At 32.4% G+C, this 241645-nt stretch overlaps 1 protein-coding gene across 2 annotated transcripts; it reads left to right on the plus strand.

Moving 5' to 3' along the window:
- Window positions 1-26739: 26739 nt before the first annotated feature.
- On the plus strand, window positions 26740-223925 carry LOC147078295 (pyrokinin-1 receptor-like). Of its 2 annotated transcripts, XM_085958296.1 has the most exons (5): window positions 26740-27621; window positions 137660-137766; window positions 161667-161774; window positions 223336-223551; window positions 223650-223773. In XM_085958296.1, exons 1-5 carry the CDS (start codon window positions 26754-26756, stop codon window positions 223650-223652), a joined length of 1302 nt encoding a protein of 433 aa, XP_085814422.1. In that variant the 5' UTR covers window positions 26740-26753; the 3' UTR covers window positions 223653-223773. The 2 variants fall into 2 exon arrangements, with proteins under 2 accessions (XP_085814422.1, XP_085814411.1); XM_085958285.1 differs by having other exon boundaries at window positions 223336-223925.
- Window positions 223926-241645: the final 17720 nt, after the last annotated feature.

A 241645-nucleotide genomic window follows, 5' to 3' on the forward strand; every position in this document is an offset into this window, starting at 1 on the left:
ATTTGCGCCCATGTGGCTGACCCATGGCCCCCACAAGGGAGGGGGCTGACAGGGCTCTAGCCTGGGGGCCCGGCGTGGCGAGTTAACCAGATAAGTGAGATAAACACATACTTATCACAAACTTGCTCTAATAGTAAAAAAAATCGCCTGCGGCGCTATTGTCCTTCAATAATATGTTTACACAATTTCTATACAATTATTTTATTGTGTATGAATATTCGACAACTCCATAATAATTCAAATGGATGTATTAAAATATACAAAAAAACTCTAAATATACACATTAATTTTACCGCGGACACCATTTTGAAAACGGTACTGTAGAGCGTCACACTACCTTAATCCTTAGATATAGGTAAATGGCCCGCCAAATATCCTAGCCTGGGGCCCGCTTCAGGATGTGGGGGCCATGGCCTGACCACTAAACTATGCGTGTCTCATCTAAATGCGATAACCTTGTGGTTTTTTCAATACTCTCTAAAGCGCTTTCTAAATTGGATTAATTTTTAGTAGTCGGCTATTGTATTTTAAATCAAAATAATAATATCACCTCAATTACTAATCCAGGATCTCTCTAAATTTTAGTTAACTTACATTTACATTACTTACAAATATATGATTATTTCTTAAAATTTTGTTCTTTTCAATCTATCTATACGCGAGAGTACCTACTTTTGAATGTTTTGTAAAAAAGCAAGATAAAAAGCTATTTATTTTCAATATACTTAGTGACCTTATTAAGGTCCAATGATCTTTTTGGAACAGTAAATGATTGCTTTCATACCCAGCGGTAGATTTTTGATAATAGTAATATAAATAAGTTCGCCTCCCTTTAATTTTAATATAACATATTTATTTCTGTCGTCATTAAAAAGAGTTTTCTACGATATCTTTAGTGTAAAAATTTAAACTACAAACAATAATAACACTTCATTGTATTAATAATAATAAGTACGCTCCTACGTTTTACTTTGATACATACTTAAAAAAAAATTGGTCGAATCATATTACTGACGTGATTTGTTGTTAAAAGACTTTTTTGTATTTTTTTCAAAATTAATAAAAACAGCCACCGTCGAGATATAAATACTTAATACCACAATTACTTTATGGATACAAAGTCTAATTTTTTTACTATTTCTTAATATAAGCATAATATGTACTTTTTATTATACTGGCATCATAGTAATATGATTACAAGTCTCGAGAAGTTTATTATACAATATATTATGCAATTATTATTTTTAAAAAAAACTAGTATAAAAACATCAAAAAGAAAAGTTTTATAATCGCTCCATCAAATAGCCTTGATTTTTATTAGGTAAAAAGCAATACTTACTGATTACGTTTACATATTTAGATAGGTAGTATATTGTGTAACTTCATTTTAAGTCTGACGTCAGAATAAAATTTGCCGGAAGTCAATAAAAATTACGGAGTTTTACAAGTACCAACGTAACTATTTTATTTCGTTATGTCACAAACGAATTTCTCTCTTTTTCGTCGTAAGTGTTTTGAAAAGTACTTAATAAGTTTGCCTAGACTTATTAAAGTACCTTACAGTCGTATTTTATATGCAAAAGACATGACTAATGGACAATATACCCGCTTCAAAATTCACGGATCAAGAGTTCAAATACCGCAGTTCCATCAAAATCTCGTGTTATTTATAAAGGTGTTTTTAGACTGAAAGCATAGACTTCATAGTTGAGTGATTGATAAACCAGTACTCGCAAAAAAACTTTTGTTAAAATACAACTCTGCAGGGTGACTAAAATTTGCAAATTTTAATAGATTACAATATAAAAATAAATATTAAAGATAATTACAATGTGCACTTCTAACGTAACCATAATATGAGCAACCACAGAGCGGAGGTAATGTTAAATATATGTTTTACGAGAAACGCTTGTTAACCAGTTGTCTTGGCTTGCACCAGAACATTCATACATTGTAAACAAAAACAACATGTATTATTTGTGCTAGCCGTAGGATCGTACCCGTTTCATAATATAAGGTCACTGTGTTTTTTATATGAAAGTTAATTTTTAGTAACTTTTATGGTATAGTAACATCTATCGACATAAACTAGAACTTATGCTCTTAGGCATAAATTAATATAATGAATAGTCGATAACAAACCTTTCAATAATGCAGTTCCCAAATAATTTATCAATTTAATAATCGTTCCTCGTATACTGTGTTTGTTGTGGACGTATTATATGCACTCGTATTTTCTCGAAGACAAAAGTAATGATAAAGTGTTTCGCTGAACCAAAAGCGATCCTCATCAATGGCAATACGTCTGTCTCGGACAACAATAATGTCAACAAACGGTGGGTTATATGTATGACGGGATTGCTCGCAGAAACAAACTGGCATGGAGTGCATTTTGGCACTTGAATAGTACCTTCAAAGGTGACCTTCTATTGTGTCTTAAGTGTATAGTGTTCAACCAATGTACTCTACCAACGCTCACGTATTAGTGTGCAACACAGAAGAGTCGAGAGACCTGAGGGAGGCCATCATCCAGCAATGGATGGCCCCGGCTGTTGATGATAATGATTGTTGTTTGACTTAATAAAACGCATTTTTTTGTAGTACTTATTCCACTTATAATCAGTAAATTGATTAATAAAAACCGGTCTTAATTTATTGATTAAAAGTGGAATAAGTTTTCTTTTTATTAAATCAAACAACTATACAATGCAGTTCCACCATGAATTGACACTTAACAAAATAAAAGATGAAAATGATGATGATGATATATAATATGAAGGTAAACAGCTAAAATATGAATGTATTTTTACTATAAAAAATAATCCATGAACAAATAGTTTTACAAACGTAAATAAAGAGTGAAAAATTATTTCATATTAAGCGGCTGTCATTTGCAGATATTTTTCTCACACATTAATGTTTGTCTCTTTGTAAAATTGATTGACTTAAAACCATTTTATCGTAAATATGATATACAAATCACCCAAGAATTTATTTATTTCTCTACGACGAAATATATTTTTTATTGTTGTATTCGATTGAAAATCAAAAGATTATCCGAAATGCCCAGCTTTTTTTAGATGGCCAATATTTAAATGAATATATTTTTTTCAAATAGCTTAGTAATTATTTATACACTTAGCGTCTGGCTAGAATTCTTAAACTTTAAAGCATTAGACCGTGATTTAAAGGATTTTTTATAAGAAAATATATCTAAATTCTTCTCTCTTCTTTTATATTGCTTTCGACATTAAGGATTGCTATTCTGGAATTACGTAATAAGTAGGTATTTCATATCGGGATTCCAGAATAAGAATAAATCTTTCTTCTTTCTTTCAACCATGTTCGATCCCAATAGGATCGTACGAGCCTCCACAGAGTGGTGGTTTGTATTAACAGATTTTGTTTTTACGAGAAATGGATGTCAGCCACTTACTTAACCTATTAGATCCATACTCTGAATCATACACAAACTGAAAAACAATACGCGTAGGTACCCAGGATTCGAACCTAGGACCGCCGACGCTTAAGCCGTGCGGCAATCGTGGGATAAGTCAGGAATATAAAAGTACTGCAAGTAAATTACCCTTTGAGTGTGGCTGTAAGAATATACAATTTTCGGTCGAGGAAAAATGAACGATAAACAAAGACGTGTTAAAGTTTATGTTATTGTCAATTGTTGCATATTACGTGTCATATTATGCATTAATGTTTGTCACATAAACAAAACGCGCATTCAATAATGGTTCTTGTATATTATGGTCTGACTATCATGAAGGTATTAACCAAACCTGGTTTCAAGGAAACCGATAATATTCCGGCCCGTGGTATAGACAAACCAACCATTTTGTCCAAGAGTGTTTTCTAATTAAAAAAATCACACATACTAATATTACTATTTAGTGCTGATTTAGAGGCATTTTTCTTATATTTTAACCAATAGGTATTAATATAAATATAATATACATAATTGTCCGATGCTTAAAACCTGAACAATTGCATGATCCTACAAAAAAATCGGTAATTAAACTTTTTAATGGACAGTCGTGGAGTGGGGGCCTATATGCTACCCTTGGGAATAAGGGTGGGAATTTTCTTTTAAACTTAGTTTACGTAATTTAAAATGGCCACGACTGCTTTTGTCCGCTTAGGCTTTAAGCCAAAAGGACATTAATAAGTAGGTAATACAAAAAAAAATATTGTATCTCTCATTTATCAATATCATTGACAATACTTTTTTTATTCACGGACGAACCCGGTATGGATCGAATTACTTGGAGTAAGTTAATTATGTGTGTTTTGTCAAATTTTAATTTATAATTGATTTAATTCTTGCACTCCGCCATTTCCGACTGAAGAGGAAAGCCGATACATTTCACGACTGGTCCTACCTTCCCCCCCTCCCGTTCTCTATGGATGACTTGTCATTGCCTGTCATTGTCTATAGAGTGCTCAAACTGACGCGTCTGTCGTGTTCACTTGTCGGAGTATTCTTAGTTTCAGATTTCTTTTAGATTATTTTAATGTGTCTTGGAAACCTTGGAGTTTATCTGATTTAGTGGTTCTGTGTTATTAATAATTGGAAGTGACGATCAACGTAAGTAAAATTCTTCTGTGTATAATAATATTATAATACACTAGGATGTCTGTCAACGTGACAGTCGATTCTAAGCGACAATAACTAATAACTTATTTATACTCTTCAGTCATTATAGAATACCAAGCTCTGCTTGCAAGTTTTTTTATCAATAAATAGTATGGCAGTGGACCACTCGTGGTTTGTGCAAAAAGTTATGCTAAGGCTTTATTAATCTAAAGATGGTGGTGACTCCGCCTATAAGTATTTTTTTGCTGCCAGGGTTTTTCCGCTCGGCATCAATGGTAAATGCATACTGACAACGAATATAATTAATTCTCACTTAATAATAAATTAGTACAATGCGTATATTTATTTAATATAGAAAACTTCAACCTGACATTTTCATGCCTTGATTGATGCATTCAATTTACCGATTATAGATTATACCTTAATATTCTTTATTTCTTTTTTATTTATTAGGTAGGTATATTTAGTGACGTTTCTCAATAACTAATTTTATTACATTCCCAACACATTACCTAGTTCCATTGTTTACGAGTAATGCCATAATATTAAGAGCGTACTTAATATTAAACGGCAAATAATTTTCAACAGTAGGTGCGACGAAATTTTTTACTAGTCGCCAATCGGAGACAGACAGTCGAGGTGTCTGCACGTCGATTTGTTTTGTCATGGCGTCGGATGAAAATATTCTTAAATCGTGTAAAGATCACTAAAAAACTTTACGTATGTATTAAAAGAAAACAAGTCAGTAAATATACTAGTATTATTAGTAATATAACAATAAACATAACATTAAATGGACGCATGTTGGATTTTTATGACAAATTATATTTCGTTCGGTACGCGTCATTTGCACAATCCGCGCATCGCCTAGCCACGATCTTTTTAGACCATGCCTCAACTGAAGTATTATTGCATGTATGAATACAATTTATTTTATCTATGACGGGTTTTACACTTGATCCTTTACTTAGGAAATAATGTTTTTATCTTATTTGAGTGTATTAATTTATTATATTAAATAAGCAAATTTATTATAATATATAAAGTGATCGCTAATGGTTTAGAGACATTTATTTTCCAAGCCCTTATAAGTTCTACCATGTAAACGCCAGTTAAATTAAGAAAATAAACATTCCTTCTCATAAAGTGTAAAATTATACTGCCATGTTCGATGTCAATTGCTCTGTATACTGATGAATTCCACTTACGTTGGAGCAAGTTTGATTTGAAGTAAGTATGTTTTATTAAATTCTTAAAATGGAATTTGCCTAGCTCAACAAGTATACTATTTACATTATTAAATTTTTCCTATATTATTAATACTTTCTACAGTATAATTATTTTGGGAACGTCTTTTTATATAACTCCTTAGTTAGAAGCAGACTTGAGAGTGGGTCTATCGTTTGGGCCCCGCATCAGTTGTAGTACGGCCTTATGGTGGAGAGAGTCCAAAAGAAATTTTTGAGACTACTTTACTTTCAACTGTATGGATATTATCCGTGGCTCCATCCGACTGACTTTCTCTTAGGTATGCTTACATCCTGTAGCTTAAAATTTAGATGGGATCCTTATTTAACTACATATTTTTCAGACTTATACGTAGCGTAAATGTGAACTCTGCTATTCTTGATGGTATTGGCTTGTGTGTCTCTGATAATTACCTTAGGAATCGAGGGCATCCGTTGTTTGTTCTCCCAAGGTGCAGAACTAACCTGCCATTAGTAATGTCAATTGAGAGGGCAATAACCATGTTTAATGAAATCGCTTCGGATATTGATATATTCCACTTACGTGAGAGTGAATTTGGGTGGACGTTGTTTTATAAGTTTTTAAGATAGGGTCTATCAAAGTTCACTCTGTGTGGTTCCATCTACTTTTATTGTTATTTTATTTAATTTATTTTCTTATTTTATTTCTTATTTTATTACTTATTGTATTATTAAATCACATTTCTCTGTATTTTTATTTTAAAAATTGTTAACACTTATTTTATTTTATGCCGTGAACGCTTTAAATTTATAATTTATTATGTTCATTGTGTGTAAAATAAATAAATTTTATTTGATTTGATTTTAAAATTAACAATTTATTTTATTTTATAATATTTATCTATCCATCGTAAGATGGAAATCATAATGCAGCAGCACTATTTCCACAAAAAGCATGACGTAAGCGTATTTCCATGCAAAACATGCATCACGTAGATCCATACTGTAGCATTACTAAATAAAGAGAGTAACCATAGATAAATATTTACTTATTATGTTTTGAAAAACCTGAATGTGTTGATAGAATGGATGGTGATATTTGTACAAAGCCTTCAAAATATTTCATCAACTATAAAATAAGACAAGGTAAATGAAATCAAATACAACAGGTATTTTCTTTCAAGCTTTGATTTGGCAATTTCATTAATAATTATTGTACTAATTTCAAAGCGAAAAGAAACTAATTGTTAAATTACAATTTAATAAAGATTAATCTATTGAAAATAGATTTTAGTGAAAAAAATTGTTTTGTAACCATTTAAAAATTCAAAGGCTAAATTTCTCTTCAAATCCGTTCATTATGAATTGGTAGATGGTTCGGTTTTTTGCTACAAAAAAACTAGTTTAATCCCGTTGAAATAAATTTGCGGAAAGTTAAAATTGAAAAACGAGGACAGATAATCCTTGACTTACCGCATCTTTCCCTCTTTTCCATACTAATGAGACCATTCGTTAGAAACAGTACCCTGGCCGAAAGTATGCTTAAAACATTATTTTGTTTTAATGTGGCTAACTATTAATTAAAATAAAACACCTTATTATTATGTAATACCTACTTATTTCACAGGATTTGAAAACGCTATTGACCAATATAGCCTTAAGTATGTACCGACACATAATTTTTATTTAATTTATGAATGTTATTTTTGATTAGTGTTGTATTTAATATACATAATTTTAAAACATCTCGTGCATATATACACACGAGAAAAAATCATTTTGTAGAAAAATAATTACAAGATAAAAATAACTTTTTATATACCACGTTTTTTAATTTCTCTGTTGAATCATATAAATTTGACTTGCTAGCTTAAATGATCAAAAAAAATGTACTTTTTAGAAATAATACTGAAACGTCATTTTGATTTCCATAGTAATGCACGTATATATTAATAATTTAATTGCTAGGAACCCAGACCCCTAGCAACCAATAATAGTGTACTGGATTACGGATTTCTTCCGAAATAACATGTCATACAAAACAGAATTAACTGAAAATGAATTCAATTCTACTTAAAGATGGCGAAAAGTATTTTAAAAAAATGCATTAGCATCGTATTCTGATAATGGATTCTAATAGTTTCAAATATCTTGCTAGTCGGGAAGTTAGTTAAAAATCGATTGCAAGATTTGTACCGGACAAACAACCACCGGACAAATAAGAATACGAGATAATAAAAACGTTGAAAAATACGACATCCGACGAGACGTCTTTGCTGGATTCACGCCAGTATACTTTCCTATTTAAGCTACGGGCATCTTACTGAACCACGATGATTTTAACTAGTGTTGTTACATGAAATGCGTATCAATATAGAGATATTATTTAATTAGTATTTTCTTATCATTGAATAATAATTGTTTTTTAAGTTTGTTAGTATAAATAACTGTTATAAATTATATTTTTCTTCATTCGAGAACGTCTTATTGAAGCTGATGAAACCGATCTTGATCGTTATAAAATTATGTGGAATAATTATGATATGGTTTATATTATTATCTATGTATTGTGAAAAATGTAACAATATTTAAAAATGGCATCTCATATATAAAAATTAGTGCTGTCCAATGTTCCTACATGCTTTAGTTCTCAGAATTAAATATTTTCCTCCAATTCTTGCCGTCATTAATTGGTCTATGAATGACTTTTTGTTTCGAAAACATTTATGGATCGATCTTTTCGCTGAGTAACTGTCCAAATTTCGGAAGTGTATATGAGCACAGATAATACTACTGTCTTATAAAGCTTGCATTTAATTCACCGATATAATTGTAGGCGGGAGAATTCTCAAGAATTAATCAAAAAAAAAACAATCTCGAATCTCATGATTCTCAAGAAATCAAAAAATCGAAAAAAAAGCTGAATGAAATTGTTCAAGAAATATGATTTCTTCATAAAAAAAGACCTCTTCTTTGACCGGAGAATTTTAATTTAAAAAATCGGCAAGACGAGGTGATTTCGTATTAATATAGATTTCTCGAGAATTTAAAAAAATCTCGAGAAATCAAAATACGTATCTCGAATTCTCGAGAAACCTAATTTTCTCGTTTCTAGAGAAATGAAAAAAGTGAAGAAATCATAAGTTCTAAGCGGGACATGAAATGTCTTAATATAGTATATAATATCGTAACTGAAGTAGGATTTGCTCGTCGTCGCGATTATCCTGTTAATTTTCTCTATAATGACTGATTTATATTATCGCTAATAATTCACTCTCTTACAATACGTACATAATAATTATTATAATAATATCATCAAAGGTAGACTGAAAATAGTATTACTTTGGTAAGGATTTGAAGTATAAATTTGACACAATTTAATTGTATATTGTCAGTGGTTTTCAACGTGTATACCTGGGATGCCACAGGCTATATTTAAAAATATCCATATAATATTAATTCACTGCGCTGATGCACAATAAGAATGATATTTTCCATTATTGTATCACTCTGTGGCCAAATAGAATTTTTCTCAGGTCAAAATATACTTTCAAGAAAATAGTATGACGAAGTTCAGATGGATTAAAGATTTCAGAAAAATAAGTGTTGGTGATAAAAAATCGTTCCAAGAGGTGTGAGTTGGCAGGATAATATGCATTGATCGAGATGTGACATTCTAAAAGGGCAAAAATTATCCAAGGAATGCGAATAATTTAAATGTTGGCAGTAGATTTCATGGACATCACATTGCTTTTCGCCTGCAGCGCTAATATTATATTTGTGGGGGTAGACAATAGATGTTTTTAATCTTTAAATCAATGCAATTAAGATAACGCAATCCTATTTACATACAATTCAATACAAATAATAGTAATATGGAGTGGTATTTTAAATCAGCTTATTATGTCTAGTTTGATTCATAAATTTTAGAGACTGAATAAGGAACAACTTGTTAACCTATTCTTCTCTCTGCTATATTTAAGTCACTGTTGAAAAATCTGATTAAAATTTGAAAACCACTAGTAGTGTTGATGAAATGTAAAGCCTTACCATCTTAGTAAATAATGAAATATTGGCATTGTAAGTTTCCCATGCCAACAAAGTATCGTTAAATTTAATTTTCGAAAATTATAACTCAAAACACATTTTGATTTGGGTTTGATGGGAATGTTTTTGATGGAAATATCCTAAGTAAATATGACTAATATTCTGACTACTTCACCTGATTGAGAGCACTTAGCATGAATCCAATTATAATTAAAATAAAACTTGGGATATTACACCAGCGTTCTGATTATTTTTTACATTCTATATAACTAAAAACATTAACATAAGTTTATTGAAAAAGAAAAGAGAGATAAGTAAAATATGTCAAATTAATCAAAATGCATAATAAAAAACTATTTCCTTTATTTAACAAAAATTCACAAGATTTAGGAATGTAACATTATTTTATTGAACATACATAGGTATAATTTGAAAACATTTCTGGAAAATATTTTGAAATTTTTTATTTTATTTAATTATTAGATAGTGGGAATTGTATTGTTTGGGTATGGCAGCACCGTGTATTTAAGCGGTGTGGGGATGATTTTTGTACTGATAAATATTTTTTTTTAAATATATCATTTTCATGTCACCAGAAATTACTGGTGTTTGGTTGTTGTCAGGTATATTTTGTTTTCGTCCCAGAGAGATGTGTGTGGCTTAAGTCAGACTAAAGTATAACGACTCCATATTATTGGAAATTTTGCATTTTTTAGATTATCGATAGTGAATTAGAGCATTTATGTATGGAATTTACATAATGTAGTGTAGGTTTGGTATTTATATATTATGTTATACACAAAAGCAAATACACACATACACTTAAATACCATTAGTATTAAAACAGTGGAGTTTAAGAAGTGGACAATTTAATAGATTAACAATAATAATAATAACGAAAGAGAATAAACTCCGCCACTGTTGTGAACGAGAAGAGAGAAGAAATATATATTAAGTTATTGCCATTTATATACTGTATTAATAATAATAGCCCAAGATTGGGAACATGTTATCTGAATCTTCATCTTTACTACTTATAGTCACCGTTCCGAAGATGAACTTATAGCCCAAAATATTTATCAACGTAAATGACTCAATTAAATTAGAAATAATAACAAACATGAAACCATAATAATGGAGTTCTACCTACCACGTAAACGTAAATAAATTAATAAATTATTTAGAATGTCATATTATTTAGTATCTCTAAAGTACACCAGCGCATCTCTTCTATACACAAGACTGATATCGGCACCTATGGAAGATAGTTTTTCATATGTTTGTATCAAAGTATTATAATTGTTACATTAAGTTAGCCGTCTAAACAGTCAAAACTGTCTATCTCGCTCTAAAACTTAGCACACCCAAAAGAGGTGCTGTTAAAACATAAATCACTTATTGTAACAATCACAACTAACTTATTGTAATTGATACAATAAGTGCTAATACTTCGATACAAACCTACTCTAGATAGCTGCCGTAGCGGCCGAAATCAGTCTTGTATATAGAATAGATGCGCTGAACTAATTATTTCGTTTCAAACTTACAACATTTTTTTCGCAAGATAGTTGGTGAAAAATAAATTAAGGAATGTCCTTTTGACTTTTCAAAGTCAATATTATATTTGTGTTGAACAACACATTAAAAAAAAGAATCAATAACTTGCTTCCCTCTAAAAAAAGTATTTTCTGCCATTGTACGTACTCGTCTGGGTTTATTTTTAATTTATACGTTATGATAGTTTTTATATTAATTTAATAGGAACCAATATTTTTTTTCCTATTCTATTAAGATAATCTTTGTGCATAATTTCGCAATCTTGTTTTACCAACCATTGGTTTATATTTAAATAAATTAGTGTAAGAAAAAAGACGTGTGTTCACGCCTAAGACTAACAGTATAATAAAATTGTAGATTCAGTAATTTTAATAAAATTAATGGGTGTTGTGTTATTATCCAAATGTAAAACCTGATATGATTTGTTTTAAACAAAAATATGTATATAAAAAACTGTTACTATCTAGTCTAGACTCTAGACCAGTGAATTTTAGACACATTTTACAACGTTTTTCTCAGCTCGTATTCTTATTTGTACGGTGGTTCTTTGTCCGGTACAAATCTTGCAATCGATTTTTAACTAACTTCCCGACTAGCTAGACATTTGAAACTTTTAGAATATCTCAGAACACGATGCTTATGCATTTTTAGACATCTTTAAGTAGAATTAAATTCATTTTCAGTTAATTCTGTTTTGCATGAAAAGTTATTTCGACACCATTATTGGTTGCTAAGCGGATGGTCCTAGCAACTAAATTATTAATATATACGTGCGTTACTATGGAAATCAAAATGACATTTCAGTATTATTTCTACAAATTTTTTTGATCGTTTAAGCTAGCAAGTCAAGTTTATATGATTCAACATAAAATTTAAAATCGTTGTATATAAAAAGTTCTTTTTATCTTGTAATAATTATATTATTTTGTCTGATTTTCTACCGTTATGTCTACACAATATGTATTTATAGGATTTAAACAATCTTACTGTTTACTTGCGTTACCTTGTTATCAAGGCAAAAAATAGTTAGGCAGTTATAAGAAAGTCTAAACTTCGATGTTACCTAGTGCTAAAGTCTGACTTTTAACCATTGCGCCCGGATGTTGCGCGGCCCGTTGAAAGTAAAGTTGAAAGAATGACAATTTTAATATTTTGAATTTTTTATTTATTGAGTATTAATTAGGGAATTCTTAATTTTTAAACTCTTGCAATCTTTTTTCGTGACATGTTTATACAGGAAATACACACAACGCTTTGCTTCGCGCGCATGAGTTAAGCGGTCGGACTTTAGTTATTGCTCCTACTAATATGTAGATATTAAACTGTTTGTATAAATTAAATATTATTGAATATTTAAATAAATGGTGAATGAAATCGAAAACTAGTAGGTACAATTCAGTACTGCGGCCTGAATATAGTCGGCCATGCCTGTTAGGATCCATCCTCAAATCAAAGGACGGATTGCGCTATTTCCACCTGCCTAATGCTTCCTGCCCAGTCAGCTGTGCATAGAGCATCCAATCCGGGTTAAACCAAAACCGGTTGACTAGTTAACCTCAGGTTTCTAAAACGTCCATTTTATTCGGTTGATCGATCAAATTCTTAATAGGTACCATTTAGATACCTATGTGGACCGAAGAGATAAAAATAGAATAAATAGAATTATCTGAAATACAAATTACATTATTACGATTTAAATTGCTTAGTATTAGTATTTCTTACAAAAAAGTGGATAGCATTCTGCGAAGGTGAATAATAAATGGAACTTTTTGAAAAGTTTTCATCATCAATACCCGTGAAATAATTGTATAAAATCTTTCCTAACTTAAATATATCATTTGCTCATAGTAATAAAAATATCTTTGGAAAATATGGCAGAACATGTTTTTCATAATATTCACTGTCAATTCATGGTGGAACTGAATTGTATTATTTGATTAAATAGTTATTTAATTAAATAAAACACAATTTTATAGTTAGATACTTATTCCACATTTTTTGATTAAATTTTGGACCGGTTTTGTTGATAATGTCTATTTGAGGAGGACAAAACCGGTTTAAAATTTAATTAAAAAAGTGGAATAAGTACTATAAAATTATTTTTTTTAAATTAAATAAATAATTAACCAAATAATACAACATTTTGGTACTGTTCGGTTATCAGGAATACAGCGGAAAACACATTTTGTAAACAGCCGATAAACTGGATTATTTGTTAGTTTGGGTTAGATTAGGTTAGGTTGGGTTAGGTTAGGTTAGGTTTGGTTAGGTTAACCTCACAAATAATCCAGTTTATCGGCTATTTTCAAAATGTGTTTTCCGCTGTATTCCTGATAACCGAACTGTACCAACTTTTCGTATATTTTCCTATCAAAAAGAAATTTTCACTACGATCAGTTTTTCTACCCAACATTGGACACGTATGTGTTAGCTATTCTATCAATTAGCTTTTCCACTGACAATAAATTTTAGTATAGAATCCATGAAAAAAAAACTTCCACATTTTCTAGATGCTGCGTATTGTTGGTGCCCTTTAAATTCCATGAAATTATGCGTCGTCTTGGAATTTGAATCCATTGATCTAATATAATTTAGTAACGCTCAGAGAAATTTTCCAGTAAGGAATCAACGGAGGCATTTCTTTATGCTTATAGATACTCCCAAAAAGAGTAATTTAATTTTATGATACATTCAAGATATATGCTGTATTCCTGATAACCGAACAGTACCAACATTTTTTGTTTAAAATTACAGACAAAAAATCACTTGTATTACTATAATATCTAATCATCGATTAAATGTACTTACAATTATTTTTAATATGTATTACTTTAATCTTAATCATAGCATAACAAAAGTAAGGAAATGATGTGTGTTATGTTTATGAGAGTTGAAAATTTCGGTTAGTACGGTGTGAGCTGCAGTAGTAGGGTTACAATAATATTATGCTAAGCGTCTTGAGTCAATATTTCATGTATCTTACGTCATATTATATTATGTTAAGTATCTACAATAATAATTGCTTTCCCTATCAACGTTTGTTATGAATATAATATAGTATTAATAAGAATATATTGTGTTCTCTGATAGAAAATTATCACTGCCACTCTGAGTACCAGACTGACTGTCACACTGACCGAAGATTAGACGGAGGCTTACAACGAACAAAACACACTTTGTTATTACCTAGACTGCAAAAGATCATTGGCTAATAATATCTTTACGGCGATACTTCAGTAAAACGTTTGTTTATTGTAAAAATACAGAAATAAAACAACTTATAAAGAAGGATGTGTGAGGCGGCAAGCACATGCGATGGAAGTGGAAGACGATACATCAGTGAAACGCAAATAATTGTCAACTATAGGCGCGACGAAATTTTGGACTCGCTGGCACTCAGAGACCGTAAGGTGTGAATACGTCAATTTGTTTCGTGATGGCGATGGGGGTATTAATTCTTAAATCGTGTAAAGATGAATAAAAAAGTTACACATTTACTTTAAAAAGAAAACATGTAAATGAATATATTATTATTGTTACTAATAGAACATTAAATGGACGCATGTTGGATTTATATGACAAATTATATTTCGTTCAGCATGCGTCATTTGCACCCGCGACCCACAATCCGCACATCGCTTAGCCACGATCTTTTTAGACCATGCCTCAACTGAGGTATAGCCTTAATGAATATTATTTAATAATAACTTTTACATTGTAGATAGTGTTTTATAAAATATGTATTTTTTCTTATAGTATGTATTATATCTAATATCCATATTATATTCGAGTGTTTTGCAGGAATGAAATTTTCAAAATTCAGTAGATTGACGAAAATTTATAGAAATAAACAATTTTAATTGATGAAAAACGGATTAGTAGTCTTCAAACTTTACCACTGTTACAATCATTTATGTATATTTTTAAAAATACGTAAATACGACCGTTGATCAAATATTAAATGTCAGTAAATCTATTGAAATCTTAGTAAACATGGTATTATTGGGTAAATATTCCGACACTTTTGACAGCTCATTTCAAAATAGAAGACGGCAAAAATTTATCAACAAAATTATTGATTGTGGAACACGAAAAATATGGAATGCTTTAAAATAGTCGCTACCCTGATTATAAAATTAGAAATTAAAAACTTAAAATATAAACGTTCAATCCAACATACATTCTTTGTCAATTTTTAAAACTTTTCTAAAACAGTATAGGTAGGCAATTCAATATGTCTAATAAATTCTATACTTAAAACATTTGACAAAAGAGCTTCGCCAAAGATTTTTATAGTCTAATACCGATCATAGACATTGATCAGAGTTATCACCATTAAGTAACGCGTGGCTAGGAAATGCAATCCCGGGATCCCGGACAATTTTCGATATCTATGAATCCCCGGATTAGTAAAAATAATCCCGAAACTTTCGGGATTGATTTTTTATCAATCACAATCAATTAGTATGTGTACAAAATTATGTTAGTGTATAGTAAAAGTGTATGTACCTGCACATGTCATAGGTTGAATTATCGGATGCTCATGGATAATATTAATAACCATTTTTTGTTGTCATACTCCAGGGTTGGCGAACTTTTTTACGTGCGCGTGCCAAAATTTCTCAAATAATATTTTGCGACTGTCAGACGTGCCAAGCCGTTTTTCATGGCGAAAAAAAAGTTTTTTTAAAGTTTTCTACAAAAATAGTGTTTAAGAAATCTATTAAAAAAGTTTAAAAATTACAATTGGGTTCCTGATATCACCGTTGGTTCGATTTTTTTTCCTTTGTTTTTAAATTATTTAGAGATCATGGAAGCATTTAAACCACTCATCTTTCTTATTATATTCTCGATCACTGAACGGTTGTCCATTTTTAGAGATTACGTTGAGGCAAAATAACAAGCATTTATTATATTTGAATGACTGCTAATAATTAATTTCATAAGGTTTGTTGATTGAATATTTTTATTTTTAATTCATTAGCATAATAATTCTTGAAAATTATTAGCCTACAATTTTTTATACAATGCGATTTGTCATTAATGCTGGAATTGCGTCGATTCCGTTTGCGCATTGATTGGTAAACATAATATGAAAAACCGATGAAAATACGCATGGCTATGTCGCCATTATTTTGAAATATTATATAAGTACCTACTTATATATTTATTTATAAAACTTTAAAAAAACAAATATGTTTTAAATATATGTATATAATATAATTCAAAATGAAACATTTGCGTGCCATAGGTTCGCCATCCCTGTCATACACGATCGTAAGAACATCAGAAAAGTAATAAATTTGTTTATTTAACCAGCTAGAGCCACTGACGTTCTGGCACGTGAACGGCGTCTAACTGCCAATGCCATGGACGTGCAGATAAGCACTTGTTTCTACACCGAATTTTATGAATATCATCTTTTCTTAAATAAATAAAAAAAAGTTTTACTTTCACATAATTATCTATATTACAATTATATTATTTACTCCATTAAACTCATGTATTTCCAAAATTGAACGAACGCAATATTAACATTAAATGTCTTAAGAAGAATAAATTATACTAGACATTTTAGACCGATTTTATCAATGCTTTTTGTATAAATAAATTTGGCTAGGGATTAGATTCCCTACGCGCGGGCATTTCTTATTTCTACTAAGTTCAGCGTTACTAATTAACCACGTTTATGCAAATATCGGTTAATATTACAATCGCAATGACTTTATGGCATTTATCTGAATCACTAGTTTCATACAATCATAATAATAAATTATTTCGAAATATTCCACGTTACCTTGTGGGTGTATCTCGATGAAAACCTAGTACTATCCAGTACAACGCATAACAATAAAATCTGTCAAGTTTTAATAAGGTTCTTAAAGCTTATGTCATTAACTTCGTCATTAATTATCCCTCATTTTATCCGATGCTAAACTGTAGCCTAAAAAGATAACCCAAGAGATAAGTCTACGACACGTAATGGAAATGTATTAAAATAATGTGTAATATACAAAGAAAACCAACGTTTTGTGTAATAGCACCTGTTCTGATCCAGATTTCTCTCTGATTAGTGACGGACAAAATATCGAGTGCGTCGACAGCTTCAACTACCTGGAGATACACGTCACGGGAGATGGAGTTTTGCAGAAAGAGCTCGCTATCCGAATGGGAATGGCTGAAGCAACATTCAACTCGATGCGGAATATCTGGGACTCACGATAGTACTCGGTCAAAACCAAATGCCGCTTATTTGACGCTTTCATTCTGATGGTGCTGCTTTACGGTAGCGAACCATGACACCTTACGAAGGCTCTGGGCAACCGTATACTGAGCTTCGAAAACAGATGTTTTCGACGGATACCGGGTGTGCGGTGGAATGACTTTAGGAGCAACGAGAAGATAAGAGAACGAATCTAACAGCCTCTCATCACGATGAGAGTGAAGAAGCGACGTTGGACCTGGCTCGGCCACGTGCTGCGGATGGCAGAAGAGAACCTCAACCCGGCTTGCCTGTTCTTCAAGCCGACCGGATTCCGGCGTCCTGGAAGGCCACTAAATACTATCTATAGAGTGTATACGGCGGAGATACGGGATGCTGGCTTAACTTAGAACGAAGCAAGAAGACTGGTGAGCGACAGGGATTCTTGGAGGCGCCACGTTGTGTCCATATGCTCCAATTAATGGGCGGATATGGCAGAAGAAGAAGAAGAATATACAAAATAAGCCTTCGATTTTCATCTGAAGAGTACTAACTAAACGTATGGATCTTAAATTTATTCTAGTCTCTAAATATCTTTAAAAATGGTTAAGGCCAACAGAGCGTCCGCCTTCTTGGATCCAGTCTTGAAAAATAAAATAATAAAACCGTCAATATACTGAGAACCATGATAGGGTATTCCCGATATAATATTATGAAATTAGGTGTATCTAAAGACCGGGCCTCGAGTGAGTCGAAGTACAAAATATGAAACGCCTATTTTAATGCAAGGCATGTCCGCTCATAACCTATCTACCTAAGTCTATCTCATAACATTACCTAATCATATTATATAAATATGTACTGACTGATTGTACGTGAAAAATGAATATGTAATAAATAATATTGTAATAAATTATTGATATCTGGGTTACAAGAATGGTTGACAACCACAAATAATAAAATTCAATATAGACAATTGATGCATGCCTTTTAAATTCTTGCAAATATCGAATCTCGAAATACATAAAACAATATATATACATATAAGTAAAAATTTTATTAATGCGATGTTTTCATCTGTAAATGCATCTTGTTGACTTAAAAAACATATAAAAATACATCAATACTTTCTTACCTAATTTATTATGGGAGTATAGAAGGTATCTTGCAACTTTATTTTGTTGCCAAAAATAGATCATAACAATAAACAATTTGATACCTGTGTTCTAGGGCAGGGGTCAGCAAACCGCGGCTGGCGAGCCACATGCGGCTCTTTGGGTATTGGCGTGCGGCTCTTTGCCAAATTCACAATAAAAACTTTGGCAGAATTCACATTTTTTATTTTTTATCATTGTACGTTTATTATATTATTTATAATGACATTACTACGAGACTAATTTTCCCTCCGTAATGGTTGATGCAAAAAGGTCTGATTGTTGTTGTTTTAAATCTGCCCATTGTAAAAGTCGACAACTTAAATTTTTCTCTATTTGATATTGACACGAGCACTTTTGAAATACAATTTTATTGGTGGATTTAACAAGCAAAGATTTATGGAGCTCCAAATTTGTAGGTCTTGCCACCAAAATTGAGGATTTGGAGAGAGAAAAATGCAATTTAATTTCACAACACAATTAGAGTGCTCTAGAAGATCGACATAAGGTAGATACTACGATGTTTAATACATGAAATAGTTCATATTTGAGTCTACATAGTAAGTATGTGCACAATCATTTTCAAACATGAACAATATAAATAGCATTTAGAGAAGCCAAATAACCGATGAGAATTTGGAGTCGCGCCTGAAATTAAAAACTACAAGTTACATACCAAACATACAGAAACTCTCCAAAGAAATGCAAGAAAGGTAATCGAAGCGCCTAGTTTCAAAAGCCCTTAAATGATTTTAAGTAGTTCTGAGAAAAATGAGAAAAACGATTTGAGGTTATTTTGAAAAAAAAGAGAAAAAATCATATCTATTAAATCTGTGAACTTTATGTATTTCGTAATTCGTTATATTCGAAAGATTATTTTGGCTTTCCATTTTAGAGGTATTTGAAAACCACACCCTACCATTTTAGCGGGTTTTGAAATTGACCATTATTTATGATCATACTTATTGACGGTTTTCGGCGTTTTTTAAAGATCAATTTTTGGGCATCATATAGCTAACAAAAATATCTATCTAAATACATATCTAACTCAAAATTTTTCAAAAACCATTTTAGGGGCTTTTGAAACTAGGCGCTTCAATTGTTCACATTTTTTTTACGAAATGCGCGAAAATTGTATGTAATTAATATTCTGTATTAAATATTATATTTATAATTTTAACAATACAAAAATATATTTACGTTAGTTTTATTCGGGAAATCTTCTTCGCTTAATAAATAAACAATTTTAAAATGTAATTAATTCATTTAAGTAAATCGATTTTATAAAAATATACGTATGGCTCTCGAATTTTTTTAACCGTTGTGCCACTCATATTTGGCTCGTTTGGTCCAAAAGTTTGCCGACCCCTGTTCTAGGGTAAAATCCTGTAGGCATTGAATACTCAAAACAACGAAGTAAAACAAGCAGACTCTAATGTTTCAATTCTATTATTTTGTTATTCTACGAATGTAATAATATTAACCTCTGAAACTTGTCAATGCCAAATATTACTTGTTTTCATTTGTCGAAACATTGTCTTATATACACAATACGAGTACATACAAGCTTCGTTAACCATTAGGCAATACTAATTATAAAAGCAATTTCTTAGTAATTATTTGAGGGTTCTTGTCTTAAACGGTTTCCTCCCTTAACAAGGCCTTCCCAAAAAGTATATTATTCGGTAATTACTCACTGTTTCTTTATGACATTTTGGAGATAATTTTCATTCAGCATTAAAAATGCTCATAGAATATTAAAATTTAGGAAAACACTTTTTTTAATATTCATTAGATACGGTTGGATCAGTGATTCTCAACGTCTTCTAGTGGTTGAAACCCTTTTGTCTGACACATACAGGTACGATAGGTACGGTAGGTACGATAGAGGTACATTTAGGTTAATGATCAGAAAAGAAACATTTTATTTATATACTGCCCTCCTAAGAAAGAAGGCAGTAACTCGCAAAATTTGTGAAATTGGGTTATGAATGCCATCCGTTAGGTAATTTTGAAAGCTATAAATATTCTGCTCACTTGAAAATCAGTATCATCACTAAAATACTGTTAAAATCCTTAGTGAAAAAATAGACATCTTCTAAAATAATGCATTTTTTTTAGCAAAACGGCAGTACTTACACATATTTATTGCAGTTACTGCTTGTTTATTATTACTTTGTTTGTATTTTAACATCCTACTAATAAAAATGAGCACCGTTTTTTATTAATTCACAGTACTAAAGTTTGAGAAAAAACACGTTATGTCATTTATCTCGAAAGTGTGTGAGAGTCAATTACTGTCTTCTTCCTTAGGAGGGCAGTATAGTTTCTAATAATTTTGTCTCAAAATTGATTATTTTTTTATTGTTTAAGTGTAAAAGTTAGCAGTTACTAAAATATCTAAATCTTCTTCTTCTTCTTTGGCCACATCCGCCCCTTAGTTGGAGCATTTGGACACCACGCGGCGCCTCCAACAACCCCTGTTGCTACCCAGTCTTCTTGCATCGTTGTAGATCACACCAGGATCCTAAAGCTCCGCCGTATACACGAATATAAATATATAAGCTAAACATTATTAAAATTTAAAAAAACTTTATTGTAGGTACTATTTTTCGCAATCTTTCGAATGGATTGTCGGAACTCTGGTTGCGAATCACATGAATAAAGTAACCATAAATTATACTACACAGAAAAAAAATGTAATTTATCTAGAGAAAATCTTATTAATTGTTTGTTCATAATACAATTTTATTCGTGATGATGATTTGAAAAACTTTTTAGTGCGGTTGACTTGCCACCCATAGAAAATATTAAATACTATATTCCTTGCCAATATTAAAAATATTGGCTTGTTCGTTATATTACAAATTGTATTCTTTAATTTGCAATTTCTTAAGATTGTTCATCTACATAATGATTCATTTCATAAAATTATTTTGCTTACGTTTGTAATACTAATCCAAGGCTTTTTTTATCTCAGAGAAGCTATGGTAAACTAATATTGCAGCATGAAATTAATTGGATGTTTTGCGAATTCAAATTCAAATTTTATTTATTTTTTTAATGTAGCGAACATTATAAATTATTGATTCAATTCGGTCACAACATGACATTATTTAGAAACAAAGAAATATTATTTAAACAGTAGATATTATATAAAAGTCATTAAGAATTTATAAAACAATGCCCACCTATACGCATTCTCGCGCAGGTGGATATGTCAATATCCGAAGTGATTTGGTTGAACAGAGTTATTGCCCTGCCAATTGGCATCAGCAACGGTAGGTTTGTTCTGCATCTTGGGAGAACATACAACTAGGGAATCTACTCCCGAGCCAAATTTTCGATCCCGGGATTGGCATTTTTTTGATGGTTCTTATTAAATTTTTATATATACAAAAAACATTGATAAAATTGGTAAAAAATAATCTAGCCCAATACCAAAGTATGGAGTGTTATTTTTTTTAGTTTTTTCTGTTGTTGTTACGATTGCGATAACAATTGATAAAAAAAATCAATCCCGAAAGATTAGGGATTATGTTTACGAATCCCGGGATTCATAGGTATCGAACATAGTTCAGGATCCCGTGATGGGAATCCCTACATACAACTGATGCTTCCGATTTCTAAGCTAGTTATCAGGGACACACAGGTCAATACTACCGAAAATGGCAGAGTTCTCATTTTCACCGCGTATACGTCGGAAAAAATATGCAGCCAAATATAAATATCGTATGTAAGCATACCTAAGAGGAACTTCTACTAACGAATCTGTTATGCAAAGTAACTTGTGGTTTATTAAATTTAGATAATCATTAGTTTCGTTACTAAACCCTGCTTATGTCCACATATTTAGTTTCGGTATGTATAGAATATTCTTCAACGCCTTTCTACATCCCTATTTACGTGATCATCTTATTTAAATTGCATTAGAATACTCATACAAAATACTCTTTATATCAAAGAGAGGAATTCCAATATATTTCTCTATACGTACCTAATACTATACATACGATTTAAATGTATCCAACTATTATACCGAGGGAATGTTTGAGAACTGAATAAGTTTTACATAATAATTCAACGTACCTCATAAGCCAATCCTAATTTTATTTATATTTTTTGACAAAACAATAAAATCGACAACACAATATAGATACGTTTAACAATTTTTGTTTTCACTTTGGCTTATACATTATATAATAAACTATTTCTTTTATTCAATGAATAAGACACAATATTTGAGAATGTAACATTCCACAATATGTTGACACAATTTGAAAACATCTCATGCATATATATAATAGAAAAAATCTTTTTAGAAAAAATTACGACACCCGACGGAACTTGAACCTATAACCGCTGGATTCGCGATTGTGCTTTTCCAATTTTAGTAAGCTACGGGCTTCAACCGATAGCTAACATTATAACGCAATTCGATAAGCATTTTAAATAACTACTAGTTAAAATCATCATAATTAAGTAGGATACCCGTAGCTTAATTAAAATAGCACACTGGCATGAATCCAGCGGTTACAGATTCAAGTCCCGTCGGGTGTCGTATTTTTATCACGTTTTTCTTAACTCGTATTTTTATATTGTCCAGTGGTTGTTTATCCAGCACAAATCTTGCAATCGATTTTTAACTAACTTCCCGACTAGCTAGACATTTGAAACTTTTAGAATATATCAGAACACGATGCCAATGCATTCTTTTAATACGTTTAGCCATCTTTAAGTAGAATTGAATTCATTTTCAGTTAATTCTGTTTTGTATAAAAAGTTATTTCGGAAGAAATCCGTAATCCAATCCACTATTATTTGTTGCTAAGGAGGTAGTCCTAGCAACTAAATTATTAATATATAGTGCATCATTATGGAAATCAAAATGACATGAATGGCATGAATCCAGCGGTTACAGATTCAAGTCCCGTCAGGTGTCGTATTTTTTTCTAAAAAGATTACCGACCATAAATTACGGAAGGTCACAATTATTATTACCATGTTATTTTAGTATAAAATATTAACCACATTTTTTACGTACCTACTACTTATGATGTAACCACACCTTATTTTAAATTGAAATAAAGATGAAACGAAATGGCACAAGAAGCGATTATTTTAGTATTCATGAAAAAAATTTACAAAAAATAATGTATGAATATGTTACTTTTTATCAGAATTACTAGTAATTGGCGAATCCTTATAAATCACCTCGCGATCTATGAGGGCCGCAACTCACATGTTGGGAACTCGCGGCTTAAACCAATCTATTACGCTTGACACTTAACACCGTCGTTTAGTATTAATATTGAATTGTGGACTACTTAATTTTTGAAAATATATAAGTAGATGCCTCAAATACTCGTTACTTACTATAGATCCACCAGTATAAGTTGTCCGTTGAGTGAAGACACCACATGCTAATATTTAACATATGAGTATCATTCAATGGTTTTTATACTGTGATGTGCTTAGTTCTAAATTCGGATACTTGCCGATTTATGATGATATATCTATAGTAGTACCAGGGAACTTGGAAATAAACTAAAATACATAACGGGTAAGGGCCGTATGTATGAGATTCCTAAATTCTTTATAAGTTATTTAACCGATTTTCCATCATAAAGCGTATAACACTATTTGTGACGTAAGCAATCGGATGTCACGCGCCATTCAAAATGGCTGCTTCATCTGCCACTTTCAAATGTCATTTTAATTTTGCATTCATTACAACAAACGTTTTCTTGAGGCCCTTGTTCATTTTGTAGACTCTGTAAAACATTTGCGAACTTTAAAAACAGTTCCTAGTCGTGTTGTTTACAAAATACGTATAATTTTGATCCCTAGTTTATAATCTAGATAGTATGTAGCTGATACAATGTCTCGTACCTATTTCGCTTGCAATATTTCTCATGGAGAGATAAGATGGACTTACGTAAGATTACGATAAAATATCTCCGCTAAACGACCGCAAAAATATGTACCTACTGCTACATCTGGCATTAAAATATGCAATTGGAAGCATTCTGCATTCTTCAAAATATTATGGTTGGTACCTACCTACCTAGTTAATTATTGTAAGATAACTGTAATAAACAAGGCACAACTCTCAAATACACTTGAAACATCAATAGTATCATACGGTGATTGGTATAAATGATAATATTATACAGAGATTATTACATAATATTAATATCTAAATCCATTTGCATTTCTGTCATTTATTCTTATTCTGTTTTGACTTCTCATAATTTAAGTGAAGTTAGTCATAATAATATTCAGTATTGCCACCAAATGGAAATGTTTACTGGCAATACTTTAACCTTTCGTACAGTAGAATTATAAAATAAATGTGATAAAATAACTGATAAATTATTTAAAGTTCATAATAATTATTCATGTATAATTATTAATTTTATATGGTACCGTTCGCACACTTTCAGACACATTTACAATTTCAAAATTTTAAATTAATGGTCGGGGAATGAAATTTTATAAGCTTGCAATTATTTGTACGCCATGACACATTATGACGTCACATCTTGATGTCGCTAACCAACAAATAACATTTGCATTTATGCATACAAATGAGCAGTATATAGCCTATAACGTATTTAGGAATCTCATGCATACGACCCTAATGCGATAGCAAGCAACCGACTCGAGTAAGGAAGAATCCGTGTGAAACTTACACTCGTGTCAAAAATACGTTTTACGTCGAATACTGAAAACTGCTCTCGGTTTATGCATTTACGCTCATTTAATGTAGGTGTATTACACATACTATTTCACGTGCATAATGCCTGCTTCATTTTCGTAGGACACTCACACATTCAAAAGCCTGCTTCAACATGCGGCGTATTGAATATAGCCTATCGATATTCTATTTATTATCTATTCTGTGAGTAGTACTATCATAGTGGTTGCCTTGTGATTAAACAAATGATTTTTTTTTAATATAATTTTAATTCATACTAGATTTTTTTTCTTTTTCAGATTCATCATAAAAGATACAGTTGCGACATCAAGAGAGGGAGTTAATTTGAATTCTAATGCTGTATATAAACCCATTAAGTAATAATGAGGTAATATTTTATCTCCTATACAATTTTGAAATCCGATTATTGTATCGCAATTCAATTTAAACAGAAAAATAAGATCGTTGATAAGATCCAGTTTACGAGATAGCTGCGAATGCGTCGGATAAAATTGATCGTTCAGCAAACAACATGGTTTTATCCAACAAACAATGCCGGCAACAAAGCAAAACTAGCCTCTAATTGACATGTTACACTGACGTAGAAATCTATAGGTGACGTTAACTCGCAAGTATGCCGCACTTTGTAGCGAATTATGGCCAAAAGCAGAGAAAAACTTCCACGAAACTGCGGGAATAAATCAACGTTGACATAACTTGATCTATTGTCAGTCGATACGCGTGCATTTCCATTAAAATGACAGCCTCCAGCGCAAATACCGAGCTAACGGAACCACTGGTGTCGAGTATACTGCAAAACTGAAGCCAATTGTGAGAGGCAGGTTGCAATCATTGGACAGGATTGGTAATGAGGAGTGTTTATTTTATGACTGCACTCTGAAAGATTGATTAAGATGTTTTACTCAGCTGCCTTGTGGGTAATGAGATCTGATATAACTTGACTTGATCGGAATAAACATAGCAATTTTAACGTTGTTTTCAAGCTATAAATTGTACATAAGTGAAAAGCGGTTTTAAACTCAGTATGCTGTACTGTAATAATATTAATAAAAACTTAAACTAATTAACATTAATATATTTATTTGATAATAAAAAGTGATAATATAATAATAATATAGTATAATAAATGTATGTATACAATATGCTACCAGGAGAGCATAAAACTGTATAGAAATTCGATTAAAATTAATTTTATTACTAGATAATAAATAATAGTGACATAAAATATTATTTTTGCAAAGTTTTTAATGGCTTAATCATGAGTGATTTTGCAACTATGTTCTTCGGTAATATAAAACAAATAAATTACACAGTGAACACAGGTGACGATACGTACCATGTCAATAGTACGCCAAAACCATTTGAAATATCGACATTTTCCAGTTTGAATGATTCAGAGTCGGACATAAGAGATTCGCTGTATTTGGTTATTCCAATTACAGTGATATACGCCCTTATTTTACTAGCTGGAGTAATTGGCAATGTAAGTACGTGTATTGTCATTGTAAGAAACAGATGTATGCACACAGCAACCAATTATTATTTGTTCAGTTTGGCTATCTCAGATTTACTATTACTACTAAGTGGGCTACCTCCTGATGTTTACCGTATGTGGTACCCAGAAGTTTATATATTTGGTGAAGTGTCATGTGTATTTCTTGGACTTTCATCTGAAATGTCAGCAAATGCGACAGTATTAACAATTACTGCGTTCACTGTTGAAAGATACATTGCAATATGTCACCCATTCTTGTCACATACCATGTCAAAATTATCAAGAGTTGTGAAGTTTATCATTGCGATATGGATCCTCGCATTGTGTCTAGCTATACCTCAAGCGATACAGTTCGGAGTAGTGTATGCTATGGAGCAAGATAGAATGGTAAGCTCTTGTACTGTTAAGTGGGTGATGGTGGAACATGCCTTTGAAATATCAGGGTTTGTGTTTTTTGTGGGACCTATGACAGTGATCACGGTGCTTTACGTTCTTATTGGTATCAAGTTAAGAACTTCTCGTCTTCTGAGGCCAGCGAAGAATTCTTCGCTGAACAGTCACGCTGAGCCAAATGGAAGTGCTAGGAGTTACAAAAATGGAGTATCGCAGAGCCGAGCTATAAAAATGTTGGGTAAGTTCAAGCAATTTCATTTTTCATAACTTTTTAAATAAAAATATTCCAGAATCTTAGCATATTCTAGTTCTAATATTATATTAAGCTCAATTTTTGTTATATGACTACACTGCTTCCAACAGTCGATTTATTGATAGCTACAAAAAGTGGTAGTGAGTGTAATTCAGTGACGAAGGATGGAAGTAGGCTGTTAAGATCTGACATAAATAGTGCATAATAAACTTTGTCAATCAAACGTATTCGTTTTCATTAAACTAAGACTACAATGTGTAGATGGTGTTAGTTATTTTTTTAAATTCAATTAAACCCTGCATAATCCAAGCCATAGTAGATACCTAATAGTCAAAAAAATATTCGATTATTACACAAAAAACCTCTCAAACATGTGTACAACTATGTCGATGTTATATTGAAACATTTGTTTAATTTTTTTCGGAAGAAAATATACTAGTAATAATTAAGTTACATAAAATGTATGATATCCGAGATATCTCTTAAAACCTAAATTGCATTTTGAGTAGAGAAGTTTTAAGTTTATAACTACAAGGTATAAATAGGGCCTAAATATCACATGCCAACGCACCTTTAATACATACCTACCTAATACATAATATAATATATGTACATTTAATGTGTTATTATTCTATATCAACTAACTGCTGGATAAAGGTCTCTCCAAATGTCCGCGTAATTAAATTATTTCATCAATAATTTTTCAAGTGACTGGGTCTCTTTCAGTTATCCTAAATGTAATATGAACTTTAATCGCAATTTCGTAAAACACAAGTGACAATTATCAGGACACAGCTTTTAGAAAATGCAACCGCTGGTCAAACCCAGTCATTGAGTGTTATTCTAACGATGACCTAAAGGCCTCTAGATTATCAAAATATTTCAGTCTGCGGAAGTATTTGTAAGCCTAATAAGACTAAAAATAGTGCAATAATCTTGTAGAAGCTTTCATTTAGTCTATATAAATACAAACTCAATTCATATGAGGGGTATAGAAGCAAAGGCAGCAATCTTGGAAAAATTGGCAAAATAACCTGTGAATGCTGATATAGAGCTGCTCATTATGCACACGGTAAAACAGTATTTGAGGCGCAAACCTTGCATTCTTTCATACAAAAATCACTTTAAAAAAATCACATTAGAAGCAAAGGCTGCATTCTTCTATATTCAATGTTATTCCCATACAAAAAAGTCACGTGACAAAATGGCCGCTTGATACAATTTGGGAGCAAATACAGCAAACTTTCAAATAGTTAGACGCAAACACAGCAATCTTACATATTTGGAAGCAAATGTAGCAATATTGACTTTTATAATTAAAATATCTTAATAAGTGTAACGAAAATACTGATTTTTATTATACAGATTATCTTTTTAACCTTATTTCTACATTAAAAAAATAAATAAAAAGGTTATCTGCCTTAAATTATTTTTTTAGCTTTTTCTCCAAAACACTGTTTTGGTAGAAAGCTGCCTTTGCTTATATACCCCTCATATACAATACGACTTCATCTCATTACGCCTCAGCATCAGAGCAAATGGAAAACACAAGGTCGTACTACTTCATCCAGTAGATCACCATGTTGTGTGCCTCTTTAAATTTCCCATACTACGGTGCTACAATAGTGAGGAATATCGCACTTTCTAATGGCATCCGGAACATAATTATGTCCATTCCACGTAAAAGGCATTTTTTTAATTACATTCATCCTTAATATCACTCCTTTACATTTATACGTAACGTATCGATAACCATATATTTTTTTAATTGATACATATTATGTATTAAGTAGGTACCTACATAAAAATCTGGATCTCATTTTAAAATATAAAAATCCTTGGATCCGTCGTTTTGTTTCAGCCTTGAATCAATATAATATGACATTTTCTACAGTAGGTAGTTATGCAAATAAACCAGTCTCGTATATAAAAATTTTCAATAATACAATATTATTGAATCGATGGAGAAAAAGTTTCGCTCTGGCTTCCAATCAAACATGCAATAAGTACCTATTGTTGTTTGTCTTTCGACAAGCATCAAATTGCATAGATACGGTTGTAAAAACAAAACGTGAGCTTGGCTTATATAATAAATTACAACACATTTACTTAATTATATTATATATCACGGTCTGAGGATTAAAATGATACAAATGCATAGCTAACCAAGAAGAGTATATCGACTTCAAAGTTAAATAAACGGCTAAAAACTCTAAAAAAATGCAGCAATAATCAATGTATTATTTTCAAATAATTCATTATTAGTATTATTACTATTCTAAGCATAAATATTGTTTTCTCTTTATTTAATTTTCTTGTGTTTGAAATGGGAACAAGCCATAAATAAGATATATTTGTAATTAACTTTTTCATTTATTCAACGAATAATTCACAAGTTTTAAGAATGAACCATTCTAATTATTGAACATGCATAATTTTGTAAAACACTTAAGAGAAAATGTATTATAACCTATAGAAAAAACCTTTTTGAAAATAGTAAGCCACCCGGCTGAAATCGAACCTTAAAATTTGTCGCAATTAGTACGTCGCCTTGTAGCATAGAGGATAATGCGCGGACGTGGTGTAAACCCAAGAGATGCTGGTTCGATTCCAACTGGGTGGCTTACTTTTTTCAAAAAGATTTTTTTCTTGGTTATAATATATTTTCTCAAAAGTGTCTTTCAAAATTATGTATGTTCAAGATATATTTCTATGAAAATATCATATGACATAATTTCATAAATGTGTCTATATAAATAATAAATAACATTAAAAGGATGTTTCAAAAACTACTCCTGTAAAATATTTCAAATGTGAGATAAAATAGTTCCCATTCAGCTAACGAAATGGTTTCAATACAGAAAAGAATTTGGAATGATTTATTTCAAAACGACGAAGAATACGAAAACTGTATTTAGAAAAATTAATTATATTCGATCCAGATTTTGAAAAGAAGCTAACTAGATTAATAAGATTTAATTTTTATTTTAACATTCCACTTAATTATAAATATCTTATTTGATATTCAACTTTTAAGTTTAAAATATTTCTCCTGCAAAATAACACTTTTGTGACATATTATACCACTCCTTCTTTTGACCACGGATTAATATATTATTAAATACATAATTACAAGATAAAAAGAACTTTTTATATACCACATTTTTTTATTTTCTGTTAAATCATATAAACTTGACAATTCTATGTAGTAATAAATTCTTTTTTTTACTTGATAGAAATACTGAATAAATATAGAATACTGAAATGTCATTTTCATTTTTCATATTGATTTCCATAGTAACGCACATATATATTAATAATTTAGTTGCTAGGACCCCTTAGCAACCAATGATAGTATTTTACTTTTTACGATTTTTTTCCGAAATAAATTTCAACAGAAACTAACTTATTAAAACAGAATTAACTGAAAATGACGCTTCTTTTTGCTTAACGATGGCTAAAAGTATTAAAAGAATGCATTGTCATCGTGTTCTGATATATTCTAAAAGTTTCAAATGTTTATCTAGTCGGGAAATTAGTTAAAAATCGATTGCAAGATTTGGACGAACAAAAAAAAAATTACTGGACAAACAAGAATACGAGCTAATAAAAACGTGGTAAAAAGAAGTAACTGATAAGTCGTGAGTTAGCCTTTGTTTTGTGATGTATAACAGCAAAACATAGCGAGCAAACTCTACCGACCTTCAGTGTTGTACATTGTTTCGAATGTACTTGTGACTTGCAATTACACAGATTTCATAGAAAACTTTCAAGTAAACAGTAATTATTGATAAAATAATGCACTTTCATGAAATTATAGGACGAAAGTTTGGAGAGCTTTTATCACTTCAAGCAACAAAATTAATGTACGAAACTTTTTAATTGTTAGTTGGAGCTTATTCATACTCCATAATAATAATTTTATAATAAATTCTGTATAAATTTTAGTCTGTTAATTACCTGTTTGGGTATTACCTATTTGGGTTGTCATACCATTATTAATACTGAAAAGATAAATTGAGTGGTTCACAAGCATAGTGTACCAAGTCCATTCTGTTTTTTTTAGTAAGCTAGGTTCAAACATAATATTTAAGTATTTCTAATTCTGTCAGGGTATTATTACAATTCTAAAGTGTTAAGTTTGAGTACTCTTAAGTTATTATGTAATTGAAATCATACCCTTATAGAATAAGAAATACCATATATATTATAATATTAATAATATAGCATTATGTTTGAGCCTAGCTTACTCAAAAATAACCAGAACGGACTTGATTCACTATGCTTGTGAACCACTCAATTATTTCTTCGTGCTCATATATTTTAACTCACAAAAAGATTCGTTGCTCTTTATCACTCAGTAAGAAATAAAAATTACTGAGTGTTTGGGAAATCGCTCTTTAACTTAACCAACTTAACTTTAAAACAAATCATTAAATATGTATAATAAAAAGGGAAATAATTGATCTGCGGATTGGCTATATTATAATCCATGATGCCGTCTCACTATGAGGGTTTTTTTTTTTCAAGAATATAAATGTTTGTTGGCGACTTGCTCAACCTATTAAGTCCTTGCTCTGGATCCAACACACAAATTACAAACCAACATCGGATTTGAACCCGTGACCTAAAAATTCCTTATGATGTTTCCTACAAGCATATTTTATAGCGTATTCAGAAGAAATTTCTTCGATGCCTTTATTTTAAGACATTTATAACAATTTTCATTTCGATAATTCGTCAAACAGCTATTTCCAACTGCCATTCTACAAAGCATGCTCAAAGCATTCACTCTCTTGGCTCTCGTAGGTTGCTTCTGCTATTGAAACATTTTTTTCTGCCATCACGAGGAATGGCGTCCAATCTTGGCGTCTTAAAGAATTTGAATGTATAATATGCACTTGTCAATTTCCTACGTGGTCACAGCCATGACCTATTCTTGGTCAGAACTGTTTCCTCGTGCCAGGCTTATCTGACACCATTAGCGAGGAGTGCAAGACTAGACATAGACATATACAGTAATGTTCTGTGTATTTTGTTATTGAAATTTTATTTTATTGTATAACATTCTAATATGTTTATGTTTTTTTTTTCCTCTTTTCAGAGGGTAATATTAAATTTGTCATAGTATATTAGATAAGTTAGTATATATTTTCATTTTAAATGTTTGATTTGAACCAGATTTTTTTTTTCAATTTAAATCATATATTATGAATGTTCTGAATTCTGATTTTACACATGTCCACAATTCTCAATTCAAAACTCAAAAAAATGTGTCAAAATTTACAGTAACCTCTTAAATTTTTAATTACGAATGTGATCTGTAATTCGGATTTGGCGGTGGATTAGTGTAGGTAGTGGAATATATGTTAATGTTGTCAACCAGATTGGCCTATACACATGCCAATCTTGCATCAAACAATACATAATTAGGGATATTAGTTATCACAAGTATATTCTTGTCATATGTAATTAATTTGCATATTGCCTAACTAACTTAATTTGAATAATAAATTATGATTCGTAATTCAAATTACAAATACGGTTAGTATTTACATAATAATGGCAGAACTCGATAAGAAATCGATTAGAAATAACAAAACATGCGTTAAAACAATTTCAATAGAATTGAAACATAATCTCTAATCACTAATCAGTAAAATTATCAACGTAAATTCAGTTCAATTACTGTTGTAAGTAAGTAAGTAGGCAGTCGTGCTCATACATAACAATGCTACTGTAAAAGAAATAAAACCTGCTTAAGTACATACTCGAGTCTAGGGCTTACAATCACGACTTCCGGTGTCTCGCAAAATTTATTCATTTCATAATACCGTGATTGAAAATGGTATAATCCCGATATTTTTAAACTCTCGAATATTTTTCATCTGATACACGTTACATAATTGTAGCTTTGTGAAATAAAACATTAGATCCTCAACAGAACAAAAAATAAAAGCCTACAGTTATGTAATTAAATTGATATATTATACTGCCCTTCCAAGGAAGAAGGCAGTAACTCACTAAAATTTTGAAATTAAGTTATGAATCCGTTAGGTAAATGTAAAAGTTATAATATATTATTATGTTTACTTTAAAATAAGTATAATCACTAAAATACCGTTAAAATCCTTAGTGAAATAACTAACATGCTAATAATAAAAAAATATCACAGTTTTTCTTATCAATTCACAGTACTAAAATTTGAAAAAAACACATGTCATTTATTTTGAAAGTTAGTATTTGAGAGTCAGTTACTGCTTTCTTCCTTGGAAGGGCAGTATAATATACATATTATATACATATATTTTTTTATTTTTGTTATGAATAAGGCTGTTATAATAGACAAACAAGTCGAAAAGCAATACTTTTCAAGAGAGTCAATAAAAGATTCCGTTTTGGACATTTTTTGTATTAGAACTCCAATGATAGGTAACTATTAATTATTAAGACTCTATAATATATTTGACAGCTAAGTCTAAACAATCGACTGATTTTGTGTAAATATCCAATTATTAAACCCTATTTTTTTCTAATACCAAGACTGAATATATTATGATCAAGTAAAATATAGCACCATCGTTTGAAATTAAGAACATGATTATAGAACACTTTTTAATTATTCTTTTGTTAACACTCTCGTTACTGTAATGTAACCTTAGGTGACCCAGTCCATTTAACTGAAAATAATTCAGTTAAAATGCACTTCGCCATCTTTATATTTCCACTATTCCTAGAATTTTTAATAGTATTACATCTAAAGAAAATGATAATTTATTCAAAATCAATAGTTTTGTCCAGTAAATACGAATTATTGATATATATCCATCAGATTTCATTTACTGTCATAAATTATTATAAATACACATTGTAAACAAATCGTCGCATTCCATTTTGAACAAAAGAGATATATCTAAAAATATATGGAACAAAGAGAGACATACTTAATCGTGAGAAAGAGATAACATGAAAGTAAGAAGTGAGATCACGATTATATTATTATAAGTTGTAGACTATAATAATGTATAGAATAATCATATGATTATAATTATTATTAAGTTTTGATGTATTTTGATCATTTTATAGATAAAACAAATAGCAAACAATGATTAACTTTTACCAACTGTAATTTTGTCAATCTCGTATGGTAACTTAAGATGACATCACCGGAACGGACGGAAGTTATTAGCATCGTAAAAGAAAGGTTAATAGTGCAATATAACTTCGATTGTGGAAAATAGTGGACTTCTTTGAATGGAAAATCTCTTTAGGATACGTTCGCCCTTAATCCCGGAATTGAAACTGGGAATACTAATCTCGGTAGTGAAAATTGTCCCTTGATTTGCAATCCCTACTCGAGTGGTCTTAGTCGAGATTTCTCATAAAAAGCAAATAGCCCACGGTGTTAAAAATCTTTTGTTATTTTCGGTGTTTTACGAGAGAACTTTTTATTATGCGAATCTATTTACATTTGCATGCTAAAATATACGAATTGCTATACTTCTCCTTAATAGCAAAGACCTTCAAAATTATGGACGGGGGCCTATTAAGAGAGTAAAAAAAATTACATGACATTGTTAAATGTGATAAAATAAGTCTTACATTCTTTTAGCATGACATTAAATTTATTTTATAATACTGTATTAATGTATAATTTAAAAAAAAATCACACTAAAAATTAGGCAATTAGGAAAGTAAATGGTTTTAATTTTTTTTTGATAAAGTAGGTACCTAAATGTTTGGTAAATTCTTGAAAAGCAGTAATGTAAAACACTATAATAAAAAAAACAACTAACTTACTAACTATAAGTGTAATTTTGACAAAAAAGAAATCTTTTGACCATGTGCGATTCTAAGAAGATCTTATATTATTATTAGATATTATCTATATTATAATCTAAACTAAATTGATCTTATAATATAGGCCTCTACAGAGTTGAGATTTTTATTAACAGACAACAAAAATAATAATTAGTCAAGACTGGTCATTTTATAGTAGAAAAGGCATTATAACAAAATTGAGGCTCTGGTTACAAACTTAGTTACCTTAATTTTTAATAAATAGTTACCTACCTATCTAATCTATATATTATGTTTCTTGGTTCTTCCTTTCCACGTGTTTTCCCATCGTATATAAGTTCATTAGTTACTATCAAACCAAATTCTTTTTGAACATACATAACTTTAAAACATCTCAGATATATTATACCCACTAGAAAAAAATATATTTGAAAAAAATACGAAACTCGACGGGAATTTGAATTCGCATAACCATTGCTATCGCGCCTATCTGTGCATTAACCAGTTATGCTATGTAACAATTATAACTAAATTATTGTAATTGTTACAATAAATGTTAATAATTCGATACTTTCCTACCCTATTTAGCTGCCGTAGCGGACCAAAAGCAGCCTTGTGTATAAAATAGACCCGTAGGACAGAATCTACCATACGTAAATTGACGTACCCACCCAATATACAAAAATTACATCGCTGCAAAGAGAGTCAAGTTAAAACCACATTTTTTCACATGGAATGTCCCATATTTTTGGTGAAACGATAGGATACAATACCTACTGCCTCCGGGTACGAGATACTATGACGCTGATTCCGACGTCGCACATAATTGTGTGTATTTTTTTTATAAAACGAATAAACGAATGGCCTGAATCTATCCACTGCTAGATGAAGGCCTTTCCTTAGGTGATTCCACTTATCTCGGTTCTGTACATTGCGTTTCCATGTACTTTCGCAGAAGTTAACCATTTCATCGATCCAGTGGCATCTAGGTCTACCTTGCGGACGTTTTCTTCTTGGATACCACTGGATGACGAGATTTGTCCAGGGATTGTCTCTTCTTCGATCTATGTATCCAGCCCATTTCCATTTGAGGTTTTTAGCGAACTCTATTACATCGCAAACCGTTGACGGTGTTCTTCTCCAATCATTCCGCCTTTTGTCCTTTCGCGGTATGCTCAGAATGCACTTCTCCATACCAAGCTATGCTACTTTAAGTTTTTAGATCTCTCTATATTATAAAATGAATATATGCGTATGTATATTTTGTATGCGTGAATTACTCCAAATTCATTGGAATCTGCTTCGCTAGACCTTTCGTTATGTTAGTTTATACAATATAATACATCAGGCTGATTAAGTAAGACAGCAATCAATTTGTAATACGTACAGACATTTATGGACGTGGTGGTAAGCAGATTAATTAATTTTCATATAATATACTATAATATAGTATAGTTATTATATATTAAGAAAGTAGGCTTTAGAATTGAGATCGCAAGGAGCGCCTTTCTCAAAATGAGACGCCTCCTTAGCAATCGAGATCTTAACCTAGGTCTGAGACTGCGTATGGTACGTTGTTATGTGTCAATTCTTTTCTATGGTTTGGAAGTATGGACGCTAAACCAAGAGATGTCACGGAGACTTGAAGCTTTCGAGATGTGGCTGTATAGACGCATCCTCAAAATTCCTTGGACTGACCGGGTGACAAATGTTGAAGTTCTCAATCGAATGGGGAAGGACCGAGAAGTTCTACGTAGTATCAAAACCAGGAAACTACAATACCTCGGCCACATTATGAGAGGACAAAAATACAGCATTCCCCAGCTTGTAATTCAAGGAAAGATCAATGGGAAGCGTAGCAGAGGACGGCGCCGCATTTCGTGGCTTAAGAACTTCCGTGATTGGTACGAGTGCAGCTCCACCGAACTGTTCCGGGTAGCAGACGACAAAGATAAGATCGCCTTGATGGTGGCCGACCTCTGCTAGGGGATGGCACAATAAGAAAAAGAAGGCTTTAAAATATAATCGCTTAGTTTGTAGTGTTTGCCACTGATACAATATAATTAATCTGCTATACAAAATAACTTACAGCTTATAATTGGCCTCAGTAACTTACTTTTCAGCTTAATTTTCATATACGATTATTCTAGATCAAAATAATATAAATACTTACTTGTCTAAAGGTCAAAAAACCTTAACGTTAAATTGAATACTTTTGGTATATATTGTTACAGTTTTCATGTATATTCATGTATTTCTTTTCAAATAAGCCTTTATCTAATAATGATTTTCTTCGTGGCTTTCCTTTATGGAAATCAAACCAGCACATTTATTGGGTAGGCGTCAAAACACCTTATAGACACTTTAATAAATAATGCTGCGCATATATACGAGAATGAATAAAACATTAGGTTATGTTTGTTTCTGATTTCCCAACTCTCGATAACATTCTTTAGGTACCTACACGCTAAAAATATGCGCATATATCGTATTTACAAAATAATTCAAACAACAATTGTTAAAAGTCAAGAACTTCCTAGGAAATATGCACACGGCTGCTATTTAGGGTTGATTTAAACAGATTATATTATATTATGTACTTTTATTGTTAGAAAGTTACTATAATTATGATAAAATTCTCATAAATCAAAAATTCACATAGATAACTTATTTTTAGTAATATTTTTATCGCTATTTTTAATATACATATCTCATCATCATCAACCTGAATCTATCCACTGCTGGATGAAGCCGATTTCACTTCTCTCGGTCATGTGCGTTGCATTGCCACGTACTTCCACAGAACTTATCATTTCATCGATCCAGCGGCCTCTAGGTCTACCTTGTGGACGTTTTGTACCTCTTGGATACTAAATTTGTCAAACGATTGTCCTTTCTTCGAGCTATATGTCCAGCCCATTTCCATTTGAGGTTTTTAGAAAACTTTATTACATCGAAAACCCTTGTCTGTTCCCTTATCTACTCATTCCTCTTTTTGTCCTTTCGCGTTATGCCCAGCATGCACCTCTCCATACCACGCTGTGCTACTCTAAGTTTCTGAATCTCTCTTTTACTTATATGTGTGATAACGTGAAGCATACACTGGTTGAACACTTATCGCTTTAGGCACAGTGGGAGGTCACTTTTAAAGACATTATTCAGGAGGCCAAAAGCACTCCAGCCTAGCTTTACTCTGTGAACAATTTCATCAAATTCAATATCCATCCATCTATAGACACTTGTTGTCCCAGATAGATGTAGTTTTTCACCTGTTCAAGCTAAATTCCATTGATGAGGATCTCTATTTGGCCCGCAAACTAGTTGAACATGACTTTCGTCTTTGATACATTTATTTTCAAGCTTTCTTTAATGATTACTTCAGTGAGTTCCTGCATTCTGTTTTGGAGGTCTTCTGAGTATACATACATATATTGCGAGGAGGTGTGAGGATGAGGTAGGTAGATGGACTTCAATGGATCGAAGGTAGATGCGTGTTTGAGTAAATATCAGTTTATTCTCCTCAACAATACTTGAAACAATTCTTACAGACAATATATTTAGAATTAAGGTTAAATTGATAAAGTTAAATTATAAAGGCGTGTTGCTATGAGAAAAGTTGAACAGAATGCGACGAGCAGAGATTCGACTATATGTGGCAAAGATTTGACGACGTGTGTTATCAGATTCGCCCCGCTTTGAGCTTTTATAGAAATTATAACAAAGAAAGGTTATCTGAGGTCAGGACGTTGACCCGATGACCACATGTCACTTGTTTACTGTGAGTTTACTAAGTACGAGCAAATCTGATAAGTTGGCACATTTCCGGATTGCTTTATATGGCAATGAAAATGCTTGATAACGCATACTCGTTACAATGTTGCTAAATAATTCTTATGAATAATTATATTTTATCAAGAAAGCAAATGTGTTTATGATGAAATTTGATGTCTTGCAAATTGCTACGAAAGTTGACTGACCTGACAGCGTGTGCCGTCAGTCAGATTGTGAATCATGCCAATACGCTTTTCTTATCAACTAGTTTACATAGTAACAAATATTATTAGATACTTAAATATATTATGATAATTTATATGTAATGATGAGTTTCCATGCTAGTCCCGACAGACCCCCCTTCTAGTGATCTGGTGTGGCAGGTCGTGATGCAGGAAGATAGACGGTGTGTAGCATGGTGACTCTTGCGTTATAGTTGTCTTGGTGGTGCTCGGGATCCTGGGACGTCTGTCCTGATGTCCTTGAGGATCTTTTTTGTGAGGTGTTTCTTGCAAAGCATCCACAACAGGAAACTGGTTGCTGCTGCGATGATGATGATGACCATTGCAAAAGTTGTCCAAGAAAGCTGGTTGGCTGCTGATGTGTCATTTATGATGGTGCCACCCGCGGCGGCTTGTGACAGTACGATTTCCTCTTTTGTCTGCTGGGAACCCATGTTATCGGATGTTGGCGTTAGTAACTTGATTCGTTACTGCTCTCGTATTTCAAACTGGTTAGTCCAGCTGTGTGGTCCAATATATATTGTTATTTTCTTGCTTGCGAAGCGTTTTGTCGTTGTGAAAAACACACTGACCTGTATTTCGGTCGCTCGTATGGTTTTTTTTTTGCTTGCACTGGTTTTGTAATAACAATGAAACTCGTGTCGTCATTTTGCAATTCGACGCTTGGACGTTCCGGCGGCGCGTGCCGTGTGCGATATTTACGGTTCATTGTTCTTTCGCATTCTGCTGACCCAGTCTCTCTGGGAAACGGACGCGACGGCCTGTTCGAGTTACATATTGTGTTTGTCCGAGGTCAGTTCCCTTTGTCGGCGTTGTTTGTGTATGCAAATTATTTTCGTTAAATAAATATGCCGGTTTTAAACGATCGATTGAAACCGTGATATTTTTTCCATGTTTGCAGATAACATAAGTACGTGTGTTGCGTGTTATGACTTCATATGGTCCATTGAACGGGGGTTGAAGTGGAGTCTTAACTGTGTCATCATGTACAAACACGTGTGTTGATTTGCTGAGGTCCTTGAAAATAAATACACGCTTTTCGCCGTGTTGTTGACTTTTCACAGGTTGTAGCTGTTGGAAGTGCCTTTTTAGTCTCATGACGAAGTTACTAGGATCTTCGTCTGAGTCGACCTGTTTGCACAGAAATTCTCCTGGTAGTCGTAAAGGTTCACCGTAAACCAGGTCGGCTGCTGTTGTTTTCAGGTCTTCTTTCCAGGCTGCTCGAATACCCATTAACACGGTTGGGAGTGTTTCCGTCCATTTATTGTTTTCATGGCATTTGATTGCGGCTTTGAGCTGTCGATGCAGGCGTTCGACCATCCCGTTTGCTGCAGGATGATACGCTGTTGTGTGAATTCTTTTCGTACCAGTCAGACGATTTAATTGCCTGAACAGGTTCGATTCGAATTGTTTCCCTTGGTCTGTAGTGATTCTCAAGGGTGTGCCAAATCTTGTGATCCATCCGTTGTAAAACGTACGAGCGATTGTTTCTGCCTCTTGATTTATTATCGGGAATGCCTCTGGCCAACGCGTGAATCGGTCGACGCAGGTAAGGCAGTATCTACATCCTTCAGACATGGGGAGAATGACGATGTCAATATGGACATGTTCAAACCGGCCTGAAGGTGCGAATTTTCCGATCGGTGCTGAGACGTGACGGGTGATTTTGTTTTTCTGGCACTGTACACAATTGCGGGCCCAGGTTCTGCAGTCTTTTTTAATGGACGGCCACACGTATCTTTGTGTGACAATTTTGACCGTCGCATTAATCCCTGGGTGGGCAAGACGATGAATGTGGTTGAACGCTGCCTGGCGATGTTGTTTGGTGACGAATGGTCTAGCTAGCGGTGTCGATAAGTCACAATATACGTTTACGCTTGAGTCCGGAATTTGCACGCGTTTTAACTGCAGTGCTGTTCCTTCACGTAGGTACGTATGTAACTCTTCGTCGTTTTCTTGGTCGGCTGCTAGGGATGTATAGTCCAGTGGGTTGTCAATTTCTTCGATTCTTGACAAGGCGTCAGCGACAATATTGTCTTTTCCGGCGACGTGGCGAATATCCGTTGTGAATTGGCCGATAAAATCTAAATGGCGAAATTGTCTCGGCGAACATTTGTCGGATTTCTGTTGGAATGCGAACGTAATGGGTTTATGGTCGGTGAAAATCGTGAACGTGTGAGCTTCAATCATGTGTCTGAAGTGTTTCACGGCTAGGTAAATAGCCAGCAATTCACGGTCGTAAGCACCATACTTTTGCTCCGCTGGGCTTAGCTTCTTTGAGAAAAATGCCAGCGGTTCCCATTGGTCGTCGATTCTTTGTTGCAGTGCCGCGCCGACGGAAGTGTCAGATGCGTCGCTGATGATTGCGAAGTGTGTTACTTCACTCTTGGGATGATGCAGTAGTGTTGCCTGTGCCAAACTTTCTTTGCTCACGTCGAAGGCCTTGATTGCTTCTGGTGTCCAGTTTAGAGGCTCTTTCTTCAACGTTTTTCCTTGTAGGAGTATGTTTAGCGGAGCTTGCATCTCTGCGGCCTTAGGAATGAATCTTCTGTAGAAATTCAATATTCCTAAGAACCGCCGTAAACCTTTTTGAGTTTCGGGTCGGGCGTAGTCACGTATTGCGCTAACTCTGTCTGGAAGTGGCCGGGTTCCCGTGCTGGAAACTAGGTAGCCGAGGAATTTGAAAAATCGACGCCAATGATGGGTTTGGTGACATCCGCCACGACGAAATTCCATGTGAAATCTCGCCGTAGTCCTAAGTTCAGGGTCATCGTGATGCTGCCATATGTTGAAATTACCGTTCCATTTGCGGCCGAAAGTTCGTATTGTGCTTTTGTTCGGCGCCCCTGCACTTTCGTGCGTGGGAAAACGCAAAGATCTGCGCCGGTGTCGATTAAGAATTGAATTTGCGTAGCGAGGTCGGTAACGAAAAGACGGCTTGAAGTAGGGCTGAAATCGCTTGCCGCATTTAGCGAGCGCCCTGCGCGTTTCCCTCGGCAAAAGTGCACGGTGTGACGCACTTCTTTGCCTGCTGGCCGAATTTGTGATGGTACCAGCACATACTGTGGCGTGATTGGCTTCGTTCTCTGGTTCGGGATGCGCTTCGATTTCTGCTGGGCTGACGTGACTGCCTGCTAGCTGGGCGGGAATCCTAGTTAAAATCCTTGGAGAGTTCTTCGCGGAGTGCTGAGATTTCCTGGCGTAACGTGACGACCAGCTGCTTGATCCGGCTGTCGAACATGTTCTCCATGGCTGTTTCAGCGATGGTGGCTTTCGATGATGATGCAGCAGACATGGCGTCTGCTAGGTCGGCAACTTTGTTCAAATCGGCGTCCTTCTGTGTGGCCAGGACCACTTGCATGGTGTTTGGTAGGCGGCCCATCCACAGAGTGCGCAGGATTTCGTCTGACATGGCTGTGCCTGCGAGGGTTCGCAAGTGACGCAGGAATTGTGATGGTTTCCTGTCGCCAATTTTTTCGTGTTCCAGGAGTCGCCTCGTCTTTTGTTCTTGGGTGGAGCTCAGTCTTCGTGTCATCTCCGTCCTTAAAACCTGGTATGCTCCTTCCTCTGGTGGATTGAGGATGATGTCTCGTACTTCCGCGGCGTAGCGTGGCTCCAGTGCTCCCAGGATGTATCCGAATTTGGTTGCGTCGGTCTTGATCCCAGATGCCTCGAAGCTCCTTTCTGCCATGCAGAACCACATTTCCGGGTCCTCCGGGCAGAATGGTGGAATCCTCACCGCCACGCGGCTGATCTGTGCTGCTGCTTGCTGGGCCGGTGCTGTGGTGTTTTCTCCGGCAATGCTGCCATACCCAGTGGAATCTTGTCCAGTGGGCATCTTGAAAAGCAAGTGATTTTAATTGAAAAGAAATACGCGGGAAAACGGATGTTGAAATACTTCGCGGGAAAACGAGATCGACGATTCAGTTAACTTTCTCAAAGAAAACGCAGTGTAAATTTATAAAAAATTAAATATGCAAGTAAAGTCTGTAAAAATTGATCAGCTGAATTGATTGATTTACTTTTGAGGGGTCACCACTATCGCGAGGAGTACGAGGATGAAGATGACCCAGTAGTAAAATTGATCAAAAGAGACTCGAATGTGTTGTAGTCTATTGCAGTTCGTAAATTGAGATTTATTACTCTCAATGATACTTGAAACAATTCTTACAGACAATATATTTAGAATTAAGGTTAAATTGATAAAGTTAAATTATAAAGGCGTGTTGCTATGAGAAAAGTTGAACAGAATGCGACGAGCAGAGATTCGACTATATGTGGCAAAGATTTGACGACGTGTGTTATCAGATTCGCCCCGCTTTGAGCTTTTATATAAATTATAACAAAGAAAGGTTATCTGAGGTCAGGACGTTGACCCGATGACCACATGTCACTTGTTTACTGTGAGTTTACTAAGTACGAGCAAATCTGATAAGTTGGCACATTTCCGGATTGCTTTATATGGCAATGAAAATGCTTGATAACGCATACTCGTTACAATGTTGCTAAATAATTCTTATGAATAATTATATTTTATCAAGAAAGCAAATGTGTTTATGATGAAATTTGATGTCTTGCAAATTGCTACGAAAGTTGACTGACCTGACAGCGTGTGCCGTCAGTCAGATTGTGAATCATGCCAATACGCTTTTCTTATCAACTAGTTTACATAGTAACAAATATTATTAGATACTTAAATATATTATGATAATTTATATGTAATGATGAGTTTCCATGCTAGTCCCGACACATATAATATAATATATTAACCTTATTACTACTAGCCAATTTTTACTAGGTGGACACTTGTAGTAGGGATTGCAATACCGAATGAAGATACCAATACCCGTTTTTTCTGTATTTCCTATTGAATATCGGTATTCGTGAAATATATGAAAATCTGACGGTATCCGTTTATACATCGTATACGTATTATATTGTTATTTACTTCGTTAAAATGTATTTACATATAACAGAAATCATAAGTTTAGTATGTCACATGGTACAAAACCACACAATGTGATTTCCGTTCATGGATAGCTTCTAAAAGCTTATACAACTTGTAAGCAATAAGTAGGTACCTATCTACTGTTTAAATAAATAATAATAAGTTGTAAGCGTTGGTTTATTAATCACGTTTGCTTGAGGAAGGTTGTAAAGTCAGTATATGCCATAAACTTTCAAGCATTCACAGTATCTGCCTGTCATACTATGGGTTGATATTTGGTTTCACATTCAATATATTGTATTAAATATTTAGATACTAATAGCAAAATAGAATTATCACATTCGGATAAAACACATTCTAATTATTTGAAAATTCTTTTCTATTTGTGGTCAAATAATATGTCAATATTGGCTAACGAATGTAATCGGCTTTGCAACTAACAATCAACTTTAACCCAATCTTACTGGCGAAAAAAAAGGGATTTGACAAACTTTACTATCAACCCGAACGAAAAGTAGGTACTTACTTAAGTCGTAAGAAAATGCCTAAAAATTTACAAAAAAGTAGAAAATAACTGTATTAGCAACAGCAACCAATACCCTACTTTAATCTTTATGTTTCAAAGAAATAAAAGTAAATAAAGTTATTCACTTCTAGTGGATTAAAAGGGCCTTCACAGAGTTATATGTATATACCTATTTAAAAATATCTTTACTAGGATATTATTGATTAGTCATTTGATCAATTCATTTGATCCTAGCTCTGAATTAAGAACATAGTAAAACTATAATACGTGAATAATAATTATGCTATACGTATTATTTAAACTTGCAATCACGACGTCAAAGAGGTTCTACCCAGCGTTGCCAATTTAGCGTTATTCTTGCTTTATCTAGAATTTTTCGATAGACATCTAGCTTGCTAAAAACGCATCTGGTTTGTGGCGTTTTTACTAAAATGTTTGATGCCTTCGGCATCTTTTAAATGTGCTGAAAACACGCTAGATATTTAGTTTATTTATTTTCATGCGCATAAAATTTCAGACTATCAAATACCTACTTAATGCAGGTAAGGTCGGTACCTATTTTAGCATGTAGCATGAGAAATAAAACAATATATTAACACTTGAAACAATAGGAGCATTCATGGAATTATAGTAAAATGGTATTATCTAATATAAATAATATAATATAATGTAAGATGGTATTATATAAAACCCCCACGGTGGCAGCGCGGCTTAAGCATTGGACTATAATACCGTAGGTCCCAGGTTCGAATCCTGGGTCTGGCAAGTACACATTGTTGTTTTTCAATTTGTGTCTGTCAGGGTATGGACCTAATAGGTTGAGCAATTGGCTGACATCCATTTCTCGTAAAAAAACCAAATCTGTTAATACACACCTCATCTTTGTGGAGGCCCATAATATGATCCTATTAGGATCGGACATGGTCGAAAGAAGAAAGAATTATATAATTTAATTTATGCTTAGGTATGTCACATCATTTTGTCGATTATAGGAATGACATGAAATGAGACTTGAACGCCATTGACAAAATACTATAGGCATTTGTTGTCAATTTTGAAATATATTTCTATTAAAATGTGTGATTTTTATACCTATAAACATTTTTCAATACGCGAAAGAAAAAGTATTGATTTCGATCTTGGTAGAATAAGTAAATTTACTTGCTATTTTATTTTCACAAAATCTAGCGTCTTTTCTTATCAAATAGCTTGTTTTTGTCAACGACAGTTAGCAACACTGGTTCTACCACTATTTCATCGTAGAGATTACTATAATTTGGTATTTTTTTATATTAGTATTAAATCTTTATAACTTTGAAAAAATACAAAAAATGTAATATTTACTTGATTGTATTGGACTAGCTACACAATTAATTATTAGGTACAATGTCTTTTTTTTTTAAATGAAATCATGGACCTGTGCAAACTCACATGTTAATTTTTAATATGTATTTGGATCAAAGTTGGCAAGTTGGGTGTTGAGCAAGTGACTAATAAATATCAATGTCTCGTTAAAAAAATCAGTTCTTTATCAGGTACTCAAGATCCATATCAGATAGTAGAGCAAAAATAATCAGTAATAATATTGAAAATGCGTCAGAAAAAAATATTTCGCGACAAGATTCCAATTGTTTTTTTTTTGCTAGACAGTATAAAAAATATAATAATATAACTTATAAAATTTTCAAATCGCTCTTCTGTAAAATTTTCAAATTATCACCAGCGTCATTTTAGTTTAGCGAGGTTGGAAAAGATTTCTACCACTCCATAATAAATAATTATAGTATCAAGTTAAAGCTTTCTCGCTGCTTTTTGTGCGATTAATGTTAGACTTTTGTTTGCATTAATTGAACTGAATAATTTCTATTTGTGTATCTCGTGATGCACGTAATGAGTTTTGCCTTAAAATTGGCTATGTAGAATTAAAATGACACGTTGATACATTTGTTTTCTATCCATGTACGTAAACCTCTGGCACAGTAGATATAATGTACATTATTTTAACAGTTTTATATAATAAGACAGCACTATCTGGAATTTCATGTGATTTCGGGATTAGTTTTACATGTTTTTTTTTTAATATTAGTGAGGAGATGATGAGTGTAGAGATAAATTCTGTTCTGAGTTTCTCGGATGAATTAAGGAGAGAGTTTATTAACTGACACAATAATAAAATAATGCAATTGTTAAAATGCCAAGTTATAATGGAGGGTACTGGTATATTGGTATGACTGACAATATTAAAAGAAGTGCAATGTACCGATATGTTATGATCGAGTGCTGAGTGACGAGTGAAGAGTAACTGTTTCCATCATCGTCTTTCGCTATATTTACATACAACTGAATATTCAATACATTATTAGAGTTATTGTTTATTAATAAATCATAATAGTCATTGTTGATCTAGGTTATGGTTGAGAAATCTGCTGACAACTGCCCATCGCAACTTCGATTTATTTTGATAACAACACATTAACACCAAAGTGTGCTACACCTGTACATGCTGACATGGAATGATTGCTACAGTAGCATATTTTTTGTAAATACAAAATAAATGAGAGAAAAAACATATAGTTTTTTAAATCTATTGTAATTATTGTATTAAACTATTGTAGTTCTTATTACCGCGTTTTTATTAGCTCGTATTCTTATTTTTCCGGTAACGATTTTTTATTGTGTGTACAGTACAAATTTTTTCTTGTTTGTCCAAGATTTGTATTGGACGATTGAAGATTTTTAACTAACTTCCCGACTAGCTAGACATTTGAAACTTTTAGAATATATCAGAACACGACGACAATGAATTCTTTTAACTTACTTACTTACTTTTGGCCATCTTTAAGCAGAATTGAATTCATTTTCAGTTAATTCTGTTTTGTATGTTTCGGAAAAAATTCGTTATAAGTAATATTTACTACTCACTATTATTGGTTGCTAAGTGGGTCCTAGCAACTAAATTATTAATATATACGTGCTTTACTATGGAAATCAATGTGAAATGTCAAAATGACATTACTATATTTATTTTATTCGATATTTCTATCAATATACAATATAAAGCTTTTATTAATACATAGAATTGTCAAGTTTATATGATTCAACAGAAAATTTAAAAACGTGGTATATAAAAAATTCTTTTTATCTTGTAATTATTTTTATTTTATTATTACAAAATATATTTGACATGATTATATTATTATTTTAATTTATTACTCGTCATTTTTACATAACATTGTTATTTTCAGTTTATAGTTATAATTATTACTTTACATAGTAATAAAATGGACTATACCTTGAAGGTTGTTTGAAAAGTTTCCAAAAAAAGTTTTTAATCAAACAAAGTACATACTTACGTAATTTCTAGGGATTACAGGATGAGCAACATTGTTTTCACTATTAACTTTGTTTAGTGTTAGGACTTGATGGAAATTTATACCTAGTTGTAGCCAGGTAGGAAATATAAAAATAAGTTTTTTACCTTCTGGGTATGACTATAAAATGATAAAATTCTTAAATATGGATAAACTTAAAAACGTCATAAATAACATTATGTTAGAATCAATAGTTATGTCTGTATCATTGTACGCGTTAAAGTTTGTCACATAATCAAAAAGCGTTTTCAGTATTTGTAAAATATTTGATGACATTCAGGAAAGCTTCATATTCCTTGCGATTTAAAGCGTGAACATAATTAAGTCATAAACCAAAACTGGCTTCAAAGTATCAGTCTATGATCCCATTAATACGTTCTGTTAAGTTATATTTCATTAATTATCGTACATACTTTTATTAAGTATTATATGCTTGTAAACTAACGAAAAAATTGTTTACAAAATAAAGATTTTTAAATAATTTTACCATAATGACTAGCATCCGTAAACGTGACATGTAAATGTGCATGTTGGACATAACCCGGAAAGTCCATAAAATAAACCAATGGTTAAAGAAGCAGACAAGATTACATGACGTGTTAGAGGACGGTAAACAGATAAAATGGCAATGACCTGGACAAATGCTGTTATACGCTTGATAGACGAACTCACAAATTTCGGTGGATGTACGTGGCAGCGAATAATTAGGGAATGAAAATAGTGGGAAAGGCTAGGGGAGGCGTTCATCCACCAGTACATCGACTCTCGCTGATAATACTATAGACATAACTACAAATAGTTTATTTTCTTTCCATCGTCCTCAATCATAATAAATAAAATATATATTTTAAATGGAAAATTATACAGTACATATTTGCGTAAAATAAAAATATTTTCACCATTTTTACATCCGTAATATGGCTAGATACTTATGTTTTACGTATTTTTCTTCAAGCATGTATGTAGATAAAATATAAATACATACTGATCTCCTTTTTTACTATCTGCTTTTCCTTATGCAAGTTTTATGAATTCAACTAATGCATATTGTGAAGATTTCTATTCAATAGAAATCGTCACAAATAAGAAATATGTTTTATGAATAAAATAAGGCAGAAGACTTGCAGTGTTGTAGTATAGAATGAAATATCGCATCGATTTAATAATATTATGTTCAACGCGAGATTAAATTCCTCTTTCGGATGAAATTCATATTTTTTTCGATATTTATTATGAATGCAATGATATAAAAAATGCTAATAATTATTACATGTGAAAAGAAAATGCTAATTCTAAATCAATTGCTTATAAGGCCCGTATGCTTTAATTTGAGTTTGCAATTACCTATTCATTTTACAACGTTTTTATTAGCTCGTATTCTTGTTTGTCCGGTGGTCGTTTGTCCAGTACAAATCTTGCAATCGATTTTTAACTAACTTCCCAACTAGTTAGACATTTGAAACTTTTAGAATATATCAGAACACGATGCCAATGCATTCTTTTAATACTTTCAGCCATCTTTAAGCAGAATTGAATTCATTTTCAGCTACTTCTGTTTTGTATGGAAAGTTATTTTAGAAAAATCCGTTAAAAGTAAAAGACTATTATTGGTTGCTAAGGAGGTGGTCCTAGCAACTAAATTATTAATTTATACGCGTGTTACTATGGAAATCAAAATGAAATGTCAAAATGACATTTCAGTATTCTACATTTGTGTTTGTTTGATTTTTATTTACTTCATATCAAGTACAAGTTTGAGCATATTGAGCATACTAATTCAACAGAAAATTTTAATATGTTGTATTTAAAAAGTTCTTTTTATCTTGTAATTATTTTAATTTATTTTGTAGACAGCATAATCACGTAGAAATATCTGAGGTTTGTAGGTACTATATTCAGTGATTTATTGATGAATTCGTCATTGTCAGATTCAGTTATCGGTTGTATAACATTATCATCAGGTTCGCCACGATCTAGCTAGAGCTATGTAGCTCGTCTTGAATGCGTTGAAAAACAAGACTCTCGTCGGCGAGTTTCCGGTTAACCTATCGAGCAGATTTAGATGGTTAGGTAGGTACCACGATTCTTGACAATAAAGGGCCACCCACATTGAGGTGCATGCCACGGTGCTTGTCGTCTGCTGTCACGGGCTGTCGCTACGGGGAAAAAAGTGTGTAGGTACTGTCGCTGTTCTTGGTGTTTAAAATGTTATCAGACTGATACTCTCATCCCGTAGCACATTTTGATTTTTGAACCTATAAACGAACATTGTCAGTTGGCAAAATCTGCCGTAATCATTAAAACAGTAATGAGCGCACTTCACGTTGAACCGCACTGTATCGGCACCTGCATAATGCAATGAATGACAATTGAACGTTTTTATCATATTCCACATGCCAACACTTTTCGTCTGTCACGTCAAACTGTCAAACTGACGTTCTTTTTTTGTTTTTAGCAGTTGTGCACTGTGTATTTTATATACGAATTTTGTTTATTATCTATGGTGGGCTCTCTTCAAAATATTATCTATAAATGTCATGTCACATGTAATTGTAACGTATGCACACGTAGAAATTGTTAAAATTAATTTAAATTAGCATGAATAATGAATAATAATTCAAAATACTAATATAATAGAGTTGGCACTCTCCATTATAAAATACCAAATAACAGCCATAACAAATAATCAACAGAGGTGGTGATCGTTCATAATATTCTGCCAAATGACGAAATCATAGACTAAATTTGTCTCTGACGTAACGTGATAGTCCGCGATATGCACCTCAATGTGCGTCACGCTTAAGAGTTTTTTCAGTATATTTGGAATCCGCATGGGCATGGTGAGGTCTACATTTAGTAAAGTTAAAGTCGCGTGAATGATAATACTGGATGCCGTTTAATCAACGCGTGTGTATTACCTGTTCTCCTGTATTTTTAACTGGCCACTGTGGATTCGCTGCCAAGCTCTATGAGTTTGGACTTGTCGACCAACATGTTCATGTGGGAGATAACCATATGAAAATGTTCGAGAATGTGCTCCAAATGGAAAGAGATGTGCATGTTCATTCAACCAGCTGTTGGGCCCACCGGGTCATCCGACCTGGTCGCCACAAAGACCAATTTCCTCACGTCGTTTACACTGCAGCTAATTCTGTCTGTTGTCATTAAAACAAAGCTTTCAGTAATAATAAATACGCCTTAAGTCTGCAAATTTTTATTCTTATGTCAACGTGAAAGCAATTAATATTAAAGTAAAATACTGCTGAAATCTGAAAAGCTATTTTTTATTGCAGGGGAGGGCAAACTGCGGCCCGCGGGCCGCATGTGGCCCGCCAGGTATTTTTTCGCAGCCCGCCATCGATAATTGTACTTGTGATTACGAATAACTTTTTTATAATTTTTAAAAAAATATTGACAATAGATCATAATTTGAAGAATTTGTTGTTTCGTAAATGTATTATCTCAGTACGTATTCCTTGCGTCTCGTCTCACACTATGTAACCACAATTTTCTACGTTGAACATCGATTTCAATAGATATTGATAGTGTACCGACAGAGCTACAACTTGAGATTATTAATCTGCAGTGTGACACTAATTTAAGAGAATTGCATCGTCGTGAAGAAATCTCCAAATTTTACAATGCTCTTAATTCAGACAAATTCGACCAACTTAAAGAGTAGGTATGTAAGAAAAATGTTCGTTATTTTTGGATCAACCTATATATGTGAACAAACATTTTCGATCATGAACCTCAATAAAAATTCTTTACGATCAAATATCTCCGATGCCCATTTACTAGCAGTTTTGAGCTTTGATTTTGAACAATATCAACTACAAAATTAACACCTAAATTTAAAAAAATGTTTCATTCTTCTCATTATTTTTTTTGTAATGTTTATTTTTCGTGATAATAAATAGTGTATATCTAAAAATGGTATTTTACTTGCGGCCCGCCGCTCATTTTGAATTCTTGAATTTGGCCCTCCATCCAAAAAGTTTGCCCGCCCCTGCTTATTGCATTGCAAGACACGGTTTATTAAGCTTACATGTGTCATTAAATTGAATAAGCTTTTAACAGCCCGCTATTACAAATATTAAGCTCGTTGTTTATTATTTATAACAAACATTCTTGTGTATAAAATTGTTTCCGTATTTTTAATAATAGTGACCAGGTCACACTATGAGTAAAATAGTTGATGTTATCGATAAAGAGAAGAAGGGATTTGTGGTTCTGCGAATAATGTGATATTTAGGCAAACATTTTATACATAATAATATCATGAACACATGATGAGTAACACGATATTTGAGAGACGCGTTGTTTTTACGTACTTAAGAACCAACATCTCCAAAAAGAATGAGATGAACCTCGAACCTGCCAGGAGACTGAATAGTACAAATACAGCGTTCTTCGCACTGAAGTCCTACAACGTGGACATGAAAGCAATCGCTCTCTGTGGGTGTGAAACCTGTAGCCTATCAAAATAGACATTAGAGATGTATTCGAAAACAAAATTCTTCAAAGAATACTTGGAGGGGAGAAAATAAAAGGTGGCGAATCCGTATAAATGCTGAGCTCTGCGAAGAATCTAAGTCCAATATAGGGCGCGATATATTAATCAAAAATTGAGGGCGCGACGACTCAGATGCGCCGGTCACCTTGTTATGAAGTTTATGAAGTAGCCCTTAATAATTACTTGAACCCCTGGATAGCCCCCGAAAGAGGTGGGCGGATAACGTCAAGAAAGACGCAGAGAGGCTGAGTGTGACCGACTGGATAGAGAGAGTTCAGGATAGATATGCTTTAGGACGGTTGTGTAGTCACCAATCAAATCAACTCAAATTTTATTTCTTTTACATGTATTATGTAGTTAACATTACAAAATATTAATTTAAGACGTTCACAACATGACATTTAAAAACAAAGAAATATTATTATTAACAGTATACGTATATAAAAAAGAAATAGATCAGTATTAAGTTATGAAACAGTAAAATGTGAAAATACAAAAATTTCACATTATATACACGAAGTACACCGAATGAGCTGAGTAGACCTTATTTTAAGAGTTTATTATCCAGCTATACTCATCCTCAGTAGGTGGAATATGTAAATATTTGAAGTGATTTGGTTAAACAGAGTTATTGCCCTCCCAATGGCATTACAAATGGCAAATTACTTCTGCACCTTGGGAGAACAAACAAATGATGCTCCCGATTTCTAAGATAGTTATCAGGGACACACATGTCAATCAAGAATGGCAGAATTCTCATTTTCACCCCTTAAAGTCGGAAAAAAATATGTGGCCAGGTTATATAAATAAATTATACACATATAGGTAGGTAGGACTTGCAGATGTCGCTGAGAATGTCAAGGAACTGAAATATCCTCTGGCATTGGGGATGACGGAAGAGCTTTGTAAAATCGTAAAGTTCTTTAATAGAATTAGAGGGAGAGTCTGAAAGCAAACCCCCACTCAGAGCATAAGAGCAATATGACAGCGAGTCAGAGTCAAAGCTTTGGTAAAATTTAAAAAATATATTATTAATGAATAAACATGACTGCCCAGGTCTAACGTGGGTTGTTGGGATGATTCTTCAGTCATTTGCGTAAAATATATTTATTTATTAAAAAAAATATATGTACTACTTACTATGCAACCATAAATAATATTAATAAAATTATATATCGTAGCTATAGAATGAATAAAATGAATTTTAATTCGTATAAAATGAAGATAAAATTATTGAATAAGTTTATATTTAGCTTTCGGACGAGCTTTAAAATCACAATTTGATAACATGTCACTTAACAGAACCGGACCCTCTTTTGAACGAAAATGTTTCTGAAAATCTGTCAGCGACTTTTCACCCACGTTCGGCGAACAACGTAGAAAATTATGTTTTAATGCAAAAGTATCACAAACTTATTATTATGTTAAGCTGACACTGATGCAATGAGCGATGAGCCCACCATGATCTATGGTGATGAGTAGTGTCCATTAACGATAGATTCTTCATTGGTTTACGCAAGGGGGGACATGCTCGTCGAAGGTCAAAATTGAGTTTTTATTGTATTTTCAAACCATGATCCTGGACACTCCTTAAACGTTGTAGATAATCTATTTATATAATTTTGAAGCCTTATTATCTTTTTTAGTTATTTTAAACATTTGATGACTGCATAAAGTATTTTTGTTACATAAAATAGAATTCTTTCAAACCTCTCGCTATAATGTTTTAGAATATAGTCATATTTCGGTACATAACTGTGCAGTGGTGTTAAGATTTTTTACATTTATTAATTTTTAAACGCATTTATAAAACCATTAGTATAATTTATTTTGAGATATTTTTTGTAAAATATTCACGATAAAAAATTATATTGATAATCTCTGTGATCCCAAATTTGACAAGAATTAGGCATTTTATTATTCAAAAAATCGGCAAGATTAACACATTTGAAGATAATTCTAAAGATACTTATTATAAGCTATGTCTTTGACCATTCAAGTGTGATAAACATCTTATGAATAATGATTGCTTTATAATAATTATTGACCTAAGAATAAGGTAGTGTTTTTTTGAAATACGCCATTTCTTTTGTCATTCCCCAGTGGTTAAGCTACAACATACGGCCATAACCATAAATTAACAAACTATAATTAAAGTAGGGAGTAAAATGATATTAACGCGCGTGTTTGAACATGTACCGTTTAAAAAAAATAAAAAAAAATTCGGTTAGGTACATGTTCGAACACGCGCGTTAACATAATTTTACTTCCTATTTTAATTATAGTTTGTAAATTTATGGCTACGGCCGTATGTTGTAGCTTAACCACTAGGGAATGACAAAAGAAATGGCGTATTTCAAAAAAACACTACCTTATTCTTAGGTCAATAATTATTATAAAGCAATCATTATTCATAAAATGTTTATCACACTTGAATGGTCAAGGACATAGCTTATAACAAATATCTTTAGAATCATCTTCAAATGTGTTAATCTTGCCGATTTTTTTAATAATAAAATGCCTAATTCTTGTCAAATTTGGGATCACAGAGATTATCAATATAATTTTTTATCGTGAATATTTTAAAAAAATTATCTCGTAATAAATTATACTAATGGTTTCATAAATGCGTTTAAAAATTAATAAATGTAAAAAATTTTAACACCACTGCACAGTTATGTACCGAAATATGACTATATTCTACAACATTAGAGCGAGAGGTTTAAAAGAATACTATTTTATGTAACAAAAATACTTTATGCAGTCATCAAATGTTTAAAATAACTATAACGGATAATAAGGCTTCAAAAGTATTTAAATAGATTATCTACAACGTTTAGGGAGTGTCCAGGATCATGGTTTGAAAATACAATAAAAACTCAATTTTGACCTTCGACGAGCATGTCCCCCCATATTGGCTTATAGAGTAATACTCTTTAAAATTCATTAACTGCGACATCGCATCCCACCTCGGAATGTTTTATCTCGCCGGACTATAGAAATGTTTTACTGCACGGATTCTTAAACAAATGTCATTTCTTATGCCTATACTAATTAAATTAATTATCTTTTTGAACTGAAAATTTTTACAGTTAAATTACTAGTACCGCAAAACTGATGTGTAACGCAAAAGCGTCACGAAAAACAAAAACGTACGTGATTGTCAAACATTAAAGTTCTTATCAAATTGAGTTGTATGTCGCCTACTATCACGTGACGTCGCAGTAAGCTGCCACTACGAGAAAAAAGTTTGTAATGTCGTCTTGGTGTTCAAAATGTTATCAGGCTGATACTCCCATTCCGTAGCACATTTTGAACCTTTAAACGTTTAAACGAACATTGTCAGTTAGCAAAATCTGCCAAAATCAGCAAAACAACAATGAGGTCACCTCGCGTTGAACTGCACTGCATCGACACCTGCATGACTCAATGAACGTTTTTATCATCTTCTACATGCCTACACTTTTCGACTGTCATATCAAAATCACGTATTTTTGTTTTTAGCGATTGGCACTATGATAAGAATTTTCTCTATTATCTATGGTCTGCAGGTTGGATTCTGTTCAAAATATTATCTATGGATGTCATGTCGCAAGTAATTTTAAAACACGCACACGTAGAAACTGTTAAAATTAATAATTAAAATTAGCATTATAAATTAATTATAAATCAAATTACTAATACATTATAGTTGGCACTCTTCATCACTGTCACTCTTCAGTGAATTTACAGAGATGGTGATTGTTCAAAATATTCTACAATATGACGAAACCATATACTAAATTTGTCGCCGCAACAGCGTGACAGTAGGCCATATGCACCTCGATTTGATTCGCGCTTAACAGTCACGATTACTTGCGCCGCTATATAATAATTCGGCGGTCCCTACGTAAACTCGGACATCTACAAAAACGTAATTTTACAGGAGAGCTATTAATTTGAAGTAAAAATAGTTTGTTTTCTACTGAACTTCTATGTTTTTATTACTAGGCACCTGAAATTCGGGGAGTAATATAAATACTTTACACAATTTATTTACTTATTATTACATTTTTTCTAAATTATATACTTTTGGTAGAACTGTAGTTGTCCGACTTTACGTCGACTTCCAAACATCCGTTAATGAGACAACTACCACATGTCTCACTTTACGTGGGAAAGAATTCATATCAATTATTAATGCAATTTTAATGCAACTCATTTTTTAATTGGCGAGTGATTTCTTTATTCTGAAGATGACTATTAAATAATTTGGATTGTTCCTCAGTGGGACTGGTATCATTCAGCGAATAAAACAATAATCACACTACAGTCGAACTCGGTTATCACGATCTCGGACATAGCGAGATCTCGGATGTAATGAGGAAACATTCGTTGACATTTTAGTTTATGATTTTCTCCATACATGTATTCACTGTTTTAACGAGCAACTTATCGGATATACCGAGCTAAAATACTGTTAATGTGTCGATCGTTTAAAAAAATTTCTACCCTAAGCAATAAAATCCGATCAGACAGGATGCCGCCGGGGACGGATTACGTTTATGACACTAGTTAAGTGTCTAAGTACGTACATAATTGTTGTTTTCGCTGACAATAATGAAAAAGTATCCAAGCATATGGTTGAAAAATCCAAGGTTTGTGAAGTCCGTAGGTACCTACCAGCGTTCAATACAATAAACAACATCTTTTGTAGTTTATGAAGGCCATGCTTGTTTCGGGGATTTTTACGATGGTTTTCAGATTTTTTATTTTCGACTTTTATTCAACTTTTTTTGTCATGTCACCGCTCATTTAAAAATACCTATTCTCTGATATAACGAACAAAAACACCTCAAAATAATACACGTGCGTTTCTAACGTACTTTGTTAACGGCCAGCTGCACGGAGTATATAAAGACAGCTGGCCACCTGCACGACGTACATAAAGACAACTGTCATTCATCTGTTTATGCGACCGGAAATGATTGTCTGGTGTCTGATGTAAATACGGACATATTAACATATCCTTGTTTACGCGGTTCATTTAATAAAATTACAGTATTTGTCCGTTTTTATGTACATTTTTTCCCGAAATTAAGTGAGATTTTTTTTTCTCTTAATTTCATATCAAGGGAGAAGTTATTTTAAGTGTTTTGGCAAGAAAAACTAAAAAATGCTTTTTTGCTAGATGTCCGAGTTTACGTTGGGACAGTCGAATAACTATAGCGTCCCTTGCCTCTCACCGAGTAATTATTATTAATATGTATTTAAAGAAGTTTCACATTTCTCGCCTGTGCTCGCCACACACATCCATATTTTATGATTTGTATTATTTTTGTATTTTTACAATATACATAATCTTAAATTTTATTTTCATCTGAATCTAAAAAAAATTATACTATATTACGAGTATTATGATACATTCTATCAAACTAGGTACATAATTTTATTATGCTGTTCGATCTTCTTGTTCCCATGTGATTTCCTTTCGAAGATTAATCATCATTAGAGCGATGTGTGCACTACGTCTGCTACCCGTTGCAGCGTTTTCCTTTGCCACTTTTACCATCGAACTTTCCTTGATTATTGAGTTATGAAATGTTATACTTCTCTTCTGTCATAATATGGCAAAGGTACTGTCGTTTTCTAGTCTTGATATTAAGTAAAACTTCTCGTTCATTTGCCATTCATTTGAAAACGTCAACATTTTTGTTACACTATTAGTTAAATAAATTATGAGGAATGATATTTTTCGCTTAACGTAGAAAATAATTGCGATTACAAAAAAGTAAATACCATGCAAGAGTCTCAGGTTTGAATTGAAGTCTCGATTAATCTATTATTTAAAAAAAATGGCACTCACTATCTCAATTCATGTTCTTAAATAATTATTGAGTTGTGTATGTAATATAAAATAAAATAGTACGAGTATATTATCATAAATTCAATAACTTCCTTTTAAAAAGTTTGTTGTTTGAAAACTTGTATGTATTTATTTTCATAAGACATTAAGCCACATTTCATTTTAATATTCTTTTAGTATTGTATGTTTTTTGTATATTTTTCATTCTTATTATTCCTATATTAAATTTGTTTACGTGTGGTAAATATTATTAGTCTCGCCCAATGCTCATAAAGCAGAAATGTGGTCCTCACAGTTCACATAAAGTTTTTTTTTCCCTTTGAGGCAAAAATACAGATGGGCGTTTCGCAGCAAAATTATGGCACGTTTTTACGCACACAAATTTAATCTGGAATGTTTCTATTCCGAAAACTGTTATTTCCGCAAGATAAGTAATGAAATGATCATTATCATCACCCTACAGAAAAAAAACACGTAAATAAATTAGGGTCAAGTGAAGATCATAAGAGATAAATATTTATTTATTTGTAAGAAAATCTATAGTAATATTATTAAACGTCAAGGCCGCTAGCATACGAAAATAATATTATTTCTTAAAGTTTCTACAAATTGCAGACCAAGTGTTTATTTGAGGGATGGCTTAGATATAGGTATGTGACCGTCGTCGAATCCGGGTGGCACTATTTATTAACATTCATTTTCACGTAGAATCAGCCAGTATCCAATTATTGCAAACTCAACTAAATAACTGACCTCAGTACTAATATTCATTTCAACGACAGTCAGCAAAATGTGAAGAGGTTTTATCAAACTCTACAAAAATGCTCATGTCTGGAGCATAGACAATAGTAAAACACGGATACGCCCAAATCTGAAGTTCTCATCTAACTGCCTTTCCTGACTACAAGGGCGCTTCAGCCTCCGCTTAAATATCAAGTTAAAAGGTTTCATGTAAAACCTTATAGCTTCAATTTATTTCGATACCAATGTAATATAAAGTTAACTAATAATGTGCGACGAAATACAAGTATTACCAAAACGCCAACAAGTGTATCATTAATGTATACCGATTTCAATATATTACACACGCGCAAGTGCAAACCTCTGATTAATTAATAACTGATGTACTCGTAACACACCAAGTTACATAGGAATATCTTTTATAAATGTCCAATTATCGCACATTCATTAAAATAGCTAATCCGCAATTCATTGAAGTAATTTCAACGTATTATTATTCAATAATGCATACGTCAATAAATAATATCGGATCATAATTGATTGTAGATGACACTCTATCATAACTTCCCGGACTGTCAGTATCTCAGTATATTTATCGCATCATTTCAGCATCTCATAAACCGAGCCTTGGACCTCGGAGCATAACTTATAACTCTAGTAACATAATTATTCCTGTACCAACTGTTTACGCCGCAATCTAAACTGACTCCTCCATCCATCGGAGCAACCACCAATCTGACTTTTCTGACCAACTCCTGTTCACCTCCTAAAGTGGTCTCGGTCCTTTACAACAATCCTAAATATTTTGGCAGTGCTATTTTATTCGGGCCAATGCACTTCATATGCTTCTTGGCGTGTGAGATATTCAAATTCAAGTTTGCTTATTTACATTAATGGTGAACGTTTACCACATGACATGAGGATAAAAACAAAAAAAAATAATAATAATATTATAAAAGTACCTATTAAAAATCAAAAAAATAAAAACAGTATTTGAAAAATAGTACAAAAAGAGTTTTAGGACTAAATACAAAAAATATTGAGTAAGTACTCCAAATAAGCTAAGTAAACCCTATTGTAAGAATTTATAAAACAATATCTTCCTTAACTCAGATCAGCACATTCAAAGTCATGTAAAGTCTTACTCTCAGACAGCATCCGGAGTATGTTGTGTCCCAGCTATGTGAACTACTTCTCTGACACGTCAGCTTACACACTCGAGTATATTCATTGCGGTTGCTCTAGTGTACCCCGTACCTCTAAGATTTGGGAAGACATATATTCTCGAAGCTCAAAAATTGAGACTCTTGGGCATTGGTAAGATGCCACCAGTAATTCAGAAGTACGGGTAGAACGCACGCATGCACGGAAATCCCTTACAAAAAGGGCGTGTTCAAGGACCACAAAGTGCCAGGCTCACGAGATGGGTCGAACACCTGCATGCCCTAAAACCCTTATCCGTCACTTCAAATAATACAAGTTAGCCACGTGAAGATTAATATGTACTAAAGGGTTAGATATACATACGTACAATAATATTAAATCTCGTTGATAATACTATAAAGGTAAAATGGGCATTCCAACTAAGACAACTAAGTCCAAATCAAACAAGCTATAACTGGCAGTTTCTCAAACAGCCTTGGAGTAAAATATGGAATAGGCCAGTGATGGCGAACCTATGGCACAGGAGATGAGTTTACATGGCACGCGAATTTTTCATTTTATTGAAATTTATCGACAGTCATTCAAATATAATAGCTGCGTGCATGGCCCCGTACTCTGAAGCGGGTCTTTCTTTGATTCTGAAGATCTTTGGTGGTCTCCTTTACCTATCGCTAAGATTAAAGGCAGTGTGACGATCTGCAGTTGCGTATTCCAAAGGATCTTCGAGGTAAAGCTAATGGTTTTTTTTTATTTTTTTAATACACCCATTTGAATTATAGAGTTGTCGAATATCGACAAAAATTGCATCGCCCAACCACATAATTTGAAATGTCAGTATGCATGAAGTGAAATAGCGCCGCAGGAGACATTTTTTACTATTAGTGCAATTTTGTGACATGTGTTTATCTCACTTGGCTCGTCGATCCTCCATAACGGGCACCCAGGCTAGAGCCCTGCCAGCCCCCTCCTTATGGGGCCATGGCTGCGTGTTATGTTTCCTTAAAAATAATCGCTAAAAATGGAAAACCGTTCAGTGACGTGGAATATATAATAATGAAAGGAGCGTGGTTAAAATGCTCCCACGATCTCTTTCATGATTTTGAAAACAAGGAAAAAATTATTCATCAAAGAACAAAATATATGACTTTGGCTAAAAACATGATGAAATATAGAATCTCAAGAACTCAATTGTAATGTTCAAACTATTTTTAATGGATTTCGTATTTAACTATTCTTTTCATTTTTATCCCTGTGGCTTCTTGGCACGTCAGACAGTTAAAAAATAATAATTAGGAAATTTCGGCATACGTACGTAAAAAGATTCGCCAACCCTGGAATATACCAATCCTTTGAAGTTGTGTAATATTTTACTAATATTGAAATGGCTGACTTGAGTTGATATCCAACTTCCCTGTTTCAACCAGAAACTAAAATATATCAATGGATTAAAATTTAATTTATACTTTGGAACTAACAAAGTTAGATATTAGCTTAAAATACTTGTGTTTTCTCAAATACCTGCACAAGGTTATTTATAGAGATTTATTTATACAAGTTAATTTGTTGCGAACGCGCTTTGAGACTTGGTAAAATGCTAATGCCTGAATTCATTATCTTGGCTTAGAACTTTGTGGTAGAAAACGTACTGCATTTGAATTTATACAGAACATATAAATAAGTATTTACTATTAATTAATCAAAGAAGGTTTCGGAATAAAGAATTAACTACAAATAGATCGTTTTTTATAAAATACATCTTTTTTAATGGTTACCTCATAAACATAATATCTACGTAGGTATTAGAAAAGATTCTAGAAAAATGTGAACCGAATGGTACTTCCACTCAAATCAATCGCTGTCCGGGTGAGTGCTTTTATCGTTTAAATAAGTAGTCGGAAACTTTTTTAGACTAATAGGCAGCATTTATTTTATTTTTTTAATAATAGGGTGTAATTATTTCAGTCTTTAAAAGTAAAGTTTAAATTACGAAATTTGAAAAAATGTGATTTATAAAACGAAACCAATATATCTGCACACAATTTCAAAACACCTCAGAAACATACCAATCAGATAAATTCTTTTTAAAAATTGTGGTGCCGGACCTGGGCGGGGTTCAAATCTGTGTCCATCGAATTCACGAATTTAACCACCTGCACCCTATTGAATTACGACAAAATTGATTTAAATCAATATTATCGAGAATTCAGAAATGCTTCAGTTACGTGACTACACATTGACTGCTGACTAGATAATTATTCTTTAATTACCACATCTAAAAAGCATGCTAATTGTATCGAATGGTCACCTAATCGTTACGCGCTGGGCGCGTCTTTAGCGTCCAATGTAGGTATTAATTATTATGTAGTGTAGTTAATAATACCAATAATAACTCACATTTTGCAATTTTCTCATTTTTAGTTAAATATACCAAGTGACTCTAAAGGCATTAATATATATATATATATATAAAGAAAAATAATTGGCTATCAAAAATCACTTTAAACCATCTGAAAATTGTTGACAAAGTTGACTGTCGTTGTCATAACTCACATTTTTCAATGAAGTCTATTATCAAATCAAGACCTTTCTAACCAATCAGAGAGCTTTATTTCTCATAGTGTACTGTGTGTCTGCAGCCTTAAGAGTGTTATATATATATTTTAAATAATGTAAATCAACTCACTCATCAATATTCAAGAGAGTTCAATACTTTTCTTCTAATTACAAATAATTACAAGATAAAAAGAACTTTTTATATAAAACGTTTTTAAATTTTCTGTTGAATCATATAAACTTGACTTGGCTAGCTTAAATGATCAAAAAAAAATTAAACTTGATAGAAATGATACTGAATTGTCATTTTTACATGTCATATTGATTTCCATAGTAATGCATGTATATATTAATAATCTAGTTGCTAGGACCCCAGACCCCTAGCTATAGTATTTAGCTAGTCAAGAAGTTAGTTAAAAATCGATTGCAAGATTTGTACCGGACAAAGAACCACCGGACAAATAAGAATACGAGCTAAGAAAAACGTTGTAAAAACAGTGCTCTAGTGGTATTTTGCGATTATCTCAATAGTCAATTTTTGGAATACGTGAGTTATGACTCTAGGCGACTGAAATATTCTTTTTAACCGAAATTATTCTTAAATCCTGTGTATATTCAATATAGTATTGTACTATTGAACATACATCTGATACTTACTTAACAATCCACCACTTGGAAGATTATTGATTCCAAACTACTACTAGTATTATAATAATAACTGTATTTTCACATCAACGTCTAACGTTTCTATTTTCAGGCGGCTTCGTGTCTGTTTCATTTTACTGGAGGCTGATTCATGAAATGTCTTACCTGAATACAATTTAACTATGTGTTTGAAAATACATAATTTGAAAACACTTCAGAGATATATATTATAACCGATAGAAAAAATCTTTTTGAAAAATAATACGACACCAAAGAATTTTTTCTGGTGGTAATATAATATAACTAACGCATCGGTTTATAATGTCGTGCGTCCCAGGTTTGATTCCTGAGTCTGGCATATACACATCCAATGTGTGTTTGGCGAAAGTGACTTTTTCTCGTATAAACAAAAATCCGTTAATACAAAACCTCCACTCTGTGGAGGCACATTTTTATGATCTTCTTAAGATCGTATGTACATGGTAAAATATATAATATAATAAGATACATCGTGTGCTTACTGCCAACAGTCTCGGAACCATGTTATAGATAGAGTAATTGTAATTTTAAGTTTGATATACCCTTTAAAACCAGGCATAATGCTAATTTCTTTGTGCTTTATGTGCATATGTATGCATGTGTATTTATCGGATGACCTTGATTTTTTTTCTACCATACATACCCACCTAATATTATATAGACACATAATCCGTTGTTAGCTCTTAACAACTAAATTATCGACTCAGCAACCCAACGATATGTTATATTACTAAATAAAAGAATATTACATTCTTAAATCTTGTGAATTATTTGCTGATTAAAAAATAGTTTATATTATCACATGTTTAATTAATTGTTATTTAGATAGTGATAAAATTGACAACACTACATTCTATATTATTAAATAAACTATTTTTGGATTCAAATACAGGGCTCGAAACAGGTCGGAACGCACCGGAGCGCCGTTTCGGTTCGTAACATCCCCAAAATTATCGCTCCGCCTCGTGGAAATATTAATTTGACCATCTGAGCGATATATGTCATATAATAAAAAAATCTAACATACTTATTTTTTTTAAATATATTTATAATTAGACAATAATGTTAGGTAATATTTTCGTAAAATTATTGAGCGCTCCGATTCGTAAAATTTTACATTTCGAGCGCTGTTCAAATAACTTACTTTCTTTATAATATTAATACTAGCGTCCGAGGGTACTTGAAGGGATTAAGTTAGTCGACAGTAATAAGGGTGATAATAAATTATTTTATCAAGAAATATTAGAGATGAATAGAGCACAGAGGACCAGCTAATCTTCCCCAATAGTCGATTGCTCTATGCAATTTGAATGTTTACATGTCAGACTATAATTATATCGATAATAATAAAGTAATGATATTAAATATATGTATATATAATATGTATTTGTATGTGGGTGTATCTATGTATCTATGAGTACTGTTACATTCCCAAATGGCCCCCATTTGGGGATGTCTCTGTGAATCTGGAGAGGCCCAAATTGATATTAAATCAACAAATAGTAAAGGTTGATTGTGAAAATAATTAAATAATGTTAAATATCTGACCGGCAACATTGTCTAAATGCCGTTAAAAAAATACGAATGGCAACGCCGCATTTGTACGGCTCGTAAGCGACCGTTTGTTTTAGCGGGAGAATCATTTTTGACAGCAACGCAATAAGCAGTGTTAACCTCGCTATCCGACAAAACCATAAATTGAAAAGAATTTGTATAAAAATGTAACCTTTAGAATATAGTAACGTAAATATACCTTGCCGTTTCCAACACAATTCTGGTGTGTTATTTGTTCACCTCCAAGTCCCGAATCCAGACGAAAAATCCATACAACGAAGCAGAAGTGACAGCATGTTTTCATTTTCGAAAATGGAGGGGAATGACAGTACGTATATATTATTTAAATATTATAATAAAAAAATGTTCAAAAATAACTTAACCTGACATTTCATTTTTAGTTACCTAACTTGATTATTTCCCCATACGTTACCTTGTTCCATTGTTTTCCTGTAATTAAATATAATACGCTTACTGAATGTAGTAGTGGTGAATAGATATCTTATTATCTATTAGGTATGGGTGTTTGCAAACACCTCAAGTATTCAAAAAAATATTTATATTTGGTCCTTTATTTAGTAAGAGTTTTACCTCCTTTTATTATATTAATTTATTACATAAGCAAGAATGAATTATATTCGTTGTCAGTATGCATTTCTCATTCATGAGTGCGCATAATTTTTGTAGATCGAAACCCGGGTCGCAAAAAACGACTCAAAAGGAATACTTAGTACAAAACTAAATACATTTGAATTTAGTCTCTTTATATTAATAATATATTTCTTATATCAATAACACACCTTTTTAATAACTCTATTATACATACAAAGTCACTGTAAATAAAACATTGCTGTCGTTAAAATAATATTTATGGTCATTCAAAGACAAAAATAATAACTTTAAAACGCATATCTGGAAATTGTACAACATACATACAAATAATATCAACTGACGTACATGAAAATTATATGCTGTTTATTATTGTTGAATGTTTTTTCACAACATTATTTATTACTGACAAAGCGAGTTACATGTGAATATTATGCAGGTGGTTATTTTATTCTTTATTTTAATATGCGACAGCATGTTTGATGGATTGTTTTAATTCAATCAGGCATGAAAAATTGCATAATAGAATAAATTCACCCTTTGACTGCAATGCCGACAAATGCACGTGAACACCAGCGTTTTCAAATGAATATCACTTGCAATCAATTGTAACAAAATTACTTTTTTAATACTAACTATTCATTTATAATTAACATGTTTGACAATTAAATTTCATATATTGTTTTAGTTTGTCAATTTATGGCTACGGCCGTATGTTGTAGCTTAACCACTGGGGAATGCCAAAAGAAATGTGCGTATTTCATAAAAACACTACCTTATTCTTAGGTCAATAATTATTATAAAGCAATCATTATTCGTAGGATGTTAATCACACTTGAATAGTCAAAGACATAGCTTATAATTAGTATCTTTATAATTATCTTCAAATGTGTTAATCTTGCCCATTTTTTGAATAATAAAATGCCTAATTCTTGTCAAATTTGGGATCACAGAGATTATCAATATATTTTTTTATCGTAAATATTTCACTATAATAATGTCGACATAAATGATACTAATGGTTTTTTTTAAATGCGCTTAAAAATTAATAAATGTAAAAAATCTTAACACCACTGCATATATATGTAGGTACTGAAATATGACTATATTCTAAAACATTAGAGCGAGAAATTTAAAATAATACTATTTTATGTAATAAAAATACTTTATGCAGTCATCAAATGTTTAAAATAAATATACAGAATAATAAGGCTTCAAAATTATATAAATAGTTATCTACAGCGTTTAAGGAATGTCCAGGATCATGCTTTGATATATGAATACAATAAAAGCTCCATTTTGACCAACGCTGAGCATGTCCGCCCTTAAGTAAATGGTTTTTTTTATTCAATAAATATGTCTCAATATTTAGAATTCGTTATTGACTTTATACATATTTTGAAACGCATGAGAATAAATTATGTAAGTATGTATGTTTTAAAATTCTTGTTGCATTTTTTATTTGTTGTATATTTTTTTTATACCAATTTCATCATAACAATAATAAATAAACTACAGCCAAATATTATAATATTCTTATTCTTGAAGCAACTCGACCTTGAAAATTGAAAAAATATGTGTTTTGGTTGAATAATTTTGTTAATTAGGTTCATTGACCAGTGAATAATATTAATCAGTTTTTTTGTATCATTTTCAACAATAATAACAAAAAATATGTATTTCGGTAAAACATTAATACAAGACATGACGTTTACACAGAAAATCAATTTCTTTGTTCAATATTCCTTCCGCGTTTGGTTTAAAATGTACCAAATGGAAAACATTCATGTTATAAAATCTATCGTTGGTATTCTGAATTCCTTGTTTCAATAAACTACTATTTCTGTACAAATAGTTTACGTATTATGTATAGAGAATCCAATCCCGAGCCAAATTTTTGATCCCGGGATTCCGGGATTACAATTTGACGATCCTGGAATCCCGGTATTGGCATTTTTTCGATAGTTATTATTAAAATTTTATATATACAAAAAACATTGATAAAATCGGTCAAAAATTAATAAATAAATAATTTATACTATTTAAGACATGTATTGTTAATATTGTGCACGTTCAATCTTGGAAATACATAGGTGTAATGGAGTAAATAATATTGTAATATAAATGATTAAAACAGTTATATTTATTTATTAAAAGATAACAAATACAAAAATACAAGTTAAAATAAAACATAACATAGGTATTGTGTTGACAATAAATACAAGCTAACATGGATTGTTAGTTTTTTTATGTTGTTACGATTGCGTAAGGCAGCAAAAAATGGTTATTTATTATCCGGTGATTCCCCCTGTGATCAGTGGGTCTCCAGAATCGCATTTTCTGGTAGAAACGTCTAACGAAATGTTTCTCGAATTATTTATTCTATTTCTCAAAGTCACATCACGAAAGTGGGAAACATTTTTTTTTCTCAATCTTTCTCATTTTTATTAATGTATGTGAAAAAATAAAATAAATTGGTAACACATGAGTAATAAATCAAACTTCATTCAAACTCAGTTTATTTCTAATGAGTTATATGTTATTAAAATATTTTTTTCTGTTATATTTTCGTTTTTATTTTATTTTCCTTAAAAATTGATAAAAAAAATCAATCCCGAAAGTTTCGGGATTATGTTTACCAATTCCGGGATTCATAGGTATCGAAAATAGTTCGGGATCCCGGGATTGGAATCCCTAATTATGTAGTACAAATACTGAAATTAGTTTAATTTAACCAGATTATTCTAGTTTGTGAACTGCTATGAAAAACCGTGTATCTTACATGCATTATTAAAATGATACCTTCCAATGAGACATTTTTTTAATAATTTTAAACCATATTTTGCTCGCATATTTTTACTATTTAAATATCAAAATTCTAATTCCATCAAGTACCTACCTACCTACGGTTGATAGAATCAATATTTAAATATCATTATAACACATGTATCTTTTTACGATTGTCGGTTAAAACTCACAGTTATCTCTTGATTATGTTTTTAAAATATACATAAACATGGTTCCGCAGTAAAGGTTACAAATGACACAAAAAACATACATTTTCAACAGCGTCTGTAGGGTTAATATAATATTCGCCGAAAAATGCTTACCAGTTAAAATAAATGCGGTAGTATATTATTTCAATTGCGATGGCCAGAGATACCAGATCGGATATAAGATTTTACTGAAAGTGTCGGTGAAAACATTACTAGCTCTTGAGAATCGCCTCCGCAACGTGTACGAAACGTCAAGGAAAGATAGAAAAAAAAACACTGATACCCCAAAAATCTTATACGATAACAAATAACTGTGACAGTTCAAGATATATCATCATCATCATCAGCCGGGGTCAATCCACTGCTGGATGAAGCCCTCCCCAAGCTTTCTCCAACTCTCTCGGTCCTGTGTCGTTCGCTGCCACGTATTTCCGCCGAACTTTACCAGTTACTCAATCCAGCAGCTTTTAGGGCGACCCTGTGGCCGTTTCGTACCCCTTGGGTACCATTGGATGAAGGCATTTGTCCAGCGGCCGTCCTTTCGGCGAGCAATGTGCCCCGCCCATCTCCATTTCAGCTGTTTGGCAACGTCTATTACATCGCGTACTCTTGTCTGCTTCTTAACCCATTCGTTTCTCTTACGGTCCTTTCGCGTGATGCCCAACATGCACCTCTCCATGCCTCGCTGTGTGACTCTTAACTTTTGGACATCTCTCGTGTTGAGGGTCCACGTCTCGCAGCCATACGTGAGCACGGGTAGCACACATTGGTTGAACACCCTACGCTTAAGACATAATGGTAGGTCACTCTTGAAGATACTATTCAGACATCCGAAAGCACTCCATCCCAGCTTTGTTCTTCGAGCAATTTCATCGTGCATGCTTCTGTCTATGGACACCTGCTGTCCGAGATAGATCTAGCTGCTGACTTGCTCGAGTTGGGTGCCAGAAATACAGATAATCGCAGGGTCCGAAAAACAGTTCCTCATCACTTTTGTCTTTGAGACATTAATCTTTAGACCGACCGTTTGACTGACATCCGCGAGTTCTTGCATTCTACCTTGGAGGTCTTTCGGGTTTTGTGAGAGTATAACAATATCATCTGCAAAGCGCAGGTGACTGAGGTGCTCCCCGTTAATTGGAACACCTTTTTCCTCCCAATCAAGTTTCCTAAATAAGTCCTCAAGAGTAGCGGTGAATAGTTAAGGTGAAATGGTATCACCTTGCCGGACACCTTTGTTAATGAGGAATTTACACGACCGTTTGTGGAGTTTCACGCATGCTGTGGCATCACTGTATATACTGTTCAATATATTTATGTAGCGTCTAGAAATTCGTTGGTTGCTAAGGGCGTCTATAATTGAGAATTTTTTGATGGAATCAAACGCCTTTTCATAGTCTATAAAACCAAGATATAATGGCAGTTTGTATTCCTGGTAGCGCTCTATGATTTCCCTGACGACCTGTATATGATCCATAGTACTATAGCCTCTTCTGAACCCGGCTTGCTCTCTTGGTTGGTTCTCGTCTAGAATTGTTTCGAGACGGTTTGAGAGTATTTTCGTGAAAACCTTATTCAGAATTGGCAGTAGACTAATAGGTCGATAGTTTTTCAGATCTTCAGTGTCTCCTTTCTTATGGAGAATAATATATATATACATAATATTTAATTATCTGTAATGCATACACGTATAAACGCAAATTCTAAATATTAAAAATCGGAGTAATTGTCATTTAAATCGGGTCGTGAAAGAAAAAAATGACGCTCTCATAATGGTTTGACAGTTTTATAGTATGGTTATATAATATCAGTGATAAGAGTATGGGTAAATAAGTTGTAATCCCATATATTTAAGGTAATTATAATAGGAATAGTGCTGTAACCTTCTATCATATTAGGCAACATACACGATCAATCAAACAATATAAAGATTATGGATGGGAAATAACCATTAGCTAAGTGTCATCGTTTGATGAACGAGTTCAGTGGTGGCATGCTCGGCGAAGGCAGAAGACTCTACTAGGATGCCGTCAAACCGATGCAGCAGATTACAGACAAATATTGAGTCTCAAATACCAGAACAAAAACAGTAAGGCAAATCGTACACGTAACTGTGCAAGATAGAGAGAGACAGGTAAGATACGTATTAGAATGTTGCCACCTGATAATATTTTCTAACAATTTATGTATTTATTTTAATTTATTAAAATAAAAAGACAACAGATCAAAATTCAGGTCGTTCACAACATGAGATTTAAATTGAAAGAGAGCTGGTTAAGCTCAAACAACGTTAAATAAAAAGAAATACTTATATAAAACATATTGCTATCACAAGATTGAAAAAAAAAACAATAAACTTAAACAATGTTTTTATAATAAAATGAAATAATTTCAAAGACAAAATACACAGCACAACACTGAATATATATTATGTCTTTTGGGAAAGCATTGACTAGTCTTGCAACCCTCGCTAATGGTGTTTGATAACCTTGACACGGTTTTGACCGAGAATAGGTATTATTATCATCTTAAATAATCGATATATTTATATATATATATATTATTAAATCTTATGGTGAAACTTTTTAGACTTGTTAAATATTAATATCATTACATTGTCTTGACTCTTTTTATGTGATCTCTTAATTGAAAAAAATCTTTCTTTTAATATCATGTTTCTAGAGTTTGTCCTCTGTATTAACCAGTTAGTACTTAGTTAATTGTTTTATTGTCCATGGTATCAAAGTATCGCTTATACAACTCTGAAAGAATAATATCTCTGAAAGGAAAACTTATTGTATTTGATTACACAAGAGAAAAACATAAAACAAAGAAACTTTGTCATAGCTGCTGAAACGACATTCATTACTGGTAATGTGAACATAAAAATATTTATGTTTTCCCCTAATAATAATTGAAGATTTATATACGATTTTTTAGTTGTTGAATAATGATTTATTAGTAAATTAATTATTTGTCTATCGATGGTGTGGAGGTAGATGAAGTGGGAACTAATCACGTCCGTACAAGAATGAAAAAATACAGGTTGGGCCAATTGTGGTCGCATTCCAACCTACCTTCGATTCCTTATTTATTATTGTAGCAAGACCAAGGCGACTAGCAGTTACGAGTCATGTGACGGCCGTGATTACAAATAACATGTAGTTATCTCGATTGACATCAAGAAAGCGGTCGTGTGCGGACTTGTTATAGCTTAGCTGTCGTTAACTACCGAGTGACTCAAAAAGCATATGTCCGACCTAAGTTGCTCTAAATCTAATACGGTATGAGCGAACGTCGCGTCTATCATCCATCCTGAACTTGTCATCACCATTCATCCCAAAACCAAGTAAAACCGTGAGAGTAACATTCCGAACCGTTCGTTTACCAGTGCGTGAGTGCGTGACAACCGAACCGGCTCCAGCGCGCACCAACCCTCTCAACATAAAAAGAGCGATCAAAAGACCCCCCTAGATCCGTAATCCACCACTATCACCTTCAAATTACAGTTTACTGCTAAAAGCGCTACCATACTTTAATAATTTAATACATGTGAATGTGGAAATAAATATCGCGAGGTAATGATAGGTATACTGATGAGATCGATATGATCAAGAGATTAATTATTATAAGAATGCACTGAGAGACTTGATTCGAGTGGAATAATGGATGTACTATGTCGAGAGAAGAACTCATGACAATAGCAGCACCTACGTCTCGTGACGGACTCGACGATTTGAGTGTAGATTCATAGATTTTTCTTTATATTTTTATGAATGCAGTACATACATATATTACTCTAGATATTGTCGTAATTCTCAATCAAAACAAACAATATCTACTGGTCTAGTTGTTATGACTAAGGAAACGCTGACAATTATTATTGTTATAATGTTTTGTTTTAATAACAAAACCTATATATTAAAATGTGTCATTCATTTAATGTTGAGTAGTATGATAACTACACTTATAGTTTTTTAATAATCTATTTTTTCTATTCGAAATAGATGCGCGAGGCCATGAATGATGCGATGCAATGCAAATAAATTGATACGACGAGGTCTCGCCTGGTTCTTTGTTTTTATTTACCCATGGTTAAAAAATACGTTACAGTTTGATAATAAACCATCAGGACATAGTGATGGTTATTTAAACCATGACGGATAAAATTATTAAACATGGAACATGCTTTGCCTACTGATTTTCTGAATGCTGGTTGTCCAAATTCGAAAGAAAAATTATTTGTCAAAGTAACCGAATTTACTTTTCTGAAAATTATGTAATTACAATAATAAAACTAAAGAAGTAATAATGACAGACGAACAATACGTCGCACAGAATGTAGGCTACTGAACGTAAAATGAAAATAATTGGCGCGCGTAAGTAATTGGAGTGGGTCACGGGCCACGGGCGGGCTGCGCGTCTATAGTTATTCTACGTTTATTTTTCGTAACGCTTTTGCGTCGGAGATCATGAGTAAAACATGTTCCATGTTAAAATATTTTCACGTAAGCTGATTATGACAGCATGCATATGAAGGGGTGGACAAGTTCACGTATCTCGGATCCTGCCTAAATACCCAAAATAAGACAGCAGAGGAGATAAAAATCCGCCTTATCTCCGGGAATAAATGCTGGCATGCCTGCAAGCGACTGGTGGGGTCGAAAATTCTAGGCCGAAGAAGTAAACTTCTAATTTATAAAATAATTATAAGGCCAGTGGTCACTTATGGCTGTGAGACTTGGTGCTTAACTTAAAACGAGGATAACAAATTAGCTGTCTTCGAGCGCAAAATACTCCGCAAAATCTTTGGACCCACGTTGGAAAATGGGAACTACAGAATAAAAATGAACCACCAGTTGGAAGAGCTGATTGAACAGCAAACAATCATAAGATACTGTAAGTCCCAAAGACTACGATAGGCGGAACATGTGGCGAGAATGCCTGAAGTTAGAGCGCCAAGGATCATGACGAAGTGGCTACCCCAACGGAAGAGACCCAGAGGCCGTCCAAGAAGGATATGGGCTGACGCCGTAGAAGTGGACTGGCTTCATATAGGAAGACCCGGTAACTGGAGAAGTGTGGCGAGAGACCGGAGTGAGTGGAGAGCGGTTGTGGAGGAGGCCAAATCCCACCCCGGGATGTAGCGCGGTGGAAGAAGAGAGAAGAAGAAGCTGATTACGAAAAGGAATTTCTAATGCCTTCACTTCAAAATCTCAATGAAATCATGTGATAATGTGACTGGATGTACACGCTTTTTACATTCTCACGATTCAATTTCTAATGATCCATCGTACAATTGACCAAAATCCAAACCAAATCGACGCGATAGATTTACCTGCAGTTTGCACTACCAAATGAATCGTCCGAGATGAAAAGATAACTAATGAAAGTAGCCAACTTTCATTGCACGGTAATAATATTATTATTACCAACATGTTTAGTAAAATACATCATTCTGATGTCTTTACGTTTTCGAATAATTAGTATTTATTAACAAGCTATTTATTTTATTCAATGGTGAACATACACTAGATTTAAGATTGTTTGATTGTTGTTATTGATAAGACAGGGCACGACCATCAAGACGCTAAACACGTCCTCTGGGACTGCACGCTAAAGAAATCCGACCGAGAGGAGCTGTTTCCCAGGATCCATCCACATACGGGTGCAATTGGCCACGCCGGCTTAATATCAACCATAGAACAGATTAATAATTATAATTTTGACAGGCTATATCCCAATACAGTAAATTTTTACGCAGGGTTTTGAATGTGTAAGTATCATACGAAAATGAACCACGCATTATAGACGTTCACTAGTGTGTGTTACAACCTTCAATACACCAATATTAAATGAGCGTCATTACATAAACCGAGAGCCGTTGTCAGTATTCGACGTATGACGTATTCTTTCGTACTCAAGATCGGTTGTCTGCTTCTCCTTAACCGTTATGTATTTCAGTTCCCATTATTTCTGTATGTATGTATGACGGTAGATCAAGTCAAGATTCTTTTTTTATTTTCTAAACTCTAAGCACTAAGGTGCATAGTTGCTACATCAATCCCGTGCAACATCGTTTCGGGACAAGGAAGTGTGGCATTAAAATAGTTTCATACTGACACTTTATAGCGTAATGTAAAGCGGTTGCATATATGGGTATAGAGATGGGGTAATTCAAATCAATACACAATTAAAATTAGACAATTACTTAGTACGGTAAGTGTTTAGGTATAAAAACTACTTTCTCATAGTTTCCTGAATTAGTAAAATATCTCTAAATGCCATTCGTTGGCAAACGCTTGTAAAGCAATGAAAAATACGTATAAATTATTACTCACATTTGTACATTGTTCAAAGCATTCGGTGAAATAAAATGCGGTATTATTTTTGCATACAAAGATTTAATGTTGTGTGAGAATGTGAATTTTAGAGAACCTAATCTGACAGTTATTACTTAAACGGGCATTTATAGAATTTATTACTACTTTTTAAATGTACTTTAGTTTAATCGGATGACGATTTTTCATTATAATGGATTACGGAGACAACTTTTAGGATATATAGTATAGGATATATAAATATAGGATATTTCCTAGTACAGGATGCAAAACTGTAAAACTGAATCACTCTCCTACCGTAGCTGATAATCGTAATGCGATCATCTTCCACGCTATCAAATCTCTTCCCCTTTCACAGTCATCTACTTCTCCCATGCAAGCTGCATGGTTTTCGTTTGATAGGACATGGGCCGGAATGCACATGTGGGCATGACAATCAAGACGCTGAACACGTCCTCTGGGACTGCCTGTTGATAGAATCCGACAGAACGGAGCTGTTTGCCACGATCCGTCCACACATAGGCCCGATTGGCCACGCCGACTTGATGTCAACCAATGCCAACTTTGAGGCATTAGAAAAATTTGCTTCGTCATATGGAGGACGGAATAATTCCGATCCCTCCATAGATTTATGACTTTCAACTCCTGACTCCTCTGTTTCGTCAGAGTTTCAGTATACAGGTACAGAGGACACATCTTCATATCATTAAAGATAAATGACGGCAGAGCAAGTCAAGACTCTTTTTATTTTCTAAAATTCTTTCTTTAAGCACTAAGGTGCATGGTTGCTACATCAGTCCCATGCAGCCTCGCTTCAGGACAAAGAAATGTGGCACTAAAATCTATTCATTCTGACACGATTATATAGTCATGGAAGGTGGCCATGCATAATGGCAAATCAAATCTTCATATACTTTGCTTTTCCTAAAATATACCAAAAACCAACAATTTCTCCACATTCTCCACGATAACAAAATAAGTCATGGCACAAAACTTGACATCTCGTAAATTCCATGAATATTAAAAACGCACTCCGCAGAGAAGGTTATCCAGTCAAAAACTAGATCATAATAATTATTTACAAATGAATAATAATATACTAGCCTGAAAGACCACACCGATTTTCTTAAGGTGGAATTTGCAGTGTTATTTTCTATTGTTATTTATTATGAATCATAATAATTGGCTCTAAAATAATTAATGTGCATTAAAATCAATTTACTTTGTACTTCTTAGAAACAGTTTATATGTCATGTAGTGTGGATTAGTATACGATCAAATATTAATCAAATGTTTGAAAAATATAATCCTTTCTGAACTTCACATTATGATCTGAATCCTTGATAAATCAAAATTTAATATTTTATGGTTAACTTTCACAATAAAATTTATCTTGTCATCTCTTATAATACCAAGGTCTCTCGTGTTATTTATTTTGCAATAATATGAGAAGCAAAATTTATTATAAGTATTCATTATATTTGAATAAATAATGCATGACATTTTATTTCAATCCATACAGTGTCTTTCAATCACTTCCATCGTTAATATCATATTACTATGAGTCCTTTTCTCTCGACCCTCAAGTTTTATCTTCCAATCTTTCCAATCACAATATTATATTATAAGTATATATTTTTCAACCATAATGGTCATTATAAGTTACTTCTACTTTTCGACTTTAGATTAACACTACCCATTAATGTTAATATGCACTCGGTCATCTATCATCAGAATCATCAATATTCTAATTAAAATGTTATTATTTCGAAAATCGATAGCATTATCCAGTAAATTCATAAAAGTCATAGATATCTGTCATATTTAATTTACATGTCGTAAATTATAAATGCACATTGCAAACAGAGCATCGCTTTACATTGCGAATAAATGATATAGATCTGTGGTGTTCGATGTGTGGGTTATGGTGTTGAGGATGATGATGAAGAAGTCGAAGATATTTGCAGCGTAACGATCGGTACAATAGTATAAATACAATGACAGTACATATTATCTACTGAGATAGTTACGAGCCTGGTACTTAGATTCGAGTGGCATTTTGATAAATCATTATTCGTTATTTATACAGTCAAAAGAATACATAAACATTATATTTTAGTACATAATTATATTGAACGAGTCAGCGGTTTAAATACGAGTAGCTTGTGAATTTTATTTATTATTACAGTCATAATATTATATGATACTATGGGAAAGGATTATTCGACTAATTTTCCATTGCGATACCGTATTTCAAATCACCAATCAATCTGCTGATCCAGCTAAACAGTAAACTTGTTTACCGTTATATGAGTCGCTGAGAAATTATAATTGGATACATTAAAAAATAGATATTTGATCACTAATATACTGACAGCTACAGATCTAAAAGTATATGCGACAGAAAGAGACATACTCAATAATTGTGAGAAAGAGATATGAAATAAGGGGTGAAATAAAGATATTATTATGACTTTTATAAAAATACTCGTAAAATTATAATTATGTGTCGATGCTTTTTTGATAATCTTATAGATAAAACAAATAGCAAATAATTATTATGAAATATAATTAGATATATTAATTATAGTGCCAAACTAGACATTTTGTCAATTTCGTATGGTTACACAAAGTTACATCATCGAAACAGAAGAAATGTATTAGCATCGTAAAGAGAAGGTCTAATTAAAAAGTCATCAGCATCATCGTCATCATCCGGGGTCGATCCACCACTGAATGAAGGCATCCTCTAGCACTCTACACTCTTTTCAGTCCTTAGTTCTTTGCTGCCACGTATATCCACCGAACTTTATTTTTTTATTTTTAAATTAAAAAATCATAACTAAATATGACTATGTTTTTCACAAACAAAACACTTTTTTAAAACACGTCAAAGTTTTGTGATAGCGAATACACAGGATTGTTTTATTGTAGACCTGAACTTTGTTAAACGTTAAAAACATATTAAAACTCAGTTTTAAACAAAGAAGAGTTTTAAACGCGTAACTGGGTAACTATTATAAATCAGGATTTTTTTATTCAGTCATACAACCAATTTTTCACAAGATAAACACAGTTTTTTAATGCCGTTAAAAGTTGTAAACAACAAAAAGTGGCTGTTTATTCAAATGAAAATTTACTAAAATGTACTGAACTTTGAGCAAGGTTCAAACTGAAATAAATGCTGCCAGACAATAAAAAGTAATATCTTCACTTACTGGTGAATTATTTTGCTTAAATAAAAACATCTAACAAAAATTTTATATCTAAATATTATAGTGAAGTTACTCACTTCTGCATTTTGATAATATGATTGTGTAAAAAATGCAAATAACTATTTCTGGATAGTAAAAAAAAAGATAACTTAGGTAATAGAATTCTTCCAACCGTTTTCGCGCTATGACAAACTATTCGAATGAATATTCTTTTTTGAGGCACATTGCAGAATACTCATATCACTTTTCTTAAATTTTAAATTAAAATATGTTGCTTGAAAATCATCAGACTATGGTATGATTTTTTTGTATAACACAGTTGATTCTAAAACGTTTTCTTTTAAATTTCCCTATGGAAAAATTACAACCAGCGTTACTTAATAAGGTATGCAGAATTTTCCACATAGAGACGTAAAATTTCCCTCTTCAGACTTTTAATTTCTACACTTCTTGCTACACGAAAAATAATTAATCACACAACTATGCTAATCTATGGATAAATAATAATCGACCAATTTCAAATAATAATTAATGTAGTCGTCATCATCAGCCAGTTTGGTCCACTTCTGAATAAAGACCTTCACTAGCTCCTTCCACCCTTCTCGATCCCTAGTTATTTGCTGTTATGTCCTCACCGAATATTATGAGTTCGTCATCTATCCAGCGGATTTGAGGGCGTCCTTGTGGTCGTTTAATCCCATTGTCAGTGACGTCCCGTGGGGGTAGGCAGATTGAGCATCGCCTGGGCGCGGCAGTTACTTAAAGGGCGGCAAATCGTGGAGAATCATTAGGTATATATAGAAAGCTTCCTAAACTTAGTTATAAGGGAAATATAGGTACTATAAAATTTTCAACAGGACTTGTTGACTTTGACGTTGACGTTGACTTGACAACAGGACGGAGGATTTTTTTGTCGGATTTGCGATGTGTAGTTTACTTCCGCTGTCCTTGGACGTCACCTTCTTCACAGTCACACGCGAGTTATGGCAGTTGTCAGGTGTATTTTTAAATGTACGTATCTGAAACCGTAGACTCGCAATATTGTCTATTAAAGCAGAGATGGCATTTATAGTAGATTTAGTAGTATACCTATATTTTGTTAGTAATGTATCCATACAACACAATCCTTAGATATTGGAGTCATGAATGGATGATAAAAAGTGATGTATAAAAAAATGTGGCGGTATTTTGGCACTGCCTAGGGGCGGCATTTTGTCTAGGGACGTCACTGCCTATTGGGTACTACCTGCAGTATAACGGTATTTTTCCAGCGTTTTTCCACTCGCCACTCGACATGTCCAGCCCGTTGACATTTTATCTGCTTAGCGACCTCTATCACATCGTGTACCATTGTCTGCTTTCTTATCCATTAGTAATATTTATTTCGTGGTCTTTCCGCGTTATGCCCGACATGCACTTTTCTATGGCATGTTGCAATACTTATTTTACATAATGGTTCATGTTTCACATGCAAACGTGAGCACAGGTAGTACACATTGGTTGAACACTTAATCCACAATGATTACTTTTTTAAGATACTATCCAGATGCATAAATCTGCACCAAGCTAGTGACATGACCCGGCTCACGGCTAGCTCAATAATGCTACCGGGCCGTCACTGAGGAGACTAGTGATGAATTAGGAGAGGTGGATCTCCTTTGTAGTATCACAACTTTTGAATTCCCGAATAAAACTCTCAGCTGGTGTGGTGCAGGTACTAGAGTTCACGGTCACACAATAAGGTTAACTGTCATTGTTCCCGTAATTAAATCTCATTAAAGTATCAGCAAACTATTTATTTGTTCACTATAGGATCTCTGTGAAATCTTTCACGGGTTCCCAAAAAGTCACACCTAATTCAGAGAATGTATACGCCGATATTCTTTGGATATTTTTAATTCGAGAAATATTTTCCCATAAGAAAGAAAATATAAATTATTCTTTGGTCACACAGTATTAGGTTTATAAAAAAAAATAGAAATTATTTTATTGTTGTTTATAAAGTTTATTTATGTTCACAGTACATTTACAAATATTTATTTGTGTTTACAGACTTGTTTACAAAAGGTTTGCTTAATGTTTACAAATTTATTTACTAAAATTTGTTTTTATGTTTATGAATTTGTTTACTAAAATTTATTTTATGATTATGTTTACTTAATAAAGTTTCAAAAATTTATTTTATAATTCCGAAAAAAGATTTGTAAAATTTATTATTACAAACTGAGTTTATTAATTTGTTTTTATAAAACAAATCCGATCACGTAATTTATCCCGATTACGTCACCTCGTATGATGAGTAATGAAAAATGAAATTACTCCGCGAGCGCGTTACTATCGACAGATACGTGGTATTCTAGCTACGTTTTAGCGGCCGACGTCACTACCGACAGATACGTGTTATTCGCGCTACGTTTTGCGGCACACGTCACGACCGGCAGATACGAGATATTCGCGTTACTTTTTGCCCGTCGATGGGGACTTATTGTAGGTAAATTTCACGAATGTTACTGAGAACCGTGTCTCGTATCCGCGGAAGGACTGCTGCTTAGTAGGAGATCGCTGGTGAGAAGTGTAGAAACTAATGATTTTACGGGAAAAGTGGTCACCTTTTATACCCTTCGGATAGAGGTTTAACAGGAAACAGTCCGTAAGGGATAGCAGATGTATATCTTTCTCTCACGGGATAAATTTACATATATCTCCCGTTCCTGGCAACTTTCTAATAGAGATATCTTCTAATTAAATCGGGTTAAAATTACTCTACCTTATTTTCACAAAATAAAGTTTCAATAGGGGTGTTTCAAGCACCCTCTAGAACAAGTCCCTTAAATACGCCGTAGCGGTGACGTAAGCAAAATAGTTGATTTTATATGATTTTTCGTGTTCGAACGAAGGGGAAAGTTTCTAGCTTTCCATCGAGGTATCGGAATAAGTATTCGGGTACTAAATAAGGGAATGGCAGTCTTTAAACTTAAAATGTCAAAACGAAAGGTTGACACCCACGTACTAGTCCTTTCCACCACTCTTGGCCTTTTTAGGCCAATAGAATTTTACTAAGTTTTAATAAAACTATTTGGAGCCGCAGAAAACGTTTCATTCGATATTTACCTTTCGGACGAACATTATTACGTGAAAACACTATAATATTATACTTAACATTTCAACTTAAATATATAAATGCTTAATCCTAACAAGATGTTATTTACAAGCGACTTCAAATTTATTTAGTCTTTAATAGTGGCTTTTCCATAGTAATCTAAACGTAACCTTGAATCTATTTTTATCTGGCAACTCAATACAGCCGGGCCGTAAATTCTAGTCGAACAGAATTCAGTTAAGGTTCAAGGTCACGCGTCAATTTGTGTTTTTAGTCGCAGTATTTGATTCTTTTATTTATCCAAGACGCGATTAAGATTTATTATTATTTATGGGTAGAAACCCATCTATACCAGAATCTTAAGTTTTTCCAATTGTTACTTTTACAATATTCATTATAGTTAGCGAGTTATAGCATTAACAAAATCTATAATTATAATTACGCGTCTATAGATATAGATACGCGTTTACAATATTTTTATAACGGTAGTTCGCCTCTACCTTGTGCTGATAAAATTAATATTAAAATTCTTTATTCATAATTATACAGTATATAAATTTATAAATATTCAATTTTCTTTTTCAATTTTCATACATTTCCATTATTGCTATAAAAATTATTGAAGCATGTACTTGCTAAATTTTACGTAAACAATCTCTCCCATAACTTATTTTCTAAGTTTAATGGAGATTTCCCGGAAATTATTTCCAAAATAACATCGCGCCAAATCTACGCGACGTGTCATTTCGAGGCCTGTGGTCACAGCGTTCCAATTACACTTGAGCAGTCTCGATCCTTGGGGGCGAAATTTTCTACGTAAAATTTTATTACATTTATAAAGAAAAGGTAAACAACATACATTTTACTTCCTAATACTAAACGATTACGCTAGTGGTTACCTGTTCATGGTCTTTTTCGACCATTTCTTCCCTGCTTCTTCCATAGTTTAGGACCATGGGACTTATATATTCTGTTTGTACCTTGTCGTGAGATTGTCGCACGGCTATTGAGAAGTAGAATTGACTACAAGGCTAGATTTGTATAGTTATGTCGTTAAACCATACTCTGCCATAAACACTAACTGAAGGTCGGCGTTTTTGTTCGTGTCAAATGCCCACCCTTAATAAAGACATAACTGTATATGTCTAGTCTCAATTCACCATTGCCACACCTCAGGACTCAGTAATATGCAAAGCGATAAAGCAACAGTAAAGCATATTCAAAATAAAATACACAAAATCTGCGCATGCACACAAAGTTTTTCTTTTACTTTTTATAATTAATATTCGCCCAGATTCAGGTCTTAAAATTCTAATTAATAAAAGAAAAATTATATAATTCAATAATTCTGAAGTTAAAAATTTTATTTCGAGGACGGTGAGTGCTGTATGGGACGACTACTGCTTTTCCTGCCGAGGGACAACCGCAAAGAAGAGGACTCACGGAGACGCTCCGTTTACGACCCATGGACAGAAGTAGAGTTCGACTTCCCGTCGCGAATCACGTTCCCGCTTACTAGAAAATACGGCATAGTACCATGATATGCCAGGGAGACTCCCCCGACAATACCTTTAATATTAAATTACATAGGGTCATTTAAACCTATTTAATCTAACGCTCAATACTCCTAGCTATATATTACATTCTACAAGAATTTGAAATCAATCCCAATCAAGAGATTTATTTTTCGCAGCTCCGAATACTAATAAGGACTTAGCGTGAAAGTCACAGACTTCCCCACGCCTAAATTAGCAACACTTCTTTCATTTCGCAGCTCCGAATACTAATAAGGACTTAGCGTGAAAGTTACGAACTCCCCCATGCCTAAATTAGCAACGCTCTCTTCATTTTGCAGCTCCGAATACTATTAGGGGCTTAGCGTGGAAGCCAAGGACTTCCCCATGCCCTAATTAGCAACACTTTCTTCGTTTCGCTCTCCCCGAAGACTTATTTCTTTCTCGCTTCGAGAAAAGACTTGTTTGCTTCGATAATAGACTTATTTCTTTATCGCTCCTCTCGAAGACTTGTGGTTTGCTTCGATAATAGACTTATTTCTTTATCGCTCCTCTCGAAGACTTGTGGTTTGCTTCGATAATAGACTTATTTCTTTATCGCTCCTCTCGAAGACTTGTTGTTTGCTTCGATAATAGACTTATTTCTTTATCGCTCCTCTCGAAGACTTGTGGTTTGCTCCGATAATAGACTTATTTCTTTATCGCTCCTCTCGAAGACTTGTTTGTTTCGCAGCTCCGAATACTAATAAGGACTTAGCGTGAAAGTCACGGACTTCCCCACGCCTTAATTAGCAACACGTTCTTCGTTTCGCTCTCCCCGAAGACTTATTTCTCTTTCGCTTCGAGAAAAGACTTGTTTTTCGCTTCGATCAGAGACTTATTTCTTTATCGCTCCTCTCGAAGTCTTATCGCCCGCTTCGATAATAGACTTATTTCTTTATCGCTCCTCTCGAAGACTTATAGCTCGGTTTAGTTAGAGACTTAGCTTACAGGCGATGGCGGTAGCGATCGCTTTGAGCGACGCTTACCTGATCGGCCTATACGCTGATACTGACGTTTGGGGGGCGCATTCCGGATGGGGGCGTCTCGTAAGACAGCGTCCAACGCATCCCGCCACTCGCCAAAGGTAGTACCTTGTTCTTTGCTCCAGGGCGTTGGGAAGTTTGTCCTCGCAGGGCGCCGCCCTCCCAACCGTCCCACTCTCCTAAATTCTCTCTTGGGGGGCGCTATCTTGATGGGGGCGTCTTGTAAGACTACGTCCAACGCATCCAGCCTCTCGCCGAGGATCCTCTCTTCATTAGATATTGTCGAGTCAACAATCCTTTCTACTTCAGCTTCTCCATCGCTAAGTTCGGAATCTGTCCCTGAACTCGCCAGTAGTTCTTCCCGCGCACATTCCTGCGCATCCATACGACGTTCTGACAGGGCGTGCACTCCCTCGTCTCTGTCGTTGGTAGCTTCGGAAAGCGGTGCAGGCGGTTCCACTGGGTCGTCCGCACTTTCACTAGTTACATTCCCTTCAGCCATGGCTGACGGAATGTAAGGTCTGATCTGATCGACGTGGAATTTATAAGGTCTTCCGCGACGATTAACAAAATATTGGGTCTTTCCCATTTTCATGATTATGGTATGAGGCCCTGACCACCGGGCGTCGAGGCCGGCGCAGGCTCCGGGCCTCTTCTTCGGGTGTTCTTTAGTATAAACTTTACACCCCACTTCATATGCCAGCGGCTCAACGCCAGAGTTGGTACCCATTTTTCGGAAATACTCTTTCTGATGGGCCGAAACCGCTATATTCATTTCGTCGCGATCAAGCCTAACTCGATCGTCGCTCTCTGGCCGTAGGGGATTATTAAAATGCCCCGGTCGGCAAATAGGATATCCCCACAATACTTCCGCAGGAGAGAAGCCAGACGCGGCGTTCTTCCTGCAACGTAGGTCGTACATAATGTCGTTCAAGTGTATGTCCCATTCGTCGTGAGAATCGCTCTCCAGACGAACACGGAGTCCTTTCTTGATCTCCTGATTCCGGCGTTCGGTAGGATTTGCCCGAGGGTGATAAATACCCGTCGTCCAGTGTTTAATCCCCCACGACTCCATTGCCGCTAGCCATTTCGGATGATCGAATTGCGTGCCGTTATCTGTAAGGATAGCTCGAGGGTATCCGTACCTTTTGAGGATCTGCTCTTCCACAAGCGGTAAAATCGCAGTAACCATTGCAGAACGCATGGCAAACGCTTCCACCCATCGCGAGAACATATTGGACATGACAAGTACGTATTTGTTACGCTTCTTCGTAACGGGATATGGACCCATTAGATCTAGCGTGAGTATCTCCCAAGGTCTCACAGCCTCGATATGCGAGGTCTGCGGGGCAGGAGGCTGCAACGCTCCTCGCTTGCGCGTCGCGCAGATCTTACAGGCGCGCACATATTTCTGGACATCGCATCGTCGCCTATTCCAAAAATACCATCCTCTTATTGATCGGTCAGTTTCAGTGGCACCCGGATGTCCACACTGATCGTGATATATTTCTATTACTGTTCTTCTTAAATTTTCCGGTACTACTAATCGAGGGTTTAATTCGCTGTCAACGTGTACTAAAATCCCGTCGCGTACAGTCAGTCCAGTAGGCCTCCTCCTCACATGAGCGGGAGAATCGAGAGACGCCATCAGTTCAATAAACTGTGGATCCGTCCTTTGCTTCGTAATTATCTCTTCCCGAATGTTTACTGCATCTAGTAACAATACTGCTACTTCCGGTCGTCTCGTCGGAGCTGCCATACGAGCACACTCTACTTCTGGGCTTAAAGTCGCACCCGCAGGGTTCTGGGGAAATCTTGACAGATGATCAGCGAGGTGATTCTCCTTTCCTGGGCAATGTTCTGTCTCGAAATCGAACTCCGATAACAGCATTGCCCATCTGGCCAACTTCCCCTCTGATTCTTTGCAGTATTTAACCACGTTAAGGCTTGGTTGTCGGTTATTAATTTAAACTTTCTGTCCTCCAGGTAACCACGGTACTTAGTGATTCCCCAGACGGCAGCCATTGTTTTTAATTCATTAATATGATAACGAGCTTCCACCTCATTAACGCGCTTACTCGCAAAGGAAACGACATCACGACCACCGTCTTCCTTTGGCTGGAATAAAACGGCCGCAATGCCATGTCCGCTAGCATCCGTTTGAAGGCAAAAGGATCTAGTAAAGTCGGGTCGGGCTAATCTCAAAGGGTGTGATAGGGCACGCTTTATTTTACGAAAGGCGTCCTCAGCTTCATCGTTCCACTGAAATCGTACAGTGGTTCGGAGTAATCTCGTCAATGGCGCCGCCATCTCAGCGAAACGAGTTACATACTCCCTCAGCCAATTGCAAAGGCCGAGGAAGGCACGCACCTCCCTTCGAGTCTTTGGCACCGCCGCAGCTTCTACTTCCGCTAGATGATGAGTCTGCGGTTCATTTCCCGTGGCCGTAATATGATGTCCCAGATAGTCTACTTCTTGTCTCCCTATCTGGCATTTTTTTGGCGCGACGCGAAGTTCATGATACTGCAGCCTCTCAAACACGATTCGCAAGTGCTGCGTGTGTTCTTCCCATGTATCGCTATAAATGATAATATCATCGAGGTAGACGAGGCAAATCTTGTTGACGAGTCCAATGAGAACCTCTTGAGACATGAGTCTTTGAAACGACCCCACCGCGCCCTTCAAACCGAACGGCAACACGCGAAACTGGTAATAACCACCATCAGCAGTCGTAAACGCAGTTAAGGGTTTAGTGCTAGGGTGTAATTTCACCTGCCAGTATCCATTTTTAAGGTCCAATGAACTAAAGATTTTTGCCGTTCCCAGATCTTTCAATGTTTCCAAGATCAGAGGTAAGGTAGTTGCTTCATCCACTGTCAAAGTATTAAGCTTTCGATAATCGACGCAGAACCTCGAGGTCCCATCTTTCTTCGGCACCAAAACGATGGGTGAGGAGTAGGGACTCGAACTCGGCTCGATTATTCCATCGACCATCATTTGTTCGACATCTTCCTGAATCTGTCTTCGTTTCTGTTCCGACTGGCGATAAGGGCCCAGACGGAATGGAGTCTCCTTATTCAAGAAGATGCGAAACTCAGTTGTGCGGCACGGAGGTCCAGTTTCAGCAAAACGGTCTCTAAAGTCTTCCATGACTTCAGTCAACGCGATCCGTGCCGATTCTGGAATTCCGGGCGCAAGCTCTGCTAATTTTACAGGACCACATGGCAGTGGTTCCCGCGTTGTTTTACAGTACAATGTCTGCCTTATGCCGTCGCCGTAATGTAAACAGCGACGCTTCATATCGACGACTGCTTCTTGCTTTTCTAGCCAATCCAGACCTATTAATAGGTCTATATGAAGGTCTTTCGAAACATAAGCCGGTATTTCTATCGGTGTGTCTCGAAGAAAACCCTTCACATTGACGACGCCTTCAGTGCACAGTGATCCACCCCCGGCCGTGGTCAAAGTCAGAGGCCTCCCGCACGGCTCAATTGGAGGGCGAAGTAGGTCACTACGCACCAAGGAGTGCGTCGCACCTGTATCGATGACAGCCTCATAGTCTGTTTCTATTCCGAAGATACGGAAGGGCAGTGTGAGGAGGTGACCTCCGATCAATTTCGGCGCGCCCCTACCCCATGCACTGTATACTCCCGCAGAGGGCATACCATCCAACACGGCGGCGTTCGACCCGCTATTAATTTCAAATATATTACACTTATCACTATTAAATATTTCAAACTTATCACTAGCATTTAAAGCACTCTTATTACTAACATTTTTATCAAGTTTAATATTTAAATCTTTATGAGGTAAACTATTTTTATTACGTGCGATTGCAGTAGTTGGCAATTTCTCTTCACCCGGCGCATCCAACGTACTACCTACAATTGTCCACGTACTTCTGACTACGCTATTTGGACGGTCTGCAGTCGTTACAGATGGTAGTGTCTTTTGACACGCCGCAAAATTCTGTCCCCGACTACACCTGTCCCTAGGATCTAAAATATTTACAGAACCGAGAAAATCCGTAGATATTTTGCTTTGTTGGTCATGGGCCGCCGTAGCTGAGTCCCATAACCCTTGTTCTCCGTTATTGAGTATATCACCGCCTTTGAGACGATGATTATACACAACAACCCTTTCGTCACTATATCTAGCTTTATCTATGTACATTAAGTTCATATTTCTTAGTTCAAACTTAACGCTATCAAAATTAATCTTATTAAGCCTATACAATTTATTTTTAACATTCTTAATACTAAAGGACTTACATTTACTTGATTTTTGTTTAAGATAACGATTATAGTCATCTAATGCTATGAGCTCTTCTTCATTAAGTTTATTTCGCCTTAATTTACCGAAGGTATTAATGTTTTGTAGTCGACGATTAGTTCGACTTTTCCTAATAATATTCTTAACGTCAGCCTCGTGGGGTCTGTTCGCTAATTTAAAAGGTAAGTCCCTTCCTAAAGCTTCGTTGCTCGATTGCAACGACGATCGACTATCTAAACTACATACATCGCTATTAATATCAAGTAAACTGCCAGTTTCGGCTTTAGTATAGTTAGTACTATTAATATTTTTACACAAATGGTTAGCGGAAGCACAATAATTCGTTAAATTATTTGTTACAAGAGATCTGTCGTCAGTATCGACGAGACTACAGTTACTTACGTTTGCCGATGTTCTCAGCACACCAAGAGCGCCACTGCTTACGCCTTCGCCGCATCCACTGCTAGCTGTCTTTAACTGCTTATCTTGATAACCTTCTTCCTTGCCGCCAACATTTATTTCATAACTCCCTAATTCTAATTTATCTAAAAACTTTTTATATTCTATTTCGCCGCCGGTAAAAGGATTATTAGCTCGCGAAGTCTCAACATTGGACAACGTCTTACCGCTATTCTTTTTATTAAAATTTTCTACTATTTTACTAGCAGAATTCTTAATATCGCGTTTGCGATATTTCTCCGGTCTTACGCTGCTATCCTTTACAAGAGGACCTGTACAAAGATTAACTTGGTTACCGGGGCCAGCTTCGACCTCACAGTGAACCTTAGGGTTAAATGATTTCACCGGAAGGGTGTCCTTCAGTTCACTTTCACAGTTAACCCTATTCGCCAGAAGAGCGTCTATGTCACTAGCTAGAACTCGGCTGAACGGCGTTCGAGGAACGTTCGTGTCACCTTCTTGAGTCTTCTCTTCGGCGGTCCGCCAGTGTTCGTCGTCTTGGAGCCATCGACGATCAACCCGGTCCGCGAGCCGTCTTCATGGCTCCTTTCTGGTCTGCTGAGCTGCTTGCCTGTCCGGGAAATCCTTATTTTCATGGAAGCCAGGACAATGTTGACAGCGCCTTTGTCTGGCACTGCCTCGCTCTTCAACGCGAGGACGTGGGCGGTACGCAGGTCTTTCTGAATCGTTTTGCTGGTCTGATTGCCGTGGAGGCCTTTTATCAACAGCCTCCGTGGTCTTATCAGATTTCGCGTTAGTCTCTTGTACCGAACGCGGCTTCTCGCGCCAAGTATTTTGCTGAGCGGGCCTCTTTTCATTGTTCGCCTTGACGGCATTTTCTGGAGATGGCACGGAAGCCAATGCCGATTTCAATGGTCGAAGTGTATGAGCTACTTCAAGCAGCTCGTCCATCGTCTTCCATTTCTCTTGATTAACCCTTATTTGATCGCTCACGGTGAGTAGGTCATAAAAGGTTGAAGCCAGGGTTTCCGACTTCATTTCCGGAAGGAGTACCTCGGCTAATTCCATCTTCTTCAGGAGGAAACCATAAGCTCCCTCTTGAGATCCTTGCTCTTTATGTTCGAGCTCCGTTCGTTGAGCACGACGTCTTGAAGGCGATTCGAAGTGCTCTTTCAGATCGTTACTAAACGACCGCCAACTGTCCGATGTGTCAATATTCTTGGCCCAAGTCTTGGCCTCTCCTCTGAGCTGACGCATAGCCAACTCTGTCCAATTCTCAGCTGGGTACTTCACAGCTTCGCAATATTCTCTGCAGCGTCGGAGAAAAAGTTCAACGCTCTGCTTTGGGCTACCCTCATAGGTGGAATGGAGTTCCGGCTTAACATGGCACGGGGTACATACGGCTGGTTCTGGTGGTGCCATTTTTTGTTTGGGATCCGACGTGCTTACTTGCAAAAATGAATCCTCTTCGGGGAATACTTGCGCGTTTTGCAAGCCTTCTTCCAATATAATGTCTTCTTCTACACTCGGACCCGGAACAGGGTTCGGCATAATTTCTTCGAATTCCTCCGTCCCCTGGAGTTGGAAGAAGCGGACCTTCGACCGTAAATTCATATAAAAATTCAGCTATCGATTGCGCCGGTTTTCAGCTTCCTACGACCACCCGTTCGTCCGCAATCGACGTTTAAAGTATTTTGAGGGCATGCGCTGCTTGTCGCTGATAACCCTGAAGGCTTGCAACTCCTGTTACAAGCGTCCAATCTTCTCCGTTTAAAATCTTATATTGTAAAAGGTACAGGCCTTCATGTACCTATACCCATGACGTCACGGTAGTTATGATAATTATCGAGATTTTAATATACAAAGTAGTATAAATTTATTTTTTTCAAAAAATTTTTTCTTTGTCTGGGTTCTTGTACCTATACTTGTATGGTACTCAACTTTAATTTAGAAAAAAGCTTAAAAATTCACGCGAAATTTTTATTGTGCATTTTATTCTTAATTCTATTATTTCTGTTACGGTGAGTAACACAATTTATTTTTATACTTTCTTTATGGTTTAAAAGGGTCAGAGAGATCCTTTGGATAGTCTCATCGACATACTTTTGCTTAATGTCGGTATCTGACTCTAATAAATTACCAAAAGTATTTATTTTATTTATTCTTTCCTTTTCCAAGTATATCAAGAAAAGTATTCTATATACAGTCGCCTTTACGTATATATTCTTCTCCGAATTATATTTTTCAAAAGTATTCATCACTGGTTCCTCGTTAATGCGAGTTACACTTTATTTCATTGTACTCACATTTATAAAGTTGAGGTAGATCGCTCTTGTAGCTCCGGTATAAGGTTCTTAAAACCTCTCAGGTAACCACAATTCATTGATACACTTCACAATATATTGTTTTTAAAATCTTTTAGTAGATCTTAGTTGTAGGATCGTTCAGGTTTTCGCAACCTGAAGATGCCCCACGTTGGGCGCCATAATGACATGACCCGGCTCACGGCTAGCTCAATAATGCTACCGGGCCGTCACTGAGGAGACTAGTGATGAATTAGGAGAGGTGGATCTCCTTTGTAGTATCACAACTTTTGAATTCCCGAATAAAACTCTCAGCTGGTGTGGTGCAGGTACTAGAGTTCACGGTCACACAATAAGGTTAACTGTCATTGTTCCCGTAATTAAATCTCATTAAAGTATCAGCAAACTATTTATTTGTTCACTATAGGATCTCTGTGAAATCTTTCACGGGTTCCCAAAAAGTCACACCTAATTCAGAGAATGTATACGCCGATATTCTTTGGATATTTTTAATTCGAGAAATATTTTCCCATAAGAAAGAAAATATAAATTATTCTTTGGTCACACAGTATTAGGTTTATAAAAAAAAATAGAAATTATTTTATTGTTGTTTATAAAGTTTATTTATGTTCACAGTACATTTACAAATATTTATTTGTGTTTACAGACTTGTTTACAAAAGGTTTGCTTAATGTTTACAAATTTATTTACTAAAATTTGTTTTTATGTTTATGAATTTGTTTACTAAAATTTATTTTATGATTATGTTTACTTAATAAAGTTTCAAAAATTTATTTTATAATTCCGAAAAAAGATTTGTAAAATTTATTATTACAAACTGAGTTTATTAATTTGTTTTTATAAAACAAATCCGATCACGTAATTTATCCCGATTACGTCACCTCGTATGATGAGTAATGAAAAATGAAATTACTCCGCGAGCGCGTTACTATCGACAGATACGTGGTATTCTAGCTACGTTTTAGCGGCCGACGTCACTACCGACAGATACGTGTTATTCGCGCTACGTTTTGCGGCACACGTCACGACCGGCAGATACGAGATATTCGCGTTACTTTTTGCCCGTCGATGGGGACTTATTGTAGGTAAATTTCACGAATGTTACTGAGAACCGTGTCTCGTATCCGCGGAAGGACTGCTGCTTAGTAGGAGATCGCTGGTGAGAAGTGTAGAAACTAATGATTTTACGGGAAAAGTGGTCACCTTTTATACCCTTCGGATAGAGGTTTAACAGGAAACAGTCCGTAAGGGATAGCAGATGTATATCTTTCTCTCACGGGATAAATTTACATATATCTCCCGTTCCTGGCAACTTTCTAATAGAGATATCTTCTAATTAAATCGGGTTAAAATTACTCTACCTTATTTTCACAAAATAAAGTTTCAATAGGGGTGTTTCAAGCACCCTCTAGAACAAGTCCCTTAAATACGCCGTAGCGGTGACGTAAGCAAAATAGTTGATTTTATATGATTTTTCGTGTTCGAACGAAGGGGAAAGTTTCTAGCTTTCCATCGAGGTATCGGAATAAGTATTCGGGTACTAAATAAGGGAATGGCAGTCTTTAAACTTAAAATGTCAAAACGAAAGGTTGACACCCACGTACTAGTCCTTTCCACCACTCTTGGCCTTTTTAGGCCAATAGAATTTTACTAAGTTTTAATAAAACTATTTGGAGCCGCAGAAAACGTTTCATTCGATATTTACCTTTCGGACGAACATTATTACGTGAAAACACTATAATATTATACTTAACATTTCAACTTAAATATATAAATGCTTAATCCTAACAAGATGTTATTTACAAGCGACTTCAAATTTATTTAGTCTTTAATAGTGGCTTTTCCATAGTAATCTAAACGTAACCTTGAATCTATTTTTATCTGGCAACTCAATACAGCCGGGCCGTAAATTCTAGTCGAACAGAATTCAGTTAAGGTTCAAGGTCACGCGTCAATTTGTGTTTTTAGTCGCAGTATTTGATTCTTTTATTTATCCAAGACGCGATTAAGATTTATTATTATTTATGGGTAGAAACCCATCTATACCAGAATCTTAAGTTTTTCCAATTGTTACTTTTACAATATTCATTATAGTTAGCGAGTTATAGCATTAACAAAATCTATAATTATAATTACGCGTCTATAGATATAGATACGCGTTTACAATATTTTTATAACGGTAGTTCGCCTCTACCTTGTGCTGATAAAATTAATATTAAAATTCTTTATTCATAATTATACAGTATATAAATTTATAAATATTCAATTTTCTTTTTCAATTTTCATACATTTCCATTATTGCTATAAAAATTATTGAAGCATGTACTTGCTAAATTTTACGTAAACAATCTCTCCCATAACTTATTTTCTAAGTTTAATGGAGATTTCCCGGAAATTATTTCCAAAATAACATCGCGCCAAATCTACGCGACGTGTCATTTCGAGGCCTGTGGTCACAGCGTTCCAATTACACTTGAGCAGTCTCGATCCTTGGGGGCGAAATTTTCTACGTAAAATTGTATTACATTTATAAAGAAAAGGTAAACAACATACATTTTACTTCCTAATACTAAACGATTACGCTAGTGGTTACCTGTTCATGGTCTTTTTCGACCATTTCTTCCCTGCTTCTTCCATAGTTTAGGACCATGGGACTTATATATTCTGTTTGTACCTTGTCGTGAGATTGTCGCACGGCTATTGAGAAGTAGAATTGACTACAAGGCTAGATTTGTATAGTTATGTCGTTAAACCATACTCTGCCATAAACACTAACTGAAGGTCGGCGTTTTTGTTCGTGTCACTAGTTTAGTTATGTGAGTAGTAACGCGCATAAATCATTTTGTAATATTTACACATGACGAAAAAATATTGCATCGCAGTTTTTGTATTATACTTACATACCAGAAGAAAAAAACTGTGAAATTACTGTACGAAATTATTACTTTTTATCAGTATTTCCATGATTTATAAGAGAAACCAACAATTTACTTACGAAATGTGATAGAAGTTGCCAAGTTTAAAAATGGCAATAGGCTGGGAAAGTAGATAATCGATTAATAAATACATACAGTGCACTCAAAGTCTACTAATACATATGTAGTGTTCCAGAGGAAAGAAGGAAAAAGTACACGCGGTGGAAACCCAAAAATCTATTACAATAAGAACTATTTTCGTCCACTTCAAAGTAACTATTTCAACTAATACACAATATTTATATTGCAATAATATTATATTGATATTTATACAAAAATTTTAAAAGACATTTATATTTTGACGATATGAAATAAAATTCCTAAAAAATCTCTGTTCAATAAGATACCTATCAATTTATATAACATAAAAAAATACTATGACACCAACGATTTATTGATATTGTGCATCTTTTTTTCATAGCGTTCGCCTTTTATTCAATAATTATTATGTTTTTAGACTACCTATAATAAGTGATTAGAACCAATTACAGTAGTGTATTCGTAGCAATGAAACCATCATAAATATTTTCGGGCTTGATAAAATCACAAATATGTATTGTGACCTAACCTAGCTAGGGATTGAAATACCAGTATTTTTCAATATCGAAATACAGGCTTATAAAAATCAGATAATAAAGATAAAATCGGTATTTAAAATGGAAATAACATGACATATTAAATAACATAAAAGGCTTAACCGGACTGTAAATTTTAAGTTTCACGATGTCTGGTTTACTACCGTGGATTTCTATCATCCTTGGCAACTAGCAATGAAACAATGACACGTGCTATAAAATACTAATATTATAACTCATTTAGTGCTAATACCGCGACTGGCGCATTTGTAGTACTTGGCCATTAAATATAATTAACGTTTTATTTAAATGTGGAAAAAAGGGTAATTAAAAGGTCAGCAGTGATTGTGTTAACACAAGATTAATCACAAGATTTTTATGTAGGTCAATTATTTTACAAATACCAGTATTAATACCGGTATTAAATAGGTAATACCTAAATACTGGTATTGGTATTTTCATTCGGTATTGCAATCCCTAAACCTAACCGAGAATAGATCTCCGAACCCCCAAAAATATTGTGACCATACGAGTTTTACTGCTAATATTATCAGATTTAGGTTATCCCAGTAACATAATATGATAAAATACAGCAAACCACCGATGCAAGGTGTAAAATATTTATCAAAACAATATGTTGTTTTATTAATAAACTGTGGTTTTCTAAAAAATGTTATCCCGTGCCAAAAACTCCCAATTTAGTATCAGAGGAAAGACGCGTTTTGATTTTTTTCCATTTTAATATGTAATAAATTAAAATATAAAAACCACATTTATAACACTATCAGGTTACAATAAAAAAGATGATTGAGCACTCTACGGTCTGATCTAATAATGTATATTTTAATATTGTATTAATTTCTTAGTAATTGAAACTTTATGAGATTTTTTTAGATAAGTCATAAGTTCACTCATATTACGGTATATTATAATATGTATACTGCAATATGTATGAACTATACCTAGCCGTAATTTTTGATTCAAGCCTGGATACTGGAAAATATAATAAAGATCAGAAAATAAATGAGTTTGTAATTGATATATTATTATTTAATCAATGCATTTATTTTTGGGAAAAAAATATTCTAAACGGCCCACGTGCTCGTCGTAGGTCGAAATTGAGTTTTTATTGTATTTTCAAATCATGATCCTGGACACTCCTTAAACGTTGTAGATAATCTCTATATATATAAAAATCTCGTGTCACGATGTTTGTGGTCGAACTCCTCCGAAATGGCTCGACCGATTTTTATGATGTTTTTTATGTATATTTTTTAGGTATAAATAGGTCAACAAGTATATTTCATACCGCTAGGTGATTAGGGTATCTCTATCCAGAAAAATTTTCTTTTATTTTTTTGACAATTTTTTTTTGTATTTTTTTTATTATTTGGTATAAAAAAATAACTATAACCCCAAATTTTCACTTTCCTACCCCTACCCTCCCATTTTTTAATCGAGATTTTATTATTTTTGTTTGAACAAATTTAACCGTCGTTCGTATTTCAAACAGAACGAAATTATTTATGTTGTTGAATGACAGATGGTGCTACGTCGGAGAAGAATTCAAGAGAAGCGTCGCGTCATTTTGACATTTCATTCGGCATACCACAATGCAGTGCGTGCAAAATTTTGTACGATTTATTTTATTTATCTATTTTTATGTGCGTGTATTACAGTGCACAATGCCAGCAAGACGCAAGGGGGGCTATTTGGGCCGTCGAACGAATAAAGCAACGAACATGCGAAATAGTAGAGCAGAAAGAACAGACGAACAAATCCAACAAGATAACAAAAACGTGCGTGTAAGCATGTCGCAATTGCGTGCATCTCAATCACAAGAGGCACGAGCTGAACGAAATCAACTACGACAATTGGAACGGAGCCAAGTGCGCCGGTTCGTAGTTAACACACACAGAGCAAATGACCGACAACGCCAACAAGTGCTGGCATTGTCATGCGCTCAAATTCAAACATGAGTCAGCCGGAATGTGTTGTGCATCAGGAAAAGTGCAACTACCAGAAATTGAGATACCACAAGAACCATTGAACGGCTTGCTCATCGGCACGGTTCCAGATTCAAATTCCTTCCAAATGACTTCGTCCGGAGCAACATAAATAGTTCACAATACTGCGGCAAATGGTCAACAATTCCATTCTACGTTCAAAACCAAAGGCCAAGTATAACACAAAGAAGGCTCATTGCTGCTAATGCCAAACGAACCACATACATTTTTACAAATCTACTTCATGGGCGCGGCGGCGGTGAGGACATCAATCATGTAGATGCACGTTGCGGCTACAATGGCCTCAATTTGCCTAATGCCAGGCGCATCGTCGGCGAACTGGACGCCCTGTTGAATGAGCACAATGAATTATTGAAATTCTTCAAAGCACACATGCACGAATTGCAAAGTGATAATCACGGTGTTGTCATCAATCCTGATAAAACAACAGCTGGAGAGCACGTACGTCGATTCACTGCGACTGTTGTTGACGACATTGCTGGAATCATCAGCACATCGACGCGAGAAATCGTGATTCGAAGAAGAAACAATAATCTGGAGTTCATCGCTGACACACACCGTTCATAGGACGCTCTCCAATATCCGCTAATTTTCTGGAAGGGACAAGACGGATATTGCATAAACATTAAACAACGAGATCCTGTCACAGGTAATTCATTCATTATGAACATCATTACTCATTTTGAATTGAGAAAATGAATGGTTGATGTTTTTTTGTTTTTATCGGCGGTCATCGTCTACAGCGCTCTATTCCTCTTTCTGTCATAGATCCCATCCCCACACACTTACGATACTTTCGTTATTTTTTATTTAACAACCAAAATATTCACTAGAAATAATTTATATGGCAGAACAACGTTTGCCGGGTCAGCTAGTCTATTTATATAATTTTGAAGCCTTATTATTCTATATAGTTATTTTAAACATTTGATGACTGCATAAAGTATTTTTATTACATAAAATAGTATTCTTTTAAACCTCTCGCTCTAATGTTTCAGAATATAGTCATATTTCGGTACATAACTGTGCAGTGGTGTTAAGATTTTTTACATTTATTAATTTTTACATGCATTTATATAGATAATTTTTGTAAAATATTCACCATAAAAAATTATATTGATAATCTCTGTGATCCCAAATTTCACAAGAATTAGGCATTTTATTATTCAAAAAATCGGCAAGATTAACACATTGGAAGATGATTCTAAAGATACTCATTATAAGCTATGTCTTTGACCATTCAAGTGTGATAAACATCTTATGAATAATGATTGCTTTATAATAATTATTGACCTAAGAATAAGGTAGTGTTTTTTTGAAATACGCCATTTCTTTTGTCATTCCCCAGTGGTTAAGCTACAACATACGGCCGTAGCCATAAATTGGCAAACTATAATTAAATTAGGGAGTAAAATTATGTTAACGCGCGTGTTTGAACATCGGAGTGTCCAGGATCATGGTTTGAAAATACAATAAAAACTCAATTTTGACCGTCGACGAGCATGTCCCCCCTTAAGCATTTATAATTAATTATAATTTTAGGGATGTAGCCAAATGCTATCCCAATATATTGGACGAATGAGCAACAATTGTTTCTCAAAAAAGGGTCAATCAATTACATCCACTCTTGTAGTCGTAATCTTTGGGGAAACAAAATGATAATATTTTTGAGCCTTTCATGTATTTGAATAATACTTGTATATTCAATTAGTGATGAATATTATTCAAATAATGATACGATTTAAAGTAGATCAAAAGCAAACGAGTTTATCTCTACATCAGTTACATATTGAAATACGCGTATACTGAACTACTTTAACCATTGCTTGAATTTTCAAAGATTTCAAAGAGTGACAATTATGTATTTTAAAAATACAGACCCCTTTTTGTTGCTTACCTGCTTTGTTATGACATGATACACATTACAGGTAAAATCGCAAGTATTTTAAATACAATAATCTACAGTTTTCCTCAACAGATAGATTTTATAGATATTCGGATGCAGATTTAAAACTGTCTTATACTGTCTTATAATTAAATAAAAAAAAATCCATGTCTGATCCTAATTGGATCATATGGATCATATTGTGGACATACCAAATCTTAATTCAAAACATTCACAACATGTGATTTACACTATAACAAAAATCACAAGAGAGAAGTAAAGAATATATTATATAATAATAAAAAAAACCTAATTACAATTTTATAATTACAGAAAAATTAATTTTCAAATACAAAATAAATAGTACGGCACTGAAAATTTCTACGTCTTTGGGGAGCGCGTTGACTAGTCTTGCATCCTCCTAATAGGCTTGACACGAGGAAACGGTTCCAATCAAGAATAAATCATAGCTGCGACCGAGTAGGTATGTAAATTCAAATTCTTTAGGACACCAGGATTGGAAACCATCCCTTGCGATAACAGGCAAAAAATTTTCAAGAGCATAAGGTACGTATACGAGATTCAAGCCAGTGAAAAGTAAGTATGCCTTGTAGAAAGGCAATAGGACAATTATCATATGTATGATGTTCTTTTAAGATTTTTCTTTTCTTCTTTAAACCATGTCCGGTCCTGATAGGATCATATGGGCCTCCACAGAGTGTAGGTTTGTATTAACAGATTTTATTTTTACGAGAAATGGATGTCAGCCACTTGCTCAACCTATTAGGTCCATACTCTGACTCATACATAAATTGAAAAATAATATGTGTACTTGTCAGACCCAGGATTCGATCCTGGGACCCTCGATACTATAGACCGGCACTTAAGGCACGCGGCCATCGTGGGTGTAGATAATTAAATTAAGTATTACATAATGATAAATATTATAACTCATTGAAAGTTAATCCTATAATGGAAACAGTAATTTAATACTCCCAATATCAAAAATACCGATTGACCTTAAAACCATGTACGTACTATCGGAAGTTTTGATTTCATTTACTTCAGGTTGATTGATCTACCAAAATAAAAACTGCCAATATATTCACTACATATTTTATATTACTATAAAAATACATAAATATTGATACAGATTATTAGGTACATATTTTTAACCATTTTTTACCCTAAGTGGATAAGCAGTGGCCCTCGTAGTTCAATGCATGAGGCACTGGTTTCCCATTCGAGGTTTCAGGGTTCGATACCCGATGAGGTGACCATACATGTGTATGATTGTCGCAAACCCGGGGTGTTTCTGTGATTTGAATCATTTACTTATATTACTATATACTACTGCTTCACTAAACTATTATCATTAGGCATCATGACCTGTTGTAGTATTAAATAAATAGAACAACGGCTTACTCTAAATTGAGGTTATATATGATGGCTTGTTTAAAGGGATGGTAGACAGCTATTTCCACAATCCACTGTGTCTTTACTGTGGATCACATAAGAATAAATTGAAAAAAAAATGCGACGCGGGATTTGAACCCCTCAGCCCTAGACTTGATGGACAGACGCTCTTTCATTCACCCATTGACAGAAGCACCTACCGGAATAATACAAAGTTTGCAATTTAATGAATTTTATTGATATTATATTACAATTTTGTGTTTTAATTAATCAATACGTCTCTAAAAACATTAAAAAGAAAGTATTTTATTGAAGTTAAAATAAAACGTTATAAAATGTAAATTCATTAAAATATAAAGAAAGCACATTTAGTATGTCATATTATTAATAATTGGTGATTATGTTTCATTCATTCAAATTTAGTTTATTAAGTTTTCTCCAATATAAAGAAAATAATTCGTGGGTCGGGATGTGAAGTCAGATAAGTCACAAATTGTCATTTTGAGATATAGCAAAAACAAAGTTCAAAAAATTCCCCACGTTCCCCTAATTATAGTTATGTTTTTTTATGGGTAACAAATCAAAGTACATGTAATTGGCTTTCAATTATATGTCCTAGAAGTATTCTAACTATTTTGTTTCATTAAAACTTAATTGGTTTAAAAAAAAAAGTAATTGACTTAACTGGATTTGCACAAGAAATGATTGACTTACCTTACTACGCACAAAGTAATATTGTTATTTTTTCATGTTAATCCGACTAATATTAGCAATAAAACACACATTTTAGACATAAATCTTATTGGTTTATTGAACAAAATATTATATAAATTTAAATGTAGCATTTTTATAACTTTTTTTTTTACTTTAATGTTATTTAAGTAGCGAAAAGGCACACAAACCTGAATATTATAAAGGTTCATCGTGATCATTAAACTTCAGTACGGATTTCTTCAATGGTATCAGGTTAAATATCATTGACTATCTCAGATGTCTCAAGTGACTCATAAAATTCTCTATAATACGGTGATATGTATGGAAGTAAGTCTAATCTTTCGTCTTGTCTCGTCTTATATATGAAATTTGTTAAAATGCAGTCGTCTCGTCGAGAGTTCTTTTAAATTTCACTATTCCCGGTTCGTGTTTGTTGAATTGAAGCCACTTAACATCTCTCCAAACAAACTTATTCCCATCTGTGTCTATTTTTCTGAGTGGCAATGGTCCTTTTAATCGATCCGAGTAGTTAAAAAAATCTTCAGTCATTTCAGTGACTTTAAAATGATTTTTCTTTGCAGCCTCACACATTGATTTGGCCCAATCATGAGGATGTTCAATCGTTCCACCAAATGTTTTTTTCTTCTTCTCAATTATGCGATGGTCACTATCGCACTCCATATGTGTGTGGCCAGGGACTAAAAAGTGTGATCAATTTTGTTTAAAGTCTCAGAATGTTTTACTGCTATCATGAACATTACAGCTACGTGGCTATTTTTGTTTTGACCCGCGCATCTATCAGAATACATGATCACATGCTTAATATTATCATGTATCCCCTTGGTTAAGTATTTGAACAGGCATGAAGCGATATCGTTAGCTTCTCCATTAGCAAAAGTATCATGGCATACATAGCAATATCCCTGGTTATTATCACAATCATGCACTGTCAAATGTCGTTTGTAAAGGAATGAATGGAAGAAATGAGGTTTGCCAGGGAACTTTGCTGCATGTCATATGTTACAATTTGGCAAGAGGAATCTTGCAAGTACGCTTTATCACAACTTTTAGCTGAATATGCAAAGTCAGCTTCGTCGTGATGCTCTTTCAATTCCTCACGATTTTTATTTCTTTCTTCATCGTTGGTGGAATTCTTAATTAAGTTAAGTTTATCGCATTTTGGCAAGTATCCTTATTTGGCCGTTTGAATGTTAAGTTCATGCCATGGAATATTTCTGCGTATAAATGAATATTGATGGGATTAGAGCTAATACTCTTCAAATATTGAGAATATATAACAGTTATTGTCAAATGTGGCGGTAAGTATTTTCTGACAGTCTTCTAGAGTAATAACTCTCATAATTATGGAATTGAGAGTATATGTGTCTTAGATATTTGCCTATCTTCTTCGCTATCTTTGTTTTTAGAGATATTTTTCCTCTTGCATCTTCTTGAATAAATATACCGGAAGTAGTCGCACGTTTTTTTTCCCAAACATATTCAAAAAAATTGTGACTTTCACTTAATGTTTTTAGTGTACAATCTTTACAAATTGGTTTCCGTAACAGTTCAACAGTCAAGTAATATTGAACTGTTGGCGAAAATGTTGTTTTCCTGGTTCGCTTTGTCTAATACGACTTTTTTTCGTATTTATAACTTCCATTATAGGGTACTTGTTGTGTAAGTTTTTCCAGTATTTCGTGCAACTTTTTTATCATTTCTGAAGGCTTTGTATCATCCCTTAAGTTAAATTTTTGGTGATTATTACTTCTCAATCGAGAACGAGGGTAACAGGTTAAAACATCGTTGTAATGTGTAATCGTGGAAGCACTATTTGAGCACGAAGGGCGTGGTTCTTCAATGTTGGTAAATTAGACTGTAATAATTCTTGAATATTAAAATCAGGATCTTTTATGCTATCAATGAATCGTCAACATACAAGTTATTGGAGTATGTGGTTAAACCTAGAAGCAAGATTATTTATTTGGATATTGTGTACGTGATTTTAGATTTAAATAAATCAAATTCGATAAATTTGGTATATTTTTTATTATTAACAAATAATACACATACTTATTTATATAAGTCATAATTTATTATAATATGGCTATTTTACTTAGATTCTGTTGTTATTTTTTTTTCAAAATTTCTCAAAATATCTTAAAAAATACGTGAGATTCAGCAAAATCAACACTGAGTAGGTATGACGTTTGAAGGTAAGCCAACTATGAGTAGTAAGCTAAGTCACACAAAATGTTGACTTATCTGACTACTCATGTGACTTAACTGTGTACACACCCCGTAAAATAAAAAATATGTTTTGACTGAAACTGCATCTCGCCAATGGTGAGACGTATGGCTTACCTGACGACACACAACGAAAGATTTTTTTTTATTATTATTATAGTGGCATTCATATCTCATTTTTGCTGTTTTGTGACTTACCTGACTACACATCCCGACCCACGAATTTTGAATAATTCATTATTTTAATATTGTATTTTATATTAATTTATTTAAAAAAATATATACATACATCTAATTTTCTAAATCGTGTATAACCTAAAAAATTAATTATTATATCGAATCCAATTTTGGTATGGTCATATTTCTTAAAGAATTATCTTGCTATTTTATTTGAAATCGAAAAATCAAAATAACCCTTTTTTTGAATCTATGATTCTCAAGAATTCTCTCAGAAATGTAAATAAATTGAATGTGAGCATAAATTTTCAAAATATCATAGATAAGTAATTTTCCATCATCCTTTTAACGGTTTTCATCAATATTTTGCTCGCATGGTGTACACATTCATAAATATATTTCACGCATCGTTTACGGTCGCATCATCCATTTGACAGGCCTGATTAACTCTGACCGGGCTTGAAAAGTTTCAAACCCAACTTATAGTATGTATATTACAACAAAATATTTTTTTTTGCAATGAAAATGCATTACAACAGTATCACCGATACTAATATTCGATGAGCCGCATTTAATTTCGTCTGACGTGAAATGCTTTATCTATTAAACGGTCAATGACATCTTGTCGGCTAAATCAATTATTTACGTCAACTTAACGTCGGCAAAAGAAAATTCGAATGTGTCTGAAACAATAAAAAATAGTTACATATATTTTATTGATTTATTTAAGAAAACAAAAAATTATGGACATAACAAATCTTAATTCAAGACATTCACAACATGATATTTACACTATAACTAATATTACCCTCACATGAGAGAAGAACAGAATAATATATAATGATAAAAAAAAACCTAAGTACAATTTTATAATTACAGAAAAATAAATTTTCAAATACAAAATAAATAGTACGGTACTGAAAATTTCTACGTCTTTGGGGAGCGCATTGAATACTCTTGCATCCTCCTAATAGGCTTGACACGAGGAAACGGTTCCAATCGAGAATAAATCATAGCTGCGACCACGTAGGTAATTAAAAGGCGCATGTAAATTCAAATTCTTTAGGACACCAGGATTGGAAACCATCCCTTGCGGTAACAGGCAAAAATGTTTCAAGAGCAGAAGGTACCTACGAGATTCAAGACAGTGAAAAGTAAGTATGCTTTGTAGAAAGGCAATCGGAAAATAATCATATGTATGATGTTCTGTTAAGATTTTTCTTTTCTTCTTTAAACCATGTCCGGTCCTGATAGGATCATATGGGCCTCCACAGAGTGGAGGTTTGTATTAACAGATTTTATTTTTACTAGAAATGGATGTCAGCTACTTGCTCAACATATTAGGTGCATACTCTGACTCATACACAAATTGAAAAACAATATTTGTACTTGTCAGACCCAGGATTCGAACCTAAGACCCACGACGCAATAGGCTTACGCTTAAGCCGCCAACCAACCAACCATACCGGCATACTAACTGGATAATGTATTAACTTTAAGCCTGCGTGCCCATTAACGCTATCTGTGGTTGAGTTTTTATGTCTGAATTCTCCAGTGGACACCCCGCATAAGCATATTGCACTTATCTACATTTAGCATAATGAGGTAGTTGCAACGGCTAGACGTTACAGTGGGCGCGCTTTTAGTCAATCGCACTATAGGCTAATAAGAATTGAATTAAATTGTGAACATGAAAAAAGCATATACCTACATTCAGTTGTAATTAGGGAATCCAATCCCGAGCCAAAATTCTGATCTCGGGATTACAATTTGACAATCCCGGGATCCCGGGACTGGTCCCGGGATTGGCATTTTTTTCCATTGTTAATATAAAAATTTTATATTTACAAATAACATTGATAAAATCGGTGAAAAATAAATCTAGTATAATTTATACTATTTAAGACATTTATTGTTATTATTGTATACGTTCAATCTTGGAAATACACAAGTTTAATGGAGTAAATAATATTGTAATATAAATAATAATGTGAATTTAATATGAGATTGCTGTTTCTGATAGTAAAGACATAATGAATGGATTAGCGAGATTTCAAATAGTAAAGCAAATAATCATGGCGTCCTTATGGCCTTTCCGCATCATAAATCTAATTAGTCAGCCAAATATGAAACTGCCGTAAAACGTATGATATCATGGTAGAATTACTTTGTTAAAAGTGCGAAGCATTGTTTTTTCTCAATCTTTCTCATTTTTAATAATTCATGCGAAAAAATAAAATGAATCGGCTACCTACACATGGGTATAAATCAAATTTCATTCAAACTCAGTTTATTTTTAATGTAGTTATTTTTTATTAAAAGTATTTTTTCTGTTTTATTTTCGCTTTTATTTTATTTTCCATAAAAATTGATAAAAAAATCAATCCCGAAATCCCGGGATTATGTTTATCAATCCCGGGATTCATAGGTATCGAAAATAGCTCGGGATCCCGGGATCCCGAATCCCTAGTTGTAATATAATACGATTTCATTGTGAAATTTCAAGGAATTATTAACCATTCATATTTTTATTCCGTTAACCAGCTTACGTGAAAGTTGTTTTCAAATGAACTATGAGGAACCGCTTCGTATCACTTGATTTGTACTCAGTTTCCATCAAGTAGTTAAGGATGCATCAAACAATTGCAGGCACAAAAATATTTGTTTTCCCTATTTTCCTCCTGACCACAATTTTTAACTGGACACGATAGATTTTCTGTTAAGTTCTATGAGCTTGGACTTGTTACTTGACCATCATGTTTATGTAGCGGAAAATTAATATATAATTAAAACTAAATCCTATGAGAATGTGCTCGGATTTTTATTTTTATTTTTTTATTTTTATCGGTTTTCTGTGCTCCACGGGCACTTTTATTAAATAAGTAAATTTAAACTCAGTAAAACTACACATTATGAGTGCGTGGTGACTTTAGTCTTGAGTGACTGCTCCTGAGATATACCCGGGCGTAATAAACTTCTGATGCTTCACATCACAACGCAAGGCCTCGTGATATGCTTGATTAAGACTGAGTATGGTGAGGGCGGATTTGTTTGGTTTGTCTATTTTTGTGAGTCACGGAATTCGAACAGCGACTATCGTGAGCAAATGAGTATACAAATAATAAAAAAAAAAAAACATTTGACTCTCTATCGATTTAGTGGTCAATGACACCTTGTTGCCGTCAAATTCAATTTGCGACAAGTCAATGTCAACTGTTATCGCAGCATGAAACGCGAAAATGATATTGTATTTTTCACGTCTAAGTGATGTTTTATATTGTCCCCAACGGGTAACGGACTAATTTTTATCAGTTATCAGTATTAACGCTTATCACTGTCAATAAACTGCCATCGTAAAAAGCTGCCATAATTGATTGATGGAAGAAATTGGATTTGGTACTTAACTATAAATGGCAATGCATGCAATATGGCAAAAAGTTGTTTTCACATTAAATTTGTCTTTTATTGAATCAATAATAACATGTATGGTTATTAATGTTATTATAGTCACCAACTTGTAACGTGTACTGTTATAATAACACGGTGTGACCGGGCTGCGATAATTATTCCAACGATTGTATCTTATTAAAATACTTTATTGGATTCATTTATTTGACAATTGTATAATCAGGTATTTAATATACATAACTTTAACAGCATGAGGTCTGATACAACAGTCTTGTTATATATAAACTAGATACTCAATATATATATGTTGGACACTGAACAGATATTTTTTGTACTTTCGATATATTCACACAGACAAGGATTAGGGGATAGTCCCCTAATCAACATACTATTATAATGTTACGCAAAAGCATCATAACTATCCACCCCATGATGTTTACATTACAATTATATTATTACTGCACGCAACATTGTAGGAACATAGCTACTTCTTAAAATTACACAATAAATCCAATCTATAGTCAGTACTTGATCTAAAAGGTGTCTCTAATTTGTTGATATAAAAACATCCCTTGCAATATAACATATTACTGTGGGAATTTGGTCAATTATTCACTTACATTATAATCGGAACATTTTTCGTTTATTTTAAATATTTTTTAATGAAACGTTTTACGTGCGGTACAGAAGTTTCTCTTGTGAAGTGAATCCGGCTGATGATAGATTACTCGAATAATAATATGATAGACATAGTGTTACTGTGATTATATTCTAATATAACAATACTTCGGGGGTCTAGGATCATAAGGGCAAAACTACAAAAATGGCTGTTTTGAGTTAAATATTGCATTGTCTTGCTAGAACGCAGTTCTATCATATGTACAAAGATGAAACTCGTATGTATAGCGGTTTGCCAGATATTACTTGGCGTATCTACAAATCCACATGGAATTTTAATGTCATATGGGTGAATGTCCTCTTACACCTGTGTGACTCTGACATTAATGCCGACTAATCAAAGACACTTCGACGTAAGCGGCGTTTCGCCTTTATGTCAATGTCATAAAGTTTAGTTTATGGAAGTTTCGTAATTTTTAGTTTGGCGTAAGTTGTCAATTTAACTTAAGTAAACACTTGTTATCGGTTCATATTTGCATATCAACAATGTTTTGGAGAGGTAATGATTGTGGATATCTTTAAACAGAACCAACGTACAAGCATGCGAAGTAAGTAATTACTTATGTATATATAAGTTATGTTATTTCGACTCCTAACCGGTCAAATTGTTTTTAAATGTTATCTGATTAAATATTTATATACTTACAGCATCATTATAAATCATGTTTTTGCAGATCGAAATACAGAATTGGAAGACAAAGAACTGAATGTTTTGAACTCAAATCATGTACCAGTAAATACACCGACTAATGATTATAATTTCAAGGAGAATAACTCTGATAAACAGTTAACCTTGATGAAATATTATAATGAATTCTTCATTTGTTCAGATATGGCTTTATCTACTAGCTGGTTGTATTAAAAATACGATTTTTTTTTGTCAGACATGCATATTATCATCTTAGGAGTTACTTCGTGGTTGCAGAGCTCAAGATAATATTTTCGAGAGTTTCTCCCTGATACGTTACCAGGATGGCCAGCAAAATGACTAATGGAAAATAATGCAGAATATTCACTCATCATAAAAGACAGAATTGAACTCTATTATGTATTATGTAATTAATATTTTATATTTTTTTTAGAAAACCGGACTCAAAATATCTGTCTTTTGTATTAAAAATACTATTTCTTTTCTTAGACGTGCACATCATCCCAGAATTTACTTCGTGGTTGAATAGTGAAACAGGATTTTTTAAAGAGATTGTATTTGAGCTATTACCAGGACATTCGGAACAATTATTATTGTCAGTAGAAAATATATTAGAACCTACGCATGAACCACCATTACATGCTGAATTTAACCATGGTATATACTTCATAATATTATATTATGAAAACAGATAAAAGTGAGTTAATTCATCGATTTCCTGTAGAACAAACTCATTTACAGCATCTCAGGAATTACTACGTGTTTGAATAGCTCAACCGGTTTTTTGAAAAATGTAATGGATGCCCAGAAGAAATTACAATAAGAAATGATGTCGGTGATGTCCGATAATGTTCAATTCAGAAATAAGATTGTGTTTTTGATGAGTTAAATAGTAAACGAACACGTATTGCTAAGCCGTACGAATGCAAAAGAAATAAACATATAACTAATAGACAAAACGGAATGTCATATGTTTCAGTTACAGGTAAGCAAATTGAAGGAAGTTATTTAAAGCCCAAAGACTGTTCTAAATGTCCTAGAAAGAGAAATGAGAATTTTACCGAAACAGTACGGCAGACAATGTTGAATTCATATTGGTCTTCAGGCGATATTGAAAAACAAAGACCGGATGGTGCCACAAGATGGTCATTATAAAACATAGTCGTTCCCAAAAATTCCGATAGTTAATCAAATGCTCTTTGAATCCGGGCACTCGCAAATGAAATGAGATTCCGTTCATGGGAGAATCGAAAACTAAAGCATTTGGATATAAATATCATCCATCCGCATGGTACTCTGCTGTTCAGATGGCACACAAAAAATACAATCTAACTGAGATGGATCAACCAGATTTTCTTGATTTTTCTGAATTACAAAAATGCATATAAGAAACATAGAATAAAATAAAAATAAAAAAGAATAAAAATAAGAAGATTGAAGCGGATGGAGAAAGTGTTATACGACTCATACGGATTGATACGGATGGAGAAAATATGGATTTGACGAGCCATTCAAAATGCTCCAAGTCATACGAAGAGAAACCAGAATAATTAACCATTCATCTTTTCGACTCCAGCCTAAATATAACGCAGCACTTTCCTTCACTGCGAAAAAGATATCAATGGGCATTATTCAGGAACAATATCATTATTTTTACAATTCTTTAAAGTTGTCAAATCTTGAAAATAATTAGGAAAACATGGATGAAGAAGATGCATAACAAAATTATGTATAAAGTTAGATTTAGGAATAGAATTTGATGAAAGATATTTCGCCTATGTTTTGTATTATAAACAAATATTTACCAGTAACCTTATTTGAAAATATTTTGAGAGACAAAAAGGCGAATGTCTCCCATTAATTATATTTTATTTTTTGCCCATCTAACTAATGTCTAAAATGACGATATTGATGCTCTACATTACTCTTATGAATATGTTACAATAGCTTTAATTTTTTTTTTTGTATTTTTACAGTGTGAAATTGTTTTTTTAACAATAAAAACTATTTTACCCTATTTTCCCATTTATCTCAGTACAGTGTTTTTGTAGTTTTGCCCTTATGATCCTAGACCCCCGACTTAATCCCCGCCTCCGTGACATATTTTGGTGCTCCGACGTCTGCTCCTCTCTTTAACACCTCACCAGAGCTTCTACCTGTCTTCACGATACTTTCAAAACGTAATCATTAAGTTTCATTATCTCGAAATATAAATCAACGACTTTTTTATTTTCTATCAGTAAAGCTTCTAGATTGATATTATCATTAGAATTTTTTAAGTTTATTGTATGGACACCTATGCAGTACAGAACAGTCTCTAAATTTTAGTAAAATATATTAGCACCGTATGAGCACTTGTGTTTTAAATTTATATGGGATATAATATATATACGGGATAAGTATAAAGTGGAGGGGTCCAAAATTAAACCTGACACAAACATTGCAGATATCTTCTTTGGCCATATCCGCCACTTAGTTGGAGCATATGGACACCACGCGGCGCCTCCAAGAATCTCTGTCTCTCGCCAGTCTTCTTGCTTCGTTCCAGGTCAAACCGGCATCACGTAGCCGTATACACTCTATAGTTCTCTTCTGGCATCCGTAGCACGTGGCCGAGCCAGGTCTAATGTTGCCACTTCACTTTCAACGTGATGAGAGACTGCTTAGTACGTTCTCTTATATCCTCGTTGCTCCTAAAGTACCACTTCACACCCAGTATCCGTCGCAAACATCTGTTTTCGAAGCTCAGTATACAGTTGCTCTGAGCTTTCGTAAGGTGCCATGATTCGCTACCGTAAAGCAGCATCGTCAGAATGCAAGCGTTGAATAGACGGCATTTGGTTTCGACTGAGTACAATCGTGAGTTCCAGACATTCCGCAACGAGTTGAATGTTGCTCTAGCCATTCCCATTCGGATAGCGAGTTCTCTCTGCAAAATGCCATCTCCCGTGATGTGTATCCCAGGTATCTGAAGCTGTCGATGCTCTCGATGTTTTTCCCGATGCTAATCAGAGGGATATCTGGATCAGAACAGGTGCTACTACACTAAACATTGGTTTTCTTCGCGTTGATTTTCAAACTAACACTAGATGAATTGTCATTGTCATTGTCATTGTCGTGCAACATGAATATTGCAGATTTACCGTATCTTTTTTATATTATAGAGTTATGTACATGTTGAGTAGATATATTTTTATTATCACCGTACGACATATTATTATGTAGCAACCAAGAGCACCGTTATATTATGTTTCTATAGATTTAATCAAAGGCAGAAATAAAGTATGGTTTACCGCCATTGATAAAAAAACAGATATATCAAATAGGCAATACTCCATTCTTGCAGTGAAAATGACCTCATAAATTGTACTTTATTCCCGAAAAGGTCCTCGGTCTATCGAGGGGGTAAAATATTGACTTTTTCAGACGCTTAAATGACGTAGTTACGTCAACCCACGTATTGTATAGAAAAGCTGTATATTTTTCCATACGAATATCCAGTCAATGTCTTAAAAAGCCAATTTACTTTACTCCGTTGGGATTTGAACCTCCTGAAGACGGGCGCATATTCTTCTTAATATAAACATTGCATTTTCGTGTTGTTTTATTCGGATTTTAAAAAATACTTTAAAAACGACATCGAGAATTATTTACATATTACACACAATTCTTTGAAAATATCTCATGCATATATACACTAAAAAAATCATTTTGTAGAAAAAAATACGACACTCTAGTAATTAATTAAAATTTCCGTAGCTTAATTGGAAAAGCATACTGGCGCGAATCCAGCAGATACAAGTTCAAGTCCCGTCGGGTGTCATGTTTTTTCTACAAAGTGATTTTTCTAGTGTGTATAAACCTAAATGTACAGGATTATATTGAATTTAAGGAACAATTATTTTCATGCCACTTAAGTATCCTAAGTGACATTATTTGCCAATGTATTGATTTTTTCATAAATTTGAAATTGGAAAAAATCCTCAAAATTAATTGTACCCAATTCAATATACAAAAAATGTTTTTTTTAATATTTCGATATTGCAGAACAAAATAGAATTAAGAATAGTTTCATAATTTCTAAATTGTGCTCTCCTGTACATTTTATGGTTTAGCGTTTAGGATAGTTTAGAATTGAATAGACGATATGCATGAGATGTTTTCAAATTATGTATATTCAATAATATATAGAATGTTTCATTCTCAAATTTTGTGTCTTTTTCGTTGAATAAAAAAAAATAGTTTATTATATTACACACAGGTGAAGCTTTCATAAATGAAAGTAAAAATAAAAATTGATACTTAAATTGCATATCATTTTACATTGTAAATTCACTTTTTTCCTAATATCCATACTTTGAGATTTATTTTCCGAACTGAAAGAAGATCCAACATCTGCTTATATTGGTATATATTAATTAAAATAAAACTTAATATGTAATACGTACTTATTCCACATAGTTCAATAATGATCAGGAACAGCTTCATACGCTTCAATAAAATATTCTCAACTGATACTAATAATCAAACTCTAAACTAAGACTCAAATAATCTTATTGCTATTTATATTAATAGTTTTAAAGAGCACAGTTATTGATTGAAGACCTGAATTATTATTAAATAAGTAGGTACAATAATCTTAGAACTTTGCTATTCAAAATTAAGTTAATTTAATTTATTTAACTTTATTAAAATCATAGTTAGATGCGTCAAGCTGTATAAAATTAGTATGAGTTCCTAATTCCGAACAGCTTAAGCATCGGTCTATAATATCGTGGGCCCCAGGCTCGAATCCTAGGTCTAGCAAATACACGTCATATTGTTTTTTTAATTTGTGTTTGAATCAGAGTATCGACGTAAAAGGTTAGATGTATGAATAAAAAGAAAGTTTTTTCAACATATTTTGTTAATCATAACATTATTATTTGTACCTTAGAAATAATAATAACTCTACTTAGTAATCATTTCTGACCATAGATAAACGAGAAAAATATAAAAATACCTACAATAATTTTAGATAGTACATTTTGGAGAAATAAGTTTTTTTTCGCCCGCGGTGCTGAAAAACATTGCCTGTCCATTTTTTGTGGAAATTATTATGCGCTCTGGTTCGTAAAATGTTCTATTTTGAGCGTTGACCTAACCTTTACCTTTCTCTTCCATTTACCGTCAAGTATCAGAAAATTAATATGTAATATGCAAATTGGGGAAAAAAAGATTTTACAAGTACAATAGCTAGTAATTTGCATTTCAGTGCAGTTTGAGAATAAAGGCCATTCAAATAACGTAACAATCTATATGTATTATGTTTCAGTTACCTTGGTAACAACGTTTTCTTTCCAATACTAAAAGTCGTATAAATTTTCTTGAAATGTCATAAATTATATAAAATCAATAAAGCACTACAATTTTCTCATCAATCAGAAACCACATAGTGGGTGTCGTATGAAATTTTTACTTAGTGTTACATTATTATGCAAATCTTTGTACGTATTTGCTGTTTTCTGAAAGCCTGTAATAGTTTTAATACCTACATCATACTTTTATAGCATCAATTTTATTCTCGCCTACTTACTAGGGTATGAGCAAAAAGCTTCCTCGAATATATTATATACTCCTAAAAATAAATAATTACAAAATAAAAAGAACTTTTTATATACAACGTTTTTAAATTATTTTCTGTTGAATTATTATGCTCAATATGCTCATACTTGTACTTGATATGAAGTAAATAAAAAACAAACAAAAAATAAATATAGAAAACTGAAATGTCATTTTATAATTTCAGTTTGATTTCCATAGTAACGCATGTATAAATTAATAATTTAGTTGCTAGGACCACCCCCTTAGCAACCAATAGTAGTCTTTTACTTTTTACGGATTTTTCTGAAATAACTTTACATACAAAACAGAATTAACTGAAAATTAATTCAATTCTGCTTAAAGATGGCTGAAAGTATTAAAATAATGCATTGGCATAGCTCTAGCTAGTCGAGAAATTAGTTAAAAATCGATTGCAAGATTTGTACTGGACAAACAACCACCGGACAAACAAGAATACGAGCTAATAAAACGTTTTAAAATACGTTTTAAGAACGGTAACTGACTACTTAAGTAATAATAACATATATCATAATGATATGTATGTTACAGAAAGATAAATAAATAAATAATTCAAATCGATTCAGTGTGATTAGGAACAAAAATATTGTGATGAAATTGGGATACTCCGATGAACATTTAAACTGGAAATGTGCTGATGATAACATGTTTGAAGTCGATATCGTGGCCATCACGATTTCCAAGGCATGTTTAGGAATAGTGTAGGCCAGTGGTTCTCAAGTGCGGCCACGAACATCATTTTCAGTATTTAATTTAATTAACAATTAATTAATGACCAAGTTCTTAAAAACCATTTTAATAATACCACGCTTGAAAAATATGGTTGAAGTTATACGTTGACCAAGAATTTCCATCCATAATTTTCCTACTACTGTTTAGTACCTACTAGTGTAATAGACTTCATGAAAATCATTAATTGAGTTAGCATTTACTTGGTAGAATTCCATTTTAAAAGAAATGAAAATATAATTAATATTAAATTCTACAGGTTTTTTAAAAAGGTTAGTCTATAGCTATTTCGGTTGTAACACCATTATCAAGACTAATAGCTCGTATCTATCGACAAACCTTTAAAAAAAAACCTATGGAATTTAATATTACTTATATTTTCATTTCTTTCATAAAAATCAAATATCGAAGCCTGTTGACAGATGTAAACTTAGAAACAGCCATGCAGCTCGCATTGGAAAAGAAGAATATTGGGAATTTCCATTTGCATTATTTTTGAATAAATATATATGTACTAAAATATTCAAATATTTTTTATTAAATGGGCTTGTCTATAAATATATTAATCCATTTTTTAAAGTAAATAAATTTTAGCTTAATTTTTTTCAATCACAACAAAAGTGAAATTTGATACGGCCACCAGACGTTTCCATAGAACTGTCAGTGTCAATTGTGCGGCCACAGTTAAATTCCACGTGAGAACCACTGGTCTAAGCACATCTCTTGTATGGACACGATAGACGAAGAATATTCAATGATCATAGATGAGGATTTCGCTTTGTTAATTGCATCAGTTTCATTCAATAACAGTAGCGAAGACTCCTTACTAGGCAGTTGTTTAGAGCCTACTTTTAAAGTAGGTAAGTAATTTTTATATAACATTATTTTATCAATAACAAACTAACATAATATGCATACATAGAAATGTATTTAAATGTAATAGTTGTTGATATACAATATGTTCCTACAGATTATCTGCTTATTATCTATATCCACCACCAACAATCTTTTCTAATTTCTTATTAAATCGTCAGTAATGTTTAACGCTAATTACATAAGTTACCCTTGTTTTCATATTTTTTTTAAACTATCCCTATACATTTTAACATCATCATAAGCAAGATAAATGTACAATACACAATAAATTAGAAAATATTAACATTAGGTTTAATATAAACATTTCCCTTGTTAAGTTACAAGAATCTAAAATAACGATTTTTGGCTCTCCTGTAAAGTTGCACTTTTGTAGATAGTGTTGTTTGACACTAAGCCCTCGTAAATACTCACGCGTTCTAAGGCTTTTATAATACACGCGTAAATCTATCAAAGATCTCGTAAAGATTTTATTTTTTAAAAACGATTCTGGCACAGCTTTTACATCAAACCTATATGTCCAAATACAATGTATTTTTTTGGAAGTATAGACCAACTTATATATCAAGTCTTTTATGTCACAACGCTGTATGCGATGACACTGTTGCGTCACGTGATTTTTGCACGCTGACACTATAACATCATGTACTCTTTACGTGTTATATCAGAGACTCGAGAGGAATTTGAGGTTTTGAGAGGAATTAAAAACTGTCATTTCTGTTTCTCCTTCTCAAAACACCTTCTTCCGCAAAGCTTTAGGTATTTTAATGTTAATAAAACTCCACGCGATATCAAACACATACTTAATTATGGGTACGGGGTGTGAAGTAGCGTGGAAAATAAATGTGGGTGAAGGGTTTTAGTTCTAGAAACAACCGTGGTGACGTAGAAGACTTGATATAGAAACCGCACCTGTGCAGCTATGTCAGTTGTACATTGATGTGGATACTATAATATGGTTCCATCAAGATGGGACGATATCCCGTACAGCAAGAGTTTATCTATAATTATCATTTCCTGTAGCATAGCTATTTTTTTTAAATTTGGTCAAACCAAACAATGGTAGAATTCCATGCGTTCAATATAAAGTTTTTCAAACAAAATTTAATATTGCAATACCGGTAGCTACTGCTGGCTTTTAAAAGCTTCATGTTAACATTGCGCCCTTACCTAGCTTTCAGTTTTATCTCGCGAATACAAAGCCCTAAGCACGATAAGAGTTAAAACTTTTGATAAAGGAAACGAGCTTTTATGAGACTTTTTTGCCATACTACTTTTCCAAGTTAAAACTTTTTGTACAAAAACATCTCAAAAATTGACATGAAAGATAATTTTTATTTACCGGAAATATAATAATGAAGCCCTCGAATTTTTAATTTAAAACTTTTAATGGGGTTATTTGAATCACTACGATTTTTGTTTTTATGATTCGAGTATACTCTTTAAGGGTACCTATATATTTTTATTTATCAATGAAATAAATAAAATTAATCTTCTTTTGTAAATCTACTGCTTTCAACTCATTTTTTTCTGTGAACGACAAAAGTTGTTTACTTAGTATTTTACAACTTCGTTTCATCATTAAAATAATGATTGTTCTTATATATCTACCGACTTATTTCGCCCTTACAGACTCCAGCAATAGAGCGTCGGTAAATTTTAATTAATTAATTCAATTTTAATTAACAATTAATTATAAAAAAAATATAAATATTCTTTTAATACTATAGCAGACATACAATGACAGTTGTACCTATATTATAATAAGTAAAACAAAGATATAAACACCTATACTTTGATAAAAACATACAAATATATTGTGATCTCACCCGGAATCTAACTCAATTCCCCTGAATGATGTCAGTGGCTTAGACACTTGACTATGTATGTCAGCAAGCACAAGGTCATATCACTTTTCTCAGTTCAGCACTAATCTTGTTCCTCTTGCCATACCCGACTGTATCACGAAGGTTGTTCTTATATGAGTTTATATGCAACTGTACCAAAAAGACGAGGAGTATCGAAACCTTGGATAGTATTCGGAATATATAACCAATCTCTGTGAAACGTCTCTTAGTAATCACATCTGCAACCAAGAACTTTACTCACAAACTCGAGTATTAATTATACGATCGTACCAGTGCATCTAAAGGGTTGACGAAGACATCGATTTTCAAAACAGCTATTAAATATATCAATCAAAAGCTGTACATAATAATAAGAGCTGTTCTCTTAACCCATAGCTTACCGGCCGCACAAAATTGTGTTTTTGCTAATTACTTTTCAAATGAAAATTAACACGTTAATTACAAAATTAATTAAAAGGGCCCATAAGCATTGTGTTAATATATGCCTCAGAAAAAAGGGTATGACCAAATACACGAAAAGACTGCTGAACACATTGTAGTAGTGAGTACTGTATAGACCAGGGGGGGCAAACTTTTTGGATGGAGGGCCAAATTCAATAATTCAAAATGAGCGGCGGGCCGCAAGTAAAATACCATTTTTAGATATACACTGTTTATCATCACGAAAAATAAACATTACAAAAAAAATTAATGAGAAGAATGAAACTGTTGTACATTTTTTAACATTTTTTTTTAAATTTAGGTGTTAATTTTGTAGTTGATATTCTCAAAACTGCTTTTAAATGGGCATCGGAGATATTTGATCGTAAAATTTTTTTATTGAGGTTCATGATCGAAAATGTTTGTTCACATATATAGGTTGATCAAAAAATAACGAAAACATTTCTTGCATAATCTTTAAGTTAGTCGAATTTGTCTGAATTAAGGGCATTGTAAAATTTGGAGATTTCTTCACGACGATGCAATTCTCTTAAATCAGTGTCACACTGCAGATCAATAATCTCAAGTTGTAGCTCTGTCGGTACACTATCAATATCTATTGAAAATGGATCGCGTACTATTGCTAAACAAATTTTTATCTATTGTCAATATTTTTTAAAGAATTATAAAAAAGTTATTCGTCAGAAAGTATCAGAAGTCATCAGTAAGTCATCAGCAGTACAATTAATTAATGATGGCGGGCCGCAGTTTGCCCTCCCCTGGTATAGACGCTGGATCTTGAGTTTTGGTTGTAGGATCCAGCATCTATTTATATATTATGTAGAAGGTTGCATCGTGTGTGAAATGTTATATGTTCGGGGCACAATAGAAATAAGACACTGTGATGTAATTTCTTGGATTCATATTGTAGCACTACATTTTAGATTGTACACGGCATTACGAATCGAGATACATTAATATTGAGACTTGATTACGTAGGATTTTACATTATGAATTTTGATTGAGTTTGGAGATTCACGGAGTCGCGAGTGAATATCTGACTTGTTGACTGTCATTTCTGCTTAGTATTATTGTCTATGTTATACAAATAAACATAGACAATAATACCTCGGTTGTAGAGTTGGGTAAACCTCTACAACTGCATGGTATCTTCAGCCCCATTTATTGAAGTAAATCCCCCCCAAACACAGCTGGTCTTAATTAAGCATTCACGGGACACTACTTTGGATTTGAAGCATTTTTTTTAATGACTTGGAATGTCTCAGGAGCAGTTATACAAGACTGAGGTCGCCATTCATTCAAAAGTGCTTTGACTGAAATTACATGACTTAAGTTAAGTGCACCCATGAGAGAGAGGAGCACGTAACGACAAAATTAAAAATTGAAGTAATTAAAAAAAGCTATTACAAAACTGCCGAACAATTTGAGTGAAGAGATCTTCACGTTGGAACCTTGGTTTCTACCAGGTTGGATGGTGGGCCCAACAGCTAGTTGAACTGACTTGAGCAGCTCTTCCCTTTCCATACATATTTTACCAGAGCGTTGGAGCTGACCCATTTTTGAGTTGTTCCACTCCAGCTCCACTTTTGGGACCTAATACTTGCTCTGTCTCCGCTCCAGTGTCTGCTTCGCTCTGGAAAAAAGTTTTAATAAGTATTATATTATGTCTACAAATGTTAAAATAATCGTCATTTTCATAATTAATTCTATTAAACAACATTCCGGCAGCAAACCGTCTCTCATTATTTGCCTCTTCTGTCAAAAAATTGAGGTTATTTATCACTCGGCAGTGTTGTCATATTTAAAATAATTCAAGTGTTGCAAAGTATTACAATATAATATTTTCATTTGATTTTAGGACGAAAATTTAATAATAAAAAAAAACATCCGGAGCAGTGGAGTACTACAAATTTTTATTGTTCCAGCTCCGCTCCTACTCCGGGTAAAATCCCATTGCTCCAGTGCTCCGTGCTCCAGCTCTGAGGTCCGCTCCAACGCTCTGTATTTTAGGACATTTTCAGAGGATGTGGTTTGCATCCTATATTTCTCCGCCACATAGACAATATGTACATACAATTATACACAGTCAGTTGAGAGATGGATATACAACAACGACCTATACTCTATACTGGAGTCCGCACATCTTACAGTCCATCAAATTGGATGGCCGAGCCATGTACATAATATTATGATGAATACGTCACACAACACGAAAAAGCTTACTATCGGTAAATCGGGAGGTAATTTAAGACCTGGTCGATATCACACAAATTGGAAACGTAGTGTTGAGTTGGCCAGATTTGAATGAGCGCGAAAGCTATACGAAGCTATCACGCGCATGTGGTGTTGCCCAAGGAAAAAGAACACAAATAATTTAGTATTTATAATTTTATATAACTTTAATTTGGTATGACTACAGCTTACGATAGTATAATTTTAACTTAGTGGATAAATATAGTATTGATCTACATGAAACATGTATCTACGTAGAACGAATTCCACATAATTTAATAATGATTATTAACATTTTCATACGCTTCAAAAGGATATTCTAAACCAATACAAAATAAAAGATTATTACAGATACCTATTTATACTAAAATAGCTACCATATTCTACCAAAAAAATATAACAGAGAATTAATAACTCTACATTGTATTTATTTCTTCAATAAACAACTTTTATCGTTAAATTCGTTAATAAATTATATTTGTAAAAATACATATTTTCATCAGTTGAAAATGTTCTATTGAAGCGAACAAAACTTTTTCTGATCGTTATTATTTTTTTGGAATGAGTACTAAGAATGCACAGTGAATACTTGATAAAACAGACATCTGATATAATTGGGCAAAATATCTTGTCAAATGTGAAAATTGGTAAAAACATCCGGATAATATTATAAATGTTTTAATCACCACTTATAAACAATGTTCTGCGCATGATAATCATGTCATACCTACCTCTCGCATTCGAATTTGAGTCATAATGCTCGTAGAATGAACGTAGCACTAACATTTGGAACGCTGTCCGCTAATTCACACAGCTGCACAGCAGTTTAATTTGTTTACACGAAGTGAATGGATGCAATGGTTAGAAGTAGAAAAATATGACACTGGGTAATCACATCATGACTGATATTCCAAATTTTAGAGAATGGTTTATAAAAAAAATAACAGACAATCGTGCAAACAAAACTTGATTATTTTTTTGAAAGAAAGAGCGTCTACATCGAACATTAACGTCACTCCACAACGGATTTGTCTCAATATATCATCCGAATACGAATAAATTGGATTTTGTTTTTGTTTTTATATAGCGAACTTTCGGCTTAAACGAATACCCTCTCACCCGTATTAGTCCGTTATATCAAGTTTCTACTGTATTATATTTTATTAATTATTAATTATCTATTGGTTTGGGTTTGGGTTGCGGCATTTCGCCTGAATAAATCAGTTCAAATGGCCAGGTTCGGCACCTCTTTTGGCTTAGTCTAAAAAAGCCAAAAAGTACTGTCCTAATTATATTGTCTGTCTCCTGTATTTCGAGACGTTTGAACCTTGGGGACCATCTGCTTTGAAGACGGTGACTGAAATCGGTCTTCGCTCGACTGATAAAACAGGTGATTGCCGTCCAACTGAGTACACAAGACAGTGAATATGCAGTGCAATCCAAAGAAGTAATGCTGTCGCTGTCTTAGGTACTGTTGGGGTATCCAGGAGTCCATATGAGGTATTTTATATACTTGAGGAAACCTAGAATATCAATAGTTCTATAATTATTATTTTATTTACATATTTACAAATTTTATCACTTATTTTGATTTTTTTTATTATTTATTATTATCTTTTTTTCACTATATATTTTTTTAATTCTCTATTTAATATGAAGCTATTTGTTTGCAATAATAAAATCATTCTAGAATATGGAGAAAATGTCTTAATTTAATAAATTTGTAAAATTTAAATCCTGGTTTAATAATGGCGTTGCATTACAATTGAAATAATTATTGATTGAAAGGGAAATATATTATGAAATTTGCTATTATAAATATTACAATTTAGTCCTCATAGTCCAATGCATAGGGTACTAGTTTTTTATTCGGGGGCTCCGAGCTCCAATTCCCGATGTCGTCAAAATATATTTTGTATGTAATAGTTTCATTTCTACTATTATACTAATGTTTCAATACACTACTATAGTTGGTCCTCTTGGCGTATTGTAAAAAGAATATAATTGTACCTACATACATAATTTTGAAAACACTTCTGAGAAAATATATTATAACCAATAGAAAAAATCTTTCAAAAACCCCCGCAGGAATCGAACTTGCATCTTTCGAGTTTCGCGCCTATAGTAGCTCAATTTGGAAAGCGCTTCAGAGAATATTAAGAACCATTAGCTAAAATTTGTCACAATTAAGTATTGCACCTATAGCATAGCGGTCTATATGAATGGGCGCGAAACCCGAGAGATGCAGGTTAGATTCCTGCGGGGTGTCTTACTTGGTGAAAGATCTTTTCTATTGGTTATAATATATTTTCTCAGAAGTGTTTTCAAAATTATGTATGTTCAATAATTTAGAATGTTACATTTTTAAATCGTGTGAATAATAATTATTCGTTGAATAAAAAAAAATACCGGCCCACGTGCTCGTTGTAGGTCAAAATTGAGTTTTTATTGTATTTTCAAACCATGATCCTGGACACTCCTTAAACGTTGTAGATAATCTATCTATATAATTTTGAAGCCTTATTATTAAACACGCGCGTCAAGAATATTATTATATTTCACCATCGAATATTCTGTTATTATCACACAAAACGTTATTATCGAAAACGAAAAAAAATAAATGTAGGTAAAATATAAATCCGTTCGAAATATAATATTATTCATGAACAATGGAAATTATGTATCCATCGTGTCTAAAAATGGAAAAGGGATTTTCAATAATATTTCACCTACCCGATGTTATATTTAGTATGCTATGACTGTTCGAAATAATTCCAAAACACTCATTTGAGAACCGTAAAACATCACGTTCTTCATGAAATTTATATTGTTTCTCTGGAGAGTGTATAAAAAGTCTTTTAAGGGACATTTTTTTGTATTCTCAAAACGTTCGGCGCATAATTCAATTACAGTTTATTCCACATGACGGGCATATCAAAATAAATTGCCCTTTTCGCGCGATTTTCGGGCTGTATTTCCATATTGTAAACATGGTTTGCCGTGCATATTGAGTGGTTACAATATTGTGCAGGAACCGCTAAGTATTCGAAATCGAAACGGAATACTAAATGAATCCACGTCTAATCTAAAGGTTTTCATGTTATGAAATAAATTATCCCCCTATAAAATTTAATAATATTTAACTATTGATAAAACAGAACTCTTTAATGACAAACAAAAGTTTGATGGACATAATTATTTGCCTAAAATTAACAAAATTGATAATTTGTATCAGGGTTATTAATGAGAACTAACAATTTTAAATTTCCCGCAATTTTGCACTGGTGTCACATTCGACGAAATGAAACTGGATTTATGCACCAAAGTCATGGAAAATATGGCAAAAATAATAAATATTAATCATCTGCCAAAGGCTATTATTTGAACAATGTTATAATAATTATGATCTAGTGCAGTGATCGCTAGACGGTCGCTCACAACAGCATTTTCGGTAACTAGTGGAGGATATTTTATCATATTATTTATAAATGTGCCTTTCAAATTTTATTATTGGACTCCAAAATGAAATATTTCTCGAACTAAGTTTCAATGAAATGCTTAAAAAGTTAGTTGTCTCCACTGTAGAATCTGTATGGCCTTTCGTCCCAATAGTAAAATATCCAATTGTAGTTCGAATTGCGCTCAAAATGAAGGCATTCTCTTGTTCTACCTATTTATATACTCATGTGAATCAACGTTTTCCACTACCAATGTGGTTAAAAGTAAACATAGAAACAGACTCACAGATAATTGCATTCGGATGGAAGTGACAAGGTTCACCGTGGATTGAAAAAAATGTGGAGGAAAGTCAATCTTTTAAATAATTATCATTACTTTTACTCACACTTATTTCAAAATATTTTTTAATTAATATTTTATTTATAAATAAATAATTAAAGTACGCATTTTATGTTTTATTGGAAGTTTAATGTCCTAATTTATTTCAAATAATATAATAATATTATGTATGGTACGATGTATATAAAGATTTTCCTTTTGAAGTTTCTAAAACGAGTATTTTCCGACAAATTCTCTTCAAGACATGTTCGCCTTTCATTCTCTTGAAGCTCATAAGTCACTTCTGCTCTAACAGCATTTTTTTTCTCTCACGTGTTATAGTTTCCAATCCTGATATTCTGGAAAATTTGAATTTTTATGCACTCGTCAATTACATGCGTAGTCGCAGCCGTGACCTATTTTGGGTGAAAGCTGTTTCCTCACGTAAGGCTCACCAGGCACAAATAGCGAGGGCTGTGCAGCTGGTCAACGCACTTCCTAGAGATGTAGACATTTTTAACGTGCAATATGTATTTTGTTTAAAATTCGATTTTATTGTTCAGTTTTAATTTTTCTTGAATTATTGTATTTTTTTTATTTCATTTCTTTTGCTATAAAATTATTTTATAAGTCGATTTACCTGTACTTGTTATTCTAAAAGTCATATTGTGAACGTCTTGAATTAATGATTTGTTGTGTCCTCATTGTGTCTTTTTAAAATAAATAAATAAATAAATAAATAAATAAATAATTATAGCTATGCACCATAATCACAAAAAATTATGTTACTTTAATTTGTATCCAAAAAACATACAAAAATAGAACTTTAAATTAGAGATGTCATAGTTACTCCGCTTATTTGGTCGTCAAACGCTGATTCTGGCTTGATTTCAGATGGTGCTTTGAATAAATGTATCATTACATATTGTTATAAAATATTATTAGATACCTATATGAAATGAATCAATAAAGTAAGTAAATAACGGACCAAACTCCTGCAGTAATATAGGATCGGACATGATCGGAAAAAAATACTGAATAGTAGTACTAGCTAAATGCCCACAATAATATATTATCTGTGTATTGTTATATTATTGTATAAGGGAAGTTTTTAAATCAATAAATAAGAAATCCCTTTAGAAATAAATATTGTATAGGCTATGAACTGTAAGTTTTACATCATAAAATTCATACTGTATGCTGTTACTGTTAATTACCTACTTATAAGGGATCTAGATATTATCACTATGGCCATTGTTCATGGGAACATCCCATGTATTAATAGATTCCTCTTCAGTGTTCAACCTATATATTATTGTGTATGTAGTTAATGTAAGGAGGACTTTTGTACCCGAATCCGTGGCGCTAAGCTATGTTAAATACCTGTTACCTAATTTAATCCACAAAATTATTTTATTAAGATAAACTCGTTAATTACTAATTTTGGATAATTATAGCAGCCTGATTAAACCGTGAGATAAGAATGTTATACTAGCTAGGATTTAAATATCAATGAACAGGTTTAGTATTTAAATTATCTACTTACGAAAAAATCATAACCTTTTATATATTATTTTACGCTTACTAATCGTATATTTAACGAGTACTATTTAAGACCACTTATTTGTTGTTTCGATTCCAGTCGAATACTGCGAAATGAAAATAAACACAGTGGCAGTCTTATGGAATAATAATATAATATGTACATAAAATGCAAACAAACAACTTCAAGCGACCTCAAGATTATATTCTGCTGGAAAGACTTTTTAGGTCACTGGAAACTCTTTTCGTAGGTACTATTTTCACACAATGTTACTCCTAACGGCCCACATGCTCAGCGTAGGTCAAAATGGAGCTTTTATGGTATATTTAGAGCATAACCCTGGACATTCCTTAAATATTTTACATGATCTATTTGTAAAATTTTGAAGCCTTATTATCCTTTATATTTATTTTAAACATTTGATGACTGCATCAAGTATTTTTATTACATAAAATAGTATTCTTTTAAACCTCTCGCGCTAATGTTTTAGAATATAGTCATATTTCGGTACATCCATGTGCAGTGGTGTTAATATTTTTAAGATTTAATAATTTTTAAACGCATTTACAAAACTATTAGTAAAATTAATGTTAACATTATATAGTGACATATTTACGATAAAAATTTATATTTTATAATCTTCGTGATCCCAAATTTGACTAAAATTAGGTATTTTATTATTCAAAAAATTGGCACGATTCACACATTTTAAGATAATTCTGACGACACTGTTTATAAGCTTTGTCTTTGACCATTTAAATGTCATAAACATCCTTCGAATAGTGTTTGCTTTATAATAATTATTGACCTAAGAATAAGGTAGTATTTTTTTGAAATACACAATTTCTATTGGCATTTCCCAGTGGTTAAACTACAACATACGACCGTAGCTATAAATTGACAAACGATAAATTTAACATGATCTTACTCCCTACCTTAATCTTAGGTCAATAATTATTATAAAGCAAACATTATTCGTAGAATGTTTATCACATTTGAATGGTCAAAGACCTATCAGTATCTTTAGAATTATCTTCAAATGTGTTAGTCGTGCCCATTTTTAAATAACAAAATGCCTAATTTTTGTCAAATTTGGGATCACAAAGATTAATAAATATATTTTTTATCGTGAATATGTCGCTATATAATGTTAACATTAATTTTACTAATGGTTTTGTAAATGCGTTTAAAAATTAATAAATTTAAAAAATATTAGCACCACTGCACATGGATGTACCGAAATATGACTAAATTCTAAAACATTAGAGCGATAGGTTTAAAAGAATACTATTTTATATGTAATAAAAATACTTTACGCAGTCATCAAATGTTTAAAATAAATATGTAGGATAATAAGGCTTCAAAATTATATAAATGTAATATTATCTACAACGTTTAAGGAATGTTCAGGACCATGCTTTGAAAATTGCATAAAATCTCCATTTTGACCTACCCGGCGCACGTATCCCCTTAAGCCTTGAAATTAGTGTCTCCCATTACCGACAAAATGCCGATGGAAAATCAAATTCAATTATAACAGAATATTATTTTAATATATATAAGTAATATTTATTAATATATTGTTATATCACGGTTTGACCAGGCTGCTATCATTAGTCAAAAATTAGTAATTAACGATTTGATCTTATTAAAATACTTTATTGGATTGATTTATTTAGACAATTGTATAAACAGGTATTTAACATACATAAGTTAACAGTTAGTATGAGATCTGATACAATAGTGTCATTATATTGGCTAAGCGATCTATAATATATAGGTTGGTTACTCAAGGGGAGCGTCCTCTAATCAATAGATTTTACACAAAAGCATCATAATTATCGACTCCATGATATACATCACAATTTATCATTACTTCTCTCAACATTTTGGGAACATACTTTTAAAATCAAACAACAAATTCTTATCTATAGACGATACCTAATCTAAAAGGTATCCCTTATGTATTGCTAGAAAAACATCCCATATTACTGTGAGAATTTGGTCAGAATTGACTTATTATATAATTATATTGATTCATATTTTATATCCAATAATATTTCATAACAATTAGTATTTCCAAACACAAAATTTTCAACAATAGTTTGGATGCTTATTTATTTGTTTATAGAGTTTTCACGTGTTTATATTATTGTCTCAATTTATTATAAAAACGAGGATTCTTTTCTGTTTAGTGGAAGCAAGTGACAAACAATTTTTGCAAATAACCGATATGCTGGACTATTTGATAGGTTAGGTTACATTATTCTTAATAATTCAGGAATTTTTCCGAAATCGGCTATGAAAATTGCCGCTGTTTCCGCATGGCATCCAGTAAATAGACTTGTACCAAACAGAAACATTACTCTATTCTGTGTCAGTCTACATTTGCCATTGGGTAGCTGCAAACATTGCCTATAGATGCCAAAATACAAAACCCAAATCGTAGTAAAATTACTGAATTATAATAGTACAAAACTAAATAAATAAATAATTTAAATTCAAATCCCATCAAGTAAGTACCTACCCTAAGTTTTATTTATTATTTACGATACAAATTTATGTTCCTACAATTTTAGTTTAACTCTTTATAGAGTATACTTTTAATTTCCCATAGAAAATTGACAAGGTTTAGATACGTATTTGTGTTAAAACGCCGTGAGCATATTAGTATTTACTGAATTGTTGTATTTTAATGAGACTTTTTGAAATTGTCTTAATGAAAATATAGCTAACGCAGTTCCTCTGATAATTTCTAATAACAACGTGAAAAAAAACAACATAAGACGTCACAACGTAGACGTGACGTATGCATGTTTATTTGACGCCTTCTTTCTAGAAGCAAAAATCTAATGATATATAGATCAGCGCTGTCCAACTTCTTTTAGGCCGCGGGCCATTTTTTCTTTAGCAAATATTTCGGGGCCAAAGAGGATAGGTAAATGAAAAGTCAGTTAATGTCAATTCAAAAGTTATTTTTAACACAACTAAAAATAATATAAACAATATATTACTGTTTTTTTTTTGTAAAATTTTTCAGTCATCATAAATTAATTACGTTTATAAAACAATGATTATACTTATACGTACATATAAGTTGTCCAATGGGAGCATTGTGGCGTTAGTTGTTGAGCAACAATTTCTTTTATGTCAATATAAACATTTGTTGTGGCAAGTCTAATTATATTTTCAAGCGTGGTCTCTCATTTTTGGGTATTTTTCTATAAGAATCCAAAAGGTTGAACACTTATATTCCAGTTGATCCACCAGATGCAATAAATGGGTCAGCCTGAATATCGCATATTTCCAATTGATATTTAGGATCAGCAGAGCTAATATCGATTATGAATGGATCACTGAATAAATTAATACTCAGCTTAAGGACATCAAATTGAGAAAACCTTGTATTAAAATCTTCAATCAGGGTAGGTATCTAATTTAAGTAAAAAAAAATGTTTTGAAAAATTATTTTTAATATTTAGTAGTATTATGAAATGTTTTCATATTTTAATGTATGATGGGTAATTCTCTCCCCAATGTTTGATGAAAAATTTGCTGTACAGCTCGCAGGCCGCCAGTTAGACAGCGCTGTTATAGATAGAATATAGAGGAAATAAAGTCGAACTTACTTCTAAATAAAGCTAGGCTGGAATTCCATATTTAGAAGACTAAGCCGGCTCGCACATCACAACTCGCCTCGTGTGCCTTACCGCCATAAATCAAAATTTCTGAGAACGGGCAGCCGGCGTTCCTTCATACAACCTCGCACATCTGTCTAGCGATATCGACAGTCTGGAGAAAAATGGCCGATCCGCCAATTGTGCGCTTGCGCGGAGTCGACTTTTTTTAGATACAACATGCAGGCTGTAGCAAATGCGACATATTGCATCTGCGGATCGTCTCGCGTTGCAGTTGTATTGGCCAATCTGCGAATCTCCATTTGATAACGTTTGTTTCTTGGTTTACGATGACGTCACATCGACGAATTCATCGTAAGACGCATGCTTCTGATGTGCGAGCTCTCTAAGGTTACCTTTGATTTGTAGCATCGCCAACTTAACCAGTCCGTATCAGACCTCGGCACTGGCAATAATACTGTCAAAGTTGTCTTGCGTTGCAACGTACGAATTTGTAAATTAATACTTTTTTTATGTTAGCGTTATTTACTGTAAAAAAATATGTTAATTTATGAACATGTGCATTGTAACGCAAGATAACTTTTACTATGCTGTTGACAGTGCCGAAGCTTGCAACAAACTGGTTGAGTCGATGACGCTGCATAGTGATTGATTTCAGGTGAGATGTTGGTTACGCAATGATAATTCGGTCATTCTAGCCAAAAATCGGGATAATTATTTATATCTTATACATTCTGTAATGCACCTTTGACACTAATTAAGAGAAATGAAATTGCTTCAGATACCATCTCACTATATGTAGTTATGTACAAAAGTATTGATACACCAGTTCAATAGGGGAATAACTCATAAAACCTTGTTCCGAGATAATGGCGTTTGAATTTTTTGCAGTAATTCTTATTTTATTTTTAAAGCCTTGATTTCGATAAAAAGTGTATGTTTTTTTGTATTTGATTTAGTGGAATTCATCAATGCACAATGAAATTGTACATTTTAATAACGAATTAACAAATAAATTTGATTATATAATGGAATTACTGATTAATCTTAGAAAGGATTATTCGATTTTATGACACATTGAAGAAATTTTAAATTATTTTTTTTGCTGAATTATAAAGAGATACATTAAATGGCATTCTTAACTCAAAACCTTTAAATTTCGAGTTGTTCCCCTATTGAACTGGTGTATCGGTATGTACGTAAACGGACGGTACACTTTTGATCGATGATATATGAGGTTGATCAATGATGATGAAAAGTTCAGTATAGATGATGGATGCGACGTTCGCTCAAACCATATCAGATTTAGCACAACAAACGTCAAACATATGCATTTTGAGTCACTTAGTAGTTAACGACGGCAAAGTTTATCACAAGCCCGCAACGCGACCGCTTTCTTCATGTTACTCGAGCTAACTGACTGTATTCAATCACAGTCGATTGATCACCCGTAATTGCTAGTCGTCTGGTCTTTTGAGAATAATAAATAAGAATGTGAGGTAGGTAGGGAAATAAGGGATGACGGCCACTATATTTGGCTCATCCAGTGTTTATTTAACCTTTGCCTAATTTTTATCTTAATTAACATTTGCCATGGTCCATTTATTGTCACTGTGATTGTTATTTTAATTAGTTCTAGGACTAAGATAATTATTGCGTAGGCAGAAAATATATTAAAACATTTACAAAGAAAATACAATCTTCCTTAATTCGTAATATAGGTACTATGGGAAATAATGAGTAACAATTATACCAAGGCTAATATCATTTTACCCACAATAGCGTGTTAACCCTCTTATCATATTCCGAAAGCGTTTGTACGAATGCTTACGTTGCCCATGGCATAAATTCAGTACAACCTGCCGGCTCGACCCTCACTTGGCAGGAGTTGATATTGCAGACCTTTTTGCTAACCCTTTCACGTACACTGACAATTATTTACGAATTAGTTTACTAATAACACAGTTCTATGTAGGTACAATCTGTTTAGTGCTTCAAATTTAGGAAAGTTAAATAATTTATTTAGACAAAGATAAAAATGAAAAAATTCTGGTTTTCCTCATAATATTAATTTAAGTAATTAGAAATTTATTTAATTTAATATTAAAATGATGATACATTTATTTCAGTAAGTACCATATTATAATCTTTTTTTAATAATAATATTTCAGTAAATATATTGAAGAAATAAACGATTGGATTGATCCCCTTTACCCGCATCTCACCTCACCGCTCCACCACCACAATCTAACCAGTTTACCGACTCGGGATCTTTATTAATAATTTTCAATCGACAATAGCTGGATATAGGCGCTCACCCCTCTATTTCTGCCTCATTTTGTCTCACCCCACCACTATCACTATCTCACAATTTTACCTACTCAAGTTGCAGGTGCGTTATTTTGAGAACATTTCATTAATTTTTTTAAATTGCAAGATAATATCAAGATAAAACTCTACTAAATTAGTATTAATAATCTGAGCGATAAGTTGTGCGTCATCTATTAATGATGACACAACAGTTTTTGAGTTATAACGGAATACATAGAAATAATAGACACAAAATTAAAAAAAAAATTACAACATTCATGTGTAGTTGTTCTGGAAATAGTCAAATTAGAACAAATTATTTCGAAATCATAAATAATGCAGATTTTATTTTTCTTTTTTTTTACATATTACAGATAAAAAAACCATTCCACTAAACCTGTTAGTCACATTCTTAAAATACCTTTAGATTAACAAAGAAATTTTGTAGGTATTAAAACCATACATAAGTTAGGGTTGAAATCACTTATATGTCATCTATATCTATTATTCTTATATATTTATACTCATATTGACTCATATTTGCACAAAGGTATTCTCTAACTCTTTCCACTTACTTCTGTCTCGTATAATTCATAACTTTTTAAAAATCTTAATATGTATTAGATTTTTTTTAAATAGTGTAGGCCCACCGATAGGGTTAAAGACTCAAATGAGCAGTCATGCAGGATTGCTCTAGTAACACACATGCCCCTATCACAATAGAAATGAAACCAAACTAATGGACATGAGCCTGCCTTACTGAAATGAGTATATAGGTACACATTATTACCACACACGTTTTTTTTCTAGGAATAGCTTAATGACGCTTTTTTAATTACTAGGCTTATATTAACTTCTGTAGGATTGTTTATGGAAAGAATAACATATACGAATTTCTCCGTTCTGAAATATATATACATGAGACATGCTCTATATAGATGTATTCTGAGAATTCCATAATTCTTTTTGAATTTGTTAAAAAAGAAAACAATTGTTTGTAGAAGGAGGCTGGTTATACGACTATCCAACGAAACAAATGATACTATAAGGCTCATAATACATTGAGTTATGCGGACAGCAGAATTCAGGGATCTCTGAAACGACATAAGAACGACAATACAAACTTACCCTCCAAGCCAAGCCCGGTTTTAATTAGACATATCATAAGGCATTTAAATTGAAACGTATGACATCTTTAGTTTTTTATGCATGGGAATGTCTTGTGAGCAGTTACCCAAGACTGAAGTCGGCACGCTTTAAAGTATGGTTTAACTGAATTTACTGGACATTCAGCTACTAATACATGAAAGAAAGAAGCACGGAGAATCCAGTAAAATAAAATGCTAATATATTAACAAATAGCACCTGTACACGTGCATGGATTTACTGGCAGCAGTGGTGAGTATTTTAAACTATCGTTACAATAACTGTTTACACGTAAAGATGCTGACTGACTCTCAAATCTCATTCTTATTTAATCTTTTTTAAAGCCAAAGGTAACGTTGATAAATGGAATATTTATTATAATATTACATAGTATTCGTTTTTTTCAATGGTTTAAACAGTTTTAAATACGGGTACATCATATCAATACATTACCATACACAAAACAAATTAAACAACTATAAATCTCCCTAGGGTTCTTAGTTTTAGCTATATTACGTTTATAATAATAAGGATTTTACGTTTTACGTTGTATACGTCATTTTGTATTGAAATTCTATCCGCACATATTTACAAGGAAGCAAAAATCCACCCTTTTTGGTACGTGATTCCGATGCAATGACCAGTGGAACAAACATCACGTAGAAACTACTTGCATTCATAAAAATCACGTTTCGCGCACACATATACTCTCCTATTTTGTTTTGATAATCCACCACAAATTTTATAAAACATTGGATGACACGGGTATTGGGTACATACAGCTATTTAAATCGTATCATAAAGCATCAAAAATTGCAAAAGAGGTGGATTCATTCTAATCTCTATATAATATGTCAACAAGTATATTTCATACCGCTAGGTGATTAGGGTATCTCTATCCAGAAAATTTTTCTTTTATTTTTTTGACATTTTTTTTTTGTATTTTTTTTATTATTTGGCATAAAAAAATACCTATAACCTCAAATTTTCATTTCCTACCCCCATCCTCCCATTTTTTAATCGCGATTTTATTATTTTTGTATGAACAAATTTAACCGTCGTTCGTATTTCAAACAGAACGAAATTATTTATGTTGTTGAATGTCCGAGAAGAATTCAAGAGAAGCGTCGCGTCATTTTGACATTTCATTCGGCAAATCACAACGCAGTGCGTGCAAAATTTTGTACGATTTATTTTAATTTATCTATTTTTATGTGCGTGTATTACAGTGCACAATGCCAGCAAGACGCAAGGGGGGGCATTTGGGCCGTCGAACGAATAAAGCAACAAACATGTGAAATAGTAGAGTAGAAAAAACAGACGAACAAATCCAACAAGATAACAAAAACGTGCGTGTAAGCATGTCGCAATTGCGTGCATCTCAATCACAAGAGGCACGAGCTGAACGAAATTAACAACGACAATTGGAACGGAGCCAAGCGCGCCGGTTCGTAGTTAACACACGCAGAGTAAATGACCGACAACGCCAACAAGTACATCGAACATTTACATCCGCTTCGTTCCTTCAACTCGCATTCGAGTACGAGCCAGATATTGAATATTCCGCTCATCCGAAAGTGCTGATTGGTGCTATGGACAAAGAATGTCCCCATTGTCATGCGCTCAAATTCAAACATGAGTCAGCCGGGATGAGTCAGGAAAAGTGCAACTACCAGAAATTGAGATACCACCAGAACCATTGAACAGCTTGCTCATTGGCACGGTTCCAGATTCAAACCTGTTCCTGAAGTCCATTCGCACATTCAATTCATGCTTCCAAATGACTTCGTCCGGAGCAACAGAAATAGTTCACAATACTGCGGCAAATGGTCAACAATTCCATTCTACGTTCAAAATCAAAGGTCAAGTATACCACAAAGTAGGCTCATTGCTGCTAATGCCAAACGAACCACATACATTTTTACAAATCTACTTCATGGGCGCGGCAGTGAGGACATCAATCATGTGGATGCACGTTGCGGCTACAATAGCCTCAATTCGCCTAATGCCAGGCGCATTGTCGGCAAACTGGACGCCCTGTTGAATGAGCACAATGAATTACTGAAATTCTTCAAAGCACACATGCACGAATTGGAAAGTGACAATCACGCTATTGTCATCAATCCTGATAAAACACCAGCTGGAGAGCACGTACGTCGATTCAATGCGACTGTTGTTGACGACATTGCTGGAATCATGGTTGGCGACCGCACATCGACGCGAGAAATCGTGATTCGAAGAAGAAACAATAATCTGGAGTTCATCGCTGACACACACCGTTCATACGACGCTCTCCAATATCCGCTAATTTTCTGAAAGGGACAAGACGGATATTGCATAAACATTAAACAACGAGATCCTGTCACAGGTAATTCATTCATTATGAACATCATTACTCATTTTGAATTGAGAAAATGAATGGTTGATGTTTTTTTGTTTTTATCGGCGGTCATCGTCTACAGTTCTCTATTCCTCTTTCTGTCATAGATCCCATCCCCACACACTTACGATACATTTGTTACTTTTTATTTAACAACCAAAATATTCACTAGAAATAATTTATATGGCAGAACAACGTTTGCCTGGTCAGCTAGTAATCTAATATAATCCTCGCAGTTGGTTTATATTGAATAATTTTAATTTGTTTATTATATAACATCGATGCTTTCAAGATAAATGTATACCTTTCATCTAAACGCAAATTAAGAAAACAACATAGTGTAAATTAAATGGTGGATTACGAAATCAACGTAACTGTCAGAACTGAACAATTTTACCGGAGAGCAAAAAGACTTACTTAATAGAATCTTTTCCTTGTGAATTATGATTTTTGAAGTTAAACTTCTTTTGGCGCGTTTGGGAAATCAGATCAGAGTGTATTTTTGGCATGTAACACATAATTTATTTTTTCACAAGAAAAAAAACGCACTCGATTCATCAGCCGAACGCACTCCATTTACACCACAGTATGATACTGCAATCGTGACGATTATACAGGATAATATTATAGTTTAGAATTGTTCCGTTGCCCAGGCAGGGAATTTATTATTGTCGGCTATTTGCAATTCCATACGTAAACAAACGTTTAAACGTCAGTTAGTAATATAAGTTATAGTGTATAGAAATAAACCAATGGCGTTCCAGTGAGCGGTCCTTTTTCTTGAGTGTGTAATTTAACAAGATTATTAGAGCTAGTCAAAGAATCTAGTTTATCACAAGTTTTTTTTTGTTTTGCTACGCCAAAGAAGTATAACTTCTAACGTGCGTATATACGTACACACACCGATTTTTTTTATGTAATACTACACAATAATATGTACTTATTTTTCAATGAGAAATAATAATCATTAGAACTTTTAAATTACCTATCAGAAAAATATGTAATAGACAAAAATGTCATTTGACTTAATTATTATTAAATACACCTTTTAATTCGTGTTATGTGCTGTTTTTTTTCTTTAAATGTAAATAAGAGCGTGATATACAATACTTATATAATATAAAACATTTAAAAAAACAAAACTGACATAATATGTGGTTTTTATAATCTACCCCTCAATTTATTTATCATACTCGGGATTCAAGTTCAAGGCCTACTGCTTTAGAGGCGAACAACTTGCCATACGAGAGTGCACATGTCTCTTACACAAATTGAAAAACTAGTTAAACAAACAATTGCCAGACCCAGAATTCGAACCTGAAACCCACGACGCTATAGGCCGACGCTTAAACCGCACGGCCATCATGGGTGTGAAATGTACAAAATACCCAATGAATAAGGGGTCTTACAAGAGTACGCGATGTGATGGACGTAACCAAGCAGATGAAGTTGTAATGTATGCATATGTCACTCGGCGAGTGGATAACATATAGGCATACATTAATATAATTCTTCATTTGGTGTCGCCTTCTATCGAAGGCTGGTGACCAACTTTCAGTACACCTCCCTATTTTAAGCCAGTCGTATCAGATCCTCAACACCGTAATATCCATATGACACTAAACAGTCATAGGCCTGCCTTAAAATCAGTATGATTGACTAAATTTGAGGAAAATACGTAGTAGAATAATCGAGCGTTGGATATCCTTCTGAAAAATATTTTCTTTAAATCTGCCGTTAGAAATATTAAAACAATCCGTTCGGTCTTTCATCTGTCTTGAAGGAAACGAATATCTTCCAAACATGATTTAAACAAGCTGTTTCTTATTAATAACATTATCACCTAACTTTTTCAGATTTTCCAACAATGCAAACAGTCACAGCTGTTTTTTGATTGAGCCTCAAGAAGTTCTCTTTCACCAAAAATCTTTTAGAACTTAATATTAGTTTTATAACTATAGTTCCATACTATATAATAAAATAATTCTGCCTGACTGTCTTTACCGTTTGTTCTATTATAAATTTAAAATTTCTACATTTGTATTGATTAAAGGTACACAGCTTATAGAATAAGTACATTATTGTTACCAACTTAGTGAATAGTAGAGATACAAACTTGGATTTGCTATACAACTGTCTTTCAAAAAACTAAGTTATTTGTCAATGATGATAATTTAGTAGAGTTTTTAGACATCTGAAAACATTCTGAAGTTGCGCCAATTTCAAATAAAATCAAGCCGACTCTGCTTTATTTAGTCAATCGATCAGAAATAAAATAATTCGTCGATTAACACGTATCACCGATCTATTATTACGATTTTAACAGCACGTATAATTTAATTTAGTTCATTTTTAATTTAATAACAGGAACACTATTTTTATTTGTTTGGTTCATCTCTCATTGATAGGGATTGCAATACCTGTATACAATAAAATTATTTATCAATACCCGAATACCGGTTTCAAAAATCCAAAAATAGCAGTATTTTCGATATTAAGAAAGCATACACGTCTATGTTTTTCAAATGTTTTTTTCATAACCTACTCACTAAACTGTATTGCATATTAAATTAATAGAGATAGATATGTATAAGTTTTATTCTGCCAACCAAAAATATATTGACTGAAACCAACAAAAGTTAAATAACATTAAAACAAAATCTTTCAAATATACCTACGTATTGAATTGTTGCGATAAATAAACATATTTCTAAAAAGTGCCAAATATTTCCAATTATTCTATAACCATTGATCCCACTTTGATAGTACATCCAACAAACGCTGAATTTTAGAGAGATTTGTTTGTAGCCGGAATAAAATATTATGATCTATACTATTGTATACCTACATATTATTTACAAAGGTAAACAATATACATGTAGGTATGTATTTTAGGTTGGTATAAAATAGATTTTAATAGTTATAATTTATTGATAGGTACTTTTTTCTATAATATGTTTTGACGAATACCGGTTTTAATACCGGTATTCAATAAGAAATATCGAAATACCGGTATTTATGTATTCATTCGGTATTGCAATCACTAGTCATTGACTTCGAAATATTTTGTTTTACATTAGAATTGCGCAGAATTTTCATTTTTATTTAGGAAAATTTAAAATTATATAATATAAAATCAAGTTTATTATGTGATACTAAAATAAGGTTTTTTTATTTTCCAGTGGCAGTAGCTGTGTCGTTTTTTCTATGCTGGGCACCTTTTCACGCCCAACGCTTGTTAGCAGTGTATGGAAAAAACACGGAGAAGCCAAGCGACATGTTTTTACAGGTATATGACTTTGATGTTTATACAACGTTTTTTAAACAACATTCATTCAATATATGTTTTGTAAACACATCGATTTAATGAGCCATTATCCATACGAGGAAATTCTTGATATTTTCTTTCACAACTTACATATTTGTAATACTTACTTGTACGAACAATATTACTCTGAAAGTATTTTTCAAACATGCTAAAATCAACTCCACTGAATTGAGTTCCGTTAAAATCAATATACATATAACATTGATACTATATTTCATAAGTTTGGTTATATATTATGAGAATGGGACAACTGGACGCCTGGACAATTGGACGCCGCACTGTCGTAGACACGTAAACAGTACGTAGATGAGGAATTTTAATCAATTTCTATCTACTATTTAGTAGTTTTAATTCATTTTACTTTTACCATGACGTTTTTTTTATTGCGGATTGAGAATTACCATGCCTAAGGCTTTATAAATAAAAAACTCCCTTTCTGTTAGAAGTGAAACATATGCACGATTAAATCATTATTTACGCGTGCATATTTAAATTCTCACCAACTGTTAAATCATAATATAATAATTTAAATATAAATAATATTAAATATATTTTTTTAAAGTACATATGAGTAATTAACGTCTATATATTTTCGAATTGCGTGGCGTCCAATTGTCCCAGCGCCAAATCGTCCTAGATCCTATATTATTAGTATGTACATCCTCATTGCAACGTAGTAGAAGCAGCGTTGCCAACTTTGCGTTTTTCTTACTAGATGTAGAATTTTTCGATAGCCACCTAGTTTATGGCATTTTAATTAAGTAGCATTTTTTGAACCCTTTAAGAGCTTTAAATGTGCTGAAAATAAGCTAGATGTTTAGTTTATTTATTGAAGGTAAGTCGGTACTTGAGAAATAAAACAACACAATGAAACCATAGGAGCATTCTTGGCTCTACTTCTATAAATACTTCCTAGAACCTTCATTAATTCACTTAATTAGTCGACGCAGATAATTTAAGCAACATACACGATGGTCCCATCAAAAGAAGAGTGTTACAGGCTTCTACGTTTATCTATCTATACACACGATAGAATCCAGTGATTGCTGGAGTGAAATAACTAAGACATTTAAAAGGAAAGAATAAATATAAATGATTTTCTTATTATGAAAAGGCATCATATTTTTCATTAAATATTTATATTGTTTTTGTGTATTTATTTATTTAAATTATTATTTTTATAAGTATAGGTACATTACTTATAAGTCAAGTTTTATGAGTTTTATTTTTAAATAAATAAATATTTAAGAATCAAATAATATGGCCGTCGTCTCCAGAAAAGAAAACTCGAAAATAAATTTTGATTGTTTACAATATCTTCTTTCAATGAAGTATTGGAATTCCTAATTAAATAAATACCAACACCTGCACAAAATTATCTTTACATCCAGAAACAAAGACTTGAAAAAAAAAATCGAGCTACCACAATCTTCGATTACGAATTTCTCAAAAAGATAATAAATGAATGTTTGGAGAGCTTTTACTATAAAGAAACAGTACCTATAATACATGCTAAGATAACATTTAATTAACCTCTTAAAAATAGTCGTCATTACTTACATTATTATACATAAAATACATCAACAATATCACTATATCATAATATACGTATTAAGGGTCTAAGTGCTGTGGGTCGAAAATTGAGAATTTTGAGTATCTTTGCGATTTTTGATTTAAAAAACTGTAGATTTTGTAGGAAAGATGTATAAGTTAGGGGTTGCAATACCGGTATTCCAGTTTTTATTAATACCGAAATAATAAAAAGCCAAAATACCGGATTTTTCGGTATTAAGAAAGCACACCCGTTTACGTTTTGGAAAATGAATTATAAGTTATGTGCTGCTGAAATGCAAATATATTGAGTGAATCCAATAGAGGTGAAAAAATATATTTATATAAGTAATTGTCGCGATGAATTATGATAATAATATTTCAAAATAGAAAACATCCGTGACAAAAATGTTCAATTATTCTATATTATTATTGATGACTGTACAAGCGTTGAATTTAAGAAGCTTTTCCTGCAGCCGGGACTTATTTTCACCTGATGAACTTTTGAGGGCTTTAGTTAAAATTATCAATATATTCAAAACATCCGTAAAAATCACTAGTTCTACAATTATGATCAATACATAATAATGTACGATACCTAGGTATGTAGGTTTTTGCTATAAAATAATATTTTAAAAAGATTTTAATAGGTATATTTATTGATAAGAACCTACTTCTGTTTTTTTAATGTTCAAGAAATACCGGTATTCAATAATTAATACCGACAACCGGTATTGACATTTTCATTTTGGTATTGCAATCCCTATTATAAGTATACCGTTTTATTTAATTGTTTTTTTGTCTTAGAAATTAACTTTTAATGACCATATAAAATACATCAATACCATAAAAAAATATTACTGTAAAGATAGTCGTTAATAAATTTGAGAATATAAACATATTTGCTATATCAGAGGTCCGTAGTTATAGGTAGAACTCTTTCATATTATTATTATTTTATTTACATATAATGCACTTTTTTTTCAATTTTCGTGTAATAGTGTAATATTTTTTTTTTTTCGACCATGTCCGATCCTGATAGGATCATATGGGCCTCCACAGAGTGGAGGTTTGTACTGACAGATTTTGTTTTTTACGAGAAATGGATGTCAGCCACTTGCTCAACCTATTAGGTCCATACCCTGACACACACAAATTGAAAAACAATTTTTTTGTACTTGCCAGACCCAGGATTCGAACCTGGGACCCACGGCTTTGTAGTCCAACGCTTATGCCGCGCGGCCACTTTATTTATTTATTTTTATAGTAAAATATAACCACGAAGTCTTAATATAAGATAAATCTAAAATTTCGAGTAGTATAACTATATATAATAATAAATAATAACTAGAGTAGAATGTGATAGAAGTCGCTAAGCAGATGGAATGGCAATGGACTGAACATGTCACTCAGCGAAGAGATAACCGCTGAACAAATGCCGTCATACAAGGAAACTAAGTGACCATAGTTACAAAATAAAATATTGGAGAAATCCGTGACCTCGGTTAGTAATTAAAGTAGTAGGTACCTACTTTGATTTAATAAACAAAAACCGATTGCCAATAGTAGTTTTATTTGGAGAGCGCTGATGAGCAGGTATTTGAAAAAGGCGAATAATTAAAATTTGTTGTAATTAGTATGTCACCTAGTAGCATAGTGGACAATGCGTACGGGGCGTAAACCCAAGAGATGCAGGTTCGATTCCTGCCGGGTGTCTTACTTTTTTCAAAAAGATTTTTTTCTATTGGTTATAATATATTTTCTCAAAGGTGTTTTTCAAAATTATGAATTTTAGATAAACTAAACGATGGGAAAAGTTTTTCTGCTCATTTATTCAATTTTCCCATCAATTCGGCAATTACGATCATTACTCTGATTGATATAATTAAGGGAAATAATATTAGCAGCCATCCGAGAACACATTTATTTTATCGGTTAAAATAAATGGAATTTTAATATACAATTCTATTTTTAATAGCTACCTAATTACATGGATTATTCAAACACAGTAAGTATCCTGAAGATAATAATATTTATGTAGTTTTTCTTCGATGTATGTATTATATATATTGTTAGGTTGTTAACGTAACGTAACTTAACAAATATTAAAAAATGTATAAAGAAGCAAGATAGTAATAATAAATAACTAGTAAACTAAAAAAGATAGTAATAATAAGCTCTCGCCAATCTGTCTCGCTAGGTCTTGCAGACAGCTTTTCGTCATAGTGACTTGGTGTTGGATTTTAATATAATAATTGTAAAGTGTGTATAGACGGCGCCATAGTTTTCTCTTCGGGATAAATTTTCATTCACGTCAGACAGTTGAAAATTTAGCTGATTTGTCAGTTTTACGATCTGCATGTCGTCACTGCCAATACAAATTTGGAGTCATGTGCGTGCTCTATTCTGGAGTCTGGCCTTCTCAATATCGTCTGACACCATTTCAGGCTGCTAGGTTTAGCAGAACAGCTGGCAATCGCCGATTGCTACCACTGTTATTTTAATTTTAATACAATATATGTGTAGATATGTGCATTTAAATATGATAAATAATTATACATCTCAATCGTGATTATCATAAATAGCGATCCAATATAACGCGAATATTAATCTCTTACGGGTCCCATTTACATAATAAAAAAAGGTTAGCAGCATAAAAAATAAATTTAAACATTATTTTGTTTCATTGTCTATAAAAAATAAATGCTTGGAGTCATAGAATAATATTTTAAAAATCATATTTTGATTTAAAAATTAACCTTAAACAATATAGTTTCCCGGTGCGGGACATTCATATCGACACAAATGTTGATAAATAATGAAGCAATACATATTATATCTGATAAGAATAGGAATTTATAAGACCTAAAGATGCGGAATCAGCTTAAAGAGGCCTTCATCCAGCAGTGGATTGATACAGGTTGATGACGATAATGACGATATAAATGGGTAGGTATATAAAATCACAAATTTAAAAAAATATTGCAGTTTATATGACCAAGAAGAGTAGAATTAGGTTGGGATAACCTTCATCCAGCAGTGGATTAATCTCGGTTGATGATGATAATGACGATATTTTAATGGGTAAATATAATATCAGCAATTTTGATAAATATAGCAATTCATATGACCGACAGAAATTCAAACAACTTAAGAGAGGCCTTCATCCACCGGTGGATTGATTCAGGCTCATAATGATAATGGAAATATAAATAGATATCATATGTATAATATCACCAATTTTGATAAATACAGCAATTAAAATGACAGAAAGGAGTAGAATCAGGCATGGGAGGCCTTTATCCAGCAGTAGATGGGTTCAGGTCAATGATGATAAGGAATATAGAAATAGGTATAATATAGTAGTAGAATCAGGTTGCGGAACCCTCCATCCAGCAGTGGATTGATTCTGGTTGATGATGATGACGATATGAATATGTAGATAAATGTAATATCACCGATTTTGATAAATACAGAAATTCATATGACAGAAAGGAGTAGAATCAGGCTAAGGAGGTTTTTATTAAGCAGTGGATTGGTTCAGGTCGGTGATGATGATGATGACGATATAAATATGTAAATAAATATAATATCACCGATTTTGATAAATACAGAAATTCATATGACAGAAAGGAGTAGAATCAGGCTAGCGAGGTCTTTATTAAGCAGTGGATTGGTTCAGGTTGATGATAATGATGATGATGATGATGACGATATGAATATGTAGATAAATATAATATCTCTGATTTTGATAAATACAGCAATTCATATGACAGAAAGAAGTAAAATTAAGCTAGGGAGGTCTTTATAAAGCTGTGGATTGGTTCAGGTCGATGATGATGATGATGACGATATGAATATGTAGATAAATATAATATCACCGATTTTGATAAATACAGAAATTCATTTGACAGACAGGAGTAGAATCAGGCTAGGGAGGTCTTTATTAAGCAGTGGATTAATCCTGGTTGATGATGATGATGATGATGCTGATATGAATATGCTGATAAATATAATATCACCGATTTTTATAAATACAGGGATTCATATGACAGAACGGAGTAAAATCAGGCTAGAGAGGTCTTTATTAAGCAGTGTATTGGTTCAGGTCGGTGTGATGATGGTGATGATGATGACGATATGAATATGTAGATAAATATAATATAACCGATTTTGATAAATACAGAAATTCATATGACAAATAGGAGTAGAATCAGTCTATGGAGGTCTTTATTAAGCAGAGGATTGATCCTGGTTGATGATGATGATGATGATAACAATATGAATTTATAGATAAATATAGTATCACTGATTTTGATAAATACAGCAATTCATATGACAGAAAGGAGTAGATTCGGGCTAGGGAGGCCATTATCCAGCAGTAGATTGGTTCAAGTCGATGATGATAAGATGGATAGAAATATGTATAATATCACAAATTCGTCAACCAATAGTAGTAGAATCAGGTTGCGGAACTCTTCATCCAGCAGTGGATTGATCCTGGTTGATGATGATGATGATTATGATGACGATATGAATATGTAGATAAATAGCATTAGAAATTCAATACTGTCAAGAATACAATCAACGTAGAGAGGCCTTCATCCAGCAGTGGATTTATTGAGGCTCGTGATAATAATGGCATTATATATAGATAGGTAGATAATAATATAATATCACTGATTTTGATAAATATAACAATTCATGTGTAAGTAAGGAGTAGAATAAGGCTGAGGAGGCCTTCATCCAGCAGTGGATAGGTCAAGATTGATGATGATAGGGATGATAAAAATACGTAGATATTATACAATAGCACACATTTTGATGACTATAACAATTCGTATTAATTTCTTTCATTGTTTGCAATGGCAACTTTGTTAGTTTAATATGACTATCTAATCTATAGAAATTAGTAGCCTAGGTAATTATTCAATAAAAAAAGATTGAGTGAACAGCCACAAAGTATTTAGAAAAAATCAAATTTGGAATATTACGTTATCTATGAAATGGCGGACAGTAGCGTACCCCGCTGTCAAATGATATTATACGTAGTGAATTGTACCAAGATTATGGTTTGTTCACCGGAAAAAAGTGCGCCAATGCCTACATTACGATATTTGAATAAAAATAATCGAATTTGTTTGTCAAATAAAGGATTATAAGGTCTTAAGCGACGAAGACGTCATTCTGTGAGGCGTAAACAGTAAATATGGCAATTTTATACGGTGTGTAAGAAAATATCGGATATAAACGTCACGTACATGTAAAATCATGGAAAATTTCTGAAATGTGTTCAATTCAATCGGTAGATGAATCGGTAGCGCACATTTCGAAGTGAAGATGTAAAAATAACAATAAAATGTCGCTTAAATGAGCTGTTAGTGCATTTTCCAAAATCTCTTAGGATAATAATATATAGGAGATTACAAAATAATCTTTTTAATATGAAAACTATCCAATCAGAATCGATAAACAATCCAATTTTATGTATAGTAAAACACTCATATGCTTTAGAATTAATAAATGTACCATAATATTGTGTTTACCGAATACGTTTATAAGTAAGTGTTGTTATTTTCCAAAACAAGGGATGTTTTTGTTCGTCGCGTACGTCAATAAAATTTTAATGAAAGCTTTCCAATCGATCTTTTAAATACCAAGAATTCTAACCGACAATAGAAATTTATATTATTTTATAAATGAATCCGCAGACGAATTATTTTATTAATTATATATATTTTGAAAGATCTAAGACATTCAATTTCTTTAGACATTTTGATAAAATTAATATCTAAAATACGAAAACAAACTCATTAAAATTATATTTTGACCTAATTAAAAGGGTTCATAGAATATATATAATTATGAATAATAATAATTCACAATTCTACAAAACAATACCTAATTGAAATGTTTATAAGTGTTGGCTACGCTTTTTAGTGGACTTTAATAGGACGAGATGAGTTAGATGCTGGGAAGGGGGTGATTTTATCAAGTATTCCAGACACTGACATTTAATGATGATAAGGCTGGCACCATAATCTGGTTTTCACTCACTAGCACTACCACTCCCCGTTTACACTGTGCTTTTTGAGTCACTCTGTAGTTTGTTTAATAGATGGTTGGGTAGTTTGGTTGTTTATAAATTACTGTGATTTACGCGACATTGGGCGAACCGATAATCCGTAATTGAAATACTTCTGTGATGACGCTAGGGTCAAACAAATGCACGTCTTGACGCATTTATGATCTGGAAGTAACTATCTGTCATATATTTATCAATGTGCCTGGTACTTCAGTGCCTAAATGGCGGCAATTTATGGACGTGGATAGAGAATTTATATGGGATTTGCGCTACCAAAATTGCCCAAAACAAGTATTAATAAGTAATGTTCTGGACATCCGCAGAAAGAGAAGGGTATTTCAAGGGTCGTCCATATATGACGTCATGCTCTAAAGGAGGGAGGGAATATAATATGATAATTTATGGCGAAGGGGATAAAGGGGGTTGTATAAAATGTAATGTCATAAAACCAACAAAATTTTAACTCTTTTTTTCGAGGAATAAAATATCCCTGAAAACATTATAATAAATCGATCATTTTCCACGAATTTCTTTACCGGTAAGAGAGGAGTCTAATATTATGTAGTTTGGACACGGGGTCAAGTAAACGCCCACGATGGTCGATCGGTTACCGCGTTGGCATATAATATCGAGGGTTCCGGGTGCGAATCCCGGGTCTGGTAAATTCACATGTTTTTTTTCAACATGTGTTTTGATGAGAGTATAGACATAATAGGTTGACCAAAATGATTAACATCCATTTCTTGTAAAAACAAAAATCTGTCAATACAACCTCCTCAATGTGGACCCTCCATATGATCTTCTAAGGTTCTGATATGGTTTTTAAAAAAGTATTTTCTATCAAGTGTAACAATAAGAGATGGAATTCACAAATTTAAAAAATGGTCATTCATGGATGACCCTTAACAGGCTTTTTAGGATAAATGCTTATTTGGCATTTTCCCAACAAATTTGGACTTTACACGGGGTAAACCAGAAATTACAAAAACAACATTCAATTTTTTAAGTATTAGAAGATAACTTTACTATTCATTGTATGTATATACTATTAGAATTGACGCAGTGGTAAAAATATTATAAATAAAAATAAATATCGTTTGGCAAGTGACTAACATCCATTTCTCGTAAAAACAAAAATTTGTTAATGCAAACCTCCACTCTGTGTAGGCCCATAATATGATCTTATTACGATCTAACATGATCAAAAGAAATATATTATAATATATAAAATTCTTCTATTTACATATTATATAAAGTAGCGACGTATATTATATTTTTTAAATTTTGGTCAACAGAAAACGCTGGGCTGCAAATAAACCAGTCAAAAACTAAGTATATGGTCAGCACGCGCGATCAGGTATCGCTGCAGAATATAGACATAGGACAGCATGCATAAATGAAGGGGTGGACAAGTTCGCGTATCTCGGATCCGGCCTAAATACCCAAAATAAGACAGCAGAGGAGATAAAAATCCGCCTTATCTCCGGGAATAAATGCTGGCATGCCTGCAAGCAACTGGTGGGGTCGAAAATTCTAGGCCGAAGAAGTAAACTTCTAATTTATAAAACAATTATAAGGCCAGTGGTCGCTTATGGCTGTGAGACTTGGTGCTTAACTCAAAACGAGGTAAAAAAATTAGCTGTCTTCGAGCGCAAAATACTCCGCAAAACCTTTGGACCCACGTTGGAAAATGGGAACTACAGAATAAAAATGAACCACGAGTTGGAAGAGCTGATTGAACAGCAAACAATCATAAGATAAGACTACGATGGGCGGGACATGTGAAGAGAATGCCTGAAGTTAGAGCGCCAAGGATCATGACGAAGTGGCTACCCAAACGGAAGAGACCCAGAGGCCGTCCAAGAAGGAGATGGGCTGACGCCGTAGAAGTGGACTGGCTTCATATAGGAAGACCCGGTAACTGGAGAAGTGTGGCGAGAGACCAGAGTGAGTGGAGAGCGGTTGTGGAGGAGGCCAAATCCCACCCCGGGATGTAGCGCCGTGGAAGAAGAAGAAGAAATTTTGGTCAATGGTAGAAATATAAAAGTTTAATAAAATAAAAAATACGCTTGCTTCAAAACATGAAGAGTTACGATTAATATAATATTTATTCTACAATATAAAAAATGTTTTAAAGTAGATCTTAACGTATAAATAATGTCTCAGTATTTTTTTCTCTTGTATACCAAAAAGACAATGTGATATTGAATTGTAATATCATTTTGAGCATTTCTGACGTTCAAAACCTTGTAAATATGTATTACAATAGATAATCTCTTTGAAGTCAGAGAAAGGAACCGAATCGAAAATTCGAGAGAATGCGAAAGTTTAAATTTAATTTTATAATCGGTATCGCAATGTTATAATATACTATTCCTCTATTTTGTAAACCTTGTTTGACAGTTATCTGCTTTTACTTTAAATTGTAAACAGAACTTCAAAAGTTAAAAAATGATATAATATGATATAAGTATAATATCGAGGGTATACTGACAGAAAGCATTAAGTCATTAAAACAAGTTCTGAGATAATCGCAAAAAGGACTTTAATTTTTTTTTCAAAGGTTTCTCCCACGTAGATTTTTTTATGATTTAAAAACATTTTTTCTACATTGTAAAGACTAACCTTTATGGCAAACAAAATATACTACATGATACAAGTCCTGTATTTTGTATACGCAGAACGCATTAGGTCATTATCATGCTTTCTATCAAAATAAAAAAATAACAATATGATTTAATAATGTTTCTATTTTCTCACCATTATATCCTATGCCTTTGTGCGTTTTACCAAGACGTGGAGCATAAAATTGTATACATTTTGGCATTTAAAACAGAAAAACAGCAAAAACTGAGTTAATGCGTTCTGTCAGTATACCCTCAATATTATGTATGTATGGAGTTTTTGTAGATTGATTTTTTTAATAATTGTACGGGTTGTGGTAGATAATATTTGATATCACCACTCACCAGCGTATTAATTATTTTTTTTACCAAAATGTGATAAGCACGTTTTACAAAATACTATTAATAATATTTACAAGATAAAAATAACTTTTTATTTGCAACATTTTTAAATTTTCTGTTGAATCATATAAGTTTGACTTGACTAGCTTAAACGATCAAAAAAATTTGTACTTGATAGAAATAATACTGAAATGTCATTTTGACATTCATATTGATTTCCATAGTAACGCACGTATATATTAATAATTTAGTTGCTAGGACCTCAGACCCCTAGCAACCAATAATAGTTGATTGGATTACGGATTTCTTCCTTAATAACTTTTCATACAAAACAGAATTAACTGAAAATTAATTCAATTCTACTTAAAGATGGCTAAAAGTATCAAAAAATGCATTGGCATCGTGTTCTGATATATTCCAAAAGTTTCAAATGTCTAGTTAGTCGGAAAGTTAGTTAAAAATCGATTGCAAGATTTGTATCGGATAAACAACCACCGGACAAATAAGAATACGACCTAATAAAAACGTTGTAATAATATCTCTATTTTTATTGCAATATCTATTCAAGTAGGTATTATGAATCAAATTAAATGGAATTTTATAGTAATAATTACAAATTATTATTAAAAATTAATTTGGATCGGTTTTGTTCACTTTAGAGGTAATTTATTTTCACCGTAAAATTGACAGTTAACACCATAAAATATATTAAATTATTCTTATAAAATTATCATATTATACCGGGTTTCATCTACTGCTGGATGAAAGCCTGCTCTAGATTATTTCAGTCTTTTTCGCGCTTAGTTCTTTACTATCACATAAATATGTTGAATTTGGTATGTTAATTCTTAATAATTATTCAGCGGCATTGTGTTCTGCACCCACAGTATGACTGCATTTGTTCGACAAGCGACATGTCGAGTATCAACTTGACAACCTCTATATAACATCGCGTACTTTTATCTTCATTATTATCCTTAAAATCTGCGATCTTTCCGCATGATACTCAACATGCACCTTTCCCTGCCACATTACACTTCTTGCAGTTGTTGTTTCTTTTTATTGCATTAAGGTTCCATCCATCACATATTTTACTCACCTACATACATGAGCACATAATATTTGCCATATAATAATATAGCATAATATATTGGTTTAAAATTTTACTCTCACAGTAGTCGACTTGATAGAACGAACGTCTATGAAGCCCAGAGTCCATCGCGCGACAGTTAGTTTCAGTCCAAGGAATCTATGGATTGGGTAAATGATTAATTACAGTTTCTCGCTTTGGAGTTAAAATTGTGATTTCTACTACTCTATTTCTTCTTCTTTGTGTTCCATATCCGTTATCAGACGTCGGCGATGAATTTGGCCATTTGGCCCCTGTCCGTCGCTGGTCTGAATAGGGATGGAGTGCTGAGCTCAAACCAGTCCCTGAGGTTTTTGAGCCAGGACGTTCTTCTTCTACCAGGGCCTTGCTTACCGGAGATCTTTCCTTGAATGATGAGATGTAGAAGGCGATACTTTTCGGGATGCCGCATGATGTGGCCAAAGTATGCCAGTTTCCTGGTTTTTATTAGCTTGACTATTTCTTTGGTCTTTTTCATCCTTGACATCACCTCGACATTTGTAACTTTGTCCTTCCAGCTGATACGAAGCATGCGCTTATACACCCACATTTCAAAAGCTTCAAGTTTTTTGAGATTCGTTTCCGTGAGCGTCCAAGCCTTTACTCTATATAAGAGGACCGAGAAGACGTAGCATCTCACCATTCTAGTTCTGATTCTCAGGTGTATATCATGGCTACATAATACTTTTTTTAGACGAGTAAACGCCACCCTGGCTTTCTCGATTCGGCATCTCAATTCCGTGGTATAGTTCCAGTCATCATCCAGAGTGCAACCCAAGTATATAATGGAATGTGTTCTCTCTAATGGGACTCCATTCACTGTGCACATTCTGTCATCTATATGGGAGTTACTTATGGTACGTTTACATCTGACACTTATACCGTTATACTTATTTTATGTGTCTGACATAAAATTTCACTTACTGTTTACACCTGCATGGATCTGACATAAAATTCTGGTATACTTCTCGTTGAAATAAAGTCTCGACACTTTATTCAATGGCAACATTGAAATAAATATATGCGGTGTTTACATATGATATTGTAATTTATTCGGACACTTATTTTGTATACTTCTCAAAAACGTTATGTCAGTTGTCAATATGGGAATGTTAAAAAAGAAAGCAGCGAGTGTTATTATTTTAAGTCTTTTGGCAACAAAAAGGAAGAAAAAATGGTCTAGATGGGTGCGGGAATGGATTCAGCGACGAGTAGAACTAGGTGCCTTCCGTTTAATGTCAGAGTTTAAATCGAAGATCTAACTCAATTTGTGAACTTTAGTTTGCAAGATTGGACCTTTTTCCAAAAAATAAGACACACAATTTAGAAATGCCGTAAGTGTAGAAGAACGATTAACAGTAACATTGCGATATCTAGCACTTGATCGTCATTGCATATTCAATATAATATTATCGTATTACGAGTGCAGGTGTGGGCCAAAATGAATTAGGTAATACCATTTGAAGCGCATTTTTTCTTCACAGAGTGCATCAGAATTAATCGTATGTGCCGAAAACAAGCGATATTTTATTTTCGAACAAAATCCATAGAACACGGCACATCCGATTTATTTCTCACTGTCTATGATTTTTAACAGATCGCTACAGTACATTTATTAACGTAAACGTTGGGCATACATTCATGGTGTACCTATGATAATTGATCGTCCGTTGTTTTAGAAATATACCTATGCAATTCACTAGGTACCTGTCAAACTACGAATAATGTGTCAGGTATTTGATATAAAAGTAGACGGTGGTCCAACTTCGGTGATATATCGCGGCAAGTTCGGAATTGTCGAATACTTGGTGTTTACATTTGCGTATATAAGTAGATTGAATAAATGACAGGTGAGTGTTGACACACGCAAAATAAGTGGTTGGTACAAATATAATTACTGTTTACACTTGGTGAATATGGTGTCATACATAAATATGACAATATAAGTGTCAGATGTAAACGTACCATTACACTCATGTATTTTGTCTTTTTAATGTTCTGATTGAGACCGTATTTATCACAGGCCTCCGTTACCTTGTTAATGAGAGTTTGTAAACCTTCTCGACTGTCTGCGATGAGCACTGTGTCATCTGCATACCGCAAGTTATTGACAAGGACTCCATTTACTTTGATCCCTTCTTTTGATCCCAGCAGTGCTTCGTCAAAAATCTACTAGTAATCTACTACTCTACTAGAACGCTTTAACTCTCGGACTACTCGTACGCTTTAACCTAAAAGGGAAATCACTTTTTATCCTAGTCAGATACGTGTATCTTTGTAGATGGTTTTTTTAATTTGCAACATTACAAAGAAGCAATTTGAAAAAATAAAAAAGGTTTCATCATAATATATAAATAGTTGAACACGCACGCGGCTTAAGCGTTGGACTATCACGCCGTGGATCTCAGGTTCGAATCCTGGGTCTGGCCAGTACACATATTGTTTTTAATGTGTGTGTGAGTCAGGGTATGGATCTAATAGGTTGAACAAGTGGCTGACATCCATTTCTCGTAAAAAACCAAATCTGTTAATACAAACCTCCACTCTGTGGAGGCCCATATGATCCTATTAGGATCGGACATGGTCGAAAAAATATATATAGTTCACTAACAATCCTAATAAAAAAAAGTAACTTTGTTACGAAATAATTTTTGCTGTATTACTTTTTGGCAGCTAACGAAGACATTCCAAACAATTTAACTACGGAGATTATGGCCCCCATAAGGGTAGGGTTAACAGGGCTCTAGCCTGGGTGCCCGGGCTCAGGAGGGGCCCGGCGAGGCGAGTTGACCAGATAAGTGAGATACACACATCACAAATTTGTTTTAATAGTAAAAAAAGTCGCCCGCGGAGCTATTTTCCTTCAGTAATATTATTATTTAAAGTTATATGGTTGTACGATACAATATTTAATTGTGTCGACATCTCCATAATTCAAATGGATGTATTTAAAATATACAATAAAACACGAAATATAAACATTTTTACCGCGCACACCATTTGGAAAACGCTACTGTAGGGCCGGTAGGGCGTCACACTGATTGTATCCTTAGCGATAGGTAGGAGGGCCCGCCAAAGATCCTAGCCTGGGGACCCGGTTCACGATGTGGGGCCCATCACAGAGATAACTCATTTTCGTCAAAAGTTTATAACGCCGTTTTGGCTTAGCAATCTAGAAAAATAAGGCTAACATTGACCCAAAGTATTAACATAATTATATTTTAAAATAATATAATATTTTTGTTTTTTTATATTATTAGTAATAAAATTGATTATATTTTAAATTTAAAGAAACAATACCTTTTACTTACTATACTTACTATTTACGCAATGCTATTTACAAGCAGTAATATTTATTTGACTTAATCTGGAAATATATCATAATAATTTGTAGAAATATCTTCAAATTAATTCATACTAGTCTAAAATATTTGCCTACATAGGAATGATTTCTTAATTAACCTTTAATTATAATTAATAATATGGTAAATAATTAATAATGTTATTTCATAATGATTATTATGGTAAATGTTTTGCAGAATAAATAATATCTGTTCCTAATAACCTTGCTTGTTTAACCCAGTACAACTATTAACTATTCGGATTAGTAGGCTGTATTCACGATGATAATTTACCGTGTAATCTTGATTAATGTCCACAAAATTAATATGCCTTGTGGATCTTAATCAAGTTATAACGAGCAATTTGTATATGTAATATATACATTGTTACGTTATGATGTACTTACTACGTATGCTTCCTAAACTTTTATCAATCGCAACAAACTTTTTATTATGGGAAATTCGCTCATCCTAATTATTAGTTGATTATTAACCGCTACCATAAACTTATCCATGCCTATAATAATACTGCTTTGTCAAGATATAATGACTGAGAATCGTAGCCTGGAAGATTAGCCGTCAGACATTCTTTTCCGCGGCTTTGTTCCATCCATATAAATCAGTGTATTCTTGTTTTTGTTATATTCATTGATTTTGTATTCTTGATTTTATCTTTTTCTGTTATATTCATTGATTTTGTATTATATATTTTATCCATTATATTCTTGATTTTGTCTGTCCAACTAGAAAAATCTTCTGCTGGTCCTTTCTAACCTTTGGCATGACCAAATACAATAATGGAAATTATTAAAGAAGCTAGATGATATATTATACTGGAGAGATTCTAGAGTAGTTATTTGACTTTGACTTTGGCAGACAAACGCATTTGTTTTTTTCCTAATATAAAGTGGCGAATGGAGATAACCAGATTGACCCCAGACCATTGGACTTCTCAGTTCTTAACCAGACACGATGGTTTTGCGTCCAAGCTCTGTCAGCTTGGCCTACTTGAATCTCCGACTTGCTTATGTGGCGAATTGCAGGATGCCGATCACATCCTCTGGGAGTGTCCCCATATGTCGGTTGAAAGGGAAGAGCTTCTCAAGTCAGTCCGACCCTCAGTTGGACCGGTCGGCCATTGCGACTTGGTATCTACGAGGGAAAATTTCTTAGCTTTTAAAATGTTTGCGGCATTATACGGCGAACGAGAAGGTCTTTTCTCATCGAGAATTGACCGTAATACATTATATGGAAGTAGGGATCACGCACACTCTAGTGCACGCCAACCAAGGTCTTGGGAAGTTGCTCCTGGGATACTTTCGGCACAAATTTGAACAACACCTATCATTCGTTACGCCATGGTATACGCCTGCATAACGGGTGTGGAGACGTGGCGGGTGGTGGAGGGAAAAGCAAGTAGTTATTTGATGATTTTCTTATGTCTCCGTTTTGTTGTCCATGAACCTCTCAGTATGCGCCTTCAACACCATATTTCAAATATGTCTCTCTGTCATTATTTCCTTGTCTTACCCTTCCAAGTCTTGGAGGCAAATTAACGAATTTGGGCTTATCAGATGCATTTTATTTACTTTGGTGCAGTTTTTACTTTTCCAAATTAAATAAACTATTATTTTATTCAACAAATAATTCACAGGTTTTAAGAATGTAACATTCTTTATTGAACATACATAATTTGAATTTGTTTTCAAATTATGTATGTTCAGCAAAGAATTTTAGATTCTTAAACCTTGTGAATTATTTGTTGGATAGAAAAATAGTTTATTAAATAAATAATTAAAACTACCAGTACATTATAAAGAAAATTTGGAGAGATCCTGACACCAGTTAGTAATTAAGGTAATATATATTAATACTTTTATTTAAAATATAAAAACCGATTGTCAAAACTATATGCAATTCAGACAGCGTTATAGTGATAACTGTAATTACAGGTACTCATTAGCGAACCGTAATTGTGACCGTTGCAGATACAGTAACTAGTATGGAAACCAAATAATTAGTTCGCATCTAGAGTTGGGTACAGTATCTGGAACGGTTACAGTTACGACTCACTAATGAGTACCCGACTTAAGAGCCGCTAGTTAATTTCGTCACAAATAGATATGACACATATATCTTAGCGGTCAGAGAAAAGTGGGTTTGAATGTTTGCAGTATAATTCAAAAAAAAAATCTAGTAGTTATTATATCTCTTACAGGTGTTTTACAAATTATGTTTCTTCCACATTAGTTGTAGTGTCTACGTTGTATTTTCTTTTTTATATCAGCCTACTCTTTATCAGATATCCTCGATCTGATAATATATACATAATATTCACTGAACACTTCTAAGATTTCGCTACTAGACTGAAGTATTATTACCATGTATGAACAGCAGTATCATTTTAGACAAATTTATCTTAATGCCCATTAATTATTTTTTATTTTTCAATCCGGCGGAATGATAAAACCTCCTCCAGCTATTACATAACTGACCCAGCAAAAATAAATAGCCAACACAAAACATTATTTCACATTACAAAATGTTGTTTCAGTATTATACTCGTATGTGTGAGAGTGTCATGGTGTGTTGTCAGAATTTTTTGACAAAATTTGGAAGTTTTTGGGTATTGGGTTTTTTGTTATAGTTTCGACGAGATCCTTCATCGTCTAGGACGTAGGTACCATACGTATCTAATAAAGTTTTATGTAACTACAAAAATCAATTGTTTTGAAACAAAGTTATTGTTGTTAATTCTACTTTAATTAAGTCATTTAAATTGACAAATGCTTCGGCCTATAAACCCATCTTCGGAATAGTGTATAGTCGATCATTCTATCCCGGAAATAAATTTATAGCTCTAAATAGCTGTCAACGTAAATTGACTAAATTTAAGTACAATTATTGAGATGTATAAAAGCAAAAACGTCACTGTCCTTCAAAGTCATAGCGTGATAAATCAAACAAAACCGATTTTGGGTGAATTCTAAAAATTCATGTGAGTTTTAAGTAAAGTTTATAGATATTAATTTTTAGATGGTGCAGAAATAAATATTTTTAAATTTAATATAATTCAAGTGACTAAATATAATAATTTGGTATAATGGACAGTGGTGAGTTTGCATCTCAATATTCGTAAGTAATATATGGTGACCATTTTGCTAATTTCTTATGCTGTCTCCTAATTGGCTGGTTTAAACAATGTTAGATTTAAATGTCGTCACTATGTGTGAACATTACGCACACTGAGATCTATATGGTCATAACTGCAAAAAAACCCAAAAATTACTTATGAATGCAGTTCGATAAAAAAAAATCTATTTTTTAATGCTGTATGGCATTAACTGCTACCTGGAAGCACAATTGTGTCTATGGTTATTTTATATTTAAAATTTTAATTTAGAGCTATATAGAGGCATTATCTTACATGAGGTATTTTTTAGCAGTCGTATTTTTCAGCAGTCTACTGAAATTAATTAAATTGTAGTTAATTATTTAACATTCAAACTCAAATTACTCAATATCATATTATTTGCAGTTATGACCGCATAGATCTCAGTGTGCGATTAGAGACTGCATATAAACCCAATTTATAAATTCATTTTTCATAGTTTTCTGGGGATATTGCATTTCATCTGTTAAGTTTTACATATACACAAGAAAATGGAGAATATTTGTCCATTCATAAATGGATGTAATTTTTAAATATTTGTGGTGTTTTTACTTTTTATACAACTAAATTAATGAAAATAACATTGTTTCAAAACCATTATACCTAATGGAGTTCTACTACTTAAACACCAGTTCAATTAAAAAAAAACAAAGTAAACGTTAAAAAGTTTTTTTGCAATCGATTATTTACTAATGTTATATTATTATCTACTTACAAAATTTCAATAATATCATTGTAGTACTAATATAATGTATAATCTATTATTAGGGCCCGGATTTGTATGGAACAAAAAACATGGTTATATGCATGCACGTATGCACTTAAAATCAATAAAATATGCACTAAAACCGAAGAAATATGCAGTTAAAAATTGACTTTTTTTGTGGGAAAAAATTTTAAATACCCACTTTACCCAATATTACTGACAAAAAATCGAATAACTAGTTAATAATTTTTCAACATAAGGTAATCAATTACAATTTTCAAAATAGTTTTTTCACAAGTACCTACAAATAATTGAATAATAAATGCAATGTAAACCAAACATAACTTAAAAAACAAAAACGACACACTTAACTATTCCTAAATACTATTTTCTGTTTTTTTCCCGAAAAAAAATTACATTATTTTTTTCAATATTAAGCTCTGGCATTAAATTTTTCCGCATAGGTATCTGTCAGTATTTTGTTTATATGCGGAAAACTACCTCTCAACCTCCACTTGGGCAAACTTTAAATAATAGTGCCCGAGTTGACTTCACTTTTCCACTGATAGATCCACAGCTCGGAGATGGCATTAAAAATGCAAGTGCATCTAAACTATCTTCCTTCCTAACTTAGTTATATTTCGATAAAATATTTTAAAAAACTAAAGTTGTACATTCAAAAGCTCTAAAATATGCATTTATTTATGAAATATGCACTAATGACTCAAATATGCTCTTACGTCTCAAATATGCATTTATATGCACAATAAAAATTTATTTTTGGATTCTGCGTCTTTCAAAACGGATTTCTGTGCAACTCTCATAGCTCTGCATACACCCTAACCATGCACTAGCATATAAATCCGGGCCCTATTTATTATATTAGAATTTTGATTTTCTTCTTATGCTTTCCTTGAATATAAGCGATTCGAATTTTGAGAAAATTCAAATACATCGCTTTGACGAATATTTTGTAATTACTAAATTACATAAAATGTACTGATTACGATTACCCTTTCATTGGCCAATTAACTTTGGATACTTGTCTAAAGCAATATTTATTAAATTAAAATAAGAAATTTATAATAATATTAATTTAATGAAATTCGCGATATTATTTTGATGATGTGGAAAATATTTTTATGGAACAAATATTATTCATTATACTTATCCATTACACACGAATTATTTTGATTTTCATTAAACTATTTCTTAATGATATAGTTTTAATTGTATATAGTTTTAATAAGCAGTAAAGCTTAATTTACTATATACCTACCTACTCGTATATTATTATTATTTAATATAATTTTAATAGGCATTTGATAAGCAATGCCCACTTCTATCAGTTATCATTGCATTATACACCAGCAGGCATGGCTCCCACAAAGGGGGTCTGACAGGGCTCTAGCCTGAGGGCGGCCGGGCGTAGCGGGTCGATCAGTTAAGTGAGAAAAACATAAACCACAAATTTGTTCGAATAGTAAAAAAGTCGCCGGCGCTGTTTTTCGAAAAGTGTATTTACATTTAAAATGTATGGCTGTGCGATGAAATTTAATGTGATATGATTATTGATGTAATTAAATGATAATTTATGTACAGAATTTATTTTAAGTATGTTTCCTAGCGAAGGGTTGCATGTTACTTGGGTACTTCTAATATTCGATATACAGATAAATTGTGTAACTATGTCGAAATTACAGTTAATGTATACCTACTTAATTTTTTTCAAGTGAAAGGCATAATATTTTATTGTTGTTAAATCTATTTTTTTGTATTGTTATTTTTTATTTGTATAAAATATCTGTTTTTAAAATACATAACTACATAATATTTGAATTATAAAAAATGTATTGTTATTAATTGTTCTCGCATGATCGCCATAAATAATTTTATCAACTAGTCGATCCTAGAACAAAAAAAAGCGGCCACCCCTGATCTAGAGTATAGTAAGTCGCTAATTTAGCTCGACTTCGTTAGGCGTGTCTTTTCCGGTAACTGGACAAAACTGAACATAAAGAAACAAAACAGCGACAATATAGTACAGCCAGTGGAAAAATAAAATATTTATTTTTATTATTTATTAATTAAATACTTATAAAACTTGAGTTTATAAAATAAATATATAAGTATATTTAACATAATATAATATGATCACTGAATGTTGACCATCCGCCGTAAAAACTTCAATTTATCTGCTTGATTTTAATAATTGTGTCGCTACATTTCAAAATCAGCCAAGTCCACCTTTAGGTATTTTTTACTTTTTTGTAAATTGCTGAAGAACTACTGCTTTGTAAGATTTCTGCATTATCAAAATGTGGAATTTATTAATTTTAAATATTCTATACTCGAAATAATATAAACTTTTACCCTTGTGACTATGTATTTGAGGAAACAAAAATCTGTTTTTCTCCTATTCATCTATTATGGACTTGGGTGATTTTGAAATCTAGCGACACAATTATCCACAAACTCCACAGAATTGTTAAACTCGGTATTTCGTTGTACCTAGTCACCCAAGCATTTTGAACACATTAGATTGATTAAGACGAGATATACCTAGCTTACCGGCAACATCCAGTTAAGTCCCGTTTAATTGAGGCTTTCCAGCGAATAGGAATGACGAAGAGAAAAAACCAATTATATAATTTGATTTTTACGGCGTATTAAAAATATGTGTTATTAAAAATCTAGACAACATAATATAAATATACGACAATTTCAATAATAAATGTTATATTTTTCGTGAAATGTCATAGTTCGGTTTATCGGTGTTCTGTTTTGTCTTTGTTCTGTTTCTTCATATACCTACTGTTCATCGCTATTCTACTTTGTCACCGTTCCGGTTATTCACGGAACCGTCTTCATCATAATTTAAAATATCATTTCGTTCTGGGCCACTGCCTTTTTCCATAGATTTACTACCTGCTATATGACGTGTTATTATGTATTTCTACTGCAATCCATGCAATTTAATCTACGGATATTGGCCTCTACTATGTATTACAACTTCCTAATCATGCTCTACATCGCAATATAAATATCATAATCACATAACTAGTCAAAAACTAAAAAAAATATGTACATACGAGGGTGGGTCAATAAGTCCTTAGAAAAGCCGACAGGTGGCGCGACTAGTACTGCAAGCGGTTTGTTTTCATGCAGCGGCACTACCGATTCAGTATGCTGCGAAGTTTCAATCAGATTGGTCGGGTTGTTGTGTGTTTCTCGTACATTTAAAAAAAAAAATTGCTTGTGAAAAATGGAAAAATGGAAAATGGAGAAAATTGAGTTTAGAGTTGTTATTAAACATTTTAATATAAAAGGGTTAACAGCAAAGGAAATAAAAAATGAGTTGGATTTAGTTCACGGCATATCTGCTCCTTCACTTGCAACTATTTATAACTGGTTAAATGAATTTAAACGTGGTCGTACATCAACAAAGGATGAACCACGCTCAGGACGTCCTGTAGAGGTAACTACACCAGAAATGATCAATAAAATCCACGATATGGTGTTAAGTGACCGAAGATTAAAGTTGAGTGAGATAATTGAGGTTACAGGGATCTCAAAAGGTAGCGTCATTTCTATTTTACATGACAAATTGGGCATGAAAAATATTTCTGCAAGATGGGTGCCGCGTTTGCTCACAGTCGACAATAAACGCAGTAGGGTGGTGGCCTCTAAAGCCCTGTTGTCGCTCATGCAACGCAATCCGGATGAATTTTTTCGTCGCTTTGTGACTGTAGATGAAACATGGATACACCACTATACTCCCGAGACGAAAGAACAGTCAAAGCAGTGGATTGCGAAGGCAAACCATGTCCAAAGAAGGTGAAAACCGTAAAATCAGCTGGTAAGGTTATGGCTACTGTATTTTGGGATGCACGTGAAATTATTTTCGTTGACCATTTGGAAAAAGGAAAAACAATAACAGGGGATTATTATGCATCTTTATTGGACCAGCTAAAAAACAAAATTGAAGAAAAACGGCCTCATTTAAACAGGAAAAAAATCCTCTTTCATCAGGACAATGCCCGTGTTCACACATGTTTACGATCAATGGCTAAAATTGAAGAATTGAAGTTCGAATTGGTCGACCACCCACCGTATTCGCCAGATTTAGCCCCCAGTGACTTTTTCCTTTTCCCAAACTTAAAAAAATGGCTAAGTGGACAACGTTTTTTTTCAAATGAAGAAGTCATCGATCGGACAAATGCTTATTTTGAGGACCTTCCGAAAACTTATTTTTCTGACGGTTTAAAAAAAAATGAGAAACGTCTAACCAAGTGTATTGAGCTCCAAGGAAATTATGTTGAGAAATAAAAAAAAAATACAAAAATAAAACCTGTTTTAATGCTTTTTTCTAAGGAATTATTGACCCACCCTCGTATTATTCCATATACATTTTTACACAATATGTAATTATTTTGCACCGTGAGTGTAAAACCAAAATAGAGTTTCTAAAAAAACACCATAATATTTGGTTTATATCTACATTATAGTGCATTTTCTTTCAGTTACTTCACTTTTACATTATCAAGTTCACGACTTTTGCAGTTGTTTTGCATTTAATCTCGAAATTGAAAAATTTGCGCTTTGGTTTTACACTCACGGTGCGATTTATATCTTGTAAAACGCACTTGACTAAATCATTAAATTTGATTGAAACTTTTAAAGTGAGACTTTCAAATACCTACATAATATATAACTACTACTGAGTTGTGACCTTATCTAATTTTGTAATTAGATGCCTAATTTACTATATATAGTTGCATAGTGCAACCGACATAAGGATAAAAATAAACATGTAATTTTCGTAGAAGTAAAATAATTTCGATGCGTATTTTCAATTGCGTTTGATATCCTGTTCGCAGTTTACAGCGTTTCCTTTGATTTCTGTTCCAGGTCTACAAGGTGCTGACGTACCTCTCAGGAGTTCTCTACTTCCTGTCGACCACAATAAACCCCTTTCTCTACAACATTATGTCAAACAAGTTCCGAGAAGCTTTTAAGGTAAGGAGAAATATATTTTTGATATATTAAATACTGTTCATAATTATATTATATCCTTCAGGTGATAAAGAAAACTTTCTTATATGCCATAATCTTATGTGACGACACTCTTTCATGTAAAAATCACAATATTGAAGTATTTCAAATTTCATCACTTTATTTTTGCGGACTTAAACTTGAAACTATCACGTTTTCTAAGTTATTTGTTAAACACATAATATGTGCCCAGTCATGGTGTGATGGATGATGAAGTCGAGATTTGGTGGTTGTTCCGATGGATGGAGGAGTGAGTTTTATTTGCAGCGTAAACAGTCGGTACAAGAGTATGTTACAGGAGTTATGTTACAATACTTATGATACTGTTCCGAGGTCCAAATCTCGGTAGAATGAGATGTTGTGCGGAGCGATTCCGAGACTGAGATACTATCAGACTGGAATTTATATTCAAGTGACATCTCCAATGAATTATGATCCACTATTTATTGACGTACTCACAATCAGAATAATATCTTGAAAAGAATATTTAAGAAATAATTATTATAATAGAGTCAGCTATAGCAGTAAAAAACAAACTATATAGAGTTTGCGTCATCGGATATAGCTGACTATGTGGAAAAATGGATATTGCCGAAATAATAATTGCAGTAAGCTATTTACTGAGTTTACCATAATTGTTGATGTCAAATTATTTTTAATTGCGGTACCTAATGTATTTAATATCGCCGATCAATATGCTGACACGCATTGAGTTGTTTATCCCCATACATAGTTTCATAAATATAATTTTGTTCACTAATTCCAGTCGTTGACAATGTTGAAGTCTAATCATTAAACTAATAGAATGGCTTACTTCATTACAGACGATTTCAATAGCCGATATTACAATATGTCGTAAATATATTAGTACCTATCTTTTGACGTACTAGACCGTGTTTTCCAAGGAATGTTAGTTGATTTATGGACTCTGCTATACGTCTTCAGTATATTAAAATAATCGTTTAAACGATCATTTAAAAAAGACACTGTTTATTTATATAATAAAGGTATAAATAATACTCCTTAGTAAGGTTTTTTCTACAAATGTATTAAAATATATCTTCATTACAACTTATTTAAAGAATATATTTTTTTAAATACACGAACTAAAAATGTCTATACCAGTAACTTGCTGTGCTTACCGAAAGAAATCATCAGATTCATGGTTGGATGGCCTATGAGATGTTCCAAAACTACTAAATACTTCATTTTTTTCATAATATTGAATACAAATAACGTGTCATTTTATATTTTAAAACTGTAAAAATACGCTTGCTAAAATATGACAGCTAGCCAGACGGATCCTTGTGCGTCCTGTCCTATATCCTGATAAGTGTGAAGTTAGACACAATCTCGTTTTCAATTCAGAGAAACAAGGTTCCATGTAGGTTAAAACCTTATTTCTCTATTCTTTTAATTAACTATTTCTTTTATTCAACGAATAATTCACAAGATTTAAGAATGTACCATTATAATAATTGAACATACATAATTCTAACACTCATGAGAAATTATAGCCAATACAAAAATCTTTTCGAAAAATGTAAGACACCCGGCAGGAATCGAACCTGCGTCTCTTGGTATCGCGCCCTGTGCATTACAACTATGCTACAACTACTATGCTTAATTGCGACAAATCTTAACAATTGGCCTTTTTAATACCTGCTCATAAATTTCTTGTTAAATAATTGTTACAGTTGGAACTCCAAATAATTTCTATCTCTATATTTAAACGCTAGATGGCATTGGTATTTAATATGTATGAAAGAATTTAAAAAGTGTACTGGATTGGAACCCTTTTCACTATAAAAGTACGTTTTCGATATGTTTTAGATCTTAGTAAATAATTACAGTTCTAAATCAAGAAATTTATGCGTAGTATAAGACGTAAAAACTATAAACTTATAACTTCAATTTAAGTACATAATATGTATAAAAAAAAATTAAGCTTCATACAATATTACAGTACAAATTTGAAAATATTTTATTGACTTTTTAGGCAGTATCAACAAAATGTAGTTTAATTATATCGCGCAAATATAAGTTTTCTTATAAATATTGCTAAAATAATCCGTAGCACGTAACTTTGTAAGCCAGTAGAGAGCTTTTGTTCCATATCTTTTTAATGCCGAGCTTTTGCGGCCTGACGGAGCTTTCACAGTAATACTCGCTGTCTCGAAATGAACACTTCCAGACAAAGAATTAAAACGGCGGCCTTTATATTTTAATGCGTCGCTTTATCTTAGGCGACACGTCGCATTGAATACTGAGATTACCTACATTAAAGATTTATTAGAAAACATTGTGAAATGACTTACAAAGGTTTCTGTAAACAAGGAAGCATTGTGTCAAAGTTGTTACTGGGGGTTCAAAGTATTACGGACAACACCCGTTTGACAGCATTCACCTTCAGATCACGTCATTAGCTATATTTTTTTTAAATCGGCACTTTGAAACCATATTCTACATACATAAGTATATACGGAATGAATAAAAATACTTTACTTTACAAACTAAAATCAGAAAATTAAAAGTTTTCAGGCAATGAGATATTTTTACTCATTTAATCTATTGGTGAGATTATTTTCAATTTCAATTTAATATCAATTCATTTATTTTTAACATATTGTGGACATTACAAATTATAAGTTTAAGACGTTCACAACATGACATTTAGAAACAAAGAAATGTAAAACAGTATTACATAAAAAAAGATATAGATCAGTATAGAGATAGATAGTAAGTTATTAAATAGTAGAATTGTGTACATACAAAAAATATTAATTAGATAGGTACAAGGAAGTGTACCAAATGAGTTAAGCAGACCCTATTTTAAGAATTTATAAAACAACGTCCGCCTATACTTATCCTCACGTAGGTGGAATATATCAACATCCGAAGCAATTTCGTTGAACATAGTTATCGCCCTCCCAATTGGCATTAGCAGTGGCAGGTTGGTTCTGCACCTTGGGAGAATAAACAACTGATATTCTCTATTTCTAATATCAGGGACACACAGGTCAACACTGCCAAGAATGGCAGAGTTCTCATTTATACCTCGTATAAGTCAAAAAAATACGTAGATTATAAAGATTTCTTCTAAATTGTAGACTGCAGTTTGTAAGCATGCCTAAGAGAAAGTCAGTAGGATAAAGCCACGGATAGTATCCATACAACCTCAAGTAAAGGAGTCTCAAGAATTTTTTTCTGTACCCTCTTCACCATAAGGCCATACTTCAACTGATGCGGTGCCCAAACAATAGACCCACTCTCAATCTATGATCGGTTAAATCAAGATTCAGCCATATTTAAAATATTAAACCATCACAGATATGACATAAATACGCCATAGTCATAGATGAAGGCATTTTCGTTAGGCATTGCATCAATATCGACTAAATATTATATACAGTTGTAACATTCTTGATATTTAATTCAGGATGAAATATAAATGTCTCAATTTTATAATATATAAAATTGTATAATATTAAAAAATATTATCATATTAGTAAGTATATTGGAAAGGAATCTATTGACCAACACATCGAATTATGGAGTTGTCGAGCATCAACACACAACAACCAAAAATAGGATAGCACAACCTTATATTTTAAAATAGTAATAATCTTGAAATAACTTTTAAATAGATAAATGACGTTTTTTTACTATTAAATTAAATTTAAGATGTGTGTTTTTCTCATTTATCTGGTCGACCCGCTACGACGGGCCCCTAGGATAGAGCCCTGTCAGCCCCTTCCTTGTAAGGGCGATGATGACAACTATATTAGAATTCGTTAAAACTTCGGAAGGTCGCTGACGATACAGAACGGAATGATTTCAAATGTGGATTTCATAAAATAATTACCTATATATTAAGAAGGTTATTTAATTAGTTAATTATTGTTGTACCAATTTCTTTTTCTATTTTTTTCATTTTTGCTATGCATACATTTTACATAGTAATTGAGAATTATATTAATTATATCATACTTTGGTAGTCAAAGTAATCAAACTAGGTAAATAGTGATTGTAAAAATAAGCATTTTAAACCAAATCTTTGTTTGACCCCCTAAACCCTAGTAATAAAGCGGTTACCTATAGCAACCAAAGCCTTGCAACGACATCTTGTAATGTAATATTGAAGGTATCAATCAATCATAAATTGAGTAGGGCTTCTCTCCATCACTTAACACATTGAAATATGCGTGTAATAATAATAACACAATGTTGCGGGGGTTTCAGCTACATTATAGTATTTATTAATAAAATGTACTAAGCTAATTTAACCATTGCTTAAATTAAAAATAATAAAGATACATAATTTATTACTTTAATTACTAACCGACGTCACAGATCACTCCAATATTTTCTGTTGTAGCTTATTTGAACTTGCTAATAATTTTAAAATATTTTTTCTATTGGCTATATTTTCGGATGACTTGTTTTCAAAATTATGTATGTTCAATAATTAGAATGGTACGTTCTTAAATCTTTATTATTCGCTGAATAAAAGAAGAAAAAATAATTAGAACATCTCAAAGAGTAACTGTTGTACCTACATTTAAAAAATGGATACAATTTCCTTTGCTTCTTACTCTCATTTCCCTCCATTTTCGAAAGTGAGAAGCACGCTGTCACTTTTATTTTTGTATGGTTTTTCGTCTGGATTCGGGATGTGGAGGTGGACAATTAACACACCGGAATTATGTTGGAAGCGGCGAGGTTTATTTAAGTTAATATTATATAATAGTTACATTTTTAATAATTTATTTTACGGAGGACGAAACGTGCGTGTTTACTTTCTGGCCGTCTGGGATCCCAAGGCCAATCCTGGGCCATCCCCAAATGGGGACCATTCGGGGGTGTGACATTACCTACTCAATTAATAGAATGCTGATAACAAAATAAATAATATACTATGTGACCAATATTTCCTTACCTAAAAATTGTCAATAATACAGTTTTCACATACGATATGCTCACAAACATTTATTTTTTATATGATTTATTAGAAAATAATGTCGTAGGCATCTAAATAATTTATCGCATCTATTTATTTATTCAAATAACACCATTATGACATAAAATAACCAATATATCACGATACCTACACAGTAAAAGTATCATATAATTGTATACATAGATAATAAAGAATAATAATATATTTTACATTATATTCATGAGAAATGTGCTACTTATGTAAGATTTATGGACCCAAACTAGAAGGAGGTAAATGACGCATACGGAGTAACACAAAGAGTTACAACTATCGAAGAATTCTGCTTCACATTGTTTAACATGGTAAACTCCAATGAGTGATTCATCTAGAAAAAATGGACGGTGCCCAGTCTCTGAAGGGCATCCTGAATACCAGGCTGTACGGTTGTAGGTCACCTGATTAGTGGACAATAAAAATTCTAGAGTGGCTTTTGCATACACCTGGGTAATATTGACTGGCGATGATGAGAGGGGATCCTGAGTTATTTAGCTACTAATTATTATTCAAATTCAAAATTTATTTGTTTTTACATATAGTGAACATTACAAATTATTAATTTAAGACGTTCACAACATGACATTTAGAAATAAAGAAATATTATTAAAACAGTATTATATGAAAAGAATTAGATCAGTATTAAGTTATTAAACAGTGGAAAAGTGAAAATACAAAAAAAATATTAATTAGTACACGAAGAAAATATTTTTTTTGATATTGCAATCATGACTCCGAGAAAATTATTGTTGCTATTCCCATCATAATAATATTTAGTTGAATGCGGCGCTTTAGCGCTGTAAATGATTTGTTAATGAAAAAAAGAAATCGTTTTATAATATTTTAAAATATCACAAACTGTGGAGATTTATGATTAAATTGACGAAATTAGTACCTCACATAAAAACTCTTTGCAGCTCACATCAAGCATAAGGATCGCACTAATTTTCTTCCAGGTTGTACTTGTACATCTAATAATATAATATACATAGTATCATTTCCCACCATTTTGGAAAGTGAAAACAAACTGTCACTTTTATTTTGTTGTCTGGTTTTTCGTCTGGATTCGGGATGTGGAGATGAACAAATAACACACCGGAATCGTTTTGGAAACGGCAAGGTATATTTACGTTAATATATTCTAAACGGTTACATTTTTAATAATTTAATTTTACGGAGGACGAAATTGGCGTGTTGGTGATTTAGCTGTTTGTAACGTTCTGCCCGCCATCTTGTGTTTTTTTTCAACGAAAGCCGTCGTCGAAAAAAAGTGACGTTGCAAATATTCAACGGTTATAATTTACGGCATTGCCGGCTCGGCTCTGTTATTATTATTTATTACTATTACTTTACTATTAGTTGGGCTTGATACCGATTCGGGCCTCTCCAGATACACAGAGACATCCCCAAATGGGGTACATATGGGGGTGCCACAATAGGTACTTATTCACAAAAGTTAAATTAAATAATTACAAGATAAAAAGAACTTTTTATATACTTACAACGTTTTTAAATTTTCTGTTGAATTATTATGCTCAATATGCTCAAACTTGTACTTGATATAAAGTAAATAAAAAAACAAAAAAATAAACAAATATATAATACTGAAATATCATTTTGATTTCCATAGTAACGCACGTAATATATTAATAATTTAGTTGCTAGGACCACCCGCTTAACAACCAATAATAGTGGATTGGATTACGGATTTCTTCCGAAATAACTTTTCATACAAAACAGAATTAACTGAAAATGAATTCAATTCTACTTAAAGATGGCTAAACGTATTAAAAGAATGCATTGGCATCGTGTTTTGATATATTCTAAAAGTTTCAAATGTCTAGCTAGTCGGAAAGTTAGTTAAAAATCGATTGCAAGATTTGTACTGGATAAACAACTACCAGACAAATAAGAATACGAGCTATAAAAACGTTGTAAAATAGTATTGCCTATGTGCATTTTTTATTTGAAGCAATTCATTTTTTTTTTCAGAATTTGTTAGTTAACTATTAAATTTTGATAGGGGGGCGCATGAAGATTTTTGAAGTTGAAGTAGGGCATGGCACAAATAAGGTTGGAAAACACTACACACAAGACACAGAAAGAGAAAGACACACAACACAACACTACAAGTACTACGGTAACTTTTAAAATCGATCAAGTTGAATGTGTCACATGTCTGGAATAAAATACACATCTAGTCATCCAGCGGTACCTAAACAATACTGGCATTATCCGAAATATATACAATACCTAGATTGATAACTAGTTCTACGAAAGTGTTAGCAACGCAATTCATAATTCATAAAAAATCATTTTAGAGTGGCCTTCATTCAGCAGTGAACTAATCTAAACTGACGAGTTGCCGAGTTAAAATAAACTTGTATAAAAAACAGTGGAAATTCTTGGAAGGTGTTTCCTTGAGTTTGGCTATTTGACATTTGTTCGGAAAGTTTTGAAGTAAAAATTATTTCTGATGTCCTACAGTTACGCATTCTGAAGTTGCGAACTGTGGAATAATTTTATTCTATCTCCTTCCTGGAAACTTATTTTCAGTGCTGGAAACATGACAGTGGGTATGACTGCCTATTTGACAGAAATTAATAGTAATTAATATTATAAACGGGTAAAAAAACTCATTTAAATAGCGATCAATGCGAAATTTGTACCTTAGTTAGGTATTCAGGTTAACTTAAAAAAATCAGCAAATACAAATATGTTCACATTATTTTATCTCAAAATTGATTATTCTTACATAATATATAAGTATTAAGTGCACCTGCAAGGCAGTAGCGAAAGGTGGAGGTAGGCTGTTAAGGTCCGCCATAAATTGTTCACATTAAACTTTGTTGTCATACGTAAGTATATGTTTTTATTGAACCAAGACTACAATTTACAGATTGTATTGGTTAGTTTTTAAAAATCAATCAAAACCCTACCTTAACCAAAGCATAATAGTTGTGGTATATTTTGGGCGATACGACAAAATTGTGCACACTTTTTCATTCATATTTGTTTGTCTTCGTTGGATTAAGAATACATATTAATACATATTGTTGGTTCATTTTTTTAAATCCGTTAATTCCTGCCTAAACCTATAATTGATAAAAAATATCATTATATCTACAAAATATTCAAAGTTATGTTTGATTTAATTGCATAATTTTAGATATTTTATAGATAGACGAGTATTTTATGACTATTATCTATTATGGCTTGGTTTTGCAGGGTTTAATTGAATTTAAAAAAACTAACCAACACCATCTATAAATTGTTGTCTTATTTCAATGAAAACAAACACGTATGACTGACAAAGCTTAGTGTACACTGTTTATGTCGGATCCTTACAGCCTACCTCTACCCTTCACCACTGCTGCAAGATGTGTATATATAAGATTAATGTTAGTTACAATTACAGACCCAATATTTTCATAGCATTACAATGTGTTGCTACTGTATCGCGCTGTAATTGCATTACTTGCAAATTGAATATTAAATCTATGGTGTTATGGTATGAAAATTCTTGCATTTCTTTTATATTTACGAGTTAAGGCGGATCTCCGATTTCAGTGCGTAAGTTGCTGGCCTTTCATCCGGGGGCCCCGAGTTATATTCTCGGTGAGGTCACAATATATTTATGTGATTTTCTCAAGGCCTTGATGTTTGTGATTGTTTCTCTTATATTACTAATAATACATTGTTGTTTCATTCCAATACTATCGTTAGGCATCACGGCCTGCTGTAGTGTTAAAAATATAATGTATATATGGTTTTTTTAAATCTGAATCTGTTTTAAATAGTCCCTTAGTATTTATTGAATATGATGACACTATTTGAATATTAGTATTATGATTAGTAGTTATTCACCTCCAAAAAACCTAATTTTGGACGACCCTTTTTCTTAAATTCATTGCTTTCGCGATAATAAAAGCCCGGCTTTATACCTACTTCACAAGATTTTAAATTATGGTAATTATTATAAGCTATTGATAGTAATATTTTTTTTCTAGGAATTCTAATCAATCAATTTTTAAGCTATTTTCGTCTCATGAAGGATTTTGAAATTAATATCGTAAATTACGTATATATTATAACGTAATAAGTTTGCGTTGTAAATAAGTATGTAGTTATTCATTTATAAAAAAACATTGTGTACAAGAAAAAAAATAATTATTGATGACGCTGACTTTTGAATTCAATAGAAAAAATGCCTCTATTCACACAAGTTAAATAAAAAATACATACCTACTTATCTAATATATACCAAATATTACCCTCATAAAAGAAAAAAAAGAAGAAAATAAAAAACATAAACAATGTAATAAAATGAAAATTTAAAAACAAAATACATAGCACATCACTGAAAATGTATATATAAAAAAATGTATACGAGCATTTCCTAATCTTGCACTCCTCGCTAATAGTGCCTGATAAGCTTGATACAATGAAACAGGTCTTTCATTAATTTTTCTAGGATTCTTTCTAATACATAATAGTTTTCTAAGGTTTTTGATAATATGCTGCATTTTCAAAATACGTAAGAGTTTGTGTTTGTAATTACATTTAGTTTTGCCCGATTCGAAGAATGTTGTCAATTAGTACCATAAAATACATCATTACCAAGATTTACACAGCATTCTAATGATATCTTAATTCTTCAATAATTGTAGACATTTTAGATAAGTATTACTACCTAACAATCCTTTGAAGTATAAAAATTATCATTAAAATAATTTTGGTTACACACGTCTTACATTTTAAATTAATTCAAATAAACATAATCAAAAATGATAACTGTAATTAAGTACGTGACTTAGGGAAGACCTCAAAAATATACCTGTAATAAATGGAAAGTACATATTCCATACATAGTGTAGATATTAGAAATTATATATAAGGATCGTAGGTATTTGAATCAGTAGCTCAATGCTTATATAGATCATTCTAAGCAAATGGAATGATTGGTTCAAAAAAATCCATTGTGCTTTTGTGAGTTATCCAAGTAATCTATTTACAAAGAAGGATGCCATTTTTAAATCTTATATAATTATATTCAATCGGTGCCCGTTGAATGAAAAAAATAGGTAAATTAAGTTATATTGTTAAGGTATAATAATATAAACATAATATAAGTTAACACTCCCTTATACTCCCGTACAGGTACGTAGTTTCAGGTAGGTGTTGTAATTATAGAATTACGCAAAACATACAAAGTTTTCCTTACAAGTAATTTATCATGCTATTGAAGGAAGGGAAAGCTTTAACAAATTACCACTACTTTGGATAACCCCACCCCACCCCATCCCATTCTATCGAGCCTTGAAAGCTTTGTTAACACTTTATTTTACAAAAAAGCTTCCATTAATCATTGATTGATAGAAATTTATGGGAACACTAAGTGCTTCGTATAACATATAACCTGACAGTTGTATCTAATAATAAAATCGCGAACAATAATGTAATTTTAATATAGCTTAGTAATGAAAATTCAATTGAGACGCAACACAAAAAACACAATATGAATCATTGTACAAGTAATACATATGTTTTTCGAGAACATTTTTACCATTCAAGCGAAAATAGTGATTTATGAATGAACTGTCTCAGAAAATAATTCTTAGTCGTTTCAACGGCTTCATTTCCTCATCCGGGAGTTTATACGTTTTTCCAAATTAAAATCGTCAGCACTATTAGCGAAAATCAAACTTTTAAATAATCGTAATAAAATATATTGTTGAACACCATTTTCAGATACTGCCTCTAAATTTAAACAATGTAATAATTATCAATTAAAAATAGATAATAGGATAATTAAACACTTTCCTGATTCGAATCCTGGGTTTGGCAAGTACACATATTGTTTTCCAATTTGTGGGTGTCAGGGTATGGACTTAATAGGTTGAGCAAGTGGCTGACATCCATTTCTCGTAAAACACAAAATTTGTCAAAATAAACCTCTACTCTGTGGAGGCCCATATGATCCTATTGGAATCGGGCATGGTCGGAAGAAAAAAAGATACTTCCCTACATATTAAACTATCCTACATATATCGATATCTTATGTATATATGGAAAAGGTCTTTATTCAGCAAAAAAATAAGTCAAAAATCGCTTCAAAATCGAATAACCATTTATGAGATTAATAATTAATCCAATTATATATTTGGAAAATTCTAGTTTTATTATTATTTTGTTAAACTGTAAAATTTCATTGTGCATTGCTAAATTCTTTTAGAATAAAAAAAACACATTTTCCTGAAATATAAAGCTTTATAACTGAAGTGAGATATGTTATATCGTAGCAAATCGTCACCTTACTATTAAAACCTAGTAAGTCTGTTTGAGAATAATGTTGAAGGGAAGAAAAAAACGTAAGAAAACAATATTACAAACACGTCTGAAATCGGTGAATCTGCTAACACTGGTTGTGAAATACAAGGTTTTAATTCTATGTTTGAAACCACGAGACTTACGTGTATTTAAAATTTTTCGATAGATAGACAGCATACTAGTCTAGAGAACCCCGAGGTTTTGATAAGATTTAAAATGTTTTTTTGTTTAAATTTTGTCGAACAAACTTCATTTTTTCATAATATCGGACGTACGAGGTCGTATCAAGTAAGGTGACGGAATATAGATTACAAACGTTGTAATTTCTAAAAAAATATTAATCAATTGCAAACTCCAATATAACGTTGCAACGAATGTAATATTTAAGAATCAGTTACCCCATATCATTTCATAATTTATGACAATAGTTACTATAGATCAGTGGCGTAAACTAACTCTTAGGCTAGGCCCACACTAGACGGAAGTTCCGTCGCTGAAATTACGTCGCGATAAATCCTTTACTAAACATTGCAGCCACATTAAATATTCTGTGGCAGATTATCAGTTGACTGCCAAAGCTTATTTACTTGCGCACGCGACGCCGACTATCCACCGAATGTGCCGAGTTGCATTAAGTAATGTACAATGCAACGTTGCCGATCTGACGCTTACGGAAGATCGGTTCGCGGAGGACGGAGCAAACGCCAATGTTAAGCGGACCGCTGATGGACAACCGATCTTCCGCGTAATGTGCCCGATGACGGCAAATTATATGTAATAAAATGTATTGGCGTTCCGTCGCGCATCCTCCGCGACGGAATTTCCGCGTAGTGTGGCGCTGGCCTTAGAGCGACGTAACGATTGGTAAAATATTTGTACAAAGTCGAACACGAGATTGAGGAAGATAATATCGTTACAGTGATGGTAAATGATTAAACTTGTTACAATATTTTACATATTATTGTTATCCAAATAATTGTAAATAATATATTCTTTTACTACTATATATCAAAATAAAAATAATTAACACATATTTTCAATGTACAAGCGGTTTTAAATACATCATAAATAAAAGTGTTTACCTCTTTAGATGAATCCGCTATTTCAGATACCTACCTGAATCGTACTCTCCAGTATTTTTTCCGTTACGTGACGCTCAATTTTTGCCAATGTTTTCAATATCGAGGATCTTCATGGTCTAGATGTTTGGAACTCCAGAGGGTGGAAAAAATAATATGTATATATTTACAATGTTCAATCCTAGGAAGAGAAGTAAAGAAGACAATAATATTGTTTGAGAACCATTTTCCATGTATTTCGTCTACGTTACTACAAATAGATAATTACATTTCAAACAACAACAAAAAAACAGTTTAAAGACATTGTCATTAATTATTATTCTCGTTTTGCTAATAGTCTTTTAAAGTACGTGGATACGTCATTATTTCTTTTCAATGTGTCATTTGACTTATTACGAGAAAAATTTAACTCATTATAATTAAGGTAGATAATCAGTGATGTCCCGTGGGGGTAGGTAGATTGAGCGTCGCTTGAGGGCGGCAGTTACTCGAAGGGCGTCAAATGAAGAGAATCATTAATTTGGTATAGGCATATAGAAATAGTTACCTAAATTTAGTAATAACGGAAATATCTTAAATTAAGAATTCAGTTCACCAGTTGGAGACAGAATGTATTAATTAACATAAAAGATTTAACAAGTCTGCAATTTTTTTGTCACGATGTCTAGTTTACTTCCGTTGCCTTCGACGTCTTTGGTGACCAGAAACGGTAGGTGCAGATTTGCAATTTAGTGCAGGTTTTGTGAAGAATAAAAGCGACATGGATTGTCTTTAATTCATCAAGATAGAGCACATTAATATATCGCAAAAATTACATGTAAGAAACCATTGTATTACCAACGTCAAAAAATCCCCACTTTTGGGAAAAAATATTTATAAATTAAATTTTAAATACTTAAGTATATATACATACAACACATTTTTTAGATATTGGAGTCATGAAAGGGTGATAAAAATACTGTATAAAAAATGGGGCGGCATTTTGTCTAGAGACGTCGCTGTAGATAATTATTGTCAGTATGACTTAGTAATAGTTGACATATGAAATCTATTTAGGTAGGTATATTCTGTGAAGTAGGTGCAATGAACTCAAAGCAACTAACGATCAATTGAAAATTTTTTAATCATTGATATGGAAGATATTTTATTAAGACATTTTTTACGATGTTCAGCCTAATTCCAAGCCACACTCTCGCCAAGATGTTTTTCCAAGCCGCTTAGCGAAAGTTTCCTTGATACTATGAGTATGTGGTATACAGTATACTCTCGCACTCGGCCTTATTCGGATAGTCTCAGCGAAAATGCAGATTCGGCATAAGAAGATAATTTAGGACATAGATGATTTTCCGGTCTCTAATTAGAGAAAATTTGGACCGAGACTGATGGTTTTGCATATAACGTTAGTTTTTTGGCGCTCTTTTTCAAATATCTCCGACTGAGTTGATCGGCGCATGCCATGTCGAACAACTTTAAAGTGGGAGAGATAGCTATGCCAGTTTTTTTTTTCTAAAGACTTACATTATATAGTGCCATTTTATTATCGAGAAGGTGTGAGCCAAAATCAAGAGAAGCGGGAAGAAGTGGAAGAGGAAGAGGAAGAGGAAGAAGGAGGTGACAACTTAAAAATCCTGTACGATAACAAAAAGCTTTTAAATTTCAAACAATATGGGCTATGATTAAGTTAACATTGTATAAAAAATATATATTATAAAATTAATACCTTTAAGGCTTGTAGAAATTATATAACATTGAGAAAAAAAAATAGAAAAATACCTATTAGAAAAAAATGATAGAAAAAAGATTGGAACGAGTGCGTCTTTCCACGTGAGTACTCTCGCCTTCAAGCTATCGATCATTCTATGATTCATACGAATGATTTCTTATAACCATGTTTTAAGTGATATACTTCAAATTCCGCATATTAGGAAGCAGTATTATATAAAAAAAAAATACTACTTAATAATAAAATGTCGCTTCGATATATTACGCATTATATTTATGAGATAACATATTATATTATATCAAAAGTGAGATATTTGATTCTGACATTCAGTTATTTTTTATATAATATTTCTGACTTTCGTCGACCGTGAGATTTCGTTACACGATAAAACTATAATCGAAAATATTATTCTATTTCACAAAAAGTAAAACAATATTCATATTGAGTCACGCAAACTTTGATCAAAATTTATTACTGTTTATTAAATGGCTACATAATATATATATTTTATCCGTTTTCTGGTATTATTATTTTCATAGTTATATTTGGGATCTTGTTGATTTTCCTAAACAAATAAATTCATATTTGCCAACGTTGCAAATATCATATAGGTGTTTTTTTCTAAATTTTAAGGATAGCCAAAATACATGGGTACGTGTATATTTATCATTGAATAAACAAGAGGATATAGTGGCAATTGTCGGAAGTGGTTGTGAAACTATTCGATAATATCTAATGCGGCCATTTTGACTTTAATCTTAACTTGAAATATCGTTTTCTAGTACTACCTTGCTATCTTTGTTCAGATCGTAGAAGTCAGTTCAATAGTTTACCTTCTGCTTTACTTTATAGGTGTTCATCATTTCCCGTCGGGATCACCATTTGTAATTGTTTTGTATTTCAATTTGGTGTGATGTCCAAGAACTGTTTTTATGGTTCTTTTATCATATACACTTGTACACCGCATTGCATTTTGATGATGTATATATTTAGTTATATATGTGAATTTAGTATTTAATAGTTTTACGTCATTTTTTTTTAGAATTATTAATAACCATGTCCTTGCTTTTTCGTACAAGGTGGTTGTTAGTAATTTTGAACAAGCACAAACATCCAGGCTTTGAGAAAAACACATGAATATTGTGTGTCCTGACCGGGAATCGAACCCAGGAACTATCGGGTGGAAAGCAAGCGCCTTACGCCCTGCACCACGAGAGCCGCCAGTTTTACGTCATTCTCGGCAAACACAGAATTTGAGGTACGGTTATTCAATTAGGAGAATATTTTTGAACTGCTTGATTGAAAGGTTTGATATCGACTAATCATAATAACATCTAATACAATGTAATAATATGATAAATTCGAGTGACGCGTACTTAATTATCGTTTGAGATCGTTAGTTCTATTATATGTTTTTTTTTCTAGATGCCTTTATGGATACCTCGCATTTACTATCGAGTTTCTTTCAGGATTTTGGTACGCAAACAACTAACTATACTTGATGCTAGTCAAATGATAATTGTGCTGGTGATAGATGTTACTATAATTTATTGCCATTCCTGATCAGTCTATAAATGCGGTGAAGCTTTTTTCTTTTAAAAGTATGTAGGGTTAGTTCTTTTTGCGTAAGTAGCTTTGTTACTATAACTTATTGCCATTCCTGATTAGTCTATAAATGCGGTAAACCTTTTTTATTTTAAAAATATGTGGGATTAGTTCTTTTTGCGTAATTAGTTTATTTTAATATATCATAGCCCGGTCGCACATTAAAAATCGTCTCGACAGGGAAATGATCATACATCAAAATCAGACGCAATGTTGCAACCTGTCTTCCATGTGTACTTCTAAGCGAGGACATCCCGGGACAGCGACTTCATGCGGCTAGCCGAAACGAATTTGAAAACAGTTTTTGCATATTTATTATATGCGACATTTTGGTATTATACCTGCTCCCCATGTCGAGTAAAATTTGTTGCTTGTTTGTTTTTTCATTCTAAAATGTCGCATTCCAGATGTATGCAAAGGTGCATTAAGTATACCAGAAAATATATATAAATATTTGACATATTGCAGTCATGATCAGTTTAGATATGCGACTCTAGGCGATATGACTCAAGACGACTAGGCTTTAAACGACGGTAGACGATTATATCAGATGGGACTTGAAATGCTTTAATATACCAAAATTGCATAACATGTTAACTGACGTGATTCGTTTGTTTATTTCCTCTGTGATATACGTACGTCAGTTCACATGAAAACTAAGTTAGAGGAAACAGTCCAATTTGTATGCACCGTAATCCAATTATGTTTGGATTTCCTGTAGCGTGACAATGAAGGCCATATTAAGTAACTACTCTCACTTTTAACAATAAAATTGTAATTTCTCAAAAATACTCGTCCTTCGAAGAGGAAATTAAGTTATGTGACTAACATAATCAGTAAATGATGTACACTTATGTAGTACTATTATACCCTGTTTAAACGTTCATGGATTTACTGCTGACGGTGCGTATTATCGCGGACATATGAAAATGCAAGTCATGCAAATTGCACGATGTCATTCATGAATCAACACCTGCGCAGTATAACGATAGTGGCAAACCTGCTGGCAAAAAAACGAACTAGACCGCGTATAGACATATTTTGAGGTTAACCGATTTTTACGACCTATCAAATAGTACCATAAAATGACAACTACTTTTGAAGAGAAAATGACAACTACTTTAAGAATGAGATTAGAGAGACATTCAGCACCTTTACGTGTAAACAGTAAGTTATGGTCACGATAGTTTAAAATATTTACGATTGCTGCAAATAAATTCATATAAAGTTATTATGATCGTGTATAAATTAAAATCAAACATAACTCATGTTATGATTTTGTAGATACAAATAGCATCATACTTTTCGCATATTATCGTTGGTAAAAAAGGTTAACATACTTCTCATAGATGTCGGCAGGCTCATTTTGATTGTATTTAACAAATACAATTGCTTTTTTTCTATATCTGCCCTCCGATCATGTTAAACATATTATTTTCCCTAAACAATATTATTTTGTAAAATTTCATCTGGAGCTTTAATAATTTAACTTTGAATTTTGGGTGAATTTTTCTTTATTTTATAATTATAATTTAATAATTAATATTGTCCACGTGAAAATTTGAGTATTTTTAAATCCATCTAATATTATATATTTATTTAAATTCTTTTTTGTAGCTTTCTGTCTAATAGTGAATGGTAACTGTAAAGTCATAAGGCTACAGTTGTTCTAACATGATCATTGCAAGTTTACAGTAAAAATATACGAGCTTTTGCACTGTTCGTAAACATAATACATAATGTATTATATTTTGTGCCAATGCGAAAGTTCATGCCTCAGGGAGGTAAAATACTGGGAAAAGGTTTTGGCCGTTTTTTTTTTATTCAAAACACACACTCAAAGGGGTAAGTTACAATACGCCTCGAGTCGGAAAGTCTCGTTTTCGTCGACTTATATTGTATCTAAGGGGATGCTTCCTACGCACGATATTCATTTTAAAACGCTATCTTGCCTTTTAAGATGACATTTTTTTGTTGATAAATTTTAGACGTTTGAAAGCCGTTCTCGTGTGTTTGGTGTTTGCGTATTTGAGCCAGAGTTAGAACAAACACCTTAAAAATATTTTTGTTTACATTAAAATAATATTTTGTTGTTTTTCTTCCTTTTATTTACAGTAGGTACCCGCATAATAAATATTAATAAACATTTTCTTTAATTTTAAGTAAAAAAATGTTGGTTCGAAGAGAGAAAAACCATATTGTTGAGTCTTTGGATAATTTAATATATATATGTTTGGTCACCAGTGTGGTGTTCAATGTGTGGGTTGAGGATGATGATGATGAAGTCTACGATGTAGCAGGGTGAGATTTATTAGCAGCGTATCGGTACAATAATATATTATACAATGATAGTACATATAATCTACTGAGATAGCTACGAGCTAGGTACTTGGATTCGAGTGACATTTAGATAAATTATTCTTCGTTATTTATACAATAATAAGTAACACATTAACATTAAATTCTGGTACATAATCATATTGGACTAATTATAGAGTCAGCGTTTTAAATCGACTAGTTTGTGAAATATTATTTGTTATTACAGTCTGTGATTATTCGGCTAACACACCGTGATGGTATAATGTGCTGTGATATGATGTAATAATACTCTAATTTCGCCAATCAACTAGCTGACCTAGCTAAGAGTTGTTTGCTGGAAATAGATTCGCTGGGAATATATTACTGCAGAATAATTTGATACTTTAAACAATGAATATATGATCGCTATTATACTACAACTACATATACTTTGAAAACACTTTACTAGGAATCGTTGTAAAAATACGGCGCCCGCCGGAACTCGAACCCGCATCCACTCGATTTGCGTCACTTCGAATTTCAAATTTATTTATTTATATAATATCAGTGTCGAAAGGTGACTTTAGGAACTAGGTAGGCTATGGAAATCAGAGAAAAAGAACACACTTGTCAGGTATATTTACGGGAAATAAGAAGATAATACGATAATTCGATGAAATTTCAATAACTCACTGACGACATACAATTGAGTAATGGATTTAAATGATGTGTTTTCCTAAACATACACATTAAAAATTATTTATTTTAGTTATCTGATTATTGATTGTTTTAATAATATTTTATACGAAAAAATTTTAGGCTTACGCATTAGAGCCTATCGTTTTGTACAGACTGCTACTAACAGACATCCTGAGGTCACATGACATAAAGTTTATACAAAACAACAGCACTATTCACGGAGAATAATTAGACAGAACTGTTAAAGACACGTCATGTCGCACTGTTTCATCATTTTTTTTTAAATATTTCTTTATTCTACATTCCTGCTTTCCTACATATACGACAGATGTCGTTAGTAAATCAAATTATTCATATAAAATAAACTGATTATAGGTTCGTCAATATGCAATTAAAAATCATTTTTCTTATTAAGAAGGTAAGCTTTAAATAATCACCTAATATGGAGTCTTCGCCACTGCCTAATATAGTGAACTTCACAAATTACAAATTTAAGACGTTTTCAATATAGTTTCTTCTTCTTGGTCGTGCACTCATGGCTGAGGATCGTGACCACATTTGAATTTCGGCATCCTTTGAGTGACCAAGACTTTCCATCCTTCTCGATCTTCCGCTTCTCTCAGGGCAGAATTCAGTTCTTTGACTTGGTCGCTCCAGCACGCAGCCGCTCTTCCTCTGTTTCACCTTCCCTGGAGGCCACCCAAAACTACCAGTCTCTCCAGGTTGTTCGGTCCACGCCTGGCAATATGTCCAATAAAACTGCAGAATTCTTCTCAGACATATTGTCGAGAGCCGTTCCTTTATCGTGTATATAGTAATATAGTGTAAATAACTAAAAAAAATGGTGTTAAAACAACATTTAAAAAAATAAAAGCAATGTTGGTAAAAGAGCAAATACAAAAATTATGAACTACATGGAAGTACGCCAAATAAGCTAAGTAGACCCATAAACATACCACAATATAAGCGTGAAGTTCAATATTTTTGACAGAAAATAAATGATGTAGTTATAGCAACGCCGAGCAAGAGAAAACGATGCAATAGGCTTTATGTAAGAGCAGTCGGAAATAATAACGGTAACAATAATTAAATTTATTAAATGTAAGAAATCGCAATCTGCGCAATTCCAAAGTTAAGTTATTCGACTACAGTAATGATTTACCAATGAAGATGAGAACACTCATCCAGCTAGTGAAAGATTTGAGCTCAAATACAACCCATTCCAACTTGTTGCTAGAAATTTTCTTAATAAGTGCAATAGGTTTTTCAAAATTACGTATATATTTTCCATATTATAAAAAATAGTCTTATAACTGTGTTTGTTTTTTGATTTTGTTTTTTGTTTGAAATGTTTTTTAACAAATTTATATTTACATGATTGATAGATCTCGGCTATCTCTGTGGTATAATATTTATTATAATATAACTAACACATCTCTGTCATACATTTTAATTTTCCAACACGTAGCGCATTCATTTAATTATTTCCACAATCCAGGTAGTCAAAAAACATTCATCAACGAAGCTTAAAGCTTTCCACTTGGTCACAGGATTAACCACCAATTAGTTTCAAATGACCACAAAAGAGGTTCTTTCGGGTCCGAAATTAATTCACCCCTTAAACTGCTTCAAAATTCAAATTAGACAGTCCTTTTTGTTTTATTTCTACCTCAAATATAATTTTTATTCATTTGCATAACCTAATTGCGAAAAGAATTATTATCTCTACAAGCTTTTATTTCCTACGCATGTTTTTTTTTTTATAAAAAAAACTTTTATATTTTTACTATTTCTAGGTTTCATAATCATTAGTATGATTGTCCACCGTAGAGCTGTGGAAGATTTCCATCTCCTATTGTATGTTTTCATCTGGAATTGTTATATGTTATTTAAATCCAAGTTTATTGAGCGAATGACTAACAATCATTAAATTTGTCGTAAATTCACCCTTATGAGGCTCAAATCTACAAAAGACTTTAGTAGTATCTATTAACTCTTTGTATCTATTGATGGGTAAGAGTTTACGTAGGGTGTTGATTAATACTTTTGACTAATTAAAAACACTGATTCAGGGACATTAAGTATATTTCACTTGAAAAGTAACAATTAATTACTAACAACGTTTGTAAACGCACGCTTTGGCGCGAAAAAGGTAGCAAATTGTATTTTAAAGGCAACGTTCAAGGCTCAAGGGTAGGTTACCGACTGAACGTACCTACACTCGATCCTTCGTCCGCCCAGAAACAGATAACGGTAACTTTCTTTTTGATTGTTTCGCTGTGAATCCTGGTCTAGCCTTGACTCATTTACAGTTACAATAAGATTATAATTACATTTCCAACTCCTTCGATTGGAAGATTTTTGATGGGGGATTTAGGCATTATGATATTTGGTATCACTATAAACTTTACCTTATAAAAAGATCAGGACATAAAAATAAATCAATATTGAAATAAAACTAATCATTAAGTGATAATAATTGAATAGATAGATTTGATTATCATAATCATAATATGTCAAAATAAATTTAATAAAGATTAAGATACAATTTAAATACAATCTAATTTATTTCAATTACCTATCAGAAATACGTCATAAAATTCATTGACATATAAGAAGACCTTTTTTTATACGTCATATTATTTAAAATTATCGATATTTTAAGGAAATAACTATCATTTAAAACAAATTGACGATACATAGATACCAGTGGCTTTTTTATAAATATCTGAGATAAAAATCGATGGTTATGATGACTGATATTGGATATGCATAATTTGAAAACACTTCTAAAAAAATCTAAGTTCAATAAAATATTGTTACATTCTTAAATCTTGTGAATTATTGGCTGAATAAAAAAAATATATATTGAATTATTAGCAAGTACGTTATAATAAGAATTCGGAGTGATCCTGGGAGCGATTAGTAATTTGATTTAAAATTGCACATATGTAATGCAATTTTTATTTTAAAAATCACTAGTAGACATATATAGCTTAGTGGCCAGGGCACATAGGCGCGAATCCCAAGGGGCACAGGTTCGTATCCTGCAGGATATCGTATTTTTTTAAATAAGATTTTTCTAGTACTTACACATTTCTCAGAAGTATTTTCAAATTATGTATAAGCATGTTACATTCTTAAATCTTGTAAATTAATCGTTGAATATAAAACATAGTTTCTTTGAATACTTAGTTTTCCCACCACCACCCTTCATGTATGTACAGCCGCCTTCCATGACGCTATAAACGTATCAGAAAGAAGTGATTTTAAGTGCTCATTCCATCCCTAAACGGAGCCGCATGAGACTAATGATATAACCATGCACCGTTGTGCTTAAAGAAGAAAGTTAAGAAAGGAAGAAAAAAAATCTTTTTGGACTGGCTCTGCTGTCCGCTGACGTTAAGTGCCCTTTACATCCGCATACTGAGTGTCACGAGTTGAAATGGAAGACTAAATGATATAGAGTCATGATGCAAAAAATTGAATAACATTGAATATACGTATAAATAAGGTCCTTCAAATTTGGATATAAGGGAAGCCTTCTTCCAATAGCGGATCGAATTGTTAACCCGTATCTTACAAAGATTATTCTCAAAAACTTTCATGTTAACATAATTTAAAATGTAATTGAGTTTAGATTGGATTCCTTATAACACCCTTTCGCCTCATATAATATATATTCAATCAAATTTCAATCAGGTGTCAATCAAAATATAGTATAAAAATTAACTGTACCTATATTCCATATCGCGAATTTTCACGTATACATTATTTACAGAATTGATTTCCTAATTCTAATATAATATCGATCACACGCCATAAAAATTTCAGGCTGATTATAACGATACTTGTATAATATATTTTACAATCATTTAAAATACATTCACGTCATAAAACTTCATGAATTGAATAAATAATTTGAAAAAAATACAGTGCATATTTATAAAGTAATTGAACGACTAATGACATTACCATATCTATCAATATTTCCATTATAGTCACTTTACAAATCAACTGGAAGTTATTACATTACTTGGCCATAATGGTGCAATCATCCCTTCCGAGTATATAAAACACCACCCCAATTTTATATGAAGTATGTGGAAACATCTGGTGCAGACATATCATATGCCATGTACCTAGTTTAATCCTATGCCGGTGCCTTAGACGTAGATCAGTAATGCACAACCATTTAAAAGTTTGTAATTTAATCAGTTTATTATTTTCACGGTTCACACAGGGAAAAGTATCGCAAATACCTTTGTTATATCTGATAGATATTTTTTGTCTCTAATTTAGATATATTATTATTTTTTGATTTTACAATCCTTAGTGGACTCTTGAAAGATTCAGTGCTGATGCTTTCTTGAGCAATTTGAGCTTGAGGAAAGTATAAGACGTGAAGTCGAGTCCCTCTCTATACAATTTTTTTTCTTGATTGTTTTCTAATGTATGCCTATTTTTTAACTTTATGAATCTGTCCATCCAGCACGTTTTAGTGTATCCCGGAAAAAGCTTAGAGCCCCTTAGATACCACTGTATGGTGACATTTTCCCAGCGGTTGTCACTCCTTGAGCGACATGTGCATTTTCTTTTGCGATCTTTTTACGTTATTCCCAACTTGCACCTTTCCATGCCACGTCGCGCTACTCGTATTTTTTTATTTCTCTTATATGAAGTACATGTTTCACACGCAAACGTGCATGAGCGTAGAATTATAAGATTGATGGATACCAAGAATAAATTCGTAAATTTCTTGAACAGGAATCAAAAAAAAAATACTCAATCCCTTTGCAAAAGACTCTAGATAATCAGGGAAGTATACATCCATGCCATGCGAATAACCATTTTTTCGCTATGCCAAAAGAGGCATACGTTTTTTCTTAACTCGTACTCTTATTTATCCGGTGGTTCTTTGTCCGGTACAAATCTTGCAATTGATTTTTAACTAACTTCCCGACTAGTTAGACAGTTGAAACTTTTAAAATATATCAGAACATGATGCGAATGCATTTTTCAAATACTTTTAGCCACCTTTAAGTAGAATTGAATTAATTTTCAATTAATTCTGTTTTGTATGAAAAGTTATTTCGACACCATTATTGGTTGCTAAGCAGATGGTCCTAGCAACTAAATTATTAATATATACGTGCGTTACTATGGAAATCAAAATGACATTTCAGTATTATTTCTATCAAGTACAAATTTTTTTCATCGTTTAAGCTAGCAAGTCAAGTTTAGAAAATTTAAAAATGTTGTATATAAAAAGTTCTTTTTATCTTGTAATTATTTTCTTATGCCACGAATTCAAAATACCCAGTTGTACATGAAAAGCTGATGCGTTATTTGTTTGGTCTTAGATTATTTAAATTTAATGATTTTTATTATTCGATTAGACGTATATTCATCTTTACTAGAACCTCGCATCAAGCCATAGGGATTTCTTATCTAGAGTATAATATATCAATGCCACATATTTCAACACAGTATACTTTAATAAGGTTTTTATTTAATGAATGAAACCATTTCACTATATTGTATCACTGACAACCTAGTCTAGGTAATTATTATTAGATCGCAATAAATAGCACATCGAGTTGTGCACCACTGAAGGAGATCAAAGAGCCTTTGGTGGGCAACCATTCGTATAATTATTAAAAATAACTTTTATTTTACTTCACCACGTTATACTCTATACTCCAGTTTTTCAAAATAAGACAAAGACAAAGTCATGTTATGTATCTTACCAACATAGCAATTTTGCAAATATATGGTGTAAAAAAATGATAATTGATGTTTATATAATAATTACACAGCCTATTAGATTTTTGAAATTTTAATTGTTTTTGAAGATTTTCTTCCATTTTCCATTGTCCATCAAGATTTACGCTAAGCCAAACTTTGTACTATATCAGTCGTAGCGGTTCTAATTATGCACAAAACTCTTTTATTCGGCGCTCTTGTTTAAATTATAATATGTATTTCTCCACCGTTGATCCTTTTAATAGTTCACCTGTTTCATTTAAACGCGCTATCTCCAAAATTTTGTATAAATAGATCTATATATATATTTTTTATGTTACTTTTTTTTGTATATAATTTAATTATTCATTATTCTTCCTCATTTTTCTAATGTAATTTCTTTATATTTATGTTATTCTTACTCTCTATCTTGTTAGGCTTCACTATATTATAATGTATACATGGAAACTTTGCTGGTTGCAATAACTTTTCATTATTATATTTTAAATTTTTGTAATCAATATGTAACTGTTTGCTTCCTTAATAAATAAAAAAAAAATATTTGGTTGCAACCAAAAAGACAACTTTTGGGTTAATGTTCAATATTAAACTTAAAATTGAAATACTTAATGCAGAGCTTATTTCTCTTAACCCCCACAAAATGGCGAAATGATTTACATTTTAATGTAAATTACAAGTTACTGAATGCTAAAGATTATGTTGCATTCCTGAAAACCGAGTAAAATTCTCAGGGTCATCATTATCGCTTTTAGAAGTAATAAACTATTTTACATTCTCGGTCATCCCTACGGACATGAAAAACTCCAAATAATACCTAGTTTAAATTAGTAAGTTTTGTTCATATGCTTTAGCAATGCAAATCTTGTATATTATCGTACTAGATAGATTGGTGATAGTCGTAGTGCAATAAGTCGGTGGGTTCTCATACAGAGTACCAGGCTCTATAACTTTTCAATGGTTGAACCAATTACTCAGATTGCGTAGTCAGATTTTTTTTTTCGTTTTACGGCCTATGTCAGTGTCTCCCAAACTGTGTGCTGTAAGAGGTTCCAGGTGTGCCGTCTAGCATACCGCGTTAAGTATTTTCTTGGTTTTTAAATGTATGAGTGGGTCATAAATACTTTCGCAATATATGACAGTACCTACACACCGTGTTATTAACAATGGAGGAAATTAATACACTTAAAATATGGTCCTGTGCAGAATGCCTCAATTTCTAGATAAAGTTGTCAGCATTTTTTATTTCAGTTTTGATCTCCCTACTTCATTTATCGTTTTTCAACTTATGGCTACGGCCGTATATTATAGCTTAACCACTAGGAAATGCCAATAGAACTGGCGTATTTCAAAAAAATACTACATTATTCTTAGGTCAATAATTATTATAAAACAATCATTATTATTATTAGCAAGTACGTTATAATAAGAATTCGGAGTGATCCTGGGAGCGATTAGTAATTTGATTTAAAATTGCACATATGTAATGCAATTTTTATTTTAAAAATCACTAGTAGACATATATAGCTTAGTGGCCAGGGCACATAGGCGCGAATCCCAAGGGGCACAGGTTCGTATCCTGCAGGATATCGTATTTTTTTAAATAAGATTTTTCTAGTACTTACACATTTCTCAGAAGTATTTTCAAATTATGTATAAGCATGTTACATTCTTAAATCTTGTAAATTAATCGTTGAATATAAAACATAGTTTCTTTGAATACTTAGTTTTCCCACCACCACCCTTCATGTATGTACAGCCGCCTTCCATGACGCTATAAACGTATCAGAAAGAAGTGATTTTAAGTGCTCATTCCATCCCTAAACGGAGCCGCATGAGACTAATGATATAACCATGCACCGTTGTGCTTAAAGAAGAAAGTTAAGAAAGGAAGAAAAAAAATCTTTTTGGACTGGCTCTGCTGTCCGCTGACGTTAAGTGCCCTTTACATCCGCATACTGAGTGTCACGAGTTGAAATGGAAGACTAAATGATATAGAGTCATGATGCAAAAAATTGAATAACATTGAATATACGTATAAATAAGGTCCTTCAAATTTGGATATAAGGGAAGCCTTCTTCCAATAGCGGATCGAATTGTTAACCCGTATCTTACAAAGATTATTCTCAAAAACTTTCATGTTAACATAATTTAAAATGTAATTGAGTTTAGATTGGATTCCTTATAACACCCTTTCGCCTCATATAATATATATTCAATCAAATTTCAATCAGGTGTCAATCAAAATATAGTATAAAAATTAACTGTACCTATATTCCATATCGCGAATTTTCACGTATACATTATTTACAGAATTGATTTCCTAATTCTAATATAATATCGATCACACGCCATAAAAATTTCAGGCTGATTATAACGATACTTGTATAATATATTTTACAATCATTTAAAATACATTCACGTCATAAAACTTCATGAATTGAATAAATAATTTGAAAAAAATACAGTGCATATTTATAAAGTAATTGAACGACTAATGACATTACCATATCTATCAATATTTCCATTATAGTCACTTTACAAATCAACTGGAAGTTATTACATTACTTGGCCATAATGGTGCAATCATCCCTTCCGAGTATATAAAACACCACCCCAATTTTATATGAAGTATGTGGAAACATCTGGTGCAGACATATCATATGCCATGTACCTAGTTTAATCCTATGCCGGTGCCTTAGACGTAGATCAGTAATGCACAACCATTTAAAAGTTTGTAATTTAATCAGTTTATTATTTTCACGGTTCACACAGGGAAAAGTATCGCAAATACCTTTGTTATATCTGATAGATATTTTTTGTCTCTAATTTAGATATATTATTATTTTTTGATTTTACAATCCTTAGTGGACTCTTGAAAGATTCAGTGCTGATGCTTTCTTGAGCAATTTGAGCCGGCCGTATATTATAGCTTAACCACTAGGAAATGCCAATAGAACTGGCGTATTTCAAAAAAATACTACATTATTCTTAGGTCAATAATTATTATAAAACAATCATTATTCGTAGAATGTTTTATCACATTTGAATGATCAAATACATAGCTTATAATCAATATCTTTAGAATTATCCTCAAATGTGGTAATCGTGCCCATTTTTGGAATAATAGAATACCTAATTCTCGTCAAATTTGGGATCACAGAGATTATCAATATAATTTTTTATCGTAAATATTTCACTATAATAATGTCAACATTAATTTTACTAATGGTTTTATAAATACGTTTAAAAATTAATAAATCTAAAAAATCTTAACACCAATGCACATGGATGTACTGAAATATGACTATAGTCTAAAACATTAGATCGAGAGGTTTAAAAGAATACTATTTTATGTAATAAAAATACTTTATGCAGTAATCAAATGTTTAAAATAAATATAAAGGATATTAAGGCTTGAAAATTATATAAATAGATTATCTACAACGTTTAAGGAATGTTCAGGCTAATGCTTTTAAAATATCATAAAACCTCCATTTTCACCTTTGTTGGGCATATGGGCCCTTAACTAATAAAATATTCTAATTATTTTTTTCTCTCCGACCATGTCCGATCCTAATAAGACCATATGGGCCTCCACAGAGTGGAGGTTTGTATTAACTGGTTTTGGTTTTTACGAGAAATGGATGTCAATCACTTGCTCAACCTATTAGGTCCATACTCGAACTCATACACAATTTTAAAACAATATGTGTACTTGCCAAACCCAGAATTTGAACCTGGGACCCACGAAACTAAAATAGCAAAGCCCGATGCTTAAGCCACGCTTAAAATAAATTCCCATTTACCAGTGTACCATCAGGTAAAGTCTACGTAGGTCTACTTAGGTCGTAATAATACGTATGTGCATGAGTACGATGTGATGTAATAAATTTATATTCCCTGTATTCTACATCAGAATATACCTTTTTATTTAAGACTATTTTTGGCCTCTTTTGCGATACCCCTGAGCCTATCAATAATAATTATTAACCGTATGTTGTTTAATGTGAACTGGCCCCATGTGTAAAAATAACGTAGCGTACAATGTATCATATTTTACGTAATTTTGTTTATTTACCATATTAATACCATCCTCTTTGTAGGTTCGTCTTCCCTAAAGTTTTACACACAATCCAAACATCGTAATAGCATCTTTTCAATTACAAAAATTTCAATTTTGATACGATGTTATGTTTTAATACCCCAGTACCTAAATTTATAAACTAATTTATCATGTAACTGATTAATTAATAATTTATAATACACTAAAGATAATATTATTACAGTATTTTACTGTGATTTAAAAATAACGAATATAAACTTACATAAAACTGTGGCTGCGCTTCTTAGTGGACTGTAATAGAAAGGGGATGATTTAAATTCTAGGAGGGGGTTACATCAAGGATTCCAGGCACTGACCTTTAACGATGACGAGGGTGGCTCCGTGGTCTGGTTCTCACTCACTAGCACTTCCATCTGGTACTGCATGGCCTGGATGGCGACAATAATATATGGGCGTGGGTAGGAAGTTTATATGGGATTTGCGCTATCATAATTGCCCTAAATAAATTGAAATAATAAAAAATATCTGTTGGAGATTTGACAATAATTAATTGTAAAATATATCAGAATAGGTAGGTACCTATCCTCTAATGTTTACAATTTAAAACCAAATAATTAACTAATTAAATACTATACTATTATACCTGAACGTAATTATTGAACACCTCAAAATATCTTCTTCTTCCAAGAATTCTTATCGCTCACATCTTCTTGCATTTTATCATCAGAATAAAAATATTGAGACTCACTGCTTTAATTTAAATATTTCTTTTATTTTCCGAAATATGTATATTTAACGTTAGATTAAAAAGTGTATTGTTCGTTGATTAAAATAATAAATTTAATAAATAATTATGGATTTTATTAGAAAAACTGAAATCTTATCCAACCTAATAATATGAAATAAAAATAATAACGCGTTTTACTTAGTTTACCATATAATGAACGTGGGCGATAATTTATTGTTTCGTTAAGTTTTAATTACGTGCTATTTACAACATTATGTTATGAAATATGTAATCAGAACACGTGTCGATTAAAACTCTATAAATTAATCATAACATAGGTAATATGGAAATTAGAGAGTTAGCAGAATTGAAAACTTTGAGATGTGGCTGTATTAGACATAAAGTTAAAATCTCTTAAACTGACAGAATAACTAATAATTATTATAATTATGATGATATCTTCAAACGAATGGGAAAGTACCAAAAAACTCTGCATAGTAGTATAATTATAAACCACAGTACGTCAGCCATATTATGAGTGTAAAAATGTAAAGCTTTATTCTGTTTATTATTTAAGGTACGATAAATTATATATGCGGCATATGAAAACGCCAACCAGCTCCATCTCAGTGTTCTAGGCAGCTTTAAGTTAAGGGAAGATTGACCCAATGAATGACCCAGGAAATAAAAGATCAAAATATCATCATCAATCATCATAAGCAGCCGAGGCACTCCACTCTTTCCGGTCCCCAGTTCTTCGCCAAACTTTATAAGTTCGTCTAGCCAATGGGTGTTATAGCGTCCCTGTGGTTATCTAGTGCTCCTTGTATACCACTGTATTGTATACGGCATTTGTCCACTTGATGAACGACATGTCGAGCCTATTACCATTCATCTGCTCAACGACCTATAACACATAGCGTACTCTTGTCTGATTCATTATGTAGCTTTTCCACGTCATTCTTTTCATGCTACATTGCGCTACTTGTCATTTTCGATTTCTCTTACTTTAAGACTAGGCATAATTATATTTCAAAAGCATACGTGTGGAATGATAGCGTATATTAGTTGAACACTTTACGCTTAAAACACGGTGGAAGACCACTTTTGAAGATATTATTCAGGTGCATATATACACTCCACGCCAGTTTGGTTCTGCTATTAATCTCGTCATACATACCACCATCAACTTGTTGAAAATATACCTATATAGTTTTTGATCCGCTTGATTAGAGTGCCAAGATGATGAGCGCTTTTGGTTCAGCAGTTTTTACCATGATCATATACCAAATAATGTTTCTCGGTACCTAATGGTGTGACAACAAATATATATTTTTTTTTACCTACAATCTAGATCATTAATTTTAATTTATTTCAAATTATAATTCTACTAAGTAAATGCTGTCAAAGAATATAATATTGTTACTGCATTAGCTATCGATGTCATAAAGAAAATCCGACTTCGAAGCCTTAGTCAATAATAACTGAATTTTCTGCTTTGTCATGGTAATAGTGGAATTAAATAATAAAGTTGCCAGTATTTTAAGATATCAACAAAAAATTGCCTGTAAAAACAAAAACAAAAATGCCAAAAATACACCAATTTATAAATATTTTTTCTAAGACCAATTTTGGGTTAAATCTAGAGCAGACATAGCTAAAAAATGTATTTTGCGAAGCCTAAGAATGAGGTTAAACAGATGCATTGCAGTCAAATCCCTAAGGAGATCATAATATAAACAGTGAATTGATCCGAGAAATACGTATTGCAAAATTGAGGAAATAGTCAAATCGATAAAAAAAAAATAAGAAAATTCTTGAATAAACACATGGAAAAAATGGAAAACTAGCATCCTACTCGTAGACCCCCAAGAAGATGGAGAGATAACTGGTACTCAACTTTGCAAAAATTTGAAGATTTTACATAAAAACGGACTAATCAGTCTGTAACGAATTTATTGAAAATAAATATTGCTTTATTAAAATGTTACCGATCTCTGTTTTAATACGATTAACGATTACTATCTACTGACACTTGACTATTGAAAATATATTGTGAAGGCAATGACGGGGTGGTGAGCATTTATTACTGGAACATATTATAAACGATTCTCTTTATTATGGACAGTATCAATTTGCCTCAGAAGCAATCACAATTTATTTAGTCATTTTTTGTTGCTTTTTTTTATTATATTACAGAAAAACTAGAATTGGATATAATGAGATTGAATTTCCCGCAAGTAAAATAAATAGTCTCTAAATTCTTAGGACATGTTACAAATCAATATGTTTTATGACGCTGGTAATGGATAAATCGCACGCTTCTAAAACGCCTTTAAGCCTTCAATAGATCTTCTGCTCCATTGTATTTATCTAAGAAAATCTGCCGCATTCATTATTAATGAATTAAAATAGGTACCTACTTACAAAATGAAATCATTGCCTAAGCTACTTAATAAGTAATTAACTTAGTTATTAATTAACTAAGTCAGCTACTTAATAAGTAAATTAATAGTATATTTTATTCATTCTAATAATGATTACATCGGTTTTGAAATTTTCAAAATTACAATCAATTTTATAATATTGTAAACTTTACTAATTGCCATTTAAACGTTGTAGTAGGCAGGTACAATATACTCAATTTAATTTCCACGAATATATTCTATAATACCCTACTCAGTATCGATTATTTTCAAATAATGTGTTTATATTTCTACCCTATCTTGTATACAAAATCCATCACCCTTAATTGGAAATAGCCTCTTCATAATATCTACATTCACGGTAAAACAAACTCAATTATATGTCCAACAGGTACCTACACAATATACAATATAGAAGCTGCATATAAACTAAGTCTTGTATCAAAGTGGAAACCCGAAAGCTTTCCAACTCACTTAAACCACTTTGTACAAATTCCCAACTGTGCTTTTGCCTTACCTAATTCCGTAATCTTCTTGAAAGATTCAATCAAAATAAGCTTTGAGGTTGTTCCTTGAAATTTAAAAATGTTTTCTATTCAACGTGCTTATTTATAAACATCTGAATGGAGAACTTTTTAACCATAGGAATAACAAGTAATCATTAAAGGCGGTCTTTCGTTAATTCTGCATGTTTAAAACTATTGATTTAAAAAAAATAAGTTGGCCTTTACAATAAATTTATATGGTGTAACAGCAAAATATTTACAAAGCACACCTAATTATTTGAATAATATCCATACCATTGACACAATAAAATAGCATTTAAAAGATATATTCACATCGATCCATGTTCACCAAAAAACACAATAATTGATGATATTAATCATGATATTAATCAATAATGATAAATTGATATTATGTGGAAAGGTAGATATGTATATATTTTTTACATTTTAATACTAAAACAGGCCATGCAATCTAATAAAAATAGTGTAATAGTAACATTGATAGAACACTTATAGAATACAGTGTAATTTACCCAATACCTAAGTAATTGTCACAATATTAAACCGGTTTTGTAAGTACTATAACTACAAATATTATACTACCTTTTCTATGCATAATAATGTTCGTCCACCAAGAGATAACCGCAAATAAAACATCATCATCAGCTGTGGTTGATCCACTGCTGGATGAAGGCCACCTCTAGCTCTCTCCACTATTCTCGGTTCCTAGTTCGATGCCGCCACGTACATTACGAGTGGTCACTTAGTGCCCCTTTGATATCATTATATGACTGCATTTGTCCTGCAGTTGTACACTTACCGAACGACATTCCGACACATTCCCATTTCATTAGCCTGACGACATCTATTAGAAGTAAAGAAATATATTTTTTTTAAATATAATTCTTACTCACCACTTTGATACATATTATACCTACATTTCAAGAAAATCAGGATCATAAATAATACTCACTCAATAACTACCCGACACGATTATTTATTTTTCTACACGTATCTCGATTCCTTTGTAATACCTAATATTTTAAAGTGAGTAGTTCTGTATGAGGGAATACCTGACTAGAACAGTCAGCTTGGTTTAAAATTTATATTTCGCACAGTTTTTTGATAAGCAAAGCAGTTTGACTTAAAACCAACAGACGCCTCCTCGATCGCAGATAATCAACACTTCAATGACTTGATTTCATGTGTTGACAGCGAACAATGCTTCCGTAATACCTATCCATGTGATCGATAATAGCACCTAGAATATAGAATTTAAATTAATATTATAATTATAATTACTTAATATAAAACATTTTCGAAATAAATAAATATAATATTTGATGAAATCTCGAAATTCCGTATCATTTACATATCTTAAGCCGACTTCTCCGTTTATACATCAATACTAAGAATGTATTCTCTATCTAATAATTATTCTATTGACATATTCAATACTTCCGTTAAGGCTATCAAGCATTGCAATAAATGAGGGTTTCCCTTATGTCTACTTACTTAACTTCTTTTCATAATTTGTTAAGCTGCATTTTTTTTTCGTAGTACTTATTCCACTTTTAATCAATAGATTAGGACCGGTTTCGTCCGCCTCAGAGGGACATTTTCAGTCGGACGAAACCTGTCCTAATCTATTGATTAAAAGTGGAATAAGTACTATGAAAAAAAATTGCGTTTTATTAAATTAAAACAACAATACAATGCAGTTCCACCATGAATTGACAGTTAACAAAATAAAAGAAATTGTTAAGCTGCTTTTAGGTTTTAATATTTTTTTAATTATTTTCTATTTTATTTCAAATTTACCGATACATTGTATTTTGTTATTGTTTTATAAATAGTACATAACTATAATAATATTAATATTCTATTTTTTCTGTTTTATTGTTGTTTATTTTTGCATATTTTGTTACATTATACGCCGTTTATAAATAAATAAAATTTAAATCACTTTGTCGTTCACTGTTAGGTAGTCAGCAATCCAATCGTTTCGTTATAATATTTATTTGACTTACAGTAGATTAAGTCATTTTATTACGATTTTAAAACACTAATAAAGTCCAATAAAATTTTACTACCAAAAATAATTCAACGAAAAAAAAGTTCCAACGACATTTGTATCGGGAAGTATAAATTTACATGATTGCCACCATTTATAACAGTATTATTGGCCACCAATATTATAAAATGTTGTATCACAATCGCTTGCCAACTGGAGCGCACTTCCTGGTCTCGTAATCTTTCGATAATTCAAAAAGGTTTCGTTTTATTTTGGGAGTTCTAATAGAATGAAGCTCACAATCAACACCCATTAGGCGGCCTCTTCTGGTAAAGCTCGGTGGCCTTATTAATCAAAAACTTTTTCTCTTTCTATCGAAGCTTTATTTTAATTTATTAAACAATTTGACAGTATTACTCGAGCGTAATTTTTCACGTAAGCTTTCCTTTCTATTTATTTTCGCATGATTTATTAGTTACTCATAATTCGGTAAACAAAAATTGAAACAGGTTTCCTCTTGTTTTCGGTGTAAGTATTAATAATTAATCAACTATACGTTTTGCTGATTGTAAGAGGATGTTAGAAGAAAACGTGCTATTCTTCATCACCTGTACATTGAGATAATCTGATGAAAGTAATTACTTAGTTCACATATTTTTTACCACAATTATTTAACAAGCTGAAAAAGTTTGTTTAGCGGAAAATCATCATCCCATTTGTCACTTAGTTAATCCGAAAAATAACTTATAAATCTACATACACGTCACGATTTTAATAATGAGTATATTCCTGATACCGTATCTTCCATATTCTTAAGTTACGTTCTAGTACCAAGGTATTATAAATAGTCATCAGGCGATGATTTCAATAAGGAGGGTTAGTGTATTAATTAAAAACCAACATTTTCTACGTAGACGGTTTATTAAATTTAAAATTATACAATTTTCAAGAAATATAGATAATTTTGAAATACTTCAGAAACATAGGTATCTTTAAGAAAAAAATCCCAGATTAAAAGGTTAGACCGAATGGGATACGATCATATTAATTCACTTTCATGACGTCCCAAGACTACTGAAATCTAATCCTAAGCCATTGCTGGATTACAATGTATTATATTTAAGACATTTACTGTTAATATTGTGTACGCTCACTTTTGGAAATACATAGGTTGAATGGAGTAAATAATATTGTAATATAAATAATAAAACAGTTTAATTTATTAAAAGATAAACAAAAATTAATAGGTACAGGTTCAATTAAAATAAAAAATAATATATTGTGTTGACAATAAATTTAATATGGCAATGACATAATTATAATAAAATTCATAAACATTCCAAGATTCTAACAATTATTATTCATTCGTGAATGGGTTTGTATAAAATTAAGTAAGAAAATTAAAACACGCATTCATAAAATTCGGCGTAGAAACAAATGCGTACCTGCACGTTCGTTGCACTGGCGTTTAGACGCAGTCCGCGTGCCAGCACGTCGGTGTCGTCTAACTGGGTTAATAAACGGATTTATTATTTTATGTTTATGTTGTTACGATTATGTATAGCAGCAAAAAATGGTTATTTATTATTCGTGAGCATCTAGGCAATTTCCCCTATGACATGTCCAGGTACATACCCGTCACTAACATAATGATTCTGTACACATACCAACTGATAGTGATTAATAAAAAAATCAATCCCGAAAGTTTCGGGTTTATGTTTACTTATCCCGGGATTCATAGGTATCAAAAATTGTCCTTAGTTGAGACAGATTTAAAAAATCGAACGAGATGATAATATTATTGAGACTGGTTGTAAATTTAAGTGGACTGTGTGAATAGGTGGGTAGGAACGGCGGGGGTGTGGTCTGACAAGCACTATCATTGATGTTGTCTGTGGATGATTAAAATCACAATGTGAGCTCTTGATGGCTTTTAAAAATACTTTGCAGCTACAGCGTAAGTCAAGGAAGGAGGGCCAATCATCCGGTTGATTTACTTTCCCTTTGAATTGCGTACTGTTCACGTTTCCTTTTTCATATAAAGTGGAAATACACGTACGTTATGATATCACAGCTATTAAATATGTTTTTGTGCATTTAAATTCCGAAAAATGGCGCTGCTCTTTCATACTGTTGTCGCGAGTTATAAACAAGTTCACGTTACACGTGCTGGCTAATTATTATGCACCATGAAAGGCTGCCATTTCCACGCGGTCCCCGCATTTTTCTTTTCTTCGTCGTCAAAAGAAAAACTCAGTAACACTGTAGGAGTTTCAGACTGAACGACTTCCTTTGCAATGTAAAAAATAACAAGAGGTCATAAAATACCATGACTTTGATTTTTCGCCCACATTCAGAATATTAAATTAATCTTTGTTTTTAATTAACTATTTTTTTTAGTCAATGAATAATTCACAAGATTTAAGAGTGTAAAATTCTAATTATTGAACGTACATAAATTTGAAAACACTTCAGAGAAAATATTTTATAACCAATAGAAAGCTTTTTCTCTCGGGTATCGCGCTGTAAAAGTTATTAGCAATTTCAAGTAAGTTATAACAAAAAATCTTGGAGTTAGTTAGTAATTAAAGAAATATCTACTTTGATTTAAAATACAAAATCCGATCTCCAATAATAGCTCAATTTGGAAAGCGCTTCGATGAGTATTAAAAGCCATTAGTTAAAAAATATTGCAATTAAGTAGTTATGACTCCTTTAGAATAGTGGTCTATTTGCATGGGCGCGATACCGAAGAAATTTAATGCAAGTTCGATTCCTGCGAGGATTTTTTTATTGGTTATATATTAATGTCTTTACGGGGCTGGGTTACAAGGTGACTATCGACCGCTAAAGTGATAAAGTGATAGTATTTATTACAAATTTGTATTGAGGTATTATAATTATTACAATAAGTTAGCTGTCTAAACAGTCAAAACTATCTATCTTGTTCTAAATTTTATCACAGCCAAGAGAGGTGCTGTTAAAATATATCTTATTGTAATTGTTACAATAAGTGCTTTGATACAAATCTACCCTAAGTTTGATAATATTTATCACTTTATCACTTTAGCGATCGATAAGTATAGAATGGACCCACTGGAAGTGTTTTCAAAATTATGTTAATCTATTTTCAATTTGAAATTTAATTTAATTTTACATGTGAATATTTTGATTGTATTTTTTGCCATTTTTTTATCTACGTTAATTCATGATAACATGAAAATACGTAAATACGGCAGTTAAGGCCTCTGTGCTTAGTACGGCAGTGTGATATAAGAAGCAAGATGATGGTATAACGTTTCATAGGTAAGTTAATAATAATAAAGATGAGAATAAACAGTATCTACTTTATACGTGCTTCATATAGCTGGACAAATCCATCTCTGTTTAGTATTATTACCCTGAGGTTATACTAGTCAAATATTCGGAGCCTCTAAAATAGCCTCAACGAAAACACACGTGTTCATTACTAGTATGGAGCAAGAAATCGTTTAGCCGAAATCGCATTCAATTAAAACCAAAATAGACTTCGACCAATGATTTGTGTGCGCTGATCTTAACTTTATTTGTGCTAGAGGTCAGAATTACAGGCTATCCAAGTCAAATTCCCTTTCCGAGTATTTATTGTAGCAATATAATACGGTTTTCGATTTATGGATGACTATTTATAACAGTCAAGTGAACTAGGGAAGTACCTACATATATTAATAAGGTTATTTGTATTGAAGTAAAACTTATGTTGATGCGGTAGTCTAAAATTATCTTGAAATATCATAATATAGTAAGGGCGACATGATTAAATTTGTGAAGAGGTATTCAATTCTGGAGAAATTTAACAAGAGAACAAAAACTCAATTTTTAAATTGAATAACATTCTAAACAAGTGAAATCAATGTATGATTCTGTCAGATCAATGAATATACAAAATTGATAAAATTACAAACACTTATATTATTTCGTCTCTGTTCTGGCAGAACACACTTACTGGAGAATACTAGTTTTGAGTCATTTGACTTTGAAGTTGTTAAAATGTTTGAAATGGTCTATCATGTGAGTTTATTAAGTAATCGTAAAAAGGATGACTTAAAAATAGAGACTGTTTATTTATTAAGAAGGTTTCCAGACTGTAAAGTTTGAAATAAGGAACATTTTGGTATAACTAACTCAATATGTCATTTTTTCGAATTAGTGTCTTCTGCCAGAACAGTGACGATTTATTTTGTGTTGTAAATCTTTCATTAATTTTGAGAATACAATTTTTAGTCTTATAAATAAAATAATTAAAAAATTTCATCATATTTTAACTCATTTCAAATGGTTTATTTTAACTAAATATTACGTCTATCGAGCACAAATCCCACAAGCACATTTTTTAATCCTTCTGTTTCTTATTATAATCATAGTACAATCATCTAGTTCAGGGATCGGCAACGAGGCGCCAGTGCGCCTTCAGAGAATATTTGATGCGCCCTCAAGATACCATCAAATTATAATACTGTTAACAAGTTGAATATCTTCATACCGTGCTACGATATATTCTTGCGAGTTTCTGTTTTCTAAGATGAAATACTTAAAATCAAAATATCTCTCTCCAGACTCACAAACCTCCACTTGGACAATTGCTTAAGGCGAAGTCTTCACTGAGCCTTTTTTAAAGAGGCACCTAGCGGAAAAATACGAAGCTTGCAATTTGAGACATTTTTTTGATAATTTACAATTTCAACTGTATTAATGAATAAATATATATTTGAAAACATTAAAAATAAAAATATTTTTTATTTTAAGTCAAAGACAAACTTACAATTGTAAAAAATGTAATAAAATGTGAATTTGTTCTATCGATCCGCACCCTATTATTACATATATTTTATGGTCATATTTATTATTAAAATTTAGTTTATTAAGTTTTCTAAGCATCACTTAAGCGATTTTTGACAAATTCATAGTTTTAATATTTTTTATATCTATTTTAAAAAACATCGATTTTTATAAAAAATATAAATATGTATAACTTGAAATCCTTTTTATTTATATTAATATAAATATTTTATTTATATTTATAAAAATAATTGATTTGATATAAATAAAAAGGATTTCAAGTTATACACATTTATATTTTTTATAAAAATCGATGATTTTTAAAATAGATATAAAAAATAATAAAACTATGAATTTGTCAAAAATCGCTTAGGTGATGCTTAGAAAACTTAATAAACTAAATTTTAATAATAAATATGACCATAAAATATATGTAATAATAGGGTGCGGACCGATAGAACAAATTCACATTTTATTACATTTTTTACAATTGTAAGTTTGTCTTTGACTTAAAATAAAAAAAAAATATATTTTTAATGTTTTCATATACATATTTATTCATTAATATAGTTGAAATTGTAAATTATCAAAAAATGTCTCAAATTGCAAGCTTCGTATTTTTCCGATAGGTGCCTCTTTAAAAAAGGCTCAGTGAAGACTTCGCCTTAAGGACAGGTAATTCTAATGATGTACCTACCTGACTATAATAAGTTAGCTGAAGATTTATAGTGCCAAGTATCGCATTGATTTTTTTGCATAATATGATGTATTCGTATATAAATATATGTATGTACATTTAAATATAACACCCATTTTATTAACTTATTAACAATTTAATTTTATAATAATGTTGAAAATTTGAATATTGGTTTATTGTTTAACTTTTTTAGTATTTGTATTTTTTATTTTAAAGCTTTAAATATTAGTTATATATTTCTTGTGATTGCTGTTGATTCCTATTAATTTATGTCGATATTTAGGTATGTATCTTTTGTTAAATAAATATGAATTGATTGATAGAAAAAGTGTTTAATTTATAGAACTCCATATTATTAATAATGCACATTTCCGTAATTTTCTGGGGTTTTAATAGTTATCAGCCTTAAAGAAAAGTATATGTATATATTATGCGCCCCCGGCTATGTTTAAAATTTGTATTGCGCCCTGCGTGGCAACAAGGTTGCGGACCCCTGATCTAGTTAATAGTATCCTGTAAATATATCTCCATAAATAATATATGTTATATGTACTTATACACAAAATAAATCTGTATGTCCACTGTAAAAAGTCTTAAATGGTAGAGTATATGCTTCATAACTTTGCACTCCGGCTCTAGGATGAAAATGATTTAATATATTCTAAAAATATTTTTTTCACCGATATCTGTATATTTATTATATACTACATAATATAAAAATTCAAGTAAATATCGTTTGATCCAATTTTATGCGAGGTAATCAGGCAAAGAGGCGTATCAGTATAGTAAAGAGTGCAAAAAAGTTATAAAACGTAATTATACTCTAATGCCCAACATTGCCAAGATTCGTGTCCGGAAATTTGTACGTATGCAGTTCACCGTATCACACTTCACCGTGAAATGTTGTATCGGAAATATATAGTCGTATATTAAAGACCGGCCAACCTCTTTGGGTAGTATTGTACATAGATAAAATTCATGTCTAAATAAAACACGGTTCTTGTCGGTTTACAGGAACCCAGCAGCAAACAAATTTTGAAAATAGCCGATATACTGAATTATTTGTAAGGTTGGGTTAGGTTTTCAGTCTTGAATTGATGAATTTTTCCAAAATCGGCTATGAAAATGGAATTAATGTTCATATTGAATCTAATAAAATTGGAGAATTATTGTCTTCAATGTTCAACGAACAATGAGTAATTTTTTCGTCTCGGTGCTATAGAGATGACTGTACCGTACCGTATACGATCATCTCTTTCCGATAAGAAAGCTCACGGCGAACTGTGCTACGGTGAAATTAATGTAATATGTACAAATTACATGTAACCGACTAGATTAACACTGTACATATTAAAGTATTTTATTAGGAATGGATTTATTTTTTTATCAAATACCACGTTTTTGACAAATTCGAAAGTGAAACAAGTGCATTATAATGCAATGTAGATATAACCATATGACTGCGCTTTTCATAGTGGACTGTAAATTTTGGTGTAATGATTGTGATGGTGGATGTGAATGACGGGGGGGGGGACGGTTACACGTGATTTAGTCCAGGCAGTAATCTTATTGATGTTCAGCGGTCTGGCTAAAGCTAGTCACTGGTAGAGTAGGGTATTTCCCGAGAAAATCTCAATCTCGAGATTCGGGATTTCCCAATATGATGAAATTTTGAATTCTTGATATATCTGGAAATTTAAAAAAAACCTGTAAAAATCCTTAAATCAGTGTTAAAAGAGACAAATTTAAAAAAATATATGATTTTTTTTATTTTTGTAAGAAGACAAACAAAATAGAAGTAGGAAAACAAAAATAATTCAAAACAGAACCTACTTATTAAAATGGAATTTCAAAAAATACAGACTGACAATCGCGTACGCTTTTGAAATTGCACTCATTTTGAGTCGACGTTGGCTTAATTGTGTAAAATGCCACGATCAGTCTTTGAACGTTTTGTGTGTTCTGTCCACTTTTTTCATATGAAAAATCATTTTAATTAATATTTGATAATAAAGAAATCCCGAATACTGAGAAAAGATTCTCGAGATCCGGGATTTCCCGAAATGTTAAAAATTTCAGGTCTCGAGATTCGGGATGGAAAATCTCGAAAATTTCTCGAGAATTCCCGTCGGGAAATTCCCGATACCCAACTCTAGTAACTGTTGCATGCTCTTATGTCCTAGTAGGCACTCGCACGGTACATTTTTGATGAATGATATGATAAAAGAGGATACACACAAGGTTTGATTAACGACAGAAGAAGAAGAAGAAAGGGTTCCCTCTTTTTGAAGTCAACGCACTGATCTGAAATAAATGTAATGTATTTTTTTAGCATGACGGTGTATTCTAACGAAAGTTCAAGTGAGCTTTCCAATGTAAAAGCTTTTTCTCTCTGTAATTCCGTTAATGTATTGATTCATCCCCATCACTAAACTATAAATCTCTTTTTGTATTAGCAAGCCCATCGAGAACGTGGTACGAATCTAAATCTGAATAACATATATATATACCTACTCGTAGTTTGAATAGGAAAACGACGTTTGATTGAGTTATTCGGTAATTTTAATATGCATACAAATACAATAAGAATGCCTTAATAATCAACAAATAATATAAATTGTATTTTATTACATAATAAAATAACAATCAGGACTCTTTGTCAGTTTAATTAGAAGGATATTATCAAACTATGTATACCCACCAAAAATCATCCATTAATTGTTTATACCTACTTCTTGCATCGTCTCTTTATCAGAACTCGAATACCTCTAGAACTATTGTCTTTTATTGTCGGCTAACTTGCACTCGTACCATTCGTGGTGTTATTATTTATCATTAGTGAAGGGTGGAGGTAGGCTATTAAGATCTACCATAAATAGTGCACACTAAACTTCGTCAGTCATATGTAATTGTTTTCATTGAAATACGAGTACAATTTTATTTACAGATAGTGTTGGCTAATTTTTAAAATTCAATTAAACCCTGCGAAACCAAACCATAATAAATAATAGTCAAATAAATACTCGTCTTTCTATAAAATATCTAAAATTATGCAATTAAATCTTACATAACTTTGGATATTTTATAGATAGAATAAATAATATTGTTTTATCTATTATAGTCCAGGCAGGGCTTAATTAATTTAAAAAAAAACCAACAATATGTGTTATAGTATTCTTAATCCAACGAAAACTAAATAAATATGAATGAAAAAGTGTGCACAATTTTGTCGTATCGCCCAAAGTATATCAAAACTATTATTGTTTGGTTTAGGTTGGGTTTAATTGATTTTTTTCAACTAATCAACGTCTTAATTCAATAAAAAATACGTATGACTAACAAAGTTTAATGTGCACTATTTGTGACGGATTTAACAGCCTACCTCAACCCGTTGCTACTGTTATTTATATATTATTTGTTTAAATAAATAGGCATTACAACCAATTAATTTTAATGCATCAAACTCCGACTACAATAATGTTTTATATTATCAAATACCTTAAAACTTGTTATGATATAGAAAACTGTCATCGTATTAGTATAATATTATTTGTATTTTATCTCTACTAAGGTCGTCTTTTTTATTTTCATACCAAGTGGAAATCACATCCAATAATGTACAAAAAAATCTGAATTCTTGTTAAGGAACTTTATGCGTATATCTATAATTGAAGGGTTGAAAGTCTATAGGATATAAGTGCCAAAAAAATCTATAACAAGTTTTTTACAAGCATAATGATAATCTGAAGGGTCCAAGTTCCTAACCTTAGACTATAGACACATCTTCCTAAGTCTACCATTTTTGTCACACAAATACATTGAAATATGGGCCGGGTCTATGTGCCCCTACATACCTCTCTACATAGAACGTTTCAATATTGTCCATGTTTAAATATTTTATTCTAGCTTTGTTTATTTTATCTTTAGAACTATGTTAACTTTAGTTAACTTAACGTTAATCATAATATTATACTGATGTTCTTCTGTAACCTTGTAAAAACAAAAATGTAATTTTTCATATATGTGTGGTTTTATTCTTTTTTTACTATCTCAGTTTCATATTTTTGGTACTTAGACCTACCGTTTAGACTTTCAACCCTTCAATTTAAGAAACTACATCACCTCGAATAACTGAAAAGGTTGTTTTTTTGGTGTTAACTTTCAATTATGTATGGAAATGCGTTTTATTATTATTTAATATTGTGTTTTGTCTAATTATTAAGAAAAAGATCACATGAAAAATCCCCTTATACAGGTGATACATAATTATCTACTTACTAAATTAACATTGTTAACTTTTGCCAAAAAAATCTATTCAATATTTGAAAAACCATTTTGTATTTAATAATATACTTAATGAAATTATTAATAAATGTATTTATTATTAGCACAATTTATATTTACGTGATTTAATCACTAGGTACCTACTTAATATATGAATTTTATTTCGCATATGATAATATTATATATAAGTACCTAAATCTATTTTCCATAATGATTTACGCAAGCCAATTTCCTGTTAAGTCGTCAATGTCAACTTGGGTAAGCAATAAATGCACCCATATCATTTTTCAACATGGGGATTAAGGCATAACACGTGATTTCTACTTTAAAGTTTTACCAATTTTCATCCAATAGAATATTCATATATTTAACCAAATAAACGTGTTTATTAGATGCGCATGATTAACAGAGAATAACTACTGTTCAGGTAGCCATAAATTCATAGTTACTCCACCACCTCAGAATAGTAAAGTCATGGGCCGTAAGATCAAATCCCGTGTTTGGTAAAATTCATCCATTATTAGGTATCTTCACTAACTAAACTTTTATATACCTACACATTTATATGTTTTCTAAAGAAATATTTTGCTTGGTTAATCCAAACCGTTAGAATAATAAGTAATAACTACATTTCGATATTTGTTTTATATAATTTACCATTAAGGTTTCTTTTCGTGGTATGCAGAGAGGAAATATTATAAAAGGTGCAAATTCTTCTAATAATACATAAACTGTTTTTCATTTACCTTATATATACTGAAAACCACGGGTATTACACAGATATAATATACCTACACATCTGTCATTTAATGAAGAGTGTAATGTTACTAGGGGCTCATCATAAGGTTACTAAGGGCCGTTTCAGACGGGACACCGGTGTCGCGCTCGTATATAATAAGGAGGCATTTGTATTCGAATAAAGGAGCCTTTGAATTATGTTTATGGATGCCCCAGATCTAATGAGTCAACGTGTGTCCGATACACTTTTCCGTCGGCCGCTATATTCTCAAGCCGCCGATACACTTGTTTTTATTACCGCAGCCCGTTTTATGTTCTAATTTATAATGCGAAATTATGCGTTGACTCATTAGCTCTGGGGCGTTCATAAACATAATACAAAGGACCCTTTATTCGAATACAAATACCTCCTATATTATATACGAGTACGACACCAGTGTCCCGTCAGAAACGGCTCTAAGGCTAATTTATTACATTTTACTAAAAACTCTTTTAAATAATCAAAGTGTAGATGCAGTAAGTATTAGAAAACACAAAAATAGTTATTTTTATCATTAAAATGTAGCTATTTGTATAGCTTGATGTCATTTTTATTTATATCAAATCTAATTTCGGTATGGTAACACATGTTTATATTCTATATAATTTGGTGTTTTTTAAAATAATCATATAAACATGAAAACCTTGAATTAGAATTAGAGAATACTAAATATAATAAATTTTAATAATAAACATGATCATAAAACTATAAAATGTAATAATAAGATGGGATCCTTTAACGAATACGCATTTTATAACGTTTCTTTTAAATATTTTAGGTTTATCTTTGAACATACATAGCTTGAAAACACCTCAGATATAATATATATATATACACACTAAAAAAATAGGACGCCTGGCGGAATTTAAGCCCCTATATCCACTGGTATCGCGCCAATATGCTTTAACCAATTAAGCTACAAGTCTCACACTTAATTACGATAATTTAAACTAGTAAGCCATACATGAAATTGTTATCAAATTGCGTTGTTATTGACTATCGGTTTTTGTGTTTTAAGTCAAGGAATATTAATAAAATTGCCTTTTACTATCCGGCGCCCGGCTCTCGCCAAATATTAATTATAACAATTTATTTTTAATAAACTATTTCTTTTTTTCAACGAATAATTCACAAAATTTGAGAATGTAACATTCCGTATAATATTGTATATACATAAACAACTTGCACAATCTTTTTAATGCTTTAGATAGGTAGAATAAAAACATTTAAAAAAAATGTAAATTATCAGAAAATGTCTGAGCGCATCTGGTAGGCGGTACATTCACCTTAATGATAGCTAATTTGTTCATTTTAACACTTATCCATTGGTGACATAATATAATATCCACTTAATTGAAAGTGAAGAAGGTTGGATATATATCTAAATTAAAAAAATAACTCACAATAATTATTGGTTAAAACATTAAAAGTGAAGTCATTCTTTATTTAAATTAAATATTAATATGTTTTTATAAAGAAGATACGAGTAACTTATTACGATGAATGTGCCCATTAAAATAAGAATGAAATCTTCAAAAAATATTACTTTTCGTAAAACTGAATAAAAGTTTCAGGTACCTATTCCACAAAAGTATATAAACCTGTCTCATAATTTATATAAAGACTGATTTCTACCTTCATTAAAACTCATATCCTTTTTTACGGGCTTCGCAGGCTTCGAGCGGAAATCAAAAGAAACTCTGAGGGAAAATTACACCACTTTAGTCTGTGGTCTGTTTGTTTGGATGCAGGCCACAGGATATTGCCAGTAATAAATCTCATTAAACATCGAGCTCACTGCTTTGCGCCTGGGAAATTGAGTGGCTGCAATGTTTTATTAGGTGTGCTAATTATTTTGCCTATAATCGATTTACTAGGCGCACATGTGTGAGTGGCTTTACATCGTACTCTAATTCCTCTAACTTTCACGATACACAATATTATAATTTGTTTTTTAATGCACATTTTATATTTAACTTTACGTATAACTGTTTTATCGAACCTAAATACAACGTTCCAGCTTCCTAAATTGCATACAATACAACAATAGATATTATATTACAATTAATTATGAGTCATTTTTTTTTGAAAATCGAACAACATTCCGGTAGGTAGGTTAAATTTTTCAACTTCAAGAACTGGTTTTCACCATATTACTTATGTTTCTTAAGAAATAGGGTTTTGGTTATGAAATGGTTAAGATCAATAATTATTAAACTTTTTATATTATATTAACAAGTGGGAGGGAACAGCCAAGCCATGGACATGATACAAATCAAACACTTGATACAAATACATAAATATATCGCCGGTAATCAAATTATGAATTTAAAATGTTATTAGCAGAGCGTTAGAGCGGAACTCGGAGCAGTGGAGCAATGGGATTTTACCCGGAACCGGAGCACCGAAAATTTCGCGAGTGGATAACTACAAGGTTCTAAGTGTTTGTCCTTGACGAAACAAAAGTAACAATGTGGCAGCTTAGAATACTACTTCATTGTTGAGTTTGTTTTTTCAAGGACGAACACTTAGAACCTTGTAGTATTAGGCCCGCGATTTGTAATGCTCCACAGGTCCGGATTTTTTTTATAATTAAATTTTCGTCGTAAAATACTATATTTGAATACTGCCGAGTGATAAATAACCTCACTTTTTCTGACAGAAGAGGTAAATAATGAAAGACGATTCGCTTTATAGTTTCATATAATAGTTTAATAGTATAATAGTTAATTAATAATAAAAATGTGGATTATTTTAAAACTATTTATTTTTTAAAATTTGTATATTATAATAACATATTAAAACTTTTTGCCCGGAGCGGAGCTGGAGCGGAGCAACTAAAAAAAGGGTCCACTCCAACCATCTGGTTATTATTGATTTTTTTTTTATATAAAGTAGAATTATTCTAGAAATACTTTTTATGCTTGCATGTGCCTTAATTCAAATAATAAAAATATTACTGACTGATATATACTTCAAAATGGTGAATAAACCTGAAATCCTGTTTAGTTACCTAACATTAATTTAATAATATTACATAATAAGTATGTATTTAATACATAATTATTGTTAAAATCTAGTCATTATAATTTAATTTTCTTTCTGATATGCATTAAATAAACCTCAGTTATTTTATAGTACACCCTTATCACGGTTGAAAATTAATAAAGATATAATTTCTCCCCTGTTTTGCGTGTTTAATGTCTTTATAGTATGGCAAAGTTTTAGAGGCTGAAAAATATTCAGCACTCGTCGCCCAAACGGTTGCGATTTGCATCGAAATGGTATGGACCTTTATATTGCAAAGTCTACAGGAGATGTGATACATTCCGTTTAGGGGTAAACATAAATTCTAAGGGTCTCAAATTGTGGTGGAGGCTGCTCAATATACTGTGGCGTACGCTAAACTTATCGTACTCACGGTAACTCGACAGAAACTTATTTTATTAAAAAAACAATAATTCATTTAAATTTACTCGTCGAGCATGAAAGTATATTAATAATAATTGTTTAGGATGATTGTAAAGGGTTACCCCTTTAAATGCTGAACAACGATATTATATCGTTGTCCATAATAACAGCGAGAAATGCTAACAACGATCGATGTTCACGTCATAATGATCGAAATTGTAAATTATTTCGTTAACTTTCTACTGACTCATCATCAAGCCGGTTTTTATTTTATTTGTTTTGTAAATTCAATCCCTTTTTTAAAACTTTTTTTGTTGGTTAGATAATTTATTTATTCGAAATTAAAGTTTATAGATGAGAAAATCCAAGCAAGTAGCTATTTCATTATAAAACTTTTAATTGTCAATAAAACGCGCGTGAAGTGAGCCATTAGTGTTTTGGTTTAGAGTATAGTAATTGTAGAGTATTTAGCCCAAACTTTGGGCTATCAATCTTTTAGTAGATTCCAGTAGCGAAGGGTGAAGGTAGGCTCTTAGGATCCGACATAAATAGTACAAACTTAACTTTCGTATTTACATACATATTTGTTTTCATTGAACTAAGACCACAATTTTAAGATAGTGTTGTTTAGTTTAGTTTAGTAATAGTTGACTGTAATTCTGTGACGGAATGATTCTGATGGTGGATGTGGATGCTAGGTTATGATGCCAAGCACCAACATTTTGATGATCTTGCTTCGTGGTCTGGTTGCACGAGGACTCGCGCGCTATTATTTGTTGGGTTACCCGGTGTGCGGCACTTGACGGTACACTTTTGATGAATGATAAATGATAAGAGCCGGTATCACGGCTTGTCAGGTATTCAGGAGTATCGTTTAAACGACGGTCACACTACGTCACGCTGACCCGGCCGTGACCCACGAATAACTACTGAATCAGTCTATGTAATCGAATTAATCAATAAACGGCGGTTTAGCTGTAACAAACCTACACACACCCGTTGTCTTGAAGTAACTTGAGATAACTGAATGTTCTATAATCACGGTCGACTGGTGACCCGTAACTGCTGGTCGCCCTGACTTGCGACAATATATGGGGATTTGAGATAGGTGGGAAAATGCGACCATAATTGGCCCAACCAGATATCTTAAGAGTACAAAAAAATATATGCGCCATTATACATGCCATCAAAATCTCTACGTGTTTGACAGTATATACACTACTACAATCATTGCATGACATTTCGCAGATTGCGCAGATACCTTTAAATGTATTTTCGTCTTTGGTATTTAAATAATATCCCCCTACAATGTTACACATAATCGCAGTTGTTCGATGGTGGCGCTACTGAAAAAAAACTTCCCGCGCCTTTTCGCGAAAGAGTCGAGACGTCTTTACGACGCACTAAGAAATTAATGGCCCGACTTTTCGCACTTTACTTTGTATGTCCGCGGGGCCGAATTAATATGAGAAAGGCCCGTGTGATGCTAGCCTTATAATTCTGATTCATTCTATTAGATATTATCTATGATTCTGAAGGTAGTGGTGGAAATAGGATGGCACCACCTACATTATTCGAGCTTTCCATAATAATGAAAGGGATTATTTTTAAACCAGAAATAGCATTAAGTACATTTTTAAGACATTATTTTTATCCTTCCTACTACAAACAGAAAATACTTAAGTAAATAATTACATTAATAAGAAAGATATTAAATTAAATATTTTTATAAATTAATATAAGTATAATTAAAGTTTTTGCGAGTAAGAGATAATTAGATAATTTTCGGGGAAAAAATAATGGGGCTTTATGAAATCTTGGGTATAATCCGTTTTGGATAAAAAAAATAATTGTTTAAAGTATTAAAGTATGTTTGAGTGTCATGATTTTTTCTACGTCTTGTTCATAGGTGTCTGGAGCTTACATTGACAATAGCAAGTTGTTTAACGACGTCAATGTCAATTTTGACACTTTTGAGCTTATGACAGTAACTAAATATTGGATACCGTCATTTAGATTTAGAGCAGTTAATTTCATTTATCGTTAGTTTAACACAATCACATACTATGTATATCTTAACTTAATGAGGGTACCAAGAATTCCAATTCCTAGGCAGCTAATTTTAGCATGGTAAAAGTCTTCTTTGGACCTGGTTACCGACATTCTAAGAGCATATCATTCTCCGTCCTTTGCCAGATCAAAGGCAAACAAAATAATGGTGTAGGCTTATGCTTTAATCATGGGAATTCTCTTATAATATATCCTTTGACTCATTACTGAGGATAGTTATCACTGATATTACAGGCGTTGCACAATAATCTCCGTCCATCTGTAGAGATCTCTCATCTTTAAGAACACTGAGGAACTGAATCTAATTTGGTATTATTAGAACAGGAAATCTCGGTAAAATCGTGAAAATCTTTGACACGATGGCAAGCTTAGACAGTTGGAAGCCTGAGGTACTATTTGATTTTAAAGCACCATAGGATAAAATAAAAAAACCGTACAAATAAAAAGGGTTTCAAGTTATACAAATTTATATTTTTATGCAAATTGATGATTTTTATCGTAAATATAAAAAATATTAAAATTATGAATTAGTAGAAAATCTCTACGACAAAACATATAAAACTTAATAAACTAAATTTTAATAATAAATATGACCATAAAATATATGTAATAATAAGGTAGGGTCTTTTGACAAATTCACATATTATAACATTTTTTTACAATAATAAATTGTAAGTTTATCTTCGACTTAAAATAAAAAACAGTTTTCTTTTCAATCTTTTCAGATAATATATTTACTAATTAATACAGTTAAAATTGTAAATTATCAAAACAATGCCTCAAATTGCAAGCTACGTATTTTCCCGCTAGGTGCCTCTGGTAGGTAAACACATCGCCTTAAATATTATCCGTACTATTAGGATTATATTTACGATTAAAAAACATAAATCTAATATGATGTATAAAAACGCGTGACATTGTATAGATTTTATTCAAACAACATACGATAATTTTAATTATATAATAATTATTCGGCATCATTTTATTGTCTTTGTTAATCGTACATTATCTCTGTGACTTAAAAACTATGTTTATAAGACGTAGGAACTGAAATAATATCATCTTTTTGGTTTAATCAATAACACGATCAATCAAAGCAAAGCTATACAGGTGGTCAGACTTACATTTTTTTATAATCTTATAATTACTGTTGTAATCAATTGTAATTCAATTTTATCTTTCGTAATAAATCTATTTATTTGGCAATAATAGTGCTGATAAAATAAAAGATTTCCGTTCACATCAATCAAAACAGTATTTAAGATAAAATCACCGAAAATCTTAACAATTTGAACCCGTTATATTATCTCCATAGAGATAACAAAATTAATTATTACTATACGAAATAAAAATATATCAATAAATAAAATTTAAAAGGTTGATATATTTTGTAAATGGGACAGATCGACGAAGTAGTTGTTCTACTGAAATAGGTACGTGGCAATGCAACCGCAAATAATGAATCCAAGCTGATGATACTATTTGAATAATAAATATTTTTGAGTATTTTTTTTAGGATTTTACAATAGGTATTCAAACGAAATACTAAATAGTACATAAACTAAATAGTTTTATTCTAACATCGATACCTTAGATTTGATATTCATTATTTTTGACAGAGGGTAGTTAAAATGTTATACAAAAACTATTAAATGAAATTAAATAAAATTAAAAATACGCTTAGTGCAAAAATAATTTAGTTTATTTTTTTATAATAAATGTATGTTTGCTTTAATTTATTTGATTACTTACCTGATTTTTATAACATTTTAATCCCCCTAATCAGTAAAGCTGAACAACAATAATATTAGAAAAGGATAAGTGATTTGTTGACCAACCACGTAGTAGAGGGGTGTTATCTTGAATAACAACCCTCGGCGGAGTTTGTTTATTAGACGCTCGAGAAGTCTTTTATATCGTATAGCTTTTTCGAAATACTGTTCGGTACTGGTTTGTAAAATTTCCACACATTAGATAAACCAGAAGAAATGATTTTTCTCTACCGTGATTACTTAGGCGTTTTTAAAAAGTGTGTTTTAAAAATATGTTCTTTAATGATTTGGATGTGTTAATATAAAAAAATAACTGCATTAAAAATTAAATTTCGCCAAAAATGGAGCTTCGACAAACCAATCCTAAGGCGACGTATCGTATGAAACACATCGTCCAAATAATTTATTTCTTAAAAACAAACCACCTTTCCAATCATAAATTCAAATAATAATTTATGAATAGTGATATTTATGATTCTGTACAATACAACTCACAATTATTACATAAAAATCTATATATGTAATGGGGCTTTCTTTGATAAACCCTAATAAAAATAATCCATAAAACATCTTGTGTTGTGATGATTACACCACCTGTCGTCGAATTTATGGAGTTGTCAACAAACAACCATGAAGTTAAACGATCCTTCTCATAAACTCAACTTGAATTGACAGTTTCGCCGTCCTGCGACCAACATTAAATTTACTGCACACGTCATGATATTTTATTTTATGTTTGCGCCCATATCGAAATCGCTAATCAAAAAGGGCGTAAGGATCATTTTGGCAAATACTATGGGGTCAGATTTATTAGAATATCATCTGCTTTATATAAAAAGTATATCAGCAGAGAGTTAATAGGTGATCTTATACTATTTTTAGTAAACTACTTTGTGAAAAATATTTTGACGAAACCAATAAAATTCTTTTTTCAAAAAGAGACATAAAATTATTATCACATACGATGATTTGGCTTATATACTCGAATACGGCATTATCCACGATGAACTTGGTCAATTAAAGTTGGATTAACTAATAAATAACAGCTTTTTTAGTGTTGTTGATAAGATTTTTTCAAGAAACAAAATAGGTACAAACAATAATACGTATCGTTATATTTTTATAATTATAACATCTTACTAGATTAGCCTTTTGCAAAACAGATGGATAATGCTCAAATTGTTAAAAAAAAAAAATATTAATTCTAAACAGGATTTAGAGTGTATAGATTATGTGGATACATCATCAGTTGAAGTAAGATCTCATAGTATAGATAGAGGGTTCAATATATAATGTTTTCTGTGTTTTCTTTACTTGGGGATATAGTGTTGTGGCTTTCACAGCGGACTTTCTCTTGGACAAGCTTACATCCTGCAGTTTACAAGTTAAATGATATTATCCCAGTTCTGGAAAATAAATCTCGAACTATAAGACGTGTGAATTTGACTTATTTCCTGTACTTACGTTTTAACTAAGGTGTATACAGTGACGTCCCTAGACAAAATGCCGCCCCTAGGCAGTGCCAAAATGCCGCCACATTTTTTTATAGAGTACTTTTTATATCCTTTCATGACTCGAATATCTAATAAGTATGTAGAATAGATACATTACTAACAAGATATAGGTATACTACTAAATCTACTATAAATGCCATCTCTGCTTTAATAGACAATATTGCGAGTCTACGGTTCCACATAGGTAGGTACATTTAATAGACAATATTGCGAGTCTACGGTTCCACATAGGTAGGTACATTTAATAGACAATATTGCGAGTCTACGGTTCCACATAGGTAGGTACATTTAATAGACAATATTGCGAGTCTACGGTTCCACATAGGTAGGTACATTTAATAGACAATATTGCGAGTCTACGGTTCCACATAGGTAGGTACATTTAATAGACAATATTGCGAGTCTACGGTTCCACATAGGTAGGTACATTTAAAAATACACCTGACAACTTTCATAACTCGTGAGTGACTGTAAAGAAAGTGACGTCCAAGTACAACGGAAGTAAACTTGACATCGCGAACCAGACAAAAAATTAAAGTCCTGTAGAAGATTTTATAGTACTTAACTAATTAATATACTTATTTTGTTTACAACTAGTGAGCTGATTTTTTTTTAATGGAAATATATTTCCGTTATTACTAAGTTTAGGTAGCTTTCTATATATACCTAATGATTCTCCTCTATTTGCCGCCCTTTGAGTAACTGCCGCCCTAAGCCCCAAGCGACGCTCAATCTGCCTACCCCCACGGGACGTCACTGGGTGTATACTTCATATTCTACATGTAAAATGCAGTTTTTGTGATCAATTAACATAAATTACATTATTAACTTAGTCGTAACAAACGTCCTGCGCGACCAAGTCTTGAGATCGCCAACTTGCATTTGGTCCAATTTTTTTTCTCTAGGGTTTTTTTTAATCGATATATTTGTGAGATTTTTCATTCGTTCCCGGTATGTGATCAATCATCAGGTTTATTCGCCCTTCATTCAATGTATGTAGCACTATGTCGTAACGCTAGTAGCCCTATTATCACTATTTATTAGCTCCATTATAACAATCTCTGATATCAATGATGTTACGCCAAAAAATAGGAAGGAAAATCTATACAAAACTGAATTATTGATTGGGTCCAATTATTTAGAATATCATCTTCTACAGCCTTAAGTGCGTCATCAAAAGTTATTCCATAACTAAGATCAATTATCTTTGGCAGGATAAATTTTAGTGGTAGGTACCTAAATATAATATTATGAAGAAATCAATCAAATTCAAAATCACAAATTGTCACTTCCGGCCTTTTCACTAAGTGGTACCAATATAATAGTATTCCATAAAACTAAATTCTTTTTCTATTCAAGAGGTGTGTTTTTGATTTTAAGCATACTTTTTGCATTTTCTTATAATACCAGTATAGTATGAAAACAATAAAGATATAAGTATCATAGTGTTAATACTAGTAATTAATTATTTATCATAATAATATTTTTTTGTAATTACTGTTTATATAATGTTCAAAGTACCCACATTATAAAACATAATTGCTTACCTAATGAAGATACAAAAAATACATAACAGTGCAAAGAACGTAAGTACAAAGTCTTATTAAGGGGGGACATGCTCGTCGAAGGTCAAAATTGAGTTTTTATTGTATTTTCAAACCATGATCCTGGACACTCCTTAAACGTTGTAGATGATCTATTTATATAATTTTGAAGCCTCATTATCCTTTATAGTTATTTTAAACATTTGATGACTGCATGAAGTATTTTTGTTACATAAAATAGTATTCTTTTAAACCTCTCGCTCTAATGTTTTAGAATATAGTCATATTTCGGTACATAACTGTGCAGTGGTGTTAAGATTTTTTACATTTACTAATTTTTAAATGCATTTATAAAACGATTAGCATAATTTATTACGAGATAATTTTTGTAAAATATTCACGATAAAAAATTATATTGATAATCTCTGTGATCCCAAATTTGACAAGAATTAGGCATTTTATTAGTCAAAAAATCGGCAAGATTAACACATTTGAAGATGATTCTAAAGATATTTATTATAAGCTATGTCCTTGACCATTCAAGTGTGATAAAAATCTTATGAATAATGATTGCTTTATAATAGTTATTGTCCTAAGAATAAGGTAGCGTTTTTTTGAAATACGCCATTTCTTTTGTCATTCCCTAGTAGTTAAGCTACAACATACGGCCGTAGCCATAAAATGACAAACTATAATTAAAGTAGGGAGTAAAATTATGTTAACGCGCGTGTTTGAACATGTACCTAACCGATTTTTTTTAAATTTTTTTTTAAACGGTACATATTCAAACACGCGCGTCAATATCATTTTACTCCCTATTTCAATTATAGTTTGTCAATTTATGGCTACGGCCGTATGTTGTAGCTTAATTACTGGGGAATGACAAAAGAAATGGCGTATTTCAAAAAAACACTACCTTATTCTTAGGTCAATAATTATTATAAAGCAATCATTATTCATAAGATGTTTATCACACTTAAATGGTCAAAAACATAGCTTATAATAAATATCTTTAGAATCATCTTCAAATGTGTTAATCTTGCCGATTTTTTGAATAATAAAATGCCTAATTCTTGTCAAATTTGGGATCACAGAGATTATCAATATAATTTTTTATCGTGAATATTTTACAAAAATTATCTCGTAATAAATTATGCTAATGGTTTTATAAATGCATTTAAAAATTAATAAATGTAAAAAATCTTAACACCACTGCACAGTTATGTACCGAAATATGACTATATTCTAAAACATTAGAGCGAGAGGTTTAAAAGAATACTATTTTATGTAACAAAAATACTTCATGCAGTCATCAAATGTTTAAAATATCTATAAAAGATAATAAGGCTTCAAAATTATATAAATAGATCATCTACAACGTTTAAGGAGTGTCCAGGATCATGGTTTGAAAATACAATAAAAACTCAATTTTGACCTTCGACGAGCATGTCCCCCCTTAATAAATAAAAAAGATACGACATCTACGGATAATTAAAATGAGGTAAACAAGCAATTAATGCAAATTTTTAAATAACAGACATCGAAATTGACCCAAAAAATATTGTAATAAAGTCCACCAAATAAATACATTATATCGGTCATGGGGTTACATAAATTAATCACTTAGATACGAATGATCCATTTATAAGATAAACATCAGAGATAAAGTTGACGAAAAATCATATAACATATTAAAATAATAATAATATGTAAGCATTAATATATTAAAGTTCATTAAATTTTGATTCTGATTCATATATTTTTATCTCGTTTTCTGTAATCATGAAATTTTTCTTTGATGTTTGAATACACGTATACGGATAATGGTACAGATAGTGCAAGGTCGGTAAACTGCGAATCGTTACATGTGGGTCTTTGATATGCGCGCGTAGTTCTTTAGAATAATTATTGAAGGTTAAAATAAAACTACCATCGCATCTATTCTATACACAAGACTGCTTTCTGCTCCTACGGCAGCTAACAAGGGTAGGTTTTTATCGAAGCACTTATTGTAACAATTACAATAAGTTAGTTGTAATTGTTACAATAAGTGCTATATTTTAACAGCACCTCTGTTGGTTATGCTACATTTTAGTGCGAGATAGATAGGGTTGACTGTTTAGATGGCTAACTTATTGTAATTATTGTTACAATAAGTGCTAATACTTCAATACAAACCTTCCCTAGATAGCTGCCGTAGCGGCCGACATCAGACTAGTGTATAGAATAGATGCGCTATTTCCAAACCAAAAAAAAAAACAATTCTTTAATGGCCAAACCTTAGCTGTGTACGAAGATTATATTTCGTAAAATAATTTATTTCTGCTTACATCTATCTACACTCCAGCTGTCTACCTATTCCTATATTATGAGCTTGGGTAAATAATACTTTTCATTGCGGAAATATGGCTAACGTATGCAGCATTTCTGCATTTATTAGTAATAAGATCTCTTGGCTTATTGGCTCATCTTAAAATATCATCATTGATAATTTGATCAATCCAGAAAATTCTTATCGTACCCCAATATAGCCACATCTCGAAAACTTCAAGTTTTCTGATAGTCCAAAAATCTGCATTTGCATATTTAAAATGCATCCATTAGAGTTTATTAATTTATTATTTTAAGGTAAAATAGGTTATTTTAAGAATAGAGGAATCTATTCTGAGAGTTTTTCTGAAATTCATAAATAGTGAAGCGATCCTGGTCTTTATCATAAGATCTTCCACAACACTTCTGCGCACAAATCACCTCAAATTGTTTGAGATACTGAGCAAATTGCCGGTAAAAATAAAGATGCGGATATTCTTCTTCTTTTGCCGTTTATGCTGTTAATAGCCAGTTTCTTCAAATTATCACCGTCCCTCTCAATCTTAAAACATGGCTTTTGCACATTGCCTGTAATGCAATGAATGCAGGTTCAAAATATGATCAGAAAAAATAACAAAACAATTATGATTCCGATGTATTCTTCACTGGCACTACAGCGTTATGTAGGTTTTGGCCTCCTCCAGTATCTCCCTTCATCTAGATCTGTCTAAACCCACTTATCTATAGTTTAGAATGCCCAAAGTCTTTAAATACAACTCGCCACTATCCCTCTACCTTGTACGATGTCAACCAGATCTTCGTTTGCCTTCCAGCTCACCGAACGTTAGTGTATTTAGCATGCGTGATTCGTCCATCCTGTATATTGTGTATCATTGACTGTAGGGCTGTCCAGCCTTTTGATACAACCATATTATTATATTTGATGTTCTCAACAATAATTACCAGTGTGCTGACGTTTTCTCAAGATTCACATATACTTATCTGACATACCACTGACAAATCTTAAAGAAATAAAACAATATTCATAAATTCCATTAATAAACACTCATCTATATTTTTATATACTGTGGGAATTCTATGATTTATGTATTGTGCGTAAATGAGATTAACGCACCGTTATCATGACGTCTTCTCATATGTACTAGCACTATCTTATTTCATTGGATTATAATTATTCGATAAATCAATATTAATCCATAAGCTTATTGAAAAACTATATTATATCAATAAATTTTGACCGATTTTTAATTTCTAATACTAATGACAGATGGTGTTACCACCTCATTTTCTTACTACGTGTGAGCTATGATTTATAATTTAATATTACCCACTAATGTTTGCTTATCAATATAACGACATTGTTTCCTGTGTTATTTTATTATCATTTTTCCTTTAAATAACTATTATTAAACAATATTTTTTAAATCATTTATTTTAATCCTAACCTTAAAAAATCAAACGCAAAACAATACTTGATCCCGGATTAATAAGATATAGACAGGTGATTAATTTTAATTATATTATGGCTATTTTGATCTAAATATTTTACAATATAATATTTACTAGGTACAATAATTATTTGTAGGCGCAATATAAATGACATACATATCTACATATTAATATTATGTTTGTTGAATATTGAGTTTGTAACATAAAAGATAGAAATATGCAACATTAGTTATAAAAAATTCATAATTCACAACCTCAGAAAAATCGTAAAATGGGACAACCCGCATTCATCGCAATTTTGTAGGTCACCTTTATTGGTTAATGCTGTTCTAAAACATGAACAACCAAATGCAGTCGTCTGTAGGAAATAAGCCAGTTGGCGCGGTATGCCTGCGCGGGGTATATAAGGGTACATAGGTAAAAACGCAACCGCAAATGGCGTTAGTGGGTGCTGAACTTAAGCTAGAAACTAGTGGTTCCGTGCAGAACATTCCTAATTTACCTGAATGATCAGATTCCATCTATAAATATTGGCAACCATCTTCTGTATTTTTAAAATCTATGTGATGTTAATAGTGATGGGGCTGTGTTTATTTTTGTGTACTTTTACTTTCTAATAAATTTTAAATAAATTGCGTAGGTAACTTATTATATATAGCTTGTGACATGTAACACATAATTTATTTTTTCACACAAAAATAAACGCACACGATTGGATTCGAACCACCGATTGTTAGGTTATCAGCCGAACGCACTGACGATTATACAGTATAATATTATAGTTTAGAATTGTTCCGTTGCCTAGGGAGCGAATTTATTATTATGGGCCATTTGCAATTCCTTACGTAAACAAATTATTAAACGTCTTAGTGGCAGTTGTTACTTTAAAAATAAAAACAACGATAAATAATTATATAATTTAGCAATATAAGTTAAAGTGTATAGAAATAAACCAACGGCGTTCTAATAAGCGGTCTTTTTTCTTGAGTGTATAATTTAACTAGATAATTAAGAGCTAGTCGAAGAATCTAGTTTATCATAAGTTTTGTTTTTCTTTTGTTACGCCAAAGAAGTATAACTTCTAACGCGCGTACATAAGTACACACACCGATTTTTTTAAATTTTATTTATTAAGGGAACAAACAGTTACATATTGATTACAAAAATTAAAAATAGAATAATGAAAAGTTATTGCAACCTGCAAAGTTTCCCTATATAAATTATAATATAGTTAAGCCTAACAAGATAGAAAGTAATAAACACATAAAAAAATTACATGATAAAAAGTGAGGAAGAATAATGAATAATTAATTTTATTATACTATTAAAATATATAAGTATATATATATATATATATATATATATATATATATATATTTACTTATACAAAACTTTGGAGATAGCACGTATGAAACAGGTGAATTATTAAAATGATCAACGGTGGAGAAATACATATTGTAATTTAAACAAGATCGCCGAATAAAGAAGTTTGGTGCATAATTAGAATCGCTACGACTGACACGGTACAGAGCTTGGTTTCACGTAAATCTTGATGGACAATGGATACCCACCCTTTCGAGTAGGTTTGGCTAGTCAACAAAACCATTGATAATTTTAAAATGAAAATATTGATCAGATACCGAACGTCGACTTTCCAAAGATGGTACCATAAAAGTTACAGTAGTCGAAAAAATAGAATTAGCTATATCGTGTCTGTCTGTATATAAATCATAACAGTAAGCTTTAAAATTGACGTGTTTACAAAATCGGTTTTGTACCGCTTTGAGACGGTTTATTTATGTAACGTACTGTGGATTCTACACGATAGAAGCAAACTCAACTATGGATCGAACATATGAGAAATAAAGTATCTTTAATGGCAATTTAATGGTTTAGAGATCCGAAGAATAAAACCTAATAATTTTCTTGCTTTATTGATAGTTTCGTTGATATGTGCTTTAAAATTCATCTTATTATCCATTATGACACCCAGGCAATGACATTAATATGGACGAAGCATCTGGAAAAAAAATGACAGTCACTTTTTTGTCGGGTCTGCCGAACGGTTCGGTTCGAACGGGTTCGCTCAAATGAACATTGACACTAGAAACACTGTTCTAACGCCATTAGAATAAAGGTGATATTCAGCGCTCGAAATGGAAAATTTTACCAACCGGAGCGCTCGACAGTTTTCTGAAGATTTTTACATAGTAAAAATATCAAAGTTTATGTGTTTTTTTTATAAAAATAAGTGTGTTACATTTTCTATTATATGTCCTATCCAGCTCAGTCGGTCAAATTATTTATTCCACGAGACGGAGCGATAATTTTACCGATTTCACGAACAGGAACGGCGTTCCGGTGCGTTCCGGTCCATTTCGAGCCCTGGTGATATTGCTATAAATTCCCGATGCGTGATATTGCATAATGGAAATTGCGTGACGTCTACCTATACATGTGCGAATGTGGCTATGCGTATATTTACTTGCTAGCTACTGTATTGAGTGCGTTGTCCATTAATAATGTCATTGCACCCATGTCACCTATTTTTGAGCTGCGTTTCAGGGGTTCGACTGCTAGTTTGTCCAATTGTATCTGTGATTAATATTTATGTTTCTTTACTTCCAGACTACAATTGCCCAGAAATGCTGCTCCAGACGCAAGCGTCGCCATCACCACAGATCGACACCAATTTCCGCTTCCTCACGACGCCCTACTACTGCCAATGCGAACCGAACCAGAGCGCCGTCGACCACAAGTAGGCTTACAGCCGCCACCACCCTCACCAGGTTCCAACCGGAAAACAACAACTCAACAAAAAAACACAGGCTTTTAAACAGATCGGTTAGTGCAATCGAAGTCCAAAACAATGTCTTTAATCAACTCGAACCAGAACTATTGAAAAGTTTTAATAAAATAGAAGAAAATAATCTTTCTTTCAGTGAGCGTATACGACGTAGAACGAGAGCTATTTTTGGGAGTAAACCCAATAAGGACACGTACAAGACTTCTCGTAGAAAGTCTTCGATTGAGTTAAGGCGGTGTCATGATGATGGCGATGATACACAAAGAGCTTCCGCTGAGAGTATAGGCAGCCAGTCAATCAGTAATTCAAGTCTTCAGGATATGGATGAAGAGGAATTTACTGGGAAAGAGTTAGCAATGTTCATGGGACAAGTTAATCATAATATTGTATGACTAATGCCTATCCACCATAGAAAGACTGTTTATTAAATATTTTTATAATATTTAATAACGTTTCTTGGTGGAACTTTTAAAATCATATTGACAATATTACGTCTTAATTAATTCTACGAATTACGTAGAGATTTAAAACATTTCAGTGTTAAAATATAATAAATTATCTAAATTCCATATTTTCTGTGACTAGTATTATAAACGTAATTAAAATATTTTAATTGTACATATTACATTATTAGATATAATATTAAAACCCTACTTATTTGTGGAATCTCATAGTATCTATTAATTATAAAAAGATTTTAAAAAGTTTAAAGTATTTTTATAAAAAAATACCAATAATCATATCGATTATTTTTCTAATAAAACTGTTTTTTTTTATATTTCACAATAAATAACAATAAATTGCAGATTTGGTATATTGACTCGAATCAATATCATTAATTGTTTTATTATAAATATTGAATAACATCAATATTTTGTAAATATATACATAAACGAACAAAATATTTAGAAATTAACTAAGTATATTAATATTTTTTTTCTTATTCTTATGCTTATAAAATGTATATACATGTATATCAATAACACTATTAATTTAATGCCAAAGTTATCAGGATAAAAAAAACACCCCACATAATTTAGGTACGACAAATATTCAAACCCTCCAAATGTTTAAAAATATAAATAAATTATTTAAAATTGTATAAACAGAATTGTTTAATTTAATTCTGCTTATATTTATTGAAATAAACTGTTTATCGTATAATAAATATTGGTCTAATTTAAAAATGCAATGCTACAAACAACGCAAACATGATACATACAAACGTCGTCAAATGTTGAATAGTGAACCTATCTGTTTTTGAAAATTAACTCCTCACTAATTGTACAACAGTTTCTTTTCAAAGCACATATACTATCCTACCATGACAATGTTAGTTAATTAATTATAATCAAATTCAGCTATTTCCATTATTAATGATGTGCTAATATCGTAAGTTAGTTGCAAAGTCGATAACATCCACCAATCATGAATATTGATTTATTACAATATCAAAACTTGGCTTTCTAATGATTTTCATGAGTTTTTGTATATTCCAAATTTGCACAAAATTATATATTATCATTTAATAATCAAGTATAATTTTAAAAGGTTACTAAAACATTATCTACATATTGAAAATATATAGAAAAAATCATAAACAAAAACCAAATACCAAAAAATTCATAATAATATATGAAGTGTTAATGAAGGGAAATCCCCGTCTTTAAATAACTATCAATATATATTGTTTGTATCACAGTAATAACACTAATAACTTTCGGTAATATTGCCCTGATAGCTAGCGGCTTACGCGTTGGCTTATAGTGTCGCGGATCTCATGTTCGAATCCTGGACCTGGCAAATACAAAAATGGTTTTTCAATTGGTTTTCAAGTCAGAGCATGGACCTAATAGTTTGAGCAGGTGGCTAACATCCGTCTCTCATAAAAATAAAATTGCCCGTGTGGAGACCCATATGATCTTATTAGAATCAGACGTGGTAAAAAAAAACTTTGATTTATAGATGATAATAATATCAGGATTACTAATTTTCATCATTTTCGATTCTAATAAAATAATACGGGCCTCCACAGAGTCGAAGTTTTACATATTAACAGATTAATGAAAGTTAGCCACTTGCTCAACTTACAAGGTCCATACTCTGGGTCCAAATATATATTGAAAAACAATATGTGAATTTTCCAGCCCCGAAATTCGAACGTGGGACCCACGACATGCTACCGCTCGGCCATCTATTGAAAGTTCTTATATAACAGGCGGTTAAAATACGTCACAATAAATAATTTGATCTGTTATTATGCACCATGAATGATTATTTTTCTACTTGTCAATACATTCATTTACTACTAAAGTATCTGCCTTCAGTTTTTATTTCCATGATTTATGCATAAAAAAAACTGTTTTTTATATGTGTTTTCTATTACTAAACTATTGTACAAACAAAAATTAAACATCCAAACTTTATGTTAGAACGCCTCCCCCCATTTATTTCATTAAATAATACAGACACCTTTTGAATAGTCGACAATGTAGATAGTAATACAAAAATGAAAAAAAATATATAAATTAACGAGGTTTTACTACTTAAGTACCTATATTATATTAATTTTTAGATTTATTTGTTTTTCATTTCCAAAGCTCCAATTTTTTATGAATGCCTTCACGTTGTCTTTTTAAATCAGTGAATGTATTAGTAGTCCTTGCATTGATTTATTCACATTTTTTTTTTAAATTTCAACCAAATTGACAAGTTAGTTTAACAAAGTTCCTAAACAAATTTGCCTCAAATTTCAACATTATGATTTGACTCTTTTATTTCATCTTTTACGAGATAGCCAGCGCGCTTCACAATAGTACCTATAGAAGTGAGATATTATAAAATTAGTCTCCATATTTTCAGACAGGTTTGCAAACAACCTTTTATAGGACTGTTTATTTGTGTAGTTCATAACTAGCGGCCGTTTTATAAATTATGCATTTGCAAACTGCAAACCTGTGGCTGTTTTAATTGTGTTAAACTTTTCGCGCCTCCCTTTGCAACACTCCGCGCCACCCAGTTTGGAAATCGCTGGCTTATAGAATGCATAGCTGTTACTAATCTAGTTTTGTTTCATGTTGATATCTCAGAGGTCCCGAAGTCACAGGATAAACTTATCGAAAATAACACACCTGCAACAATTCATCGCAAGTAAGGACAGTGGTAGAGTGGTAAAGGTGTGTTCCGGGAAGGTTTCTAACTTTCTACCTACCTTTCAAACGTAATCAATTGCGCATATTATTCTCTAGTATAATCATAATATTATAATATTATATAAGTACCAACAAACTAACATTAAATTCTGATAAATCTCTAATTTCCTGCCTACGATAATACCGTCTCAACATTATTTTACAAAATGAATAAATATAAACAATTACTAAAACAGGGATGGCAAACATTAAAACATGTTAAATAAATCTTGAAGAAATAGTCGCGTACTTATCAGATAAATAAAATTAAGAAATGCAATACTTATGTTTTACCATGCCCAATGGTTTATTGTAAATAACATCAGAAAATATCCAGTACATTAATTTAACACATTTAATAGTTACACAAAAATATTTTACATTTTAGTGGGATATTATGTTGTTTGTATGTTTATTTTTGTCTATTTATTCATGCGTTGACTTATGGTGGGTCCCAGATTCGACTGCTGGGTCTGGCAAATATCATCATCATCAGCCTGAATCTATCCACTGCTGGGTGAAGGCCTCTTCAAGCTGCTTCCACTTCTTTCGGTCCTGTGCATTGCGTTGCCACGTACTTCCGCAGAACTTTATCATTACATCGATCCAGTGGCCTCTAGGTCTACCTTGCAGACGTTTTGTACCTCTTGGATACCACTGGATGACTAAATTTGTCCAATGATTCTCTTCTTCGAGCTATGTGTCCAGCCCATCTCTATTTGAGGCTTTTAATGAACTCAATCACATCGCAAACCCTTGTCTGGTCCCTTATCCGCTCATTCCTCTTTTTTGTCTGTTCGCATTATGCACAGCGTGCACCTCTCCATACCACGTTGTGCTACTCTAAGTTTCTGGATCTCTCTTTTACTTAGGGTGCATGTTTCACACGCATATATGATTACGGGAAGCACACACTGGTTGAACACTTTACGCTTTAGGCACAGTGGAAGCTTACTTTTGAAGACATTATTCAGGCGACCAAAAGCACTCCAGCCTAGCTTTACTCTGCGAATAATTTCATCAAATATACATCCATCTATAATAGACACGTGTTGTCCCAGATAGATGTAGTTTTTCACCTGTTCGAGCTGAGTACCATTGATGAGGATCTCTTTTTGGCCCGCAAAGCAGTTGAACATGACTTTCGTTTTTGTTACATTTTACTTTTACTTTAGCGAGTTCCTGCATTCTGCTTTGGAGGTCTTCCGAGTCTTGTGAGAAAATTACCTACTATAACATCATCGACAAAGCGCAGATGACTCAGGTTTTCTCCATTTATGGGGATCCTTTTCTTATTCCAGTTAAGTTTCCTGAAAATATACAAATTCTTATTCAATTTGTGTTTGTAGTCAAAGTATCGACCCTTAGGCTAAGGCCACATAGGCAGGTGCAATGCTTGGTGGCTACGTGCCAGGTGACATTTCCTAGCGAACGAACGCACACTATTCTATTGCATTGGCCACACTGCACGCTTCGCTACGTGATTATTAGTCACCTCGTGAGTCTCCCGGCGAACAAACGTGTTGGTTATTTTTATTGTGTCACCTAGTGATTTTGCCATTGTCTATGGATTTTGCAAGATGGCGGATGTTTCCTCAGTATGACAAACGTCAAACACCGTATATTTTGAGGTTATGAATAATAACGCATGGGTTGAATTGGCAATATGCACACAACAAGTTCGAATTTGCGACTTTCGAAATTTTAAACTTAAATTTTCTGTGAGAAGTAGCTTTCTGGTTAGTTTTGAGAGTGATATATCGTTGTTGACTTGAGCGCTCCCAAATATCAACTTAATTTGTACCTAAACACGTAGCGTGCAATGTGGCAGTATTATTTTTAGTAGACAAGTATAGAGTAGACAAGACAAGTAACTCAGGACTAGCGAAGCACCTACCTATGTGGCCGAAGCCTAATAGATTGAGCAAATTACTAACAACTATTTCTCGTAAAAACAAACATCAATTAATACAAACTTCCACTCTATGAAGGCGGTCAAAAAAATATTCACGATTGGTCATTTTAGACGTATTTTAATAGAGAGATCTACACACGTTTTAGGCTAACAACTAATACAACAAGTGGCGCGTTTCTGTTATGCAACACGCCTCAATTGATTCATTAAGTACAAGATTTAAAAGGGGCATCGAACATACAATTAAATATTAAAGAATACAAAATGATAATGTTTTAAAAATGAGAAAATATTACCTAAATACTCATAATTTCGAAAAAGATGTCAAAAAGCTGTTAGCCAAATACTAAATTGGTAGGTGATGTGTGTATGTTTAATGATTTATAAAAAGGGTTTTTGTTTAAGTGAATAAATTTATCAAATGAAAACAAAGCTTGCTTATATAATTTATACAACCTTTTTGATATATACGCATTATTATCTTTTTATTGTATGGGGTCTCGAAATCATAAATGCGTCTGGCCTCTACGTCATTAAACTCGCCACTGAATACTTACAACGATATTAATAACTTACCATTTGAAACATCTCATCGATTATAACAATAATTATTCGCAGTCATAGTATAATATTAAATTCATCCAAAGATGGTAAATATAGAAGAATTTAGTGAATTAAAGGTTAAACTGAAAGTTTTTCTTTTCATTATATGCCAATATTATATCATTAAAAAAACATTAGAATTGTCGGTCAGTTGTTTGAATCCCGATAAAACACGCTAGTGTTATCAGTTAAATTAAATTTTATAATATTAATTAAATTAAGTATAAAAAAGTACTATACGTTTGCATACAAAATTCGAGCTCTGCTTGCGTGTTACACTAAAATATGTTCACCGTCCCTGTACTCTTACATGAGTTAGTAGACTACAGATTGTTGAAATACTGCTATATTTAGTAAAATATAGTATATATTAAACTTCATCAACAAATAAATATCCGACGTCATTTCATTTTAAAATAGTCATCAGAAATCTGTTTTGAAACATTGATAATATTATTATGATTTGATATTTATACAATATGTAATAATATCTATACTTACTTACTTATCCTTTTTTATGTAATGTTATGAATCTTATGATGACGCCATCTTTAATAATTATCAATATTCATAAAATGTTTAGCTATAACATTTGAATGTCAATGACAACTTATTTAAATTGTTATATGAAATAATTTCAAATCACATCAAGATTATCCATACCCTGACATCAAATAAATAAAATGTAATTATTACCTACCTTTATTGTAGTTAAATTCGAAATTCTTTATTATGACGATAATATTATTATTACTCCCATAGTAAAACTGAATGCGTGGTTCGGTTCCGGTGCAGTCACAATAAATTGTGATTTCAAGTGATTGTTTCATATTAATTACCACTCTACTGTTCCACTACCTACTACTACTACTATAATTGGATGTCGCGACACTATAGTGTTAAACATTTTAAAATGTGATTGACATGGTAATACTATGATTTTATTTACCAGAGAGATAAAAAATGCCATGCATCAGTGTTGTAGGCTTAAAAAGTTTTTTTTTTATAGATATAGCAGCATAATTTAGATAAACCATCACGTAAATAAGTAAGTAAGTAAATCAGTATGCCAATAGCAGGTAGCCATTTTTATTTTATTAGAGAGTTACCAAAACGACGTAACTTTTCTGTAATTACTAACTCAAGCATGCTAAAATCTCGTCTAATTCACATCAAATATAATTTATTTTCGACAGTTGTTTGCTGATTAATGATTTTAGTTTTATGTAACAGCGAAAATATTCTAATTAATTAAAAAAATTAAAAATAAAAAGGTAACGTTCGTCCATTGGCCGGCAGAACAGGTGAGTACCGCTCAGGCGAGTAACTGAGATATCGAATACGCACAGACGTTCAAAGAGGTAACTCGGTCGCTATTTTGGGTACATTTGAGTAATATTTTACATAGTGAGAGGACTATAATATAATATATTATTTTGTATATACTTCCATATTTATATATCGTCACTGTTCTGGCAGAAGACACTAATTCGAAAAAATGACATATTGAGTTAGTTATACCAAAATGTTCCTTATTTCAAACTCTACCGTCTGGAAATCTTCTTAATAAATAAACAGTCTTTATTTTAAAGTCATCCTTTTTACGATTACTTAATAAACTCACATTATAGACCATTTCAAACATTTTAACAACTTCAAAGTCAAATGACTCAAAACTAGTATTCTCCAGTTAGTGTGTTCTGCCAGAACAGAGACGATATATTCTGCACATTGTTATGTCTTTGTATTGCTATTACTATGTGTACTTTAATTCTCTTTTTTATTATAATATAGTGTGTTGTAAAATATAATTAAAATACAATACAGTATTTTGTTAAAATGTAAATATAAATAAACGTATTTGTAATATCAATATGTAATGTTTGTAATGTAATAATAATTTATAATCATTGAATAAAAAAAATATTTAATTCTGATGATGATAATAATGAATATTTTTATAATAAAACATAGATTATAGTTTTTTTTGTAATGTAATTTGATTTATTTTCAAAGCTGATATCATATTTCATAATATTAACTACATTTTTTAACGAATGCCGTATTATACGTAATAGATTGGTATGTAATATATTCAAGACACGTGTTGACAAATCAGACTATGACACTTGTCACTAATTCTTGTCATGTTATTAATTAAAATAAAGCAAAATATTATATGGTACTTGTTCCATAGATTTTAATGGCGACTATGGCCGGTTTTGTACCCCTCGATAAAATATTCTAGATCAGTGTTTCTCAAACGGTGGTCCGCAAAAATATTCAGGTGGTCCGCGAATTTTTGGCGTCCAAATGACAATGCTAAAAAATCCAATAAAATCTTCAAAGTCCGTGCACCTGCAAGTGTTTGTACATTGTGTGTTTGTTCTCAAAATAGATTAATGGTTTTACGTGATGAAATTAAATACGATCACGTCATGTTTCACTTGCACTTATTGTTTTGCATTATAGTCGTTTCATACCGCTTTTTATCCACCCGAGCAACAGCGGAAAATTCAGATCGTACTGTATAAATATTGCTCTTTATTAAAATGTTTCTCATATATTTCAGTGGTTTGCAGGTGTACAATGGTTGAGACACACTGTATGTTTGTATTACAAAATAATTATATCCATTCCTATTTATATATATATTTTAAATTTAAGATAAAAATCATTAAATATATTGAAGACATAACACACATTTCAAAATTCACAAATTTCTCTGATGAAAAGTCATTCGAATTTCATTAGAATTCGAACCTAGCTTCACGGAATACTTGAAGCGGACGAAACTGGTCCTTGGTCGTTATTAAATTATTTGAAAAGTACATATTATTACACGTTGTGTTTTATTTTAAATAATTTAATGTGTTTCAATGAATTAATTGTTGTTAACACTAATAAAAGTGACACTAGTGATTTTTTGAAATCTTTGAAATATGAAAAATTATTGCATTTTGTCATCAAAAGAAAAATGTGTTATTCTTTTATTGCCGGCCCCTGTACCTACCTAAATCGGCAGTTGCCACGTACCACCTTCTCGATATCTTCCTTTCAAATATATCCAGCTTTCTGTCAAATTTTTAGAAGGACCAGTGTTCTAACCCATATGTAAATATGAGCTTGACTGGTGATGGTTTTGTATAATATCTTTATTTTACGTTTCTTCTGAGTAGGTAGTCCTTATTCAAAGTGTCTGTATAAACATAAAACATACTAGAATTTTTATGTCATAGTAATTTACCAACTTTTTACCTGATAAGAAATAATGTAATATGTTTCTAGATATCGCCACCTTACTATTAAAACCTCGCAAGTCTGTTTTAGAAGAATGTTAAGGGGAAGGAAAAAACCTAATAAAAACAATATTTTAAACACCTCTCTAATCGATGAATCTCCTAACACTGGTTGTGAAATACGAGGTTTTAATTCCATGTTTTAAACCACGAGACCTACGAGTTTTTAAAATTTGTCGAAGAATGGACAGCATACTAGTCTAGAGAACTGAGGTTTTGATATGATTTAAAATGTTTTTTGGGTTAAATTTTGTCGAACAAACTTTATTTTTCTATACTATCGGACTTACGAGGTCTTAATAAAGGTGACGATATGTATACAAATTCGTCAAATTCTTTGCTATGGCATGTGACTTTGAAAAAGCATTATTTACAAGGAAGTATTTTAGTTTTTCTTGGTTGACTGTGAGACTTTCTTAACAGATTTTTCCAGTCCGGAAAATCCTTTTAGGAATTTTTTCAGGACTGCTCCGATCTAACTACTAAATCCACCATCAGGATATCCGAGGAGTTGCATTGTGATACCATAAATATTTTTTACACCAAAAGTATTTTTTATTATTAGTCCAGAAACCTCTTCGGAATGCAGCCAAGATTCACATCTGATTGTAGAACCAGTGAAAAAAATCTATATTCATAACTCTCATGACTGTTGTACTTGACAAATATTTTTCCTGCTGGTTACAAGTAAATGAAATAATAATTTCATAACTTAAATGTATTATTATATTATTTACTCTTTATTCATATTATTTACTCAATTTATTCATATATTAATTGTCAAATATATCAGACGTAGGATTTCGCGTATATTCATTAATTTAATAAAATAAACCTTTAAATATTCCAAAATAATTATATAAGTATAAAATAAATAATAATTATACACTTAGTAAATAGTATAGATGCTGTAACTAGTCAAATAGGTACTATTTAAATAAATTTAAAAAATATATAAACAGTTAAATAACCAAATTATTAGAACTTAAAAATGTTTAGAGAAATTTAATATCTGTGTATGTCCTTCCTGTAAAAAAGTTATAAATAATTAAGCTTGTTGCATTTACTTGCAGATTATAACATGACTGTAGTGTAAATATTATAAATAAATGTTATATACTTAAGTGAAAGAATATATTATAACTATTACTTTTCATTACTTTTTTTAGTTTTTTTATATTAATAATTATTCTCTGACATATCGATATTTTTTAAACCCTAAAATTAGAAGAAGAATCCAGGCTGTGTCACAGATAAGCATCGGATCATAGACTAAGCACAATATCAGACGATTCCCTCCCTACATGACTACATCCTGCACCCCCTACAAAGGGTACAATTTTTCTCCATATATTTTTTTTCTTTTAGCGCTACAAGAAACCATGGGAGTCAACGGCAGTAGTCAAACGATAGTAGTAAAAGTGAATCACACAAACATTGTCTTTGAGTAAAATAAAATCACTAAGACGTTATTTTATCTCACTGGGAATCCAACTTGGAGCCACTGGGCAAAAAGCCAGTACCTACCTTACGCATTGGACTACGAGGGACGCCCCCCTAGATCGCTTTTCGCTCCAATCCATGCAATCAATACTGTATATTATTTCTTATAATGTACGACATCACCGCATAGTAACAACAGTGCTATCAATTTCTACTAACATATTTCAATAATGCCACTTTAAGGTGAATGCTCCTTCTACGAATATTGTGGCAATACCAAAATTAAATTCGAAAGTATAAATAAAAAAGAATTTAAGTTAGACACATGAATTATTCAAAAATGTTTTTAATACATAAGAGAAAATTTAATAAAAAAAAAAATTATGTTGGTATATAATAAAAAGGGACCCTTGAAACTTTTTAAGTTCATTACAAATATTCAAGTTATGTAACTTTTATTATGTTATGCTTATAATTAAAATTTTGTTGGTACAAGTTTGTTTACTGGATGCCATGCGGGAACAGCGGTAATTTTCATAGCCGATTTCGGCATTTGAAATTCAAGAATGATATAACTAGCCTTAAAAAAATATAATCCAGTATATATTATTACTTTTTCGGCTATTTTCAAAAAAAAATATTGCCACTGGCTTTCATTAAACAGACAAGAACCATTTTGTTTATTAAATTTTCTCAAACACACTAAAGTATTTTTTAAATAATTCTTAGTTATAATGTACCGTGTTTTTCATCTTTGACTTATTTTTTTTTAAATTTGTATTGATTAAATACCTAATACATTTTAAAATCTAAATATCAATAAATTGTCTCAAATTGCAGCTTAATATCCGATCGATGCATTCGGAACATTCACCTTAAAATTTTATATAAATAAAAATTTAACCACGCTTTCCTACCGTGTTATTATTTTTTTGTGAGCGATGGGAATATTTGTTTTCTAGATAACACTTTAAATAAGATAAAACATATCATTCACCGTTAGCTGAGTATCGTTTCCTTTACAAACGATAAGAATTATTTTAATAAGACAGGATTTATCACAAACACTTATCCGAAAAAAGTCACGCGATTGAAGATCATTTCTGTTGTTTCCATGCCAAGGCTCATTAAATGTAATTAATCTTTATAAACGATTAGTGATAAATAATAATACAGCTTGTTAAAATTGCTTTCACAACAATGTGAAGTATATTAATTAAATGGAATTAGATATATTTTCTTTTCCCTTGACTATCCCAACGTGTCTGTCCCATATTATATGAAAAATAAAAAGATTTTCATATACATACAACACTGTCCATTTTCATCACATGGGTTTGCCAATTTCTTCTCAATCAAACGTATTTTTTTCATGAATAGATAAGCACAAAAATTGTACTTGAAAATTTAACAATACCTACATTGCATTGAAGGGTATACGTTTTATAACTTTGCACTTTTTATTACACTTATACGCCTCTTTACCTAATTACCTATTACAGGGAACTCAGTCCGTGTTACCTCTCATAAAATTAGATGAGATGATATTCACTTGTATTAATATATGTAGTAATAAATAAATAATACATAGATAAATGTACCACGGTGGCCGCGCGGCTTAAGCTCTGGACTGTCACGCCGTGGGTCTCAGGTTCGAATCCTGGGTCTGGCAAGTAAACATATTGTTTTTCAATTTGTGTGTGAGTCAGGGTATGGACCTACTAGGTTGAGCAAGTGGCTGACATCCATTTCTCGTAAAAAAAAAAAAAATCTGTTAATACAAACCTCTACTCTGTGGAGACCCATATTATGATACTATTAGGATCGGACATGGTCGGGAAAAAAATGTAAAAAAATATTTTAGAATAATATATTACGTCATTTTCATCCTAGAGCCAGAGTGCAAAGTTATGAACCATATACTCTACATTTGCGTTCATGTATTCATGTCGACCAGTGGCGAATGGTGGAGGTAGGCTGTTAAGATCCGCCATAAACATTGCAAACTTTGTCAGTCATACGTATTTGTTTTCATTGAAATAAGACTACAATTTACACATTACGGTGTTAGTTAGTTTTTTTTTTAATTCAATTGAACCCTTCGAAAACCAGTTCAATAAAAACAAATACCTACATCTGACTAAGAAAGTTTAATGTGCACTATTTATGGCGGATCTTAACAGCCTATCTCCACCATTCGCTACTGATGCCGACACGTCTATTGGAGTTTATCATAACAATGCTAATGAAATAACGAAAATTTTCGTAGATAATATATTTTTCAAAAATGTGGGAGAGTAACCTTAATATAGTACACCAAATCCACGGGCACAAATTGACATATGTTGTTGGATGCAACAAATCGCAACGACTTAACTTGATTGAATAACCCAAATCGTAATAATGTACATTCATGCACAGAGCTCTCCTGCCAGTGTCATCCTGTGGGGGTAGGCAGCTCACGCGTTGCTTAGGGAGGCACATTATAAAAAGCTGCAAATGAGGGAACTATTACGAATATTAAAACTTTTTATTTATAATTTTACCAAGGCTTTGACTACGACTTGCAGGTTCTCACTCCAATTCTGTTAAAGAACTTTACAATTTTGCCAAGCTTTTCCGTCTTACCCACCGCCAGGGAACTTTTCAATTCGTCGACATTCTCAAAGATATCCGCAATTTGCAGCTGTACTCTGTGTCGTTCATATTTAGGGCATTGTACTGCAATATGTACAATGTCCTCCAAAACATAACATTCATCGCAGAGCTGTGAATCGCTTCTTCACATGAGGACATCAAATCTTTTACCCATTGTGTGTCCTGTTCTTAGGCCTCAGTAACAGCTTATGCTCACTTCTCTTCAAAAGATACTCTACAAATCAGGGCACCAAATATGGGGATGGCAGTATATTACAACTTTACAGAGCGTCTTTCCATAAAAAAACATAAAAAATCCTGTCAAAATAATCTATTAATAATTGTTTTATCGCTTTACCCAATGGTGGTTTATCGCAAATGCAAAATTTTTCAAAGAAAGCCTCCAATTCAGTAATAATAAGTAAATAATAAGTGTCAGCAATTTTGTTCAATGTGTATTCTATTTTTATTGGTCTAGATCAGTGGTGATGAGATGATTTTGCATGACACGCGTTTGAGGAGAAAAAAATCTATAATTATAATAAACTACAGATCAGAAGGATAACCATTACGTTTAATGTAAATATATAAATGCATAGGTCAGTCCTTAGGCTTTATGCGCCATATATAATATTATCGCACTAATCTCATCAGGCGGTGTGGGATGCCGTGCCGCGAATCTTTCATTTTGATCAATTTACAATTCCTCAGATCACTGTAGCGAGAGAATACTTTCATCGTATCGGAACAATGTTGGTGTCAATTTATGCGTAAAGAACTAAACTAATTTATACACTGCGTCCGTTGCCCATCAGGTGGCCATTATATATAATTAGCATGTTATTTAAATGTGGTAATTAAATATTAATTAAAAGATCCGCAGCGAATTAACGAACAATTTTATATCTACCAACAAAAAATTGCTGCATCAAATAAGAAACAAAAACGTGGTGGAGCAAGTAGTAGTAATTCTGGCAGACATTTTCAACATTGGTGAACCAAAATGTATGGCGTAATTGAAAAAAGCGACAAAGCTTTATGTGTGCTATGTTCTGTGAATGGTATCTAGAACATTCTAGATAAAATTCTTAAAAACTATTTTTTCCGCGTGAAAAACTTCTCGACAAGTCAGACAGTTAAAAAATAACATTTGGAAAATTTTGGCAAGCGTACGTAAAAAGGTTCGCCAACCCTTGTCTAGATACTTACATCTTCATCTTCTAGGCTGATAGATGATGTCCATAAGCCATGGCCCCCACAAAGGGGGGGCTGACAGGGCTCTAGCCTGGGGGCCCGGCGTGGCGAGTCGACCAGATAAGTGATATAAATCACAAATTCTCTCTATTAGTAAAAAAAAAAGTCGCTATTTTTCTTTAATGATGTTATTATTTAAAATTATGTGGTTGTACGATATAATTTTCAATTGTGTATTGGTACTCGACAACTCCATAATTCAAATGGATGTATTAAAATATCTGTAGAGCGTCACACTGCCTCGTTCTTAACGATGGGTAGGGGGGCCCTGCCAAAGATCCTAGTCTGAGGGCCCGGTTCAGGATGTGGGGGGCATGCCATAAGCAGCTATACCATCTTAAAGTGAAAACTACTATATTTCAAATAAGATGAAACAGTTGCGTGTAGGTACATAATATAAAACAAATTGTTGATTTTTTTAATGTGTTTTTATTATACTAATATTTACAAATCAGATCGCATACATCTCAAATAAATCACAATATTATCACAACTAAAAATAATTCATAAGCAAAATTATTTTATGCCCATGGATTATTTTTCACATGAGCAGGATTATAAGACGAATTAATTATTTGCCAATTTGCACCAATAATTTATTATAAAAATAAAAACATGCTTCACTTGAAAACAACAAACTAAATAGGTACAGTCTAAAATAAATACAATGTGGGTACATAATGCAAGCGACCACGTCATGGTATTATAATATATATTATAATATAATATTGATTAAATCCTTTTTTTATTTTAAAGCATCATTTATACGCATTTGTTGATCTAGGGTCAATATTGAGATAATTAGATTTACAAACTATTAAATTTATTTAATGAATAATTCACTTGATCGGTTAGATTTATGTTTTTTATTAAGTATACATTATTGTATGTTTTTATTAAATATACGTTCATAACAGTTTTGTTAATAGTTGTGTGAGCTACCTATGACTTATGTGTGTTTGGGAGCTAACTACCTATAAATAATGTTATAGCTTGAGGTACCGAGTTGAAAAATGGCTAAATAGTAGCATGGCCCCCGCAAGAGGGGGTCTGACAGGGCTTTAGCCAAGGCACCCGGGTTCAGGGGGGGCCCGGCGTGGCGGGTCAATCAGATATGTGAGATAAACACACTTTACAAATGTGATCATCACACACTCTAATAGTAAAAAACGTCGTCTGGGGCGCTTTAACACGAAGGGGTCGTTAACATTTATGAAATGAAGTTGTAGAATGCAATTTTTGATTATTTTGTACACAACTCGACATCTCCATAATTCAAATAGATGTATTGAAACTCCACTAAATCGCTAAAAATAAACTGAAAGCCCTCATTTTTAAAACAATTTTGAAAACGCTTATGTTGTGCATCACACATGCTATTAAACTTAGCGATATGTAGGGAGCCCGCCAAAGATCATAGCCGGGGGCCCGCTTTAGTGGGGGCCATCTATAATAGATAATAGTATAGGAGACAGCTGTTGATAAACGCTCCTTAATTAAAGTCCTGATGATGATAAGCAGTTATGTTATAATGATTTTTGTTTACCAAACTAATTTTCTTTGTATTCGTCGTTTGACCAACATAATGTATATACATAACGCGGTCAAATTAATAATTTTGTTCAATTGCTTCTTACCAAATATGTATATAATATATTTTTATAAATACATGCTATATATTTATTTAACAAAAATATTACTTAATATACTTAATATTAATTAAATCAACCCAAATTGATAGGCTATATTTTCCATTAATATTTAATTATATTCCCGTTACGTATAAATAAATTTCATAATATATATATATATATATATATAAGTAATGTACATATTTATGATAACACAACATTCTATCACACTTACTTACTTACATGGTATATTATATATTTATAATTTCACATAATAAACAAATACTTATAATTCTGTTAGAATTTAATTTATTAAAATTGAAGGTTTTCGTCATTGAAAAACTAAGTAAGTGCTTTTTTTTGAAGGCGAATACCATTCAAATGAGTACCTACTCATGATAGATATGTAGGTATTATGTGACATAAATAATTAGTTTAATCTAATTGTAGGTATTTATAAAAGAATTCATGGAAATGACGTTGAATCAAACCTTTTTACAAGCAATTAAAATAATAAAAATATTATTTGATTACACAATATAATATGAAGGTAAGTGAACAACTAACATATAAACATATTCAAATGTTTATTAACATCATCGTTAATTTGAAACCAATAACTTATTATTTGTCATTTTTTACATTTGTTTATAATTAAATATCATTGCTATAAAGGCACCTAGTCATTAAAAAACCAAAACTGAAATAATCAAACTTCAAGCCATCGTTGCTAAAAGATCTTAGCTAACCACATTACTAAAATATTTTACAACCATTTATTCTTTCGAATTAATTATGGAATATTTCTTAGTAGGAACTAGTTTTTACAAAATTTTTTTAGTAGAGCAAAGTCTATTAAATGTGGATATTCTATTTAAAAAAAACGATTAAAAAAATATAAAACGTCGCTATAAGCTTTTTGGTACTTAATTTTTTTCCAACATACGAGATACGCCTAATGGACTCATGGACATCATTTTTTTGTTGATAAGTTTTTATTTATTACTTATGTCAACACATTTAAATAATTTTCATATTAATTAAATGGAATACAAAAGTAGTTAATGTTAGCTTATCGTGATAGTGATAATTGAATGGTTTACGTATTATCAAATATTTTGTCATGTTTTGTTTTAATTATTTATTATAATATCATTATGAATTAAAACATAACTTTGATTGACATAAAGCAAGCGTAATAAATAATAAATAAAATGGTTATCTTTTTACCGATTTAAAACAAAGTACATTGAATTCATTGAAATAATAATATCAGTCAATCTTCACAACGAAACACTGGCGTTAAGTATGTAATTCAGTCAAAGGCTATGTACAGTGATAAGCAACAAGATCCTCAGAATTATTTTATATGGCCCTGCAAGATTTTTTAAATAGTAACACGTCGAAGATAATATTTTATTGGTTTGTATATTAATTCAAAAATATTTATTTATTAGGTATATTAAATGAGGCCCCTATTTTTTTATTTAATTTGGCATTCGTGAAAAGAAATGTTACTTATTACTGGCATTGATATTTAAATTAATAAATGTAATATTCTTTTCGTTATGTTTTATTTTAATTTATGCTTACTGATCGTTTATTAGAATCTTTTATAAAATTTGGTTTTTATATTTTATAATAAAAAATAATTATTAATTCAAACTTTTATAATACCATTGATATAGTATGTCAATAATTGTCATTGTTTAGTAATAGTAATTTAATATCTGAAATAAATAAGGCACAAATTTCCCAAAAACTTAAATGCAGATAAAAGATTACCTATTAGTAAATATTTTAAATGAAAAGAATACTAGCACAATAATTATTGGTTGATTCACAAGCGGTTATGGAACAGAACAGACGTCATAGACTGTCAGGTGGTGGACAGATACTTAGTGAATTTTACATGAAAAACACACACACCTTGGACTTAGATCTCTTTTTTTATTTTAAGTTTTAATATATTTTTATTTTGATTAAGGCCATAATACGAAGTTTTTGTAATATTTCACGTTGTTTTTGTCAATGCCAATGATTCTAAATCGGTGGTCCGCAGAAATATTCTGGTGGTCCGCGAATTGTTGGACGAAAAAAATCGCAAATTGCAAAGTGTTTATGCATTGTATTTTTGTTGAAATTGGTACATCGTTTTA

Source organism: Rhyacophila brunnea, unplaced genomic scaffold (genome assembly GCF_057557595.1).
Source record: "Rhyacophila brunnea isolate RB1 unplaced genomic scaffold, BYU_Rbru_1.0 scaffold_11, whole genome shotgun sequence".
Classification (NCBI taxonomy): domain Eukaryota; kingdom Metazoa; phylum Arthropoda; class Insecta; order Trichoptera; family Rhyacophilidae; genus Rhyacophila; species Rhyacophila brunnea.

Excerpts from the sequence above, each read along its gene's own strand:
- LOC147078295 (XM_085958285.1), top strand. The coding sequence starts at position 26,754 with ATGAGTGATTTTGCAACTATGTTCTTCGGTAATATAAAACAAATAAAT. Across the intron at positions 137,767-161,666 it reads CAAGCGACATGTTTTTACAG|GTCTACAAGGTGCTGACGTA; the intron begins GTATATGACTTT and ends TTTCTGTTCCAG. Across the intron at positions 161,775-223,335 it reads AGTTCCGAGAAGCTTTTAAG|ACTACAATTGCCCAGAAATG; the intron begins GTAAGGAGAAAT and ends CTTTACTTCCAG.